The 235,822-nt window shown below is 38.3% G+C and overlaps 2 protein-coding genes, 1 long non-coding RNA gene and 2 pseudogenes across 9 annotated transcripts; 2 read left to right on the top strand and 3 right to left on the bottom strand.

Moving 5' to 3' along the window:
* Positions 1–25,111: 25,111 nt before the first annotated feature.
* ZNF382 (zinc finger protein 382) lies at positions 25,112–53,193 on the bottom strand. 4 transcript variants are annotated; one of them, XM_037820210.1, is made up of 5 exons: positions 52,750–53,193; positions 50,563–50,637; positions 47,529–47,655; positions 47,160–47,255; positions 25,112–28,148 (listed from the first exon to the last, which is right to left on the bottom strand). In XM_037820210.1, exons 1-5 carry the CDS (start codon positions 53,053–53,055, stop codon positions 26,728–26,730), a joined length of 2,025 nt encoding a protein of 674 aa, XP_037676138.1. In that variant the 5' UTR covers positions 53,056–53,193; the 3' UTR covers positions 25,112–26,727. The 4 variants fall into 4 exon arrangements, with proteins under 4 accessions (XP_037676138.1, XP_037676141.1, XP_037676140.1 ...); XM_037820213.1 differs by having other exon boundaries at positions 52,851–52,880; XM_037820212.1 differs by having other exon boundaries at positions 52,842–52,846.
* A 3,686-nt stretch (positions 53,194–56,879) lies between these two features.
* Positions 56,880–86,771, bottom strand: LOC119521708. 2 transcript variants are annotated; one of them, XR_005214403.1, is made up of 3 exons: positions 86,695–86,771; positions 57,575–57,719; positions 56,880–57,483 (listed from the first exon to the last, which is right to left on the bottom strand). It is a non-coding gene; the product is annotated as an uncharacterized LOC119521708 (long non-coding RNA). The 2 variants fall into 2 exon arrangements; XR_005214402.1 differs by lacking the exon at positions 86,695–86,771 and adding an exon at positions 86,428–86,508.
* On the top strand, positions 86,610–215,960 carry LOC119521689 (zinc finger protein 260). 3 transcript variants are annotated; one of them, XM_037820266.1, is made up of 6 exons: positions 86,610–86,978; positions 88,185–88,248; positions 129,941–130,034; positions 130,948–131,074; positions 143,425–144,821; positions 212,563–215,960. In XM_037820266.1, the coding sequence occupies exons 2-6, from the start codon at positions 88,235–88,237 to the stop codon at positions 213,772–213,774; spliced, it is 2,844 nt and encodes a 947-aa protein (XP_037676194.1). In that variant the 5' UTR covers positions 86,610–86,978; positions 88,185–88,234; the 3' UTR covers positions 213,775–215,960. The 3 variants fall into 3 exon arrangements, with proteins under 3 accessions (XP_037676194.1, XP_037676192.1, XP_037676193.1); XM_037820264.1 differs by lacking the exons at positions 86,610–86,978; positions 88,185–88,248; positions 129,941–130,034; positions 130,948–131,074; positions 143,425–144,821 and adding exons at positions 181,272–181,309; positions 183,837–184,044 and having other exon boundaries at positions 212,112–215,960; XM_037820265.1 differs by lacking the exons at positions 86,610–86,978; positions 88,185–88,248; positions 129,941–130,034; positions 130,948–131,074; positions 143,425–144,821 and adding exons at positions 182,472–182,555; positions 183,837–184,044 and having other exon boundaries at positions 212,112–215,960.
* On the top strand, positions 147,977–152,198 carry LOC119521698 (annotated as a pseudogene).
* LOC119521681 lies at positions 189,614–191,209 on the bottom strand (annotated as a pseudogene).
* Positions 215,961–235,822: the final 19,862 nt, after the last annotated feature.

Below are 235,822 nucleotides of genomic sequence, written 5' to 3'. Positions count from 1 at the left end.
CCAAGTATATACCAAACAATGAGGCCAAACAATGAGGTTGCAGGACCATATGGCAATCCCATGTTTAGCTTTCTGTGGAACCACCACAGTGCCCTACAGATGGGCTGCACCATTATACTTCCCTACCAATAGTGAATAGGGACATCCCGCCTCCACATTTTCTCCAGCACTTGTATCCCTCTGTTTATTTTTTAAACAGTTTTATTCACACACCATACAATCCATTCTAAGTAAACAATCAATGATTCCCAGTAAAGTCACATAGTATGCATTCACCTCCACAAACTGTATGAGGACATTTCCATTTATTCCACAAAGAAGAGGAAAAAGGGGGAGGGGGGATGAAGAATAAAAATATAAAAGAAGGAAGAAAAATTAAAATAAAATACAATGAAAAAGTCAGACAACACCACCACCTCAAGAATCCCATATCACTCCCTTATAACCCCCTCTTACAGACATTTAGCTTTGGTATGTTGACTTTGTTACAATTAATGGAAGCATCTTACAATGTTACAAGTAACTATAGACTAGTTTGCATTGTTTGTATTTTTTCCCTTGTACCTTCTAATTTTCAACACCTTGCAAAGTTGACATTCATTTTTACTCCCTCTTTTAAAAACATTCTTATATTTCCACATTTAATCACAAGCACTGACCACTCTAGGTTTCCCTAAATTATACAATCCCAGTCTTGATCTTCTACCTTTCCTTCTGGTGTCATACGTGCCCCTAGCCTTCCTCTTTCAACCGTACTCACACTCGTCTTTGTTCAGAATACTTAAATATCGTGCTTCCATCACACACTATTATGCTACCCATTTCTGGAACTATACAATCAATCCTGTTTACCCTTATGTTTTCCATCAGCATCAAATGCCCAATTTCTACCCTCTTTCTATCTCCTTATAACCTGTGTTCTCAACTTTAACTCTCAAATTTAGCTCATCATGTTAGTTTGTATTAGTGGGTCCATAGAGTACCCATCCTTTTGTTTCTGGCTAATCTGACTCAACATAATGTTTACTGTCTATGATTTTGACTTTTGGAATTTACATGTCACATCTTATTTTATTTTCCCTCTCTCTCTCTCTCCCTCTCTCTCTCTCTCTTTTTTTTTTTACCCTCATTGATAGTCTTCATTTCTACTCTCTTCTCCAAACCTCTGTGTTCTGGTTTGCTAATGATGCCAACATGTAAAATACCAGAAATGGATGGGCTTTATAAGGGGGATTTATTAAGTTAAAATTTGCAGTTCTGAGGCCATAAAAGTTTCCAAGCTAGGGCATCAACAAGATAACTTCACTGAAGAATGGCCAGTGGCATCCAGAACACCTCTGTCGTTGGGAAGGCATGTGGCCGGCACTGGCTGTTCCTTTGCTCCTAGGTTGCATTTCAAAATAGCTTTCCATAAAATGTCTCTGGGTTTCTCTTAGCTTCTTCAGTCCCTATGCATCTAAGCTTTGAGGTCTTCTCTTAGTTTCTCTGGAGCAAACTCTGGGCTACCATCTCCAAATGTCTCCAAGCATCTCCAAGTGTCAACATCACTGTCAGCTCTTAGATTTTCTCCAAATATCCCTCTCAGCTGCTCTGCTTTCCTTCTGTTTGTGAGCTCTTTTATAGGACTCCATTGATTAAATCAAGATCCACCCTGAATGGGCAGGGTTCATATCTCCATGGAAATAATTTAATCAAATGTTTTGCCCACTGTTGATTGAGTCACATCTCCATGGAAACACTTAATCAAAGGATTCCAACAAAATCAACACCAATACATCTGCCCCCAAAAGACTGCATTAAAGAATATGGCTTTGGGGGGAACATAATGTATCTAAACTGTCATGTTCCACCTTCTGGACCCCAAAAAGACATATTCTTTCCAAATACAAAATACAGTCATCCCATCACAATATCACAAAAGCTTAAATCATTTCAGTAACAATTGGTAAGTACAAGATCTTATCAAAATCTTTTACAGGTGTGGCCTTTCCTAAGGCAAAATTCCCCTCTAGCTATGGACCTGTGAAACTTAGAACAAGTTATCTGCTGCCATTATGCAAAGGAAGGACAGTCATAGGATAAACATTTCCATTGCCATAGGGAGAAACTGAAAGGAAAACAGGATTCATGGGACCAAAATATTTCCTAAAACCTGCAGGGTAAACTTCAGTGGAGTTTAAAGTCTGAGAGTCATTCACAGAATGATGTTACATTCTTGGGGCTTGAGAAGGCAGGAGTCCAACCCTTTCCAAGGGCCTTGGTGACAGCCCTTTTCTCTCCAAACACTGGGGTGAGGGTTCCAACATATCCATGAAATGAGGAAACCACCTTTTCCTCAGTCCCACCCTCCTCAAGCATCGGTGTACCACCCGGACTCTGCCTCTCCAGGGCAAAGGCTCGCCCCTCTCTGAACAGTATGGTGGTGACCAGGCTCTCCCCTTTCCCCAGGGCATGTGCTCCACCCTCCCTGAGGCCTGAGGTGGTAGCACTCTTCCTGAACATCATTCCCCTCTGGGGAAACACCTTTCCACATGTATAGATGCTCTGCTTTTCTTGCCCAAGATCTCTTGACTCCAGACTTCAATTTCCATGGTTCTGTTTTTTAAGAAATTTTTCCTTCAATTTGTTCCTTCTCCATCCCCTCCAGTCCATACCAGCAGTGGTTCCATCTATACAGATCTCACAAAAAAATTTGTTGGCTTGGCATTCAGCTTATAGGGGTCAAAATCATCAGACAATAGGACTTTCCATAAATCCTTTCTGGATAACTCTATCTCCAGTCTGGGCTTATAATGAAATGACTGACTGGTTCCAGGTTTCATTAAATCCTCATGTGGGGCTGTAGCCTTTGGGTTTTCACTTTCTGGAAGCCCAGAATGTTCCAAATCATCAGTTTCTGGTTTCCTTGTTCCCAAGAGATCAGTCCTTAGTTTATCTTTCATCTTGTGTTTTACTATAAACTGCAAGAAGCAAGGCTGTATCTTCTATACATAGTTTCAAAATCTCTTCAGCTAAGTATCCCAGCTTGTTGCTTTCAAATGCTGCCTTCCATCTGATACCAGCTTGCCAAATTCACCACCACTTTAAAACAAAGATCACCTTTCCTCCAGTTGGCTATGACAGTCGTCATTTCAGTTTAAGCCCTCATGAGAAGTATCTTTAGAGTCCATATTTCTACCAACAGTCTCTTCAAAGCAATCTAGGCCTTTTCTATCAAGTTCCTTACAGTCCTTCCAGAATATCTCTTTATCCATTTAAGAAGCCATTCCAACAGGTTTGGTATTTGCAAACTCAGCTGCACCCCCACTTCTCTGGTACCAAAGTCTGTTCAGTTTCTAATGCTACTGTTATGCAAAATACCAGAAGTGGATTTGCTTTATAAAGGGGATTTATTAAGGTAAAATTTACAGTTCTGAGACCATAAAAGTGTCCAATCTAAGGCATCAACAAGATGATACCTTCACTGAAGAATTGCCAGTGGTGTCTGGAACACCTCTGTCAGCCTTTGCTCCTAGGTTGCATTTCAAAATAGCTTTTCACAAAATGTCCCTGGGTCTCTCTTAGCTTCTTCAGCTCCTGTGTATCTAAGCATCAGGGTCTTCTCTTACCTTCTCTGGAGTGAACAACGGGCTAGCATCTCCAAACACCTCCAAACATCTCCAAGTGTCAGCATCAGTGTCAGCAGTTAGCTTCTCTCCAAAATGTTCCTCTCAGCTGCTCTGCTCTCCTGTCTGTGAGCTCTTTTATAGGACCCCACTAATTAAGACCAACCCTGAATGGGCAGGACCCATGACTTCATGGAAATAATTTAACAAATGTTTCACATCTCCATGGAAACACTCAATCAAAGGATTCCAACCTAATCAACAGTAATACATCTGCACCCACAAGATTGCATTAAAGCATATGGCTTTTGAAGGCGCATAATATATCCAAACTGGCACACTCTCCTGGATTTGCCTATCTGCCTGTAGTGCTCCCTTTATTTCTTATAGATCAGATATCTTGTTCACAAGCTCTCTCAGTATCTGTTTGCCTGAAAATATTTTAAACTCTCCCTCATTTTTGAAGGACTGTTTTGCCAGATACAAAATTCTTGGTTGGCAGTTTTTCTCTTCAGTATCTTAAATATATCATGCCACTGCCTTCTCACCTCCATTGTTTCTACTAAGAACTATGCACATAGTCTTATCAAGCTCCCTTTTTATGTGATGGATTGCTTTTCTCTTGCTGCTTTCAGAATTCTCCTTTTCTTTGACATTTGATAATCTGATTATTAAGTGTCTTGTAATAGGCCTCTTCAGATCGATTCTGTTTGGGGTATGCTGTGCTTCTTGGATCTGCAATTTTATGTCTTTCATCAGAGATGGGAAATTTTCAGTGATTATTTCCTCCGTTATTATTTCTGCCCTTTTTCCCACCTCTTCTCCTACTGGGACACCCATGAAATATATATTTATGTGCTTCATGTTTTCATTCAATTTCTTGAGACCCTGCTAATAGTTTTCCATTCTTTTCCTTATCTGTTCTTTTTTGTGTAGAATTTCAGATACACTGTCCTCTAGTTTCTGAATCCTTTCTTCTGCCCTGCTGTTGTATGTCTCCATTGTGAGATATATATACGTATATTGCCCTGCTGTTGTATGTCTCCATTGTGATATATATATATATATATATATATATATATATATATATATATATAGTTGAGATTGTTCTCATACCATACAACTATCCAAAGATCCAAAGTGTACAATCAGAGGGCCATGGCAGCATCATATAGCTGTGCATCCATCAACAATATTTTTTTTAATTTTTAGAACATTTTCATTACTCCAGAAAAGAAATAAAGACAAAAAAAAAAGGAAACTCAAATCCTCCCATACCCATAACCACATAACCATGCCTCCCTCCATTATTCATTCATAGTTTTGATATAGTACATTTGTTACTGTTAATGAAAGAATGTATAGTATATAGTTTGCAATAGGTATATTTTTCCTATATGCCTCTATTATTAATTTCTAGTTATAGTGTCATACATTTGTTCTAGTTCATGAGAGAGATTTCTAATATTTGTATAGTTAATCATGAACATTGTCCACAAGATTCACTGTTTTATACATTCCCATCTTTTAACCTCCAGCTTTCCTTCTGGTGACATATGTGACTCTGAGCTTACCTTTTCCACCACCTTCACACACCTTTCAGCACTGTTCATTATTCTCACAACATGCTACCATCACCCCTGTCCATTGCCAAATGATTAGGTTCACCTTAGTTGAACATTCTGCTCATAATAAGCATCTGCTCCCCATTCTTTAGCCTCATTCTATATCCTAGTAACTTATATTTCATGTCTATGAGTTTACATATCATAATTAGTTCATATAAGTTAGACCCTGCAATATTTGTCCTATGTGTCATATCTCACTCAATATAGTGCCCTCAAGGTTTCTTCATCAACCCATTTCTTTTAAGATGGTTTTGTTCACACACCATACATTCCATCCTAAGTAAACAATCATTGGTTCCCTGTATAGTCATGTATTTATGCATTTAGCACCATCACCACTATCTATATAAGGACAACTCTATTTTTTCCACAAAGAAGGAGGAAGAGTCAAAGAAGGCATAGAAACAAAAGAAAAAGAAAAGAAAGAGAGAAAGAAAAAAACAAAACAGAAGCCCCACAAAACTTGACAGCTGAAAAGCAACAAAAGGAAAGATAGCATTAACCTAAAGTAGAATAAAGAGTTATTACAATCATTGAGCACCCTAGGTTTCCCTGAGTTATGGTCCCAGGGAAATGTCAGCTCATTTGTTTGGCTCCAGTGATTTAATTCAGAACCACCCTGAATAGGTGGGGTAACACCTCCATGGAAATTTTCCAAAGTCATCAACCACAGTTGGGTGGGTCTTATCTCCATGGAAACATCCAATCAAAATGTTCCAACCCAATCAACATGAATACATCAGCCCCCACAAGATTACATCAAAGATAATGGCATTTTGGGGGGACATAATACATCCAAACTGGCACAGCAGGATATAACTCCCAGGGATGAATCTGGACCCGGCATCGTGGGATTGAGAACATCTTCTTGACCAAAAGTGGGGTGTGAACTGAAACAAAATAAAGTTTCAGTGGCTGAGAGATTCCAAATGGAGTCGAGAGGTCACTCTGGTAGGCATTCTTATGCACTATATAGATACCCTTTTTAGGTTTTAATGCATTGGAATAGCTAGAAGTAAATACCTGAAACTATCAAACTGCAGTCCAGTAGCCTTGACTCTTGAAGATGGTTGTACAGCAATTTAGTTTACAAGGGGTGACAGTGTGATTGGGAAAACCTTGTGGATCACACTTGCTTTAGTCAGTGTGTGGATGGATGAGTAGAAGGATGGGGACAAAAAACTAAATACAAAATAGGGTGGGAGGAGGTGGTGGTTTGGGTGTTCTTTTTACTTTTATTTTTTATTCTTATTTTTACTTTTTCTAGTACAAGGAAAATGTTCAAAAAATAGAGGTGATGAAAGCACAACTGTATGATGGTACAGTGAACAATTGTACACTTGGATGATTGTATGGTGTGTGAATATATTCACATACCATACAATCAATTTAAATTCAATTTAAAATTGAATTAAAAAAAAAGAACATGGCCTTTTCTGGGGTACATAACAACTTAAAACTAACACAGCAAGTAAAACCACAATGAGATATATCTACCCTCCTAACAGGATGGCTAAAATAATAAATAGTGTAAGCACCAATGCTGGTGAGGATGCAAAGAAACAAGTCACTCATATATTACTTGTGGAAATGTAAAATGGAGCAACAACTTTGGGAAACAGTTTGGTGGTTTCTTATAAAACTGTACATGCAAATGCCATACGAACAGTAAAATGAAGACTGATGTTTTCACAAAGACCTGTACATGGATGTTCATAAGAGATTATTTAATGGCCCCAGAAAGGAAACAACATAGATGACCTTTGAGGGAGGAATGGGTGAACAAACTGTGATATAGCCATACCATGGAATATTACTCAGCAATTAAAAGAAACTTATTTATATACACATCATCCTGGAAGAATCTCCAAAGAATTATACTTAGTGAAGATAGCCAAACTGAAAGGTTACATACTATATTATTCCATTCTTAGAATGATAAATTTATAGAAATGGTGAACAGGTAGGTGATAGCTAGGACATATGGATAGGGTGAGGTGTGGGATGAAGTGGGTATGGCTAAAAAAAGGGCAATGTGAGGGATCCTAGTAGTGATGAAAATATTCTGTACCTTGACTATTTTGAGGTAAATATCCTGCTTTTGATATTATCCTATAGTATATTTTAACTTATTTTGAAACCATTTCAAATTTATAGGACAATTGCAAAAATAATACAAACCCCACATAGAGAATTCCAGCATACCCCCACCCCACCAGATACTCAGATCCACCACTTTTAACATTTGCCACCCTTGCCATAGCATTCTTTCTGTATGTCTGTCTATCTGTCTACCTTCTGAACATTTGAGAACAGGTCACACAGATCATTGTCCTTGAACACAATACTTCCGTATACATTTCCTAAGAGCAAGGATATTCACTTATGCAACTTATGTAACTTCTTTATGTGCATTTATCAAATTCAAGAAGTTTAACATTGATATAAATATTATTTTTATAAATTGAAAACACCTTTCCTAGTTTTGGCAGATTGACCTGTGAAAATGCTCTCTTTCAGAGCTTATCCATACCACAAATTTAGAGAACAGCTCCAGGCCGAAGTGTAGTGGCCTCCGTGGTCCTTTCTACACATGCGGCTTGTCTTGGGCATGCATGTTTGGCCCTAAGAATTTACCCAATTTCTCAGATACAAATATCTCCTCTTCCCTGGGCAACAGTTTCCTCATGGTACCAGGCACTGCACTGGATGTCATAAAATCAGCAGGCCTTTGCCCCAGGCATCCTCTTTACTGATCTTCCACAGTGTTCTTTAGGAGAGCTCTGTGAGCCACGTTTTACATGCAGGGCAAATTCTGGAACAGTAAGTCCCTTTGCCCATCACTGGGCAGATTGGGCCAGCCACATATGCTCCCAGAATGTGCACAGAAGTTACTGTGCTCCCTCCAGAGCTGGATCCAGAAATTGAACTGCTAGCATGGGCCAGTTCCACTGTAAATGAGTGAGGGCTGCGAGAGAGGCCAGCCAGGAAATCCTGCCACTTTCAGAGGACTTTTTCTTGATTAAGTGCTCACGCTCTTACACTAGTTCTTTAACTGTTTTCTAGAGCTTTGAGAAAGACGTTTCTGCCACTTCTTACAAATTGTTCAAAGCTTCTGAGGGGGAATGGAGCCCAGAAGCTTCTTACCCTGCCATCTTGATCAGGCATCTTTTTTTTTTTTTTTTACAGTAAATATTTATAGCTTTAAATTTTCCTCTAGAACTACTTTAGCTGAATTTCATAAGTTTTGATATGTTCTTTATTTTTCATTCATCTCAAAGTATTTTCCAAATTTCCTCTTGAATTCTTTACTGGCACAATGGTTTTAATACTAGTATATTAGTAACTACTTAATATAGTGTGTTGTTTAATTTCTACATATTTTTACATATTCCACAGTTTCTTATGATATTAATTCCCAGTTTCATTTATTGCCATCAGAGAACATAGTTGACACTTTCATTCCTTTTACATTTGTTGGGGTTTTGTTTGTGTGCCAAACTCATACTGATGAGAAGTTAACTGTTAATTTTATTGAGGTTCCGTTGTAAGTTGTGAGTCATTTTTCTCTTGCTGTTTTCAAGATTTTCTTGACCTTGGCTTTCAACAGCTTTATTAGGATATGTCTGTTTGTGCTTGTTGTTTCTTGAGCTTCTTAGGTGTGCATATTAATTTTTTCTTTAGCAAATTCGGGACATTTTCAGCCATTATCTCTTCAAAATATTTTTTCTGATCTTCTTCCCTCCACATGTGTCCCTGTTTGCTATTGCTTCTGGGATGCAAAATACCAGAAATAGATTGGCTTTTATAAAAGGGGGGTTATTTGGTTACACAGTTACAGTCTTAAGGCCATAAAGCGTCCAAGGTAATGCATCAACAATTGGATACCTTCACTGGAGGATGACAAATGGTGTCGAGAAAACCTCTGTTAGCTGGGAAGGCACATGGCTGACGTCTGCTCCAGAGTTCTGGTTTCAAAATAGCTTTCTCCCAGAACATTCCTCTCTCAGCTCCTGTGCATTGTTCAAAGTGTCCCTCTAGCTGTAGCAAGCTCGCTCCTTCTGTCTGAGCTTATATAGTGCTCTAGCAAAGCAATCAAGGCCTATGCTGAATGGGTGAGCCACACCTCCATGGAAACCATTCAACCAGAGTTATCACCCACAGTTGGGTGGGGCTCATCTCCACAATCCAAACATTGTAACCTAATTAACACCAATACATCTGCCCCCACAAGACTGCACCAAAGAACATGGCTTTTTCTGGGGGACAAAATACATACAAACCAGCACAGCATGTATGTTGATGTGCTTAATAGTGTCTTATATTCCTCTGAGGCTCTATTCCCCTTACTCATTATTTCTTCTCTCTGTTCTTTGAATTGTCTATTCTCTATCAATCTATCTTCATGTTCACTGATTCTTCTGCCAATTCAAATCTACTGTTGAGCACCCCCCACCCTCAGTCAGTTTTTCCTCTTGGTTATTGTACTTTCCATCTCCAGAATTTCCACTTTTAAATAAAAATTTCAATCTCTTTATTAACATTTTCTATTTGTTGAGACATGTACCTTACTAAATGCCCTTAATCATGGTTTCCTTTAGTTCTGTGTGCGTAACTGTAATTCCTACTTTGACATTTTTGTCTATTAAATCTGACATCCGAGCCCTCTCACAGGCAGTTTCTGTTGCCTGCTTTTTTTTCTGGTGTGTGTCACAAGTTCTTGTTTCTTTGCATGTCTCATAATTTCTATTGAAAACTGAATATTTTATGTAACATATTGTAGTATATTTTAGCAACTCTGGGTACTGATTCCCTGCCCTCTTTTTTGCAGATTTTTTGTTGTTGCTGCTGTTTTCTTGTTTAGTTTTTTAGTGTCTTGGATAAACTTTTATGAAGTGTTTTTTCACTCTAGCGCCACTCCTCAGAAGGCACAGCCTTGGGCATACACACAACCATGCTTGGATTACAGTGGGTTTTAGCAGAGCCCTCTTTGTCTCTTTCTTATCAACTCACTCTTAAGCTCTCTGCTTCAATTGATGTCACACTCAGATTTTAGGTTTGCTAATTTTGACAGATTGCACTATTCTTTTTGACAATGCCCTCAGGCATAAATTACTCCACTGTCTTACCCAATTAAATTCAGGGGGTAACTTATGAAATTATAACCATTTAAAGTAGGCAACAGCATCATAAAAATTCTATCCAGATAATGGGGAAGAGTTTCCATGCCAGCAGTGGCAAACTGAGAGAACTAGAGTCTAACATCTAGCCTGGTGCCCAGAGTAGTAGCTCAGAGATTTTGCCCAAGGAAGGAGTTCATAAGAACAGAGAGCTCTGAAACTTTCCTCAAGGGAACTGGCTTTATTTGAAACATTGTATGGGAAAGTTCAAGTCTAAGAGCACTCTCAAAAATAATAGCTCCTCTGAACATGGAGATGTAAACAGCTACTGAAAATTTCTCTCCAGAGATTCAACAGTAAAAAGGACAATTCTGAATTGTTTGAAACTGTGGAGGAGGATATAGACTGGAGAAGGACCCTGCAAATGCTGAGTTGAAGAAAGAGAAGAAATATCAGGTAGGAATTTTCCATTGCAGACCAGCCAGTCATCTCCCCTCCCCCTCACTCAGTCTCCATGCAGGAAAGACACAGAAACAGCAGACTGGAACCCTCCCACCAGGGGCACAGATCTTAAAATCTCACAGCAGTGAAAAATACACTCACTGTTTGAAGACATGGTGGATGGGGGAGGACATTTCAAGGCCCAGAACAGTGAGGGAAAAAGAGACTGAGAAAACATGAACCGAGATGTGTTTCCAGCCCTGGGTCTGAAAGCCCTGCCCCCTCCCTTGAGGGAAGAAGCAGCCAGCAGTCATTTCCTTGACTTGGAGACAGCTGGAGTGTGGGGTCGACTGAGGAAGTACTTTGCCACAGGTGGAGCCACACATTAAGCCAGATTTTGGTCAGCAAAGTGAGCACATAGGAATCCCACCGTTACATCTGGCTGGGTCATACAAAGCCTGTGCTCCGAGGCAAAGCAGCTTCTAAGGATGATTAAGTTACCAAACAGTGCCATCTCCTAGACAGTCCAGAGTGCAAAGGGAAGAAAATACTTTTTAAAAGAGGCTTCTGGCCTTTTCTTAGGAGCACAGGAGCTGGTTTACACACACTATATGGAAACCTGGTCCTGTTTTGGCTGAGAAATAGGGAAGACCAATTGTTAAAGCAGGGACCCCCCCCCCCAAAAAAAACCCAGTTCTTCCTAGCTGGTGGAAAATGGAGCACCACTGGAAGCCAGCAGATTTGTATTACCAAACACAGTGAACTTGCTGGGATGTCCAGTGCCTACCTCCCAGACCTGTGGCAGGCCATGATGGGCGCTTGACTTTAGAGAGAAGCCTGAGGGGCACAGCCAACCTGAAAACAGGCCAGGGAGAGAAAAAGGAAAAGATAGAGATCAAAGTCAACCAACAAGAAAACCTTACGCAAAAGAGAGAAAACAACCTCCAGAATAAACCAATCAAGAAAATCAGATGCCTAGACGCCAACAAAAAATCATGAGCCACATCAGGAAATGGGAAAATATGGCCCAGTCAAAGGAAGAAACTAACATTTCAACTGATATTCAGGAGTTGAAACAACTAATTATAGATGTTCAAACAAATTTTTAAAATCAAATAAATGAGGTGAGAGAGAATATGACAAAAGAGATGTAGGCTATAAAGAAGACACTGAGTGATCATAAGGAAGAAAGCATAAGCTTGAAAAAACAAATGGCAGAACTTAAGGGAATGAAGGGCACAATAGAAGAGATGAAAAACACAGTGGAGGCATACAACAGCAGACTGGAGAGGCAGAAGAAAGGATCAGTGAGATGGAGGCAGGATATCTGAAATCCTGCACACAAAGGAACAGATAGGGAGAAGAATGGAAAAGTGTGAGGGAACTGAATGACAACATGAAGTGCAAAAAGTTGTATGTTATATGTGTCCCAGAAGGAGAAGAGAAGGGAAAAGAGACAGAAGGAATAATTGAGGAAATGATCAATGAAAATTTCCAAACTCTTGTGAAAGACATAAAATTACAGGTCCAAGAAGCACAGTGTACCCCAAACAGAATTGATCCAAATAGACCTATGCCAAGACGCTAATCAGATTTTCAAATGTCAAAGACAGAGAATTATGAAAGCAGCAAGAGAAAAGCAATCCATCTCATACAAGGAAAGCTCAATAAGACTAAGTGTGGATCTCTCAGCAGAAACCATGGAGGCGAGAAGGCAGTGGTTTGACATATTCAAGATACTGAAAGAGAAAAACTGCCAAAAAGAATCCTATATCCAGCAAAACTGTCCTTCAAAAATGAGGGAGAGAGGGGAGCTAAGATGGCAGCATAGAGAGGAGTGGAAGCTACTTAGTCCCCCTGGAACAACTAATAAACAACAGAAAAATTAGTCAATAACCTGGAATAATGGCAGGAGACAAATGTGACTGTTCACTCATCATACACCAACCTGAATTGGGAGGAATGCCTGAGATTGCAGCATAAAATCTGTAAGTAAAAACTGCTGATCTGAGCAGAGAGCCCCTCCCTCATGGAAGCCTCCCAGTGCTAGAGAGCAGCACTCTCTGAACAAGCGAATATACCTCAGCCCAGCTCCAACTGGGGTTTTAATATTAACTGCTCAATACAGACAGCGAATCCCCAAAAAGCAGACAGAAGCTTTTGGTGACGACTGACCTTGGGAGAGTCAGGGGACGTATCTGTCTCACGATGGGAAGCCCAAAGGATCAGTGATATCTCTGGCTGACGGGGGCCATGGATGGGTGCCTTCTGTCCTTTTCTCTCTCAACCTGGGCAGCTCAGTGGAGAAAGCTCCAGCCATTATCAGCTCGCAGTGCTCTGCTGTAGAGAAAGCGTCAGCCGTTTTAAACTCACAGCACTCTGATCAGACAAGGGTGGAGCTAGCAGAATCAGAGAAACAAAGAATCTATTTATATGCAAATGACATCACTGTAGGGGGCATAGCTTCCCAAGAGGAAAGAGGAGGCCCTACTACCTGCCTTCCATTCAGAACCAGACCCTGGGGCCTGGGGGAGGAGAGCCGTGGGCCACACCTCCTTACACCAGCCTGGACTGACAGGCTGCCAGGCAACACCTGCTGGACAGAAGGGCACAGGGTGTGTCAATCCTCTAAGACACACCATCAGGGAAACTGGGTACTGAATACTTCCTCCTTCTGGGACCTGAGCTGATTCTCATCTGGGAAAACCTGATTGGGGTGGCCTAGGAGGTCAGATGCCTAGACAACAGAAAACTACAACCTACATTAAGAAAAATGAAGTTATGGCCCAGTCAAAGAACAAACTTATACCTCAGCTGAGATACAGGAATTTAAACAATCAATGCTAAATCAATTCAAAAAGTTTAGAGAAGATATGGCAAAAGAGATAAAGGCTATAAAGAGAACACTGGGCATACATAAGGCAGAAATTGAAAGTTCAGAAAAACAACTGGTAGAATCTATGGAAATGAAAGGCACAATGCAAGAGACAAAAGACATGATGGAAACATACAACAGCAGATCTCAGGAGGCAGAAGAAAACACTCAGGAACTGGAGAACAAGAAAACTGAAAGCCTACACACAAAAGAACAGATAGAGAAACGAATGGAAAAATATGAGCAATGACTCCGGGAACTTAAGGACAAAATGAAATACAAGAATGTATGTATCATTGGTGTTCCAGAAGGAGAAGAGAAGGGAAAAGAGGCAGAAGCAATAGAAGAAATAATCAATGAAGATTTCCCATCTCTTATGAAAGAATAAAATTACAGATTGAAGAAGTGCAGCATATGCCAATCAGAATAGATCTGAATAGGCCTACACCAAGACACTTAATAATTGGATTATCAAACGTCAAAGACAAAAAGAGAATCCTGAAAGCAGCAAGAGAAAAGCTATGCATCACATACAAAGGAAGCTTAATAAGACTATGTGCAGATCTCTCAGCAGAAACCATGGAGGCAAGAAGGAAGTGGGGTGATATATTTAAGATATTGAAAGAGAAAAACCACCAACCAAGAATCTTTTATCCAGCAAAACCATTCTTCAAATATGAGGGAGAGTTCAAAATTTTCTTTGACAAACAATGAGAGACTTTGTGAACAAGGCAACTGCCCTACAGGAAATACTAAAGGGAGCACTGCAGACTGATAGGAGAAGACAGGAGTGAGATGTTTGGAACACAATTTTGGGTGATGGTAGCACAGCAATGTAAGTAACTATGAATATGGTTGAGAGAGGAAGGTTAGGAGCATGTGGGACACCAGAAGAAAAAAGGAAAGATAAAGACTGGGACTGTATAACTCAGTGAAACATAGAGTGTTCAACAATTGTGATAAAATATACAAATATGTATTTTCATGAGGGAGAACAAATGAATGTCAACCTTGCAAGGTGTTAAAAATAGGGAGGCATTGTGGGAAAAATACAATCAACATAAACTAGAGACTATAATTAACAGAATCATTGTATTATGCTTCCTTTAATGTAACAAAGGCAACATATCAAGGTAAACATAGATAAGAGGGGAGCATAGGGGAGGGGTGTGAGACATTTGGCATTGGTGGTGTTGTCTGACTATTCTACTTTGATTTAAGGTTATCTTTCCTTTTGCTGCTTCCTAGCTGTCGTGTTTTTTTTTTTTTTTTTTTTTTTTTACCTCTTTCTTTTTTCTTTTTCTTTGCCTCTCTACCTTCTTTGACTCTTCTTCCTGCTTTGTGGAAGAAATGTAGATATCCTTATATAGATAGTGGTGAGGGTGGTGAACACATAAATATGTGAATATACAGGGAACCATCGCTTGTTTACTTAGGAATATATGGCATGTGAACAAAAACATTTCAAAAAAAATGGGTTGATGACAAAACCTTGAGGGCAATATACTGACTGAAATAAGCCAGATACATAAGGACAAATATTGCAGCATCTCACTTATAGGAAATAATTATGATATGTAAATTCATAGACATGAAATATAAGTTACCAAGATATAGCATGAGGCTAAAGAATGGGGAGTGGTTGCTTAGTATGAGCAGAATGTTCAACTAGGATGAACTTAAATGTTTAGAAATGAACAGAGGTGATGGTAGCACATCATGAGAACAACTAACAGTGCTGAATGGTGTGTGAATATGGTTGAAAGGGGAAGCCCAGAGCCATGTACATCACCAGAAGGAAAGTTGGAGGTTAAAAGATGGGAATGTATAAAACTGAATCCTGTAGTGGGCAATGTCCATGATCAACTATACACATATTAGGAATCCCTTTCATGAACCAGAACAAATGTATGACACTACAACTAGAAGTTAATAATAGAGGAGCATATATAGAGAAAATATATACCTATTCCAAACTATATACTACAGTTAGTAGTATTTCAGTGTTCTTTCATAAATAGTAACAAATGTACTATACCAATACTATGAGTCAACAATGGAGGGAGGCTGGTTAGGGATATGGGAGGATTTGAGTCTCCTTTTCTTTATTTTTTTCTCTTCTTTGTCTTTATTTCTTGTCTGGAGTAATGAAAATGTTCTAAAAATTGAACAAAAATTAATTGTGATGGATGCATAGCTGTATGAGGGTACCAGGGGCAATTGATTGTACACTTTGGATCTTTGAATAATTGTATGGTGTGTGAACAATCACAATAAACAAAAAGTTAATGGCAGGAAGAGTAAGCAAAAGAAACCAGCTTAAGAATAAAAGGAAAATACATTGAGGCATTTATTAAATATTATTCCCTTTACCCTTAAGTTCTTAAAATTTAGAGAATAAAAATTCCTTAGAAGCATTTGAAAAAAAAGAGAGGGAGAGTTTAAAATATTAACAGATAAACAGATACTGAGAAAGTTCATGAACAGGAGCCTCCTCTATGGGTAATAATACTAAAGGGAGTGCTACAGACAGATAGGAAAGGACAGGAGAGAGAGGTTTAGAGAAGAGTGTAGAAATGAAGATAGCAGGAAATAGAAAGATAGTAGAGATCACGCATTTGATGTTGAAGGACTACAGAATGTTCTAGAGGATTGCTTGTGTAGATCTAGAAATGGAAGCACAATACTGTGTGATGGTAGCACAATATTGAAAGTATACTGAAAAAAGATGACTATGAATATGGTTGAAAGAGAAAGGCTAGGGGTCTGTATGACACCAGAAGGAAAGATAGAAGACAAAGATTAGAACTATATAACTTAGTGAAACCTAGAGTGGTCAATGAATGTGATTAAATGTACAAATATTAGAATGTTTTTGCATGAGGGTGCAGCAAGAATGAATTTGTGAGGTATGAAATGAAGTGAATGGACTGTGAGGACAGTAGGTTGAGTGAAATAAGCCAGAAATGAAAGGACACACATTATAATGCCTCACTAATACGGACTAATAACAATGTGTAAACTTGAGAATTGACTCTGTGGCATGGGTTATAAGGGAAAGGCTTATGTAAATGTTCCTAGATTGTAAGTTCTTACAGTAGTCACATTTATTCATGAGTTGTAACAGTTATTTCTAAATTTTGAGATTCTGAGCTGTTTGTGACATGATCAGTCCCTGGAGCTTCAGGTGTCTGTGTGACACTTGGGACTCAGAGCCAGAGTTTGGTAACTGTGAGTGTCAGCATTGCCCCATGAATGCTTAAAGAGGCTGAAAAGGAGATCAGACTTTGATTGGAGATATGAACGAAATGGACTTGGTTGAGATTGTGGTAGGTCAGACTAAAGGGTAGAGGATGATATTAACCATGTTTTAGGACTTTGGCTTCTGTGTGAAACCAAAGGAAGAGATGATTATATGGGGAAAAATCTGTGTTTTCTGTTGCACACTATATGGTTTGACTTCTGTGGTCAGTTTACTCAAATGCTGTGACTGCGTGGAGCCTTGACGAGGAAGTGGGACCTTGTTGGTTTGTACAGGTTAGCATGAAGCCCTGATACAACCCAGAGTAATTTGATCAGAGAATAAAAACTATCTGCAAAGTCCCCTTGAGGGACTGTGGAAAAATGTGGAAACATTAAACTTCCCCAGCTGGGGAATTCCTGATATTCTTGCAAGAATTGGGGACCACCAGCTTTGAAGGCTGAGCCCTCGATCTTGGGGCTTGCCCTTATGAAGCTTGTTTCTGCAAAGGAGAGGCTAAGCCCAATCATCATTGTTCCTAAGTGTCAAGCCCAATCATCATTGTTCCTAAGTGTCACCCCTAGAGGGCCTCTTCTGTTGCTCAGATGTGGCCCCTCTCTCTAAGCCAACTCAGCAGGTAAACTCACTTCCCTTCCCACTACATGGGACATGACTCCCAGGGGTATAAATCTCCCTGGCAGTGTGGAACGTGACTCCTGGGGATGGGCCTCGACCCTGCATCATGTGATTGAGAAAGCCATCTGGATCAAAAGGGGGAAGAGAATTGAAACAATATAAAGTTTCAGTGGCTGGGAGATTTCAAATGGAGTCAAAAGGTCATTCTGGAGGTAACTCTTATACGTTATATAGATATCCCTTTTTAGTTTTTAGTTTATTAGAATAGTTAGAAGAAAATATCTGAAACTGTTGAACTGCAATCCAGTATCCTTGATTTTTGAGGGTGATTATATAACTATATAGCTTATATGGTGTGAATGTGTGATTGTGAAAACCTTATGGCTCACCTTCCCTTTACCCAGTGTATGGACAAATGAGTAGAAAAATGGGGACAGAAAGTAAATGAATAATATGGAAGAGGGGGGTATGGGATGTTTTGGGTGTTCTTTTTACTTTATTTTTATTCTTATGTTTATTTTTTTGGAGTAATGAAAATGTTCAGAAATTGTGGTGATGAATGCACAACTATATGATGATACTATAAACAACTGTTTTACACTTTGGAAGATTGTATGGTATGTGAATATATTTCAATTTAAAAAATTTTTTAAAAAGTAAATGAGAAGGGGAGGAGGGGTATGGGATGCTTTCTGTGTTCTCTTTTACTTTAATTTTTATTCTTATTTTCATTTATATTTTTTGGAGTAATGAAAATGTTCAAAAATTGATTGTGGTTTTGAATGTACAACTATATGATGAAACTGAACAACTGTTGTACACTTTGGATGATTGTATGATATATGAATATATTTCAATAAAATTACATTAAAAAAATAGCCCCTCTTAATTCAGAGCAAAAAGCTAATTTATAAGTCAGCTAGTCCATCACAGTTCCACACTCTAACCCTCTTCTTAGCTTTATCCTTCCCTGGTTTTCTCTGATCAACTAGGTCACCTATGCTTTAGCTTATTAACCTACAAGCCTCCTCTTTATTGGTTATTGCCAACATCTCCATTGTTTTCAAGAGTATTCTTAAGCTTGAACTTCCCTGTGCTCCCTTTCAAATTAAGTCAGTTCCTTTGGGAAGAGTTTGGGGGCTCTTATTTCTGTGGTCTCCAGGGACACACATCTCCTGGATTTGTGAGCAGATCTTCTTAATTGCTGCTAGCCTCCTATGAACAAGCTGGGTTGAGGGTGATTAGGGCCCTAGTATTCTCAGCCTGACACACCAGCTCAGAGTAGGGGCTGGGTGGAGGAAGTGAGCCCTGACCTCTCAGCAATAGTTGCCTAAAAGTTAGTCTGTTCAGCACAGAGCTGGGGAGGATTGGACGTGGCTTGCCCCTCCTGGGGTGACACTGTATCCCTCAACTGGGAGTTTGGGGGTGGGGAGGAGAATAAAGACAGCCCTAGGTTCTTGGCTTTACCTTCCTGGTGTGGAGTATCTGTCACACTGAGGTGGTGGGGGGGGACAAGGGTTTGGGTTGTGTCAATTGCCATAGACTCACTGTTCTTTTTGAGTTTTAGTACATTTTCTTGAGTAAATGTTTGCTACATATGCCATGTGCCCTGTGACAGTTTGAATATATTATGCCCCCCAGAAAAGCCATATTCTTTAATTCACTCTTGTGGAGGCAGACTGATTAGTCTGTTGATTAGGGTGGAACCTCTGACTGAATTATTTTCATGGAGGTGTGGACCCCACCCATTTAGGGTGGGTCTTAATTAGATCACTGGGGTCCTTTAAAGAGAGCTCAAACAGAGAGCAGAGAGGACAAAACACCCCAAGAGAAGCTGAGAGAGACATTTTGGAGAAAAGCTGGGAGTTGACACTTGGAGAGATGCTTGGAGATGTGGACAGAAGGACACTCAGAGAGTGAACGGATTAAAAAATGGGTATATTCATATAATGGTATATTACCTAGCCATAAAAATGAATGATGTATGATGTATGTAACAACATAGATGACTCTCACACACATTATGTTGCTTGAAGGAAGCTAGTTCCCCAAAAGTATATACTACATGATTCCAGTTATATGAAGTTTTAGACAAGAAAAACTGATGTATACCCAATTTCCCCTTGGTAATCAGAACCAATAACCCTAGTCAATACAACTGCCTTCTTTTCCTGTTGATTCAGAGGCATTAGGAGCCCAACGTGGCTGGGTGGAAGTCTCAACTTCCAGTTAAATAGAATCATCAAAATTTACTAGTGTATTGCTAGGGGTAATAATGAATGGAGCCACACTCATTTCCACGCCTTCATTCCTGGGCCTGTGAGTCCTGGCTTTGGGAGAAATAGTGCCATTTACTGGATGTTGATTTAGAGCATATACAGCCTCCTGGAAAACATTGCCCCAGCCCTGCAAGGCTTGTGCCTCACATTTCATTTGCTGTGAAATGAGTCCCTTGATCAGAAGCAATGCTGTGTGGAAAACTATGATGGTGGGGATAAAACATTTGGTATATCCAAGAAGGTAGTTTTGGCAGAAGCATTGTGTGAAAGGCAAATCCATATTGAGAGTGATGTCTTTTTAGCAAGTATAAAGTGCTGCCCCTTTCATGAAGGAATGATGTCATATCAAGGACTCAGTGTTAATCCCTGCTGCTGGCAGATTGGGCACTCAGCAGTCACTGTAGACAGGTTGGCTTTGGTGAGCAGAAGCCCATAAATAATGTCCATCCCTGGCACCATGGCAACTTTGTTCATGAGTCCATTGGGCAATGACAGGAGTGGCTGGGAAAAGAGGCGTACTGGTATCCACAGAATTGGTCATGGTCATCCTACCCACCTCATTATTAAAATCCTTCCTCTGCTGAGGCCACCCTTTGGTGAGCATCCCTATGGGACATAAATATCTTCCCATTCTTTGCCCATTCAGAGGGGTCTATCCATATACCACTTCCTCAGACCTCTGTCACAAAATTTCCAATTTTATTTAAGTCTCTGCCCATCCAGCCAAACTACTGGCCATTGCCTGTGGATCTATATAGACTCTTACCTCTGGCCATTTCTCCTTCCAAGAAAAATAAACAACTAGGTGCACTTCTCAAAGTGCTGCCCACTGGGAGGATTGCACTTCACCAATGTTCTTCAGGGATGTCCCAGAAAGGGGCTCTAGTGCCTACAAAATCCAAAGATGCCCACTAGGTGTGCCTCTATTTTGGTTGTAGGAGGGGCTAGATGCAACAACCTACCCTTCACTTTAGAAAGGATATTTCAACATGCAGCACATCACTGGAAGCCTAGAAATTTCACTGAGGTAGAAGGCCCCTGAATTTTTGTGGGATTGAGTTTTTACCCTCTGATGTGCAAATGCCTTACCAATATGTCTACAGTGGTTGCTACTTCCTGCCCACCAGGCCAATCAGCATAATATCATCAATGTGAGGGACTAGTGTGATGTTTTGTGGAAGAGAAAGGCAATCAAGATCCTTGTGGACTAAATTGTGACATAGAGATGGAGAGTTGATATATCCCTGACTTAGAACAGTGAAGATGTGATGCTAGTCTGAAAGCACTGCTTCTTGTGATCTTTACTAATGGGTACTAAGAAAAAAAAGCATTTTCCAGGTCAATAGCTGCCTACCATGTACCATGTACCATTTGTGGTTTTTAATTTGCTCAAGCAATAAAAACTACATCTGGAACAGTAGCTGCAATGACAGTCACCACCTGATTAAATGTATGGCAATTCACTGCCATTCTCTAAGACCCATCTGTTTCTGCACAGGCAAAACAGGTGAGCTGAATGGGGAGATGGTGGGAATCACCATTCCTGCATCCCTCAGTTCTTGATGGTGGCAGAAATCTCTGCAATCCCTCTATTACTTTTTTGTCATTAGATTCAGTTCTACCTACCAGCTGGCCTTCCCTACCATAATATCCCTTACTCTTCAGATAGGAAACAAGGTAGGGATTCTGCCAGTAGCTGAGTAGTCTCTTCCACTTGTGCATTCTGGAACTTAGGAAATTACCACAGGATGGGTTTGGGGACCCACTGGTCCCACTGTGAGATGGATCTGAGCTAAAACTCCATCTATCACCTGACCTTCCTAAGCCTCTTCGCTGACTGATGGACCACAGTGATGTTTTGTTTTGTTTTGCTTTGTTTTGTTTTTCCTGAAAATTCTGATAACTGGGAATACTAGTCTAGCCAAGGTGACTCATAAAATTGACCATCACAATAATAAACAAGAAGGTATGGAGTAAAGGAATGTGGATGGACAAATGAGAGTGGGCACACAGTGTAAAGATTGTGTATCACATTAATGCGCAACAGAAAACACAGAAGAGTCATTAAACATCCAAGGAGGCAAAATGACTTAGGTTGGTATTAGCTGGCCATTGACATCTGCCACTCCAGTGGAGGCATGATGGGGCACATGGATAAATAGGCCACAGTTACAGAGATGAAGGGTATGCATGGTCTCATCTCACTACTGCTATCTCTGAATATCCAGAGACCAAAGCTGAGCCTTCAGAAGGTGCTATCCTTTGGGAAGATCAATTGGTTACTTGCTTCCAAGTTGAGTTGACCATGTTGAGCCTCTTCTATCCTGCAAGAGTCAGTCGTTTGTTCTCAAAGGAACAGTCACCTGTTCTGGGCATGGGTCTGCCTCTTCTGCCCACTAGTCCTCAGCCAGTACCATCATCCAGGTGCTTACAAAATGCCTGATACAAGGGCATGGATCTCACAAATTATAGCTTCTTACCAGGAACTTCATTTTACAAGAACATAAAGGTGCAGGCATGGCCCATAACAATGAGATAAGCTCGTCATATCACGTACGACACTATCTAAAAACTCTCTGTCTGAAAAAGCACTAGAATGGCCTTTTGAAAGTATAGTCAACATGAAGGCTTGAATAACCTATTTTGTAAGGATAACGTGTAAGGATAACGTACTGCTCTTCAGGATGGAATATACACATTCAGAGACCTTTATATGGCACCAAGTTCCAAATAGGAAAAGTACCCCTGAGAACCAAGAGGTAGAAGCAGGATTAGTTTCACTTACAATCATTTCCAATGATCACATGTACCCTTATGTGTGTTTACTGGCTGGCTAGACAGCCATTGTTTGCTCTGTTGGAGAAGCCCCACAGAACACACTGCCTGTATTACATTTTCTTTCCCCACAGGTGCTCTCTTGCTACCTCCCACCCCCAACATGAAGCCTATGAAGATTGAAGCCTCTGTGTGGGGCTCATCGTTTGGATGGGAGTTATAAACATAGGCCAAGTGTCCCTTCTGTTGTGGGTAAACTGACATGGGAACAAGTAATTATGAGACCAAGTGGGCAAAACCTGTGCATGTGTGTGTATACACAGGCTACCAGACATACAATTCAGAAATCAGTATAAAGACTTTTATTTATTTTTTACATAAACCAGGAAGTCCTTTTGATGATGGGACTGGAAAACATATCTAGAGTTTTAATTTATTTTTTATTTTTAAAAATTTACAAACAGTAATATTTGCTATTTTGAAGGGTTAATATAGTTCTATGAGTTATTACACATGCATAGATTTTTGTATCCATGACCACTAACAGGATACACACACTTCAAAGAATTCCCTCATGCATCCCCTTTGTTTTCAGATACCCCTACCCCTATCCCTTGGCAACCACTGTCGGTTCTGTTCTTATTTTGCCTTTTCTAGAATGTCATATAAATGGAATCGTACAGTATGTAAGTTTTTGAGACTGGATACTTTCCTTTAGCATAATAGATTTGAGGTTCATCCAAGTTTTAGTAAGAGTTCACTATTTTTACCGCTGAGAAGTATTCTATTGTGTGGCTGTACCACAGTGTATCCATTTACCCATGGCAGAACATTCAGGTTGTTTCCATTTTGGGGTGATTATAAATAATGAACATGTTTTCTTTTCTCTAGGATAAATACCTATAAGTGGGATGGTTAGGTCATATGGTAAGTGTATGTTTTAACTGCCAATTGTTTTCCACAGTGGCTGTACATTTTGCATCTGTGTAAGCAGTGTGTGAGAGTCCCAGTTGCTCCACATCCTCACCAGCACTTGGTATTGTCACATATCTAGGGTTCTGAAAAGCCCTCGACGCTGAAGAATATCTCAAATAGTAGAACATTCCAGATGAATGTTGGAGGCCAGTGCTGAGGTCTTTGTTTTCTGCTGTTATGTATTACTTGTGAGGCAGGATATGGCAAACCTGGCTGTATTTCTGGACCAGAAATTGAGTGTAGAGCCTCAGGCATGAGCTGGCAAAAAGCTTCAGGTTTAAGATGCACTGTGCATAATCTAATACTGAGGAGAGAGGGAGGGTGGAGATATGCTTGTTCACATATACACATTATCAGAAAATACACTGGCAATGTAGGAATGAGTTTTGTAGGATTGAGTTGTTTTACAGTTGGCTGAAAAACTCTGGCACTGCTTTGACTCTTGGTTAAGGGCAGTGGGAATTATGATATGCTGTTTAAAGTCCAAAACTCCCCTGGAGATCCCCAGAATCAATTTGTTTACTGATGATTTTAAACTCAAATAACCAGTTAGGCTGTCTGGCTTGACTAAATGACCAGTAACCAGAATGGCATAAAAACCCTGCCTTAAGCTCTTCTGAAGCCAACATTCCTCAAACAGATCTTGGTGGTTTAACTGGGAGACAGAGTGCAGGCTGTGTGCAACTAAGGACACTGAAGAGCTTGCACCTGAGTGATTCTCGCTCCCCCACCATATGCTTGCCGGCCCTTTCGCTTGCTGAACAATATCCTTTGCTTTTAAATGAAAAAGTTCCAATCTTTATAAAAGGCATTAGAATATGGCCTACTCCCCCCTACGTGGGATCAGACACCCAGGGGAGTGACTCTCCCTGGCAACGTGGAATATGACTCCCGGGAAGGAATGTAGACCCGGCATCGTGGGACGGAGAACATCTTCTTGACCAAAAGGGGGATGTGAAAGGAAATGAAATAAGCTTCAGTGGCAGAGAGATTCCAAAAGGAGCCGAGAGGTCACTCTGGTGGGCACTCTTACGCACACTTTAGACAACCCTTTTTAGGTTCTAAAGAATTGGGGTAGCTGGTGGTGGATACCTGAAACTATCAAACTACAACCCAGAACCCATGAATCTCGAAGACAGTTGTATAAAAATGTAGCTTATGAGGGGTGACAATGGGATTGGGAAAGCCATAAGGACCACACTCCACTTTGTCTAGTTTATGGATGGATGTGTAGAAAAATAGGGGAAGGAAACAAACAGACAAAGGTACCCAGTGTTCTTTTTTACTTCAATTGCTCTTTTTCACTCTAATTATTCTTCTTGTTATTTTTGTGTGTGTGCTAATGAAGGTGTCAGGGATTGATTTGGGTGATGAATGTACAACTATGTAATGGTACTGTAAACAATCGAAAGTATGATTTGTTTTGTATGACTGTGTGGTATGTGAATATATCTCAATAAAATGATGATTAAAAAAATAAAAATAAAAAAATAAAATGAAAAAAAAAAAAAAAAAAGAATATGGCCTAACGCTGTTTCATAAATAAATGCTAGTAGATTGTTTTTCCCTTTCTTTTAATCAAATAATCAAATTTAATTTTAAAAGTAACCATTTTGTGGGTGCCTTTAATGTAGTTCCAGTCAAATGTCAGCAGGGGCTCACTCATCTGGCTGGCAGTTGACGCTGACAGCTGGAGCTGACTAGGTTGATTAGAATGGACTGTCTAGTATTATGGTCAGAGTATGGTTGAACTTCATGGCAGCTGGCTTCCCCCAGAGTTCCAAGTCTCAACCATTCCCTTTTTAACCTTCCTTTCCTTAGTATGAATTCCTTGATGATGTCTCGAGAGTGAGCTATGGCTAAAGTCATTCTTAAAATCATTTCATTTGAAGAGTTCCTGTGCAATGCGAATGCTCTAGTGTTAATAAGATTTGAGCTATGGCTACAGCTTTTCCATATTAATTCTTTTCATATGACCAGTAAGAAACAGACTATGATTAAAGGTTTTCTCCCTTTCATTATACTCATAGGGTTTTTCACCAGTTAGAATTCTCTGATATTAAGCAAGGGAAATGCTGGATACCTACCTCCCTTTATCTAGTAGGACTTTTTTTATTTCAAATATGGCATTAACTGTGGCTAACGGCAATCCCACGTGTATTACATTTGTCTGGTTTTATAAAAGGTTTGGGCTATGGCTAAAAGCTTTCTACAAGCATTATATTCATATTCCCAGTAATTTGTGGGCTAAGGCTAAGGGCCTTCTCACAGTAACATTCACAGAGTTTCCACCTGGCATGATTTATCTAGTTTGAACCAACACCATATTGACAATATTCACAGCTGTTTCCCTTCAGAGGGAATTACTCACACTCTGAAAGTTCTGAGTTATTCGGCAGTACCCACCAAAGCCAAGTGAACACACCTATGCCCTAGAATCCAGCCATAGTTCCACTCCTAGTGTATACACAAGAGAAATGCATATATATGAATGCTGAAAGACAAATATATTCCCAGGAACATAATTATTATGGCCCTAAACTGTAAACAATGAAAAAGTCCATCAGCAGTAGAATGGATAAATTGTGAATATAATTATATAATGGAATTCTACACAGAATGCAAATAAATGAAGTTTTGTCACATACAATATAGTCTTAGAGACAGTGATGAAACAAACCATTTATGAATGAATATATGATGTATAATTCAATTTATATATTGCTTTGTAATATGTCATAATTATTTCATAACGTTTTAAGTCAGAACTATGGATAACTTGGAGGAGTAACAAGTAATTTTTATGCCATACTGTAATGAGAAATACAGTTCACACCTCCTTTCTTTTCAAGCACTGCTGCTCACAGTATGGTCAACAGACCTGTACCAGCTGCCCAATATACAAGTTTAAACTTTTATAGTAATTTGGCAGAGGAAGTTTATGTCTGCTAAATCTAATAAAAATTTGGGGCTTGCATTTTCAATAACTTTTGTCATTTTTTTTGTGTGTTTTACAGGTATTTTATAAGCTAAAAAACAATAGGTAAATATGTGGTATAGTACCTTAAATTTCTGAATATTATTACATTTGCAAATAATATTATGTACAGGGTTTACTATGACAAAAATTTTTAACAAAAAAGTCATGTCATTTACTGAGTTACCACAGTTTCTCCTTTGTGAGTTTTCTGATGGACAATGAGATTTGACTTACAACTGAAGAACTTTCCACAATCTTTACATTCATATGGTTTCTCTCCTGTGTGAGTTTTCTGATGGCGAATGAGGTTTGACTTCCTACTAAAGGCTTTTCCACACTGAGGACATCCGTTGGATTTCTCACCTGTATGTATTCTCTGATGAACAGTGAGGATTGCCTTTTGGCGGAAGGACTTCCCACATTCATTACAAATATAGGGTTTTTCCCCTGTGTGAATTCTCTGATGGAGAGTGAGGGTTGTCTTTTGGCAGAAGGACTTTCCACATTCATTACAAATATAAGGTTTCTCTCCTGTGTGAGTTCTCTGATGTACAGTGAGGGTTGTCTTCTGGATAAATGCCTTCCCACATTCGTTACACTGATGTGGTTTCTCTCCTGTGTGAGTTCTCTGATGATCAATGAGGTATGACTTCTTTCTAAAGGCACTCCCACATTGAGTACATTCATAGGCTTTCTCCCCGGTATGTATTTTGTGATGTCTAGTGAGGGTTGCCTTCTGGCGGAAAGACTTCCCACAATCGGTACAAATATAGGGTTTCCCCTCTATATGTGTTTTCTCATGAAGAGTGAGGGCTGTCTTCTGACGGAAAGCCTTTCCACATTGATTGCAAACATAAGGTTTTTCACCTGTGTGAATTCGCTGATGTTCAATGAGGTATGACTTCCTTCTAAAACTATTTCCACAGTGAGAACATTGAAAAGGTTTCTCTTCTATTTGAGATCTCTGATGCATAATAAAAATGGACTTCTTGCAGAACAATTTCCCATATTTGCTGTATGCATAGGACTTCTTTTCCATAAAAGTTTGTGGATGGACACCAAGATTTGTCTTTTGGATGAAGGCTATTCCATCTTTATTGTATTCTAAGTGTCTTTCTCTGTGAGCTCTAGTGTGTGGAAATAACATTCCTTTCATAAGGAAGGATTTTTCACATTCATTGTGCTCAAATGGTTGCTCTGGACTTTGAACCTTTTGATGTTGAATGAGCTCCTGTTTACCACTGAGACCCCTGTCTGTTTGTTTATGGAGATTCACTGTAGGATGACTTTTCTCATGCTCAGTATTGAGTAGTGATTTCTCCCATCCATTATGCTCATTAAACTTCTCTCTTACAGGGCTTATATTTCTAATGACTAACTCTGAAATATTTTTCAAAACCTTTGCATCAGATTTATATTCACATACTCTTCTTTTTGAAATAATACGGTTCTTGCTTAGAGTAAATATTTTCCCATAAATATTAGTTCTCTCCTTAATTAGTTTTTTGTGGTTGATGAAAACAATTGATCTAGAGTGCTTGTCTTTGTATTCTTTGAACTTCACTAAAACATCTGCAGCTTCCCCATCTTCTCCTAGAAAAGAATACAATGAACAACACTGAATTTTCACATAAATGCTATGGAATGGATTTACATAACAGTCCCATGGTGGGACTGTCTGTCTCACTACTGTGGTCTATGAAAAGGCTAAAATAAATTACTTCTTTGTACGGAAAATGCACAAAACAGAAACACAAACCCTGCTACACTGTTAAAACAAGGAAAAATCAGCATAGGCAAAGATCACTCATATCCGTGGCATGGTCCAAATATAAGCTGCATTAAAAGATATAACAAACACAAGGAAAAGGGAGCAGAAGATGTAGTATTGGTGAAAGATGGACTGTTTCTGGGATGGGCAGATTCAGAGATAATGGAGTGAGCCTATCAAGGGTAGTAAAATGCAAGCAATGTGATGAGGAAAATGGTTCAGGTGGAGATGAAAACCTGTAACACTCATCCACTCATGCTAAATAACTGTTGTAAAATGCTGCCACTTGTTTCTTCCTTACTTCCACTTAGCCCATCCATGACAAATGAAATTTCTCAAGTACTCCTTTCCTAGTGTTTAAAGAAACACTAGGCTATAGTCTAGGCCCTAATTCTCCATAAAGCTGTGATTTATCTTCTCTTGAAAGGGAAAAATTAGAAAAACATATCCCCATTAGGAATTATAAAATAAGTCTCTCTTGTATTCTGATTGCTGCTACCATCAATTTATTGTTCCAGAAATGGTCAATAATGAACTTCTCCTGACAATCAATTCAAACTTTTCCTCTTTTCAATTCAGAGTTACTTTTTCAGTTTCAGGGAAAGATGGGTTCAAGTTTTCCCCCCAATGCAGTAACATACCTTAATTCTGCTATTCCCTAGAGGAGCCATGAAGGACTGGATTCTTTAATGTGTGCAGGGCACTAAATTATTTTACCTATTGTTCTTCTTGTAAATTTTTGGCTGTATCTTATTATTGTTACCTTACTACCACTCATATCTCACAGGGCAATTTTAAAGATCTTACCTATGATGTGCATCTTTATAGCAGCTCTAAACTGGAAATAGTCCAAATATTCAAGGAAGGTGTATAGGAAAGTCTTGTGGTCATGTATTTATTTAATGGGATACTACTCAGCAGAAAGTAAAACCAACCTACTGGATACACACAAAAGAAATGGATCTCAAGAACATCTTGCAGAAAGCAGCTTTATGCAAAAGAGTACATATTGTACAATTCTACTTATGTGACATTCTAAAACAGGCAAAACTAATTTGTGTTGGAAATTGGAGTAAGGCTGCCTTCCTAAGAATCTCAAACACTTTCAGCAACAGACTACTGAGTTTTCCAAAAGCCTTCACATATTCTTTCTACCCTTAAAATTTGTCTGAAATTGGAATATAATGATAGTTTGAACCATTCATTTTAATAAATCTTTCAACAACTTGGTATTTTAACATGAATATTCTATGTTTTCTATGTTATGTTAACTTTAAGTTGGATATTATTGCTTCCCCAAGTAAAACATATGCTCTTGGAAGTCAATATTTTATTGGCCATCTTGTTTAAATCCTTCTTTTTTTTTTTTGTCTGAGGTGAGTGGATGTGATCTTGGCAGGTGTATCTAAAAAGAGCTTTCCAGTAAATGATTTCTGAATGGATAAGATGTCTTCCCTGCATGACACTACAGACAATCAATCAGGTAGCTACTGACTAGCCTCTGTTACATGCTATAGTAAGGAAAGGTAAAAGAGAGGACCTTATTTGGGAGTAGAGGTGGTGGATTATTATTCAGATGGGAAAGAAGCCCTCAGATAAAACAATGTTAAATCAGGTATCAAATTACTAGATCATATTGGAAAGTATGTCTATTCATGTGTTATAGACACTAAGTAGAATGGGATTGCAGGAAAAAAAAAAACGTAGACGTGGTCTAGAGTAGTCAAGAAACATTCCATGGAGGAAATGACACTTGATCTTTTAACTAAAGGATATGTAGTATTTTGCAGTAAATAATTTAATCTTTCCCAAAGAGAGGTCTGGACTTTACCCTTGCCATCCAGGAGATAATCTCTAAACCTTTGAATGTCATGCCTGATAGGAGTATCTTTGTTTGCCTGAGGGCACTGGGCCAGCCAGATAGTAATAAAGTGATTTAGTATTGGGCTTTGGGGCATGCAGTATCAGCTCTACCTCCTGAGAGTCTGGAAAATGAGATCAGCCAGATCAGCAGTAATCATGCCTACATGATGGAATCCCAATAATAACTCTGCACTATGAGGCTTGGGTGAACTTCCCTGGTTGGCAACACTCTGTGCATATGGTCACACACAGCTGCCAGGAAAGTAATACTATCCATGACTCCAGTGGGGGAGTACAACTGGAAGAGTCTAACTTTCCTAGACTCTGCCCCAGATGCCAGTTCCATGATTTTAATTTGTATACTTTTGCTTATAATAAACTATATGAGTATATTAGCTTTCAATGAGTTCTTTGAGTCCTTGTAGTAAATTATTGAACTTAATGGTGGTCTGGGGGAGTCTACAAGTTTAAATTGGTGTAAGAAATGAGGGTGGTCTTGGGTCTTGGGTTAGGGGGTACAGTACCCCCTAACTCAAAGTTGGATAACTCCAAAGTTGGCTAACTTTGCAAGTATTTATAAGGGACATATAATAACTGTCATATAATGAAAGAGGCATGTGTAAGGAATAAAATAAATTGTATGGAGTATGTTTAGGAAACCAGAACAAATAGAGATTAATCAGAGTTCTCAGTCACAGAGAGAAGTATCATTGGAATAACCAGATGGGGTATTATTCTGTCAATCCTTGATGAGGGAAGGATTTAAGTTTTATTTATTAAGTAGTATCTTTTTTGGATATTGACAGTATAAACTGAAAGAACTGGGAAAAATTTATAGCAAATCCAAATAATAATCACAGCAGTCTACACATGAAATAACATGGCTCTCATTTTGGAAGATGTCAGTGGCAAATGAGAATATGAGAGGAGATAAAAATATCTCACAGAGTGAAGAAAAATAATATGAACTATGGAGAAACTGTTAAGAAAGTCTAACAGAGATGATGGGATCAACCTGATACTACAAAGGTTGATTATAGGAATAAAAGTATACAGAAGCAATATGGATAATAACAGAGATAATGACTATGATTTATGACATACCAATAACCAAAAGGGTGAGATAACCTATTATCATTTTCCTGTAGGCAGGTTAAAATATTCTACTATATTAGTATTCTCAAGTTTAAAATGCCATTTGATGTTTTCCCATCATATCAGCCCAGGTGTCATGGCCAAATTCAAACAAGCACTCACCAACTGCATACATGATTGCCCAACTGCTAACGTGCCACCCTAGACTCCAATAAAGGCTGCAGCTCACACTTTCCCTTTGTTCTCTCACTTAACTGTTGTAGGTACCCTGTGTGGGGTTATACTCTTGGTAACCTTGTGTGGCATGCTGTGTACTTCTCTGGGAACTGTGAGTGATCAATAACTCTAATTTGTTTTAAAACCTCTCCTCTCCTTGTCTCTATAACTGACTTTACCAAACCTGAACAATTTAAGTCTTTAACACTACAAGACAGCCACTTGGGAGCAAGTGGGAGAAATGGACTGAAAATGTCCATTTGAAAGCCATCTACGTAAAACAAAGAAATCACACCTTGAGAACGGATCAGATTATCATCGCTTACAGGATTTTTATAAAGATAAGAACTGAGGGTTGAAGAAAGTTCCTTTATGGACACATCAGACAGATACCCATTAGAACCTAATGGAACAAAATCCACTTATTCAACAAAAGTTTAAGGTTCCAAGCAATGTAGATGATGGGAAGAAAAGCAACCAAAATGTGAAAATACACTCAAGGAAACAGGATGAGAATAAGTTAGTGTTTTTCACCTAAATAAAGGTGGGCAGATATCATGAAGTATGCTCAGCACTATGAAATGAAATAAAAGGATTTCTTGGAAAGAAATGGCGATTCTGAAATTATTAATCTGGTACAAGGCAAATGGATTTTGAAATCTGATGGCAGCCTTATGGTGAGAATCGGACAGGAGACTAAGTGCAGGAAACAAGCATAAGGTATTGCACAGGGAAAAGAAGGGAAGAAAATGAAAACTAAGAGAAAGGAAAATGTCAGCAAGGATTTCCTTTCTATTTTTTTTTTTTTTGATAGATTTAAGATTGCCTAAAAATAAGAGTTTATAATGAAAGAAAGAAGATAGAGGATTAAAATGCTAAGGAAAGCGGAGTAAAACAAGAAAAAGGGCCTAAACCAGCAATTTCCAAAATGTGTTTCATGGATCCTGTGGTATCTGACACCCTTATGTGGAGTCCGTAAGGTCAAAGCTGTTTTTGTTAGTAATAACAGCACTTCATTTGTCTTTTTTACTATGTTGATTTTTTCACTAATGGGGCAAAAGCAATGGTAAAATGCTGGCACCTTCTCTGTATAGGTTAGAGTGAACTAGCAACACATCCCAAAGTAATTTGGGCAGAGAATAAAAATATATATTTGGGGCCCCCCTGAGGAGCTGGGGGAGGATGCGGAGGTGTTGGACTTCCTCACCTGGACTGTTGCTGATGTTCTCACAAACAGTGGGGACTGATGGCTTGACATGCTGAGCCCTCTGTCATGCGGCTTGCCCCTATGAAGCTTGTTACTGCAAAGGAGAGGCTAAACCTGCAAATAATTGTGCCTAAGAGTCTCCCCCTGAGTGCCTCTTTGTTGCTCTGATGTGGCCCTCTCTCTCTAAGTCACCTTGGCAGGTGATCTCACTGCCCTCCCCTCTACATGGGACCTGAATCCCAGGGGTGTAAATCTCCCTGGCAACACAGGATATGACTCCCAGGGATGAATCTGGGACCAGCATCGGGGGATTGAGAATATCTTCTCAATCAATTGTATAACAATGTAGATTACAAGGGGTGACAGTGTGATTGTGAAAATCTTGTGGATCGCACTCTCTTTATCCAGTGGATGGATGGATGAGTAGAAAAATGGGGATAAAAACTAAATGAAAAATAGGGTGGGATGGGGGGAATGATTTGGGTGTTCTTTTTTATTTTTATTTTTTATTCTTACTCTAATTCTTTCTGGTATAAAGAAAATGTTCAAAAATAGATTGGGGTGATGAACGCACAACTATATGATGGTACTGTGAACGGCTGATTGTACACCATCGATGACTGTATGGTATATGAATATATCTCAATAAAACTTAATTTAAAAAAATGCAGGCACCATTGCAAAAATCAAAGCACTGGAAACAACTGATAGTACTAATCACTGTATTTTTACCTTATACTCGTACTCATAGAAAGTTTCACTTAAGAATATTTCCATAGACCAGAAAAAAATCATTTTATTAAATCTCTACCCTTGAGTACACATCTTTTTAATATTCTGCATGATGATTTAAGAAGAATGCATAAAGCACCTCTGTTGCATAAAAAGTATAATGTATTTTGTGAGGAAAAGTTCTTGTGCAATTATTTGAGCTGAGAAATGAATATCTACTTTTTTGAGGAACAGCAGTTTTACTCAAAAGTATTCCTGACTAATTATTCAAACTTTGGGTATTTGTCAGGCATTTTCTTGAAAATAAACAAAGTAAACCTGTCACTTCAAGGAAAACATCTGCCTTATGTGCATTAATCTTGTATCCCGCTACTTTGCTAAATTTGTTTATTAGCTCTAGTAGCTGTATTGTTGATTTCTCAGGGTTTTCCAGACATAAGATCATATCATCTGCAGACAGTGACAGTTTTACTTCATCTTTTCCAATTTGGATGCCTTTTATTTCTTTGTCTTGCTGGATTGTCCTGGCTAGCACTTCTAGCACAATGTTGAATGACAGTTGTGACAGTGGGCATCCTTGTCTTGTTCCTGATCTTAGAGGGAAGGCTTTCAGTCTCTCACCATTGATTACTATGCTGGCTGTGGGTTTTTCATATATGCTCTTTATCATGTTGAGGAAGTTTCCCTCAATTCCTACCTTTTGAAGTGTTTTTATCAAAAACGGATGTTGGATTTTGTCAAATGCTTTTTCAGCAAACAAAAAAACAATAGAATAAATAACACCAAAAGTTGGTTCTTTGAGAAGATCAACAAGATTGACAAGCCCCTAGCTAGACTGACAAAATCAAACAGAGAGAAGAACCACATAAACAAAATAAAGAATGAGAAAAGTGACATTACTGTAGATCCCAAAGAAATTTAAAAATTATTAGAGAATACTATGAACAACTGTATGCCAACAAACTGGATAATGTAGAGGAAAAGGACAATTTCCTGGAAACGTATGAACAACCTAGACTGACCAGAGAAGAATTAGAAGACCTCAATCAACCAATCACAAGCAAAGAGATCCAATCAGTCATCAAAGAGCTTCCCACAAATAAATGCCCAGGGCCAGATGGCTTCACAGGGGAATTCTACCAAACTTTCCAAAAAGAACTGACACCAATCTTAAACTCTTTCAAAACACAGAAGAAAATGGAACACTACCTAACTCATTTTATGAAGCTAACGTCAATCGAATACCAAAACCAGGCAAAGATGCTACAAAAAAGGAAAACTACAGGCCTATCTCCCTAATGAATACAGATGCAAAAATTCTCAACAAAATACTTGCCAATCGAATCCAAAGACACATTAAAAAAATCATACACCATGACCAAGTGGGGTTCATTCCAGGCATGCAAGGATGGTTCAACATAAGAAAATCAATCAATGTATTACAACACATTAACAAATCAAAAGAGAAAAATCAAATGATTATCTCAATAGATGCTGAAAAAGCATTGGACAAAATCCAACATCCCTATTTGATAAAAACACTTCAAAAGGTAGGAATTGAAGGAAACTTCCTCAATATGATAAAGAGCATATATGAAAAACCCACAGCCAGCATAGTAATCAATGGTGAGAGACTGAAAGCCTTCCCTCTAAGATCAGGAACAAGACAAGGATGCCCACTGTCACAACTGTCATTCAACATTGTGCTAGAAGTGCTAGCCAGGACAATCCAGCAAGACAAAGAAATAAAAGGCATCCAAATTGGAAAAGATGAAGTAAAACTGTCACTGTCTGCAGATGATATGATCTTATGTCTGGAAAACCCTGAGAAATCAACAATACAGCTACTAGAGCTAATAAACAAATTTAGCAAAGTAGCGGGATACAAGATTAATGCACATAAGTCAGTAATGTTTCTATATACTAGAAATGAACAAACTGAAGGGACACTCAAGAAAAAGATAACATTTTCAACGGCAACTAAAAAAATCAAGTACCTAGGAATAAACTTAACCAAAGCTGTAAAAGACTTATACAATGAAAACTACATAACTCTACTAAAAGAAACAGAAGGGGACCTTAAAAGATGGAAAAATATTCCATGTTCACTGATAGGAAGGCTAAATGTGATTAAGATGTCAATTCTACCCAAACTCATCTACAGATTCAATGCAATCCCAATCAAAATTCCAACAACCTACTTTGCAGACTTGGAAAAGCTAGTTATCAAATTTATTTGGAAAGAGAAGATGCCTCGAATTGATAAGAACACTCTAAAAAAGAAAAAAGAAGTGGGAGGACTTACACTCCCTGACTTTGAAGCTTATTATAAAGCCACAGTTGTCAAAACAGCATGGTACTGGCACAAAGATAGACATACAGATCAATCGAATCGAATTGAGAATTCAGAGATAAACCCCCAGATCTATGGCCAACTGATCTTTGAAAAGGCCCCCAAAGCCACTGAACTGGGACATAACAGTCTTTTCAACAAATAGGGCTGGGAGAGTTCGATATCCATATTCAAAAGAATGAAAGAGGACCCCTACCTCACACCCTACACAAAAATTAACTCCAAGTGGATGAAAGATCTCAATATACAAGACAGTACCATGAAACTCCTAGAAGATAATGTAGGAAACTTCTTCAAGACCTTGTATTAGGTGGCCACTTCCTAGACTTTATACCCAAAGCACAAGCAACAAAAGAAAAAATAGATCAATGGGAACTCCTCAAGCTTAGATTTTTCTGTACCTCAAAGGAATTTGTCAAAAAGGTGAAAAGGCAGCCAACTCAATGGGAAAAAATTTTTGGAAACCATGTATCTGACAAAAAACTGATATCATGCATATATAAAGAAATCCTACAACTCAATGACAATAGTACAGAGAGCCCAATTATAAAATGGGCAAAAGATATGAAAAGACAGCTCTCTGAAGAGGAAATACAAATAGCCAAGAAATACATGAAAAAATGTTCAGCTTCACTAGCTATTAGAGAGATGCAAATTAAGACCACAATGAGATACCATCTCACATCAATTAGAATGGCTGCCATTAAACAAACAGGAAACTACAAATGCTGGAGAAGATGTGGAGAAATTGGAACTCTTACTCATTGTTGGTGGGACTGTATAATGGTTCAGCCACTCTGGAAGTCAGTCCGGCACTTCCTTAGAAAACTAGATATAGAGTTACCCTTCGATCTAGCAATTGCACTTCTTGGTATATACCCGGAAGATCTGAAAGCAGTGACACGAACAGATATCTGCATGCCAATGTCCATAGCAGCATTATTCACAATTGCCAAGAGATGGAAACAACCCAAATGTGCTTCAACAGATGAGTGGATAAATAAAATGTGGTATATACACACGATGGAATACTATGCAGCTGTAAAAAGGAACGATGATGTGAAACATATGACAACATGGATGAACCTTGAAGAGAAATGCTGAGCGTAATAAGCCAGGCACAAAGAGAGAAATATTATATGCTACCACTAATGTGAACATTGAAAAATGTAAAACAAATGTTTTATAATGTAGAATGTAAGGGAACTAGTGAGAGAGAGCAATTAAGGAAGGGGGAATGATAACCCAATAAGAACAGGTAAGCTATCGTGGGTAAATTTAATGTTCTCGGAATGCCCAGGAATGACTATGGTCTGTTAATTTCTGATGGATATAGTAGGAACAAGTTCACAGAAATGTTGCTGTATTAGGTTGTTTTCTTGTGGAAGAGTAGGAACTTGTTGGAAGTGAAGTAGTTATCTTAGGTTAGTTGTCTTTTTCTTACTCCCTTGTTATGGTTTGTTTGAAATGTTTTTTTTTAATTGTATGTTTTAAGAAAAAATTTTTTTTGATATAATTGATTTTAAAAAAAGTTAATTAAAAAGAAAAAAGTTCACTGTTATGATTTCAGATTCAATATTACAAATAACTGTTAAGTAACTACCACTTGCTAGGTTTGGGTATAGTATCAAATAATATTCATGATAATCTAAAAAAGCTATTAAAATACTTCTCTCCTTTCAAACTACATATATATGTGAGGGCAAATTATCTTCATATTTAAATTAAAACAACATATTGCAACAGATTGAATGCAGAATCAGATATGAAAATCAGCTGTCTTCTATTAAACCAGGCATTATATAAATTTTCAATAATGTAAAAGAAAAATGCCATTTTTCTCACTATTTTTTTTCTTTTGGAGAATACAGGCTTTTTGGTAAAAATAAGCCTTTTCTGTCATCATGTAATGGGTTTATTATTGTTCTTTTTAAACAAATTAGTAGGTGACATTTCAATTGGTTTTAATTTATAATAGAGTACACACACACACACAGAGACATTTACAAAGTTTCTTGTGATGGTTAATTTCATGTGTCAACTTGGCTAGATTATGATGTCGAGTTGTTTGGTCAAGCAAACACTGGCCTGATTGTTACTGTGAGGATATTTCATGGATTTAAATCATTAGTCAATTGATTACATCTATGGTTATTACGTGTACAATCAACAAAGGAGACTGCTGTCAGGCTGTCAGTAATAAAAGAAGTCACATCTAATCAGTTTAAGTTTTAAAGTTTTTCAACAAACAGATAGAAGAATTTCTATTCCTACTTCTTCCAGCCAGCTTCTCTTGGGGAATTCAGTGGCACCACCAAGTTTCCAACTTGAAGCCTGCCCTACAGAATTTGAATTTGCCAATTCCCACAGACATGTGAGCCAATTCCTATAATAAATTTCTTTAATATTTACACAATACATACATATACATAATACATACACATACACACACACAAAATAAGTTGTTTATGGATGAACCTTGAAGACATCATTTTGAGTGAAATAAGCCAAACACAAAAGGACAAATATTGTATGATCTCACTATTTTGAAACAATTAGAATAAGCAAACTCATGGAGTCAGAATCTAGAATATGGGTTACCAGGGGACAGGGTGGGGATAGGGAGTGGGAAATTAAGATTTAAAATGTACAGGGTTCCTATTTGGAATAATGGAAATGTTTTGGTAATGGATGGTGGTGATGGTAGCACAACATTGTGAACACAATTAACAGTGCTGAAATATATATCTGAATATAAATAAAAGGGGAAATGTTAGATTGTATAGGTGGTAATAGAATAAAAATTTTGAAAAAAATCCATGGAACTACACTACAAAAACAGTGAACCCTAAGTTAAACCATGAAATTAATAATTAATAGTACAATTATAAAAATGTGGTGATGTGGTAATGGGAATACTGTATTTTATGCATGATTGTTCTGTAAATTCACAATTCTCTAATTAAAATATATATAATATGAGGCAGAAAAATAACTGTAGAAACACTGGCTAAAATTTCCCATCTAAAAGAAGGACAGTTAAGTTGCTAAACTCACTTATTAATTGTAACAGCTCTTTTTGTGGCTTTCTTAGAATTTACTATGTACACAATCATGTTGCCTACAAATAAAGACAGTTTCCTTTCTAATCTGTATACTGTTCACTCCTTCTTGCTTTAATGTACTGACCAAGGCCTCCAGTACAATGTTGAATAGAAGTGGTGATAGCGGGCAGCCTTTCTTTGTTCTTACTCTTAGAAGAAAAAGATTTGGTCTTTCACCATTGAATGTGATGGTAGCTGCAGGTTCTTAAAAGATATGTTTTACAAAGTTGAGATATCTTTTTTTCTGCAATTTTGTAATACATTCTTTTCCTGTATCTACTAGATAATCATGTGGTTTTTCTCCCTTATTCTTTTTCTAGCTACCTAGGGTGGCAGCTTAGATCCTTATTTTAAACCACTTTTCACCTTTATATGGTGAATTACACTGATTTTTGAATAGTAAACCACCTTTGCTTTCCTGGGATAAACTCTTCTTGGTCATAACGTATTATCATTATATCTTGCTTGACTGAATTTTCTGATATTTTGTTAAGGATTTTTAAATGTAGCTTCATGAGGGATACTGGTATGCAGTTTTCTATTCTTACAGTGTTTTGTTTCCTCGTGTATCAGGATATTACTGGCTTTATAAAATGAGTTCGAAGTCTTCCCTCCTTCTCTATTTGTTTGCATAAAATTTTGGTTTCACACATTTTTCTATTGTTTTCCTTTTATGCATTTCATTGATTTCTGCTTTTGTCTTTATTTTTTACTAACTCTGAGTTTAATTTGCTTTGTTTTTATAACTATTAGGGTCAGCTCAGATCCCTAAGACTGATTTAATGGGATAAAATGTTTTTAAATGCTGCTTTATAGCTGCATTCCACAAATTTTGAAATGCTGCATTTTAATTATCATTCAATTAAAAATATCTTCTAATTTACATTAGGATTTCTTTTTTAATCCATGATTTATTTAGAAATGTGATTACCAGATTTTTGGGAATTTGAAGATATTGTTCTGTTTTTTACTCTGAATTGATTCTATTGTGGTTAATCATCTTCATGATTTCATTCCTTTTAAATTTTTTGAGGCTTGTTTTATGGCCCAGTGTAAACTTAACTTGCATATAAAATATTCTATAAACATTAATTTGGTACAATTGATTGAAAGTCTGTTTCAAGTCTTCTACAGTCTTATTTCCTTTCTGTTTGTTGTCTCAATTATCAAGTGAGAAGTGTTATATCTTAGACTATAATTACATTGTCTCTTTTAAGTCTGTCAGTTTTGCTTTATGTATTTCATGCTTCCTCAGTGGGAGTGATATAGCCCTCTTGGTTCTGGGGAGGGCAAAAATATCTCAGATATTGCAATAGCTTGTGGCCCTGCAAAGGGTAACAAAACATAAACAGGTATTTAGTATATATATTTGAGGTATTAAAATTTCATGAGAGGGACAAATAGAAAGTAACTGTCTAAAAGGCTCCTTAGGGGAGGTGATAATTTAAAAAGGTGAGAAACATTAATGATTGTGAAACTCTGTTAAGTATGTTTATGATTCTGATGTGTCCCTCTTTATCAGTGTTAATACTCTGTGTTCTGAAATCTACATTGTCTGATATATGACCAATCCCACTTTCTTCTGCATATTGTGTACACGCACAATATGGTCTGACTCCATTTTTGATGTCTTACTGCTAACAACTTTCTAGATCCACCTCTCCCTCTTTCCTCTTTCCCCATGCCTGGGCAAGACAATAAGAAAACCAGCATACTCTCTCCCACGGTGCCAGCAGGAAGTTTAAATAACTTAAGTCCCAACACACATATTGGCTCTACAGCCTAACTACAATAAAAACCAAAGTCAAATGCTCTCCTTACTCTCTCAAGCCATTTTATGACCAGCTTGGGAGTCTCCCCTGCTCTTCCCAGAAAGCCTCACTTATGTCAGGTGTCAGTCTCAACATCTGAACCAAAATTTGGGAGGAGGAATTAATTCCATCTTCACGTGGGGCAACCACAAGGCACCATGGTATATTTTTTTCATTTTTCTTACATTTAACTTGTCAGTGTCTTTACATTTAATGTGAGTTTCTTATACAGAGAACATAAGTGGGTCTCCCTTTTCATTTCAGATGTTAAATAGTCTTCTCTAGATGTTTCATTGGGATCTTATTTCTATTTTTGTTTTTTGTTTTTGCCTCACTGTGTTAATTGCTGACTTACAGCCATGTCAAAACTGAGGTCATGTCCTTGTCTGTGAATTCCACCACTTTCACCTTTTCTAGGTCTGTTTCTGTTGAGTGATTTTTTTTCCTATTGACTGATTTTTCTCCTGTTTATGGGTCATATTTTTCTGCTTCTTCATATGCCTAATAATTTTTTATTGGAAGCCTAACATTGTCAATTTTATGTTGTTGAGTTCAGGATATCACTATATTCATCAAGAGTATTCATCTTTTTCTGGCATTCGGAATTGCATGACTAAGACCTCCCTTCAAGCAAGAACTTGCCATTCTGTTGTAGCTACCGAATAGCCTTCAACTGTTAGCACCTTCAGGAAGTGACTCAGATTTTAAGCCAAGGCTAGAGTCTTCTCAGGGCATTCCCATCCAAAAACTGAACCCCATGGGGATACTAGGGGTTGACAATTTCTGCCCATGAGGGACTCCTCTGAGAGACAAACTTTGTTTCTGTCCACCCTGTTGGGTTGCTCAAGATTTTTCAGATCTGCATAATGGCCTGAGGTTCTCCCTGCCCAATCGTGCTGGTCTCCCCTTCTTTCCTTCCATAGATGTCAGATCTGTATCATGGTCTGATAGCCTTCTATGTCCAGTCTAGCTTTCTTCTTTTATCTTTAATAGATATCACCCCTAAGAAACCTATTATACTCCTAACTTCATCTTAATACCTCCTTCCTAAAGAACCCAATGGACACACATTGTTATAATCCTTTTGACACTTTTATTTAAGTTATTTTCAGGCAAATCTTGCATAGTCTAAATCTAGGGCTAATATAGCCCTATCTGTGAGCGGTGGCCTTTCTAGGATGTCTACCTAATGTCCTGTGTATTAACAAGTTCTCTCTGCTCTAGCAGGAGGGAAGTAAAATGATTTCTGGTGCTGTGCAGAGTCTGGGAATTGTTCATCTTACATACCACGGTAATTGTATTTTCCCTGGACCATTTCCTTGCCTAGTATCACAGAGTTTCACCTACACACATGCAGACTTGTAATTAGCTAAAGACTCAGAGGAACCCTTTTCATATTTGGGGAACCCTTTCTTTGCTAAGCTCCCTCTTTCTAGGAAGTGTGTCCTGAAAATTTCAGTCACCTCAATCTCCCTGGATTCCAATGTTGGTCCCTCCAAGTCAGTAAATTTGCCAGGTTATTTTTGGATTCCCCTTTCTGTACTTTAGTCTGGAAGTTGCCTCCAGATGGAGAGCCTGAAATAAAGTAAGGTTCACTTCATTTGTTTCTCTTCTTTCAGGACTCTAGGCCTGTGCTGCCTTAATATCAGAAAATAGTTTCTCGAGTTTTCTACTTCTTTCCCATTGGAGGATAATTCTAGACTCTGTTACTCCCTCAGTGCTGGAAGCAGAAGTCATGAATTATTAATAAAATACAGGCCTATATGCCTTAATGTTGATTTTCATTAAACATTTAAGGAACCAATGATACTATCTTACAAACTCCATTAAAAAATAGATGAGAAGGAAAACACCCAGTTTGTTTGATATGGCTAACACAACTCTGATACAATAACTTCTCAAAGACATTATACGAAAAAGAAAAAGAAAACTATAGACCAATATCCCTTGTGAAAACATGCATAAAACCTTGCCAAAATAATAGCAAATGAACTTCAGCAATTCTATAGGAAGGATACTGCACCTTGTCTAAGTAGGGTTTACTCCAGGAGTCCAAGATTGGTTTAAAATTGAGATTAATCAATGTAACACAGCATAGTAACAGATTAAAGAAGAATCATGTGTTCATATTCAACAGAAGCAGAAAAAGCATTTGTTAAAATCAATACCCATTCACAATTAACACTATCTGAAAACTATTAAGAGAACTTCCAGAAACGGATAATGGGCATTTATGAAAAACCTACAGTTAATAATAGGCATAGGAATGAAAGATTAAATGTTTTTTCTTCTAAATTTAGTAAATGCTAAAAATGTTCACTCTCACCACTTTCACTCAACATTTTTACTGTAGATTCTAGCCAGTGCAACAAGGTAAGAAAAATAAATGAAAGGAATAAAATTTGAAAATATAGAAGTGAAATGTCTTTGTTTGAAGAGGGTATGTTTTATATGTAGAAAATCCAAAGAAATATACAGAAAAACAGACAAGAACAATAAAACCTACTATGATCAGTGAATTAGCAAGGAAGAAGTCGACAAAGTCAATAAATAAAAATTAATTGTTTATATATATTAACAGAAAACTTGAAAAAGAAATTTTTAAAAATCCGACCACTTAAAATAGCAAAAAAATATAAAAAGCTTAGAGATAAATTTAATGAAAAATGTGTAAGATCTCTATACTAAAAATAATAAAACATGGCTTACAGAAATAAAGAAGCAAAATAAAATGGAAAGACATACCATGATCATGGACCAGGAGATTCAATATTGCTAAGATGTCAATTTTCATCATGAAAAATCCTGGCACTTTTTTTTTTTTTTAATTTTTTTATTGATATAGTTAATAGTTAATTAAAAAAAAAAGAGATAATTAAAAAAAATGAAAAAATATGCAAAGCCCTCTTGAGGAGCTGGTGGAGAATGCAGGGGTGTGGGGCTTCCCCACCTTGATGGTTGCTGATGCGCTCACAGACATAGGGGACTGGTGGTTTGATGGGCTGAGCCCTCTACCATGGGACTTGCCCTTGGCAAGATTGTTGCTGCAAAGGAGAGGCTAGGCCTGCCTATAATTGTGCCTAAGAGCCTCCTCCTGAATGCCTCTTTGTTGCTCAGATGTGGCCCTCTCTCTCTAGCTAAGCCAACTTGGCAGGTGAAATCACTGCCCTCCCCACTACGTGGGAACTGACACCCAGGAGAGTAAATTTCCCTGGCAACGTGGAATATGACTCCCAGGGAGGAATCTAGACCTGGCATTGTGGGATGGAGAACAACTTCTTGACCAAAAGGAGGATGTGAAAGGAAATGAAATAAGCTTCAGTGGCAGAGAGATTCCAAAAGAAGCTGAGAGGTCACTATGTTGGGCACTCTTACACACAATATAGACAACACTTTTTAGGTTCTGATGAATTGGAATCGCTAGCAGTAAATACCTGAGACTATCAAACTACAATGCAGAACCCTTGCATCTTGAAGACAATTATATAAAAATGTAGCTTATGAGGGGTGACAATGTGATTGGGAAAGCCATATGGACCACACTCCCCTTTGTCCGGTGTACAGATGGATGAGTAGAAAAATGGGGGCAAAAAAAAAAGGCACCCAGTGTTCTTTTTACTTTAATTGTTCTTTTTCACTTTAATTTTTATTCTTATTATTTTTGTGTGTGTGGTAATGAAAATGTCCAAAAGTTAATTTTGGTGATGATTGCACAACTATATAATGGTACTGTGAACAACTGAATGTACACTTTGTATGACTGCATGGTATGTGAATATATCTCAATAAAACTGAATTAAAAAAATAAAAATAAAATATCAAAAAAAAAATTAAAACCACAAAACACAGTACTTCATACCCACAGTCATGAATAAAGTTAAAAGGATGGACAATACCAAACACTGGTAAGAATGTGGTTCCATTAGAACTCTCCATAAAATTGAATTAAAAAAAATTAAAATTTTGGTGAGGGTAAAATAATATAGCCACTTTGGAGAAACATCTGGCAGTTTCTTATATAACTAAACATGACCTATGACTAGCAATTCCACTGAAATGAAAGATAACTCAGCAATTCCACTGACAGAAAAAGAAACGACAGCATATCTTCCCTAAAACATCTGTTCAAGAATGTTCACAGCAATTGTATTCATAATAGTAACAAACTGGAGACAATGCAGGTTTCCATCAAAAGGAAACAGCTACAGATATGGCCTGTATCTCTAAGCCAACTCTCCAGATTAACTCACTACCCTACCCCCTACGTGGGACATGACTCCCAGGAGTGTAAGTCTCCCTGGCAATGTGGGACTTGAATCCCACGGATAAGCCTGGCCCTGGCATTTTAGGATTGAGAATGTCTTCTGACCAAAAGGGAGAAAAGAAATGTAACAAAATAAAGTTTCAGTGGTTAAGAGATTTCAAATAGAGTCAAGAGGTTATTCTAAAGGTTATTCTTATGCATTATATAGTTATTTCTTTTTAGTGTCTAACGTATTAGAATAGCTAGAAGGAAGTACCTGAAACTTTGAATTGTAATGCAGTAGCCCTGATTCTCAATGATGATGGCATAATTATATAGCTTTTATTGTGTGACTGTGTGATTACCTTGACTGACACTCCCTTTATCCAGTATATGGACAGACCAGTAATAAAATAAAGATTAAAAAAACATATAAATAATAGAGGGGTGTAAGAGGTATGGGATGTTTTGGGTGTTCTTTTTTATTTATTTTTATTATTTTTGGGGAAGTAATGAACGTGTTCTTAAATTGATTATAGTGAATACACAACTATATGACACTGTGAGCCATTGATTGTATACTTCAGAGGATTGTATGGTGTGTAAATATATTTCAATGAAATTGCATAAAAACAAACAAACAAAAAGCAAAAAAAAAAAAAGGAAATAGCTAAACAAATGGTGGTATATTCGTACAATGGATTATAAAAAAAAAAAATCAAGAAGCTGATTCTAAAATGTATTTGAAAAAGAAAATGACCTATAATAGTGAAACAATTTTAAAAAAGAAGGAGGTTGGAGGATTAATCTGACTTTGAGACTTACTATAAAACTATAATAATCAAGTCCTGACAACAGACTTAAAACATATCAAAGAAAAGGACAGAGTCCAGAAATGGATTGGCATAAGTATGACTAAATAATTTTCAACAAGATCATCAGAGCAATTCATTTCAACAGTGTTGGAACAAACTGATATCTATATGGAAGAATACAGACCCTTGATCCCTACCTTAACATCATATACAAAATTTATACGAGATAGATCACAGAACTAGTCATAAAAGCAAAAAATACACAACATTTTAAGAAGAAAATACAGAGAACTATCTTCACAATCTAGGTACAGGCAATTATTTGTTTGAGAGGTCAAAGAACAAATTATAAAAGAAAAAAATTCAAGTTTAAAAACTTCTGCTCATCAAAAGACACTTTAAACTGATTAGGCAAGCCACAGACTAGAGGAGATATTTGCAATACATATATCCGAACAAAATACTGCCATCCAGAATATGTAAAGAATACCTACTACTCAAAGAAAAATATATATTACCCAATTAGAAAATGGGTAAAATACTTGCACAGAAACTTCCAAACGATATAAAAAGTATTTCAAACATCATTAGTCATAAGAGAAATCTAAATTAAAACTAAATATACTACCATATACCTTTCAGAATACTGATAACATTAGATGTAGTAGAGAATGTGCTGGGCAACCAAAATTTTTATACATTGCTGCTAAAAGTTTAAAATGGTACAGCAACTTTTAAAAACTGTTTGGAAGCTTCTAAAAAAGTAAAACATACACCTTCCCAATGAATCAACAATACCACTACTAGGTTCTTACTGAGGAAAAATAACATATGAACACAAAAATATTTTCACAAGAATGTTCACAGCAGCTTTATTCATAAACATGTATGAATCTCTCAGACATTAAACTGAGTCTAAGAAAGTAGACATGAAAAAATTCTAGAATAGACAAAACTAATCTATGCTGGTAGAAATCAACTGTGATTGCCCTAGTGGGAGGAACTAATATGGAAGGGGCTGGATGGAACTTTATGGATTGATGGGAGTGCCCTTTATTTTAATGGGGAAGGTGAGATATATGGATTTATACTGCTGTCAGAACTCAAAGAACTTTACACTTAGGATCTCTGTGTAAATTATACCTACAAAACACGTAGTGGATTTTTGGTAAGGCAATAGAAACCAGTATCTCTGTAAACACAAGGCAAAGAAGGAAGATTTACAAGGGGAAAGTAGTATTCCAAAATTAAAATTTAGATTTTAAAGGCATGGAAGTCAACCATGTACAGTCACTTCAAAGACCTCAGGCTTTTAAAAATAGATCTCTAAAAATATTAAAGGTGCCAACTACCTGAGACGTACTATACCCTGGGCTTCCTCTGTTCTGACTCACCTAGGCAGCTCTGACTTGGAAATACTCTCTCTGTTGTCCATAGCTCTTCTCCTTGTTCCAACTTGCGGATCATAGCAGGCTTAGTCATATGAAACCCTAATAGTGCAAAATGAGATTTGGTGTAAGCTGCCTCGGCTTCAAAACGACTGAAGGAAGAAAAACATACAGCTTCAAGTTGGCAAATGAGGGTACACATTTAAGTCTTACCAAAGTTGAATACCTTGCACTAGGCAAATGAGGACATAATCATAATTCCTGCTAATGAAAGAGATTCATCATCTCTGATCCCTGAAATTCAAAGTTCTGTATGTTTCAGGAACTCTTGAAAAGAGATGCATGACACTGAAAGAATCACAGAGTTTTCCTTACCTACAGAAATGAGATGGCAATAGTTTTCCAACATCACGTCCCTGTAGAGGGCCTTCTGAACAGGGTCCAGTTGCTGCCACTCCTCCTGGGTGAAGTCCACAGTCACATCCGTGAATGACACTGATCCCTGTAAGGGCATACTCTAGTTCATCCTGAAGTGATCAGAACTGGGTGAGAACTAGATGGGGACCACGTTCAGTGGACAGAACTAGCTTTCCTGTTTAGTGTTTTATATTGCAGAAAAATCTCTCTTAAAATACATTCTTCTTTATTTACTTATTAGCTCATGCTAAAAATATATACTGAAATCAAACTATTGCCTCGAATGTGACTGGTTGCCTGGTGGACCAAAATGAATAGAACCCTGACCCTGCACAGCAGAAGTTATGGGTTAGGAGAGAGGCATAGATGTAAATACATAAACTCAACAGGCATTACAGATGCAATGACAGAAGTATGTACAAGTAAAACTATGACGAAGTGAAGAAAAATTTCATTTTGGACCCCTGGTTTTTGTTGAGGATATAAAAGTTTTGTATTCACAATGACTTTGTTTTGTATGAACGCAGAGTATCAGCTTTTAAAAATTCATGGGCAGTGGATGAGTTAGTAAACTCAAAAAATAGCAAAAAGCACAGTGCATTAGGAAGCAGTCTTTGAGCTCTTAGAAGAAAAAGGTATATGAAGGTAGGCAATGGGCATATTACAGAATAATACTGGATTTCTTCCTACAGAGCAGTGGTCATAAAAATGTATGAGCACACTCCCAACATATTTCTGTTTATTTACATCAATAGGCACTAATGACAATCCACATTGTTAATGTAAACAGTTAATGTTTTCCTCCCATTCAGTGAATTGCCTTGTACATTCCACAGTGGTGCTTGCCCCACTTTGGGTCTGCTGCTTAGAGTGTAAAGAACATGAAAAGATAATTCAGTACATAATGTTATGTGATAAAATTTGCACCTTAGAAGCAGTACTCTTAAAGACTGGAGAAGGCTTGAGGTGTGTTAGGTAGGAACGCACTGGGAGAGATGCCTCCTAGATTAAAGTAGGATTAGTGGACCATACAGAGGACAATTGATTCCTACATAATGAGCAGACAACAGGATTGGTCATAAATTGGTTATAGAATAGAAAAAACGAGAGGTGTAGCTCTTGGGATATCTGTATAGGCAAATGGGCAGGTGCTGAGACTAGAAAATGGAAATAGGAAACAGAAGAAAGAATAGGTTGGACAGAATGAGTTAATGAGGTAAATCTTGGAAAGGCACTTGAAGTGTCTAGGGAACACGCACGTGGTGATCTGTTGGAGATTGGATACATGGTCTGACACTCTGCACAGAGGTTTAAGTCAGAGAAAGTTATTTGAGAGTTACTACAATATACACGATCAGCAGAGCTTTTAGAGGGAATCTGATTGTGGACAGAGAAAAAGAGACTGGAGAGAATAGAACCAATGTAGCATCTGGGGAAAACCAGTATTTTAAAGGATGGTAGACAAAAAAAGATATAAAAACAGGGCAAAACACTGGCTTTGACTCAAAAGCAGAATATTTCAAGACTTGCATTTCTAGCTGAGTAGAGTATATTAAACATATATATTTCCTTCTCTAGCATACACACACGCACACACACATTAGAAGAAACTAAAAAGACAAGAATAAATTTATAACAGATTTAGAATACTGGGAAGGTCTTCACTGGCAGGTGACAGTTTGTAGGAATTACTTCCAGACATGGATAAAACAGACAGAAGGATCAGACAGGGGGAATGCCAAATCTCAGCATTCTGTACAAGACTGTGTTCAAATCTCTACCCTGAAAACCTTGCAAAACAGGACATATTGCCACAAACTAATAATGATCTACCATGTATTGTGCCATTGCAAAACCTGTCAGTGGAGGAGATCAAGGTTTTCCATGTCTGTTCTCTGACTATTCATAACTTAGTTCTCAAATCGGTGTCTATCCCAGGGGGTTAAGTCTCCCTGGCAATGTGGGACATGACTCCCAGGGATGAGCTAGACCTGGCACTGTGGGATTGAGAAAGCCTTCTGGACCAAAAGGGGAAAAAAAGTGAAACAAAATAAAGTTTCAGTGGCTAAGAGATTCCAAATAGAGTTGAGAGGTCATTCTGGAGGTTATTCCTATGCATTATATAGATATTCCTTTTTAGTTTCTAGTGTATTAGAATAGCTAGAAGGTAATACTTGAATCTCTTGAACTATAATCCAATAGACTTGATTCTCGATGATTTTATAACTATAGAACTTTTATCATGGGACTGTGTGATTGTGAAAACCTGTGACTGAGACTTCCTTTATCCAGTGTATGGGCAGATGAGTAATAAAATAAAGACAAAAATATAGATAATTAATGGGGGGGGTAAGGAGTATGGGATGTTTGGGGTGTTCTTTTATATTTTTATTTTTTTCTTTATTTAGGAGTAATGAAAATGTTCTAAAAATGATTCTGGCAGTGAATGCACAACTATATGATGATGCTGTGAGACACTGATTGTATACTTCGGATGGATTATATGGTACGTGACTATAACTCAATAAAATTCCATTAAAAAAATTGTTATCTAGACAAAGCAGATTCAGTCAAGTTAATATATTCTCATTTAAATCAAGATAAAACTTTTCTGTACCAGTGGTACTTTTGTGAGAAGACTGAGAGAGGAGATAATGAATGAGATGCCCAATCAGTACATGAACACTGGCTACAACTAAAAAATACACTTGGGAAAGGCTTAAGTTTATCTGGCAGGAATGAAAGAAACTGGGAATAGGGTTGGGGCTATTATGGTCAGGCCCCTGAGGCACCAGGGGTGCAAAATTCAGAGAGGCCCAGCCCTGAGAAAACCTCCTTAAATACTGCACTGTAGACTCTTTGCTTGCCTCACCTTAGTCCAGGCCCTGACTGACTGGAAGCAAATCCCAGGAAGTTAAAGGACAGGGGAGCAAATATTCATATATCCTAGAAAAAAAAAATTTCTAAAAGGTAAGAGGAAACATTATCTCACCTGAGACATGGCTTTCAGATTTGCAACAGATGAAATCTTCTCTTTTGGGCTCTTCTTTTGGAAAAGTGAAGAGTCCTGAGAAAGCAGAAATGGGAGGATAAAAGAAACCATGTGAGGCCATACTTGACCTAGATCTCCTATAATAACTCAGTTAAATCTACATTAATTTTTACTGTTTCTGCATGTGCTTACTCTGCATACCCCACACAAACTCAGGAGAAAAATTAGTAAGCAAATGGACAAATTCTGCTCCAGTGCCAGAAACCCAATCTCTTGGTGAGGTAGAATGGATCTAGGCAACCTGTTGTAGCTTGCAAAGAGGGAACATTGTACTTTTCCTCCTGCAGCTCCATTTTCCATCTCCCACACAACACAGGTTTACATACAAACTGCTCTTCACGGACTCTCGACCAATTTACACTGTCACCAGCAGTGCATGAGAATATGTGTCTCCCTATACCCTGGTGAATATAGTTGGCAATAACTTTCAATCTGCCTACATTGTAGTTCTAATTTACACGTTTCTTATTATGAGAGAGAATAAGTTTCTTTTAATCATTTAAAAGACATTTCTTTCCTGTAATGGCATCTTCTTATAGGATATCTATTTTTCCTGTGAGTTTTATTTCCTAATTAGTTGGAATTATCTTTTTTTTTAGTTTAGGAAATTAACCTTTATGTGTTTTAAGTTGCAAATAAGTTTTCCTATTTTTTCATCTGACTATTAAAGTGTTTTGCCTTGTGAAGATTTTTTCCTTGCATGATTTGTTTAGCAATACCATGTATTATATAATCCTTACTACCTCAATTAATGCAAAATGCCATCTTTATCATACATTACATTCCCCTATATGTTTGAAAATATCTAGACTTCCTATTTAATTTCTCTACTTTATCTCTTTATTGATTTGCCTGTCGTACCACTTAATAAGCATAATTATTGAAATCTATTATTATTAATTTAATAATAGTTAATATAAGTATTGACTACTGAACCACACTTAACTTTAGTAGTTCAGGTAATGAAAATAGAAAAGAAACTGATCAGTTATTCTTTCCATTCTGCAGGCTTCCAGGCAGGGAGGATACTATTTTTGTTAAATGAAGTCAGAAGTATTGCTACAGTTACTATTTTAATTGGTAAAATAACTATTTTAATTACTAAAATGAGACTGGCTTTGTGATTACAAGTGTCCCAAATACTTTTCATTATTTTACAATGCCTGAAGAAGCTATTGACCTTACAGGGATTTCATCCAGAAGTAGGAAACCTCACTCATTTAGAAATGCTAAAAAAGTGGCAGTTTGAGGTTAAAAAAAAAAAAATTGTTTTGTTTTCTGAACCAAAATACTGTTTTTAGTTCATATAGTCCTTCCAGGTAATGAATCTTGCCACCTGGAAATTATGAAACTCTTACCTCTTCCTTTCCAATATTTATGCCTCTATTTTATTTGCTAAATTGCTACTGAGTCACAATTTTGGAGGCAGGCTTAATGGCCAATATTCAGATAACCAAATTTCACATACCCAATTCGCCAACTAACAACAGTCGTTCAACCATGTAGGTCACCATAGTCACAAAACCATTACAAATAATAGTAGGTTATAAACACATGTATAGTTACATTCACTCAAGCATACTTTACAAAACCACAATCCCACAGCCCCATCATGTCATTCACAACCTCAAACAGCGTATTACACAATTCCCGGCAAAGTCATAAAATCACGTTACAAATCACTTTAGCTTCTCCACAATCACACAGGGCCTCAAATACGACTCACAATTAATCTAAAAAGACACATGCAAAAGAAACCCCACACAGCAACATGCCTCCGTCCACTTTCACACACAATCGGCTGCAACGCAGCAGAGCAGCAAGCTCCCAAAACACAGCGGGTTGGCAACTGGGGGAGGGGAGGGTGGCCCCATTCGGTAAGATACTCATACACACAGCAACTGCTGTGTGCCAGGCCCCGCTCCCACTTCTCCGGGGTCAAAACTGACAAACATGCCCCCTCGCGGCGCTCGCTCCAACTCACACTCGCGGTCACCCTCAGGGTCACGCCCACGAACCACACCCGAGGCTCCACTCGTGCCCTTCTCTAAGTGTCTGAATACACAGAAGGCCCAGTTCTTCCTCAGGGTTGCCCTGCCTGGCCTCCCGGTTCCCTCCCTGGCTTACCCAAGCCCCCGGTCCCGCTTCCCTCTCTGGGCCTCCAGGGCCTGAGCTCCCGGTTCTCCCCTCGGCCTCCCCTGCCGGTAGGACACACACACCAGCCTCACCGCGGGCCAAGGACCGGCCGCCCGCGCCTGCGCCTGCGCACTCCTGCGTGGGTTTGCGCACCCAGGAGTCTCCGGGGCGGATCGGTGAGGGTCCCTGCGGTCCTGGCTTCTTCCGCTCTGATCGATTATCGTCCGGGTTTTTCCAACTTGGACTACGTTTCTCACAGTCCCCGGGGCAGCTAATAAACTTCGGCCTCTGGTTCATTTCCGCTGGACTTGTAGTCGTCGGAGTCTGTGTGGTGAATTGAGGTGACCTGGGTCGGGGGGTTGGGAGGAGCTCGTGGGAACCTGGGCCACTTCCCGGGCGCGGAAGGCAAGAGTGGAGGCCGGAACCTCAGACCTGTTTGTGCGTGATATGCGGAGGATGGTGATTGTGGTTGTGTGTACGGCTGTGTGACTGCGTCAGTGTGGGGTGTAATTGTGGAGCGTGCGAGTGAGAGTGTGTGCGCGCGCGCGTGTCTGATGGGGCCGGTTGTGTGCGCGGTGGGGAGACCCTCACTGGTCCTGGCTGGGCTCGGGGGACTGTGAATGGAAACAGGTTCTTTTGTGTGGCTGTGGTCAGCTGTGACTGTGAGACATGTCTCGCTGTAACCGAATGATCGTGTGACAACGCTATTCTGACCGACTTCGAGACTGTGATCAAATGTGGCCGAGGGGAGCTTTTTTCACTCTTAGGAAGGTAGAGCTTCATTTTCGCAGTTCTGGGCTGAGGACTCTGTGGATAAGACCCCCACGTAACTCGATCTGTGCCAGTGGCTCGTGTACCTTTATCAGGGCACCCTGTATCCACTGTCCAGCCGAGTGCATGCAGCAGGCATGCAGTACAATGAGTGTAGCCTACTCCGGAGCCAATTTTAAGTCCCATGGTTTCTCGGAATTTGTTGCACCGGGTTTCCTTTCACTGCCTCTATCGTTTCATCTTAAAACCACACTGCACAGAAACGCCAGATGCACACAAGTGGCTGTTGGATATTAGAGACCTAGAATGGAGGTTCCAACTAAAGCCCAGCCCTAAGTTTTATTATGATGACTTTGGAGCTGTAATTGCCCCCAACCGAGGGTCCTTGGAAGACACCATCCTCAGATCCCTCTTGGAAGCTCTGTGCGGGAAAGTTGCCTACTGTAGATCCACATCATTTTCATAGTTCTGTTTAAGGGAAGCTGCTGTGAACTTAGATTTCAGTCCCAGGCTTCAGTGACCCTGACCTTTCTGATACAAGAAAGTGTCAACAATATTCCAGTGATTCTCATCCTTCCATCTGGGTATGTTTAATGTGGACAATGGAGGTTTGAGTCTGTCTGGGCTCCAAGAATGACCTGGTATATCATGATTTCCTTTTTCTTCCAAGTTTTGCTGAACTGCAAATGAACAACTCTGAGGAGGAGAAAAGCATTGCAGTTGTACATCTTAAAGCCAAGCTACTGGTCACTTTGAGTTGTGTCTTTGTCTTGTGAAGTGCATTTTCTTTTTCAGGATAGAGAATAGCTTTATCTGAAATGCCATGCTAGACAGTGACCAGTTTACTTAGGCCTTCTCTTTCTTCTTAATGATGGTACCACGAAGATGCATCTCATTCTTCCCCAGTGCCTCATCAAATGCCCTTTCTACATGTAGTTAATTTTCACACCATTTAGCAACATGTTCTAATCCCCCATGTGGTGGGTTTTGTTTTTGTTTTTGTTTTTTTGTTTTTTTGGTCTATGCATTCCAATAGCATAAAAATAGTCCTCCTTTACTTTACCTGGTGATCTGTTAAAGAGGAGATACTTTAGATATTCTTTAGAGGCATGAGTGGAAAAAAGTAATTTAGGAGGTGATTTGATTGGTTTCAGTAAATAAATAACAGAGTCTTCTGTTTTGGAGGCCTTTTAAAATAAGAATATGATTTGGGGGTGTGTGTGCATAGACAGATCTCTGTCAAGAAGGGCAGTAATTTTTGTCCAGGGAATCCATGGGGAGATTTTTTTTTTTTTTTTGACTCTACCATTTTAAGTTATTTTTTTTTGATTTGACACTCTCTGTGATCTTGTATCCTTTTAACAGATTTCTGGAGTTTTGAGAAAGATGGTTCTTCTCACTCTAGCTTGTAGCTTACTGCTTCTGTGAGGGGCCAGAGGCCTGACAGAGTGCATGTTGCCATGATGCTGACCAGAAATCCATTCCATGCAATTTTATCCCATGTGTGGATGCCTATAACCACCACCAGACCAAGTACAGAACTGTTTCACCACCACAAGTTCCCTCCTCCTACCCCACTGTTACACCTACTCCTGCCCTTTCCTTCCCCTTTCCCTGAACCACTTAATTCTGACATCCACTCATTTGTTCTCCATGTCTATAATTTTGCTACAATTTTGTCATTTCAAGAATATTATATAAATAGAACCATACAGTATATAACCTTTTGGATTGGCTTTCCTCACTCAGCCTAATTTCCTTGAGAGTAATATTCATGGCATCCAGAAAACCTCTGTTAGCTAGGCAGGCACGTGGCTGGCATCTGCTTGCTCCTAGGTTGCGTTTCAGCTCCTCTCTCGGCTCCTGTGCTTTCTTCAAAGTGTCCCTTGTGGCTGCAGCAAGCTTGCTCCTTCTGTCTGAGCTTATACAGTGCTCTAGTAAACTAATCAAGGCCCATGCTGAATGGGTGGGGCCACACCTCCATGGAAATTATCTAATCAGTTATCACCTAGAGTTGGGTGGGTCACATCTCCATGGAAACAACCTAATCCAAATGTTCCAACCTAATCAACACTAATACATCTGCCTCCACAAGACTGCATCAAAGAACATGGCCTTTTCTGGGGGACACAATATATATACAAACCGGCACAGGTGACAACTTTTAAATTACAATTTACCAAGTAGCTATATAGCAAATTTCAAAGAATGTTATGGGTTACAGTTCCACCATTTCAGTTTTTTCCTTCTAGCTATTCTAATACCCAGCAACTAAGATAAAGAAAATTAAATAGAGATTCAGTATTCATAATCCTTTGTTAAATTCTGTCTTGTATGTTGCTACCCCTTCCTCTAGTTTAATCATTTCATCCAAATTCAGGGATGTCTAGGTAGTGACCACCCTAACTTGTTCATGATGAAAAGGGGTGTCGACATTATGGGAAAAGGGGATGCAATTGGTTGATGTTCTTGAAGAGGCTGTTGCCTCTGGGTTGGGGACTTAACTGGCATAGAAGGTCTCTGGAGGATTTAAGTTTCTGAAGAATAAACTTAGTGAGTGAAACTTTATATAGAGTCTCAGATAGGGACCCAGGTAATCTTTAGGGTTTTCAGGACTACTGTTGATTTGGGCTTATAATACTGTGGCCATTTGGCATATGTAGCTGAAGCTTGCAAAGGAGTAACCTCTATGACAGCCTCTCAACTCTATTTGAAATCTCAGCCACTGAAACCTTATTTTGTTGCCTTTCTTTTCCCCCTTTTGTTCAAAAAGGCATTCTCAATCCCTCGATGCCAAGGTCAAGTTCATTTCCGGAATCCATGTCCCACATTGCCAGGGAGACTCACTCACCTGGGGGGTCCTGTCGCACCTCAGGAGAAGGGTGATGAATTTATTTGCAGAGTTGGGCTTAGAGAAAGTCCACATTTGAGCAACAAAAGAGGTTCTCTGGATGTGACAACTAAGCATAATTACAGGTGGGCATAGCCTCTCCTTTACAACCGTAAGTTTCACAAGAGAAAGCCTCAAGATCGAGGGCTTGACTTATAAAATAGGGGGTACCTAAGTTCACATGGCATATGTTCTGTCTACGATAATCAATATCTCACATTATTATCATTTGGTTGTACAATCCTCATCACTCTCCATTTTAAACAATTCTCATGACCCAAAACACCCCATAGCTCTTTTCAGCCCTTAAATATTTGTCCCTCCTATTTTGACTGGTACTAGTAAGGTATTCCTATTGATTGTACTCCCTAGTATGCAATAGGTAGATTTTTCCCATATACCACTCTGTTGTCAACTCTACCAGTGTCATACCTTAGAAGTATATCCTGAAAGCACCTATCTATATTTGCAGTGCTGATCTCTGAGATACATGCCTTTAAACAACCCGTTTCAATCCTGTTCACCTTCAATGCAGTTCTGATACTTATAATCCCATTAAAAAACAATTATCGGGGGCACCCCCTCCTGGGCTTCAGACTTTCCCAGGATCCACCCCTGGAAGTGTTGGTGGCTCTAAGACAAGTCTGCAACATCCACAAAATATTTTTCAAATGTGTACATGTTCTACAAGGGGAATTTTTGAGATTTCTTCAAAGTTTCTTCATAATAGTCCAATGCCATTGGGCCTCTGAAGCCAGGGGAGGGGAAAGAGAAAAAAGCTGAAACACAAGGTTCATCTGCTTTGCTCCACTACTGCTTTCTGGTTGGAAAGGAAACTCAGGAGAAGACAGTTGTCATCTGAGCTTTTGACAGTGCAGCCACTGGAGTCAGTGGCATTCAAAGATACAGCTATAGACTTCCCCCAAGAAGAGTGGGCTATGTTGGACACATCCCAGAGAAAGCTGTTCAGACATCTAATGGCAGAGATCATCAATCATCTGGTTTCAGTGGGATTTCAGGTCTGCAAATCAGATGTGTTTTCCCAGTTGGAGCAAGGAGAGGATCTTGGAGAGAAAGGATAGGATTTCTCCAAAACCAGAGTTCAGGCAGAGCTAGTGACCTTAAGAAATAAGAAATTATAACCATACCAAATACCTGCAGGAAAGATGCATCTTCCATCATGTCATTGCTCAACCCTGGATGGTGTATAGTGTTTGGGTCTCTGCAGTCCCCAAACAGTTGTTTCAGATAGAGCTGCCCTGGAGGATGAACTGAATCCTAGAACTCCATACTCTGCCATCTTGGGGGAGAAAAAAGTTCATTACTGCTTAGAAAACTTTCTAATCTTTGCACCTATTGGAACTGAGTTTTAAGGTTGCTGCTACTCTTCTATTTGTCCTGAAATTTATTACTTTACATATAAATCACTTTTTAATTATTTTCGATGCGATTTTATTGAAATGTGTTCACATATCATATAGTCAGCCAAAGTGTGCAATTGTTTACAGTGTCTTTGTGTGGTTGTGCATTCATCACCACAGTTTTTGAACATTTTCATTACTCCAAAAAATAAAAATAAAAATGAAAATGAAACTCAAAGGAAAGGAAAGTGCCCGGGGCATCTATTCCCCCCATTCCCCCCAATATTCATTTGGTTTTTGTCCCCAGTTTTCTACTCATTTGTCCACGCACTGTGTAGGGGCAGTGTGAGCTGTAGGGTTTTTGCAGTCACACAGTCACACCATATAAGCTGTAGAGTGTACAGCTGTCTTCAAGAATCAGGGATACTGGATTGCGGTTCAACCAGTTTCGGATATTTCCTTTTAGCTGGTCTACATCTGAATCATTTTTTTTTTAATTTTATTTTGAAATAAATTCAAAGTTACAGGAACAGTTGCAAAAACAATACAAACCCCATACACAGCATACCCTGACCCCCCTCCCGATACCCCAATCCACCAACTTCAACATGCTGTCACACAGCCATTTCTTTCTTTCCCTCCCTCCCTCCCTCCCTGTCTATCATCCATCATCTATTGCTCTGTCTTCTGAACATATGAGAGCAAGCTGCACCCATCCTTGAACAAACAATATAATTCACATATACAATTCCCATGAACAAGAACATTCTTTTATGCAATCCCATTAAGCTCAGCTAAGAAGTTCAAGAAATTCAACATTGATACAAAGATTACATTCTATATTTCCTTTTTTTTCTTATGTCCCAACTGTGTCCCTTTGAGCCTCTTCTCCTCCATCCTCAGATCCCATCCAGGATCATCCTTGGCATTCAATTGTCATCTATTTAGACTGTCTTTTTTGTGTGTGTGGAAACATATATACAGCCTAAATCTTCCCATTCCATCCCCTCCCTAGCATTCCATTAGTGGGATTAATCACATTTAGAATGTTGTAATGCCATCACCTTCACATCATCCATTACTAGAAATTTCCCTTCACCACAAACAGCAACCCTACACTCATTTCTTAACTTCCCATTCCCCTTCCCCCACTTCTCGTAACCCATACTCTACTTTTCATCTCTATGGTCATATTCTCTGATAATTTCTTTGTGTTTACTGTGGGGCTTAAATTTAACATCTTAAATTCATAACAATCTTGGTTTTCTTTGATACCAACTTAACTTCAACAGGACACATAAACTATGTTCCTATACTCCTCCATTCCCCCGCCTTTATATAGTTCTTGTCAAAAATTACATATTTTACATTGAGTCCAAAACCACTGATTTGTCACTAGAGTTATGTATTTTATGTCCTGTAGGAAGTAAATTGTGGAGTTACACATCAAAATTTATTGACTTCTATTTGTATTCCATTGTGGTCAGAGAATGTGCTTTGAATATATTCAATTTTTTTAATTTGTTTTATGTCCTCCATTCCCCCTCCTTTATATAGTTCTCAAAAATTACATATTTTACATTGAGTCTGAAACCACTGATTTGTCATTACAGTTTATGTATTTTATATCCTGTAGGAAGTAAATAGTGGAGTTACAAGTCAACAATTATTGACTTCTACTTGTATTCCATTGTGGTCAGAGAATGTGCTTTAAATATATTCAATTTTTTTTTTAATTTATTGAAGTTTGTTTTATGTCCCAGCATGTGGTCTATTCTGGAGAAAGATCCACGATCACTAGAGAAAAATACGTGTCCTTGTGATTTGGGATGTGAGGTTCTATATATGTCTGTTAAAATTCTCTATATCTCTCTCTCCTTTCTTTGTTTCTCTGTCAGTAGGACTCCCTTTAGTATCTGAAGTAGGGCAGGTCTTCTATTGGCAAAATCTGTCAGCATTTGTTTGTGAAAAATTTAAGCTCTCCCTCAAATTTGAAGGAGAGTTTTGCTGGATAAAGTATTCTTGGTTGGAAATTTTTCTCTCTCAGAGTTTTAAATATGTCATGCTGTTGCCTTCTCGCCTCCATGGTGGCCGCTGAGTAGTCACTACTTAGTCTTATGTTGTTTCCTTTGTATGTGGTGAATTGCTTTTCTCTTGCTGCTTTCAGAACTTGCTCTTTCTCTTCAGTATTTGACAGTCTGATCAGAATATGTCTTGGAGTAGGTTTATTTGGATTTATTCTATTTGGAATTCGCTGGGCATTTATGCTTTGTGTATTTATATTGTGTAAAAGGTTGGGGAAATTTTCCCCAGCAATTTCTTTGAATACTCTCTCTAGACCTTTACCCTTCTCTTCCCCTTCTGGGACACCAATGAGTCTTAAATTTAGACGTTTTATTTTATGTAAGATATCCCTGAGATCCATTTCGATTTTTTCTATTTTTTTCTCCATTGTTTCTTTTGTTCTTTCATTTTCTTTTCTGTGGTCCTCTAGGACACTGAGTTGTTGTTCAACTTCCTCTAATCATGTATTATGATTATCCAGAGTCTTTTTAATTTGGCCAACAGTTTCTTTTATTTCCATAAGATCATCTATTTTTTTATTTACTCTTGAAATTTCTTCTTTATGCTCTTCTAGGGTCTTCTTTATGTCCTTTATATCCTGTGCCATGTTCTTCTTCATGTCCTTTGTATCAAGCAAAGCAAATGCCAAGAGGCCAAAAACAACAGAAAATCTTAAAGCATATGATAAAACCAGATGATATGGAGAAACCAATCCCAAACACCCAAATCAAAAGATCAGAGGAGACACAGTACTTGGCGCAATTAATCAAAGAACTTGGCATTTGCTTTGCTTGATAGGGTTCTTTCAAGTTATAAAAAATACCAATCTAATTTTTCAGACCTACAACTTGGTGGCATTCACTTTCTAGAGATGGCGTCTGTGAGTCACCTATTCCCCTCAAGTCAGTTCTCCTCAACTTTGTCTTTGTGGTGTGTGGGGAAATGATTCTTATGGGGTTCAATTGGCACACTCAGTTTGGGTGTGTTGTTGGTGCTGTCCGCCCTGAATGTGGGGCATGTGTCTGGGTGGTTAGGGAGGCAGGGCAGCTTTATATTGAAACCTCCCAGGTGTTCCCAGAGATTCAAGGCTGTTGCAAGAGTCTAAGCCTTCATTTCAGTTTTGCCACAGATTTTTTTCTGCCGCTGACCCACAAGTCCCCGACATTGACGTAGGGTCCCTGGGTTTTCCGAGCGGGCCCCCCTTCTCAGCTGTGATCTTCCAGGACCTCTGCTGAGGGAAGGCTGTGCTATGTCACAAGTGCGCACTGTACCTCAAGGGAAGCCCCGGGCTGCCGGGTCATGCAGAGGCGCTCCCAGCCTGATGCAAAAATGGCTGAATGGGTCAGCTCAAACCCCGCCCCCCTTTCGCACAGCTCTGCCTTCCCAGCTCCGGGACAACTAGCTGTGGGTGCACCCAAGGCCACTGTCCACAGCTGATATTGTGGCATGTGTGCAGTGCCATGGGATACACTCCCCGTCAGACTGGGTTTCCTGGTATGGACTCTGGGCTGTGTGTCCAGCCCCAGGCAGGAATCTTTCCAGCACGCTGGAGAGCCGGCTGCAAGCCGCGTGGTTTCCTTTCTCTCTTTTGGCTCTCCCCTCTGCCCCCTGGCCCCTGAGGCAATTAGCAGTGGGCTATCCTCCACGCCAGAGACTGCAAGGTTGGCACAGCCCGCTCCTGCCATGCTTCATTGCACAGTTCTCACCTGTCGTAACTGCAGCTGCTCCTGGGTTTTTGTGTTTTGTTATTTAAAGAACTAGTCCATCTCCAAATGCCAACCCCCCTGTTCCCACACCACAGTGTGGCCGCAGGACTTTCAGCCAGCTTACTCACTTTGTTTCAGAATGCAGACTCCAGTTTCACCAAGTACACAGTCTTCTGTGGTTTTAGCAGACCTTGTCCAGCTGGTGCATCGCTGGAAGTGGTGTTCTGGGTCACTTTCCGGTTTTTATCTAGCATTTTTAATGGAGGTGTTTTTTTGCCCTGTCTCACCTAGCCATCATCTTAGGTTCTCCTAAATCATTTTTAATGACTGCTAGGATAATGTCAACGCCAGTTCTCATCTCTGGAATGGATTCCTCACAAATACTTGATAACTTTATCATACTCATATCATACTCATTTTTGTTTGTGCATTTCAGCCAACACTGAAGACACAGATTCATTACCACATAAAGCTACAGACATTCACAATCAGTGTATCAGCAATTGCTCTTCTCTATCACTTTTCTGATTCAGTTGCTGTAAATATTGATAATAGCTCTTAATTTCAAAATTCTTAGCAAAATTCTTTGGAACAAAATTTAATTTGGCAATAAACAGAAGTATATTTTTTAAAAAAATCATCAGAGGCAGGGCAAGATGGTGGCATAGGGAGGTGTGGAATTTAGTTAGTTCCCTGGAGCAACTAGCAAACTGCCAGGATCAACTAGAAAATAGTCTGGAACAACTGATGGGGGGACACACATGACCAGACAACATTGTACACCATTCAGGAATGGGTGGAATGGCTGGGATCACAACATAGAACTGTAAGTAAAGCTCCACAAATTGAAGAGCTGGTGCCCCTCACACACCAGCATGGCAGGTGGAGTTGCAAAAACTTTGCTGTGGGAGAAAACAAAGCAAGTCCCTGCCAGGAGAAAGGGAATGTAGCTCAACCAAGTTCCTATTGAGGTTTTAATAACAAATTTGGACTACTGAATACAGCCTATGAGCACAAATAAACCTGGAGTAAGCAGGAAAGGAACCTGGAGGTTTACCCTGGCAGAGAGGAGGAAGAGCTGACAGAAAAATACGTAAATAAAAACAGAGGCTTCTGGAGTCTGCTGAGATCAAAATACTGGAAAAGGGCTGTGCCCCAAGAAAAGGGGCACACAGAACAGGGTACCAATTCCAGTTCTTGCCAGGTGAACTGGAGGGCTGGGGACTGGCTCTGAAAAGGGCACTTTTTTCTCTCTCATTCTAAGTAGCTCATTAGAGAAAGCCTTACGCATTTTCATTTGTCAGCCCTGACCCACGCAAAGGTAGAGTTAAGATAGTCAAGTGTAGGAGAAAATTCCCTAAAAGTCTTACCTTCCCTAAGAAAAGAGGGAGGTGGGCCCAGCTCATGTAGTAACCATACCTCAGAGAACTCAGACCCCAGGGCCTGGAGCAAAAAAATCAACTTAATCTTGGCTTCCAACACCCTCAGTCCCTGGATGTGAGAGGGTCCACTGAGAATTAAATACACCGCACCTCTTTATACCAGGTGCCAAGTGCCTGGTTGGCTGACAAGTGCCACCTGCTGGGCAGGAGAGGAAAAGCACAGAGTCTAGAGGCTCACCCTGAGGGAAACCTAATACTAAATACAGCCTCCTCCTGAGACTTTGGCCCATCTGGTTTGCAAAAATCTGACTGGGATAATCAAGGAAATCAGATGCATAGATAGAAAATTACACATCAGTGAGGATGAGTGAAGATATGATCCGTCAAAGGAACAAACTTGCACTTCACCTGAGATACAGGAATTGAAACAGCTGATTATTAATCAAACAAATCTAAATCAATTCAGAAATCAAATCAATGAGTTGAGGGAAGATATAGCAAAACAGATGAAGGGTATAAAGAAGACACTGGGCAAACATAAGGAAGAACTTGAAAGTTGGAGAAAACAATTGGCAGAACTTATGGGAATGAAAGGCACAATCAAAGAGATGAAAAACACAATGGAGATATATAACAGCAGATTTGAAGAGGCAGAAGAAATGGATTCATGAACTTGGGGAAAAGAGGCATCTGAAATCCTACACACAAAAGAACAGATATGGAAAAGAATGGAAAAACATGAGCAGGGGTCTCAGGAAATCTGAATGACAATATGCAGCACATGAATATATCTGTCATGGGTATCCCAGAAAGGTGAAGATAAGGGAAAAGGGGCAGAAACAAATAATTGAGGAAATAATCACTGAAAATTTCCCATAATCGCTGAAATCCCATCCTATGTGCAGATTTCTCAGTAGAAATTGATGGAGGCTAGATGGCAATGGTATGATATATTATGATAATGAAAGAGAAAAACTGCCAACCAAGAATTCTATATCCAGCAAAACTCTTCTTCACAAATGATGGAGAGTTTAAATATTTTCAGACAAACAGACACTGAGAGAGTTTGTGAACAAGAGACCTGCAATATAAGAAATAGTAAAGGGAGCACTACAAGCAGGTAGGAAAAGACAGGAGAGAGAGGTTTGGAAAGGAGTAGAAATGAAGACTATCAGTGAGAGTAAAAAGAGAGAGAGATGGGAAAATAAAATAAATAAAATAAAATAAAATAAATTCAAAAGTCAAAAAGGTAGACAGTAGACATTACATTGAGTGAAATTAGCCAGAATCAAAGGGACGAGTACTCTGTGAACTCACCAATATGAACTAACACTGAAGAGCAAAATTTGAGAGTTAAAGTTGAGCATATAGGTTATCAGGAGATAAAAAGAGGTTAGAAACTGGGCATTTTATGCTGAAGGAGTACAACAAAGTAAACAGGATTGATTGTATAGATCCAGAAATGGATAGCATAATACTGTGTGATGGTAGCACAATATTATATATACTCTGAACAAAGATGAGTGTGAGTATGGTTGAAAGGGGAAGGCTGGGGCATGTATGACACCAGAAGTAAAGATAGAAGGTAAAGACTGGGACTGTATAACCTGGTGAAACCTAGAGTGGTCAATGATGGTGGTACAAATATAAGTATGTTTTTAAAAGAGGTAGAACAAATGAATGTCAACATTGCAAGATGTTGTAAATTGCATGATACAAGGGAAAAAATACAATCAAAGCAAACTAGAGTCTATAGTTAATGGTTACATTGTAAGATACTTCCATTAATTGTAATAAAGGCAATATACCAAAGCTAAATATCTATAAGAAGGGGATACAGGGAGTGATATGGGTTTTGCTGTTTAAAAGAATGACAACTGAAATGAAAAATTCAGTAGTGCCTAGAGTTGGTTCTCAACTAGGATAAATTTTGCCTCCCAGAGGACATTTGGCAATATCTATAAACATTTTTGGTTGTCATATGAGGAGGGGAGGGTACTACTGGCATCTAGTGGGATATATTGGGAAACATCCTACAATGCCCAGAGATGCTACTAAACATCCTCCAATGCATAGGACAGCCACTCATAAAAAAGTATCCAGTCTAAAATGTCAATAGCACTAACTTTGAGAAACCCTGGTTAAGAGGGAAGTCTATGAAACTAAATGCTTATATTAGAAAAAAGAAACTTCTGAAATCAATAATCTCAGTTTCTACCTTAAGAAACTAGAAGCAGAAGAAACTAATAAAAATAAGTAGAAATCAATGAAATTAAAAACAAAAATAATAGAGAAAATGAATCAAACCAAAAGTTGATTCTTTAGAGATCAATAAAAATAACAAATCCCTCCAAAGAGAAACAGAAGAAACAAATTGTAGTAGATTGAATTATTGTACCCCAATGGAAGACACATTCTTAATCTTAATTCAAGTTCCTATGAGTATAAATCCATTTGCAAATAGGAACCTTTGAAGATATTTTATTACTTATGGTGTGGACTCATTTGTGAATATGATCTTCTGTGATCCTAATTAGGTATGGCCAAAGTGGATCAGAATAGGCCTTAATTCATATTACTGGAGGCCCTATAAAAAAAGCCAGGAGTCAGAGAAAGACACAGGAGGAAATCAAGGACATTGTTGTATGGTGGGAGGCAGAGATGCAAGCCAAGGAACCCCAAGGATTGCAGCAAGCCAGCACCAGAGCACTAGAGACTTTGGGGAGAAACCATGACCTTGCTGACTCCTTGGTTTTGGACTTCTATCCTCTCAAACCATGGGCCAATAAATTCCTGGTTGTTAAACCAACCTACTGTGTTATTTGTCACAGCAGTCTGGCAACTAAGACATAAATTAATAGGAATAACAGAAATGAAAGAGGGGATATCACTGCAGACCTCACAAACATTAAATGGATAATAAAGAAATATTCTGAACAATTCTACACATATAATTTCGATAACTTAGATGAAATGAACCAATACCTTGAAAGCCACAATCCACTAAAATTTATCCAAGATGAAATAAATAACCAGACTAACCCTGTAACTATTTAGGGAATCAAATTTATAGTTTAATACCTCCTGAAGAAGAAAAAAACTTCAGACACAGATAGCTTCACTCATGAATTCTACTAAACATTTAAACAAGAAATATTCACCAATTCTGTACAATTAATAATTTTAGCCTTTCTTAGATTAATTATGTATAGCTGAAATGTCAATATATTTCAGATATTGTACTCTTTATACGAAGGCCCTGATGAATATCCCAGTGTAATCACTATTGATAATACCTTCTTACTCTTTGTGGAAAAACATTGAATATATACTCAGAAATTATTATGTATTATGCATTGATGGAGAATTATATTATTCACAAAAGAAATCAATTCTAATATTGCTCATTAGTATAAGTTCACTATGAACATTTAGTCTAATAAAAAAAAAGTCATTTCTGATTTCCTCTCATGTTTGTTGAAGGTTCTATAAGCTAATGGTCAGATTTTGGTCTTCCACAAAGGACAGTCTCAGCGCTTCATGAAAAGGGCTGTGCCAGTTACTCTTAACTAGTGATACTTCAGGAAATAGATTAAATAGACAATCAGGCTCCTAAGAAGACATTGATTAGACAACTATTACCAGGGGATAGGAGTCGGAATTTCCAAGACTCTTTTTAATCCAGAAGTAGAATGAAAATGGATTGTTGATTCAAGATCCAATAGAACAAGAATAATTACAGAAGACTAAAGAAGTGATAAGGAAATCCAATTGTGGTTATTTATTTAAAATACTGTTTGGTATTACTTGGACTGTTCTATTTTCTGGTGTGCATATGAAGAAGACCTTTATTCTCCTTGATCTATCTTTAATTAACAATTTAGTAAAATATATGTTTTTTCAGACTGAAACAGTATATTCTTTAGTATTTTTGTCACTAATCTGTACCTCAATTCAGGAACATTTACTAAATCTCTTTACTGTTAATGACAATGCAGTTTTGCATAGGTTCTATAAGAATCTATCCTCCTTTTAATCAAAATATAAATGAATAAGTTGATTATGCAATCAAGGTCATGTTTGGAGAATGAATCCCATTTCTTAAAATATGACAATCCCTTCATATGTAGAACCATGCCCACAAGGCCTTCCTAAGAAAAGACTGGTTTGATACCTCTTATATCCCTTGTGGGTTCCCAGTCTTTCAGGTAGTTAGGAAGATCAATTTCTGGCAGGCCAAGAACCTTTGGGGAGATTTGGGGAGAGGAATTCACCCATATTTTCAGTATTACAGGTTAAACCTAGCAGATATGAATTTTTGGGGGTTTGTTATTCACATATTCTGGATACAAGTCAGGTATATGTATTATGAGTATTTTCTTCTTGCCGGTGTCATGACGTTTCATTTTCTAAACTATGCCTTTTCAAGATGAGAAATGTTTAATTTTAATGAAATATATTTTAATAATTAATTCCTTTGTGGCTCATGCTTTTCGTGTCCTGAAAGCATATCAGAATCATTAGTCATCAGGAAAATGCAAGTTAAAACAACAGCAAAATACCACCAAATACCACCAGAATGACAAAAATTTTAAAAACTCCAAATGCCACATTTTGATGATGATGTAGAGCAACTGGAACTCTGGTGGGAATTCCAAATGACACAACAACTTCAGAAAATAGTTTGACAGTTTTTTCTGAAGCTAAATATTTATCTACAGTAGAAACCAGCAATTTAATATATATGAGTTTATCTAAGATAACTGAAAACATGTATCCACTAAAAGACATGACACTATAACTTTATAATAGGAAAAAACTAGCAACAACCCAAATGGTCACCAAAAGAGAATGGATCGAGAAAGCCACGGAACCAAGAAGCTGAAAGCAAGGAAACTTGAAAGAGAAGGGAGAGACGAGCAGATGACACCATGTGTCCTGCCATGTGGCAGAGGACCTGAGGACCCATCAGCTGGTCTTTGGGGAGAGAGCATGGATTGATTTGCCTGCATTTGCACGGTCTCAGAACTGCAAAATTGGCAAGTTTTTTCTGAGATTTGTATGAAGGGAACCACTGCTAGCTGATACCAAAAGGGACAGATTGAAGGAAAAATGACTTCAAAGGTAGAAGCGTGGAAGCTGAGATCTGGACCCAAGACATCTTCTCTGGTGAAGAGAGCAGACCCGCCCATGTATGTGGAAAGGGTGAATGCGCCCTGGAGCTTGAAGAAGAGGGCCTTCTGCCCCGTTGTTCAGGAGCAGTGCTGCTGCCCCAGTCTTCAGAGAGTGTGGAGCACATTCCCCTGGGATTGGGGAGAACCTGGCCACCACCCCACTTTTCTGAGGGATTGAGCCTGTGCTCTAGAGGTTGCAGAGCATCTGGTTGCCACCCCAATGCTTGATGAGGGTGGAGCTGAGAGCATGGCCATCACCCCAATGCTTTGAGATGTCGGAGCCCTCGCCCCAGTGTTTGGGGAGAGCATGGCCACTGCACAAGCCCTTGGAAAGGGTGGGGCAGCCTCCCCCATCAAGCCCAGAGGACAAAGCATCATTCTATAGATGATTCTTAGACCTTGATATCTGATGGAATATGCCCTGCAGGGTTTCGGAAGTGTTTGGGACCAATAACCTGTTTTGCTTCCAACTTCTCCCTATGGCAACGGGAATGTTTACTCTATGATGATCCACTCCCTCCCTATGTACTTTGGAAGCAGACAATTTGTTAGAAGTTTCACAGGTCCACAGCTAGAGGGGAATTATGCCCTGGGACAGACCACACATATAACTGATTTTGATGAGACTTTGTACTTATTGTTACTGAAATGATTTAAGGCTTTGGGGATATTGTGACAGAATGAACATATTTTGCATATGGAAAGAACATGTCTTTTTGGGGTCCAAATGGTGGAGTATGATGGTTTGAAGCTGTTATATACCCCAGAAAATCATGTTCTTAAAGTTAATCCATTCCTGTGGGTGTGGATCCATTGTAATTAGGATCTTTTGGTTAGTAGGTTCTTAAGTTGTGACCTACCTCATTCAGGGTGGGTCTTAATCCTCTTACTGAAGTTCTTTATAAGAGAAGAAATTCAGATGCAGAGAAATAAAGCCACAGAACCAAAGCCAAAAGCAACGAAACTTGCAAGAGAAGGGAAAGACCAGCAGATGCCTCCATGTGCCCTGCCATGTGACAGAGGAGTCCAGAATGGCCATCAGCTGGTCTCTGGGGAGAGAGCATCACCTGATGATGCCTTGATTTGGACATTTTCATGACCTCAGAACTGTAAGCTTGTATATTGCTTTTCAGCAGCCTAGCAAACTAGTACAGATTCATTGTTTGTGTTGTACAATCCTATGTTTTTGTTTTTGTTTAATTATGGTAACATATACAATCTAAAATTTCCCATTTTATCCACGTTGAATTATACAATTCAGTGATGTTAGTTGTGTTCATAATGTGCTAACATCACCATCATCCATTACTGAAAATCTTCTATCACCTGAAACAGAAATTCTGTACCAATTAAACATTAACTCCCCATTTCCTAACCCCACCCTGGGCATTGGTAACCTCTATTCTAGTTTCTGATCCTATGAATTTATTTATTGTAATTATTTCAAATCAGTGAGATCATGCAGTGTTTTGTTCTTTTGTGACTGGCTTATTTTGCTCAGCACGATGTCTTCAAGATTCATCCATGTCACATGTGTCAGAGCTTCATTCCTTTTTACTGCCAAATGATATTCCATTGTATGGATACACCACATTTTTGTCCACTTATTTGTTGATGGACAGTTGGTTTGCCCCCACCTTTTTGCTATTGTGAATGATGATGCTATGAACATTGATGTGCAAGGGAGGTGTCTTTTACACCAACCACCTTGCAGCCCTCTAAAAGGCTGTGGATCAAGCAATAAAGTACTTTTTACAGCAAAAATAAAAAAATGAAGGAAAAAAGAAAATATATAATGAGATATCACGTCACAGCACAAAGTTGTCTAAAACTGAATAAAAAAAAAAAAATCACAATCACAAGTATTGGCAAGGATGTGAAGCTGGAACCCTAATTGCTGGTGCAGCCATTTTGGAAAACAGTTTGGCAGTTCCTCAAAATGTTAAACATAGAGTTACTACCTGACCCAGCAATTCCACTACTAGGTGTAACCCAAGAGAATTGAAAACATATGCCTTCTCAAAAGTCTGTACACAGATTGTTAAGACCTTGTGGATCACACCCCCTTTATCTAGTGTATGGATGAGTAGAAAAATGGGGATAAAAACTAAAGGACAAATGGGGTGGGATGGGGGGATGATTTGGGTGTTCTTTTTTCACTTTTATTTTTTATTCTTGTTGTGGTTCTTTCTGATGTAAGGAAAATGTTCAGAGATAGATTGTGGTAATGAACGCATAACTATGTTATCATACTGTGGACAGTGGATTGTATACCATGGATGATTGTGTGGTGTGTGAATGTATTTCAATAAAACTGAATTTAATAAAAAAAAAGTAAACTAAAACACAAAAGTCTGTACACAGATGTTCATGGCAGCATTATTCATAGTGGCCAGCGGGTGGAAACAACACTAGTGTTCATCAGCTAGTGACTGGATAAACAAAGTGTGGTGTATCCATACAATGGACTATTAAGTCATGGAAGGGAGTGAAGTGCTGATGCATGTTACAGCATGGGTGAGCCTTGGGAAATATTATGCTGGGTGGCGGAAGCCAGTCACAAAAGGCCACATATTGTATGATTACATTTATGTAAAATTTCCAGAATAGACCTAGAGCAAGAAAGCAGATTAGTGATTGCCGGAACTTGGGGATAAGGGAAAATGGGGAGTGACTGCTGATGTGTATGGGGTTTCTATTCGGCGTGCTGAAAATGTTCTAAAATTAGATAGTAGTGATGGTTGCACAACCTTGTGAATGTATTAAAAACCACTGAATTGTACACTTTGAAAGGGTGAATTTTATGGTATATAAACTTTTTATGTGTGTGTATATATACACTCTTCAAAACTGTCAAGGCCATGAAAAACAAGGAAAGACTGAGATAAGGGAGACAAGACACCTAAATGCAACATGGGACCTGGACTGAATCCTGGAACAAAAAAAGGACATTAGGGGAAAAACTGGCAAAGTCTGAATAAAGTCTGGAGTTTAGTTTATAGTAATATACCAGTGGTGATGTCCTGGTGATTTAAAAAACTTCTTTATTTTTATTGTGGAGATATATATATACACACACACATATATGTGTGCACACACACATATATACATATATATATTTATGACATATTAATGTCTTAGTTTTGATAAATGTACCATGGTTATGAAAACAGCAGGAGGGGAAACTGGGTGAAAGATATATGCGAAACTCTGTGTTACCTTTGTAACTCCTAAATAAAACATTTATTTCAAACATAAAAAAAAAGAGAATGGATCAACAAATGGTATTTCCATACAATGGAAAACTACTCAGCAAAAAAATTAAACTTCTGATACATGAAAAAAACATTGATGAGTCTTGCAGTCTCTTACACAGACATTTGAGCAAAAGAAACCACTCATAAAAGTCAATACTGTATCATTATTATTGTAGGCAAAACTAATCTCTAGTGATAAAAATCAGGTCATTGGTGGGGTGTTAGAAAATGAATACAAAGGCATTCTCATTGGTGATGGAAATATATATGTTGTTTGAGGTTGTCACATGATTGTATACATTTGTAAAAACTCATCAAACTATTCTTCAAATTTGTTTTATTGTATGTAAATTATACCTTAAAGTTTCCTGAAAAAAAGTTAACTTGAAATTTGCTTTGTTCTCAGCTGCCAGCAAATGGATCTCATAAAACAAGTCTAAACAGAGTGGACTCCGTGTTACTTGCATTGGAAACAAGATCACTTGGAGAAGCCTAGTAGGAAAAAATTGAGAATAATATAGCCAGAAACAGAAGCCCTCTAAAGCCCAATTGTAGAAAAGGCACTGAACAGCCCCCTCCTGAGTTTCCTCCCCCTCCAGGGTGGTCCCTTTCCATAGATGGTCACCCAGAATTAAAATGCAGTAACAGTTATCCAGAGCCATATTTTAAATGTTGGAGAACCCCCAGCCTCCATGCAATTATGTCTTAGGGCTACTCAGAAGAGGGCAATAGAATATAGGGAAGTCCAGAGTCGTAATTTTGCAGGAAGGTGACCACTGAATGTGAATATTGGGTCAGAACTGAAAGAACTCTGACCATGAATTATGTCTAATTTTCAGAAAAAAATTTGGAAAGATATAAAGGACCATTATGGGTAAGGAGTGATCTTGGAAATACTTGAAGATTGATCTCATGATATGCTTTCAGTATTTTCTATGCTACTTTTTCATTCACATTCAACACCCAAACCTGCCAGAAGGAGTCCATAATTAGTGTTCAGCAGCTCCTCTTGCTACTCATTATACTTTGCTTGATATTAGGATGTGGTGAAGGTGATTTGCACTCAGGACGAAATTTTGCTCCTTTTGACATTCTCAAAATATCCTTTTCAAATAGTATCACTGTTCAGGCAAGGACTTTGGTAACAGCACAACTGTGAGAGGCATGAAATTAGGTACTTCAGTATCTGCTAGAATTACCGTAAACATTTCCAAGCACATTCCACAGCATTGCCATTAGATCTCACAGCAGAAACCAGCCTGATTTGTGTCTCTTTATACCACAGTTTTAAGTTGGAGGGAGAGTCCCCACCAGGTGAGGGGGTGTGAAATGGAGGTGTGGGTTGAGACTCTGGGAAAACCTCAGTGGGCTCAGAGCAGCCCCATCCATGCACTGGATTATCAGACCTGATTTGGCAATACCGAATATGTAGTGGTATTCTAGTTTGCTAATGCTGCCGGAATGCAAAAAAACCAGAGATGGATTGGCTTTTATAAAAAGGGTGTTTATTTGGTTACACAGTTACATTCTTAAGGCCATAAAGTGTCCAAGGTAACACATCAGCAATCAGGTACCTTCAGTGAAGGATGGCCAATGGTGTCTGGAAAACCTCTGTTAGCTGGGAAGGCATGTGGCTGGCGTCTGCTCCAAAGTTCTGGTTTCCAAATGGCTTTCTCCCAGAATGTTCCTCTCTAGGCTGCAGTTCCGCAAAAAATGTCACTCTTGGTTGTACTTGGGGTATTTGTCCTCTCTTAGCTTCTCTGGAGCAAGAGTCTGCTTTCAATGGCCGTCTTCAAACTGTCTCTCATCTGCAGCTCCTATGCTTTCTTCAAAATGTCCCTCTTGGCTGTAGCAGCTTGCTCCTTCTGTCTCATCTTATATAGTGTGCCAGTAATTTAATTCAGACCCACCCTGAATGGGCGGAGCAACACCTCCATGGAAATTATCCAATCAGAGTCATCACCCACAGTTGGATGGGGCACATCTCCATGGAAACACTCAAAGAATTACAATCTAATGAACACTGATAAGTCTGCCCACACAAGATTACATCCAAGATAATGGCGTTTGGGGGGACATAATACATTCAGACTGGCACCGGTGGTGAATTCTCTGAGAGTATGATTTGGAAGAGGAGACATTTTGACCACCATATAGCAGAGGAAATTGGTGGCGGATGCAAAAATCTTTTGTTCAACTCATTGTGAGAGAAGCATAGAATGCAGCCTTTGTGAGAGAAGCATAGAATGCAGCCTTTGTTGGACTTCATGTGAGTAATCCAACAAATATCTACTGAGCACTGATTATGTGTCTGGCACTGTTCTAGGTACTTAGGATACACCAGTGAATAAACAAAGATCACTGCTCTTGTGGAGCTTATATTCTATCAAAGACAATAAACTTAATATATGAAGTTATATAACATGTTAGAACTGTGCTGTCCAGTATGGTAGCCACTAGCCACAGGGAACTGTTCAACACTTGAAATGTGGCAGATGTGACTGAGGAATGGATTTTTATTATATTTTCATGAATTTAAAGTTAAATTGTAAAGGTGATACCCAATTCAGTTATTGGAACAATTTTATGTTTGGAACAAGTTAGATATGTGAATCTAGTTTTTTGACTGTAAATTTTGTGAGATCTAAATACAGATCAAACATTTTTAATGAAAATTTAGCATCCAAGTTAAAATGTGCTGTAAGTGTAAAAATATATGCCAGATTTAAAAACTTAAAACAATAAGAGGAAGCAAAATATTTTTGTTATATAGATTATATTTTGAAATGATAACATTATGTATATATTCAGCTAAATAAACTTACTGGAATTAATTTCACATCTTTTTGTACTTTTTTAATGTGGCTAACCAGAAAACATAAAAATACATATGTGGCTCAACTTAGCAGGTAAACTCATTGCCCTCCCGTTTACATGGGATCTGACTCCCAGGGGTGTAAATCTCCTTGGCAATGCGGGATATGACTCCTGGGGATGAATCTGGACCCAGCATTGTGGGATTGAGAACATCTTCTTGACCAAAAGGGCAATGCGAAGTGAAACAAAATAAAGTTTCAGTGGCTGAGAGATTCCAAGTGGAGTTGAGAGGTCACTCTGGTTGGCCACCTTACGCAGTATATCGATAACCCATTTTAGGTTTTAATGCATTGTAATAGCTATAAGTAAAAAGCTGAAACTATCAAACTACAACCCAGTAGTCTTGATTCTTGAAGACGATTGTATAGCAATGTAGCTTACAAGGGGTTACAGTGTGATTGTGAAAGCCTTGTGGATCACACTCCCTTTATCCACTGTATGTATGGATGAGCATAAAAATGGGGACAAAAAACTAAATGAAAAATAGGGTGGGGAGGAGGATTTGGGTGTTTTTACTTTTATTTTTTATTTTTTATTCTTATTTTTACTTTTTCTGGTACAAGGAAAATGTTCAAAAATAGATTGGGGTGCTGCGTGCACAACTATATGATGGTACTGTGAACAATTGATTGTATACTTCGGATGATTGTATGGTATGTGTATATATCTCAATAAAATTGAATTAAAAATACATATGTGGGAGAACCTAAGATGGCGGCTAGGAGAGACAGGGCAAAAAAACACCTCCATGAAAAATACTAGATAAAAGCCAGAAAGTGACCCATAACACCTGTTCCAGCGAAGCACCAGCTGGTCAAGGTCTGATAAATCCACAGGGACTGTGCACTTGGTGAAACCACGAGTCTGCATTCTGAAACGAGTGAGTAAGCTGCTAAATATCTGGCAGCCACACTGTGGTGTGGGGAAACCAAGGGTTGGCGTTTGGAGGTGGACTAGTTCTCTCTTTAGAAAAGCGGCTGCAGATATGGCAGCAAGAACCACACACTGAAGTGCGGCAGGATCGGGCTATGCAAACGCCTCAATATCGGGCATGGAATATAGCCTTTCATGCACCCACTGCTAATTGTCTTGGAGCGAGGCAGGCAGAGATTAGCCAAAAGGGGAAAAAAAACATGCCCCTTGCAGCCATCTTCCCTGCGGGCTGGGAACGCTCCTGCCTAGTGCTGGAGCCACAGCCCAGAGCCGAGCCAAAAAACCCAGTGTGACAGGAAATATTTCCAGCAACACACATACACACCACAATATTGGGTATGGACAATAGCCTTTCGTGCACCCGCAGCTAATTGTCCCAGAGCTGGGAAGGCAGAGCTGTGCAAAAAGGGGGAAATTAACACGCCCCATTCAGCCATCCTTTCAGCAGGCTGGGAACGCCCCTACACAGCCCAGCGGCCCAGAACTTTCCTTGAGGGACAGCGCGCACTTGTGACGTAGCACAACCTGCCCTTAGCAGAGGCCCTAGAAGGGCACAGCTTGGAAGAGGGACCCACTCGGAAATCCCAGGGACCATACACCAATACCAAAAACTTGTGGGTCAGCAGCAGAGACAATCTGTGGCGAGACTGAAATGAAGTTTTAGACTCTTGCAACAGCCTTAAATCTCCAGGAACACCTGGGAGGTTTGATTGTTAAAGCTGCCCTCCCTCCCTAACCACTCAGACACACGCCCCACATTCAGGGCGGACAGCACCAACAACACACCCAAATTTGGTGCACCAATTGGACCCCACAAGAATCAGACCCCCACACACCACAAAGACAAAGTTGGGGAGAACTGACTTGAGGGGAACAGGTGACTCGCGGATGCCATCTGCTGGTTAGAGAAAGTGTACGCCACCAAGCTGAAGATCTGACAAATTACAGATTCGTCTTTGAATAATCCTTCATATTCTGAAAGAACCCTATCAAGTAAAGCAAATGCCAAGAGGCCAAAAAACAACAGAAAATTTTAAAGCATATGATAAAACCAGATGATATGGAGAACCCCAAACCAAACACATGAATCAAAAGATCAGAGGAGACACAGTACTTGGAGCAATTAATCAAAGAAATAAAGACAAACAATGAGAGCATGGCACAGGATATAAAGGACATGAAGAAGAGCATGGCACAGGATATAAAGGACATGAAGAAGACCCTAGAAGAGCATAAAGAAGAAATTGCAAGAGTAAATTAAAAAAAAAAACCAGATGATCTTAGGGAAATAAAGGAAACTGTTGACCAAATTAAAAAGATTCTGGATACTCAAAGTGCAAGACTAGTGAAAGCTGAACAAAAATCAGTGACCTCGAGGACCACAGAATGGAAAATGAAAGAACAAAAGAAAGAATAGGGAAAAAATAGAAAAAATCGAAACGGACCTCAGGGATATGATAGACAAAATAAAACATCCAAATATAAAACTCATTAGTATCCCAGAAGGGGAAGAGAAGGGTAAAGGTCCAGAAAGAGTATTCAAAGAAATTGTTAGGGAAAACTTCCCAAACCTTCTACACAATATAAATACACAAAGCATAAATCCCCAGTGAACTCCAGTCAGAATAAACCCAAATGAACCCACTCCAAGACATATTCTGATTCGACTGTCAAATACTGAAGAGAAGGAGCAAGTTCTCAAAGCAGCAAGAGAAAAGCAATTCACCACATACAAAGGAAACAACATAAGACTAAGTAGTGACTACTCAGCGGCCACCATGGAGGCAAGAAGGCAGTGGCATGACATATTTAAAATTCTGAGAGAGAAAAATTTCCAACCAAGAATACTTTATCCAGCAAAGCTCTCCTTCAAATTTGAGGGAGAGCTAAAATTTTTCACAGACAAACAAATGCTGAGAGATTTTGCTAATAAAAGTCCTGCCCTACTTGAGATACTAAAGGGAGCCCTACCCAACAAAGAAACAAAGAAAGGAGAGAGAGAGATGGAAAGCAGTTCAGTACTAAAGAGAGTCAATATTGGTTCATTAAAGGACATTAAGAGAGAGAGGGAAGAAATATATCTGACAAACATAAACCAAAGGATTGGATGGCTGATTCAAGAAATGCCTTCACAGTAATAACATTGAATGTAAATGGATTAAACTCCCCAATTAAAACATATAGATTGGCAGAATGGATCAAAAATATAAACCATCAATATGTTGCGTACAAGAGACTCATCTTAGACACAGGGACACAAAGAAATTGAAAGTGAAAGGATGGAAAAAATATTTCATGCAAGCTACAGCCAAAAGAAAGCAGGAGTAGCAGTATTAATCTCAAATAAAATAGACTTTAAATGCAAGGATGTTATGAGAGACAAAGAAGGCCACTACATACTAATAAAAGGGAACAATTCAACAAGAAGAAATAACAATCATAAATGTTTATGCATCCAATCATGGTGCCACAAAATACATGAGACAAACACTGGCAAAACTAAAGGATGCAATGGATGTTTCCACAATAATTGTGGGAGACTTCAACACATCACTCTCACCTATAGACAGATCAACCAGACAGAAGACCAACAAGGAAATTGAAAACCTAAACAATCTGATAAATGAATTTGATTTAACAGACTTCTATAGAACATCACATCCCAAATCACCAGGATACATATTTTTCTCTAGTGATCACGGAACTTTCTCCAGAATAGACCATATGCTGGGACATAAAACAAGCCTCAGTATATTTAAAAAAATTGAAATTATTCAAAGCACATTCTCTGACCACAATGGAATACAATTAGATATCAATAACCATCAGAGACTCAGAAAATTCACAAATACCTGGAGGTTAAATAACACACTACTAAAATAAATGGTTTATAACATAGAATGTAGGGGAACTAGTGATAGAGAGCAATTAATGAGAGGGAACGATAACCCAATAAGAACAGATAAGCTATCGTGGGTAAATTTAATGTTCTGGGAATGCCCAGGAATGACTATGGTTTGTTAATTGCTGATGGGTATGGTAGGAACAAGTTCATAGAAATGTTGCTATATTAGGTTATTTTCTTGGGGTAGAGTAGGAACACGTTGGAAGTAAACTAGTTATTTGAGGTTAATTGTCTTTTTCTTATTCCCTTGTTATGGTTTGTTTGAAATGTTTTTTTTTATTGTATATCTTTTTAAAAAAATTTATATATAGTTAATTTAAAAAAAGAGTTAATTAGGAGTTAATGACAATCAATGCAATATATGATACTGGAGTGGATCTAAGAATGGAGGAGAAAAGCTCAAAGGGGGGCGTAAGGAAAAACTGGAATATAGAATTTAAGCTTTATATCCATATTAGTTTTCTTGAATTAACTGCAGTTAAGTTAATGACGTAAGTGAATATCCTTGTTTGTAGGAAATGTACATGGAAGTGCTATGAGTTCAAGAAGTATGATATATACAACCTACTTTCAAATGTCCAGAAGATGATAAATGGGTAGATAGATAATTGATAGAAAGATAATAGATATAGTTGAAAGAAACAGAGAGGAGGGAGGGAGGGAGGAAGGAAGGAAGGAAGGGAGGGAGGGAGGAAGGAAGGAAGGGAGGAAGGGAGGAAGGAAGGAAGGAAGGAGAAAAGTACTGCAAAGGTAGCAAAATGTAAAATCGGTAGATATGGATATCTGGGGGTGGGGGGTGTTGGAGTTCTCTGTATGGGGTTTGTATTGTATTTGCAACTGTCCTATATGTTTGAAATTATTTCAAAATAAAAATAAAAGAAATACATATGTGACTCATATTTCTATTGTGATGCTATGAAAAAATAGAGCAGGGTAAGTGGGATCAGAACTGCTGTTTGAGGAGGGTTGCAGTTTTACATAGGGTGGGCCTAATGAAAGGTTGAGATCTGAGTGGAAATTGAAGGAGCTGAGGGGGTTGGACAAGCAGACATCTGGGGGAAGGTGAGACATGAAGGGAGAGAGATGTCAAAGAAAAATATCAATATATGGGCCTAAAGCCCAGCCATAGAAGAGTTTCCCTAATCTCAAGAAGACCTGGTGGTATCTGGACACACTTGTACTTAGTGTTCTGGCATTAGTGTCTATGGAGATATGGAAGATTTTGGAAGGAGTTAAGAGTGGTAAATATGGAGAAGACAGCTCAGAATGATAAAATGGCCCTTGCAGTAGCAATGCAAATTAGAACTAATGATGAGTGGGAAAAAACAGTGCTTATGAGCTCTATAGTCAGCAGTATAGTGTAGACCTCATGATTTTGAATTGATAACATTATAGATATATTGGGCTAAATAAACTTACTGCAATTAATTGCATGTCTTTTTGTACTTTTTTAATGTGGCTAACTAGAAAATTTAAAAATACATACATGGCTCAACTCAGCAGGTGAACTCAGTGCCCTCCCACCTATGTGGGATCTGACTCCCAGGGGATGAGTCACATATTTCCATTGTGATAAATGCTATCAAAAAATAGACCAGGGTAAGTGGCATCAGAACTGCTATTTAGGAGGGCTGCAGTCCACCCAGAGGGAGAAAGAATGAGAAGGCAACCATCCATGATCACAGCTGGTGTTCAACTAGAATAAAATATAGACATGGATATATCAAGCATGGGGGGTGGGTTTCAGTTGTTTACTTTCTCAATGTGATGTCACAACTTATATTGTTGGGAAAAACTCACTAGCAATCATTTTAATGTTTTTATTAGAGAAGCTGTAAGTTAACAGAAAAATCACACAAAAAGTACAGTTTCCACATACCCCCCCCCACATATACACACAGTTTTCCTTATTATTAACACTTTGAATTAGTATGGTACCTTTGTTACAACTGATGAAAGAATATTATTATAATTGTACTAATAACTATAGTCCATGGTTTAACTTGGGGTTCACTGTACTGTACAGTCCTATGGCTTTTAAAAAATTTTATTCCAGTAACATATATATAACCTAAAATTACCCCTTTTAAACCACATTCAAGTATATAATTCAGTGGTGTTAATTACATTCAAATGTTGTTACCAGCACCACTGTCCATTACCAAAACTCTTCCATCACCCCAAACAGAAATTGTGTACCAATGAAGCATTAATTCCCCATTCCCTACAACCACCCTCATTCCTGGCAAACTATATTCTAGTTTTTGACTTACGAATTTGCTTATTCTAATTATTTCATATCAGTGAGATCATACAGGATTTGTCCTTTAGTGTCTGCCTTATTTTGTTCAACATGATGTCTTCAAGGGTCATCCATTGTTATTATAATTTCATTCCTTTTTATGGATTAATAATCTTCTATTGCATGTATATCCCAACTTTGTTTATCCAGTCATCTTTTGTTGGATACTTGGATTGCTTCCACCACCTTTTGGCAATCGTGAATGCTGCTGCTCTGTGTACAAATATCTGTTCGAGTCCCTGCTTCCAGTTTTTGGGGTATAAACCTAGAAGTGGGATTGTCAAGTGATATGATAATTCTATACTTAACTTTCTGAGAAACTGCCAAAGTTTTCCACAGTGGCTGCACCATTTTACATCCTCAATAACAATGAATGAGTGTTCCTATTTCTCCACATCCTCTCCTACACTTGTAATTTTTTTTTGATAGTAGACATTCTAGTTGGTGTGATGTCTCATAATTTTGACTTGCATTTCTCTAATAGCTAATGATGTTCACTATCTTTTCATGTGCTTATTGGTCATTTGCATATCTTCTTTGGAGAAATGTCAAGTCTTTTGCCCATTTTCTAATTGGGTTGTTTGTCTTTATGTGGTTGAGCTGTAGGACTTCCTTATAATTTCTGGATATTAAACCCTTATCCGACATGAGATTTCCAAATATATTTTCCCATTCTGTAGGTTCTTTATTTTTACGATGAAGTCCTTGATGCAAAAGCTTTTAACTTTGACAAAGTCCAATTTATCTTTTTTTCTTGTTATGCATTGCTTTTAGAGATTACCCTTAAATATTTAACTTGCATCTTTCACCTAATCAAAATCTTTTTTTGAGCAGCAAAAAAAAAGGTCCATAGATACTTTGAGAAAATTCTTTCTATTGTTGTCTAGTGCTCTTGATCTAAATTGTTTTGAAATACCACAAAATTATTACTTAGTAAATGCTCACACTGATTTCCACAAAATTAATCATTATTACTTAGTAAATGTTCACATAGACTTCCCAACATATTTACCAATTTCCTAGTTCACCCACTTTTTGTTTGATCTCATTCTCTCCTTCTGGGTTTAATTTATCTTTTGTTGATATACATTCTTTAGAAATTCTTTCAGTGAGTCCATGACAGAACTCTCTGGTTTCGTCTGAAAATGTTTGTATGTTTTGTTTTGTTTTGTTTTGTTTTTTTGCCCCATTCTTGACTGCTACTTTTCCTCCATTACTTTGAAGATAGTATATCATTGTCTTCTGACATCTCCTCTGTCTGTTCCTTTTAAGTAATACATCTTTTCTGTTTTATTTTTCTTTTGTAAGGATTTCTTTATTCTGTAATATCATCATGATGTGCTTAAATGTTACAACTGCTTTCATTATCCTACTTGAGACTTACTTTGACTCCTCATATGGAAATATGACTTTCTTCAATTATGGAAAATTGTAAGCCATTTTGTCTTTGAATAATGTCTCCTCTCCTTTTTCTATTTTTCTCTGTTAATGACTTTCATTAGATTTGTACTGGACCTTTTCATTTTCTTTCATGTGTCTTAATTTTTTCTTCTTTATTTCTCTTCTCTCTCTATGCTGCATTCTGATAATATTCTCGTATATATCTTCAGTCATTTTCAGGTGTTCAGTGGTTAAGCTCTCCATTCTTTACTTTCATTTGAATTTTTTACTTCTGGAAATTCTCTTTGGTTCTTTTAAAAATCTGCTGATTCTGTTTTTATTTATGCTTTCATTATGAATTTATCCTTATAAACTCTTTAGATACTTACCTCATATCCTCTTTCATATTGTCGTATCATATACAGATCTTTTGGGTGAAAACTTTCTTACTTTAGTGGGGGAGAGCTATGTTTTTTTATAAAAGGGAATTTCATTGTGCCCCAGGTCGAGTACCCAATGCAGTGTTGCCACATTTAATTCTGGCTGAGTTATAGGAGTTTCAGTAGTACCGAAACAGCTTTCCAAAACTGATTCAAGAAGAAATAGAAAGACTGACTCTCTCTGTATCTATTAAAGAAAAGTTTCTATTTCTTTCTATTTCTTCTTGAGTCAGTTTTTGAAAGATGTGCTTTTCAAGGAAATTGTTTATTTCATCCCAGTTGTCAAATTTGTTGGCATAAAGTTGTTCATAATATTCTATCCTTTTACTATCTGTATGATCTGTAGTGATATCTTCTTTTACTTTCCTAACACTGATTTCTGTTTTCTCTTTTCTTAATTGTTCTTACAAGTGACTTATCAATTTCTAAAATTTTTTCAAGCAAAAAACTTGGTTTTGTTCATTTTCTTTATTGTCTCTCTGTTTTCTACTTCAATGATTTCTACTGTTACCTTTTTCTTCGAATTACTTTGGGTTTAGTTTGCTCTTCTTTTTCACGTTTGTGATGGTTAAGTTCACATGTCAACTTGGCCAGTTAGCACTGTTCTATCTGTTACTGCAAGTACATTTTATGGACTTAAATCATCAGTAAGTTGATTGCATTTATAGCTGATTACATCTACAGTCAATTAAGGAGAGTTTCTTCAGCAGAGACTTTCATCCAATCAGTTGAACGCTTTAAAAGGAGAAGTGATGACTTCAGCAGTCAGAAAAGAGAGAATTTTCATCTCTACTTCAGCCAGACAGCTTCTCCTGGGGAATTCATCGAAAACCTTTACAGAGTTGGTAGCTGGCAGCTGCCCAATGGAATTTGGACCCACGCATTCCCAACGTTGAGTGAAACACTGTTATAAAATCTCATAATATTTACAGGTATCTCCTGTTGGCTATTTCTCCAGAGAACCCTACTAATACAATATTTAAGGTAGAAACTTAGATAAGTGATTTTAAACCTTTCTTTTCTTCTAAATACAGGCATTTAAAGCTATAAATATACCTCTAAATGCTGCTTTAACTGCATCACTCAAATTTTGCTATGCTGTCATTTTTATTCGGTTCAAAAAATTTTTAATCTCCCTTACAATTCCTTCTTTGACCCACTGGTTATTGAGAAGTGTGATATTTAATTTCCAAGTACTGGGGAACTTTGTAGATTTTTTGTTATTGGTTTTTAATTAAGGTCTCTTGTGGTTAAAGAACATATTCTGTAATATTTCAATTTTTTTGAAATGTATTGAGGCTTATTCGGTGGTCAAACAGACTATCTTAGGGAATGCCCATGTACATGAAAAGAGTTATTTTTCAGTTATGGGATATAGCGTTCTTTAAACATCAATTAGGTCATGCTGATTGATGGTGTTGTTCTCATCTCTATACTGAATTTTGTGCCTAACAGTTCTATCGATTACTAAGATATGTTATGGGTTTCCAACTATGATTGTGGATTTATATATTGATCTCTTTGGTTCTGTCACTTTTTGCTTCATGAAATTTCTGCTCCTATAATAGGTTCATACCATCATATTCCTGATGAATATACACATGCATACACAGTCTTAATAAACTGCTCTTTTATGATTATGTTAAGTCCCTCTTTATGTCTTGTAATCAATTTGTCTTGAGGTCTGCTATCTGATATTACTATAGCCATGCCAACATTCTTATGCTTATATATATATTTGGGGGAGCCAGTTTTTAAGTTAATTTCTCATCTTAGAATTTCTCTATCTTTGGATATTTGTATCCCACATTCCAAGGTGAAGGCCTGGTTTCCAAGTGTCAGGGGTGAGCTCCTTCCACCTGAACCACACGCCCCCCCCCCCCCCAAAAAAAAACAACACAAAAAAACAAAAAACAAAAAAACCAGGAGACTGCAAGCAAGCTCCGTCATCATTTCTTTTGTAGGACTGAACAGGACCTGATTCTTAAAGATTATATTTGGGATGAAAATCCATTTGGTGTTTCTAGGTGTCAGCTCAAGGTTACTTTCACACTGTTTTGATTCATCTCTTAGTTTCTGGATTCAGAGTTTTCCCTTCTTATTACCTTTTGAACTTGACTCTTTTTTTAAAAGTTTCATTAAATTGTAGATGACATTTCTGTGTATTTGTAGAAGGCTAGGCATCCATTCACATGTCTCTTTTTTTTCTGAAGTCTCTCTTATACTTTCTGTTCTTGCCCCTTACCTGAAGAATGGGGAAAAATATGGAATGATTTCCTCACCTTGTAAAAAATGTAAGGGAAGAGTGGAGAAGAGAAAAATGAGTGGGTGACACCAAATTAAACTTTCAAAGCAAGGCTTTATGACACCATTTTTCCTTCCACCAAGATTCAAGGCCTGCTCTACTCCTAGTTTCCTGTCAACCAGGACCTGTTCCACTTGCCCTTTATTTCCCCAGTGCTTTCCTGCATAGAGAAAGTAGGCTCTTGTGTGTGCTTGTTCCACCCGAGATTACTCCCATGATTTTAGTGGCCATTACATAATGGAGATATATAAACAAGACAAGGCACTGCTGGAACAAGATTACCAGAGAGTGATGAAGAAATATAATCCAGAAATGTGAGTTGGAGGAGAAGGGAGTTCACCGAGTGGCATGGTGACCTCTCTTCTTGATATGTACTAATATTGTAATGTATCAACTCTATTTCCATCTTTACTCACTAGAAAACAGGCCTGTGGACATGCTGAAAGCTTTCCCTTGTATGGGCTCCCTGAAGAACTCACTACTTAGACATCAAATCACTGTCTATTCAAGTAAGGTTCATTTGAGGACTATATGCTTATTTAATTCAAGAGAATGCATTTCTGTTTGTGGGACTGAACAAGGAGATGCTGAATGAAATATCCAATTAATAAGTGCATATTAATTAAAATTAGAAAGGAACTTTGTGAAGGCACGGGCTCATCTGGATAGAATAAAAGGAACTGGGGACCAGTTTAATGAAAGGGAATCTTGTACCCAGAAGTTTCAAGATGGGCAAAGGCTCATTTATTCTATGGTGAAAAGGACTATTTCACAAAAGAGAAGAAAGATCATTTCATCTGAGCCATGGCTTTAAGACTTGCAGGAGAGGCCCACTGCTCTTTTGGATTCATTTTTAGAAAAGTAAACAGTCCTGAGAAGACACAAAGAAGGGAGGCAAAAGAAGCCACATGAAACCCCATTTACCTTAGAGCTTCCATAATAACTTGGTTAAATAAGCTTAGTTAATTAGCAAACATTTGCTATTAAATATTAGTTTATAATCATTATGCTAAATATTAACTATTTATTAATACAGGTGGGAGAAAGAGAAGAATCAAAATACATACCTGACTAGACACATATAAAGAATTTCTCAGTCATTCATTAACATCACTTACAGAGTGATCCACTTTCACAATCAACAGTGGGAATGTTCATATAAAACCATGGCAAAAACAACAGTTCAGACAAATTCAGTTCCCAGCACACCACAACCCCACAGAGAATACATGACATTCATAACCCCACTACATCTCATAATACAAGGATACAAACTCAAACTCAGGAACCACTAGCTCCACAGTCTAAAACACAGATCATTCACAACTAGTCATTCTAAAAGTTTTGACAATTAGGCATAAACATACCTATTACCCAGTAATTACTCTACTAGGTACTTATCCAGGAGAAATGAAAACATGCTAGTTTAATTCATAATAAAACCTGGAAATACATCAAATGCTCATCAAGAGAAAACTGAATAAACAAATTGTGGCATATTCACACATGCAATGCTGTTCAGAAATAAAAAGAATTAACTACACAACATTAATGAATCTCAAAGATTAGACTGAGCTAAAAGAGGCATACTGAATTGTAGAACAGACAAAACTTAATTCACCTGTCAGAAATCGTAACTCTGGTGCTTCTGTTGTGAAACTAACTGAAAAAGGGCACGAGAAAACTTTCTGGTGGTGCTGGTATAAAACACCCACCAGGTCCGGCGTATACACACTGACCATCCGCTATGTGCCAGGTCCCGCTTTGGGCGCAAAAAGAAAAACACCAGGACATCTTCAAGGTCGCCGCCACGGCCACACCTTGGGGCTCCCCATTCACAACTCCGACCATTTGGGGGGAAACCGCGCCCAGCCCGGGGTCCCAGTTCTTGCCTCCGCCCTCCTCGGCCCGAACTCCGGTACCCGTTTCAGCCCTTCTAGACCCGGGTTCCCGGTTCCTTCCCAGACTTCTTGTTCAGCCTTCTGCTCATGGTTACATCTTCCCTTCTCGGTCCTTCTGGACCTCCCAGATCCGGGTTCCTTCTTCCCTCTTCTGCCCTCCCCAACCCCGGCTTCCGGTCGCCTCCTCCGCCCGCCCCGGCCCGGGTTTCCTGTTCCTTCTTAAACTCTCCCCGGCCGAGTTTCCGATGACTTCCTCGGTCTGTGCTCCGGTTCCCTCCTCGATCTCACCTCGCCTCCAGAGAACCATTACCCGAGCCAGCACGCCCGGAGGTCTCCACAGCCGCAACCCTCCCCAAAGGCCAGTCGTCTGCGCCTGCGCATTCTTGAGCCTACTGGAACTCCCAGGAGTCTCCCGGGCGTGGCGCGTTTTTCGCGGAGTGTAGGCTCGGCTCTCTGCTGCAACGTCTGGATATTTTCCACCGTGAACTACGTTTCCCAAAGGCCCCGGGCCGCAAAGAACTTAAACCTTTGGGTCCCTGTCCGGTGTCGTCGTGGTGGTTGGGTTTTGCTTGGTGAGTTGCGGTGACCCGAGTCGGGCTGCGGGAGGAGCTCGCGAGTCCCCGGCCCCTGGGGCGCAAATGGGACGTGTGGAGCCTGAAGCTTTTCAGGCCTGTGTGTACGTGAGCTGCGGACGGTGAAGGCTGTGGTTGCGATTGAGTGTGACAGGGTCATTGCAAGGTGTTATTGTGTGTGTGTGTGTGTGTGTGTGTGTATGTGTGTGTGTGTATCGGGATCCTGGTGTATGTGTGTCGGGGAGGCTCTGACTGATGCCTAATTGAGCTCGTGTGGGTGGTGACGGAACCTGTTGCGTGACCGCGATCTCCAGTGACGTGGGCGTGTAACACTGACCACGGGATCATGTGACAACGCTGTTGTAACTCACAACAAGTCTGAACAAGGTGGAGGGTTTTTGTGTTTGTTTATTTGTTTTTCCCCCTATGACCCTGTCAGAGTTTGGTTGTGTTTCCTGTAGAGCTTCATTTCTCCAATTCTGTGGAAGAATCTCCCTTTGTGAGTATGAATATATCTTTGCCTGTGAAGACTCCGCTACCTGCGTTAACCAGAGTGCCCTTGCAATGAAGTGGGCCTGTGATATCTTCATCTGGGCATCTTCACCCCAGTGTCCTGCATAGTGCTTAAGGAAATGGGTGCATTGATGCTGTGTGTTCCACCAAAGGGCCAATAGTAGATTCTGTGTTTTTTGGGAACATATTTCCCTGGATTCTCTGCTTCGGCCCTAACACTCTGTAGCCAGTTAGATCTAGCTGCAGAGAAATAGTCATCAGAAGGGAAGTCATGAATTTCAGCCCTAAAAAGTTCCAAGCAGAAAAATACATCCTAAGTCATGGAATGAGTATCTCAGTCTTGCAGTTGTCTCTTAAGACAGGCTCCTGGGAAGACATGAAAGGATGGATACAGGAGTAGGATTCCTTTCTAGGAGAACCACTCTTGGATGCACCTTTCCAGTTACATGATTCAAAGCCACAGGATTCCCTGAGCTGTGCCCTCCTAGAAATTGCTGTGAACTTAAATTCCACTCTAGGCATTGGTGATGCTGACCTTTCTCTCTGATAATGGAAAAAATCAACCATGTTCTAGCTTCCCTCTTACTTCCGTTCAGGTGTGTTTGTTGTGGGTGATGGAGCATATCTGGTGTAGACAGCACATTTTTATTCAGCCAGTCAGAGTCTCATGAGTCCCTTCTTCTTGGTCCTTAGTTCTACAAGAGAACACTCCTGAAGAGGAGGAGAGCATCACTACTTATTAAATGGCAAACTCAAGGTCTGTTTGTGTTTTCTCTTTGTTCTACCAAATACATTTTTGTTTTAGAAAAAATGTAATATTTGCTTTCCTTCTCCTAAATTGTCCTGCCCAATAGTGACCTATCCATTTACCTGGTCCCCAGCCCTTACATTCCCAATTAATGATGGGTCCATAGGTGTGAGTACTCTTCTCTACTACTTTTCGAAATGCCCTTCTCCTTTCCAGTTAATATTCATATACCCATTGGATAAATCATTCAAATCCTCCATGTATTCCCCCCCCCCGAAGATTCTGATGGTATAGAAATAAATCTCTTGGAGGATGTTAGAAGGTTAATTTAGAATGTGACTTATTAAGGAGAACAGTGGTTAGGTAGAATAACACTAGATATCTTTGATCTTATTCACTGACTTGATTTTCAAACAAAGCTAGGTAGGAGATGGTTTGATTGATTTCAATCCGTAAGTGACGAAGTCTGTTTTGGAGATATTTAGAGTTGGAATATGATTGAAGTTTTGGGCAGAGAGGTCTGTATCAACAAGGGCAGGGAGTTTTTCCAGAGAATGCATGAGAAGATTTGAGTTATACAACTAAGTCTTGTTAGACATTTGGCAGTGACTGTTTCAGACCACATAGTGGCGTAGATTGTGAGAGGCAGTGTGGAGTAGAAGTCTTTGAGTCTAGAGCAGCACTGCCAAATACAAAATATGATGCAAGCCACATGTATAATCTAAAATTTTCTATTAACTACATTTTAAAAAGTAAAAAGCAGAAATTAATTTTAATAATGTATTTTATTTAAACCGATATATCCAAAATGTTATTTCAATATATTTTACATTCATATTTTCATACTAGGTTTTCAAAATCCAGTGCTTATTTTATACTGATTTTCAATTTGGACACAAGTTTTCAACAGTGAAAGTGAAGTATAGTCCTACCAAAACAATAAGGTGTGTTTAATAGAAAGAAATTTTATATTGCTTTTGTATTTAAATTCAAATTAAATTAAAAATTAAGTTATTTGGTCACACTAACCGCATTTTAAAGAGTTAGTAGTTACTAAACTCTATTTTACTGTTTCTCATTGTAAAATGAAGATAATAATCATATCAATTCCTTAGAGTTTCTATGAGGATTGGATACATTAATATGGGCTGAGTCCTAAGGACCTAGTACTTAATAAGGCCTCAAGAGGAAAAAAGGTGCCATTATTATGTGAAGATTTAAATATTCACCATAAATTTTTTATAAATCAAGAACAACGAAAATCTAAAGTTAATTTTGGCACTTAAAAGGAATTTTTGAAAGCCAGAGTTGCAAATCCTAGCATAGGAATTCTTAACCTGAGGCAGTTTTACTCCATAGTGGGGCTCAAAGATCGCCCCAAACCTCTTGAAATTTTATTCAAAATTATTCTTTATATTTCATGATGTGTATTTTTCTTGGGAGAATGTCTGTAACTTTACGAAATTACATAAAGGCTACATAAGCTTAAACATTTTTGACCCAGTGGACTAGATCAAAGACTGGTACCTGAGAATGACCTTTAAGATGACCTTCAAGTCAATCACACAATATAAATGTGATATAATAAGCAGATAAGAAATAGTATAAAGTTAGTCATAAAAAATCACTAAGATGCAATTTTACATGATATTTTTATATAAGAAAACACTCAAAATTGTTAATATTGTGTATGAATCCAATTTATGGAGTGTTTTGGTTTGCTAAAGCTGCTGAAATGCAGTATACCAGAAATGGGTTGGCTTTTTCAATGGAGTTTTATTAGGTTACAGATGTACTGTTCTCAGGCCATGCAAATGTTCAAATTAAGGCATCAAGAGGAAGATATCTTCTCTGAGGAACAGCTGTTGGCATCTGGTGTTCCTCTGTCACATGTGAAGGCACAAGGCAATGTCTGCTGGTCCTTCTCTCCTGGTTCTGGTTTCAATGACTTGTCTCCAAATGTCTCTGCGTGTTTCTCTCTCTGCTTTCCCTCCAAATGTCTCTGCCTTTTATTCTCTCATAAAGTACTCCAGTAAAGGATTAAGACCCACCTTGAATTGGCTGGGTCACATCCCAACTGAAATAGCCTAACCAAAAGTCCCACCCACAATAGGTCTGCCCCCACAAGAATGGATTAAAAGAACATGGTCTTTTCTGTGGTACATAACAGACTTAAACCAGCATACCAAGATAGCATTTGTAAGCAATTTTGCAAGAATGGATCTAAAATTATATTTTAGTTATGGAATGGTAAAATGAAGGGACGAAGCTGTATGTAATAAGCATGTACTCTGTGCCAAACACATTTCTGCCTATTTAGGCACGTTTTCTTATTTAGTCTGGAAATGCCACCTACCTGAGAAAAGTCAGTGTGCCTTATCACATTGTTGAGATACAGGAAAAGAATGTTCACAAGTTGGTAGGGGTGGTTTATTTCCATCACAGATTTTCTTGATGTTCCCATTCATTTTGAAGGCCATTTTTGCTCACAATGTTCTTAAATGGAAGGAATCTCTGCCTCCAAAACTTGAAAAAAATCTTTTAAATGGAATTAGCTATCTTATATATTTCTGATGATGGAATTAATGCAAGCTTGTTGCAAAATATTCCATAATTTAAGGAACTTATGAAGTAGGCAGTTAACAATTACTCATAGCCCAATCATGAGTAAAGAATCCCATCATCAGAAATAATCACTCTTAAAAATTTGATATACATTCTTTTATACTTTTTCTCTATGTTTTTTTTTTTTTTTTTTTTTTTTTTTAATCATCATTTTATTGAGATATATTCACATACCACGCAGTCATACAAAACAAATTGTACTTTCGATTGTTTACAGTACCATTACATAGTTGTACATTCATCACCTAAATCAATCCCTGACACCTTCATTAGCACACACACAAAAATAACAAGAATAATAATTAGAGTGAAAAAGAGCAATTGAAGTAAAAAAGAACACTGGGTACCTTTGTCTGTTTGTTTCCTTCCTCTACTTTTCTACACATCCATCCATAAACTAGACAAAGTGGAGTGTGGTCCTTATGGCTTTCCCAATCCCTTTGTCACCCCTCATAAGCTACATTTTTATACAACTGTCTTCAAGATTCATGGGTTCTGGGTTGTAGTTTGATAGTTTCAGGTATCCACCACCAGCTACCCCAATTCTTTAGAACCTAAAAAGGGTTGTCTAAAGTGTGCGTAAGAGTGCCCACCAGAGTAATCTCTCGGCTCGTTTTGGAATCTCTCTGCCACTGAAGCTTATTTCATTTCCTTTCACATCCCCCTTTTGGTCAAGAAGACGTTCTCCGTCCCACGATGCCCGGTCTACATTCCTCCCCGGGAGTCATATTCCACGTTGCCAGGGAGATTCACTCCCCTGGGTGTCTGATCCCACTTAGCGGGGAGGGCAGTGATTTCACCTTTCAAGTTGGCTTAGCCAGAGAGAGAGGGCCACATCTGAGCAACAAAGAGGCATTCAGGAGGAGACTCTTAGGCACAAATATAGGGAGGCCTAGCCTCTCCTTTGCAGCAACCGTCTTCCCAAGGGTAAAACCTATGGTAGAGGGCTCAACCCATCAAACCACCAGTCCCCTATGTCTGTGGTCATGTTAGCAACCATGGAGGTGGGGTAGGCGAATACCCCTGCATTCTCCACAGGCTCCTCAAGGGGGCACTACATCTTTTTTTTCCTTGTTTTTCTTTTTTCTTTTTTTAACTTTCCCTTCTTTTTTTTTTTTTTTTTTTTTTTTAAATCATCATTTTATTGAGATATATTCACATACCACGCAGTCATACAAAACAAATTGTACTTTCGATTGTTTACAGTACCATTACATAGTTGTACATTCATCACCTAAATCAATCCCTGACACCTTCATTAGCACACACACAAAAATAACAAGAATAATAATTAGAGTGAAAAAGAGCAATTGAAGTAAAAAAGAACACTGGGTACCTTTGTCTGTTTGTTTCCTTCCCCTACTTTTCTACACATCCATCCATAAACTAGACAAAGTGGTGTTTGGTCCTTATGGCTTTCCCAATCCCATTGTCACCCCTCATAAGCTACATTTTTATACAACTGTCTTCGAGATTCATGGGTTCTGGGTTGTAGTTTGATAGTTTCAGGTATCCACCACCAGCTACCCCAATTCTTTAGAACCTAAAAAGGGTTGTCTAAAGTGTGCATAAGAGTGCCCACCAGAGTGACCTCTCGGCTCCTTTTGGAATCTCTCTGCCACTGAAGCTTATTTCATTTCCTTTCACATCCCCCTTTTGGTCAAGAAGATGTTCTCCGTCCCACGGTGCCAGGTCTACATTCCTCCCTGGGAGTCATATTCCACGTTGCCAGGGAGATTCACTTCCCTGGGTGTCTGATCCCACGTAGGGGGGAGGGCAGTGATTTCACCTTTCAAGTTGGCTTAGCCAGAGAGAGAGGGCCACATCTGAGCAACAAAGAGGCATTCAGGAGGAGACTCTTAGGCACAAATACAGGGAGGCCTAGCCTCTCCTTTGCAGCAACCGTCTTCCCAAGGGTAAAACTTATGGTAGAGGGCTCAACCCATCAAACCACCAGTCCCCTATGTCTGTGGTCATGTTAGCAACCATGGAGGTGGGGTAGGCGAATACCCCTGCATTCTCCACAGGCTCCTCAAGGGGGCACTACATCTTTTTTTTTTTTTTTTTTCCCCTTGTTTGTCTTTTTTCTTTTTTTTTTTTTTTTTTTTTTTTTTTTAACTTTCCCTTCTTTTTTCAAATCACCTGTATGAAAAAAAAAGTTAAAAAGAAAACAAACATACAATAAAAGAGCATTTCAAAGAGACCATAGCAAGGGAGTAAGAAAAAGACAACTAACCTAAGATAACTGCTTAACTTCCAACATGTTCCTACTTTACCCCAAGAAAGTTACATAATATAGCAACATTTCAGTGAACTTGTTCCTACTACAACCATCAGAAATTAACAGACCATAGTCATTTCTGGGCATCCCCAGAACGTTAAGTAGCTTATCTGTTCTTCCTGGATTATTGTTCCCCCTTCCTTAATTGCTCTCTACTGCTAGTTCCCCTACATTCTACATTATAAACCATTTGTTTTACATTTTTCAAAGTTCACATTAGTGGTAGCATATAATATTTCTCTTTTTGTGCCTGGCTTATTTCGCTCAGCATTATGTCTTCAAGGTTCATCCATGTTGTCATATGTTTCACCAGATCGTTCCTTCTTACTGCCGCGTAGTATTCCATCGTGTGTATATACCACATTTTATTTATCCACTCATCTGTTGAAGGACATTTGGGTTGTTTCCATCTCTTGGCAATTGTGAATAATGCTGCTATGAACATTGGCGTGCAGATATCTGTTCGTGTCACTGCTTTCCGATCTTCCGGGTATATACCGAGGAGTGCAATCGCTGGATCGAATGGTAGCTCTATATCTAGTTTTCTAAGGAACTGCCAGACTGACTTCCAGAGTGGCTGAACCATTATACAGTCCCACCAACAATGAATAAGAGTTCCAATTTCTCCACATCCCCTCCAGCATTTGTAGTTTCCTGTTTGTTTAATGGCAGCCATTCTAACCGGTGTTAGATGGTATCTCATTGTGGTCTTAATTTGCATCTCTCTAATAGCTAGTGAAGCTGAACATTTTTTCATGTGTTTCTTGGTCATTTGTATTTCCTCTTCAGAGAACTGTCTTTTCATATCTTTTGCCCATTTTATAATTGGGCTGTCTGTACTATTGTCATTGAGTTGTAGGATTTCTTTGTATATGCAAGATATCAGTCTTTTGTCAGATACATGGTTTCCAAAAATTTTTTCCCATTGAGTTGGCTGCCTCTTTACCTTTTTGAGAAATTCCTTTGAGGTGCAGAAACTTCTAAGCTTGAGGAGTTCCCATTTATCTATTTTCTCTTTTGTTGCTTGTGCTTTGGGTGTAAAGTCTAGGAAGTGGCCTCCTAATACAAGGTCTTGAAGATGTTTTCCTACATTATCTTCTAGGAGTTTTATGGTACTTTCTTTTATATTGAGATCTTTGGTCCATTTTGAGTTAATTTTTGTGTAGGGGGTGAGGTAGGGGTCCTCTTTCATTCTTTTGGATATGGATATCCAACTCTCCCAGCCCCATTTGTTGAAAAGACCATTATGGCTCAGTTCGGTGACTTTGGGGGCCTTATCAAAGATCAGTCGGCCATAGATCTGAGGGTCTATCTCTGAATTCTCAATTCGATTCCATTGATCTATATGTCTATCTTTGTGCCAGTACCATGCTGTCTTGGCAACTGTGGCTTTATAATAAGCTTCAAAGTCAGGGAGTGTAAGTCCTCCCACTTCGTTTTTCTTTTTTAGAGTGTCTTTAGCAATTCGAGGCATCTTCCCTTTCCAAATAAATTTGATAACTAGCTTTTCCAAGTCTGCAAAGTAGGTTGTTGGAATTTTGATTGGGATTGCATTGAATCTGTAGATGAGTTTGGGTAGAATTGACATCTTAATGACATTTAGCCTTCCTATCCATGAACATGGAATATTTTTCCATCTTTTAAGGTCCCCTTCTATTTCTTTTAGTAGAGTTATGTAGTTTTCTTTGTATAGGTCTTTTACATCTTTGGTTAAGTTGATTCCTAGGTACTTGATTTTTTAGTTGCTATTGAAAATGGTATCTTTTTCTTGAGTGTCTCTTCAGTTTGTTCATTTCTAGCATATAGAAACATTACTGACTTATGTGCATTAATCTTGTATCCCGCTACTTTGCTAAATTTGTTTATTAGCTCTAGTAGGTGTATCGTTGATTTCTCAGGGTTTTCTAGATATAAGATCATATCATCTGCAAACAATGACAGTTTTACTTCTTCTTTTCCAATTTGGATGCCTTTTATTTCTTTGTCTTGCCGGATTGCCCTGGCTAGCACTTCCAGCACAATGTTGAATAACAGTGGTGACAGCGGGCATCCTTGTCTTGTTCCTGATCTTAGAGGGAAGGCTTTCAGTCTCTCACCATTGAGTACTATGCTGGCTGTGGGTTTTTCATATATGCTCTTTATCATGTTGAGGAAGTTTCCTTCAATTCCTACCTTTTGAAGTGTTTTTATCAAAAAGGGATGTTGGATTTTGTCAAATGCTTTTTCAGCATCTATTGAGATGATCAATTGATTTTTCCCTTTCGAGTTTTTAATGTGTTGTAATACATTGATTGTTTTTCTGATGTTGAACCATCCTTGCATGCCTGGAATGAACCCCACTTGGTCATGGTGTATGATTTTTTTAATGTGTCTTTGGATTCGATTTGCAAGTATTTTGTTGAGGATTTTTGCATCTATATTCATTAGGGAGATTGGCCGGTAGTTTTCCTTTTTTGTAGCATCTTTGCCTGGTTTTGGTATTAGATTGATGTTAGCTTCATAAAATGAGTTAGGTAGTGTTCCATTTTTTTCAATGTTTTGAAAGAGTTTGAGTAAGATTGGTGTCAGTTCTTTCTGGAAAGTTTGGTAGAATTCCCCTGTGAAGCCATCTGGCCCTGGGCATTTATTTGTGGGAAGATTTTTGATGACTGATTGGATCTCTTTGCTTGTGATGGGTTGGTTGAGGTCTTCTGTTTCTTCTCTGGTCAGTCTAGGTTGTTCATATGTTTCCAGGAAATTGTCCATTTCTTCTACATTATCCAGTTTTGTTGCCATACAGTTGTTCATAATATCCTCTTATAATTTTTTTAATTTCTTCAGGATCTGCAGTTATGTCACCTTTTTCATTCATTATTTTGTTTATATGGGTCTTCTCTCTTTTTGATTTTGTCAGTCTAGCTAGGGGCTTGTCAATCTTGTTGATCTTCTCAAAGAACCAACTTTTGGTGATATTTATCCTTTCTATTGTTTTTTTGTTCTCTATGTCATTTATTTCTGCTTTAATCCTTGTTATTTCTTTTCTTCTACTTGGTTTAGGATTGGTTTGCTGTTCATTTTCTAGCTTCTTCAGTTGATCCATTAGTTCTTTGATTTTGGCTCTTTCTTCCTTTTTAATATATGCGTTTAGTGCTATAAATTTCCCCCTTAGCACTGCTTTTGCTGCATCCCATAGGTTTTGGTATGTTGTGTTCTCATTTTCATTCGTCTCTATATATTTAGCAATTTCTCTTGCTATTTCTTCTTTAACCCACTGATTGTTTAGGAGTGTGTTGTTTAACCTCCAGGTATTTGTGAATTTTCTAAGTCTCTGATGGTTATTGACTTCTAATTGTATTCCATTGTGGTCAGAGAATGTGCTTTGAATAATTTCAATCTTTTTAAATTTATTGAGGCTTGTTTTATGTCCCAGCATATGATCTATTCTGGAGAAAGTTCCGTGAGCACTAGAAAAGTATGTGTATCCTGGTGATTTGGGATGTAATGTCCTGTAGATGTCTGTTAAATCTAATTCATTTATCAGATTGTTTAGGTTTTCAATTTCCTTATTGGTCTTCTGTCTGGTTGATCTATCTATAGGAGAGAGTGATGTGTTGAAGTCTCCCACAATTATTGTGGAAACATCAATTGCTTCCTTTAGTTTTGCCAATGTTTCTCTCATGTATTTGTGGCACCTTGATTGGGTGCATAGACATTTACGATTGTTATTTCTTCTTGCTGAATTGCCCCTTTTATTAGTATGTAGTGGCCTTCTTTGTCTCTCAAAACATCCCTGCATTTGAAGTCTATTTTATCTGAGATTAATATTGCTACACCTGCTTTCTTTTGGCTGTAGCTTGCATGAAATATTTTTTTCCATCCTTTCACTTTCAATTTCTTTGTGTCCCTGTGTCTAAGATGAGTCTCTTGTATGCAACATATTGATGGTTCATTTTTTTTGATCCATTCTGCGAATCTATATCTTTTAATTGGGGAGTTTAATCCATTTACATTCAACGTTAAAACCGTGAAGGCATTTCTTGAATCGGCCATCTTATCCTTTGGATTATGTTTGCCATATTTTTCCCTCTCTCTATTAATATCCTTTATTGTACCCATACCGAATCTCTTTAGTACTGAACCTTTCTCCAAGTCTCTCTGTCCTGTCTTTGTTTCTCTGTCTGTAGGGCTCCCTTTAGTATCTCCAGTAGGGCAGGTCTCTTGTTAGCAAATTCTCTCAGCATTTCTTTGTCTGTGAAAAATTTAAGCTCTCCCTCAAATTTGAAGGAGAGCTTTGCTGGATAAAGTATTCTTGGCTGGAAATTCCTCTCTCTCAGAATTTTAAATATGTCGTGCCATTGCCTTCTCGCCTCCATGGTGGCTGCTGAGTAGTCACTACTTAGTCTTATGCTGTTTCCTTTGTATGTGGTGAATTGCTTTTCTCTTGCTGCTTTCAGAACTTGCTCCTTCTCTTCTATGTTTGACAGTGTGATCAGTATATGTCTCGGAGTGGGTTTTTTTGGATTTATTCTATTCGGAGTTCGCTGAGCATTTATGATTTGTGTATTTATGTTGTTTAGAAGATTTGGGAAGTTTTCCCCAACAATTTCTTTGAATACTCTTCCTAGACCTTTACCCTTTTCTTCCCCTTCTGGGACACCAATGAGTCTTGTATTCGGACGCTTCATATTATCTATCATATCCCTGAGGTCCATTTCGAGTTTTTCAATTTTTTTCCCCATTCTTTCTTTTATGCTTTCATTTTCCATTCTGTCATCTTCCAGGTCACTGATTCGTTGTTCAACTTCCTCTAGTCTTGTACTATGAGTGTCCAGAATCTTTTTAATTTGGTCAACAGTTTCTTTAATTTCCATAAGATCATCCATTTTTTTATTTAGTCTTGCAATGTCTTCTTTATGCTCTTCTAGGGTCTTCTTGATTTCCTTCATATCCCGTACTAGGGTCTCATTGTTCATCTTTAGTTCTTTGAGTAGCTGCTCTAGGTGTGTCTCTTCTGGTCTTTTGATTTGGGTGCTTGGGCTTGGGTTATCCATATCGTCTGGTTTTTTCATATGCTTTATAATTTTCTGTTGTTTTTGGCCTCGTGGCATTTGCTGTCCTTGATAGGGTTCTTTAGGGTTTGTAGACCAGTTGAAGTCCTTATCTCTAATTTATCAGATCTACAGCTTCGTGGAGTACACTTTCTCTAACTAACCAGCAGGTGGCGTCCACGAGCCACCTGTTCTCCACAAGCCAGATCTCCCCTGCTTAGCCTTTTTGGTGAGTGGGGGAGTGAGTCTTGTGGGGCCCAATTGGTGTCCCAAGCTTGCGTGTGTAGTTGGTGTTGCCTGCCCTGTATGTGGAGGGTGTTTCTGGGCAGTCGGGGAGGGGGGGTGGCCCTAACAATCAAATCTCCCTGATGATCCTAGAGTTTTAAAGCTACTGCAATAGTCTAATCCTTCAGTTCAGTCCTGCCACAGTTTGTCTCTGCCACTGACCCACAAGTCTTTGGTATTGGCGTATGGCTCCTGAGACTTGCAAGTGGGCCCCTCTTCCAGGCTGTGCACCCCGGGTCCTCTGTTGAGGGATGACTGTGCTATGTCACAGGTGAGTGCCGTCCCCCCAGGGCAGTTCTGGGCTGCTGGGCTGTGTTGGGAGGCTCCCAGTCTGCTCAAATGATGGCTGAATGGGGCTCTGTTAATTCACACTGCTCCCCCTTCCCAGCTCTGGGACATTCAGCTGAGGTTGCAGGGAAGGCTAATGTCCACGCCCAGTTTTGTGGTGTGTGCCTGTTATTTGAAGCACTTCCGTCATACTGGGTTGTCTGGGGCAGCTCTGGGCTATGGGGCTGGCGATGGGCAGGAGTGTTTCCTGTCCACCAGGATGGTGGCTGTGAGCGGACACCCCCCTTTTCTTGGGAAGTTGTGTTGTTTAGTGAATTTTCTCAGCCACTGGATTATTGCCTTTTGTCTCAGAGCTCTCTTATTTCTGCTCTTGACTTGACGTGCCCAAATTTCAATTCTTTGAAGCTTTCTGTATTGAGCTTCTTAGAGTAATTGTTTTAGAAAAAGCAAAAAGGATTTTAAAAAAAAAAAAAAAAAAAAAAAAAAAAAAAAAAAAAAAAAAAAAACGGCCCTCCTCAGAGATCTAATGGGTTATTGAAATGCTAATAGACAAAGCAACCAGGGCCATTAAGGAAAGGTGCCCTGGGCAGAGAGATCAGCCTTGCTTCGGGATTTGCATATGCGCCTCAAGGCCTGATCTCCGCCCTTCCCCTTTCTGTGTTCACCAGAACTCCAAAAATCCTCTGCTTTTACTTTGGAGCTTCTCGTGTTGTTTTCCTTCTATGCCCGTCTCCTCTCTGCTGGGCTGGCTGCTCTCAGAGTCTCTGGTGTCTGGCCTCAGTCTATCTATGGTTGGAGTTTGAATCAGTAGAATGAGTTTCCGATGAGAGCAGCCACTGCAATTCTCCCTTCTCCTTCCTGGAGCTGACAGCCCCTCCTCCCCCGGGACTGAGCCTGGCAGGGAGGGGCGCGGGTCCCCTGGCCGCAAAAACTTACAGATTTCGCTGATCTCAGCAGTTCCACGTTTTCATGAGTGTTGTATGAAGTATGCCCAAAGACAGATTGCTCTGTGGTGTCCAGTCCACGCAGTTCCTGGCTTTTTACCTACTTTCCTGGAGGAGTAACTAAAACATACAGCTCACCAGTCTGCCATCTTGCCCCGCCTCTCTATGTTTTTATTTTATTTCTCTCAAAAACAATCATACTAATTTGCCACATAAAGGACATAGAGGCACAATTTTATTACACTTCTTAGGGATAAGAAGAAAGTGCCAATGGTCAGCATCTGATTTGACGAACCTAAGATTTTAAAACTCTTGAATTACATGGGCACCAATTAAACGATTGCCAGGGCAACAAATTGTGAATTAAGACTGCTGTTCAGAGTTGCATATTTTTGGAGGTTTGTGCTTTCCTTCATAGGACACAGGAATGATCTGTGAAGTCCAGGTATCGTAGAAGACCCCATTATACAAATTACACATGAAAGGACACATTTATAAAAACAGAAATACAATAAAATGATAATAGTTATAAATATGCACAAAGTCTCTGTTGGATAGAGGAACAAGATCAAGCCTTTTATTATTATGCTCAAGTTGTCACCTAATATGATTAGATTATTTGAGCTAGTTTTATGACTCTGCAGCTGTGGGAGGAGGGCAAGGGGCTATATTCTTTTTTCTGAGAATCTTTGGGACAAATATCTTTAATGAGGAAGCAATGCAATCTCACGGCTGGGCTCTGAAATGATTAGTTACCGTTAGAAGGAAGAACAGGCCTAACTATCTCAAATTTCACTATCAGGTAAAGCAGAAATGAAGAAGGGAATTTTTAAAAAGGATAATGATACAAGGGACATGAAACATTTTCTACAGTTTTATAAATTAATAGCCAGCTTTTCTTAGGCATTATTAGGTACTTGTTATGTGCCATTGAACATGCTTTATGTGACTTATCTCATTTGATCCAGACAGCAACACTTTGAGGTAGGTCCTACTATTCTTCACATTTTACTGAAGAGGAAATAAAAACAGTTAAGCAATTTAGGAAAAGATCACACAATTGGTGACAGCCAAAGATTAGGTTCACAAACTGAATTTTGGATGATAGTTTCTGTGTTCTTTATGATATTATACAACCTCCAATCATGTATAAAATCTCATTTCCTGACTAATTACTCAAAAATGTTCATCCTCAACCTTTACTATTGACTAATGTCATCATTATTAACTACTTCATAGATATTAATGACATGTAACCCACCATAATTTATTTAACTTGTCATCCACTCTTAGTTTTAATTTTTTTTATTAGAGCAGTTGTAGGTTTATAGAAAAATCCTGCAGAAAGACCAGAGTTCCCATACCCTCCCCCCTCATACACACAATTTTCCCTATTAACATTTTTAATTAGTGTGGTATCTTTATTACAATTGCTGAAACAATGCTATTATAATTATACTATTAACTGTAGTCCATAGTTTACACTAGTGTTCGCTCTTTGTGTTGTACAGTTCTATGTGTTGTCGTTTTTTTAATTTTTATTTTGGTAACATACACAACCTAAAATATCACATCTAACCACTTTCAAATATGCAGTTCAAGGTGTTAAATAGATTCATAATGTTTGCTACCATCACCACCATCCATTGTCAAAACTTTTCTGTTACCCCAAAGAGAAATTCCATATCCATTGAACATTAATTTCCCATTTCCCACCCTTACCCCAACCCTTGTTAACCTGTATTTTAGTTTCTAACTCTATGAATTTGCAAATTCTGATTATTAAGTGAGATCATACAATATTTGTCTTGTTGTATCTGTTTTGTTTCACTCAACATGTGGTCTTCAGGATCCATCCATGTTGTCACATGGATCAGAACTTTATTTCTTTTTATGGCTGCATAATATTCCATTGTATGTATCTCCCACAGTTTGTTTATCCATTCATCTTTTGGTGAACACTTGTATTGCTTCCACCACCTTTTGGCAATTGTGAATAAAAGCTGCTAAAAACATTGGTGAGCAACTATCTGTTTGAGTCTGTGCTTTCAATTTTTCTGGGTATATACCTAGAAGTGGGGTTGCCAGGTCGTATCATAATTCTATACTTAACTTACTGCCAAATTCCTCAGAAGTAAGGCACCATTTTACATTCCCGCCACCACTGTATGAGTGTTCCTATTACTCCACACTTTCTCCAACACTTATTTCCTGTTTTTTACATAGTAGCCATTCTAATGGATATTAAATATCTCATTGTAGTTTTGATTTCATTTCTCTAATGGCTTATGATGTTGAATATCTTTTCATGTGCTTTCTGGCCATTTGTGTACCTTCGTTGGAGGAATGTCTATTCAAGTCCTTTCCTTGTGAAAAAACAAGGGTTCTTTTTCTTCCTGTTGTTGAGTTGTAAGATAATTTTAATATATACTCTGGATATTAAGCTGTTATCAGATATGTGGTTTAAAAATGTTTTCTCCCACTCTTTAGATTGTCTTTTTACTTTCTTGATAGAGTCCTTTGATGCACAGAAGTTTTTAATTTTGATGAAATCCCATTTATCTATTTTTTCTTTTGTGACTCATGCTTTTGGTATAAAGTTTAAGAAACCATTGCCTAACACAAGGACTTGAAGATGTTTCCGTATATTTTCTTCCAGGAGTTTTATAGTTTTGATTCTTACATTTAGGTCTTTGATCCATTTTGAGTTAATTTTTGTGTATAGTGTTAAGTAGGAGACCACCTTCATTCTTCTGCATATGGCTATTCAGTTTTCCCAGAACCATTTGTTGAAGAGATTATTTTTTCCCCATTGAGTGGCATTTGCACCCTTATTAAAAATAAGTTGACCGTGTATGTGAGGGTTTATTTCTGAACTCACAATTTGATTCCATTGCTCTATGTCACTACACACTGCTTTGATTATTGAAACTTTGTAATAAATTTTAAAATCAGAAAGTATGAGTCTTCTAGCTTCATCCTTCTTTTTTGAGATAGTTTTTGCTGCTTGGGGCCCCTTGCCCTCCCTCATAAATTTGTTGATTGACTTTTACATTTTTGCAAAGAAGGCTATCAGAAGTTTGATTGGTAATGCATTGCATCTGTATATCACTTTGGGTAGAATTAATATTTTAACAATGTTTAGTCTTCCAATCCATGAACATGCAATATCCTTACATTTATTTAGGTCATCTTTGATTTCTTTCTGCATACTTGTGCTTGTGCTTAGGCTTACTCTTGGCCTTAGAAATTCCCCCTTTTACAGGAATTTGAATGCCCCCTCTACTCCCTTTGAAATAGACTTTCACCACTTCCTGGGGCTCTATTGTATAACTTTTGCCCCAGGCTACTTCGACTTAATTATTTCTTATACTGCTTTAGCTGTCTACAAGCTGCTTCTCTGCCTTCAGGAAAAATTCTGGAAGGGCAAGCCTGGTTCAGTCATTCAGGCTTGCATCTGATAGATTGGCAGTGACATGAAGGCACCCCAGTATGCGCATAGGTGTGACTCTGCTCCCTCTGGAACAGGCCAGGGACCCACAATGAGAGCACAGGCTGGCTCCATACCGTGCCACGGATGGGTATGGGAGGGACCAGTATGGGCACCATGAGTTTCAACCACTTTTTTTAAAACATTTTTTTATTGTGAAATATATCATATATGCAGAAAAGTGACAAATTTCAAAGTACAGTTTTACAAGTAGTTATAGAGCAAATTTCAAAGTACAATATAGGTTACAGTTCCTCAGTTTCAGGAGTTTTCTTCTGGTTGTTCTAATAAGCTAGAAACTATATAATGAAGTATCTATATAATGATTCAGTAGTCATAATCGTTAGTTAAATCCTAACTTCTCTGTTACAACTCCTCTCTCGTTTGATCGTTTTCTCAATCTTCAGGCATATTTGGGCAATGACCTTTCTAACTTCTTCATTTTGAAGAGGGGTGTCAGCATTATGGGGTAGGGGAATGCAACTAGTTGATGTTCTTGGAGAGACTGGTACTGCTAAGTTTTAGGGCTTATCTGGCATAGAAACCACCTGGAGGTTTTAAGTTTCTGAGAAATAAACTTAATAAGTAAAACTTTTGTAGAGTCTTAGATAGAGCCCTGGGTTTTCTTTAGAGTTTTAAGGAATACTGTTGGTTGGAGCTTGGCATAATGTGGCAATTTGCAATATCTGACTGAAGCTTGCATAAGAGTAACCCCCAAAATAACCTCTCAACTATATTTGAAATCTCTTTGCCACTGAAACCTTTATTTTGTTACATTTCTTTTCTCCTTTTTGGTCAAGAAGGCGTTATCAATCCCATGATACCAAGGCCAGGCTCATCCCTGGTAGTCATGTCCCACGTTGCCAGGGAGACTTACACCCCTGAAAGTCATGTCCCACATAGGAGGGAAGGTAATGCAGAGTTTGGCTTAGAGAGAAAAAGGATGCATCTGAGCAACAAAAGAGAGTCTCGGATGGTGACTCTTAGGTATGTTTATAAGTAGGCTTAGCTTCACCATTACAAAAATAAGTATCATAAGGGCCAGCCTCAAGATTGAGGGCTTCTTCAACCACTTTTAAGTTGCATTTTCTTAATTCACAGCTCACCCAGCTACTGTAACCCTTTAACTCTTTTCCAGAGCTCTGAGGAGGATAGCTCTACCACTTTTTCTTGGTGTTGAGAGATTCTGTGGGGGAATAGAACCATGGAGCATCTTAAACTGCCATATTGATTTGATGGGTTAATATAAGCTTAGTTTTCTTGACCACCAGAGGCCCCAGCGAGTCCAGCCTTCAACCACTTTAAAGACAGAAACTGAGGCCCAGAGAGGGGCAGAGCTCTATCCTTGGGGTGCATGGGCAAGTGAAGTGGGGCAAGCCTATCCTTAGATAATTAGTTATCCTACACTACTCTGTGATGAATATTTTTGCAATAGATTTTGTCTATTTTTACATCTATTTCATGAGGAAAAATTTCAAGAACTGGCATTTATAAGTCAAACCAGATAATTAAGTGCCTGCTGTATGCCAAATATTTTTATAGTTACTTGGAAGGATACCATCATTAAAGAGATATCATTGTTAACCTTAACTTGTTTATATTATATCAAATAATATAAAATGTATATAGGAGTTAAGCTGTGATAAAGTAGAGTGAACTAAAATAGGATGTAAAGACCATTAGAGAAATACAGATGACTTACTTTTGGAGTTGATGGGGAGAGATATCATTGTGACAATCCCAAGGCTGTCAGGTTATGACCAACTTATACTAAAAGCATGGTGTGTCAGGGTTCTCTAAAACCATCACCAGGCTCAGTGATTCCTGACAGGATTCATAGAACTCAGAAAAATGATTATACTCATGGTTTTGGTTTATTACAGTGAAAAGATACATATTAAAATCAATGGAGAGCAAAGGTACAAAGGGTCGAGTCCAAGAGAAACCAGGCATGAGCTTCCGGTTGTCCTCTCCCAGTGGAGTTGCAAGGAGAGTACTTTCAGCAACAATGTGTGTCAACATGTGCAAAGTGTTGCCAACCAGGAAAGCTCACCTGAGCCTTGGTATCCAGGGTTTTTTTGGAGTCTGTCATGTAGGATGGAGTGCCCTCATGACTATTTACAAAAACAGGTAGAGGCCAGATTTGACCTGTGGGTTGTAGTTTGCTGACTGCTCTAATGTGGTGTTTCTCAAGCTTTTTTTCATTATCATCTCCTTCATCCTTTTTATTTTTTATTTTTTTTTAATCATCATTTTATTGAGATATATTCACATACCACGCACTCATACAAAACAAATTGTACTTTCGATTGTTTACAGTACCATTACATAGTTGTACATTCATCACCTAAATCAATCCCTGACACCTTCATTAGCACACACACAAAAATAACAAGAATAATAATTAGAGTGAAAAAGAGCAATTGAAGTAAAAAAGAACACTGGGTACCTTTGTCTGTTTGTTTCCTTCCCCTACTTTTCTACACATCCATCCATAAACTAGACAAAGTGGAGTTTGGTCCTTATGGCATTCCCAATCCCATTGTCACCCCTCATAAGCTACATTTTTATACAACTGTCTTCGAGATTCATGGGTTCTGGGTTGTAGTTTGATAGTTTCAGGTATCCACCACCAGCTACCCCAATTCTTTAGAACCTAAAAAAGGTTGTCTAAAGTGTGCGTAAGAGTGCCCACCAGAGTGATCTCTCGGCTCGTTTTGGAATCTCTCTGCCACTGAAGCTTATTTCATTTCCTTTCACATCCCCCTTTTGGTCAAGAAGATGTTCTCCATCCCACGATGCCGGGTCTACATTCCTCCCCGGGAGTCATATTCCACGTTGCCAGGGAGATTCACTCCCCTGGGTGTCTGGTCCCACGTAGGAGGGAGGGCAGTGATTTCACCTTTCAAGTTGGCTTAGCCAGAGAGAGAGGGCCACATCTGAGCAACAAAGAGGCATTCAGGAGGAGACTCTTAGGCACAAATATAGGGAGGCCTAGCCTCTCCTTTGCAGCAACCGTCTTCCCAAGGGTAAAACTTATGGTAGAGGGCTCAACCCATCAAACCACCAGTCCCCTATGTCTGTGGTCATGTTAGCAACCATGGAGGTGGGGTAGGCGAATACCCCTGCATTCTCCACAGGCTCCTCAAGGGGGCACTACATCTTTTTTTTTTTTTTCCTTGTTTGTCTTTTTTCTTTTTTTTTTTTTTTTAACTTTCCCTTCTTTTTTAAATCAACTGTATGAAAAAAAAAGTTAAAAAGAAAATCCTTCATCCTTTTTAGACATTTTTTCCCTAATTGGTCCTCCCACCATGAAATTTTAATACCAGAGATGTATTGTATATCTCTTTATGGGATATATGTATATCTGTGCTTTATACTTAAAAAGTATAAGATTTTTGCTCTCCCCCAGAACCAATTTTCATCCTATTCAGGGCAGTAGCACCCCTGTTGAGAATACATACTTTAGCATAATCACTAAAAGAATAATATGAGGACGTATAACAGAAAATTTAATAGTGGAGGAAAAAATGGAATAATAAGTTCTACTTGATTAATCCAAAAGAAGTCACAAAAGGAAAAACAGGGAACATAGTACAGATGGGACAAATAGAAAACAAATAGCAAGATAACAGGCTTAAATCCTACAAATATTTTAAAGATAAAAGGACTGAATACTTCAAATTAAAGATAAACATTATCAAGTTGGATAAAAAAAAAAAAACAAATCCTAACCATTCACTGTTTACAGGAGATACGTTTTAAATAGAAGGACCCAGAAAGTTTGAAAGTAAAAGAATAGAAAAAGATATAGCAAGCTAGTGGTATCCAAGAGAAAGTTGGTATAGCTATATTAGTATCTTCAAAGTACATTTGAGGGCAGGGAATATTATGAGTCATAAAGGGAGTTACTTCCTAATGATATAGGAGTTAATTCAAAAGGAAGATAAAACAAGACTTAGTTTGTCTGGACCTTTGTATGTCGTTTCAAAGTATTTAAGCAAACACTGTCAAAACTGAATGGAAAAACATACAAATCCACAATCATACTTTGAGATTTTAACACACCTCTTTTAGTAATATGTATGTGACAAGGAGAGTATTTTGACAGGTAGTTTTAAACTGATAGACGCTGCTAGGCTTGGTTGGTTCTATTTTCTGTTTTCTTTCTAGTGTGGCTTTGCAGGAGGTTCTCATGTGGATGGTGTAATTCTTTATCAGCTCTGGAAGGTATGGTTGGAGGATCTACTCTGGGCATATCTGAGTGGCCCAACCTCAGGTCCAAATCCACATCTAGGTAGAGATATACCATGTATCTCAGGTCCTAATCTCAGGTCCAAATTCATATCATTTGGACCCAACCTCAGGTCCAAATCCACATCAAGGTAGAGATACACCATATCTCAGGTCCCACCTCAGGTCCAAATCCATATTAAGGTACAGATACGCCTACAAAAAGGAACCTTTTTGTTGGCGTATCTGTACCTTACCTCAAAGCAGAAGGACTTCTGCTCTGAGTCCATTCCTGAACCACACTGTTCCCTGGGGTTTCTCCAGTTTCACTCTTGTCTCCTCCATTTTGTGTGTGAGTTCTGGAGGAGATGTTTAAAAGCAGGAATATAGAAGCAGAAAAAAAAATTGTTAAGTCATTTAAAGAGCTGTGAGGAGCATCTGGCCTAAAAGCCTCGTTTTTCTGCCCCAGCTCTGACATCTGTAAGATCTGTTTCTCAAACAAGGAACCACGGAAAGACTAATTTTTTAGGGGGGCACTGTACCATATTTTTAAATAACAGCTTTATTAAGATATAATTCACATACCAATTTACCCATTTAAAGTGTATAATTCAAGGTTTTTAGTATATTCGCAGATATATACAACCACCACCACCAGAGATTTTTAGAACATTTTCATCACTGCAGGGAAAAACCCCATACCCTTCAGCTATCACCATAAGCAACCAATAATCGACTTTCTGTCTATATATTTGCCTATTCTGGACCTTTCATATAAATGAAATCATATAATATGTGGTCTTTTGTGACTGGCTTCTTCTTCTTTAGTGTAATGTTTCAAGATTCATGCATGTTGTAGCATGTATCAGTACCTTATTCCATTTTGTTGCCAAATAATATTCCATTGTATGAGTATACAACATTTTGGCTATCCATTTATCTGCTGATGGACATTTGGGTTGCTTCTACTTTTTGGCTAGTTGGAAGAATGCTGCTATATAAACATACATGTACACATTTTTGTGTGGGGATGTTTTCATTTCTCTTGGGTATATACCTAGGAGTGGAAGGAATTGCTGTGTTACGTGGAAAGTCTATGTTTACTTGTTAGAGGAACTGCTATATTGTTTTCCAAAGTGGCTGCACCATTTTCCTCCACATCTACTCTAACACTTGTTATTATCTGAATTTTTTATTATAGACATCCTAATGGGTATAAAGTGGTAGGTATTGTATTGTGGTTTTGATTTGCCTTTTTCAAATGGCTAATGGCATTGAGTGTCTTTTCATGTATTTAGTAGCTATTTGTATATCTTCTTTGGAGAAATGTCTGTTCATGTCCTTTGCCCATTTTTTAATTGAGTTCTCTCTTTGTTGATGAGTTTTAAGAGTTCTTTAGGTATTCTGTATACTAGACCTTATTATTTACATGATTTGCGCATATTTTATCCTATTCTCTGGTCTAGACAATGCTTTCAGTTTCTTGACAGTATCCTTTGACACAGAAAAGGTTTTAATTTTGGTGAAGTCCAATTTATTTTTTCTTTGTTGCTCATACTTTTGGTGTCATATCTAAGAATCCATTGTCAAATACAAGTCACGATGATTTACCCTTACTTTTCTTCCAAGATTTTATAGTTTTAGCACATACATTTAGTTGTTTGGTCCTTTTTGAGTTAAGTTTTGTGTATGTTATGGTTTAAGGATCCAATTTCATTCTTTTGCATGTGGCTATCCACTTATCTAAGGAATATTTGCTTTAAAGACAATTCTTTCCTCGTTGAATTGTCTTGGCTCTGATATATACAATCAGTTGATCATTATATGGGTTTATTTCTGGACTTAATTCTATTTCATTAATCTATATGTCTATCCTTATGCCCATGCCACACTGTTGTAATTACTGTAGCTTTATAATAAGTTTTGAATTGGGAAGTGTGAGTCCTCCAGTTTTGTTCTTTTTCAAGATTGTTTTGGCTATTCCAGGTGCCTTGCAATTCCACATAAATTTTAGAATCAGTTTATTAATTTCTACAAAGAAGCCAGCTGAGATTCTTATAAGGAATGTGTTGAATCCGTAGATGAATGGGGAGAGTATTGCCATCTTAAGAATGTTAAGTCTTCTGATCCATGAACATGGGGTGTTTTTCCTTAGATCATCTTTAATTTCTTTCAACTATGTTTTGTAGTTTTCAGAATATACATTTTATACTTCTTTTGTTAAATTTATTCCCAAATATTTATTCTCTTTGAATAAATAAAAAAAATATTTATTCTCTTTGAATAAATAAAAAGAAAAAAAAAATCCCAACCATTCACTGTTTACAGGAGATACGTTTTAAATAGAAGGACCCAGAAAGTTTGAAAGTAAAAGAATAGAAAAAGATACAGCAAGCTAGTGGTATCCAAGAGAAAGTTGGTATGGCTATATTAGTATCTTCAAAGTACATTTGAGGGCAGGGAATATTATGAGTCATAAAGGGAGTTACTTCCTAATGATATAGGTGTTAATTCAAAAGGAAGATAAAACAAGACTTAGTTTGTCTGGACCTTTGTATGTCGTTTCAAAGTATTTAAGCAAACACTGTCAAAACTGAATGGAAAAACATACAAATCCACAATCATACTTTGAGATTTTAACACACCTCTTTTAGTAATATGTATGTGACAAGGAGAGTATTTTGGCAGGTAGTTTTAAACTGATAGACGCTGCTAGTTGTTTTCTTAACTTCATATTCGGATTATTCATTGAAAATATATAAAAATATAGTAAGTGTTTGTATATTGATCTTCCATCCCACAACCTTGCTAAATTTATTAGTTCTAATAGATTTTAGTGGATTTCTTAGGATTTTCTGCATACAAGATAATTTCATCTGCTAATAGAGGCTATTTTACTTATTTCTTTGCAACCCAGATGCCTTTATTTCTATATCTTGCCTAATTGTTCTGGCTAGAACATCTAGTATAATGTTGTATAGAAGTGCCAAGAACGATGTCCTTCCTTGTCTTGTTCCTAATCTTAGGAAGAAAGTGTCCAGTCTTTCACCATTAAGTTTGATGTTAGGTGTGGGTTTTTCATAAGTGCCCCTTATCATGATAAGGACGCTTCCTTCTATACCTAGTTTGTTGAGAGTTTTTATAATAAAGTATTATTAGATATAGTCAAATGCTTGTTCTGTATCAATCAAGATCATCAAGTGGTTTTTGCTTTTTATTATATTGTTGTGGTTATTAATTAATTTTTGGGTATTTAACCAGTCTTGCTTTCCAGTGAAAATCCCATTTGATCATTTGTTTGATGCTGTATGTACCCCAAAAAAGATCATGTTCTTTTCCATCCCTGTGGGTGTAGACCTGTTGTGGGTGGGACCTTTTGATTGGGTTATTTCAATTTAGGCTTGGCTCAGGGTGGGTCTTAATCCTTGTTTCGGTTTGCTACAGCTGCCGAAATGTAATATACCAGAAATGGGTTGGCTTTTAACAATGGGAACTTATTGAGTTACAAGTTACAATTCTAAGACCCTGAAAATGTCCAAATTAAGGCACCAAAAGGATAATTTCTCTGAAGAAAGGTTCCTCTGTCAGATACCAAGGCACATGGCCAGTGTCTGCTGGTCCTTCACTCCTGGGTTTCATTGCTTTCAGCTTCTGATTCCAGTGGCTTTCTCTCTGATCGTCTGTGGATTCTCTCTTAGCATCTCCAGGGCGTTTCTCTCTCTAAGCTGTCTCCAAATGTCTCTGCCTTTTATCCTCTTATAAACAGTAAAGGATCATGACCCACCTTGAATGGGCTGGGTCACATTTCAATTGAAACACCTTAATCAAAAGATCCCACCCACAATAGGTCTGTCCCCACAGGGATGGATTAAAAGAGCATGGTGTTTTCTGGGGTATGTAACAGCACAATCTTACTGGAGTCATATATAAGAGGATAAGAGACAGAGAGAAGATACAGAAAAAAGCCCCAAGATGATAAGAGAGATGGAAGCTAAAAGAGAGAAACACAGAGAAGCTCAGAAAGCCACAGAGTAGCCAGAAGCTGAAAGCAACAGAACCCGGAAGAGAAGGCCAGCAGATACACCATGTGCCTTCCCATGTGACAGAGGCGGATCACCAGCAGCCTTTCTTCAGAAGAAGGTAGTATCCTGTTGATGCCTTGATTTGGACTTTACCATGGCCTCAGAACTATAAACTTGTAAGTTAATAAATCCCCATTGTAAAAGGCAACCCATTTCTGGTATATTGCATTTTGTCAGCTTTAGCAAACTAAAACTGTCGTGGTGTATAATTATTTTTAAATGTTGCTCAACTTGATTTGCTAGTATGTTATGAAGGATTTTTGCATCCATATTCATTATCTTTTGATATCCTTTTCTTTTGATGTCTTTGTCTGACTTTGGTATCAGGGTAATCCTTGCCTCATTGAAAGTGTACAGGAGTGTTCCCTCCCCTTTTATTTTTAGAAGAGTTTGTGAAGAATGGTGTGCCAGTTTAGATGTATTATGTCCCCCAAAATGACACGCTCTTTAATGCAATCTTGTGGGGGCAGATGTATTAGTGTTGTAAAGGAATGGGCTGTTTCCATGGAGATGTGACCCACCCAACTGTTGGTTATACCTTTGATTGGATTTTTCCATGAAGTGTGGCCCTGCCCATTCAGCGAGGGTCTTGATTAGTTCACTGGAGCCCTATAGAAGCTCACAAACAGAAGGACCTCAGACCTGCAGCCAAGAGAGACATTTTGGAGACAGCAGTTGAAAGCAGACTTTTGCTGACACTTTTCTCTGGAGAAGCTAAGAGAGGACCTACTGCAGCCAAGAGAGACACTTCGAAGAATGCACAGGAGCTGATAGCGGAGCTGGAACACAACGTGAAATCAGCAGTCGCCAGCCACATGCCTTCCCAGCTAACAGAGGGTTTCTAGATGCCATTGACCTTCCTTTGGTGAAGGTATACTTGTGTTGACGCCTTCATTTGGACATTTTCATAGCCTTCAGACTGTAACTGGTATTATGCATAATGGCAGCATTAGCAACCAGAACAGATAGGTATTAATTGTTCCTTAAATGTTTGGTTGAATTCACCAGTGAAACCATCTGGGCCTTGGCTTTTCTTTGTGGGTAGTTGTTTTATTAATGATTCAGTCTCTTTACTTGCTACAGCTTTATTCAGATTTTCCATGTTGTTTTGGTTTGCTAAAGCTGCCAGAATGCAATATACCAGAAAACAGGTGGCTTTTACAATGGGGATGTATTAACTTACACATTTACAGTTCTAAGTCTTAAAAATGTCCAAATCAAGGCATCAATAGGATGATACCTTTCTAAAGAAAGGCTGCTGGCATCTGGGACACCTCTGTCACATGGGAAGGCACATGGCTGGCGTCTGCTGGTCTTTCTCTCCCGGTTTTCACTGATTTCAGCTTCTAGCATCAGTAGCTTCTTCTCTCAGCTTCTCTGGGGACTTTTTCTCTAAGCTCTCTTTCATCTCTCTTATATCCTCTCATAAAGGATTCTAGTAAAAGAATTAAGACCCATCGTGAACTGGCTGAGTCACATCTCAATTGAAATAACCTAACCAAAAGGTCCCACCCACCACCACACGTTTTCTTGAGACACTTTGGTAGTGTTCCAGTTTGCTAATGTTGCCTTTTTGCAAAATACTAGAAATGGATTGGCTTTTATAAAAAAGGGTTTATTTGGTTACACAGTTACAGTCTTAAGGCCATAAAGTGTCCAAGATAATGCATCAGCAATCAAGTACCTTCACTGGAGCGATGGTCAGTGGTGTCCGGAAACCCTCTGTTAGTTGGGAAGGCACATTGCTGGCATCTGCTCCAGAGTTCTAGTTTCAAAATGGCTTTCTCCCAGGACCTTCCTCTTTAGGCTGCAGCTTCTCTCCAAAATGTCACTCTCAGTTGCTCTTGGGGCATTTGTCCTCTCAGCTTTTCTGGAGCAAAAGTCTGCTTTCAAAGGCTGTCTCCAAAATGTCTCTGTAAACTGCAGCTCCTCTCTCACTTCCTGTGCGTTCCTCAAAGTGTCCCTCTTGGCTGTAGCAAGCTTGTTCCTTCTGTCTGAGCTTATATAGTACTCTAGTAAACTAATCACAGCCCATGCTGAATGGGTGGGGCCACACCTCCATGGAAATTATCTGAGCAGAGTTATCACCTACATTTGGGTGGGTTGCATCTCCATGGAAACACTCAAAGAATTACAATCTAATCAACACTAATGTGTCTGCCCGCACAAGATTGCATCAAAGATAATGGCGTTTTGGGGGATATAATACATTCAAACCAGAACGGGTAGTTTGTGTGTTTCAGCAATTTGTTCATTTCTTCTGAGTTGTCTAATTTATTGGTGTACAAGTGTTTCTAGTTTTGCTTTATAATCATCTTTTATTTCTTAAAAGTTGGTAGCAATGTCCTCTCTAATTTTTGATTCTAATAATTTGAGTCTTCTCTCTTTCTTGGTCAATCTAGACCAGGTAAAAGCTTGTCCACTTTGTTAATCTTTTCAAAGAATCAGATTTTGGTTTCTTTGATTTTCTCTAATATTTTTTATTGTCTGTGTAATTCGTTTCCACTCCAATCTTTATTATTTTTTATCATCTACTTGCTTTAGATTTAGTTTGCTCATCTTTTTTAAGTATTTTAAGATAGAAGGTTAATAAAGGTCTCAAACCTTCCATCTTAAAATACTTCCCCATTTTACTCTCTCCCAGGCCCTTTTTTTTTAATCTTCATTTTATTGAGATATATTCACATACCACGCACTCACACAAAACAAATCGTACATTCGATTGTTCACAGTACCATTACATAGTTGTACATTCATCACCTAAATCAATCCCTGACACCTTCATTAGCACACACACAAAAATAACAAGAATAATAATTAAAATGAAAAAGAACAATTAAAGTAAAAAAGAACACTGGGTACCTTTGTCTGTTTGTTTCCTTCCCCTATTTTTCTACTCATCCATCCATAAACTAGACAAAGTGGAGTGCGGTCCTTATGGCTTTCCCAATCCCATTGTCACCCCTCATAAGCTACATTTTTATACAACTGTCTTCGAGATTCATGGGTTCTGGGTTGTAGTTTGATAGTTTCAGGTATCCACCACCAGCTACCCCAATTCTTTAGAACCTAAAAAGGGTTGTCTAAATTGTGCGTAAGAGTGCCCACCAGAGTGACCTCTCGGCTCCTTTTGGAATCTCTCTGCCACTGAAGCTTATTTCATTTCCTTTCACATCCCCCTTTTGGTCAAGAAGATGTTCTCTGTCCCACGATGCCAGGTCTACATTCCTCCCCGGGAGTCATATTCCACGTTGCCAGGGAGATTCTCTCCCCTGGGTGTCTGATCCCACGTAGGGGGGAGGGCAGTGATTTCACCTTTCAAGTTGGCTTAGCTAGAGAGAGAGAGGGCCACATCTCTCCCAGGCCCTTTAAACCACTGATTCACTTTTCAATCTTTCTTCTTTTTCAGTATAGGCATTTAAGGTATAAATTTTCCTCTAAGCACTGCTTTAGCTGAATTCCATAGATTTTTAGGTGTTCTATCTGCATTGTCATTAGTCTCAAAGTATTTGAGCGTGTTACTTAATTTCCACATATTTATGATTTTCCCATTTTTCCTTCTGTTGATCTCTAATTGCCTTGTAGTATGGTTGAACATTATTTATATCCTTTTAAATTTATTGAGGTTTGTTTTGTAGCTAACATGTGATCCATCCTGAGAATATTCCATGTGCACTATAAAAAAATGTATATCCTAATGTAGTTGAATGAAATGTTCTGTACACGTTTGAGAGATCTATTTGGTTGATAGTGTCCTCTAATTCTTCTATTTTCTTGATCTTCTTTCTGCCTCGTTGTTTTTTCCATTACTGAAAGTAGGATATTGAATTCTACCACTGTTTATTTTTTCTGTCTCAGAAATTGGCTGGCCAAAGTACTTCCCATGTCCATATTGGTCACTGATTATTCCTGGCCATGCCTCCAGATTGTTTTCTCACATCCATCCCCTCCTTCCTATTTCCATGGCCTTTCTTTTATCCAGGGTATTATTATTTAATTGTCTATAACTCCCTTCATGTCTGTCCATTACTTTTTTTTTTCAAAGAAATATGTTTGTTTAAATTATCTTAACCAAAAAATATTCACTCTTGTTATTTTTGTCAGAGAAACAATAGTACTATTTTTTTCTCAGCATAGAAATTTTAGGGGAATTTTTTTTCTCTCAGCAAAGAATTCTGGGTGGGAGTAGTTTTGATTCTTTTAAAAGTGGTTTTCCCCTTCCTTTATTTAAAATAGAATCTATTCATTTCTTCCTTTGTACCCCTTTCTTGATCATCCTTGCAATGCCTCTGCTAGATTTTCATCATTACATATTATCATAATTTGAATTGCTTTTGGTCAGATCTTCCCAAATCTATATCTCACTGACTCAGTTAATCTTGCACATGAATACCAGATGAATTTTCCTAAACATTACCGCTCTCGTTGTATACGAAAAAGTATTACGGCCTCCTTTTGACTATAACTCACTGTCCTCTTCCTAATTCCAAGATCCATTATAATATAGGTCTCCCAGCCTTCATATTTATTTATCATTAATACTCAAAAATACATCATCTCCTGATTTCCTGTTGCCTTTGTGATACACCATATTCTTTCATGCTATAGTTTCATGTTCTTTCCTAAAACACAGCTTTTATTTTTTCTTTGTATTATGGGCCTTCACCAGAAAGGCAAGACATTTACTAAGGCTTATCCTTGGATCAGAACCTATGGCAGGTACCCTTGGGAGGACGGTTGCTGCAAAGGAGAGGCTAGGCCTCCCTATGGTTGTGCCTAAGAGCCTCCTCCCGAATGCCTCTTTGTTGCTCAGATGTGGCCCTGTCTCTCTAGCTAAGCCAACTTGAAAGGTGAAATCACTGCCCTCCCCCCTACGTGGGATCAGACACCCAGGGGAGTGAATCTCCCTGGCAACGTGGAATATGACTCCCGGGGAGGAATGTAGACCCGGCATCGTGGGACGGAGAACATCTTCTTGACCAAAAGGGGGATGTGAAAGGAAATGAAATAAGCTTCAGTGGCAGAGAGAATCCAAAAGGAGCCGAGAGGTCACTCTGGTGGGCACTCTTACGCACACTTTAGACAACCCTTTTTAGGTTCTAAAGAATTGGGGTAGCTGGTGGTGGATACCTGTAACTATCAAACTACAACCCAGAACCCATGAATCTCAAAGACAGTTGTATAAAAATGTAGCTTATGAGGGGTGACAATGGGATTGGGAAAGCCATAAGGACCACACTCCACTTTGTCTAGTTTATGGATGGATGAGTAGAAAAATAGGGCTAGGAAACAAACAGACAAAGGTACCCAGTGTTCTTTTTTACTTCAATTGCTCTTTTTCACTCTAATTATTATTCTTGTTATTCTTGTGTGTGTGCTAATGAAGGTGTCAGGGATTGATTTGGGTGATGAATGTACAACTATGTAATGGTACTGTGAACAATCGAAAGTACGATTTGTTTTGTGTGACTGCGTGGTATATGAATATATCTCAATAAAATGAAGATTAAAAAAAAAAAAAAAAAAAAAAGAACCTATGGCAGGAAGGGAAGGAAGCAAGATTGAGCTGAGTCTAAAGCCAGTCTTGGACAAACTCACTAGATACTCTGGAGTTAGGGTTGGCTACCTACCACTGAGCCAAGATGTCCCAGCTTTATTAGTATTGGAACTGGCTACCATAGGAAGTGTGCTAGTTTGGATATATTATGTCCCACCAAAAGCCATATTCTTTAATTCATCTTCTGGGTGCAGTCGTATTAGTGTTGATTAGGTTGGAACCTTTGGATTAGGTTGTTTCCATGGAGATGTGACCCAGCCAACTGGAGGTGATAACTCTGATTAGATAATTTCCATGGAGGTGTGGCCCCACCCATTCAGGGTAGGCCTTGATTAGTTAACTGGAGCCCTATAAAAGCTCAGAATGAAGGAGCTGATGGCTACAGCCAAGACAGACAGACTGAAGATAGCCATTGGCAGCTGATGCGAACATTTTGGAGAATGCCATTTTGAAACGCAGCCGGGAAGCAAGCAGACACCAGCCATGTGCCTTCCCAGCTAACAGAGGTTTTCTGGATGCCAATGGCCTTTCTCCAGTGAAGGTACTCAATTGTTGATGCCTTACCTTGGACACTTTATGGCCTTAAGACTGTAACTTTGTAACCAAATAAATCCCCTTTATAAAAGCCAATCCATTTCTGGTATTTTGCAAAACAGCAGAATTAGCAAACTGGAACAGTAAGGGATACCTTGGGCAAAGCAGCCCTTACATCTCAGATTATCTTGAAAAGGTTGACAATGAAGACTGTCTATTGCCAGCACCTCCAGCGTCTGTGACAACATGTTCATCATGAAGGGACTCTGGGCAGCACATCTTCATAGCGCAATGTCTTGATCCAAATGTGAAGATTGGCTTTACCTCATTAGATGAAATAGATAATCTGAATAGTCCTGTTACCAGTCAGTTATTGAATTCATCATTTAAAAAGATCACAAAAAAGGAAATCTTCAGGCCAGATGATTTTGTGGAAGAGATCATGGCCAAGTGAGATTCTTTCTGGATAAGCAAGACTGTTCAACATTCTTAAATCAATTGATGTAACCTTCCACATCAACAAGAAAACAAGAGGCGATTTTTCCTGATGGCTACGGGTCACAAGAGTGAAGTCAGCATTCCGCCATTCTGCAGAGAGAGCTGTCCATTACTTTTTTTTTTTTTTAATCTTCATTTTATTGAGATATATTCATATACCACGCAGTCATACAAAACAAATCATACTTTCGATTGTTCACAGTACCATTACATAGTTGTACATTCATCACCCAAATCAGTCCCTGACACCTTCATTAGCACACACACAAGAATAACAAGAATAATAATTAGAGTGAAAAAGAGCAATTGAAGTAAAAAAGAACACTGGGTACCTTTGTCTGTTTGTTTCCTTCCCCTATTTTTCTACTCATCCATCCATAAACTAGACAAAGTGGAGTGTGGTCCTTATGGCTTTCCCAATCCCCTTGTCACCCCTCATAAGCTACATTTTTATACAACTGTCTTCGAGATTCATGGGTTCTGGGTTGTAGTTTGATAGTTTCAGGTATCCACCACCAGCTACCCCAATTCTTTAGAACCTAAAAAGGGTTGTCTAAAGTGTGCGTAAGAGTGCCCTCCAGAGTGACCTCTCGGCTCCTTTTGGATTCTCTCTGCCACTGAAGCTTATTTCATTTCCTTTCACATCCCCCTTTTGGTCAAGAAGATGTTCTCCGTCCCACGATGCCGGGTCTACATTCCTCCCCGGGAGTCATATTCCACGTTGCCAGGGAGATTCACTTCCCTGGGTGTCTGATCCCACGTAGGAGGGAGGGCAGTGATTTCACCTTTCAAGTTGGCTTAGCTAGAGAGACAGGGCCACATCTGAGCAACAAAGAGGCATTCGGGAGGAGGCTCTTAGGCACAACCATAGGGAGGCCTAGCCTCTCCTTTGCAGCAACCGTCTTCCCAAGGGTAAAACCTGTGGTAGAGGGCTCAACCCATCAAACCACCAGTCCCCTATGTCTGTGGTCATGTTAGCAACCATGGAGGTGGGGTAGGCGAATACCCCTGCATTCTCCACAGGCTCCTCAAGGGGGCACTGCATCTTTTTTTTTTCCTTTTTTTTTTATTTTTAACTTTCCCTTCTTTTTTAAATCAACTGTATGAAAAAAAAGTTAAAAAGAAAACAAACATACAATAAAAGAACATTTTAAAGAGACCATAACAAGGGAGTAAGAAAAAGACAACTAACCTAAGATAACTGCTTAACTTCCAACATGTTCCTACTTTACCTCAAGAAAGTTACCTAATATAGCAACATTTCTGTGAACTTGCTCCTACTATATCCATCAGAAATTAACAGACCATAGTCATTCCTGGGCATCCCCAGAACGTTAAATAGCTTATCTGTTCTTCTTGGATTATTGTTCCCCCTTCCTTAATTGCTCTCTATTGCTAGTTCCCCTACATTCTACATTATAAGCCATTTGTTTTACATTTTTCAAAGTTCACATTAGTGGTAGCATATAATATTTCTCTTTTTGTGCCTGGCTTATTTCGCTTAGCATTATGTCTTCAAGGTTCATCCATGTTGTCATATGTTTCACGAGATCGTTCCTTCTTACTGCCGCGTAGTATTCCATCGTGTGTATATACCACATTTTATTTATCCACTCATCTGTTGAAGGACATTTGGGTTGTTTCCATCTCTTGGCAATTGTGAATAATGCTGCTATGAACATTGGCGTGCAGATATCTGTTCGTGTCACTGCTTTCCGATCTTCCGGGTATATACCGAGAAGTGCAATCGCTGGGTCGAATGGTAACTCTATATCTAGTTTTCTAAGGAACTGCCAGACTGACTTCCAGAGTGGCTGAACCATTATACAGTCCCACCAACAGTGAATAAGAGTTCCAATTTCTCCACATCCCCTCCAGCATTTGTAGTTTCCTGTTTGTTTAATGGCAGCCATTCTAACCGGTGTTAGATGGTGTCTCATTGTGGTCTTAATTTGCATCTCTCTAATAGCTAGTGAAGCTGAACATTTTTTCATGTGTTTCTTGGCCATTTGTATTTCCTCTTCAGAGAACTGTCTTTTCATATCTTTTGCCCATTTTATAATTGGGCCGACTGTACTATTGTCATTGAGTTGTAGGATTTCTTTATATATGCAAGATATCAGTCTTCTGTCAGATACATGGTTTCCAAAACTTTTTTCCCATTGAGTTGGCTGCCTCTTTACCTTTTTGAGAAATTCCTTTGAGGTGCAGAAACTTCTAAGCTTGAGGAGTTCCCATTTATCTATTTTCTCTTTTGTTGCTTGTGCTTTGGGTGTAAAGTCTAGGAAGTAGCCGCCTAATACAAGGTCTTGAAGATGTTTTCCTACATTATCTTCTAGGAGTTTTATGGTACTTTCTTTTATATTGAGATCTTTGGTCCATTTTGAGTTAATTTTTGTGTAGGGGGTGAGGTAGGGGTCCTCTTTCATTCTTTTGGATATGGATATCCAACTCTCCCAGCCCCATTTGTTGAAAAGACCATTATGACTCAGTTCAGTGACTTTGGGGGCCTTATCAAAGATCAGTCGGCCATAGATCTGAGGGTCTATCTCCGAATTCTCAATTCAATTCCATTGATCTATATGTCTATCTTTGTGCCAGTACCATGCTGTTTTGGCCACTGTGGCTTTATAATAAGCTTCAAAGTCAGGGAGTGTAAGTCCTCCCACTTCGTTTTTCTTTTTTAGAGTGTCTTTAGCAATTCGAGGCATCTTCCCTTTCCAAATAAATTTGATAACTAGCTTTTCCAAGTCTGCAAAGTAGGTTGTTGGAATTTTGATTGGGATTGCATTGAATCTGTAGATGAGTTTGGGTAGAATTGACATCTTAATGACATTTAGTCTTCCTATCCATGAACATGGAATATTTTTCCGTCTTTTAAGGTCCCCTTCTATTTCTTTTAGTAGAGTTATGTAGTTTTCTTTGTATAGGTCTTTTACATCTTTGGTTAAGTTGATTCCTAGGTACTTGATTTTTTTAGTTGCTATTAAAAATGGTATCTTTTTCTTGAGTGTCTCTTCAGTTTGTTCATTTCTAGCATATAGAAACATTACTGACTTATGTGCATTAACCTTGTATCCCGCTACTTTGCTAAATTTGTTTATTAGCTCTAGTAGCTGTATCGTCGATTTCTCAGGGTTTTCTAGATATAAGATCATATCATCTGCAAACAATGACAGTTTTAATTCTTCTTTTCCAATTTGGATGCCTTTTATTTCTTTGTCTTGCCGGATTGCCCTGGCTAGCACTTCCAGCACAATGTTGAATAACAGTGGTGATAGCGGGCATCCTTGTCTTGTTCCTGATCTTAGAGGGAAGGCTTTCAGTCTCTCTCCATTGAGTACTATGCTGGCTGTGGGTTTTTCATATATGCTCTTTATCATGTTGAGGAAGTTTCCTTCAATTCCTACCTTTTGAAGTGTTTTTATCAAAAAGGGATGTTGGATTTTGTCAAATGCTTTTTCAGCATCTATTGAGATGATCAATTGATTTTTCCCTTTTGACTTGTTAATGTGTTGTAATACATTGATTGATTTTCTTATGTTGAACCATCCTTGCATGCCTGGAATAAACCCCACTTGGTCATGGTGTATGATTTTTTTAATGTGTCTTTGGATTCGATTTGCAAGTATTTTGTTGAGGATTTTTGCATCTATATTCATTAGGGAGATTGGCCGGTAGTTTTCCTATTTTGTAGCATCTTTGCCTGGTTTTGGTATTAGATTGATGTTAGCTTCATAAAATGAGTTAGGTAGTGTTCCATTTTCTTCAATGTTTTGAAAGAGTTTGAGTAAGATTGGTGTCAGTTCTTTCTGGAAAGTTTGGTAGAATTCCTCTGTGAAGCCATCTGGCCCTGGGCATTTATTTGTGGGAAGATTTTTGATGACTGATTGGATCTCTTTGCTTGTGATGGGTTGGTTGAGGTCTTCTATTTCTTCTTTGGTCAGTCTAGGTTGTTCATATGTTTCCAGGAAATTGTCCATTTCCTCTACATTATCCAGTTTGTTGCCATACAGTTGTTCATAGTATCCTCTTATAATTTTTTTAATTTCTTCAGGATCTGCAGTTATGTCACCTTTTTCATTCATTATTTTGTTTATATGGGTCTTCTCTCTTTTTGATTTTGTCAGTCTAGCTAGGGGCTTGTCAATCTTGTTGATCTTCTCAAAGATCCAACTTTTGGTGATATTTATCCTCTCTATTGTTTTTTTGTTCTCTATGTCATTTATTTCTGCTTTAATCCTTGTTATTTCTTTTCTTCTACTTGGTTTAGGATTGGTTTGCTGTTCATTTTCTAGCTTCTTCAGTTGATCCATTAGTTCTTTGATTTTGGCTCTTTCTTCCTTTTTAATATATGCGTTTAGTGCTATAAATTTCCCCCTTAGCACTGCTTTTGCTGCATCCCATAGGTTTTGGTATGTTGTGTTCTGATTTTCATTCGTCTCTATATATTTAGCAATTTCTCTTGCTATTTCTTCTTTAACCCACTGATTGTTTAGGAGTGTATTGTTTAACCTCCAGGTATTTGTGAATTTTCTAAGTCTCTGATGGTTATTGACTTCTAATTGTATTCCATTGTGGTCAGAGAATGTGCTTTGAATAATTTCAACCTTTTTAAATTTACTGAGGCTTGTTTTATGTCCCAGCATATGATCCATTCTGGAGAAAGTTCCATGAGCACTAGAAAAGTATGTGTATCCTGGTGATTTGGGATGTAATGTCCTGTATATGTCTGTTAAATCTAATTCATTTATCAGATTGTTTAGGTTTTCAATTTCCTTATTGGTCTTCTGTCTGGTTGATCTATCTATAGGAGAGAGTGATGTGTTGAAGTCTCCCACAATTATTGTGGAAACATCAATTGCTTCCTTTAGTTTTGCCAGTGTTTCTCTCATGTATTTTGTGGCACCTTGATTGGGTGCATAGACATTTACGATTGTTATTTCTTCTTGCTGAATTGCCCCTTTTATTAGTATGTAGTGGCCTTCTTTGTCTCTCAAAACATCCCTGGATTTGAAGTCTATTTTATCTGAGATTAATATTGCTATACCTGGTTTCTTTTGGCTGTAGCTTGCATGAAATATTTTTTTCCATCCTTTCACTTTCAGTTTCTTTGTGTCCCTGTGTCTAAGATGAGTCTCTTGTATGCAACATATTGATGGTTCATTTTTTTTGATCCATTCTGCGAATCTATATCTTTTAATTGGGGAGTTTAATCCATTTACATTCAACGTTATAACCGTGAAGGCATTTCTTGAATCGGCCACCTTATCCTTTGGTTTATGTTTGTCATATTTTTCCCCTCTCTCTATTAATATCCTTTATTGTACCGATACCGAATCTCTTTAGTACTGAACCTTTCTCCAAGTCTCTCTGTCCTTTCTTTGTTTCTCTGTCTGTAGGGCTCCTTTAGTATCTCCAGTAGGGCAGGTCTCTTGTTAGCAAATTCTCTCAGCATTTGTTTGTCTGTGAAAAATTTAAGCTCTCCCTCAGATTTGAAGGAGAGCTTTGCTGGATAAAGTATTCTTGGCTGGAAATTTTTCTCACTCAGAATTTTAAATATATCGTGCCACTGCCTTCTCGCCTCCATGGTGGCTGCTGAGTAGTCACTACTTAGTCTTATGCTGTTTCCTTTGTATGTGGTGAATTGCTTTTCTCTTGCTGCTTTCAGAACTTGCTCCTTCTCTTCTGTGTTTGACAGTGTGATCAGAATATGTCTCGGAGTGGGTTTATTTGGATTTATTCTATTTGGGGTTCGCTGAGCATTTATGATTTGTGTATTTATGTTGTTTAGAAGATTTGGGAAGTTTTCCCCAACAATTTCTTTGAATACTCTTCCTAGGCCTTTACCCTTTTCTTCCCCTTCTGGAACACAGTGAGTCTTAGGGCCATTAAGGAAAGGTCCACAGGGCAGAGAGATCAGCTTTTCTTCGGGATTTGCATATGAGCCTCAGGGCCTGAGCTCTACCCTTCCCCTTTCTATGTTCACTAGAACTCCAAAAATCCTCCGCTTTTATTTTGGAGTTTTTCGTGTTGTTTTTTTCTATGCCTGTGTCCTCTCTGCTGGGCTGCCTGCTCTCAGATTCTCTGGTGTCTGGTCTCAGTCTATCTATGGTTGGAGTTTGGATCAGTAGAATGAGTTTCCGATAAGGGCTGCCACTGCAGTTCTCCCTTCTCCTTCCCGGAGCTGACAGCCCCTCCTCCCACGGGACTGAGCCTGGCAGGGAGGGGTGCGGGTCCCCTGGCCACAAAAACTTACAGATTTCGCTGATCTCAGCAGTTCCACGTTTTCATAAGTGTTGTATGAAGTATGCCCAAAGTCAGATTGCTCTGTGGTGTCCAGTCCACGCAGTTCCTGGCTTTCTACCTACTTTCCTGGAGGAGTAACTAAAACATACAGCTCACCAGTCCTCCATCTTGCCCCACCTCCCCAGGGGCTTCCTTTTAAACACCTCACAATGCTTTACAGCCTCCTCTATAGGTTCCTTTTCTCTTGCAACAGGCTCCTCCCACAGAGCTCCCTCTGAATCCTCAAGGTACAGTAAATTAAGTCTTTGTACAATGTCTTTATCTTTACACAATCCCACAAATAGTTGAATATAGGGCATTTCCTGTAATCTCTTGTTTTTCTTGTAGTACATCTCTTATTGGATAATCACTTGGAGGTCAAGAGTCCCATTCTCTGGCCACTCTGCCCCTTTACTTAATTTATGTTGTGGCCACACAGAGTTGCAATAATGTACTAACAATTCCTTCTTTAAATGACTTTCTCTAAATTTAGACCAATCATTAAGAATACTTCCCAAAGGAGATGTAGCCAGCATACTTTGAGAGTATCCCATGGCTGAGCAATGTCAACAGAAATCACAAAGACAGAAGATCAGAGTAGGGCTCCTCAAACAACTGATTCCCCACACACTGCAAACTGCACAAACTGCACACATTCAAAAGGAAAACCACAAATCCAGGGTAACAGATATTGGGGCTCAAACCTGGGTCTGCATGCATGATCTCTTTTCACACAATAGGCTAAATAAAACAAAAGGAAATACGCTTAAAAAAAAAAGGAAGGAAAGTGAACACACCGAAAGATCACGCACTTACCTAGCACAGGGAAAGTCCTGACTGCAAAGTCACCTTCACCCAGATATACGTGGTGTCCATCCATGGCAGGCAGTCTACCTGGACCCTCCAGTCCCAGTCCTCCAGGAAGAATTCCCTGGCAGCTGCTAGGCATGGAGCTGGGGGGTCCAAGAGAGCCCTGCAGCTGATGAGCTGCAGATTGGGCAGCTTCTGTCTGGCTTGCTAAATTGTTACCATCTGTGCCAGTTTGAAACTGTAATGTACCCAAGGAAAGACTATGTTCTTTCAATCCACTCTTCTGGGTGCAGACCTATTGTGGGTGGGATCTTTTGCTTAGGTTGTTTCCATGGAGCTGTGACCTACCCAATTGTAGATGGGACCTTTTGATTAGATTATTTCCATGGAGATGTGACCCTGCCCATTCAAGGTGGGTCTTAATTAGTTTACTGGTATCCTCTATGAGAGGATAAAAGGCAGAGACATTTTAAAGAGAGTTTAGAGCCAACCCAGACCCAGACATTTGGAGATGCTAAGCTAAGAGATGAAGCCCAGAGTTTGCCATGAAGAAGCTAAGTGAGAACCCACAGATACTTAAGGAGAAAGCCGCTGGAATCAGAAGCTGAAAGCAATGCAACCCAGGACCAAAGGACCAGCAGATGCCACGTGCCTTCCCAGCTGACATAGATTCCCGACGCAAGTGGCCTTTTCCTCAGAGGCCTACCTCTTAATGCCTAAATTTGGACATTTTCATGGCCTTAGAATCATAAATTTGTGAACTAATAAACCCCCATTGTAAAAGCCAATCCATTTTCTGGTATTTTGCATTCCGGCAGTTTTAGCAAACTGGAACACCGTAATAAAAACACTGTCCTATACAGTTAGGCCCATCTGATCCCGCATCAGAGAAACAAGTCTCTTTGCTTTGATGAGAAGGGAAGTTTATTGAAGTTGCATCAACAAGGAACTGGAGAAAATGAAAATCTTTCCAAGACTAGTTTGAAGTGAGAAAGGTGACTTTAGCTTTCATAGTTCAAACAAGCAAAGGAATGGCAAAGGTTCAGAAGAAAGCAGAAAAAAAAATAATAAAAGGGAAAAAAAAGGATTCATTAAAATTGAGTAATGGTTGTCTGCTTCATTTTGTGTGGTCAGCATATCCTGTTATCTTGTAGGCCCTTCTCTCTTTGTTGACCATTCAGTCCTCTGATCTTGTCCTTAAAAGGGAGGAAAGTACTGATGTAGTCCATATGGATTTGACCCTTTCGGGGGGTGATATCTAATCCCTACAAGTAGAGCTGGGAAAAGATCTCATTAATGTACCAAGAAAAAGAGTGTAAGCTTTTAAAATTAGACCACAGCAGACTATGCTAGTAAGGGCTTTCAAGCTTAAAGTGAATCAAAGCTAGTTGAGTGATTTGATTATAATAAGCGTTTCTAACTACCAAAGACTACTCAGCATTTACCAGCTAAAGGACTATACTGAGCATTTTCCCAATTATTCTGCTATCAATACCAATTGTGCATGGGGATCCCCAAGACTACTCTTAGGATCTAGATTTTCTAGAAAGGCATACAGAATACAGAAAAACTCAGAGTTATGGTTTATTACAATGAAAGGATAGAGATTAAAATCAGCAAAGTTAAAAATCACATAGGACAAAATCCAGGAGGGACAAGATAAGCTTCCAGTTGTCCTTTCCTAGTGATGTCATGCAGACAGTCCTTAATTCTCTGGCAATAGTTTGTGACAACGGATATGGAGTACTGTCCACCAGGGAAGCTCACCCAAGCCTTGGTGTCCAGGGTTTTTAATGGTGGTCATGTAGCTCTGGAGTGTCTGTGTAGCTGGCCTTAGTTACTCAGCTTCCAGCCTCTCCAGAGTTCATGCTGATTCAGTGTGGCCCAAGGCCCCTGGTTTCTAAAGACATGCATATCAGCAAGATATTCCAAGGGCCAGTGGCTGATCAAGGGTCTTTCCTTTTTTGGAATGGGCAGTGTAGGAACATTTGAGATCTGCCAAGTCAACATTTTACTGCACACCAATTGAGTTTCCATCATATACAAAAATCTCTGCTTCTATACAGCTCTTTCCATTCTCCTTTATGCTGTTAACATCATAATTAAATCTTTATGCATTGTGTGCCCATTAACATAGATTTATGATCATTGTTTTATGCATTTTGTTGTTTAAATCATGTAGGAAATAAAAACAAGACTTACAAACCAAAATTATAATAACGCTGGCTTTATATTTACCTATGTAGTCACTTTTTACCTTTGCTTTTTATTTCATCATATGGCTTTGAGTTACACTTCAGTGCCGTTTCATTTCACCTGAAGGACCTCCTCCTTTCTTGTAAGGCAAGTCCATTATTGATGAACTCCCTCAATTTTTGTTTTTATCTAGGTATGATTTTATTTCTTCTTCATTTTTGAAGGATATTTTTGTCAGATATAGAATTCTTAGTTGACAATATTTTTCTTTCAGCACTTGAAATATGTCATCTCCCTTCCTTCTGTCCTTCATGGTTTCTGAAGATGAAATGGCTATTAATCTTATTGAAGATCTCTTATACATGAGGAGTTGCTCTGTCTTACTGCTTTCAAGAGTCTCTCTTTGTCTTTGTCTTTCTGCAACATGACTATAGTATGTCACAATGTCCATCTTTTTGTTTATCCTAGGAAGTTTTTGGTCATTATTTCTTCAAATATTCTTTCTGGCCCTTTCTATCTCTTCTCTCCCTCTGGAACTCCCATTATGCATATACTAGTTTACTTGATGGTGTCCCACAGGTCTCTTGGGTACTGTTTACTTTTCTTTGTTATTTTCTCTTTCGGCTCTTCAGTCTGGATAATCTCAATTGAACTCTCTTCAAGTGTGCTAATTCTTTTTCTACTTGCTAAAATATACACTTGTTGTTTGCAGGATATATCTTTTTCCATCCCCTTACATTCTATATATTTAGATCTTCGAATATAAAGTGTATCTCCTGTAGACAGGATAAAGTTGGATCTTGTTTTTTTATCTGATCTTTTTTTTAAAAAATCCAGCCTGACCATCTCTCCCTTTGGATTTGATTGTTTAATCCATCCACATTTAATGTTGTTATTTATATAGTTGTACTTATGTCTGCCATTTCACACTATGTTCCTCTATTTCCCCTTTATTGCTTTTTTCCCATTAAGTGTATATCTTCTATTTATGCATTTTAATTCCTTTAATTTTTTTCACTGTATTTTTTTTTTACTTATTTCCTATTGGCTACTCTAATACTTACCATGTAAATATTAACTTTTCAGAAACAGCTTCAGAGTTATACTTTCTTAATTCCAGTGAGAAATGAGACTCCTATATAGCTCTATTCCCCACCCCACCCCCACACCCACTTTGTGGTAATATTTTTAAACCATTACAGCTATAAATGTTTCAAACCCAACCATCGTTATAATTTTTACCTTATATAATTTTATGTCTTTTAAAGAAGTTAGGAGAGCTTGTATACATTTATAGCTTTTGTTATGTTAACCTTCTTATTTATAATTTCTGGTTCTCTTTGTTCTTGTGGATTTGATTTACCAACTGGAGTAATTTCCACAGCCCAGTATAGCTTTTCTCCCATCTCTCTCTTGTTTACTTGTTTAGTGACTGCATGGATAATTTTAATGAAGTCTGTTTTCTCCCTGCAGTGTGAAACCTCTAATTTTGCTCCCCAGGGGTGCATCCTTGGGTATTCCCAGAGCCACCTTCCAATGACACTGGTTTCAGGAGGGCTGTCTTTCTCTGTTTCTTTCCCTGACACACTCGAGCTGTTAAGCTCCATTAATTTGGTCTGATGGCTCTACTGTTTTCAGCAATGCCTGAGGGTGTAAGTTGCTTCACAGACTATTGCAATCAAATTTGGGCCACTTTGAAATGTAGTTCCCAAGGTCAATGTTTGAGGTTTGCTCTGAGAATAGGAGGGCTCTACAAAGCTCTCTCTTTCCATGTTTCTTTGCACAAACTAGCTGTCCTACAGTTTAGTGTATGTCTCCACTGAATCTATAAATCTTCTAATTGCCTTCAACAAAACATCCACAGTTTTTGAGAGCAGTTAGACTTAAACTTCTCAAAATTATTGCAAATGAAATCAGTTCCTTTAGGAACTCGATTCTATGATCTGTTTCTCCTCTTGGGGAAAATCTCTAAGCCATGGCTGTGGCTCTGGTGCTGGGTGCAAGGACAGTATTTTCTGAGTGGCACCCCTACTTTATGAGCTGATCACTTGGTGGATTGGGGGTATAGCAGCTCCAACTTTCTTTGACTTGCCACCCCACAAGCCAGAGTGAAGGTGATTGGGACCCCAGTATTTTCAGAGGTGCTGTGTCCAAGGCAGAACCTCCATTTCACAAGACGGATCTGGGTGGAAGAGGGGATCCCTGATTCCTCGTCTGCACTCACCCAGAACTTAGCCTAAGCAACAGGTAACTGGGGGCAATATGAGAAATAACTCATGTCCTACCCCCTCCTGGAAAGACAACCCTCTGTCTGAGAGTCTGGGGTGGGGAGAAAATGTCATGTGTTCTTGGTTTTACCAGTCTAGAGAAGAGTGTTTTTTTTCCTCACAGAGATCGGAGGGGTGAGGAAGGACAGGTGTTGGTTCAAATTCCACAAACTCTCACAGTTCTTATGGAGTCTTCTTGAATAAATGTTTCTTTGTTTTCTGTATGCCCATAGGGCCATTTCCAGAGACTTTAAATGGATTTTTTTTTTGTTTTTTTTTTAAATAATTTTCACCAGTTTCACTGGGGAGCATGTCCGTGGAGCTCCTCACGCTGTCATGCCAGAAGTGGAATTGCCTGACCAATTTTTTATGGTTCTAAGTATGGACAATGTAAGTTGCTATTTCTCTCTCCTTTGTGAATAGTCATTTATGCCTTATGAATGTTTCCTTTTTCTGAAACTTCCCGCTAAACAGTCCTAATAACAAGCCTTCCTCACATCCCCACAATTTCTTACTTTATCTCTTGGCTAGAGCCAAAACAACACAGTGTCCCTCCTGTGTGCCTCTCTATTCTCCAAATAATGTTCAGCACTCCTATGTGCTCAGTCTTAACAAGAGTAGTTTTAGCATAGAAGTGAAATCCCTAGATGGAGGCATTTTCTATCCCCTGTAATATTCTTGGATAGAGAAAAAGAGCAGATAGATCCATTTGACAACACATGGGCAAACTCAATTTCTCCACAGACCTGTGTTTCCAGGTATATTGGATTTGGTGTTGATTGGCTTCAGTCACACGTAGATAGCAGATGATTATAGACTCCAAGAATTGGAAAAGACCTTGTCTAACTCCAATTGTCTAAGGAGTAAAACCATATCTAAAAATAAGACCATGATTAAAACTGATAATAGAATACTCTGAAGCCACTAAAATGTATTTGCTAAATAATTTTTCATTAGAAGGAATAATTCTTATCATGCATGCAATAGTGATATATGACATAATAATGAACTTGGGCTGCAAGAAATTTTAAAATTTTGGTCATAAGATATTTTCTAAGATAGATATTTTCAATTTGTCAGCTGATTATTCATTTCTGGACATCTTTGGCTGACGTCTAGATAATATATAGATAACCTTGTTCAATAGCACTAATTTCCTCACTTCCCATGCTATAGGCATCTACTCCTGGCCCACTCATTTACTATCTAGAATGCTTTCTGTAATAAAATTATTTATTTCTTCTCTTTTTGTCGAAAATATTTCCTTCAATTTTACCTCTAATATATGGGCTTTTTGTTTCAGGAATTGGTGACCTTCAGGGATGTGGTCATCAGCTTTTCTCAGGAGGAATGGGAATATCTGGATTCTGCTCAGAGGGACTTGTACTGGGATGTGATGATGGAGAACTACAGCAACTTGGTTTCATTGGGTAAATCTGTCTGTCTCAAATAATTTAGAATATGTTCTCTGGAATTCACTGAACTCAAGGCTATCTTAAAGAAACTAGGTGGATTTCTTCTCCTTTTTTCCAAGGGAATGGGTTGAATTTTGTTTCGTTTCAGATGACGCTTCCATTAGCACCTTCACCATTCTTCATGATGCTCATATCTTCTGAGACCCTTCATGTACTTTTACCTTCCTTGATACCCAGGGAGCAGGATTACACTCTTGGGACACTGACAGCATAACCGTTAAGATGTTATATTGTATTTGAGCTTAGAATTGTGACAGATGTTTTATGTTATTTTTCTTACCTACCTTAAGGTAAACACTGGGTCCTGATTTGTTCTGATTATTTAAAGAATCTCTACCCTTTATATTTTGGTGGATTGAAAAACAGAATTCAAATTCATTTCCTGCCACAAATATTGTCTTATACCTGCTTTGTGGTTAAAGAACTTTGCATTTAACATTAAAACAGTATTCCAGCAAGGGCCTTTTAATGTCTTACTAAACTATTTGTTTTTCTCTCAGTTTAACATAGTTCTTGCCTTGTACCAGGCCCTGTTCTAAGCACTTTAAATATATTGACTCATTTAATTCTGACAATGATACTATGACATGAATACTATTGGTTTTATCATTTTATGGAAGAGATCACTTGAGGCACAGAGTCCAAGGTTACATAGCCAGTTAGGATCAGAAGCAGGTTGTCTATCCAGGCAGTCTGGAGCCAAAGCAGTGTTCCTAATTGTTACTTTATACTGCCTCTCAGGATAGAGTAAGCTTAGGTTTAAATAAAATAGGACCTTTCTTTACCTTTCTGGTCTCTTAATGCTTCATAATTCTATGGTCACTCTGAGGTGAATGTTCTTTCCATTCCCTCACATTTCTATTCTCTGAGGTCTTTATCAAAATTATTTTTACTTTATTTTTAAAAAAGTTAACCAATTCTCAAAAGCATTTTTTAGAATTGGATATTTTTCTTGTAATTTTTTAATACCATTTATCACCTTTCTTTGGTGTAAGGAGGATATTCCAGTTGTAAGCCAGTTGTGATCATCTGATTGGAGGAAGGAAAGGAGCTCTGGAGGGTTGCAAAGGATGTGACAAGAAGACAGGGTCAGGTGAGTGAGGGCTGATGAAGCAAAGAAAGCCATCACCAGAGGAGAAAGCCCACCTGGTCAGAGAGGAGGTGGACCTTGTGATGTTTTTGTTGGGAAACTCCCTTCAAAGGCCTGTGAAACCTGAAGAAGCAAATTAAGATCATTCCCAATGCAACCGACTGTATTCCAGTTCCTTTTCTGTATTTAGACTTAAATACTTGCCTCTACTGACAAAAAGTATGGTTATTCACATACTCAAGGTTTATTTAGTGTCTACACTTAGCCAGATACTGCGCTAGCCCCATCAGTACAGTGGAGAGCAAGACCATTACAGATCCTGCTTTCACAGAGTTGACAATCTAGTAGGTAAGATGTATAATAAGCAAGTAAACAAATAAATAGAAAATATATTATATATACTGATATGTGCCATGAAGAAAAGTAAGCAGGGTAATGCAAAAGAGAATTATGGGAAAGAAGCAAATGTATGTAATCCAGAGTTTGCCCCTGGGAGAAGTTAAGACAGAAGCCCAGAGACAGTTTGGAGAAAGTCACCGAAACCAGAAGCTAAACCCAGGAGAGGCCCAGCAAACTCCAGCCATGAGCCTTCCCATGTGACAGAGGAAGCCCAGATGCCATTAGCCTTTCTTCAGAGATTTATTGTTCCGTGAACTTAAAATACTAAGTTCAGAAGATCACATCCAGGAGGGAAAAAGGAGAGAGAGAGGACTCTTTGTATTATCTGAAAACTAGAGGTCCTCAACTAAAAGGGTAAAGATATCTCTGGAGCCTTGCATGTGGTCCAGCCTGCCTCAGAGGGGTGGAGGATCACACAGACATTTGGGGTAAAAGTCCAAGTCATTATAACAGCAGAATGTACATTTTATTAAAATGACCTCTGTCCTAGGGTCCCTTCCTGTGCATCAGGATTCATAACTAAAAGTTTCTAAGAGCGGAACCAGTTTTGAATGTTCCATATTAAATAAATATGGTATCTCAAAAAAAAAAAGAGGGAGAGAGAATTATGGGGGCAGAGTTAATTCACACAGTGTAGTCAGAAAGTAATCTGTTTGATCATGTTTTGGCAATTTGTGGATATACAGTTTCCTGTCAGTGATTCACATAATGATTTTTATAACAATTGGAAATCCTCATCTGAATCAGTAATGTTTTTCTAAATCAGTCATTCCTTCTTATTAGTTGCCCTCATGCTCTTTGGTAAACTGAAAATGTAGTTCTATTGGGAAAGGCAGGAAGAATGTTTCACCATGACCTTTAAATGACTATCTAATTAACTACCTCAAATGGTGCATTTCAAATTTTCTACCTCCGTTTGGAATCTCTCTGCCACTGTAGTTTATTTCATTTCCTTTCACATCCCCCTTTTGGTCAAGAAGATGTTCTCCATCCCACGATGCCGGGTCTACATTCCTCCCTGGGAGTCATATTCCACGTTGCCAGGGAGATTCACTCCCCTGGGTGTCTGATCCCACGTAGCGGGGAGGACAGTGATTTCACCTGCCAAGTTGGCTTAGCTAGAGAGGGAGGGCCACATCTGAGCAACAAAGAAGTATTTGGGAGGAGGCTCTTAAGCACAATTATAGGGAGGCCTAGCCTCTCCTTTGCAGCAAGTCTTCCCAAGTGCAAGTCCTATGGTAGAGGGCTCAACCCATCAAACCACCAGTCCCCTATGTCTGTGAGCACATCAGCAACCATCAAGGTGGGGAAGCCCAATACCCCTGCAGTCTCCACGAGCTCCTCAAGGGGGCTCTGCATATTTTTTTCATTGTTTTTTTTTTAATTAGCTTTTTTTTTTTTAATCAATTTTATCAAAAAAAATTTTTTTAAATGCAATAAAAAAACATTTCCAACAAACCATAACAAGGGAGTAAGGAAAAGACAACTAACCTAAGATAACTACTTTACTTCCAACATGTTCCTACTCTACCGCACGAAAGTAACCTAATATAGCAACATTTCTGTGAACTGGTTCCTACTATCCCCATCAGAAATTAACAGACCATAGTCATTCCTGGGCATCCCCAGAACGTTAAATAGCTTATCTGTTCTTCTTGGATTATTGTTCCCCAATCCTTAATTGCTCTCTATTGCTAGTTCCCCTACATTCTACATTATAAACCATTTGTTTTACATTTTTCAAAGTTCACATTAGTGGTAGCATATAATATTTCTCTTTTTGTGCCTGGCTTATTTCGCTCAGCATTATGTCTTCAGGGTTCATCCATGTTGTCATATGTTTCACGAGATCGTTCCTTCTTACTGCCGCTTAGTATTCCATCGTGTGTATATACCATATTTTATTTATCCTCTCATCTATTGAAGGACATTTGGATTGTTTCCATCTGTTGGCAGTTGTGAATAATGCTGCTATGAACATTGGCGTGCGGATATCTGTTCGTGTCACTGCTTTCAGATCTTCCGGGTATATACCGAGAAGTGCAATCGCTGGATCGAAGGATAACTCTATATCTAGTTTTCTAAGGAACTGAAAGACTGACTTTCAGAGTGGCTGAACCATTATACTGTCCCACCAACAATGAATAAGAATCCCAATTTCTCCACATCCCCTCCAGCATTTGTAGTTTCCTGTTTGTTTAATGGCAGCCATTCTAATTGATGTGAGATGGTATCTCATTGTGGTCTTAATTTGCATCTCTCTAATAGCTAGTGAAGCTGAACATTTTTTCATGTGTTTCTTGGCCATTTGTATTTCCTCTTCAGAGAACTGTCTTTTCATATCTTTTGCCGATTTTATAATTGGGCTGTCTGTACTCCTGTCGTTGAGTTGTAGGATTTCTTTATGTATGCAAGATATCAGTCTTCTGTCAGATACATGGTTTCCAAAAATTTTTTCCCATTGAGTTGGCTGCCTCTGCCTTTTTGACAAATTCCTTTGAGGTACAGAAACTTCTGAGCTTGAGGAGTTCCCATTGATCTATTTTTTCTTTTGTTGCTTGTGCTTTGGGTGTAAAGTCTAGGAAGTGGCCACATAATACAAGGTCTTGAAGATGTTGAAGATGTTTCCCTACATTATCTTCTAGGAGTTTTATGGTACCGTCCTTTATATTGAGATCTTTGATCCATTTTGAGTTAATTTTTGTGTAGGGTGTGAGGTAGGGGTCCTGTTTCATTCTTTTAGATATGGATATCCAGCTCTCCCAGCCCCATTTGTTGAAAAGACTGTTATGTCCCAGTTCAGTGGCTTTGGGAGCCTTATCAAAGATCAGTTGGCCATAGATCTGGGGGTCTGTCTCTGAATTCTCAATTCGATTCCATTGATCAATATGTCTATCTTTGTGCCAGTACCATGCTGTTTTGACAACTGTGGCTTTATAATAAGCTTCAGAGTCAGGGAGTGTAAGTCCTCCCACGTCATTTTTCTTTTTTAGTGTCTTTAGCAATTCGAGGCGTCTTTCCTTTCCAAATAAATTTGATTGCTAGCTTTTCCAAGTCTGCAAAGTAGGTTGTTGGAATTTTTATTGGGATTGCATTGAATCTGTAGATGAGTTTGGGTAGAATTGACATCTTAATGACATTTATTCTTCCTATCCACAAACATGGAATATTTTTCCACCTTTTAAGGTCCCCTTCTATTTCTTTTAGTAAGGTTATATAGTTTTCTTTGTGTAGGTCTTTTACACCTTTGATTAAGTTTATTCCTAGGTACTTGATTTTTTTAGTTGCTATTGAAAATGGTATCTTTTTCTTGAGTGTCTCTTCAATTTGTTCATTTCCAGCATATAGAAACATTACTGACTTATGAGCATTAATCTTGTATCCCGCTACTTTGCTAAATTTGTTTATTAGCTCTAGTAGCTGTATTATCAATTTCACAGGGTTTTCCAGATATAAGATCATATCATCTGCAAACAGTTTTACTTCATCCTTTTCAATTTGGATGCCTTTTATTTCTTTGTCTTGCCGGATTGCCCTGACTAGCACTTCCAGCACAATGCTGAATAACAGTGGTGACAGTGGGCATCCTTGTCTTGTTCCTGATCTTAGAGGGAAGGCTTTCAGTCTCTCACCATTGAGTACTATGCTGGCTGTGGGTTTTTCTTATATGCTCTTTATCATATTGAGGAAGTTTCCTTCAATTCCTACCCTCTGAAGTGTTTTTACCAAAAAGGGATGTTGGATTTTCTTGAATGCTTTTTCAGCATCTATTGAGATGATCATTTGATTTTTCTCTTTTGATTTATTAATGTGTTATAATACATTGATTGATTTTCTAATGTTGAACCATCCTTGCATGCCTAGAATGAACCCCACTTGGTCATGGTGTATGATTTTTTTAATTTTGGATTCGATTTGCAAGTATGAGTAAGAGTTCCAGTTTCTCCACATCCTCTCCAGCATTTGTAGTTTCCTGTTTGTTTAATGGCAGCCATTCTAATTGATGTGAGATGGTATCTCATTGGATTCGATTTGCAAGTATGTTGTTGAGAATTTTTGCATCTGTATTCATTAGGGAGATAGCCCTGGAGTTTTCCTTTTTTGTAGCATCTTTGCCTGGTTTTGGTATTAGATTGATGTTAGCTTCATAAAGTGAGTTAGGTAGTGTTCCATTTTCTTCGATGTTTTGAAAGAGTTGAAGTAAGATTGGTGTCAGTTCTTTTTGGAAAGTTTGGTAGAATTCCCCTGTGAAGCCATCTGGCCCTGGGCATTTATTTGTCTGAAGCTTTTTGATGACTGTTTGGATCTCTTTGCTTGTGATTGGTTGGTTGAGGTCTTCTGTTTCTTCTCTGGTCAGTCTAGGTTGTTCATATGTTTCCAGGAAATTGTCCATTTCCTCTACATTATCCAGTTTGTTGGCGTACAGTTGTTCATAGTATCCTCTTATAATTTTTTAAATTTCTTCGGGATCCGCAGTAATGTCACCTTTCTCACTCATTATTTTGTTTATGTGGGTCTTCTCTCTTTTTTATTTTGTCAGTCTAGCTAGGGGCTTGTCAATCTTGTTGATCTTCTCAAAGAACCAAATTTTGGTGATATTTATCCTCTCTATTGTTTTTTTGTTCTCTATGTCATTTATTTCTGCTTTAATCCTTGTTATTTCTTTTCTTTTACTTGGTTTAGGAATGGTTCGCTGTTCATTTTCTAGCTTCTTCAGTTGCTCCATTAGTTCTTTGATTTTGGCTCTTTCTTCCTTTTTAATGTATGTGTTTAGTGCTATAAATTTCCCCCTCAGTACTGCTTTTCTGCATCCCATAGGTTTTGGTACGTTGTGTTCTCATTTTCATTTGTCTATATATTTAGCAATTTCTCTTGCTATTTCTTCTTTAACCCACTGATTATTTAGGTGGGTGTTGTTTAACCTCCAGGTATTTGTGAATTTTCTTTTATTGACTTCTAATTGTATTCCATTGTGGTCAGAGAATGTGCTGTGAATAATTTCAATTTTTTTTTAATTTATTGAGGCTTGTTTTATGTCCCAGCATATGATGTATTCTGGAGGAAGTTCTGTGAGCACTAGAGACAAAATGTGTATCCTGGTATTTGGGATGTAATGTTCTATATATGTCTGTTAAATCCAATTCATTTGTCAAATTGTTTAGGTTTTCAGTTTCCTTATTGGTCTTGTGTCTGGTTGATCTATCTATAGGAGAGAGTGATGTGTTGAAGTCTCCCACAATTATTGTGGAAACATCAGTTCCTTCCTTTAGTTTTGCCAGTGTTTGTCTCATGTATTTTGTGGCACCATGATTGGGTGTATAACCATTTATGATTGTTACTTCTTGTTGAATTGCCCCTTTTATTAGTATGTAGTGGCCTCCTTTGTCTCTCATAACATCCTTGCATTTAAAGTCTATTTTATCTGAGATTAATACTGCTACTCCTGCTTTCTTTTGGCTGTAGCTTGCATGCAATATTTTTTCCATCCTTTCACTTTCAATTTCTTTGTGTCCCTGTGTCTAAGATGAGTCTTTTGTATGCAACATATTGATGGTTCAGGTTTTTTTTTTTTTTGATCCATTCTGTGACTCTATATCTTTTAATTGGGGAGTTTAATCCATTTACATTCAACATTATTACTGTGAAGGCATTTCTTGAATCAGCCATCTTATCCTTTGGTTTATGTTTGTCATAGGTATTTTTTCCCTTTCTCTATTAATGTCCTTTAACGTACCCATACTGAGTCTCTTTAGTATTGAACCTTTCTCCATATCTCTCTCTCTTTTCTTTGTTTCTCTGTCGGTAGGGCTCCCTTTAGTATCTCAAGTAGGGCAGGTCTCTTGTTAGCAAATTCTCTCAGCATTTGTTTGTCTGTCAAAAATTTAAGCTCTCCCTCAAATTTGAAGGAGAGGTTTGCTGGATAAAGGATTCTTGGTTGGCAATTTTTCTTGCTCAGAATTTTAAATGTGTCATGTCACAGCCTTCTCACCTCCATGGTGGCTGCTAGGTAGTCACTACTTAGTCTTATGCTGTTTCCTTTGTATGTGGTGAATTGCTTTTCTCTTGCTGCTTTCAGAACTTGCTCCGTCTCTTCTGTATTTGACAGTGTGATCACAGTATGTCTCAGAGTGGGTTTATTTCGATTTATTCTATTTGGAATTCACTGGGCATTTATGATTTGTATATTTATGGTGTTTAGAAGATATGGGAAATTTTGCCCAACAATTTCTTTGAATATTCTTCCTAGATCTTTACCCTTCTCTTCCCCTTCTATTTGGACGTTTTATATTATCTATCATATCCCTGAGGTCCATTTCGATTTTTCCCCCATTCTTTCTTTTGTTCTTTCATTCTCCATTCTGCTGTCTTCCAGGTCACTGATTCGTTGTTCACCTTCCTCTAGTCTTATACTATGAGTATCCAGAATCTTTTTAATTTGGTCAGCAGTTTCTTTTATTTCCATAAGATCTTCTATTTTTTTATTTACTCTTGCAATTTCTTCTTTATGCTCTTCTAGGCTCTTCTTCATGTCCTTTATATCCTGTGCCATGGTCTCGTTGTTCATCTTTAGTCCTTTGATTAATTGCTCCAAGTACTGTGTCTCCTCTGATCTTTTGATTTGGGTGCTTGGGCTTGGGTTATCCATATTGTCTGTTTTTTTCATATGCTTTAAAATTGTCTGTTGTTTTTTGGCCTCTTGGCATTTGCTTAACTTAATAGGATGCTTTTAGGATTTGTAGACCAATTAATACCCTTATCTCTAATTTGTCAGTTCTGTAGCTTCGTGGAGTACACTTTCTCTAACTAACCAGCAGGTGGCTTCCATGAGCCACCTATTCCCCTCAAGCCAGTTCTCTCCCACTTTTTCTTTGTGGTAAGTGAGGGTATGAGTTTTGTGGGGTCCAACTGGTGTACCAAGCTTGCGTGTGTAGTTGGTGTTGCCCGCCCTGCATATGGGGCTTGTGTCTGGGCAGTCAGGGAGGGTGGGCGGCTCTAACAATCAAATCTCTCTGGTGTTCCTGGAGATTTAAAGCTGCTGCAATAGTCTAATCCTTCAGTTCAGTCCTGCCACAGTTTGTCTCTGCCGCCGACCCAAAAGTCCTTGGTATTCGCGTATGGCCCCTGGGACTTGCGAGTGGGTCCCTCTTCCAGGCCATGCACCCCCAGGTCCTCTGTTGAGGGATGACTCTGCTATGTCACAGGTGAGTGCCGTCCCCCCAGGGTGGTTCTGGTCTGCTGGGCTGTGTAGGGATGTTCCCAGTCTGCTGAAATGATGGCTGAATGGGGCGTGTTAATTCACACAGCTCTGCCTTCCCAACTCTGGGACAACCAGCTGAGGGTGTGGGAGAGGCTAATGTCCACGCCCAATTTTGTGGTGTGTGTGTGTATGTTGTTGGAAACACTTCCTGTCACACTGGGTTGTCTGGGGCAGCTCTGGGCTGTGGAGCCAGCACCTGGCAGGAGTGTTCCCTGCCCACCAGGAAGATGACTGTGAGAGTATGCCCCCCTTTTCTTGGGAAGTTGTGGTGTTTAGCGAATTTTCTAAGCCACTGGACTTGTTGCCTTGTGTCTCAGAGCTCTTTTAGTTCTGCTTTTGTTTTGACTTGCCAAAATTGCAAGTCTTTGAGGCTTTCTGTAATGGGCCTCTTAGAGTAACTGTTTTAGAAAAAGAGAAAAATAAAAAAAAATTAAAATAAAGAAGGGCCCTCCTTGCAGATCTAATAGGCTATTGAAATGCTAAGATACAAGGAGATTAGGGCCATTAAGGAACACTCCAGGGAGCAGAGAAACCTGTTTTTCAGACAAAGAAACTCGTCTTCTGGATTTGCATATGAGCCTGACTTTGCCTGAGCTCTGCCCTTCCCTGTTCTATGTTCACCAGAACTCCAAAAATCTCCGCTTTTATTTTTGGGTTTTTCTTGCTGTTTTTGCTATCCCTATCTCCTCTCTGCCAGGCTGGCTGCTCCCATATGCTCTGGTGTCTGGTCTCAGTCTATCTGTGTTTGGAGTTTGGATCAGTAGAATGAGTTTCCGATAAGAGCCGCAACTGCAGTTCTCCCTCCTCATTCCCAGTGCTGACAGCCCCTCCTCCCACGGGACTGAGCCTGGCAGTGAGGGGCGCGGGTCCCCTGGCTGCGAAAACTTACAGATTTCACTGATCTCAGCAGTTCCACGTATTCATGAGTGTTGTATGAAGTATGCCCAAAGTCAGATTGCTCTGCAGTGGCCAGTCCACGCAGTTCCTGGCTTTCTACCTACTGCCCTGGAGGAGTAACTAAAACATACACCTCACCACTCCACCATTTTGGCCCACCCCTGCTTTGATTTTTGTATTATCAATATAGTGGCCTTGCCTAAGCTCCTTCAAGTGATTTGTGTCCTCTGACATGATTCATTAATATTTTAAAACTTCCTTGCTTTCTGACACAGTAGTCCAGGGTACATATTGTACCGTCCCTGTTCCAGATCATGATTCAGACCTTTTCTTTAAGAGCCCTGGTTCATTAAGGCAGATACAGCATTTAAAGACCACAACCTGGGCAATAGTCATGCTTGCAACTTTTTGTTTTGTGGGAGGTAAGTCTTCAACAATTTTATCTCAAAAGAAAATTGATCTTTTTACTTTTGTGTCTTCGGAGGTTAATTTCGAATATTTATTTACCTAGAAAATGATTAATCTGTATTTTCCAATTTATTGGCATAGAACTGTTATACCCTTTTTAAAAATACCCACTCTAATGGTTCTTTCCCGTTTTTATTTTTTAAATTTTTTCGCTGTTTATGTATTTTCTAATTCATTCCACTTCTATATTTATTAATTTTTCCCTTTAGTTTTTCTTCAGTTCACTGTGTTCTTTTCTATCTTTCTGAGTGGCTTATATACATTGGTTATTTTCATTCTTTCATTTTTCTATTAATGTAAGCATTTAAATCTTGATTTTTTATCTAACCAACATAGTTGAGTTCCATAGATTCTAAGTTATAAAGTTTTCACTATCATGGCTCTCTAAAAATTTTGGAATTTAAATACATTTTCACATTGAAAGTTATTTAGTAGAGAATTTCTTCATTTCTAAGTGAAAGTGCTTTTGATTTACTGATATTATCATTCTATCTGTTTTTATTGTTTTACAGTAAAATAACAATGGTGCTTGCATTATTTCACCTTTATTGCACATAACATAATTCAGTCATGGGAAATTATTCTTGCCCCATATCTTGCAAAGTTCATCTGTCACTGGGGATTTTCCTTAGGCTGTTCCCTCATCTGATTGCCAACCTCCAGCCAATGCCCAACAAATCCTCTGTTACAAAGTCCCTTATACTCTAACCACCTTATATGACTTTCTCAATATCATTGTTAGCTATTTCCCTTTTTTAGCCCCAAGCGTTTGTTCAGAATTTCAAAAGGTATATATCATTGTGATACTTTTTTGGGAAGTATAACAATGGTTGGCTTTGGCTATAAGAAAATGAAAGGAATATCTGGGAAAAAGCATGAAGAAAAAATATTCTGGGATTTCAGTAGGGCAGATGAATAAGAGTAAAAATGCTTCTGAAGAGAAATAAAACATTATCTTGATATGTGGGATGAAGAAAAGCAATCATAGTTCTGCATACGAGGGAATGCATAGCAATTGTGGAGACACCAATATGTGTAAATGGAGGTGCAATTAGAGAATCACTTATAAATACCCACCACATGTATGTATTTGTATGTATGCATGTTTATCTATGTACGTATATATCTCAGTATAATATGTATACATAATCACTGTAGTATAGTGTGAGGGTTAGGAGGTAGGGAGATATATACTATAACTTTTGCATTATTCTTATAGTTATATAATGATTTTGATAATCAATTGTGTTCTCTGGTGACTTATCTTTATCTTTGTAATATTTACCTTTATTCTCATTTAGAATCCTTTCATCCGATTATTTATTTTTTGATAATTATTAACGATTGTGTCCTTGGGGCTTGTTACTTAGTTGCACTTGAAATTATTGCATTTGTCCTTATGGAGTTTAAGGAATAAAGAAAGAAATGGTATAATAGAAGAGAAAATTACTAAATACACAATTGAAAAAGAGGATATGAGGACAAGGAACTAGATATTGGAATAGTGACATAGATATTGGAATAACTAGATATTGGAATATGGAAATACTTAGATTTATTAGTACATCCTTTTCTAAGTGTAGGAACTTTCAGATCTGAACAATGAAAAGGAGCTGGCCATACAAAAAGCCTATTTGTGAATGATTAAACATCCTGTAGGTAGCTGTAAAAGATGAGAAATGTGGCTTAATCTAAAAGGTGAAAAAAAGATTAGAAGAAAGGGGACAGTGGATTAAAACGAGGTCTTATAAACAACACCTTGTTATCTATGGTAAAGTATTTGGATTTTGTTGTAAGAGAAAAGAAACTATCAAAAAAATTGTTAGTATGGATTATCAGATTTTGATTTGCATTACCTGTATCTCTACAAGATACTGATGACTGGTTCCTATTACTATAGATATTGGTTCATTTTATCTGGATGGGTTCCTGACTACCAGTACATAAGCTCATCAGGTGATGATTAAAACCTAAAGTTCAGATTCACTGACTTAATCTGTTTCTCTTATCACAAATCTCAAAATCTTAAATATGTTGTTACCATTCTCTGAGCTCTTCTTGCTTTTGTTCCAATTTCTTAACAGTATTTTAGTCACTCACTTATATTATGAATTATTTTCAGTTTGTCTTCTCTGGTTTCTAAAATTATTTTTGTGATGTATGAAGAAAATTTGTCTTTCTTCTTTTTTCCAGATTTGGAGTCCAAATATGAGACAGAGAGTTTATCTGTAGGAGAGGACATTATTGCAAACAATAGTTCTCAGTGGGAGGAAATGGAAAATAAATCCCTTGGCCTTCAAAGCTCCATTTTCAGAAATGTCTGGCAAAGTAAAAGCAGGAGTGAACTACAAGGACCTGAAGTGGGATATTACAGTCAAATGAAAACCATGTCTGAAAAAGTGCCCATTTATAAGAATCAAAAATCTTTTACATTACATCAGAGCATTCATCAAAGTGAAAAAGCCTATGAATATAAGAAATATGGGAAGGTCTTTAGTTATGACTCATACTTTGATGAATATGAGAGAGTACTTACTGGTGAGAAGACATATGAATGTAACAAATATTGGGAAACCTTTGGTGTGGATGACCCACACACTCTACAACTGAAAATTCACACAGCTGTGAAATCCTGTAAGTATATGGAATATGGGAAGATGCTTAGTTTTTATGAAGACCTTAGTGTACATGAAAAAATTCATAATGATGAGAAGTGCAATAAATGTAAGGAATATGGAAGAACGTTTAGAGTAGTTGGAGAAATTACTCCATTTCAGAGAACTCGTGCCGGCGAGAAACCATATAAATGCACATTCTGTGGGAAATTCTTTAGAATACATGCACAACTTACTCGACATCAGAAAATTCATACTGATGAGAAACCTTACAAATGTATGGAATGTGGCAAGGACTTTAGATTTCATTCACAGCTTACTGAACATCAGAGAATTCATACTGGTGAGAAACCCTACAAATGTATGGAATGTGAAAAGGTGTTTAGAATTAGTTCACAGCTTATTGAACATCAGAGAATTCATACTGGTGAGAAACCTTATGCATGTAAGGAATGTGGAAAGGCTTTTGGAGTCTGTAGAGAACTTGCTCGACATCAGAGAATTCATACTGGTAAGAAACCCTATGAATGCAAGTCGTGTGGGAAAGTCTTTAGAAATAGTTCATCCCTGACTAGACATCAGAGAATTCATACTGGTGAGAAACCCTATAAATGTAAGGAATGTGGAAAAGCTTTTGGAGTAGGTAGTGAACTTACCAGACATCTGAGAATTCACAGTGGTCAAAAACCCTATGAATGTAAGGAGTGTGGGAAGTTCTTTAGACTTACTTCAGCACTCATTCAACATCAGAGAATTCACAGTGGTGAGAAACCCTATGAATGTAAAGCATGTGGGAAGGCCTTTAGACATAGTTCAGCCCTTACTGAACATCAGAGAATTCATACAGGAGAGAAACCTTATGAATGTAAGGCATGTGGGAAGGCCTTTAGACATAGTTCATCCTTCACCAAACATCAGAGAATTCACACAGGTGACAAAGCCTATGAATGTAAAGAATGTGGGAAGGCATTTAGTGTGGGTAGGCAGCTTATTTGACATCAGAAAATTCATGCCGGTAAGAAATTATTTTAATGAAAGTGTATAAAGGTATTTTGTTTCTGTTTTTCACTGAAAAAAAAAAAAAAAAACACTTGTGTGTTTAACAAGAAGTAATCAAAGGGATTTATCTCTCATTTTAAAAATCTGTTTCAGACATTTTGGCCACTATATTTAGAAGTGGATTCCTAATCATAGGTGATATATACTTTACACTTTATTAGATATTGCCAAACAGTTCTTAACATCCGTTGACATGTGATGATCCCTATTAATAAGTCCATTTCTGAAATGTGTGGAATATGAATTACCCTAAGTATTAGTGATTTGAATATCTTTTGATACGAGTTTCTTGTCCAGGCATGTTTAGCTTACCATGACTTTGCTGTTTGTGCTTTTGCCCTTTTTTTCTATTTGTTGCTTTTGGTTTACTGATTTATATTATTTTTCAAATACATGTTTTTGCATTCTAATTTTTTGTTATATATGGTGTACTTACCTCCTCCCAGAGTTAGAACTCCCAATTAAATACAATGTGGTCTGAAAGTCTTATGACTCTGCATAGTTTTTGTATTTATTTTGTTTTGCTTCCTGTTGTTTTTGTTTTAATGATAGGTGTGTGATCTGCTTTCCATTTTCATCACATGGTTGACTTCTTTTTGAATTTCTGTTTGCTTTGGACACAACAGATTCTCCCAAATATCTCCCACAACACAGTTCCCTTAAGGAGCCTTTTGATCTTGATCTTCAGGTAGTACTAGCCAGTATCAAAATGAAAAGAGGTTTTTCAAATATTTAATAAAAATTACAACCCATTCTGTCAGTATCTTAAATTTGTTAAACACCTTTAAAATGAGAGAAAAGTTCACATCTATTGCAATGTTTATAAAATGATCACCGAACTCATGTTAAGTTTACAATTATAGGCATAACTTGGAGATAGTGAAGATATTGCAGGTTTGGTTACAGACCACCACAATAAAGTTAATGTCTGAATAAGGCAAGTCACAAATTTTTTGGTTTCCCAATGCATGTAAAAGTTATGTTTACACTACACTGTAGTCTATTAAATGGGCATGTCTAAAAAATGTACATACCTCAATTAAAATGTCACATAGAGACATGACGTGAGCACATGCTGTTGGAAAAATAGTGCCAATAGATTTCCTCAGTTCAGGGTTGTCATAAAACTTAAATTTGTTTTTTAAAAAAAGACTGTTTCTGTGAAGTGCATTGAAGCAAAGCACAATAAAGGTATACCTATATTTTGTTATTATGGTTTCAGTTGGTTTCTGTCTTCTCATTATAATTTTTATTTTTATTTCCTTTCAAAGTTACCTCACTAGGGTTTGGGCAGTTAAACAATGGTAGAGCTTCTTTGATTTTTGTAATCTCTCTTAACTCATTTAAAAAAAGAAGAAGTAGAGACAGTAACAGAGAGCCAATGTTGCAAGTCTTAGCTTTCCTCCATCTCTTAGAACAATCTTTGTGATCATGAGCCACTAATTATTAGATTTTTATAAGAAAAGTACCTATTTTTAATTACATTTGTGTCACCATCATTCATTAGATTTTAATTTTTGAAATTGGGGTCTTTTCCAGAAATTATGTACTCGTTGAAGTTTTGTGTGATCATTATTAAGCCATTCTCTCACTGGATATACTGACCTATGTTATCTTTAAGTATTCTTTACTAGTATTTTATTGAAGTAAGTCTTTTAAAATATATATAATTGGTAGCTTCTTCATATCTTGACAGTAAGGAAATGAGTCTCAGTTACTGCCCTTTTCTTTTAAGATATTTATCTATTTCATATGATTGAAACAGAGTTGAACATGCTACTTACTGAAATATTATGTGACCACCACTGTTGATTTACTATCGGATACCTCTCTACCTGTTTGTTCTGAGCAATCATCAGTGATAATTAACTTTCCTCTTCTTGATGTAATACTCCATGACTACTTGCCCTGTTTTTTTTTCTTTACACTTTAAACAAATTTAGACAATGAGGTGTATAAACCTTATGTACAGACAGAAAATAAATGACAGAAACAAAATAACCATGTGTCTTGACACTTACTTTTTGAAATCATAAATGAATAAAATATATCTGTTGCAGCCCAAGAGGGCCATGCCAGTCCAGAGGCCAAAGAAGACAGTGAGCATTTTCTGATAACATAAACTGTTATTCAGGGTTTACTTACAGGGTGAGAAGTCATGGAGAGATAGATCATGATGGCTGTCTCAGGCCAGGCAGGCATCTCATTCACGGAAGTCGACTGCGCAATGCAAAGAGGAGATAAAGCCTTTTATAAGGGTTTAAGACAAAAAGGCCCTCCTAAGGGTGGGGGAAGCATAGATGTGGGAACAGGTCACTCTGACCCGAGAGGTGGTGCAGGAAGGACTAGAATAACACTTGAACAATTGCATTTTGCTCTTTTTTGTGACACTAAGAGCCTCTCACCTCCTGCCTGCTTCCCATAGAGTTACATTTTAAGGTCAATTTACCCTTTTTCTCTTTACTGGCTTAGAAAGACAATAGGTTAAACATTTAGCTGCCTAGGTCACACAGACTGCTGTGCACCAAAGATCTGCAGGCCTGTTTTGCTCAGGCCATGGGTTGCCACAATATCCTTATTAGAGTTTCCCTTATTACAGCTACATTTTGGTCTTATTACATTAACATTTATCCATTGTGCTTTGTTATGAACTCTGGAATTTAACACACTCTGCTTCTCCAATAAACTATAATTGTTGTTGGTTTATTCTTGTGTGGTGCTCAGACTGATAAAATGTCACCATTGATTTCCATTTCTATCCATCTCTTTATCTTTTCCACATTTTCCTGTCCTACTGGGAAGTTTTGTTTATTTTTCAAATAAGACAGTATGTTCCAAGCCCATTCTGTTTAATTGTTACCTTGAACCATGGAATTACCTACTTTTAGTGAAGAAATCATAGTTCCATCTAATGGTGAAAAGCATTAAAGACTAAGTTATAAATGACGTTGGGGAAACTATAAATCCTTGTGCAAAAGAATGAAGTTAGACCCCTGTCTCACACTATATTCAAAACTCAACTCAAAATGGGACAAGTACCTATATTTAAGAGCTGAAACAGAGCTGCTGCCATGAAGTTGACCAATATCATGCTGCAGAGCTTCCGCTCGCCGAGGTGTTCCGCAAGATCTCAGGATTAACTGCTTTGACTTCAGCGCCGATGATGAGACAGTCATTTTGAGCATTGACAACAACTCCATCATACTCTATGACTGCCAGAAGGGCAAACAAAAGAGAACCCTATACAGTAAGAAATATGGCACGGACCTCATCAGATACACACATACAGCAAACACAGTGGTTTACAGCTCTAACAAAACAGAGGTACTATTCATTACCTGTCCCTGCATGACAACAAATACATTACATAGTTTCCTGGACATAGCAAAAGGGTAGTGGCCTTGTCCATTTCATCTGTGGATGACATGTTCATTTCTGGGTCTCTAGATAAGACCATCCAGTTCTGGGATCTCTGGTCTCCTAACTGCCAGGGCCTCATGCATCTACAGGGCAAGCCATTTTGTTCTTTTTTTTTTTTTTTTTTTAATTTTTATTTTGAAATAAGTTCAAGCTTACAGCACAGTTGCAAAAATAATATAAACCCCCTACAGAGAACTCCAGCATACCCCCCACCATATACCCAAATCTTCCAATTTTAATATTTTGCCACCTTTGTCATATCTATCTGTCTGTCTACCTACCTACCTACCTACTTAGCCATTTTGTTCTTTTGATCCAAAATGGTTAACTTTTGCTGCAGATGCCAATTCTTAAATGGTCAAACATTGTGACCTTCATTCTTTTGATAAGGGGCCATTTGCAGCCTTTAAGATGCAGTATGGGAAGTGGGGCAAGACGGCATAGAGATGTGTGGAATTTACTTCTCTAGACCAAGTAGTAGATAGCTAGGAACAACTAGTAAATACTCTAGAACAACTGTTGGGGGACATCCATGACTGAACACACATGATACATCAGCCTGGAATGGGTAGAATGGCTGATCTCACAGCATAGGACTGTAAGTAAAGCTCCCTCAACTGTGGGGCTGGCACCCCTCCCCCACTGGCACAGCAGGTTGAGTTGAAACATTCCTTGTGAAAAAAAGAAGCAGGTTACCTGGAGCGAGGGATAGTAATTCAACGAAGATCCAGTTGTGGTGTTAATTAACAAATTTGGACCACTGAATACAAGCGGCAAGCACAGATAAACCCAAAGCAAGCAGGAAAGGAACTTGAGGTTCCTCTTGGCAGAGAGGAGACAGGGCTGATGAAAAAAATACAGAAATAATTAAAAACAGAGGTGTTTGGAGACAGCTGAGCTCAGAATATGGGAAAATGGCTGTGTCCCAAGAAAAGGGGCACAGAGAACTGGGTATCAACACCAATCGGTGAAACTGGGAGCTGTGGACTGGCTCTGAAAAGGGGTTTTCTCTCTTTAACCTTTATCCTCATCCTAAGTAACACATTAGGGAAAGTCTTGCGCATTTTTAATTGTCAGCACTAACTCAGGCAAGGGTGGAGTTAACAGAGTCAGAGAGACAAACGAGGAATTCAAGTGTAGCAGATAACTCCCTACAGGATGTAACTTCCCTATGAAAAGGTGGGTGGGGCCTAGCTCAGGTGGCTGCCCTCCCTCACAGAACTCAGACCTCCGGGCCTGGGGTGGGGGTGGGGGAAACCAGAAACAACTTAAGCTTCACTTCTGACACCCCCATCCCCTGATCAGGACAGGGTCTGCTGAGAATTAAAAGGACCATACCTCTTTGCACCAGTGGGGAGCTATAGGCTGACAAGCACCACCTGCTGGACAGAATAGGAAAAGCACAGAGTCTAGAGGCCTCACAGGAAAGTCTCATAATCTTCTGGGTTTCACCCTCAGGGAAACCTGATAGTGAATACAGTCTCCTCCTGAGACCTGTGCCTGTCTGGTCTGGGAAAATCTGATTGGGGTAATCAAGGAAACCAGATGCCTAGACAACAAAAAACCATGAATCACACTAGTAAAAAATGAAGATATGCCCAGTCAAAGGAACAAACTTAACACTTCCACTAAGATAAAGGAACTAAACAACTAATTATTGATCAAACAAATCTCCTAAATCAATCCAAAAATCAAATCAATATGTTGAGGGAAGATATGGCAAAAGAGATGAAGAATATAAAGAAGACATTGGGTGAACATAAGGAAGATCTAAAAAGTTTGAATAAACAATTGGCAGAACTTATGGGAATGAAAGGCACGATAGATTAGATGAAAACCACAATGGAGATATACAACAGGAGATTTGAAGAGGCAGAAGATAAGACTCATGAACTGGAGGACAGGACAGCTGAAATACTACATGCAAAAGGACAGATAGGGAAAAAATGGAAAAATATGAGCAGGGTCTTACGGAAATGAATGATAACATGAAACACTTGAAAACACATGTCATGGGTGTCCCAGAAGGAGAAGAGAAGGGAAAGGGGGCAGAAATAATAATGGAGAATATAATCACTGAAAATTTCCCATCTCTTATGAAAGACATAAAATTCCAGATCCAAGAAGCGCAGCATCCCCAAACAGAATAGATCTGAGTAGACCTGCACCAAAACACTTAGTAATCAGATTATCAAATGTCAAAGACAAAAAGAGAATTCTGAAAACAGCAAGAGAAAAGTGATCCATCACATACAAGGAAGCTCAATAAGATTATGGATGGATTTCTCAGTAGAAATCATGAAGGCTAGAAGGTAGTGGTATGTTATATATAAGATACTGAAAGAAAAACTGCCAAACCAAGAATTCTATATCTAGCTAAACTATCCTTCAAACATGAGGGAGAGTTTAAAATATTCTCAGACAGACAATGAGAGAGTTTAAGAACAAGGTATTTGATCTACAGGAAATACTAAAGGGAGCACTACAGATAGATAGGAGAGAGAGATTTGGAGCACAATATTGGGTGATGTTAGCACAATAAATTAAGTACACTGAACAAAGATGACTGAGTACAGTTGAAAGAGGAAGGTTAGGGACATGTAGGACACCAGAAGGAAAGATAGAAAATAAAGACTAGAACTGTACAACTTAGTGAAACCTAGAGTGGTCAATGATTGTGATTAAATGTACAAAAGTGGGAGAACAAATGAATGTCAACTTTGCAAGGTGTCAAAAATAGAATGGGATTGGGAAAAATACAATCAATACAAACTAGAGTCTATACCCCAGAGATCCTCTTTTGTTGCTAAGATGTGGCCTCTCTCTCTAAGCCAACACTGCAGGTAGACTCATTCTCCTCTCTCTTATGTGGGACATGACTCCCAGGGATATAAATCTCTCTGGTAACGTGGGACATGACTCATGGGAATGAGCTTGGCCCTGGCATTGTGGGATTAAGAAAGCCGTCTTTGACCAAAATGGGGAAGAGAAATGAAACAAAATAAAGTTTCAGTGGCTGAGAGATCTCAGAGCTGAGAGGTCATTCTGGAAGTTATTCTTATACATTATATAGATATCCCTTTTTAGTTTTTAGTGTGTTAGAATAGCTAGAAAGAAATACCTGAAACTGTTGAACTGTAGCCCAGTAGCCTTTATTCTTGCAGATGACTATATAACTATATAGTTTACAGTGTGTGACCATGTGATTGTGAAAACTTTGTGGCTCCCACTCCCTTTATACAGTGTATGGAAAGATGAATAGAAAAATGAAGACAAAAAGTAAATGAATAATAGGGAGGGATGGGGGTATGGGATATTTTAGGTGTTCTGTTTTACTTTAACTTTTATTCTTACTGTTTTTCATGTGTGGTAATGAAAATGTATTAAAAATTGTGGTGATGAATGCACAACTCTATAATGGTACTGTGAACAATTGACTGTACACCGTGGATGATTGATATGTGAATATATCTCAATAAAATTGAATTTTAAAAAAGAAGCAGTATGATCAGACTTGTGAGTGGACAGCACTGAAGTTCAGCAGTGATGGCAAGCTCATCCTCATCTGCACCAACAACAGCTTCATCAATCTCTTTGAAGCATTCAAGGGAGTGGTGATGCATACATTTGCAGATTATGCCAATAGCAAATCTGGCACACTGGAGGCCTCATTTCCCCCAGACTTCCAGTTTATATGACTGGTTCAGAGGATGGCAAGTCTGTGTTTGGAATGGAGAGAGTGGTATACAAGTAGTAGTGTTGGATCCAAAGATACAGGCTCCATCACCTGTGTGCAGTTCAACTCCAGTTTTCTTGACCTTTGCCAGTGCATGTTCCAACAAGGCCTTCTGGCTGCCCATCACTGATGACTGACACCAATGCTGCTCTGATGCGTCTGTACACTGAGCACAACCAGCCAGACAAACTCAGAGGGGCTGAGATAATAGTAGGATTGGATCATTTGACTGAGCTAGAGAGCATCCTTTCACATGGCCTTTCCAAGGATATTGCTGTACATCTGCTCAAGAGAAAAAAAATCCTTTGCCATGCTCCTTCAAAAGGACTCTTGGTTCAGCAGACTCATTTTGGGACACAGATTTTCTACTGTCACTGCACTGAGTTCCTCCAGAGGAGTGACCAGGCTCATGAGTAGAGCATAGTGGGGCCTTCAAAATGACTTCAATTCTGAATGTATGTGCTGCTGAGGAACCGGAAGGTAGTTCTTCACATCCCTTCTCCCACGCCCATAAATTCATGGGAAGCCACAGTTCTGTTTTTGAGATACTAGGGTAACTCTTTGCCTCTTGCCCTCACCCTGCATGTCTTGCTACTGGATCTTCCTGTGTTGTTGTAGCATTATTCCACAACCATCATGTTTCTTAGGTGCCAAACATGGAAATAAGTTCATATATCTTGGGGTCAGAAAAAGTACCAGATACAAAAGGACCTTTGGTTGCAAGGAAGTCATGCAGTTAGTAATGAGGGGTGAGAGTGGGGGTCAGGGTCCTGGGTATGCCTCATGTCCCTAAGTATTGGTTAGAAAAAGCCCCAACAGCCTGAGAGGGGTAGCAGATGAGTTCCCAGGGCTGGGACGTTTAGAAACAGCTTAGTGCAGTCCCCCTGTCATCAAGACAAGCCCGTGGTCCTCCTGGGTGCCTATCAAACTTTTCTTTGTGTGTAAAAGTGAGGTGGGAGCCTATTTTTGTGCCTTAGCTACATCACATTTTCCTGTGGGCCAGTGTTGTGGGGTGAGTCTGAGTTGTTTACACTGATGCTTCCTTGCCCACTACCAATTCTGTACGTAGTCTCCTGATAATACCACCTTTTTTCCTCAGCTCCCCAACCAAGAATGGATATAGGCCTTTGCTATATGTTACATTTAGCCTTTTTAAATGACCTTTGATTTTTGTTTGTACTTTAGCATAGTGTGTGCACCTCCATTTAAATATCTGTGCGTATTTGTGTATATATACATGTACCTCTCTCCCTCTCCCTCCCTCTCCTTCCCTCCCTCCCTTCCTCCCCCCCCCCCTTTCTCTCTCTCTCTCTCACCATGGATTTATCCATGGTTGTGAAATGCCATTTTTGTTTTGAACATCTCTGAGAGATGTTATGAAACCTGGTTTCCTTATAATCATCAGCAGTTTCTCAGAGTTCAGCCAAAGGAGTCCTGTGGCCCAGGAGAAAGACTGCATCCTCATTAATAGTGTTTGCTACAAGTGTTTTTCACTAACCTTAGAAAAGGGTTAGCGTTATCTTTTTCCCTTCAAAAGACTGGATAAAGCAAAGTTTCACATGCTTGCTGTTTCCATGGCAGCTTAATGAAAGTCTTGGGATAACTCCTTTGTGTTTCTCAACCTTCACTTTGAGGCCTCCTCTGCAATATAAGCCCCTCTTTTGCCTGGTGATTCTTGTGTGTGCATGACAGTCACTCTTGCGTGCCTTTTGTGCCTTGCTTGCAGCATCTGGGGACAGGATACTGGAACCGGAGCATTTGCAGTTTGTCTGAAGCCTGTTTGACAATTACAGGTCATCCTTTTTTGTGGTATGTCTCCTTGCTGCTTTTCCTTGCCTTTTCTTGGGAGAGGGAGGGGCTCTAGCCAGGCCTGGGTTGAGATGAGCCGAGACTGGTTCATGGCTTTTTCTTACCCTGCATGGCCTTCTTAGAGCAGGGTGAGTGGCAGGTTATTTCACTCAGTTCCCAAACAAACATTTAAGCAGGCAACACACATACTCCCCACAGATGTCAAAGCTGATGTTCAACAAGGTTATGACTTGCTCAAGAGTACATACTGAGACCCTTCTGACCATTCTGGTTTTCTGTGTGTGTTTATTTGTCTCTGTGTGACTGTAAATACACATGTAATTTTTATTTTTTAGTTATTATTTTTTTACATACATCAAATACAAAACCGTTCAAAACAAAAATGGCATTTCACAACCATGGATAAATCCATGGTGCTTCTGGGATACCACCATTCTGAGCAAGAAATCACTTCAATTTAAACTGAAAGTTTTCCTGAAGTCATAAACTTTCAAATCAAATAGATAATTCAGTAATTAATTGGACAATTTAAATATAATACAAATAATTTAATTTACATAATTTAAAGCACCCAGAACAAAATCCATTTCTATTTCTATAGTAATATAAATGCAAAATATTTGTAAAACCCAGAGGAAAATCTATCACAACCAACAATTCCCTACCCAGATGAGAAAACAAGGTAAATAATGTGTTTTCATTAGCCAGGCAAGGCTTAGTTAGACGGCCATTAAAGCTTCCTTCTAGAGAATCATTCCTTTATAGGAAGTCGAAATCCCTATGCTGTATTGACTAAAAATGTCATGATTCAGAGAAACCTAATCAGATGGTTAAAGATATTGCAGTTTAGGACATGTTGACATAAATGGGTAAACAGACTTTTGTAAACTAAACTGTTGACCTGCATGTTTTTTCTTTACCCTCAAAGCATTCCTTACATGTAGGCTCAATCTTTTCAGTATTTGTGTTACTGGTTCAGCAGGAGATGGGAAAAACAGTAACTTCATAGTAAACAGAATGTTATCCAACTGTATATTGTTTACTTTATTGTAAATACTAGTGAATAGTGGTCAATAAATAGTTTCATATTCCTTTAAAAAAAAAGAGTACATAGCTGCAAGGGAGTAAAGCAAGCCATCACTGCTTCTGTTCAGTTGCAGGAATAGAATGTGACTCACTAGCAATTTTGACTTGTTCCTCAGACTAAAAGGGCAAAGGTTGTACTCCTTTCCCAAATGTAGATGGAGCCTACAGCTGCCGAGATGACTGCCACCCACCATGTAGCTCTGCCTTCCCAGAGCAAAGGGTATTAAAGAAATGATCTGAGCTGCTACTGCCCACCCTTGGCCTTTCAGAGGGGGTGTGAAAACCCATGGTAGGAGTACTGTTTAGAGGGAGTGCTTAGAATTGGGTTAACTAGAAAGGCTGCATAATTAACATCTGCAAGCCATGCAGGCACTAAGTATCGCCCAGCAGCGGCAGGACATGTTTTGTATTTGAAATTACCTGTATGTCCAAAGCTGAAGTACCATGTCCTTCAAAACCATGCCACTGCATGGCCCCTTCTGTGAGCCCTGAGGCTGCAGAGCTGGCTCCTGAGTTGGGAAGGAAAGGGAAATGATGGGGGGATGAGGCAGAATAAAAGGAGAAAGGAGTCTATGGACCAGAGAGGCTGAGGGCTGGGGCCAGGGTGGATGGTCTCAGCAGGAGCCAGGGGTGTTCAAGCTCACTTCAGAGGAATGGGCTGCTTGCTGCTCTCTTAAGAGTCCAGGCCAAAGTCACTTATTTGTATGTGACAGTGACATTGACTGCTCAACCACCAGCCAGTGGAGTATTTTTTTTTAAGTTTTCCCTGTTGCAATCATAATTAATGTCTATTAAGGAAAATTTGGGAATTTTAAAAAGAATCAGTTTGCCATCCAAATGCTACCGCTTTACATCTTTTGGCGTTAAATGTTCCTTTAGACATTTCTGTGCTTAGGTTTTTTTGTGTGTTTACATAGTTGTTATTCTTCTGTATATACAATTTTATGAACCTTTTTGTACTTAATATATAAACATTTTTCCATTTTATTAGTCTTAAACAAAAGAGCTAAAACTGTAAACACTTAGAAGATAACACAACACAAACCTTCCCTGGGATTTAGCAGTGGATTCTTAAGACATACCTAAATCATGAGCAACAAAAGAAACAATAGACAAATTTCATTTAATCAAAATTATAAACTTGTTTATCAAAGGAAATTATCAAGAAAGTGAAAGGAAAACCTATAGAATGGAAGAAAATAATTTTGAACTTTGTGTCAGATAAGTGCTTAATGTCCAGAATATTTAAAGAATTTCTACGATGCAACAACAAAACAACCCAATTAAAAACATGGGCAAAGGTCTTGAATAGACATTTCTCTGAAGAAAATATACAAATGGTCAATAAACACCTGAAAAGATGCTCAACATCATTAGCTGCTAGGGAAATGTAAATCAAAAACGTGATACCACTTCACACTCAAAAAGACAAGGATGGCTTTTATTTTTAAAATGGAGAAAAACAAGTGTTGGCGAGGATGCAGAGAAATTAGAACTCTTGTGTGTTGTTGGTGGGAATGTAAAATCATGCAGCCACTATGGAAAGCAACATGGCAGTTTTGGCAGTTCCTCAAAAAGTTACATACAGGATTACGATATGATCTGGAAATAACCAAAGAGAGTAAAAATGGGGGGGTGTGTTTGTTTAAAAAAGAATATAAAGCTACATTACTTTAACTAGTTTGGTACTGGTGCTAAAATAAGTACAAACTGTTCAATGGAACCGAATGTAGCTCAGAAATATATCTGAATATCTATGAGAATGTACTGTATTATATAGTAGCATTAAAAAAAGACAGGCATTTTATGGATACATGGAGGGTTTATGGAGTACAATAAAATCTGCTTACCTACTTTTTTTTAAAATTAAATTCAGTTTTATGTAAATATATTCACGTACATCATCCATGGCGTACAATCCACTGTTCATAGTACCATCATATAGTCATGCATTCATCACCCCAATCTTTTTTTTTTGAAGGAAAAAACTATCTTTATTCACAGAAAATATGGTTATGTAGAAATTTCTAAGGCATCTATAAAAGCAAAAACAAAAACACTAGAGCAAATAAGTAAATCTAACAAGGTCACAGGATACAAGATCAAGATACCAAAATCATTTTATTTTTGTGTATGCACAATAAACAGTTGGATATTGAAATTAAAATATACAATGTACAAAACATCAATGATAGTAAATATTTAAGGATAAATTTAACAATATATGTACTATCTGAACACTGAAAACCACAAAATATTGCTGAATGAAATTAAAGAATTTTAAAACCATCCTCTCCAGGAGGTTACATTCTACTGAAGGAGACAGGCAATAAATAAATAAAATACACATTATCTTAGATATTGATCAGGCCTAAGGAAATAGAGAAGGGGATGAAAACTTGGGGACCAGACTGTTAAAATTTTGAATATATGGTTCATTGAAGGTCATAGAAGGCCTTACTTGCAAATGACTTTTGAGCAAAGAGCTGAAGAAAATGAAAGATGGGTAGCATTTCAGGCAAAGGGAAGGGCAAATGCTAAGATTTTGAGACAAATGTGTGCCTGCCTTGCTTTAGGAAGGTGGAGACCAGTGTGGCTAGAGTGAAGGGAGCTAAGGTGGGGTGAAATAGGAGATGGGATCCAAAAGCTGAGTGGGGACCAGGATATCTAGGGCCCACTGGTCAGTCACACTTCGGCTTTTTTCATGAACAAGATGGGAAAGAAGATTTCAAGCAGCAGAGTGATATAATATTATGACTTATATATTTAAAAGATGGCTCTGGCCCTGTTATCACCCCAATCTATTTTTGAACATTTTCCTTACATCAGAAAGAATCAGAATAAGAATAAAAAATAAAAGTAAAAAAGAACACCCATATCATCCCCCCATCCCACCCTATTTTTCATTCAGTTTTTGTCCCCATTTTTCTTCTCATCCATCCATTCACTAAATAAAGGGAGTGGAATCCACAAGGTTTTCACAATCACACTGCCACCTCTTGTGCTTACCTACTTTTGATAGCAAAATTGAAAATATGTTTTTCAAGGTCTTATTGTACTGATTTTTAAAATAAATCAATTTTGAGATATAATTTTTATGCAACAAAACTCACCCATTTAAAGTATACAGTTTGAATTTGATAAATTATGCACCTGGTGTAATCACCACCCCGGTCAAGATATAGAACATTTACATAAACCCAAAATATTCTTTCATGCCTCTTTTCAGTAAATTTTTCATCAGCCTCAGTTAACTATTGATCTGCTTTCTACACTGCCAATTAATTTTGCCTCTCCTAGAATTTCATTTAAGTGCATCGATACAGTATGTAGTCTTTCTTGCACAGCTTTTTTCTTTAAGCAACATAGTTTTGAGATTCATCCATGTTTAAGTTTTAGGTATTCTTTTTCATTATAGAATAGTGTCCGTCTGTCAATGGACATTTGAGTTGTTTCATGTTTTATGATATTATGACTAAAGCCACTATAAACATTTGTGTGTAAGTCTTTTCATGGATATATGTTTTCATTTTTCCTAGGTAATTGTCTAGCAGTGGAATGACTGACTCACATCAAATATTTATTTGACTTCATAAGAACCTGTCAAAGTGATTTCCAATGTTGTTGCACAATTTTATATCCCCACCATTATTGTCTGAGAGTTCCAGTTTCTTCAAATCCTTGCCAACACTTAGTATTTTCAGTCTTTTTTGTTTTCCCTTACTAGTGGGTGTATAGTGGCATCCTTATGCTTTCAATTTGCATTCCCCTATGTCAAAGCATTCACTAAAAATTGAACATCTGTTTGTGACAAACAAAGAATTGAACTGAAGTATTAATTTGATAAGGGTCATCTAAATAAAATTTACATCTACCCTCAAGCTTAATGGTGGAATCTTGAACAATTTCCTCTTAAGCTTGGGAACAATGAAAGAATGTCAGTATCACAACTTCTATTCATTTTACTGGCATTTAAAAATCATACAGATTGGGGAAAGAAAGGAAGAAACCCTGGCTTTTTTCACAGATCACAAGATTGTACGAAATCTGCCAAAATTCTTCTAAAATTAATAAGTGCATTTAGAAAGGTAGTAGGTTACAAGGTTAATCAGGAACCAATGAGCATTTAGAAAATTAAGTTTTATACAATTTACCATAGAATTTCAAAAACATGAAATAGAGATCATTTAATAAAATGTGTGTAAAACCCATAAGTGGAAAACTGTGCTTATTTCCTGCACTATCTTTATCATCATTTCTAAAACTTTTTATGACTTGTAGTTCCCTTACACTCAAATTGTTTTGAAAAATAAGGGTAGCATGGTAAACATTTTTAGGACAATATAAAGTCTTCAAAATGTATGGAAGCAGCATACTGCTAAGATTTAGAAAGTGCTAGCCCTTCATTCCTCTAGCTTGAGGTATGCACACAAAGCAAAATATTTTTTATTCAGCCAAATGAAAATTATTCTTTGTGAAATTCTCTAAAAGCCTTTGTCAAGTAAATTTCGAGTGTTCTCTTAACTTGAAATGATAATCTTAACATACCTGTTATTGTAATTTAGTGTTTTGGGGTAAGAAGTCATAATGCAAAAAATATATAGTAATAAAAATAAAAATAATAAAGTTACAGACTATTGCAATAATCAAAGTTTTATCATGACATGACAGTGAAGAAAACGGGAAAAAAACAAATATTGAGGTAGAGTAATAGACCTAAGTGACTGATAGCATGTAAAAGGTGAGGAAACCAGATTGTAGGACAGTCCTCAAACACTCAGGAAGTATAGGGGTATGCCTGTGTTTTGACTACTAATTCTAATGTGTGTATTTTGATGTTATGAGTCAAAGAAATCACAAGATTCTATTCTACTCTGGCTCCCTGCATTCATTCAGATTCAAATTATAACCTTGTCTTTCCCAGTGATGTAGTTTGCAAGTTTCCCTCCAATGTCCATTCTCCTCTTTTTAGAAATAGAATCACCAATCTTCAAATGGGCTTAGGACACCCAAAATAAGGACTGTACTTGTTGCTGCTATATGTGGCCATGTTACTAAGTTTGTAGCCAGTGATATAAACGGAATTACATGGCTGATTCTAAGAACTTTCATTAAAAGACACTGAGGGGAGAGAAATGGAGGGGCAAAAGAAAATGGCAGCAAAATTTATAGCACTAAACGCATATATTAAAAAGGAAGAAAGAGCCAAAATCAAAGAACTAATGGATCAACTGAAGAAGCTAGAAAATGAACAGCAAACCAATCCTAAACCAAGTAGAAGAAAAGAAATAACAAGGATTAAAGCAGAAATAAATGACATAGAGAACAAAAAAACAATAGAGAGGATAAATATCACCAAAAGTTGGTTCTTTGAGAAGATCAACAAGATTGACAAGCCCCTAGCTAGACTGACAAAATCAAAAAGAGAGAAGACCCATATAAACAAAATAATGAATGAAAAAAGTGACATAACTGCAGATCCTGAAGAAATTTAAAAAATTGTAAGAGGATACTATGAACAACTGTATGGCAACAAACTGGATAATGTAGAGGAAATGGACAATTTCCTGGAAACATATGAACAACCTAGACTGACCAGAGAAGAAACAGAAGACCTCAACCAACACATCACAAGCAAAGAGATCCAATCAGTCATCAAAAATCTTCCCACAAATAAATGCCCAGGGTCAGATGGCTTCACAGGGGAATTCTACCAAACTTTCCAGAAAGAACTGACACCAATCTTACTCAAACTCTTTCAAAACATTGAGGAAAATGGAACATTACCTACTCATTTTATGAAGCTAACATCAATCTAATACCAAAACCAGGCAAAGATGCTACAAAATAGGAAAACTACCGGCCAATCTCCCTAATGAATATAGATGCAAAAATCCTCAACAAAATACTTGCAAATCGAATCCAAAGACACATTAAAAAAATCATACACCATGACCAAGTGGGGTTCATTCCAGGCAAGCAAGGATGGTTCAACATAAGAAAAACAATCAATGTATTACAACACATTAAAAACTCGAAAGGGAAAAATCAATTGATCATCGCAATAGATGCTGAAAAAGCATCTGACAAAATCCAACATCCGTTTTTGATAAAAAAAACTTCAAAAGGTAGGAATTGAAGGAAACTTCCTCAATGTGATAAAGAGCACATATGAAAAACCCAAAGCCAGCACAGTACTCAATGGTAAGAGACTGAAAGCCTTCCCTCTAAGATCAGGAACAAGACAAGGATGCCCGCTGTCACCACTGTTATTCAACATTGTGCTGGAAGTGCTAGCCAGGGCAATCCGGCAAGACAAAGAAATAAAAGGCATCCAAATCGGAAAAGAAGAAGTAAAACTGTCATTGTTTGCAGATGATATGATCTTATATCTTGAAAACCCTGAGAAATCGACGATACAGCTACTAGAGCTAATAAACAAATTTAGCAAAGTAGCGGGATACAAGGTTAATGCACATAAGTCAGTAATGTTTCTATATGCTAGAAATGAACAAACTGAAGAGACACTCAAGAAAAAGATACCATTTTCAATAGCAACTAAAAAAATCAAGTACCTTGGAATAAACTTAACCAAAGATGTAAAAGACCTATACAAAGAAAACTACATAACTCTACTAAAAGAAATAGAAGGGGATCTTAAAAGATGGAAAAATATTCCATGTTCATGGATAGGAAGGCTAAATGTCATTAAGATGTCAATTCTACCCAAACTCATCTACAGATTCAATGCAATCCCAATCAAAATTCCAACAACCTACTTTGTAGGCTTGGAAAAGCTAGTTATCAAATTTATTTGGAAAGGGAAGATGCCTCGAATTGCTAAAGACACTCTAAAAAAGAAAAACGAAGTGGGAGGACTTACACTCCCTGACTTTGAAGCTTATTATAAAGCCACAGTTGTCAAAACAGCATGGTACTGGCACAAAGATAGACATATAGATCAATGGAATGGAATTGAGAATTCAGAGATAGACCCTCAGATCTATGGCCGACCGATCTTTGATAAGGCCCCCAAAGTCACCGAACTGAGTCATAATGGTCTTTTCAACAAATGGGGCTGGGAGAGTTGGATATCCATATCCTAAAGAATGAAAGAGGACCCCTACCTCACCCCCTACACAAAAATTAACTCAAAATGGACCAAAGATCTCATTATAAAAGAAAGTACCATAAAACTCCTAGAAGATAATGTAGGAAAACATCTTCAAGACCTTGTATTAGGCGGCCACTTCCTAGACTTTACACCCAAAGCACAAGCAACAAAAGAGAAAATAGATAAATGGGAACTCCTCAAGCTTAGAAGTTTCTGCACCTCAAAGGAATTTCTCAAAAAGGTAAAGAGGCAGCCAACTCAATGGGAAAAAATTTTTGGAAACCATGTATCTGACAAAACACTGATATCTTGCATATATAAAGAAATCCTACAACTCAATGACAGTAGTACAGACGGCCCAATTATAAAATGGGCAAAAGATATGAAAAGACAGTTCTCTGAAGAGGAAATACAAATGGCCAAGAAACACATGAAAAAATGTTCAGCTTCACTAGCTATTAGAGAGATGCAAATTAAGACCACAATGAGATACCATCTAACACCGGTTAGAATGGCTGCCATTAAACAAACAGGAAACTACAAATGCTGGAGGGGATGTGGAGAAATTGGAACTCTTATTCACTGTTGGTGGGACTGTATAATGGTTCAGCCACTCTGGAAGTCAGTCTGGCAGTTCCTTAGAAAACTAGATATAGAGTTACCATTCGACCCAGCGATTGTACTTCTCGGTATATACCCGGAAGATTGGAAAGCAGTGACACGAACAGATATCTGCATGCCAATGTTCATAGCAGCATTATTCACAATTGCCAAAAGATGGAAACAACCCAAATGTCCTTCAACAGATGAGTGGATAAATAAAATGTGGTATATACATACGATGGAATACTACGCGGCAGTAAGAAGGAACGATCTCGTGAAACATATGACAACATGGATGAACCTTGAAGACATAATGCTAAGCAAAATAAGCCAGGCACAAAAAGAGAAATATTATATGCTACCACTAATGTGAACTTTGAAAAATATAAAACAAATGGCTTATAATGTAGAATGTAGGGGAACTAGCAATAGAGAGCAATTAAGGAAGGGGGAACAATAATCCAAGAAGAACAGATAAGCTATTTAACGTTCTGGGGATGCCCAGCAATGACTATGGTCTGTTAATTTCTGATGGATATAGTAGGAACAAGTTCTCAGAAATGTTGCTATATTAGGTAACTTTCTTGGGGTAAAGTAGGAACATGTTGGAAGTTAAGCAGTTATCTTAGGTTAGTTGTCTTTTTCTTACTCCCTTGTTATGGTCTCTTTAAAATGTTCTTTTATTGTATGTTTGTTTTCTGTTTTAACTTTTTTTTCATACAGTTGATTTAAAAAAGAAGGGAAAGTTAAAAAAAAAAAAAAAAAAAAGATGCAGTGCCCCCTTGAGGAGCCTGTGGAGAATGCAGGGGTATTCGCCTACCCCACCTCCATGGTTGCTAACATGACCACAGACATAAGGGACTGGTGGTTTGATGGGTTGAGCCCTCTACCACAGGTTTTACCCTTGGGAAGACGGTTGCTGCAAAGGAGAGGCTAGGCCTCCCTATGGTTGTGCCTAAGAGCCTCCTCCCGAATGCCTCTTTGTTGCTCAGATGTGGCCCTGTCTCTCTAGCTAAGCCAACTTGAAAGGTGAAATCACTGCCCTCCCCGCTACGTGGGATCAGACACCCAGGGGAGTGAATCTCCCTGGCAACGTGGAATATGACTCCCGGGGAGGAATGTAGACCTGGCATCGTGGGACGGAGAACATCTTCTTGACCAAAAGGGGGATGTGAAAGGAAATGAAATAAGCTTCAGTGGCAGAGAGAATCCAAAAGGAGCCAAGAGGTCACTCTGGTGGGCACTCTTACGCACACTTTAGACAACCCTTTTTAGGTTCTAAAGAATTGGGGTAGCTGGTGGTGGATACCTGAAACTATCAAACTACAACCCAGAACCCATGAATCTCAAAGACAGTTGTATAAAAATGTAGCTTATGAGGGGTGACAAGGGGATTGGGAAAGCCATAAGGACCACACTCCACTTTGTCTAGTTTATTGATGGATGAGTAGAAATATAGGGGAAGGAAACAAACAGACAAAGGTACCCAGTGTTCTTTTTTACTTCAATTGCTCTTTTTTACTCTAATTATTATTCTTGTTATTCTTGTGTGTGTGCTAATGAAGGTGTCAGGGATTGATTTAGGTGATGAATGTACAACTATGTAATGGTACTGTGAACAATCGAAAGTACGATTTGTTTTGTATGACTGCGTGGTATATGAATATATCTCAATAAAATGAAGATTAAAAAAAAAAAAGACATAATGCTGAGCAAAATAAGGCAGGCACAAAAAGAGAGATATTGTATGTTACCACTAATGTGAATTCTGTGAAAAATGTACAGTGTTTTGTACTGTAGAATGTAGGGGACCTAGAGATACCAATTAGTGGAGGGGGAATGATAATCTAATAAGAACAGATAAAATATGGAGGGTAATCTCAATGTTATGGGAATGCTCAGGAATGATTATGGTTTGTAAACTTTCTTGGATATAGTAAGATCATGTTGGAAGCAATAGAGTTATTTTAGGTTTTTTTTTTCTCTTATTCCTTTGTTTTCTTAGGGGTTGTTAATTTTCTTGGGGTATGGTAGGAACATGTTGGAAGCAATGTAGTTATTTTAGATTATTTGTTGTTCTTACTCCTCTGTTTGGACATGGTTTATTAATTTTCTTGGGGTATGGTAGGAACATATTGGAAGCAAAGTAGTTATTTTAGGTTATTTGTTTTCCTTAATCCATTGCTTTGTTTGAAATGTTGTGGGGTTTTTTTGGTTGTTGTTTGCCTGTTTGTTTTTAATTTTTTGATAAACAAAGTTAAAAAATTGAAAAAAAATCAGTAGAAAAATGGGAGTAAAAACTAAATGACAAATAGGGTGGGATGGGGGATGGTTTGGGTATTCTCTTTTCACTTTTATGTTTTATTCTTATTCTGATTCTTTCTGATGTAAGGAAAATGTTCAGAAATAGATTGTGGTGATGAACGCATAACTATATGATCATACTGTGAACAGTTGATTGTATACCATGGATGACTGTATGGTTTGTGAATATATTTCAATAAAACTGAATTAAAAAAAAAAAAAAAGAAATCCTACAAGTCAATGACAATAGTACAGACAGCCCAATTATAAAATCGGCAAAAGATATGAAAAGACAGTTCTCTGAAGAGGAAATACAAATGGCCAAGAAACACATGAAAAAATGTTCAGCTTCACTAGCTATTAGAGAGATGCAAATTAAGACCACAATGAGATACCATCTAACACCGATTAGAATGGCTACCATTAAACAAACAGGAAACCACAAATGCTGGAGGGGATGTGGAGAAATTGGAACTCTTATTCATTGTTGGTGGGACTGTATAATGGTTCAGCCACTCTGGAAGTCAGTCTGGCAGTTCCTTAGAAAACTAGATATAGAGTTACCGTTCGATCCAGCGATTGCACTTCTCGGAATATACCCGGAAGATCGGAAAGCAGTGACACGAACAGATATCTGCACGCCAATGTTCATAGCAGCATTATCCACAATTGCCAAGAGATGGAAACAACCCAAATGTCCTTCAACAGATCAGTGGATAAATAAAATATGGTATATACACACGATGGAATACTACGCGGCAGTAAGAAGGAACGATCTCGTGAAACATATGACAACATGGATGAACCTTGAAGACATAATGCTGAGCGAAATAAGCCAGGCACAAAAAGAGAAATATTATATGCTACCACTAATGTGAACTGTGAAAAATGTAAAACAAATGGTTTTTAATGTAGAATGTAGGGGAACTAGCAATAGAGAGCAATTAAGGAAGGGGGAAAAATAATCCAAGAAGAACAGATAAGCTCTTTAATGTTCTGGGGATGCCCAGGAATGACTATGGTCTGTTAATTTCTGATGGATATAGTAGGAACAAGTTCACAGAAATGTTGCTATATTAGGTAACTTTCTTGGGGTAAAGTAGGAACACGTTGGAAGTAAAGCACTTATCTTAGGTTAGTTGTCTTTTCTTTACTCCCTTGTTATGGTCTCTTTGAAATGTTCTTTCATTGTATTTTTTTTTTAATTTTTTTTCATACAGTTGATTTAAAAAAGAATGGAAAGTTAAAAAAAAAAGAAAAGAAAAACAAGGAAAAAAATATGTAGTGCCCCCTTGAGGAGCCGTGGAGAATGCAGGGGTATTGGCCTACCCCACCTCGATGGTTGCTAACATGACCACAGACATAGGGGACTGGTGGTTTGATGGGTTGAGCCCTCTACCGTAGGTTTTACCCTTGGGAAGACGGTTGCTACAAAGGAGAGGCTAGGCCTCCCTATGGTTGTGCCTAAGAGCCTCCTCCTGAATGCCTCTTTGTTGCTCAGATGTGGCCCTCTCTCTCTACCTAAGCCAACTTGAAAGGTGAAATCACTGCCCTCCCCCCTACGTGGGATCAGACACCCAGGGGAGTGAATCTCCCTGGCAATGTGGAATATGACTCCCGGGGAGGAATGTAGACCTGGCATCGTGGGACGGAGAACATCTTCTTGACCAAAAGGGGGATGTGAAAGGAAATGAAATAAGCTTCCGTGGCAGAGAGATTCCAAAAGGAGCCGAGAGGTCACTCTGGTGGGCACTCTTATGCACAATATAGACAACCCTTTTTAGGTTCTAAAGAATTGGGGTAGCTGGTTGTGGATACCTGAAACTATCAAACTACAATCCAGAACCCATGAATCTCGAAGACAATTGTATAAAAATGTAGCTTATGAGGGGTGACAATGGGATTGGGAGAGCCATAAGGACCACATTCCACTTTGTCTAGTTTATGGATGGATGAGTAGAAAAATAGGGGAAGGAAACAAACAGACAAAGGTACCCAGTGTTCTTTTTTACTTCAATTGCTCTTTTTCACTTTAATTATTATTCTTGTTATTTTTGTGTGTGTGCTAATGAAGGTATCAGGGATTGATTTAGGTGATGTATGTACAACTATGTAATGGTACTGTGAACAATCGAATGTACGATTTGTTTTGTATGACTGCATGGTATGTGAATATATCTGAATAAAATGAAGATTAAAAAAAAAGAAGAAGAAAGAAAATGGCAGCATAGAGAGGAGTGGAAGCTAGTCAGTCCCCCTGGAACAACCAATAAAGAACCAGGAACAACTAGTAAAAAATCTGGAACAACTGCAGCAGGACAAATGTGACCATCCACTCATTATACACCACCAGAATTGGGAGGAATGCCTGAGATTGCAGCATAAAATCTGTAAGTAAAAACTGCAGATCCAAGCCAGGATCCCCCATGGCCCGAAATGTAAAAAAGCCTCACAATGCTAGAGAGCAGCACTCTCTGAGCAAGTGAATATAGCTCAGCTGAGCTCCATCTGGGGTTTTAATTAACAAGTGTGGACTGCTTGCTACAAGCCATGAGTCCTCAAAAAGCAGACAGAGGCTTTTGGTGATGACTGACCTTGAAGAGCCAGAGGACCTCTCTGGAAGGGAGGGGAAGCCCAGAGGACCAGGTGCTATCTATGACCAATGGGTGAAAGTGGTGGGGTCTGCAGACTGACCCTAAAGGGCGGCTTTCTGTCCCTTTTTTGGCTCAGTGGAGAAAGCCTCAGCCATTTTCAATTCCCAGTGCTCAGACCCAGACAAGGGCAGAGATAGCAAAGCCAGAGACTATTCAAATGCTAATGACCTCTCCCTAAGGTGTGTATTTTACCTAAGAGGAAAGAGGCAGTATCAAGCTCTAGTACCCGCCTTCCATTCAGAAACAGGACCCAGAGCTTGGGGGAAAACACCCATGCACCACACCTCCTTATATCAGTCTGGAGTGACAGGCTGAGAGGTGCCACCTGCTGGGCAGAAAAGCACAGTGATTTGAGGCCTCACAGGGTGTATCGATCTAAGACACCCTTAGGGAGACATGATACTATTGCCTCATTCTAGACCTGAGCCCATTCTGGCCTGGGAAACCTGATTGGGGTAACCAAGGAAACCAGATGCCTAGACAACAGAAAACTACAACTATTCTAAGAAAAATGAAGTTACGGCCCAGTCAAAGAGACAAACTTACACTTCAACTGAGATACAGGAATTTAAGCAACTAATACTAAATTCAAAACATTTAGGGAAGATATGGCAAAAGAGATGAAATGTATAGTGAAAACACTGGGTGTACATAAGGTAAAAACTGAAAGTTCAAAAAAACAACTGACAGACTCTATGGAAATGAAAGGCACAACTCAAGAGACGAAAGACACAATGGAAACATACAACAGCAGATCTCAAGAGGCAGAAGAAAACACTCAGGAACTGGAGAACAAGATACCTGAAAGCCTACCCACAAAAGAACAGATAGAGAAAAGAATGGAAAAATATGAGCAATGTCTCTGGGAACTTAAGGACAAAAACAAACTGCAGGAATGTATGTGTCATGGATGTCCCAGAAGGTGAAGAGAAGGGAAAAGGGGCAGAAGCAATAATAGAGGAAATAATCAATGAAAATTTCCCATCTCTTATGAAAGACATAAAATTACAGATCCAAGAAGTGCAGCATATCCCAAAGAGACTAGATCTGAATAGGCCTATGCCAAGGCACTTCATAATCAGATTATCAAACATCAAAGATAAAAAGAGAATCCTGAAAGCAGCAAGAGAAAAGCGATTCATCACATACAAAGGAAGCTTGATAAGACCACGTGTGGATTTCTCAATAGAAACCATGGAGGCACAAGGAAATGGGGTGATATATTTAAGATACTGAAAGAGAAAAACCACCAACCAAGAATACTATATCTGGCAAAACTGTCCTTTTCAAATATGAGGGAGAGCTTAAAATATTCTCTGACAAAGAGACAATGAGAAAGTTTGTGAACAAGATACCTGCTCTACAGGAAACACTAAAGGAAGCACTACAGACAGAAAGGAGAAGACAGGAGTGAGAGGTTAGGAACACAATTTTGGAAGACTGTAGCACAGCAATGTAAGTACACTGAACAACGATGACTGTGAGTGTGGTTGAAAGAAAACTAGTGATACTCATAAATGAATTCAGCAAAGTTACAGGCTACAAGATGAACACACCATAATCAATTTAATTTCTATACATCAGCAAAGAAAAACATAACTGAAATCAATTGGCCATAGGTATGTGGACTCAATTATGGAACAAAGTTAGAGGAGTCACACACTTCCTGATTTTAAAACTTACTACAAAACCACAGTAATCAAAGCAGTGTGGTACTGGCATAAAGCTAGACATATAGACCAATGAGATGTGCAGTCTGCAATTGAGACTGCACATCTATGGCCAACTGATTATTAACAGGGGTCCAAAATATATTAATTGTGGAAATGTAGTCTCTTTAAAAAATGTATACAGCAACAGTTTAAAAAGCTGCAAAAGAGTCCAGACTTCAACTAGAGATATGAATGAAGCAGATGTGGTTAGGAATAGGGGAAATCAGGCCAAAGGGTAAAGGACAATACTGACTGCATTTTAAAACTTCAAATTCCATGTTAGACCAAGGGAAGAGAAGTTTATTTCATGCAGGATCTATATTTCTTTAACTATTAAACTCAGACAGTTTGTTCAAATACCATAATTATGGAAATTTTAATAGGAAGTGAGACCTGATAGGTTTGCATAGGTTAGTGTGAAAGTGACACATCCAAAAGTAATGTGGACAGAGAATAAAAATATACATGCAGGGCCTCCTTGAGGAGCTGGGGGGAAATGAGAGGTGTTGGGCTTCTTCACCTGGATTGTTGCTGATGTTCTCACAAACATTGAAGACTGGCAGTTTGATGTGCTGAGCCCTCTATCACAGGACTTGCCCTTATGAAGCTCATTACTGCAAAGGAGAGGCTAAACCTGCTTATAATTGTGCCTAAGAGTCTCCGCCTGAGTACCTCTTTGTTGCTCAGATGTGGCCCTCTCTCTCTAGCTAAGCCAAGTCAGCAGGTGAACTCACTGCCCTCCCCCCTACGTGGGATCTGACTCTCAGGGGTGCAAATCTCCCTGGCAACATGGGATATGACTCCCGGGAATGAATATGTACCCGACATCGTGGGATTGAGAACATCTTCTTGACCAAAAGGGGGATGTGAAATGAAACAAAATAAGGTTTCAGTGGCTGTGAGATTCCAAATGGAGTCAAGAGGTCACTCTGTTGGGCATTCTTTGCACTATATAGATACCCTTTTTGGATTTTAATGTATTGGAATAGCTAGAAGTAAATACCTGATACTATCAAACTGCAACCCAGTAGCCTTTAGTCTTGAAGATGATTGTATAGCAATGTAGCTTATAAGGGGTGGGGTGACAGTGTGATTGTGAAAGCCTTGTGGATCACACTCCCTTTATCCAGTGTATGGATGGATGAGTGGAAAAATGGGGACAAAAAAACTAAATGAAAATTAGGGTGGAAAAAAAATAGGGTGGGAGGCAGGGGATGATTTGGGTGTTCTTTTTTACTTTTATTTTTTATTCTTATTTTTTCTTTTTCTGGTACAAGGAAACTGTTCAAAAAATAGATTGGGGTGATGAATGCACAACTGTATGATGGTACTGTGAACAACTGATTGTACACTTTGGATGATGGTATAGTATGTGTGTTTCTCAATAAAATTGAATTTTTAAAAAATGATGTGGAAAACACAGGATGTCCACATACAAAAGAACAAATTTGGGCCTCTAACTCCCATCATAAACAAAAATTAACCATAAAAAAATTAAACCTAAATTGATCAAGGCTCTACATAGAAGAGCTAAAACCTTAAAACCCTTAGAAGAAAACATAGGGGAAAACATTCTAAATCTTGGATTTGTCAGGACTTTCTCATATATTTCACCAAAAGCATGACAACAAAAGAGAAAGGTTAAATGGACTTAATCAAAACTAAAAACTTTTATACATCAAAGGTGATTATTATGAAAGTGAAAAAAACATCCTATAGAATGGGAGAAAATAATTGCTACCCGTATGTCTGATAGGGGGTTAAAATCCAGAATACATAAAATACTGTTACAACTCATCAAAGACAACCCAATTAAAAAATGGACAAAGAATTGAATAGACATTTCTCCCAAAAGATATACAAATGGCTAATGAGCACATGAAAGTTGCTCAACATCATTGGTCACCAGGGAAATGCAAATCAAAACCATAATGATAAACCACTTTACACCCACTAGAATGACTAAAAAGAAATTAACAGAACATAAATGTTAGAGAGGATGCACAGAAAAAAGCATCCTTATAAACCTTTCATGGAATTATAAAGTGGTGCAGCTACTCTTAAAATTGGTTTGACTTTGTGGTAGATTGAATCATGTACCCCACAAAACAAGTTCTTAATTTTTATCTGCATTCCAGTGACTGTAAATCATTAAACCCATTTAAAAATGTATGATCAGATGAGTTTTGAAATCATTTCTTAATAGCATCTTCTAAGATGCTGTTTAGGTTTGGCCAAACTTATTCACAGTGGTCTTTAGTCTGTATTATGGGAGTCCTTTAAAAGCAGAAGGAATTTGGACACAGACATTCAGAGAAAGTCACAGGAAGAAATTTGAAGAGCAGACACAAGGAGAGGGAGATAGCCTTGTGACAGGAGAAACAGATGCATGAGTAGGAACCCCAGAGATTGCAGCAAGAAAGTACCAGGACCCTACAAACCTCAGTGAGGAAGCATGACTTTGCCAACACCTTGGTTTTTTAACTTCTAGCCTCCAAAACCATGAGCTAATAAATGCTTCTGGTTTAAGCTAACCCATTGTGTGGTATTTGTCATAACAGCCATGGCAAATTAAGACAGGCAGTTACTCAGAAACTTGAATTTAGAATTATCAGGTGACCTGGCAGTTCCTCTTGTCCAAAGTCTGGTCCATTTCATTGAAGGTTTCTGTATTACTGTCTTGTTCTTTTGGAAGGGCCATAATTTCCTGTTTCTTTATCTTATAATCTTTTTTGCACACTGTATATTCTAATTTTTTGAAGTGCGGAACTCTGGGATTTAGACCCTAAGCTGTCTGTTCCTTAAATTTGTACCCAGGTAGTAATATGACAGACATTTTCTTGAGTGCCAGGAGCTAACAAAAACAAATAAAAGTAAAAAGCACTTTTCACAGTCTTTGCAAATTGGATCTCCTTTTGTTGGTGGTTTCCTTCAGAGCTTAGCTCTGTGCGCTGGTTTGATCTATTATGTCCCCCACAAAAGCCATGTTCTTTTAATCCAATCTTGTGTATGCAGAATTTATGGGTGGGATCTTTTGATTAGATTGTTTCAATGGAGGTGTGATCCTGCCCATTCAAGGTGGGTCTTGATTAGTTTACTGGAGTCCTTAAGAGAACTCAGGGGCTGATACAGACCCAGACACTTGGAGATGCAGACAGAAAGATGTTTGGAGATGCTATGCTAAGACATGAAGCCCAGAGTTTGTCTTAGAGAACCTAAGAGAGGACCCCCAGATGCTTAGAGAGAAACACCCTGGGAGAACAAGCAAGGATGCACAGGAGCTGAGAGAGAGAAGCTAAGAGAGGCAGAAGCCCAGCAGCATTTTGAAGAAAGCCATTTTGAAGCCAGAACCCAGGAGTAAAGGATAAGCGGATGCAAGCCACATGCCTTCCCGGCTGACGGGTGTTCCAGACACCATTGACCTTTTTTCTGTGAAGGTATTCTCTTGTTGATGTCTTAGTTTTGACACTTTTATGGCCTTAGAACTGTAAATTTGTAACCCAAGAAATCCACTTTATAAAAGCCAATCCATTTCTGGCATTTTGCATTCTGGCAGCTTTAGCAAACCAGAACACCCTCTAATCAAGAAGATCAGCCCAAGGGTTTGCAGTCCATATGATCTCTGTCATAACTACTCAACTGTGATATTGTAGCATGAAAGTAGTCACAGACAATATGCTAGCAAATGGGTGAGGTTGTGTTACACTAAACTTCACTTACAAAATGACGCAGTGGGCTGGATTTATCCCACATGACATAATTTGCCAAACCATATTCTAGGGTTACCATTTTAAAAGAAAAAAAAGGAGTGATGTCATCAACATGGTGATATAAATGGCTACTGAAAACTCCTCACCAGAGAGTCAGCAAAAAAAGAGAAAAGTCTCACTCATTCAAAACTCTGGAGGAAGGTATAGATTGGAGAAGGATACCACAAATGCTGAATTAAAGAAAGAGAAAAATATTAAGTAGGAAACGTCCATCCTGGATTGGCCAGTCCTCTGCCCTCTCCCTCACTCGGGAGACATATTAAAGACAAAGTACAAGATAGCTGAAGTAAGTCTTGCTTATCAGTAATAACACTGAATGCAAATGAATTAAACTCAAATACTTTCAAAAACTGAAGAGGAGGGAACACTCCCTAATTCATCTACGAGGCCAACATCACTCTCATACCAAAGCCAGATAAAGATACCACAAGAAAAGAAAATTATAGTTCAGTATCTCTTATGAATTTAGATGGAAAAATCCTGAACAAAATACTAGCAAACTCAATCCAACAGCATGTTTAAAGAATTATAAACCATGATCAAGTAGGATTTATCCCAGGTATGCAAGGGTGTCTTAACATAAGAAAATAAATTAATGTAATATACCATATTAACAGAACAAAGGAAAAAACACACATGATCATCTCAAGTGATGCAGAATAAGCATTTGACAAAATCCAGAATCCCTTCTTGATAAAAACACTTAGAAAACTAGGAAACTTCCTAAACATGATAAAGGGCATATATGAAACACATTCCATTAACTCATACTTAATGGTTAAAGACTGAAAGCTTTCCCTGTAAGATCAGGAATAATACAAGGATGTCCCTATCACCACTGTTATTCAACAGTAAACTGGAAATTCTAGCCAGAGCAATCAGCCAAGAAAAAGAAATAAAAGTCATCCAAGTTGGAAAGGAAGACGTAAAATGTTCACCATTTGCAGTCAACATATACAAAAAATCCTGAAAATTTTCCAACAAAACTGCTTGTTCCAGTTTGCTAATGCTGCCATTTGCAAAACACCAGAAATGGATTGGCTTTAATAAAGGGGGTTTATTTGGTTAGGAAGTTACAGTCTGAAGGCCAGAAATGTCCAACAGTTGGGTACCCTCACTGAAGGATGATCATTGGCATCCAGAAAACCTCTGTTAGCTCAGAAGGCATGTAGCTGGCATCTGCTTGCTCCCAGGTGGTGTTTCAAAATGGTCTTCTCCAAAATGTTGCTCTTGGGGCATTTTGTCCTCTCTTAGCTGCAGCTGCTCTTCAAAATGTCACTCTCAGTTGCTCTCAGGTCCTTCTGTCCATGAACTCCTTTATACAACTCCAGTGACCCGATTAACATCCACCCTGAATGGGTGGGGTAACACCTCCATGGAAACTATCCAATCAAATGTTTCACTCACAGTTGATTGAGTAACATCTCCATGGAAACACTCAATCAAAGGATTCCAAGCTAATCAACACTAATACGTCTGCCCCCACAAGATTTCATCCAAGAACATGGCCTTTTCTGGGGGACATAATATATACAGACCAGTACACTACTAGAGGTCATAAATAAATTTAGGATAGTGGCAGAGTACTAGTATTTAACAGTCTGAAGAGGTAATTCAGAAAAAAATTTCATTTACAATAGAAACTAAAAATCCAGGAATAATTTAACTAAGGATGTAAAGGGTTTCATTCATGGAAAACTATGAAACATTGCTAAAAGAAATCAAAGAAGATCTAAATAATAGGGAAGGACATTCTGTGCTCATGGATTGGAAGACTAAATATTGTCAAAATATCAGTCTTACCCAAAGTGATCTACAGTTTCAATACAATCCCAATCAAAATTCCAACATTCTTCTTTGAAGAATGGAAAAGCAAATCATCAAATTTAAATGGAAGGATTAGGGGCCTGTTCCGGTTTGCTAATGCTACCAATATGCAAAATACCAGAAACAGATTGGCTTTTATAAAGGGGTGATTATTTGGTTACACATTTACAATTCTAAGGCCATGAAAGTGTCCAAATTAAGATATCAACAAGAGTATACCTTCACTGGAAAAAGGCCAATGGCATCTGGAACACTTCTGTTAGCTGGGAACACACGTGGCTGGCATCTGCTGGTCCCAGGTTATGTTTCAGCTCCTCTCTCTCAGCTTCTGTGTGTCCTTGCTTCTTTCTTCCAGGGATTTTCTTTCTAAGCATCTGGGGGTCCTCTCTTAGGTTCTCTGGGACAAACTCTGGGCTTCATCTCTTAGCTTCGCATCTCCAAACGTCCATCTATCCGCAACTACAAGCATCTCTCAGTGTCAGCATCTTTGTCAGCTCTTAGCTCTCTTAAATACTCCAGTGAACTAATCAAGCCCCACCCTGAATGGATGGGGTCCACACCTCCATGGAAATAATTTATCAGAATTCTCAACTACAGTTGAGTGGGTCACATTTCCATGGAAACATTCAATCAAAAGATTCCACCCTAATCAAGACTAAAATTGCACTAAAGAACATGGTTCTTGTGGGGGACAAAATAGATTCAAACAGGCACAGGGCCCCCAATAGCCAAAAACTTCTTTAAACAGAATGAAATTGAAGGACTCACACTTCTGGATTCTAAAACTTAACAGGGGTCAAAACAGCATGGTGCTGGCACAAGGACAAACATATAGGCCAACAGAATCGAACTGAGTGTTCAGAAGCAGACCCTCATATTTCCGGCCAACTGATTTTTTAAAAAAATTTTTTATTAGAGAAGTTGTGGGTTTACAGAACAATCATGCAGAAAACACAGGATTCCCATACACCATCCCACCACCACCACTTGCAGTGGTGTAGAAAATATATTATAATTGATGGTAACATTTTTTGGGGTAATTCTATTTTTTAACAGTAGTTACATTTGTTACAATTGATGAAAGATTATTAAAGTAGTACTATTCCTATTGTCTATAGTTTATGTAGGGGTATTTTTTGCCATATTTCTGACCTATTATTTTTTTTCATACATGTCTTTATTTTATTACTCATCTACCCATACACTGGATAAAGGAAGTGGGTCACAAGGTTTCTACCATCACATGGCCACATGATAAAAGCTTTGTAGTTATACAATCATTATCAAAGGTCAAGTCTACAGGATTACAGTTCAACAATTTCAGGTATTTCCTCCTGGCTATTCTGATACACTAGAAACTAAAAAGTAATATCTACATAATGAGTCAGTAGTCATAATCATTTGTCAAATCTTAATTTCTCATTTGATCATTCTCTCAATCTTCAGGGATATCTGGGCAATGACCATTTAGGTACTTTGTCCTGGAAAAGGGTGTCAACCTTTTGGGTTAGAGGAATGGAACTTGTTGATATTCTTGGAGAGATTGGTACCTCTGGGTTTCAGGGCTTATCTGGCAGAGGAACAATCTGGAGGCCTTAAGTTTCTGAAAACATAAACTTAATAAGAAATACATTTATAGAGTTTTAAATAGAGCCCAGGGTATTCTTTAGAGTTTTCAGGAATACTGTTGGTTGGGGGTTTGCATACTGTGGCAATTTGCAATATCTGGTTGAAGCTTGCATAAAAGTAACCTCCAGAATGACCTCCTGACTCTATTTGAAATCTCTTAGCCACTGAAACTTTATTTCATTTCTTTTCCTGATTTTGATAAAGAAGGCATTCTCAATCCCCCAATGCCAGGGCCAGGCTCATTCCTGGGAGTCATGTCCCACATAGCCAGGGAGACCTACACCCCTGGGAGTCATGTCCCTCAGAGGCGAGAGGATAGTGAGTTTATTTACAGAGTTGGCTTAGAAAGAGAGGGCCAATTGATTTTTAAGAAGGATGCCAAGTCCACTCAACTGGGAAAGAATAGTCTCTTCAACAAATGGTGTTTCAAAAACTGGATATCTATATGCAAAAGAATGAATGGGGACCCCTTTCTCATACTACATACAATAATTAACTAAAAAATGGATCAAAGATGTAAATATAAGAGCCAAGACTATAAAATCCCTAGAAGAAAACATAGGGAACCATCTTCAGGACCTCGTGTTAGGCAATGTTTTCTTAGACTTTATACCAACAACAGACTTTAAATGAACAACAGAAGGAAAAACATATATGGACCTCACCAAATTAAAAGTTTTGTGCATCAAAGGACTTCATCATGAAAGTAAAGAGACAACCTACAAAAAGGGAGAAAATATTTGGAAACTATAAATTGGATAAGGGTTTTATATCCAGAATTCATAAAGAATCCTACAACTTAACACAGAAAGACAAATAACCCAATTAGAAAATGAGCAAGATTTGAATAGATATTGCTCCAAAAAAGATACACAAATGGCCAAAGAGCACATGAAAAGATGCTCAACATCATTAGTCATTAGAGAAATACAAATCAAACTACAAGATAACATTTCACAACCATTAGAATGGGTACTATCAAAAAATGGAAAATACCAATGTTGGAGAGAAAGTGGAGATATAGGAACACTCGTTCTTTGTTGATGGGAATGAGAATGGTGCAGCTGATGCACCATCGGCAGTCCTCAGAAAGTAAGTATAGGATTACCATATGACCCGGCAATCCCACTACTACGTATATAACCAAAAGAATTGGAAGCAGGGTCTCAAATAGATATTTGCACATCTATGTTCCTAGCAGCATTATTCACAATTGTCAAAAGGTGAAAGCAACCCAATTGTCCATCAACAGATGAGCTGTGTTGGTCAGAAGGACAAACACCTAAAGAGATGTCAATCCATTCCAATATGGGTACAGGGTTGCCAGCAAAAGCAGTACTCACACAGGCTCTAATGGAAAACTGTTTTACTCATGTGGAGAAGAGACAGAGCAAGGTCCTATTTACTAGTGGATATTGTTCCCCCATAGCCAGTGGGGCTCCATCTGTGGCCGATGCAAATGTTTTACACACAGCACCTCTCTCTTGTGTTTGTGTGCTGTAGTAGAGGAACCTCTCTCCTTCCCTGCAGGGATGGATATGCCACTAGGGTATGAGCTGAATGTCATAAAACATGTCCACCAGAATCAAACTGTCTCCAGGGAATATTTAAATATGCTCAAGACAATAGGGGAAGCAACTTATGGGTAGTCTCCTTATCTGCTAGGGAATTGTGTTTTATCCTGCCGGGCTGACATATCTGGTCCTGCACACAAGATGTATTTTTCGGTTCCAAGGAAAAGTGGCAGGCCGCACTGGTACTGTTTCCTACCACAGAATGGATAAGCAAAATATAGTATATATATGCAATGGAATATTATGCAGCCATGAAAAGGAATGAAGTTCTGATACATGCACCCACATGCATGAACCTTGAAGACATTATATTGAGAGAAATAAGCCACACACAATAGAACAAATCTTGAATGATCTCACTGATATGAAATAATTAGAACAAGCAAATTCATAGCATCAGAAACTAGAATAGGTTATCGGGGGGCTGGAGTGGGTAGGAAATGGTGAGTTAATGCTTAATCACTATGGAATTTCTGTTTTGGATGACAGAAAAGTTTTGGTGTTGGTTGCACAACATTGTGAATGTAATTAACACAACTGAATTATGTATCTGTATGTGGGTAAAAGGGGAAATTTTAGTTGTATAAGTTGGAATTTTGGTAAATTTCATGAACTTGGTAACTGCACTTAAGGTGATCATATAAGTGAATATCCATGAAAGTATTATGTGTTCAAGGAGTATGATGTGTGCACTCTGCTGTCAAATGTTCAGAAAATAGATTAGATAGATATAGATACGTAATAGCTAGAATGATAAGGCAAAGGTGGCAAAATGTTAAAATTGATGGATCTGGGTATCTGGGGGGTGGGGTATGTTGGACTTCTCTGTATGAGGTTTGCATTATTTTTACAACTGTCCTGAAGTTTGAAATAATTTCAAAATAAAAAGTTGAGGGAAAAAAAACAGAACTGAGAAACCCAATCTAAAAACTTTTATTTACATCTGTTGGGGAAACCAGTACATGTGGTTTTGATCCCCCTGTTGTTTTTCTTTATTTAAGCTGGGCACAGTGCTCCTTCAAAGAGAATCAGGATTCTTACAGCAATAAAGAAGGAGGGAATGGATACTGGGCTAGCCACCCATGTGACAAAAGAATTAATAGTATGTAATATTTCAAATATTCTCAAAGAATTTTCAATTACATGGGAAATTATAACATTATTTAAGTGAAAATATAGGCTATATATGTATATATGTATACACGTGTGAATTGTGTGCTTATACATGCTTATATGCATACTTTACCAAAATACTTGACACAAGATGAACAGAACCATTTCCCACATTAATAAGAGAATATTAGGCAATGCAAGGAAGATACTTCCAAAGAGAAATAGTAAGTTTCAGGTTATTTAACGTGGTTTTTTTGTTTTGTTTTTTTCAGGCAAAGTGTTTGCCAAAAAAGAAAGAAAAAAAAAATGTCCTGAAAAAATAGAGCATTTCAGGAACAAAGAGAAAACACCAAGGCAACTTGAACATGGCTTTTAGAGGTCAAAATCATTTTCTTCTCCTTTGTGCACCTCTCTTGGAGAAGGATAAAGACAGGGAAGACACCAGACCTTTCTTGAGATCCAGCTCACAAGGCTGGAGGTCCCCAGTCTCTTCCCCTCCTTCCCAACACACACACACACACACACACACACACACACACACACACACACACACGAGGTCGGTCAGAGGGAACTGGGATTCCATCTCAATCCCAACGAGAAAGAGAAGAGCCAGGGTCTTTGCGGTCAGGAGGCAGAGGTGTCCTTTGCTTCTGGGGCAGAGAGCTGAAGTCGCAACCTCAGTCATAGGCACCCCTCTCCACCCCCACGCACAAGGCTGCACAAGGCCATAATCACATTCCCACACAGACACAGCCATCCAGTCACAGGTTCTCTAAACGAACACACAGTGCTGCACAGGTGTCACACACCCACCACTTTACACAGTCACAAGCACCCTTTCACCCTCCCACCCCATACAGTGCTGCACATAGTCACAATCCCCAGACGAACACAGAGTCACAGCCACCGTCACAAGGCACATACTTACTCTACAACCCAAACACTCCGTCACACTCACGGTCTCCCACCCACGAATCTGCCAGTTTCCTTCTGTACTCTTCCTCGCATCCTCGCAAACTCTGAACATCGCCACCACACAGAAGACGACTCCTCCCCTTCTGCCTCCTCAGCCGCGTCGCAGCCTCAGGGAATCCTTCCCTTCAGTCGCCCTGGCCCGGTAGGGGACCCAGAAGCCCAAGACCTACAGCCGGCCCCACGATGCAAGGAGTCGAAACAAAACTCACCGGCAAAGACGAGAGAGAGGCACACACAGTCACACAGTCACTATCATACCCCTACGACGGGGACACCCGCACAGTCTCTGGTAACCTACACACACACACACACTGTAACACAATCACAACCATACGCCCACCACAGGAACTCACATTCACACCCGCGTAGTCAAAAGCTCTCCACATCCGCACACTCGGCGTTACAGTCGCACACACACGCACACACACACACATCACTGGAAGACACGTCACACAATTAAGGACAATTTCACAACCACCCCGCCTTAGTCCTCTTCGACCGACCAGACTTAATACTCAGTCTCCGTTCCGTCTCCCGCTTTCCCTGGATAGCGTCAGTCTGTACTGGCCTGGCCGAACTCAACCAAGACTGGCACCCGTGACCAGCACTTCTCGGGACAGACATGCGGCCCTCGGCGTGGGGAGCAACGGCGGACGCAGCGCCCTTTGGGAAATGCAGTTCAGTGCGCTCCCCGGGAGAGGCAAAATGGCGCCCGGTCTGAGCCTGGCCATGGAAGACAGGGTCCGGGCTTAGCCTCGCACCGTTGCTCCCTTGTGGATGAGCTGAGCCTTCCCCGAAGACTCGGCCTCTTCACACCCCTCTCTCCAGCAGGAAGACAGTCTCATAAGCTATAGCGGAGGAAAGAAATTTCAGGCGAAAATTTGATTTGAGCCGCTTAGCCTTCTGGGAAACGTAGTTCACAGTCAGAAAAGTGAGCAGATTCCGTGGGATCCTGAGGCGGGGACTGGACGAGCCCCGGAGACCTCTGGGAGCGGTAGCCTCTTGAGGTGGGGCCCATCCACCCAAGGATTGCGCAGGCGCAGTCTCTTTAGTTCGCCATCGTTGTCTTTGTTTGCCGGTGAGTTTTGTTTCGACTCCTTGCATCGTGGGGCCGGCTGTAGGTCTTGGGCTTCTGGGTCCCCTACCGGGCCAGGGCGACTGAAGGGAAGGATTCCCTGAGGCTGCGACGCGGCTGAGGAGGCAGAAGGGGAGGAATCGCCTTCTGTGCGGTGGCGATGTTCAGAGTTTGTGAGGATGGGAGGAAGGGTACGGAAGGAAACTGGCAGATTCGTGGGTGAGAGACCGTGAGTGTGACAGTGTTTGGGTTGTAGAGTAAGTGTGAAACTCTGTGGTTACAAGTTTGTGTAGATGGATGGATGCCTGTATGGATAGATGGGATTGTGAGTTTTGTGAGATAGGAAACTAAAAATAACCTCACTCTTTTCATGTCTAATAAAACAGTGATAAAAAGGATGAAACTTTATGGAGCTTCCGTTTTCCTGGAAGATGAGAAAAGAAAAAGGCTAAGTCATTCAGCTCATAAGTAATGTAAAAGGTGATTTTTATATAAAAGCAGACTCCTTATGGAATCAAAAACAATTTTTTTTTTTTTTTTTAAAGAGGAAAGATTTCCGAAAAACTGGTGATGGGGTTCCTAGACTTCCAGTAGGTTTTCTTTCTTAATTCTTTGGGAGAACTTTGGCGGGGCTGTTGTGACAAGCCCTAAACTAAGGAATATCTTGAGGTAGTGCCCACGCGTGGAGGCAGCACAGAATTGGTACATTTGTCCTGGGTTCTAGGTCTGTAGAGAAAACTTTGGCTTAGAGAGATTTAGTAGCCTAGTTTTAAGACTCTCCAGTTGGTCGATGAGCGTGACAGTCTGACTCCTAATTTGGCTAAGTTTTCCCCATACCAAGTGACCTATGAAAATGTAATGAAGGAAATTTTCTTCTATCTACAAAGATGTTTTCTTCGAGTATTTTTTTTCTCGGCATAATTTTCTTGACATAATTTTCATTGAAATCTAAAAGTAAGGTATCAGGGTACACAATTCCTATACAGAAATAGTAGCTTTGATATAAAAAAAATCGGTAAAAGTTACAGTGAAGAGGGGACTTTATTTACAAATTAGATAAAACACCTAAGGATAAACAAGAAATGCATAAAACCTTTATGAAGATTATTTTTAAATGGTATTGAAGGATCCCAAAGAGGACTTTAACCAATGGAAATATTTATTATGTATCTTATATAGATAAAAAAAGGCTGGAAGATTTTTTGTTACATGAAGAAAGGGAGGTGCAGCATGCACCAAGAGTAAGAGGGTAAGAATGTATATTTGTAGCTGCATGAAGAAACTTTTGAAGTTTACACAGAAAATAATATAAATGGTTGAGTGGGGGAGGGGTATGCTAATGTAGGGAGAAGAACCACTTTTTTTTCCACCCTATATTCTTTCTCACCTATTTTGTACATTTTCATTTTTAATTGAAATGAAGGAATTAGATTTCTATGCTTACTCTGTTCCTTTTCAGATATTTATCACTGCCTCATTCCTGAAATGTTTCCTTGACTTTCACAATACTATAATTTTTTCTAATTGCAGTCAAAGCTAATGAACAAAAAATTCCCCACAACTCCATTAGTGACTTATGTTTTTGCTTGTCCCTAATTTTTGGTGTTTCTGTGTTTCTGACCTTGATCATCTTTTCAATCTGTAAGTACTTTTCATGCAACAGACTTCCACTGCTATGACTTCAGGTAACACGGATGACCAACAAATGTCTTTTTCTATTTGAGGGTTGTCCTAAGCTCCTGACTGGGGTATCCAACTTCCTAATGAGCAGCTCCCCCTGGAGGTTGTTTAGGAGCTTTAAACTTTATGTCCAAAATGTTAACACCATCTCCTTCCTCTTTCAGTCTGCCTCCATCCATTCCCCTTTTGTATTATCTGTGTCAGCAATTCATAGCACTGTCCAGCCAGGTTTTAAGCCTCTTATCTCTGATTAAGAGAAGAGCTTTTGAGTAACTTTGACTCTTTCATCTATACACCCCATTACAAAGTAGAAACTAAGATCTCTTCATCACACATAATAAATGATAAATATATGTTTGCTGAATCAATGAATGAGCATATAATTATAGATGTTTATAACATTTAATTTCTCTTGGGCAAAATATTAGGCCTCTAAATTTTTTAGGAGTTCTGATCCATGAATACTGTCAGATTACCTTCCTATACATTTTTTTTTTTTCCATATCATTCACGGTTATGACTTACTTGTGTAAAGTGTTATTTTGGAGTTATTGGGAAAAGTGATATTCAAATATGTGACTGTTGTATCAGGAGCAAGGACCAAAAGTGAAATCCATGCAAAGAAACTGTACAGGTTGTGATACTGGAGAACTCTAGCAACCTAGTCTTGTAGTTTCTTTTCATAACCTAAATTCTGAAAATAAGGTATCTTCAGTTGTCCTTCCTGAAATGTATGGGCCTTTATATGGCTTAATGGGTTTGGCCTGAGATGCAAAGTAAAATTCTCTTTTTTTCAGTGTGCACCAGCTTCTAAGGCAAAGGGTCAACATTACTTTGTTCTTTTTCACAGGCCAGTTTCTTTGTGCAGCTCTTACCTTCCTTATTCTTCAAAAACCCTGAGGATCCTAAGGTTTCAGCCTGAATTCTGGGATGCTGCGTTGATCAACAACAGTAACATCTAAATTCTGTTTCACTTTTCTGTTTACAAGTTTAAAGTCATCAGTTCACACAAGAGCAATGGATGATTGAAAAAGAAATACAAAGGAGATGTTCTCCAGGTAAGTTAGAACCAGGCAGGAATGAATGGGATAAAGGCTGATTACCATAATTCAGTGAGGGTTTGTAATCTCTAAAATTTATTCTGAGATTTTATCAGCACTTGTTTTTTGGAGTGACAGTTGCTGGGAATTCTTTAGATACTTAATAACATTTTCTGATTTTCTTCCTGAATCTGTGCTCTTATTTTCTCAGATTCTGGAGGCTTGGTTCTCCCTCTTATCTCTATTCTGGATGCCAGCCTCTTTATAACCTCATTTGCAGTTTCAGTTTTATGATTTTTACAGCGTCAGTTTCAGGTTTGTTTTCCCTTTCACTAATATCCTCAGTCTTTTACTTCTCCTTGTATGCTTAGACTCATTTCCTTTAACATTCAGTCCTTCACTGATGTGCAGTCTTTCAAAAGTTTAAAACTTAGATTCCTATTTTTTCTAGTTTATCTTGTTTTCATATTTTTAAAATTGTAACTAGTTTATCTTTTTATAATCACTCCTTCCATTGTTATATAACTCTGTTGAATTTTACTCCCTTACTCTGTTTTCCTTTTGTCTTCTTACCTCTAACCATTATAATTGAACATTCTCGTACCCCTGCCTTTTAACAATATTGTGGGGCTTGGAAATTACTCCTGCCTTCTTACTAGTTCACCTCCTTGTTACTTTTAGAAAGAAATAATACTAATATTTTTAAAATATAGTACATGTACTTGGGAGAAAATTGAAACATTAAGGTACATATCACTCTCACTCCTGGTCCTCAGTTCTCCATTTCTGTTCACCCTAAGCAGCAGCTATTAAAGGTATTTGATATATGCTTCTAAATGTTTTGATAAATATACAAGAAGACTTTTAGTCAGAGCAATGTCGTGATATGACTGAAACAACATTGCTGTGACTGCTCTGTTGAGAGTAGTTGTAGAGAGGCAAAGTCAAAAGCAGAAGACCAGTGAGGAGCCTATTAAATAATCCAGGCAAGGCATGATGTGACTTAGACATCAGTGTGCTCACACATATTTGTGTGCTCCACTTATGTTAGGTGGTTCCAATGACTGTTGGGAGAAATGTTCAGATTCTGGGCATATTTTGAGGATAAATCTAACAGGATTGAAAAACTAATGACTGTATGTTCTGAGAGAAAGAGAAGCATCAAGGCTTGAGCAATGTGGAGAATGAGATTGTTAATTAGAGATGAAAACAATTTGGGAGGATTTGGTTTGCAAGACAGCAAGAGTTTGGTTTAGAGCAGGTTAAGGTAGAACAGTATTAGACATCCAAGTGGAGATGTTGAGTTCACAGATATATGAATCAGGTGTTGAGAGAAATCTAGGCTGGTTATTGATATTTGTTAATTGTTATATATATGATATGTATATAAAGCAATGAGACAGGACCAAGAAATGTATTAATCATGGTAAAGATAAGTGACTAAAATAAACCCCAAAATGTGCTGTTTAAGGAATGTAGGAGTTGATTTCTTGCTAATGTAATGTTAGGTTGTGTGTAGTCCAGATTTGCATGGTACCTCCAGTCTTTCTGGTCTTTTAAGGATGCAGGTTCTTCCAGGTTGTCTTTTTATTGTCTAGTTGTGGTTGGAGCTAGGTCAACAATGCATTCTGGTTCTCACCGGGTAGAGGAGGGGGTCAACAAACTTTTTTGGTAAAGGGCCAGATAGTAAATATTTTAGGCCTTGTGGATGTATCTTGCAACTATTCAACTCAAGCATTGTTCTAGTTTACTAACGCTGCCATTTTGCAAAATACCAGAAATGGATTGGCTTTTATAAAGGGGGTTTATGTGGTTAGAAAGTTATAGTCTTAAGGCTGTAAAGTGTCCAAGGTAAGGCATCAACAGTAGGGTACCTTCACTGGAGAGACGCCATTGGCATCTAGAAAACTTCTGTTTAGCTAAGAAGGCACATGGCTGGAATCTGCTGATCCTATATTGTGTTCCAGCTTCTCTCTCAGGTCCTGCGCATTCTTCAATATGTTGCTCTTGGGGCATTTTGTCCTCTCCTAGTTTCTCCAGAGCAAAAGTCTGCTTTCAACGGCTGTCTTCATAATGTCTTCCTCAGCTGCAGCTCTGAGGTCCTTCTGTTTGTGAGCCCCTTTATAAGACTCCAGTGAACTAATCAAGGCCCACACTGAATGGGTGGGGCCATACCTCCATGGAAACATCCCAATCCCAATATCCCAAGAAATTGGATTAAAAGATAATGGCTTTTTCTTGGGGGACATAATATATCCAAACTGACACAGGTATTCTAGTATAAAAGCAGCCATAGACAAATAGAAAATGAATGGACAAAAAAATGAATGGACATGACTGTTCTAGTAAAACTGTTTACAGAAGGAGGTAATAGAGGGTCATTTGCCAACTCCTGTTCTAACAGGTCTCCATTTACACTTAGAGCATTTTGACATACATTTTGAAAATACAGAATTTTAACCACAAGATCCAATTGCTGTTGAAAGGACCATTTTATGTGATATTCAGATAATGGGGCCTAGATGTTGCCTGAATTCTCTGGTTCAGTTCGGGACTGTCATTTATAGTATGAAAAATTCAATTTTGATAAGTATGTGTGAAGATGTTGATGTAATCCCTGTAAAAATACAAGGAGATTTAGTTCCCAAGGAGATATAATTTTTCTGTTTACATCTGGCTTGCTAGGAATGTCATAGTTTAAGTCCCAAACTATTGTGCATCATAGTTTCACAACTTTAATAATTTTTAGAAATTAATTGGGAAACTTAAAGTAAATAGATTTATTCTTATCTGTCAGTTAAAATTTTAGGAAAATTCACGTGGGTTTTGGAGTGAAGAAATACTTTATTTCTGTTTTTTCTATGTTTATTTTTCTGTTTAGTTTTCTCTTTTTTGGTCACAGTTCTCATAGTTATATTTGCCAAGTCCTAAAATGTATTTGTGTAGGGTTGAACAAAATAATTACAACAGTTGTTTCCAAATCATATTTGTATTTTTTCTTCAAAGCAGTTTTATTGAGATATAGTTAATTTACCATAATATTCACCATTTGCGTTGTAGACTCAGTTTTTTTTTCCGTTTTAGCCTAAACTTTTTCTTTTTATTTCTTTATTAGAGAAGTTGCAGGTTTATAGAATGATCATGCATAAAGTATAGGATTCCTATTACCACCGCCCCACCAACACCTTGCATTGGTGTGGAACATTCATTATAATTAATGATAGTACATTTTTATATTTGTGCTGTTAATTCAAGTTCATGATTTAACTTAGGGTTCACTGTGTAGTGTACTTCCATGGAATTAAAAAAAATTTTATTGTTACCATGTATACAATCTAACATTTTCCCTTTTATTCACATTCATGTTTCAATGCTGTTAATTGCGTTCGCAATGTTGTGCTACGGTCACCACCATCCATTACTAAAACATTTCCATCATTCCAAATAGGAACCCTGGTAACCCATATTCTAGATTCTGACTTGTTTGCTTATTCTAATTGTTTCAAAATAGTGAGATCATAACAATAATTATCCTTTGGGGTCTAGCTTATTTCGCTCAACATGATGTCTTCAAAGTTCATCCGTGTGTCACATGTATCAGGACTCCATTCCTTTTTACAGCTGAATAATATTCCATTTATATATATATACCACATTTTATTTATGCTTTCATCTGTTGATGGACACTTGGGTTGTTTCCATCTTTTGGCGATTGTGAATAATGCCGCTGTGAACATTGGTGTACAAATATCTGTTCAAGCTTCTGCTTTTAGTTCTTTTGGGTATATACCTAGTCGTGGGATTGTCAGGTCATGTGGTGCTTCTATACTTAGCTTTCTGAGGAACTGCCAAAGTGTCTTCCACAGCAGCTGCACCATTTTACATTGCCACCAACAAGGAATGAGTGTTCTATTTCTCCACATCTTCTCTAACACTTGTTATTTTCTGTTTTTTTTTTTTAAATAGCAGCCATCCTAATGGGTGTGAAATGGTATCTCATTGTGGTTTTGAGTTCCATTTTCCTGATGGCTAAAGATGCTGAGCATCTTTTCATGTGCTTTCTGGCCATTTGAATATCTTCTTTGGAGAGATGTCTGTTCAAGTCTTTGGCCCATTTTTTAAAATTGGATTATTTGTCTTTTTGTTGTTAAGTTACAGAATTTCTTTATATAAACTGGATATTAATCCTTTATTGGATATGTGGTTTCCCAATATTTTCTCCCACTTTGTAGGTTGTCTTTTTACTTCTGTTATAAAGTTCTATGAGGAACAAAACTTTTTGTTTTGATGAGGTCCAATTTATCCATTTTTTCTTTTGTTTCTTGTGCTTTGGGTGTAAGTCTAAGAAACCATTGCCTAACACAAAGTCTTGAAGATGCGCCTACATTTTCTTATAGGAGTTTGATAGTTGTATCTCTTATATTTAGGTCTTTGGTCCATTTTGTATTGATTTTTCTATATGATGTGAGGTAAGGGTCCTTCTTTCTTTTGCAAATGGAAATCCAGTTTTCCTAGCACCATTTGTTAGAGTCTTTTCTTTCCCAATTGAGTGGTCTTTGCCACCTAGTCAAAAATCAGTTGGCCGTAAATGTGAGGGTTGTTTTCTGAGCTTTCAATTCTATTCCATTGCTCTGTGTATCTGTCCTTGTGCCAGCCCATGCTGGTGTTTTTTTTGTTTGTTTTTTTTTTTGCCTTAAGATTTATTGCACACTCTGTAGGCAACTGCTAAGCCATCAAATACAAAGCTTAGTAACATTATTACACCTTCAAAGAATGCAGAGGAAACTGTATAAAAACAATTTTGTGGAAACACTGAAGAGGAACAGTAATTTGGGTGAGAGTAAGAGGACACTAGAGGGTTTGGGGTGGACATTTCCACGTAATCAAAGGTTCAGAAGCATGAAAATATGGTCAGCCTGAAAATCTCTGATAACCCCAGCTCCCTTAGTCACCAGGCTCAGGCATCTTCTTCCCTCTGACTTCTCTATCTCATATTTCTTCCATTTTATGCTTGGAACTCTTTCACTTCCTTGCCTCCAGTTTATCCCTCTTTTCACCTACTATGGAGTATAAACTTAACTTTTCTCAGTGAGTATAAGAGCAAAGCTATTTCTAGTGCGTGAAAAGTCCAAGTGAGCCAATAATTCTTCTCATGGGAATTTATACTAAGGAAATACTTAGGTGTTGTTTATAATAGCAGAAAATTTAAAATATATGCTCAACAATAGGGAACTGTTGGATAAACTAAATACATCCATAGAAAATTATTAAATCATTAAAATTTGTTTGTGAAGGATATTTAATAACAATGTAGATAACATATGCTTATCTAATGTGTAACTTTTTGCCACCACAGCTGAAGTAAAATAACCTGTTCACTAGGTAAAAATAATTTGCTTTATAAGTGTACTCTTCAGTACAATTAAAAAAAAAAAAAACACCCTTTAATTATAATTTCAGAGCTTCGTAATTTGAAAAGGTGCCAATGTCCTCCTGTTTTAATATGGGGAAAAATTCCTTTGTAAGTCATTTGATGCTTGGACAAAAACCCCAAGCTATATTCTTAGGATCACTCTGTCAACTCTTCATGATTCAGATGATACAAGGGAAGCTTCGATTCAACCTTTTAGAGAAGACATTCCAGCTCTCATGATCTCATCAACCAGGAGAATGTTCATGGCAATCACAGTGCAGGAGTGCAGAAGCTGTTTCTTTACACCAATAGTTATCCCATATGCCTACTTCTGCTGCTACCATTGACTCACCTGTGTTCAAGTCCACACCTACAAGTTGACCTGGTTCTGAATGTTCTGCTTGTACTTTTACTAGTGTTTCCTGAAGGTCAAAACCAGAGTTCTGAGCAAGAACCTTGGGAATAATGAGCAATACATTTGCAAATGCTTGGACTCCAAGTTGGGCCCTGCCCTTTATACTTGGCTTATATTTAACTAGAGCTTCTGCCATTGCCACTTCCACTGCACTGGCACCTGGAACCACACAGCCATGATCAATAGCATTGTTGACAGCTCTCAGGCCATCTCTTATTGCATCTTTGATTTGAGTGAATGTATGCTTATTTGGTTCTTTCACCAATAAAGTGACAGAATGAGGACTTACGTTTCTCAGTAAAGGCCCGCGTGCCCCAAACAGTCAGGATTTAGGTCTTCCAAAGAATTTAGAGCTACCCCACCAAAAGCAAGAGTCAGCCTTTCCATATTTCTCCTTTTATCTCTGTGCAGAGCTACTATGCCTTCTTTTGCAAGAGCATCTAAGGAAAAGGGGTCAATTCCCTTTTGATTAATGACAAGAAATCCTTTATCTGAATCACTACAGACTTTTTCAGTTCTATTATTTTTTTAACTCTATCTTCAATGAATTTTCTTTTGGCTTTTACTAGTTTCTCTCTCTCTTCTGCACTCTTGTAAAAAAAAGCCACAGTTCACTTCTGTTTTTTCATGTTCTGATGACACATTGCATGTGAGGATGTATGCATCTTCTACTCTTTTTTTCATATCAGGATGTTGTGCCCCATGGTCCAAAACATGCCCTCTGATTAAGCTGTCAAAAACACATCTGGTGTCAGTTTCAGATTTGTGTTTCATCTCCATGATCTCAACCATGAAAAGGTCTATAGGTTCATCTTGTTTTTTAATGGCCAAAATGGAGTTCACTATAGCCTCTGTTAAGACATTAGCAAGTTAAGCATGAACTTTAGTACACAGAGATGTTCTGGCCACATCCGTAAGTGTTTCTCTGTCTCTTTGCTTACTTTGATTTGTTCTAAAAACTGAAGTGCCTTTTCCTTTACAGCTTCAAATCCTTCTTTTATTATTCTGGGATGAAGACCTTCAGAAATGTACAGATCCGCTTGCTTCAGTAGCTCTCCAATGGTTAGGACATTGGAAGTAGTACCATCACCAGTTATGTCATCCTGGGCTGTTGCTACTTTTGCTATTAAGGAGGCTGTTGGGTGTTGAATTTGCATTTCATGAAGCAGCACATTGCCATCTTTAGTAAGCTTGATGTCCCCAGCACCGGAAACAAGCATTTTCATGGTGCCCTTAGGCCCCAGGTTGGTCCTCAGCACGTCCTGCAGCCTTCGTGCCACACTAATGTTGACCGCCAGCGCCGCTTGGGCTCGGGCCACCTCACCTTTAGGGTTCAGGGTCTTTACTGCCACCATAGCTGACACAGCAGAGAAAAAGGAGGAAACCCCCCATGCTGTTTTGGCCTGTGTAGCTTTGTAATAAGTTTCAGGATTGGGAAGTGTGAGTCCTTCAACTTCTTTCTTCTTTTTCAAGATGGCTTTAGCTATTTGGGGCCCTTTACCCTTCCATATAAATTTGATGATTGGCTTTTCCATTTCTGCAAAGAAAGTTTTTGGAATTTTGATTGGCTTGCAATGAATCTATAAATTGCTTTGGGTAGTATTGACATCTTAATGATATTTAGTCTTCCAATCCATGAACACAGAATATCCTTCCATTTATTTAGGACTCCTTTAATTTCTTTTAGCAGTGTTTTCTGTGTAGAAATCCTTCACATCCGTGGTTAGATTTTTTCCAAGATATTTGAATGCTTTTGTTGCTATTGTGAATGGAATTTTTTTCCTGATTTCTTCTGGTTGTTCATTGCTTGTGTTCTAGTTTGCTAATGCTGCCAGAATGCAAAACACCAGAAACGGATTGGCTTTTATAAAAGGGGGTTTATTTGGTTACACAGTTACAGTCTTAAGGCCATAAAGTGTCCAAGGTAACACATCAGCAATGGGGTACCTTCACTGGAGGATGGCCAGTGGCATCCGGAAAACCTCTGTTAGCTGGGAAGGCATGTGGCTGGTGTCTGCTCCAAAGTTCTGGTTTCAAAATGGCTTTCTCCCACGACGTTCCTCTCTAAGCTGTAGTTCCTCAAAAATGTCACTCTTAGTTGCTCTTGGGGCGTTTTTCCTCTCTCAGCTTCTCCGGAGCAAAAGTCTGCTTTCAACGGTTGTCTTCAAACTTTCCCATCATCTGCAGCTCCTCTCTCAGTTCCTGTGCTTTCTTCAAAGTGTCCCTCTTGGCTGTAGCTCCTCTTCAAAATGTCACTCACAGCTGCACTGAGTTCCTTCTGTTATGTCAGCTCATTTATATGGGTCCACTGATCAACTTAGACCCACCCCGAATGGGCAGAGCAACACCTCCATGGAAATTATCCAATCAGAGTCATCACCCACAGCTGGGTGGGGCACATTCCAAAGAAACACTCAAAGAATTACAATCTAATCAACACTGATAACATCTGCCCACACAAGATTACATCAAAGATAATGGCATTTGGGGACACAATATATTCAAACTGGCACATTCCACCCCCTGGACCCCAAAATGACATTATCTTTCCATATACAAAATACATTCATCCCACAACAATATCACAGAAACTTAAATCATTTCAGTAACAATAGTTAAGTACAAGATCCCATCAAAATCAAGTATAGGCGTGGTCAGTCCTAAGGCATAGTTTTCCTTTAGCTGTGGATCTGTGAACTTAGAACAACTTATGTGCTTCCAGTATACAAAGGAGGGACAGTCATAGGATACACATTCCCATTGCCATAAGGAGAAAGAGTAAGGAAAACAGGGTTAACAAGACCAAAACAGTTCCTAAAACCCAGAGGACAAACTCTATTAGATTTCAAAGTCTGAGAGTCATTAACAGAATGATGTTGCATCCTTGGGGCTTGAGAGAGCAGGAGTCTAAGCCTTCCTAAGGGCCTTTGTGGCAGCCCTTTCCTCTCCAAATGCTTGGGTGAGTGCTCTAACATATCCATGCATTGGGGAGACCACCTTCTTGGTTCCACTCTCCTCAAACATCGGGGCAGCACCAGGATTCCTTGCCATCTCCAGGGCACACGCTCAACCTCTTCAGAACAGTGGTGTGGCAGCCAAGCTCTCCCCAATTCCCTGGGAATGTGCTCCAACCTCTTTGGGACCTGGGGTGGCACAGCTCTTCCAGAGCATCGAGGTGGAATGCCCACCCTCAACCTCTGGGGCAAACTCACCCTTTCCATGCATGTGGGCCACTCCGCTCTCCCAGCCCAAAGCCTCTTGACTCCAGACCTCAACCTCCATGGCTCTGTCTTTGAAGAAATTTTTCCTTCAATTTGTTCCTTGTCTGTTCCTCCAGTCCAGACCAGAACACTACTGATTTTGTGTGACTGTCTGCTCAGCCACTTTGCTGAATTAGTTAACTCTAGGAGCTTCAATATGGATTTTTCAGGATTTTCTGTATATAGGATCATATCATCTGCAAATAGGGAATGTTTTACTTCTTCCTTTCCAATTTGGATGCCTTTTATTTCTTTTTCTTGCCTAACTGGTCTGGCAAGAACTTCCAGTGCGTTGTTGAATAGCACTGGTGACATCTTTGTCTTGTTCCTGATCTTAGAGGGGAAGCTTTCCATCTTTCACCATTAAATAGGATTTTAGATGTGGGCTTTTCATATGTCCCCTTTATCACGTTGAGGAAGTTTCCTTCTGTTCCTAGTGTTCTGAGTGTTTTTACCAAGAAAGGGTGCTGTATTTTGTCAAATACCTTTACTACATCTATTGGGATGATAATGTGTTGTTTTTTTTTTTTCCTTCATTCTGGTAACATGGTGTGTTACATTAATTGATTTTCTTATGTTAAGCCACCTTTGCATAACTGGGGTAAATCCTACTTGATCATGTTGTATAACTCTTAATATGCTGTTGGATTTGGTTTGCTGGTATTTTGTTAAGGATTTTTGCATCTGTATTCATAAGAGATTTTGGGCAGTAATTTTCTTTTCTTGTGGTATCTTTGTCTGGCTCTGGTAAGAGGGTGATGTTGGCCTCATAGAATGAGTTAGGGATTATTCCCTCCTGTTCAGTTTTTTAGAAGAGTGGGCAGAATTGGAGTTAAGTCTTCTTGGAATGTTTGGTAGAATTTGCCTGTGAAACCATATGGTCCTGGGCTTTTCTTTGCTGGAAGATTTTTGATGACTGATTCGATCTCTTTACGGGTAATTGGTTTGTTGAGATCTTCTGTGTCTTCTTTAGTCAATGTAAGTAGTTGATGTGTTTCTAAGAATTTGTATATTTCATCTAGGTTATCTAATTCATAGCATACAGTTATTCAGAGTATTCACTTATAGTCCTTTTTATTTCAGCGGGATCAGTAGTAATGTCCCTCTTTACATTTCTGATTTTTGTTATTTGTGTCCTCTCTTTTAATTTGTCAGTTTAGCTAAAGACTTGTTGATTTTGTTGATCTTCTCAAAGAGCCAACTCTTGGTTTTGTTGGTTCTCTCTATTATTTGTTTGTTATCTATTTTATTTGTCTCCACTCTAATTTTTGTTATTTCCTTCCTTCTGCTTAGGTCTCTGATTTGAAGTCTTTCTTCATTTTTAATGTAAGCATTTAGAGCTACAAATTTCTCTCTCAGCACTGCCTTCATTGCATCCCATAAGTTTTGGTATTTTTATTCACCTCAAAATATTCCATTTTTGCTTCTGATTTCATCTTTAATCCAGTGGTTAAGACTATGTTGTTAAATTTCCATGTATTTCCTTTCCACCTCAGTCACTGATTTCTGACTTCATTCCTTTGTGGTCGGAGAATATAAATTATATTATTTCAATATTTTTGACTTTAAGGCTTTCTTTGTAATTCAACATATTGTCTATCCTGGAGAGTGATCCGTGTGCACTGTAGAAGAATGTGTATTGTTTTCATTGGGGTGCAGTGTTCTATGTATGTCTATGAAATCTACTTAGTTTAGTGTTTCATTCAATTTCTGTATTTCCTTATTGATCTTCTGACTAGACATTCTATTATTGAGAGTGGTATGTTAGAGTATCCTACTATTAATGTATAACCATCAGTTTCTTCCTTCAAATCTGTCAGTATTTGCTTCATATATTTAGGGACTCTGCTTTAAGTGCTTATACATTTATAATTGTTACATCTTCCTGTTGAATTGTTCCCTTTATCTGTATATAATGGCTGTCTTTTCCCTCCTTTTTTAAAAATTCTATTTTATCTGATATTACTATAGCCAACCTAGCTCTCTGTCAGTTATTACTTGTATAATATATTTTTTTCCATCCTCTGACCCTCAACCTTCTTGTAAGTTGAACTTTTAGTTGAGTCTCTTGCAGAGAGCATATAGTTGGGTCATGCTTTTTTATCCATTCTACCAGTCTCTCCCTTTTGACTGGGAAGTTTAATCCACTTACATTTAAAGTCACTACTGATAATACAGGTATTTATTCTGCCATTTTGCTATTTAGCCTTTGTAAGTCTTATACATTTGGTGTCCCCCGCTTCTGTTAAAGCCTTTTATTTATTTGCTTGTGTTGTACCATATTGAGTGCCTTCTCTGAATATATTTTTCGTCTCTTTTCCTTGTGTTTACCATGCGGTAAAAATTTAACATTCTAAATATATAACAATTATATTTGCTTTGATACGAACTTAATTTCAGTAATATGCACATATACTTTTCCTATACCCCTCTGAGATTCCACCATTTTTTTTTGGTACTTATTATTACCACTTATATCTTTGTACATTGTATGTCCAAAAACCTAGATCTATCACGACTTCTTATGCATTTGCGTTTTAGCACCTGTAAGTGGAGTTGCATACCAAACAATATAATAGTGTAATGTATAATACAGTATATAACTACAACATAATAGTGGCATTTATAATCACCCAAATGGTTACTGTTACTGCAGGTCTTTATTTCTTTATGCTGCTTTGACCCTTGTCTAGTGTTCTTTTGTTTCAGTCTGAAGAACTCCCTTTGGCATTGCTTGTTCTAGTGGTGATGTACTCCCTCAGCTTTGTTTATTTGGGAATGTCTTAATCTCCCCCTAATTTTTCTTTTTAAATTTTATTGAGATTGTTCACATACCATACAATCATCCAAAGATCCAAAGTGCACAATCAGTTGCCCACAGTATCATCATACAGCTGTGTTATCAATCACCACAGTAAATTTTTTTTCAATTTTTAGAACATTTTCATTACTCCAGAAAAGAAATAAAGACAAAAAACGAAACTCAAATCCTCCCATACCCCTGACCCCACCCCCTACACTGTTGACTCATCGGTATAATACATTTGTTACTGTTGATGAAAGAATGTTAAAATACTACCAACTGTAGTACATAGTTTGCAGTAGGCATATTTTTACCTATATACCTCTCTATTATTAACTTCGAGTTATAGTGTCATACATTTGTTCTAGTCCATGAAAGAGATTTCTAGTATTTGTACAGTTAATCATGGACATTGTTCACCACAAGATTCACTGCTTTATACATTCCCATATTTTAACCTGCAACTTTCCTTCTGGTGACATACCTGACTCTAAGCTTCCCCTTTCTACCACATTCACACACCATTCAGCACTGTTAGTTATTCTCACAATAATGTGCTACCATTGCCTCTGTCCATTTCCAAACACTTAAGTTCAACCTAGTTAAACATTCTGCTCATAATAAGCAACTGTTCCCCATTCCTTAGCCTCGTTCTATATCCTGGTAACTTATATTCCATGTCTGTGGGTTTACATATTATAATTAGTTCATATCAGTGAGACCACACAATATTTGTTCTTATTTGTCTGACTTAATTTCACTCAATATAGTGCCCTTAAGGTTTCTTCATCACCCCCTTTTTTTTAACATGATTTTGTTCACCCACCGTACATTCCATCCTAAGTAAACAATCGATGGTTCCTTGTATAATCACATGTTTATGCATTCACCACCATCAACACTATCTCTATAAAAACATCTCCATTTCTTTCACAAAGGAGAAAGAGTCAAGGTAGGTAGAGAGACAAAAGAAAAAGAAAATGAAATGGCAGCTAAAAAGCAACAAAAGGAAAGATAGAATTAAACTAAAGTTCAATAAAAGAGTCAGACAACAAACATCACCAATGCCAAGTGTCCCATACCCCTCCCTTTTGGTCCCGTCTTATAGACATTTAGCTTTCATATATTGACTTTGTTATATTAAAGGGAGCATAATACAATGTTTCTGTTAACTATAGTGTCTAGTTTACATTGATTGTATTTTTCCCCATACCACTCCATTTTTTTATTTTATATTTTTTAATTCAGTTTTGAGATGTGTTCACATACTGTACAGTCATCCAAAGTATACAGAAAGTTGTTCACAGAACCATCATATAGTTGTGCATTCATCACCCCAATCCATTTCTTAAACATTTTCCTTGTACCAGAAAAAGTGACAATAAGAATAAAAAATAAAAGTAAAAAAGAACACCCAAATCACCCCCCACCCTATTTTTCACCTAGTTTTTTGTCCCCATTTTTCTACTCATCCATCCATACACTGGATAAAGGGAATGTGATCCACAAGGCTTTCACAATCACACTGTCACCTCTTGTAAGCCACATTGCTATACAATCATCTTCGAGAGTCAAGGCTACTGGGTTGCAGTTTGATAGTTTCAGGTATTTACTTCTAGTTATTCCAATGCATTAAAACCTGAAAGGATTATCTATATACTGTATAAGAATGCCTACCAGAGTGACCTCTTGACTCCATTTGAAATCTCTCAGCCAATGAAACTTTATTTTGTTTCATTTCGCATCCTGCTTTTAGTCTAGAAGATGTTCTGAATCCCACGATGCTAGATCCAGATTCATTCCCAGGAGTCATATCCCATGTTGCCAGGACACAATATTTGTCCTTATTTGTCAGACTTAATTTCACTCAATATAGTGCCCTTAAGGTTTCTTCATCACCCCTTTTTTTTTTAACACGGTTTTGTTCACCCACTGTACATTACACCCCTGGGAAATCAGATCCCATGTAGGGGGGAGAGCAATGAGTTCACCAGCTGAGTTGGCTTGGCTAGAGAGAGGGCCAAATCTGAGCAACAAAAAGGTGCTCAGGGGGCTCTCTCTCTAACTGAGCCATCTCAACAGGTGAACTCGCTGCCCTCCCCCCTACGAGGGACCCAACTCCCAGGGTTGTAAATCTCCCTGGCAACGCAGAGTATGACTCCCGGGGATGAATGTGGACCCGGCATCGTGGGACTGAGAGTATCTTCTTGACCAAAAGGGGGATGCAAAATGAGACGAAACAGTTTCAGTGGCTGAGAGATTCCAAACGGAGTCGAGAGGTCTCTCTGGTGGACATTCTTATGCACTATATAGATAACACCTCTTAGGCTTTAATGTATTGGAATAGCTAGAAGTAAATACCTGAAACTACCAAACTCCAACCCAGCAGTCTGGACTCCTGAAGACAATTATATAATAATGTAGATTACAAGGGGTGACAGTGTGATTGTGAAGACCTTGTGGATCACACCCCCTTTATCTAGTGTATGGATGAGTGGAGGAATGGGGATAAAAACTAAAGGACAAATGGGGTGGGATGGGGGGATGATTTGGGTGTTTTTTTCACTTTTATTTTTTATTCTTGTTCTGGTTCTTTCTGATGTAAGGAAAATGTTCACAGATAGACTGTGGTGACGAACGCATAACTATGTTATCATACTGTGGACAGTGGATTGTATATCATGGATGATTGTATGCTGTGTGAATGTATTTCAATAAAACTGAATTTAATAAAAAAAAAAAAAAAGGTACTCAGGGGGAGCTCTTAGGCATAATTATAAGCAGGTTTAGCCTCTCCTTTGCAGTTACCAGCTTCGTAATGGCAGGTTCCATGATAGAGGGCTCGGCACATCAAACCGCCAGGGCTCAATGTTTATGAGAACATCAGCAACAATCCAGGTGAAGAATCCTGACACCTCTGCATTTTCCCCCATCTCCTCAGGGGGGCCCTGCATATATGTTTTTATTCTCTGTCAAATTTCTTTGGGATGTGTTGCTATTTCACACTAACTTATGCAAACCTACCAGGTCCCACTTCTTATTAAAAGTTCTGTGTAATTACGGTATTTGAACAAACTGTACAGGTTAAATTGTTTAGGAAATATAGATCTTGCACCAACTAAACATCTCTTCCCTTGGTCTCACATAGAATTTGAAGTTTTAAAATGCAGTCACTGTTGTCCTTTATCCTTTGACCCGATTTGCCCTAGTCCTAACCACATCTGCTTCATTCATATTTCTGGACTCTTTTTCATCTTTTTTAACAGTTGCTATATGTGGTAATACTGACTATCATATCTGCCGAGTTCTAGCTCTGAGTTTCAGGTGTCACACAGATACCCAAAGTTCCAGAGATCAATCAGGTTATACACAAAGGGATGAGCATCTTGAAATCTGGAGATAACCATTACAATTCAGGAATAGATGTGACTGCTTTAAGAGCTTATAATCTAGGGACTGTTACAATAAGCACTCCCCTGATAAGCTGTGCTCTAAGGTTCAATTCTGAGTTTACACATTGTAGATAGTCCATATTGTTGTAGCATTATAGTGTTTGCCTTTGTTTCTGGCATAGTTCACTCAAAATGCTGTCTGCAGGTTCCATTCACCTCGTTGTGTGTCTCACAGCTTCACTCCTTGCAGTTGCTCAGTATTCCATTGTATGCACACACAAGACTTCACCGTTCTGTTTCTCAGTTGATGTACCCTTAGGCCACCTCCACCCCTGCAAATCATACATACTCCTTCCATAAACACCAGTGTGCAAATGTCCATTCATGTCCCTGCTCTCAGATCCTCCAAGTAAATGCCCCCTAATGAGTTTGCAGGACCTTACAGCACCCACCTCCTTAGCTTTGTGAATACCACCTCATTTTTTTATAACTTGTAAGGTTAACATTCATTTGTTCTCCCTCATGTAAAAGCATATTTTTGTACATTTTATCACAATTGTTAAGCACTCTAGGTTTCACTGAGTTATACAGTCCCAGTCTTTATTTTTCCTCTTTCCTCTTGGTGTCCCACATGTGCCTAACTTCCCTCTTTCAACCATACTCACAGTCATCTTTGTTCAGTGTATTTACACTTTTGTGCTAACGTCACCCAAAATTGTGTTCCAAACCTCTCACTCCTGTCTTTTCCTATCTATCCATAGTGCTCCCTTTAGTATTTCCTGTAGAGCAAGTATCTTGTTCACAAACTCTCTCGTTGTCGGAGAATATTTTAAACTCGCCATCATGTTTGAAGGACAGTTGCAGGATATAGGATTCTTGGTTGGTGGTTTTGCTCTTTCAGTATCTTAAATATATCACCCCACTTCCTTCTTGCCTCCATGGTTTCTATTGAGAAATCTGCATATAGTTTTATCACGCTTTCCTTGTGTATGATGTATCGCTTTTTTCTTGCTGCTTTCAGGATTTTCTCTTTGTCTTTGGAGTTTGATAATCTGATTATTAAGTGTTTTGGCATAGGTCTATTCAGATCTATTCTGTTTGGGGTATGCTATGCTTCTTGGATCTGTAATTTATGTCTTTCATAAGAAATGGGAAATTTTCATTGATTATTTCCTCTATTATTGCTTCTGCCCCTTTTCCCTTCTCTTTTCCTTCTGGGACACCCATGACATGTACATTCATGCACTTCATGTTGTCATTCAGTTTCCTGAGCCATTACTCATAATTTTCCATTCTTTTCCCTATCTGTTCTTTTTTGTGTAGGATTTCAGGTGTCTTGTTCTCCACTTCCTGAGTGTTTTCTTCTGCCTCTTGTGATCTGCTGTTGTATGTTTCCATTGTGTTTTTCATCTCTTATGTTGTGCCTTTCATTTCCATACATTCTGCCAGTTTTTTCAAACTTTTGATTTCTACCTTATGTTCGCTTAGTGTTTTCTTTATATCCTTCATCTCTTTTGCCATATCTTCCCTGAACTCGTTAATTAGGTTTTTGAGTTGATGTAGCATATTTCTTTAAAAATCTTTAATTGATTGTTTCATTAAAGTGAAACAGTGCCTCAACTGTATTAATTGAGGTGTGTCTTCCTTTGACTGGGCCATATCTTCTTTTTTCCTAGTGTAATTTGTAGCTTTCCTTGTCTAGGCATCTGGTTTCCTTGGTTATCCCAATCAGATTTTCCCAGACCAGAATGGGTTCAGGTCTCAGAATGGGTTATATTCAGTTTCGAGTTTCCCTTAGATTGTATCTTAGAAGAATGACAGATTTTCCTGTGAGGCCTCTAGCCACTGTGCTTTTCCTAACTTGCCCAGCTGGTGGTGCCTGTCAGCCTGACGTTCCCAACTGGTGTAAGGAAGTGTGGCCCCTTTAGTTTCTGTTTTGGCTGTTTTCCCCCAGGCCCTGGGGTCTGAGTTCTGAAGGGAAGGCCAGCACTAGAGTTGGGCCCCACCTCCTTCCTCTTAGGGAAGATAACACCCCCTAGGGAGTTACCTTCTGCATTTGAATTTCTCCTTTCTCTCTCTGACTCTGTTATCTTCACCCCTGTCCGGGTCAGCTCTGTGAACTGAAAATGGCTGAGGCTCTCTCCACTGAGCCTGTCGAGTTGAGAGAGAGAAAAAGGGAAAGAAAGCCCCCCTTTCAGAGTCAGTCCACGGCGCCCCAGTTTCACCTGTTGGTCAGGGAGAGCAGCTGGTCTTCTGGGCTCCCTTTCTCAGGGCACAGGAGTTTTCTGTCTCTTTAAGGTCATTCGTCTCTTAAAGCCTCTGTCTATTTACTAGGGAATTTTCTATGTTTGTAGCTTGTATTCTGCCATCCACATTTGTTAATTAAAACCCCAGTTAGAGCTGGGCTTAGCTATATTTGCTTGCTCCCAACTGGAACTGATGCTTTCTCCTACAGGAATGTTTTGCAGCTCAGCCTGCTTTGTGGGGAGGAGGATCCCAGTGCAGTTCCGCAGTTTTTACTTGCAGATTTTTTGCTGCAGTCTCAGCCATTCTACCTGATCCAGGTTGGTGTATGATATGTGGAACAGTCACAGATGTCCCCTAGCAGTTGTTCCAGGTTATTTACTAGTTGTTCCTGGTTGTTTATTTATTAGTTGTTCCAGGACACTAACTAAATTCCACTCCTCTCTATCCTGTCATCTTGCCTCCCCTCCCCCCCTAATTTTTGAGAGTTTCTCCAGATACTAAATTCTTGGCTGGGCGGTTGTTTTCCTTTAGCAGTTTAAGTATTTCAGCTTACTCTCTTCTTGCCTTTGTGATCTCTGGTGAGAAATCAGCACTCAAATCTTATTGGGACTTTCTTTTATGTAACACATTGCTTTTCTCTTGCAGCTTTCAGAACTTTCCTTGTCCTTTGCATTTGATAGTGTAATCAGTGCATGATGGGGTCTATTTTTCTTCATGTTGAGCTTCTTGGATGTGCATATTCACATCTTTTTCTAATTTGGGGAAGTTCTCTGTTATTTCTTTGGCTGTTCCTTCTGCTCCTTTCTCTCTTCCTTTTGGGGCTCCCATAGCATGTATATTGGTATTCTTGTTGATATCCCATAGCTGTCCTAGGGTATTTTCACTTTTAATATTTCTTTTTTCTTTCTGCTCCTCAGCCTGACTCATTTCCAGTGTCTTGTCTTCAATTTCACTGACTCTTCCTTCTGCTGGTTCCTGTCTGCTCTTGAGACCCTCCTGGGCCATTTTTCATTTCAGTTATTGTGATCTTCAACTCCAGTAGTTCTGTTTGGTTCCTTTTTAAAATGTCTCTCTCTTTACTTAGACTCTGATATTGTGCATTCATTGTTTTCCTGATATCCTGTAGTTCTTTTACTGTCCTTACCTTCATCTCCTTAAGCATTTTTAAGTTCATTTTTTTAAAGGCTTTGTTCAGTATGTCCACATTCTCTTCATCTTTCTTGGTGTGTTTATCCTTGTTGCTAGGCTAGGCTCACTGCCCAGTGCACATATCAGCCAATCTGTGACACCGGAGTTTTAAAGGGAGAAAGAACTTTTATTACAAAGTACAATGCAGGGAGAACAGAAGGCTTGCAGGCCTGAGATCTGCCTCCCCAAACTGGAGAGCTTCTTAGAGTTTTACAGCATCTTGGCAAGGGTGAACTTATGATAATGAGAACAGTGGTTTGAGATGGCAAGGTTAGAGATAGTCTAATTTTGGAACGTGTGCAGACAGCTTATATCCTTGGTCATAGGAAATATGTAAGGAAAATGGTGGCTTAATATGATTATGGGCATGATTTTTAGTATTACAGTGAGTTGTAGGTTATTACAGGTTAAAGTTGTGCTACTGGCATGTCAGGTGGGCCAACTTTGGTTAGAACTGGCCCTGTCTAGCACAGTAAAGTAGAAATTGGGGTGGGTTGGCCCAGGTTTCTTCATTAATAAACATAAGGGGGTTGTTAATGGAATCACAAGACTTTAAGTTATAAAACAAGGTAAGTACAAGTTCACTAGGTTATTATGAAGCTATTCAGTTACAATTACAAAAAAGCACCACGGCATCTGGGCTACAGTTCAGTGAGTTATAACAATTACAGTTATTTGCCTTTGGGCTCCATTACAATATATCGGAAGGTTAATAAACATCTAAGTAAATTTCAGTGTTCTAGTTTGCTAATGCTGCTGGATTGCGAAACACCAGAAGTGGATTGGCTTTTATAAAAGGGGGTTTATTTGGTTACACAGTTACAGTCTTAAGGCCATGAAGTGTCCAAGTTAACACATCAACAATTGGGTACCTTCACTGGAGGATGGCCAGTGGTGTCTGGAAAACCTCTGTTAGCTGGGAAGGCACATGGCTGGCGTCTGCTCCAGAGTTCTGGTTTCAAAATGGCTTTCCCCCAGAATGTTCCTCTCTAGGCTTCAGCTTCTCTCCAAAATGTCACTCTCAGCTGCTCTTGGGGTGTTGGTCCTCTCTTAGCTTCTCCGGAGCAAAAGTCTGCTCTCAAAGGCTGTCTCCAAAACGTTGCTGTGAACTGCAGTTCCTCTCAGCTCCTGTGCATTCTTCAGTGTCCCTCTTGGCTGTAGGCACCTTGCTCCTTCAGTCTGAGTTTATATAGTGCCCCAGTAATTTAATTCAGACCCACCTTGAATGGGCGGAGCAATACCTCCATGGAAATTATCCATCCAAAGGTCTTGTCCACAGTTGATTGAATCACATCTCTATGGAAACACCCAAAGGATTCCAAGAGCTCATCAACACTAGTATGTCTGCGCACACAAGATTGCATCAAAGATAATGACGTTTTGGGGGACATAATACATTGAAATCAGCACATTCAGTAAGCTGTAATTGTATTTGTCATAATGGGTATAAGGTCTAAGAAGGAACCTCCTATTACTCAGTCTTGAAGATGTTTCCCTTTATTTTCTTCTAGAAGTTTTATGGTACTGGCTCTTATATTTAGATCTTTGATCCATTATTAGTTAATTTTTTGTATAGGGTGTGAGGTAGGACTCTTCTTCCATTCTTTTGGATATAGATATCCAGTTCTCCCAACACCATTTATTGAAGAGACTGCTGTGTCCTCCTTGAGTGGGCTTGGGAGCCTTGTCAAAAATCAATTGACCATAGATCTGAGGGTCTATTTCTGAACTCTCAGTTTTGATTCCATTGATCAATATGTGTATCTTTATGCCAGTACCATGCTGTTTTGACCTACCATGCTGTGCCTTTATAATAAGCTATAAGTCTGGAAGTGTGAGTCCTCCCACCTCATTCTTCTTTTTCAAGATGTTTTTGGCTATTCAAAGCCCCTTTCCCTTCCAAATAAATTTGATAACTAGCTTTTCCATTTCTGCAAAGTAGGTTGTTGGAATTTTGATTGGTGTTGCATTGAATCTATAGATAAATTTGGGTAGAATTGACATCTTAATGACATTTAGCCTTCCAGTCCATGAACATGGAATCTCTTTGCATTTATTTAGGTCTTCCTTGATTTCTTTTAGCAATGTTTTGTGCTTTTCTGTGTACAGGTCCTTTACATCTTTGGTTAAGTTTATTCCTAGATATTTGATTCTTTTAGTTGCCATTCTGAATGGAATTTTTTTCTTGATTACGTCCCCTGATAGCTCATTACTAGTGTATAGAATCTGTTTTATACACCAGTAATTTTTGCGTGTTGATCTTGTATCCTGCCACTTTGCTGAACTTTTTAAATAGCTCCAGTAGCTTTGTGATAGTTTTTTTTTTTTTGGGGGGGGGGTTCCTAAATATAGTATCATGTCATCTGAAAATAATGAGAGTTTTACTTCTTTTCCAATTTGGATGCTGTTTATTTCTTTTTCTTGCATAATTGCTCTGGCTAGAACTTCTAGCACACTGTTGAATAAAAATGGTGACAATGGGCATCCTTGTCTTGTTCCCAGTCTTGGAAAGCTTTGAGTTTCTAACCGCTGAGTACGATCTTAGCTATGGGTTTTTCATATATCCCCTTTATCCTGTTGAGTAAGTTTCCTTTGATTCCTATCTTTTGAAGTGTTTTTATCAAGAAAGGATGCTGAATTTTGTGACATGCCTTTTCTGTGTCAATTGAGATGATCATGTGTTTTTTCCCTTTTGATTTGTTAATGTGGTGTATTACATTGTGTTGAACCACCTTTGCATATTTGAGATAAAACCCACTTAGTCATGGTGTATAATTCTTTTAATGTGCCTTTGGATTCTATTTGCAAGCATTTGTTGAGGATTTTTTCATCTATGTGCAATAGAAAGATTGGTCTGTAGTTTTCTTGTAGTATCTTTATCATGCTTTGTTATTAGGGTGATATTGGCTTCATAGAACGAGTTAGGTAGTGTACCCTCTTCTTCAGTTTTTTGAGAGTTTGAGCAGGAGTGGTGTTAATTCTTCCTGGAATGCTTGGTAATATTTCCCTGTGAAGCCTGTGCTTTTCTTTAGTTTGTGAGGTTTTTGAAGACTGGTTTAATGTGTTTCCTTCTGATTAGTTTTTTGAGGTCTTCTGTGTCTTCTGGGGTCAGTGTCATTTGTTCATATGTTTCTAGGAAATTGTCCATTTAAGTTGTCTAATTTCTTGGTATAGAGTTGTTGATAGTATTCTCTATGATCTTTTTTATTTATTCAGGGTCCATGGTAATGACTCTCCTGTCATTTCTTATATTTCTCCTCTTATTTCAATAAAGCTTTTGGTTTTATTGATTCTCTGTAAAGTTTTTTTGTTCTCAGTTTATTTCTGCTCTAATCTTTGTTATTTCTTTCCTTCTGCTTGCTTTGGGATTAGTTGGTTGATCATTCTCTTAATTTCTCCAGTTGTTCAGTTAACTCTTTAGTTTTTGCTCTTTCTTCATTTTTAATGTTGGTATTTAGGGCTATAAGTTTCTCTGTCAGCACTGCCTTTGCTGCATCCCATGTTTTGATACATTGTATTCTTGTGTTCATTCATTTCAATATATTTACTGATTTCTCTTACAATTTCTTGACCCACTGATTGTTTAAGAGTGTGTTGTTTAACCTCCAAATATTTGCAAAATTTCCAGTTCTCTGGTTACTTATTTCCAGCTTCATTCCATTATAAACAGAGAAAGCACTTTGTGTAATTTCAGTAGTTTTAAATTTATTAAGACCTGTTTGTGCCCCAGTGTATAGTCTTTCCTGGAGAATGTTCCATGAGCATTTGAGAAGAGTGTATATTCTGCTATTTTGGGGTACAGCAATCTATATATTTCTGTTAGATTTAGTTCATTTGTCATATTATTTAGGTTCTCTGTTTCCTTATTGATCCTCTGTCTAGATGTTATGTCTATTGAAGAGACTGGTTTATTGAAGTTTCCTACTATTATTGTCGAGACATCTGTTACTCCTTTCAGTTTTGCCAGTGTTTGCCTCATGTACTTTGGGGCACCTTGATTAGATGCATAAATGTTTATGATTATTATTTCTTCTTGGTGATTGCCCTTTTTATTACTATGTAGTGTGTCCTTCTTTGTCTCTTATAACATTTTTACATTTAAAGTCTATTTTGTCTGATATTAGTATAGCTACCACAACTTTTTTTCTGGTTTCTGCTTGCATGGAATATCTTTTTCAATCTGTTCATTTTCAAGCTATTTGTTTCTTTGGATCTAAAATGAGTCTCTCATAAATATCATATAGATGCATTCTTTTTTTTTTTTTTTTTTTTTTTTTTAAATCCATTCTGCCAATCTGTGTCTTTTGATTGGGGGGTGTTCTAATTTGCTAATGCTGCCGGAATGCAAAACACCAGAGATAGATTGGCTTTTATAAAAGGGGGTTTATTTGGTTACACAGTTACAGTCTTAAGGCCATAAATTGTCCAGGATAACACGTCAGCAATCGGGTACCTTCACTGGAGGATGGCCAGTGGTGTCCAGAAAACCTTTGTTAGCTGGGAAGGCACGTGGCTGGTGTCTGCTCCAAAGTTCTGGTTTCAAAATGGCTTTCTCCCAGGATGTTCCTCTCTAGGCTGCAGTTCCTCAACAATGTCACTCTTAGTTGTGCTTGGGATATTTGTCCTCTCCCAGCTTCTCTGGAGCAAAAGTCTGCTTTCAACGGCTGTCATCAAACTGCAGTTCCTCTCAGCTTCTGGGCATTCTTCAGTGTCCTTCTTGGCTGTAGCTCCTCTTCAGAAGTTCACTCTCAGCTGCACTGAGTTCCCTCTGCCTATCAGCTCATTTATATGGCTCCACTGATCAAGGCCTACACTGAATGGGTGGGGCAATGCCTCCATGGAAATATCTCATCAGAGTTATCACCTACAGTTGGGTGGGGCACATTTCCATGCAAATCTAATCAGCACCAAAATGTGTGCCCCACAAGACTGCATCAAAGAATATGGCTTTTTCTGGGGGACATAATACATTCAAACCAGCACAGGGGATTTAATCCATTAACATTCAATGTTATTACTGTAAAACTGTCCTTATTTAGACAGTTTTATCCTTTGGCTTTTATTTGTCAGCTCTATTGTTTTTCCCTCTTTTTTTCCTTTTAGTTACCCATACTGATAATCATCATTTCTATATTCTCTCCTTTTTTTTCTAGCCTGCAGAACTCCCTTTAGTAGTTCTTGGAGTGCAGGTCTCTTGTTAACAAATTCTCTCAACTTTTGTTTATCTCTGAATATTTTCATCTTTCCCTCATTTTTGAAGGACAGCTTTGCTGGATAAAGCAGGAGCTAGGCCAGTGCACACACAGCTGCCAGCCTCGGGGGTGGAGGATGGACGCGGTCAAGTTTACTCATCACTATTTCTCAATTTTTGTTTTTCCATTTTTTCAGCCAGCTCTTCCTTATATGTTGCAGTGGTCCTTCCCTGGTCTCCAAGCCCCCAAACCACTGCTTTGGTCAGTTTCATCCTGTTCTGTGGGTGGTATTGGTGGAGGAGTGAATTCTACCTGTTTTTATTCCTCCATCTTCCTGGAAGTCCATATTATTTTTTTATTTTTTATTTTTTATTTTTTCAAACATTGATCTGTTTAATTTTTCATAACTTTATTTCTTGCATCAATGGGTTAAGAAAGTAGAATTTTCCCGAGTACTGATTTACAGATTTTAAGCAACACACAAAACTTTCAGTTTCACAGACAGTAACATTCAGTGATCCCTTTAAATGCAGTTTCAATCCTTATTTTAAGCTAAGTGCCTAGCTTATAGCTATGCCTTGCTTCATTCTTCCTCACCCTTAGTTCCAGAAATTGATGGTAATGACAGTTTGTGTATCTAGAAATGATAGTATCAGTGATAAACACTGCAGCAAATCAGATCTAGAAGAAAAGATAGCTGTTTTCTGACCTGTTTTCTTTTTTCTTTCATGTGTGCTTTTTTCTTTGTGTATGCTTTGTTGTTTATCCCATGTGAGGACTCAATTGCAATTAGATAATTGAAGCACTGTCTATAGTTATTATACAGTTACAGATTGGTTTACTTTAAAAGCCCCAGGTCTTCAAAGATGTCCCTATATGTTTAAATAAATAGGGGCTTTTAATAGTCAAATAGGCTTACAACTATGCCTTGCTTCACCCTTCCTCAACCTCAATTCCTGCTCTACATAGACAATCACTTTCAACTATATTGGTATTTATTTCCATATTTATTGCTGACAGGGCGAAGCAGGAATGAGACAGGGACACAAAGCTAAGAATTAAGGGAGGAGGGGGCCCACTTGCATCTCGTGCTAAGTGGACAATGCAGCCTAAAGGTGCTCAGGTGGGGGAGAGCCCACTAGATACTTATGTTTACATCAGGTGTATTTACATCAGGTGCATACAATCTAGGTTTAAGACAATGGTAGTCACAAGACACTCATCTTTACAGGGCGGGCCTGCATGGCATTCTATGCAGGCCTGTGGCTCAGCATTCCAAGCCACCACCCCAGATATGCCTCAGGCAACATGGAAGACTCAGTTCCCCACACATATTTTATACAGCTGTTTTTTTTATTTATCAATTTTAGGCATTAGGCATTTTAGGCATTATGAAGATGCTAATACGAAACATGGAGTTCTGAAATCTTATCCCCAACACCCATATTTCCCTTCCTTCTGTCCCCTAATAAAAGTTATGTCACTACATTTTTGATCAAATTAGTTGTATTTGCATTATCATAAAATTGTGATTGTTGACTGGTAAATGAAATGGTTTGTTTTATTTGATGTAAAACTTTGTTTCGTTTGCTTAGTTTTCCATTTATTAATTATTATTTGTCCCAAGCAGAACTATAAACCTTAGAATTTTAGGTTGAAAATAATTTGGAGATAGGATTTTCCATCATCTTTCTAGTTTCTAGTTTTGAGAGGTCTGATGCTTTTTTTAAAAAACAATTTTATTATGTTCACACACCTTACAGTCCATCCAGAGTATACAATCAGTGGCTCATAGTATCATCACATAGTTGTACATTCATCACCACAGTTTTAGAACATTTTCATTACTCCAGGGAGGAAAAAAAAAAAAAAGGAAAAATATGAAAAAAAACAAAAAGTCCCATACCCTTTATCCACCCCCTCCCCCCAATCATTGATACCTGGCATTGGTGTGATACATGTTATATTAATGAAACATATTAAGATATTACTGTTAACTATAGTCCATAGTTTGCAATAGGTGCATTTTCCCCCCCATATATTATTAACTCCTTGTAATAGATTCATTCATTTGTTCTAGTTTGTGGAAGAAACTTTGTATTTGGCTGTTAATCTCAGTAATTGTTCCACAAGATTTACTGAATTATATAGTCCCATGTTTTAATCTCTGGCTTTCCTTCTGGTGACATATGAGTCTGAACTTCCCCTATCAAGCACATTCACACGCAATTCAGCAATGCTAGTTAGACTCACAATAATGTGCTACCAGGACCTCTATCCATTTCCACTGTTTTAAATTCAACCTAGTTAAAAATTGTGCACAACTTAAGCAACTGCTCCCCATTCTCTAGCCTCAGTCTATCTCCTGGTAACCTGTATTCTAGATTCTATTTCTGTGAGTTTACAACTGATGTATTTTGTATACTTATTCCTTTTTATATAAAAAATACATTTTCTGGAAATACCTAGGATCCTTTTTTTATCCCTAGCTGAAATTTCAGTGATGTGCTTGAATGCAGATCTCTTTAAATTGAATGTTCTGTATACTTAATGGTCCTGTTCAATATGAAGGCTCATGATGTGTAATCTGAGATGGTTTCTTATATTCATTCTTTGAAAATTTCTTGCATTCAGTTTTCTCCACACTTTCTCTAGAACTCCTTTAGTAGATGTTGAACTTTCTGGATTCCTCCACTCATTTTTCCAATCATCACTCCTTTCCTTCCTTCCTTTACTCCTTCTTTCCTTCTCTCTCTTCCTAGACTTTTATTCTTCACCCTTGAATTCTGAAGGTAAACATCACATTGCTTATTTCCAAAAGCACTGCTTTATAGAACCTTGTCAGTCCTTCATTCCTATAACAATCTTCTCTTAGCTTTCTATGACATTAATGATAGTATTGTTTGAATGTGCTCTTCTGTTCCTTGCCTTGTTTCCATTTCCCCAGTTGTTTTTGGACTGTTTTAATCTGTCTTTCATGTTATGGCTTTTCTCAAATGTTTGGTGATCCTTAGCTGAACATTAATATTTAACATTGAGATATTAGAAAAGTTATTATAACCTCTGTGTGTATTTGTGGAGCTTTTAAAATGGTGGGCTTTACTGTCAGGAAATCAGTCAGGGATCTAGCGGTTTCTTTCAGATGACTCTGAATGTCAGTGTCTGTAACTTTTCTAATGATTTTCTCATTTTTTCAGAAAACAGTCCTATCATCTGACACCTTATAACCCGTAGCATTCTTGGAGTTCAGCAGTAGAAAGGAGTTGGGGCCCTATTCAGTATATAAATATTTACTCATCCCCTTCTTTTCAGTATGGTACCTCTCATTTACTTTGCCTGCTATCACTACATTTGGAGCCTCGTGGTTTTACTTTGTCTGGATAATAAACTTCCCATTTCCTTTCAGGATAATGTAGTGGCTAGAATAGTTGGGGCATCAGCTGTTCCTTCTACAGCTATTCCATAAGCCCCACCCTTTACTCTCACCCAGTCTCTCCAGTTACAGAACCTTTCTGTTGACTTCTATGGCAAAAATTACCTTGCTTCTAGTTAGCATTCTCATCTGATAGCTCTTTATTTAAGTCTCTTCATTCTGTTGTTAATTTACAGTCCTCTATTTGTTTTCAATCCAAAAATTTCCTAATGCCTTTCATCTACTGGTGTCTCCTCAACCTTTTCATTTTTATGAGTACATATATGCCTCCCTCCACCCTTTACTGTTATTTTAATGGAGTTTCAGGAAAGTATAGAAATAGATACATGGGTTCAATGATAATTCTATTCATTTTAGTTTTTGCCCTGTCATCCTAGGTGGATTCTTCCAATATTTTGTGTTTGTTTTTTCATGCTGTTTGCCACCTGTTCTTTATGTTTTATTTTACTACTAATCGATGAAGTGCACCACATTGCATTTTAGAACAATTAAAGTTACAGATGCCCATGAAAGTCATTTGCATTTAAGCTTTCTTTTCTGCTAGGAGACAAGGCTTGAAATAGTCTACAGTAGCAGATTTCTGAAATTTTATTAATAAAAGTGGAAAAATTTACACGTAGTGGTTGTGATGATAATGATGATAGCAAATTTACTGGATACTTACTACATGCCAGCCACTAAATACTTTATGCTTACTAACTCATTTAAATGATTTTGTTGTTGTTGTTATTCTCTCTTTTAGAAGAACCCTGGCAATTTTTATAAGCAGATGAGGATGCACCATGAAAGACTTGTAAGGGAAATTTCAGCCTTCGCCATTAAAATACAGACTGACAGAAAAGTCAGAAAATCTAAAAACAAAAGTTTCCTCTGGGCATGATACTGATTCTTCAAGACTACACTTCTGTGTATGGACTCAGTTTGGAAACAATTGTAATATAGTTTATACTTAAATATGAGAAAAACTGTGTAAGAAAGGACCATTATGAATATAAGAATATTTTGTTCCTTTTTGTAATCATCTCATCTCAGGGTTATTGATATAAGAAAAGTCTTCCATCATAAATTCAGCTTCATTAGATATCTGAGAATTAATACTGGAGTTTTTCATGAAAAAGTCTTCTTAATAGATACTGGGGAAGTCCAGTAGGAGAAAAACCCTGAGCATGATAGAAATGTTGGAAAGCCTTCAGCCCGAATCAGATGTTCTTCAGCATGAACAAATTCATACTGGAGAGAAAACTTACGAATGTAATAAATGTGGGAAAACCTTTACCCTGAAGCAAAACTTCATTGAGCATGAGAAAATACATACTGGAGAGAAATCACATGAATGTTCTGAATGTGGTAAAGTATTCTCTCGAATCTCATCCCTTACTCTACATTTGAGAAGTCATACAGGGAAGAAACCATATAAATGTAATAAATGTGGAAAAGTCTTCAGCCAGAAGGAAAACTTCCTTTCTCACCAGAAACAACATTCAGGAGAGAAATTTTATGAATGTGGGAAAGCGTCTAGTCAGATGTCAAGCCTCATTAGACACCAGAAAAATCATAATGGAAAGAAACGCTATGCTTGTAAGCACTGTGGGAAAGCCTTCAGTGGCAAATCATATCTCGCTGAGCATGAAAAAATTCATACAGGAGAGAAGCCTTTTGAATGTTACCAATGTGGAAAAGCCTTCAGCCAGAAGCAATACCTCATTAAACATCAGAACATTCATAGTGGAAAGAAACCCTTTCAATGTAATGAATGTGGAAAAGCCTTTAGCCAGAAGGAAAATCTCATTATCCACCAACGAATCCATACTGGAGAGAAGCCTTATGAATGTAAAGGATGTGGGAAAGCTTTCATTCAGAAGTCAAGCCTCATTAGGCATCAGAGAAGTCACACTGGGGAGAAACCCTATACATGTAAGGAATGTGGGAAAGCCTTCAGTGGGAAATCAAATCTCACTGAGCATGAGAAAATTCATATTGGAGAGAAACCCTATAAATGTAATGAATGTGGAACAATCTTCAGGCAGAAGCAATACCTCATTAAACATCACAATATTCATACAGGAGAAAAACCCTATGAATGTAATAAGTGTGGGAAAGCCTTTTCTCGAATCACTTCACTTATTGTCCATGTGAGAATTCATACAGGTGATAAACCTTATGAATGTAAAATATGTGGGAAAGCTTTCTGCCAAAGCTCATCTCTTACTGTGCATATGAGAAGTCACACAGGTGAGAAACCCTATGGTTGTAATGAATGTGGGAAAGCCTTCTCTCAGTTCTCAACCCTTGCTCTACATATGAGAATCCATACAGGTGAAAAACCATATCAGTGTAGTGAATGTGGGAAAGCTTTTAGCCAGAAGTCACACCACATTAGACACCAGAGAATTCATACTCATTAAAACTCTGAACGCCTTGAATTTAGCAAAACTTCAGAATTCATACTTAGCACATCATTTTACAGCCAAGCGACATGAATGGAGGAAATCTTTCAGCAGCAACTCAAAATACTGAGGTTTTTAATAAGAAGAAATACCATAGTATAATGAAAACTTGTGCTCCCAGAACTCCCACAACAAACATCGTTAATGCTTTTCTTTAGGAGCATTCCACTTAAAGTCAGGATCCAGTCGTGGGCACTGCTACCCTGCTATGAATCAACATGGTCCTGGAAGGCCTACCCAATGCAATAAGACAAAGATATAAGTGTAAGGATTTGAAATTAAGAGACATAATTGTTTTTTAAACTATATGATTTGCTATGTGTGTTATAGTAAAGCTATAGTCAAAGTCATTTGCTCTCGAGGTAGTTGTAGATAGTAGAAATTGGAACAGAATAATGACTCCAGAAATATAGACGTGCATTTATGGGAAATTGATATTTGGCATCACAAATTATTAGGGAAATCATGGATGACTCAAAAAATGATTAACTTCTCACATGGAAAAATAATTGCCATCACCATATATTAAACCATTTCTTAACGAATTCCAAAGGTATCGAAGATTAGAATGCAAAAACCAGAACTGTAAAGTAATATTAGTTTTTCACAGGAGAATGTTTTTAAAACCTTGAGGTAGGAAAGAATTTCTAAAATAGATTCCTAAATATCCAGCTTCCAGTCTTGAGTATAGATACACAAACCCACAAAACTGACCCATGTACCCAGAGAGCCTTATTCATTGCAGCATGAATTATAGTAGCCAAAAATTGGATACAAATGTCTGTCACTTGTGCAATGGATGAATAACAATGTCATAGTCACACAGAATATTCTCTAGCAGTTAAGTACACCTAGTTAAATCTGTTAATAGAGGATCTGAAAAATCATGTTGAGTGGAAAAAATGAAGACAAAATGATGAATATATTATATGAATTTGAGTAAGGTTAACACTAACCAAATACTAAGCATTGGTATGGATAAGCAGTTTTATGTAAAAGTATAAGAATGGATTAGTAGGTTATACACACACCAAAAGTAGTTGCTGCTAGGAAGAAGAGAGGTAGAAGAGAAATAGGACCAAGTGTAATAGGAAAAGAATACTATATCTAAATATTTGATTCCAAATAGACAAAATGTTGATTAATTCTGTGTTGAGGTAATATAGGTATTTACCCATTATTTGTGCAGTTTTCTTAAATTTCTGAAAATTAAAAAGGTGAGGATAGTGGGGAAGCTGTACATGTAGTACATGTTATAGTGGACTCACATTCCCAAACAATAATATTTTTACAGAAAATATTTCTAAAATCATGTCTTTATTAAATATGAATCTTTTTAAATTGAGGTGTTAGCTTAATATTTAAATTTACTTTTATATGTCACTTCACCAATATATTGGGCCTGCTCTTTTCTTAGAAGTTATAGCATGATTTTGCAACAGGTTGGTTGGTTCACATACTTATAAGGCTATCATTAAGTAATAATACCTGTACAGACTTGGTGGAGAAAATTAGTTTTTTCCTGAAACATCAGAAAATTTAAGTGTCCACAAAACCAGTATTGGCATTAGAGGCTAGAGAGTTTTAAAATGTGGAAAGCATGTTACTTTAAAATTTTTTATTTGCCACTGAGTAAAACAACTCTTGGAATTCAGTTTCAATTTTAACCTAGAGAATATTTTTTTTTTCTCTGCTGTCAGACATACCACCACTCTCCACCGCTGTACTTGCCTGCTCTCTCCCTTCCTTCTCTTATTTATATTGGGGAAAATGGTACTGAAACGGGAGGTCTCAGACTCTAGATAGTGTTATCTTTGAAGCAAATATTTGCAAGGATTTTTTGTTACTTGATCCCTTTCCACAATATAACTTGACATATAGAAAGCTTAGTGTTTTTATAAAAGACAGTGAAAATGAGAATACAGCATAAACCTGATATATATATTAAATATATCAAAATTTCTCTTAAAATCAAAATAATGAAATAGCAATGTAACTATCACACTGTACCGTTTGTTACTAATATTTTTGAAGGTGGTTTGTGAATATGATTATAAGTGGCAGGGGTCAGTTTTCTGAGGTAACATACCCAAGTAATAGACTTGTATATCTGCATGAACTAAACTATCTTTTACTTTCTTATATTCCTCATGTTGCTTTACTTAAGCCTTCTCTCATTCCTTAAGTGTTTTACCTTGTACTCGTGCAACTTTAGAATTACCAGGGCCACTCAACGCAGTTCGGTGTCACACCAAACTAGGAGGACTACTTTTGAGTACCTTGAATTGGCCAGGGTCCAAGATCCAACAACAAGAGTGATTGTGATGGTCAGGTAGAATAAAATGAGCAATCAATGCCCAACTTTCTGTTATGTAACATAAATTATTCAGTTTTTCCCATATTGATTCACATTGTTGCTAGTTGTTTGCCACCACAAACAGCACTGCAGTAAACATCCTTATAATTGGTCCTTAAATTTTCAGGTGTTATTTCTGTGGGATAGATTACAGGCAAGAGATTGCTGAATCTAAGGATATACACTGTTTTTAAATTTTAATAGATGTCAGAGTGTTTCCCAAAAGATTTAAGACTTAACATTTCTTCTACCCCAACAATAGATAGTATTATCCTAAAATTCATCCTGATCTGAAGAGTATAAACTTCATTTGCTCCTAGATTTGCTTCTTTATGGATTTTCACGTTAGGATTTTCACATTGCATAGGATTATTTATCTTCTTGTAAATTTTGAAGAGCTCTTCATATATTAAGATTTTAGCAGTTTTCTAGTACATAATTTTTTTTCCCATAAAAATGTTTCTTAAATTTCTGCATAACTAAATAGATCTTAATATTTTCTATACTTCTGCATTGGATAAGATTGTTTTACCTCTAGGTTGTACATGTAATCTCTTCAGCTTTCTTGCCAGTTTATTGTCTCTTTTTTCAGTTAGTAAATATGTAATCTATCTGGAATTTAGTTTTGAATATTATGCAAGAAGAGGGTTCAGTTATTTTCTTCCAGTGGGTTTCCAGTTGTACAAGCATAATTTAAAAAAAATCCATCTGTTCAGCAGTCAGTCCCACAGCACTATCAGTCTATATATTGACCAACAAAAAACAGAATAGGCTTTAACCAGGCATCAGGTTTATTTACACATTTATCACCATCATACATTTTCATCAGATAATCCTGCAACTACCCAAGTACATTCTACAGTCGTGTGCCCCCCCCCCCCAGCCAAACACACACACCACACACACTGCATGGGGGAGAAGGGATTAAATTGGGTGTGGTTCACCTCAGCACTGGGAAACTAACATTCTCATCCAGGACATCTTGCAATAATTATATAGATTGCCCCAAATCTTACAAGTTATAAATTGCCACAAATCCACCTATGTTCTAGGACCACTATCACATAGAACACACTTGTAAAAAATACAGCAGATGTCCATTTTAGCACAGGGAAGCCACTGCCTGTCCCAGGTACCAGGACTTTTATAATGGCCTAGTCACATAGGATCTCAATGGCCACATGCCAGCTCAGCTCTCCCAGGCAAGGTGTAGGGATTTACAGTGGTATATTTCAAGGAAATAGTGCTGTAGGAAGGCAAGTTCAAGGTCATCTCAGGGATGGGTCATTGCAAAAGGCCTGCTCTTAATCTTTTACAGATTCCTTTTCCTATTCACCTGAAGGTTTACCTTGTAATCCTGTACCCATACCATGTGTACCCATACCATCCATTTCTCATTCAGCTGAAACTGCCATGTTTATATCAAGATTTACTACTTAAATTCATACATGTATGATGGGGATAAACCTCATTTGCTCTTATATTTGCTTCATCATGAATTTTCATATTTATAAGAAATACCAAGATATATTTCTGTATTTCACTGATCATATTAATTAATAACATTAATTTTCTCACTAACTTTATTGTATTTTAATATTTCATATTAAGGCAAGTTCCTTCCTGTATTTCAGTTTCATTGGCTAATTTCAGTTCATTTTTTTCCATGTAAATTGAGATAATTTTTTCAAATCACAAGAAACTTTCTGTATTGGAATTGCATTAAATGTATACATTTATTTTGGGAAAATTGACATCTGTGATATTAAGACTTTCTGCTCCAGAACATTTGCGTTTGTTCCCTCCTTAATACAATTATATTCAAGAAAGGCTTAATTTTAGTTGGGTAAATAAGAAAGATCTATTTCTTTCTTAACTCTGTTCTAGTCAGATACTTTTGAGGACTTACTAGGTTTTACTATGTTCTATTTTAAATGGTAAGGTAAGACAAAGGCACTTTTGTTAGAGTATAATTCAACTCCATTAAAAAGCTCTGGGATTTGGGGCCATTTATAAAATTTCTCTAAGCCCCACATTATTCATTTTAAAATGAGAATTGTTGGATCAGGAAATAAAATGTTAAAATAGTACCTCAGAGAATATGTGCTAAGTAAATGTTAATGATTAGTATTTAAATGAGGAAAGGAGTTGCATGCCAAATTTCAAAATAATAAACATAAAATAGGTCTGAGCTATGGCAAAGATGGACAATAATGACTGTTCAGAGAAAATAGAACTTGTAAACTTGAGAGAATACATTATTTCCGGTACAATTGAAAAGTTAACTTCAAAGGATGTTTTTACATGGGCAGAGCATATAATGAAGGCAGATGTAGGGAAGGATATGTGGAAAACATTAAAGAAACTTGATATGGAGTAAAGCAATAGTAAATCTTCCCTCCTTCAGGACAATTAAACTTTGCTGAGCAGTAATTTCATCCCTTGAAAGTTTTTAATGCGGGTTCTGCGACCCAAGGTGCACTCCTTTCACACTGTCTCCAGAGAGAACCTGGGACAAGAATGGAAGCTGTTTGCAGCAGTTCCTCAAATGCCAAAAGGTAGGATGTGTCAGCCATTCAGTGGATTTCTCTTCTGCAGCTATGGGGACATTTATTAATAGAACACCTACTACTGCCAGGTCATAAGAGGTGCTATGTGTGTTCACAAAAGCCTCAGTCATAAACTTTTCAAGTAACCTAACCAGGCATACTAGTAATCCTATAAATATGAAAACAGATGTGTGGTGATGTCCATTTTTCAAAGTACTTTAATAAGCATTACCGCAAGTGACCCTGAAAATACTCTCTGTGGTATCAGGTGCATAAACTCAAATCCCTTTTCGTTCATTATTTATTCTATCATTGAGGCTGACCCTATTCTTGGCTATTGAATGCATAGTGTATCATTTGTTCCCTGATGCTATCATAGTGTAGTAGAGGAAACATGGGATCAAATAACCATTAAAAATTGTGAAATAGAGGCATGCACACGAGGCTGCAGGAGCACAAAGGAACCTGTGACAAATTTTGAGGTGAGGTCTGGGGACATTTCTCAGGGAAGGTGACACTTTCTGTTTTCAATCTTGGAGTAGCTTCCCACCCGATTTACCTGGTTGGCTCTGACTCAGTTCAATGGTTGGTTCCTCAGGCAAATAGTCCCTGAGATCCCTGAGTAGGTCAAAACTGCTATTTTTAGTGTTCATGAAACTATACAAATCATTGTAGCTGACAACTGCTGAAAATATAATACTGTCTCTTAGGAGTGATTGGTATTTCAATATGCAAGCCTCGGGAAGGGTGAGAATATGTTTATTTTTATTCACAATTGAACTTTGAAGCTCTTAGCACAGTTTCTAGGCCCCAGAAGGTTCTTGATAAATATTTGAGGAAGGAATGAATACAACGCCACTTCCCAAACACAACAAAACAAGGGAGTTGCCTATAGTTGATAATTAGAAGAGTAAGAATGAATCCCCAGGACACATGACTTTTGATCAGTGTTCTTTCGACAACAAAGCGTGGGAAAATTTTTGTAGCTATTTTAAAACAGCATTTTCTGTCAATCTAACGACAGTTATTCTCAGACTATTGTGCCTTTCTTTTTCATGGTCATCTCCAAGGGCTCTTAGGAGGCCGGAGAGGCCACACATTCTGGGGGATAGTGACTTTTTTCTGTCTCTTGATTACTCATCTTGACAGTAATCCGTCTCAGGGAATTGCAATATTTCAGTATCTCAGATTTTAAAATATTCCCATTATCTGTCCAGGATAAGATGGCACTGAATTCTATTCTTTCTCACTCTCTTCTCACAACTAATTCTTGGTGTCTTTGTGAATAAAATTACTAGGACAAAAGGTACTCATAAAGTACCATCATATAGTTGTGTATTCATCACCAGAATCAACTTTTGACCTTTTTTCTTACTCCAAAATAATAATAATAATAATAAAATCAAATAAAAGTAAAAGTAAAAACACTCAAAAACATTCCATCACCCGCATCCCACACTATTTTTCATTTAGTTTTTGTCCCCATTTTTCTAATCTATCCGTACACTGGACAAAGGGAGTGTGAGCCGCAAGGTTTTCACAATCACAGTCACACCAAATCATCTTCAAGAATCAAAGCTACTGGGTTGCAATTTGACAGTTTCAAGTATTTCCTTCTAGCTATTGCAATACACACCAAAAAACGGATATCTTATAGCACATAAGAATGCCCTCCATTTGAAATCTCTCAGCCACTGCAACTTTGTTTTGTTTCATGTTACTTCCCCCTTTTGGTCAAGATTTTCTCAATCCCATGGTGCCATGTCGAGGCTCATCCCCAGGAGTCATGTCCCACGTTGCCTGGGAGATTGATACCTCTGGGAATCAAGTCCCACATAGCGGGGAGGGCAGTGAGTTCACCTGCCGCATGGGCTTAGTGAGAGGACCGCATCTGAGCAAAAGAAGACGTTCTCTGGGGGAGACTCAGGCACAATTATAAGTAGACTCAGCCTCTCCCTTGCAGTAACAAGCTTCACGAGGGCATGTCCAAAGATCAAGGGCTCATCCTACCAAATGGTCAGTCCTCAACGTTTGCAAGAACACCAATAACAACTGAGGGAGGGAAGTCCAACATTTCTACCTTCTTTCCTAGTTCCCCAGGGTTCCCTGCAAATATATCCTTATTCTCTGTCCAGATTACTTTGGGATATATCAGAATTTCACACTAACCTGTACAAACCTACCAGACCTTACCTCTTATTCAAAGTTCCATGTAATTATGGTGTTTGAATAAACTGACTGTACAAGTTAACTTATTTAGTGTGCTACAGAAAATACAGGTCCTGTCTCCAAATAAGCATCTCTTCCCTTGGTCTCACACAGAAGTTGAAGTTTTAAAACACAGTCAATATTATCGTTTACCCTTTGGTCTGATTTCCCTTAGTCGTAACCAGATCCACTTCATTCATATCTCTAATTGAGGTCTGAACTCTTTTTCAGTTTTTTTTTTTTTTTTTTTAACAGTTGCTGTATGAGGTAATACTGACATTCATAGCTGCCAAGCTCTAGCTGAGTTTCAGGTGTCACACAGACACCCAAAGTTCCAGAGACCAACCAGGTTACACACAAAGAGCTCAGCATCTCAGAATTTCCATTATAATTTAGGAATAGATGTGACTGCTATAAGAGCTTACAATCTAGGGACCATTACAATAAGCATTCCCTTGATAAGCTGTGCTCTAAGATTCAATTCTCAGAGTTTATACATTATAGTTAGCCCATATTACTGAGGCATTATAATGTCTGTCTTTTCATTTCTTGTGTACTTCAGTCAAAATGCTGTCTTCAAGATCCATTCACCTGGTTGTGTGTCTCACAGCTTCATTCCTTCTTGTAGCTGCTCAATATTCTATTGTATGCATACACCACCGTTCACCATTCTGTTCACCAGTTGATGTACCCTTAGGCCACATCTATCCATTGCAAATCATAAATACTGCTGCCATAAACACCAGTGTGCAAATGTCCATTCATGTCCCTGCTCTTAGATATTCTAAGTATATAACCCATAATGAGGTCACAGGACCTTATGGCACCCACATACTTAGCTTCTTTCAGCTTTACTCACAGACATCTTTGTTCAGTGTACTTACAATATTGTGCTACTGTCACACAGCATAATGCTATCCATTTCTGGATCTGTACAATCCTGTTGAACATTCTATACTCCTTCAGCATCAAATGCCCGATCTCTACCCTCTTTCTATATGCTGACAATCTGTGTTCTCAGCTGTTGACTCTCAAAGTTTGCTCATTACTGTTAGTTCATATTAGTGAGACCATATAGTATTTGACCTTTTGTTTCTGGCTAACTTCACTCAACATAACGTCCTCAAGGTTCATCCATGTTATTATATGTTCTGTGACTTTGTTTTGTCTTATAACTGCATAATATTCCATTGTGTGTTTATACCACATTTGAGCTTTTCCATCTCTTGGCAATTGATGGACATCTGTGCTGTTTCCATCTCTTGGCAATTGTGAATAATGCTGCTATAAATATCGGTTTACAAATGTCTATTCATGTCTTAGCTTTCAGTTCCTCTGAGTATATACCTAGTAATGGAGTTGCTGGATCATACAGCAATTCTATACTTAGCTTCCTGAGGAACCACCACACTGCCTTCCAGAGTGGCTGCACCATTCTACATTCCCACCAACAGTGAATAAGTGTGTCTCTTTCTGCAAATCCTCTCCAGCATTTGTAATTTTCTGCTTTTTGGATAATGGCTATTCTGGTATGTGTGAGATGGTATCTCGTTTTGTTTTTGATTTTCATTTCCTTAAGAGTGGTTTTGATTTTCATTTCCCTATGTTTTTGTTACTCACATTTTTATTACATCTGTGTTTGTTGCTGGTAGATAAGAATGTCATTTTTTACTGATCTTGAATCTAACAGTGCTAACCTCTCAAAGGCCATTTGGGTTTCCTTTGTAATTATATCATCTGAACAAAGGCCATTTGGATTTCCTTTGTAGATAATCATATCATCTGAACAATGACAGCATTGTTCAGATCTTTCCAAGTCTTATAACTTCTCTTTTTATTTCTTGTCATCCTGTGTTGGCAGACTTCCTTGTCTTATTTATGCCTTTAGACTGCCCCAAAGTATTGTCGATTTCATCTAAATTTTCAGATTTATGCATGCAAAATTTTCATTGTATTATTTTTTCTTCTTTAAATAATTTTGGAAATCCACTGTGTCTGTAATGATGTGCTCTTTTCCCCCTCAATATTGTAATATGTGGGCCTTTTCTCTTTTGCCTCAATAATTAAAAAAAAAAAAAAAAGCTTTGACTATTACATGAGTCTTTTCAAAGAACCAGCTTTTGGTTTTGTTGGTCCTCTCTGTATTCAGCCTTTCCTCTTTTTTAACATAAGCATATATTAGTATATATTCCCAAAAGTTGGTTTGCCTGCATCCCAGGGTTTGATTTGTTACAGTTTTATAAACTTCATTTCTAATTAATTTCCATTGCAATCCTTTTTTGACTGATAACTTATGATTTGTTGAGATTTTCTTTATGGCTAACAAAATTGTCCATTTTTCAAGTATTTCATGTGGACTTTAGGAGAATATTCTCTAATTGTTTGGTGAAATGTTCTAGGTATGTCTGTTAGATCAAGATTGTCAATTACGTTTTTCAAATATTCATTATTACTAATGGTTATTTTTTAAGCTTTATCTATAAGCTACTGAGAAAGGGGTGTTAAAATCTTCCCCTCCGATGGTAGTTTTGTCAAAATCTCTTAGAAGGAATGTTTTTTGTTTTGATATTTTGAAGCCATTATTCAATGTATACATGTTTAGAATTGCATTACCTTTTTATAAATTGAGACTTTTATCATTATGCAGTGAGACTTTATAACATTTTCATTTTTGTGTCTATAATATGGTGACTACTACTATGCTGGTATTTGCCTGATTTATATTTTTTCCATAGTTCCTATCTTTTTGTTATCTTTTTGTTTTAGATGTAGTCTTGTAAATAGCATAAAGCTGGGTTTTGTTTCTTTATTCCATTCTGACAAAACTTGTTTTCCATTAACAAATTTAATCCATTTACATATCTTATGTTTACTAACATATTTTCATCAATTTCTAAAAATCTTATTATATGCCCTTTTCCCTTTTTTCTGTTTTTTTTTTCCTCTCTTTCCCCCCTTTTTCTGGTTTGAAAGATATTCACTCTATTTTTATTTAATATTTGTCCTTGAAATTATAACGTGGATAGATTCCTAAAATTAGTCTTCACCTTCACCCTCTTCCTTACAACACTTATTCCTAGCAACAATCACCTCTCCAGGCCTACCAGCAATATTTTCCTTTATTTCAGTTGTATGTTGTTATATTGAACTCTCCACAAAGTAGACATTATTATTAGTCACATATGTCCATTTTCTTTACTCACTTTATCTTCATGTATCTCATACTTTATTTTGGGGAACATGCTAATGTATATCTGTTGGTAATAAATTATCTACCTGAAAATATGTATATTTCACATCATTCTTAAAAATGGTTTTGCTGATTACTCAAGGTTGACAGTTATTATTTTTTTAAAAGATAATTTTCCACTCTTCTGGCCACCATTGTTGCTGTTGAGCATTCAGCAGTCGGCCTAATTGTTGATCCTTTGACAGTAATGTGTTTTCTCACTGTTGCTCTTGGGATCTCTTTTCCTTACGTGTTTTGAACTTATAATGCACCTCAATGTGTATTTCTATTTATTGTTTGGGGATTGGTGTAATTCCTGAAATTGAGGTTTAGTGACAGTTATCAGTTCTAGAACATTCTCACCAATACCTCTGAAATTAACTGCAATTCTAGTTAAAGTTTGTCATACCTTTTCAGTTGATCCTACATGTCTCCTAACTTTTTCTTTCCCCATATTTTATATCTCCTTGTCTCTCCATACTATATTTTGGTTATTTCCTTAGAAATATTTTCTAGTTGTGTTTAATCCATCATTTAACAAGCCTATTGGGTTAGTTTAGTTATTTGTGATTCCAGTTATTTGTAATATCCTTTTTTTGTATATTTTATTCCATTCTTTTTCTAATGTATCTATCATATTTCAAAAGCCCTTTGTATCTTGCACACATTTTCCAGTTCCCTTTTTATTAGTTCACCTAGATTAAATTTCCTCATTTTGTATAGTGTATAATTGTCTATAGTTTTTGCAAGTCTTATTCTACAATTTATGTTTTTTGTGACTCTTACACATGGGTGTTTTTTTTCCTCATGCATTTTATGATTTTTCATTTCAATTTCTTTTAAAGATGTAGGACTATTCAGGTTACCTACTTCTATTTGGGTGAATGATAGTGTGTGACTTTCAAGGAATTTGTGTCTTCTCTCATTTTTTTCTTTTCATTGTTGCTGGAGGTTTATCAAATGTATTGCTCTTTTCAAAGAACCAGCAACAGTTTTCATTGACTTTTTGGTTGTTTTTCTATTTTATTCCATTTCATTGACTTCTGTACTTATCTTTTTTCTTTTCTTTTGCTTGCATTGGGCTTCATTTGCTCTTTTTCTGGTTTCATAAAGTGAAAGCTTAGAGTATTGATTTAAGACCTTTCTTTTCTAATATAAGCATTTAATGCTATACATTTCACTCTAGGCACTGCTTTAGCTGCATCCCACAAACTTCATTATATTTTATTTTCATTCTTATTCAGTTCAAAATGTTTTCTAATTTCCTTTGAGACATCTTCTTTGACTCATGGATTATTTTGAGGTGTATTGTTTAATTTCCATGTGTTTGGAGATTTCCTAAAATGATATGAGTACCTCCCTTGGGTGAGCTTTTTTTTTTGGTGAGGTGGAGGTTAAGGCTAAAGTGGGAACACTGGTGGGAAAGCTTTGTTCTTTTCCATAGCTTTGTGCTCATTAATTAGACAAGTTACTAAAAAGAGGATGTGTTGATGAGGACTTGTCCTGTTCTCTGCAGGCAGAAGGCAGGTAAAGCCATGATTGTGTATCTTGAGCCTGACTGAAACATTATGACTTAGAGATCAGAATTATACTAGTATTGCCATGTATTATTGAATGTAAGGTGCCTTCATTTGTAAGATGCCCATAATTTTATGTACCACTATGAAAGAAACTACCAATTAAACTGATTTGCCATTTAGCTACTGCCACAAAAATGTATAACAAACCACTCCATAACTCAAAGGATTAAAATAGCAATCATTTATCCTCAAAGACCTATGGTACAGCTGACAGATAGGGCTCATCCAAGCAGATGTGCTGGTCCTAGCTGAGCACCTTCAGCTGGTTAGGTGCTGTGCTGACTGATCATTGACTCATCTACCTGAGCTTGGCTGGGGCAATTCTGTTCTGTTCCATGGGTCTCTCATCCTCTTGGGACCAGGTGCTATCTTAAGCATGATCTCATCATGGTGATGGCAGAGGCACAAGTGGGAGAGCAGAAATGAATGAAGCCTCTAAAACTCTACGCTTGGAAATAGCATACTGTAATTTCCACCTCATTCTGCTTGCCAAAACAAGTCATGGCCAAGGTCAAGGGGCAGATAAATATTTTCTGCCTCTTTACAAGGAAGAACCATAGTCATATGGATATTATGTGGGTGAAAGGAGGGATGAAGAATTGAAGCCAATAACAATCTACCACAGATAGTAAGATACAGAGATGCTGAAATATGAAACACAGTGTCCATCTCAGAACTGATGAAATACAGTAGATCTTGGAAATATAAAATAAAGAATGAGTAATTTAATAATTTGGTGTTGGTGTTTAATTTTTTTTATTTCAGTAAATGGTGGTGGATATATGTGCCTTATTTTTGTCATTATTCTCTTATTCAAGCCACATAGCTGTTTATATGTGATTAAGCAATAGAAGAGTATATACAGGTAAATGCAAGTCAAGTAATCATAGAAAATGTAAGTAGTATATCAAGAACAGAAAGGAATGAGACTGACATGCAAGAGAAACTGAAACCGACCTAAGCATCTTAAAATGACCTCTATCCAGACCCCTCATGCAGAAAGCTTACAAGATGAACCCCAAATATTTCTGAATTCCTAGTCCTCACTAATATACTCTCTCCTGAACCAGGCTCTTAACCCAAACCCACACTCTATCAAAACACTGCTACAACCCTTTAATGAAGGCCCAACTCAACTCTAGTCTTAATTTAACTTTGCACCCTGACCCTGACTGCCCCTATAAACCTGACCTTAAGCCTGATCTCAAAACCTGTGGTCATAACCTGAATCTAGATGATTTTCCTTATTCCAACCCTGTTATTAATAACTGAATAACAATTTAAAACTTGGCCTCACATCCAGTTTTAGATGTTACCTTACCCCATCTCTAAATTTAACAGAACCTGCTGGTATCCTACCCAGGTATCTAGTCTCCTTTTCTCCCCAAATAGAACTCTTACATTCGAGAAGTAGGTTCACAGACTGAAGAAATTCCACAGCAAGAGATAGCAGCATCCACCATGACACAGGACATTCCTGCCATGAGCTGGTGAAGGCCATGATCTCATATTGACCCCATCATCAAAGCTGTTCTAGGGAGCCAGAAACATGAAGCTCAGCGCAGAAGTGGAAATGAGGATATTTTTAACATGCACAGTGGGGATGAATGAGATCTCCAAGCCTGGTGAACAGAGTTGCCATCATTGCAAGTTCCTAAGCCCTCAAGAATGCAGCAGTTTTCCAAATACAAATTCAGAGAAAGAAGTTTGCATAGGGGGATTTTTCCCAAAGATTTGGTCAACATCATTAACATTAAGTCATAATTTAACCTTGGATGAGAGGCTTCTTCCAATTGTTTTTAGATTCAAAGTTCATGGACCCAGACAACTAAGAGAATGACTAGCATCCAGGTAAAACTGAAGGCAAGACTTTCTCTATCCATACTTCCTCCCTCAGAAACCATTGAGTATCTTGACTTAGGCAGCTAACAGTACTGGTTCTGGGAACATCATAGTGCCTTGGTTAACAGTGTCATGGCTTGGGAGTGGCATGTTTTCTAAATTTTCTAGATTTGATGGGAGTGGGGTAAATACTATGACACTCTGGTGTGCTCAAATAATTCTTTGGATTCTTAAAATGGGAGGCACATCAGTGAATTCATATGGAAGGAACTGCACCAGTTCCAGTAAGAGGCAGCCCAAGCTCTTGCTATTAAAAGAATCCAGACCCAAACCAGGCCTGGAAAACCTTTCATCTGAGAGTAAGCAGAACAAGGGTTCAGGGAGGATGAGGTTTTTGTTGTTGGTGTTGTTCGTGTTGTTGTTGTTGTTGTTGTTTAATTTACGAAATTTGGACTGGGGATTTTATTTCAAAGGAGCAATAGAATTGGTTTTCAGATTTAACTCTCAGGTGTTAACTACATTGGACTTTAACTTTCCAAGAGTTTTAGTTTAGGGACTTTAAAATTTCTCCCTGGAAATTTGAGTAGAAGTTCTCTCTCAAATTTTGGAAATCTTGTTTTGGGTATTTTATCATTCCTAATTGCATAATCTCTGTGATGGGTTTTATTGACCAATGTAACTAAGCATAATTTGGGGTGGGAAAGAGATTAGGGAATACATTGTTGGGATCTGAGCCAAGTCTGACTTTGAGGTTAATTTAGTTAAGTGCTGTTACATCCCATTTCAGAGACTTGTAGTGGCAAACTATTCATGTCTATTAACAGTCCAAAATATGTCCCAAGTAGCAGTGATTGGCATTAGGGCAGTGATCCCATGAAGTTGCAGGCAGGGAAGGCTATTCTGATAAAGTGTTAATTCCAGAGGAGCATGGCTGTACCCATTGAGTTAAGAATGTTAGTTGAGAATGCTTCTTCCCCACTCAAGGGGAGAGATTTTCCCTAAATACTCTTGGCCTCTTGCCCTGTGGGTTATTCCTCTCCTGGGGAACAGGAGCAAAACAGCCGATTAGAGAGTATGCCAGTTATCAACGTATCATCTCTCAGCTCCAAATTAAGTCTTTATTGTCTGATTGGTGAAAATAGATTTTTTTTTAAGTTTTTCTTTTGCCAGCTGGCATGATGTTAAGCTTCATCAGTAGAGAGTGCTGAAGAGATATTGCAGGAGGAAGGAGTTTTCCATCTTCACTCTAGTGTGGCTCACTCATCAGATTCCTGGAGACTAGGCTATTTTCTTCACACTGTTTGGCTTTTGTAGTTTTCTCCAGTGTGAAGTGCCTGCAGGGCACATCTCTCCAGCATTTGGCAATCCCATGTTTTCTCCAGTTCTTGACTCAGGCAAAGAGTCCCCCAAAATACTGGCTTGTACCTCAGCCAGTGTTTCCTGCACCCTCTCCACAGCTCTTCACGTGCACATTGGGGGCCCAAGTGGGCTAGCCATGTAGCAAACCAGCCATCCAACCTTTGTGGCAGAGAGCTACCCAGAGCTGTTCTGGACCAAGCCCTAAATAAATGTGTTCTAGGTTCCTGTAAATGACCATAATGGCACTCAACTGCCTCTGCCTGCCCACTTAGCCTCTGCTCACCTAACTACTGGGCAACCCAGTGAATGTCTCTGTCTTCAGTAATCTGCAACTGCACCTTCTTCATTGAGGTGTTAACCCCCCTTTCCAAGTTTGTCCTTTTTTGGGTACTCTCCCTCAGCCTTAGGGACTCTTTAGAGTTCTTTTCATCTTTATACTTACTTTCCTATCATTGCTTAATAATTCTTTATATTAAACTTCCCGTTAAAGCTACTGCATCGTTTCTGTCTTCTGATTTAACCCAGAATTATACAGAAAGTTTGGGAGAAGACCTGGATATGAACAGCACTGAACTTATATCTTAACTTCCCTGTCATCTTCAGTGATCTGCAACTGCACCTTCTTCATTGAGGTGTGAACCCCCCTTTCAAGTTTGTCCTTTTTCGGGTACTCTCCTTCAGCTCTAGAGACCCTTCAGAGTTCTTTTCATGTTTACAGTTACCTTTCCTATCATTGATTAATAATTCTTTATATTAAGCTTCCCCTGTTTAAATTACTGCATTATGATTTCACCCAAACTTATACAGAATTTGGGAGAAGACCTGGGCTTGAGCTGCACTGAACCTACTTCTTTTCTCTTCTGCTCTGGGATCTGCCTGTCTGCATAAAACATGCATTGCCCAATGCTCTAGGCTATGCCATGGAGCTGGGGACTCTTCTTAGGTGTGAATAGGGTGGGAGAACCTCACAGTTCTGTACTGCCATGAATGACTGGGGCAGTCTGTTTAATTCTGAAATCCAGTCAGAAAGCTGTTTGTGGACTCCCACACTGACCTTCATTCCTCTTAGGATCTTATCTACAATAAAGGCCTCCATTTGTCTTAACTCTTTGTCCTAAATCTCAGTTGGATAATAACTCATAGGAGGAAGAGGGGTGATATATATTTGGCCTCTTCAGAAACCTCAACACATAATGTCCTGTGACATATGTTATAAAATGTTTCATACCACCCAAGCTTTCATTCTCTTCTGTTATAGTAACTTCTAGAAATGTTTTTTGAGAAGAGAAAAATCCTGACTTGCTGCATCATGATATGTAAGAATGAGTGAGAGATCCCCGTGCTGTTTCCAGTCCAAGCATATTGAACATTTGTGCTCAGTTGGGTTCAAATCTTGGGGTAAAAGTTTCTAATAGGCAGTAGTGGGAAGGCAGAGTTGAATTCTTTATGATAGAGGACTAAGTGATTAGTGCACACTTCCTGCAATACTCAGGCCACAATTTCAATTGCCATACCAAGATTCTACTCAGTTCCCTCAGATGGTGGACTCAGTTTAAGAAGCCAGTGTAGACATGAACTTCAGTCTCACCCTATCTAGGTTTCCCTATCCTAACTTCTAGAAGCTCTCAATAAACCCCATGTCAGGAAGTCCAAATAATTGCATATGCTGTGTAAATCAGTACCTCAGCTTTCCATTCACCATTCTACTCTTCAAATTCCTGGACTTAAATTGGCCCTGGAGATTCTCCAAATGTGGTGAGTCCTATATTCCATGGCCCCATAATCAATGTGATATAAAGGAGTAAGAATCCATGAGATGGATTATGTGTGCTTGTCTTACTGCTTCTCTGCCCCTCAGATTTCTTTGCTGCATTAATCTCTAATGGGAGATAAGATGGAAAAATTGGTCCTAAATATTAATATGATGACTTCAATTTTTCACCTTTATGTATTAGTTTCCAAGGGCTGCTATAACAAAATACTACAGACTGGGTGGCTTAAAACAACAGACATTTATTCCCACAATTCTGGAGGCTAGAAGTCCAAACTCAAGGCATCATCTAGGCCATGCTCCCTCTGAGGTTCTAGGGAAGAAACTATTTCACGTCTCTCCTAGCTTTTGGTGGCCTTCAGCCATCCATGGCATTCCTTGGCTTGTAGCTACACCACTCCAATTTCTGCCTCCACCTTCACATGGCAATCTTTCCTCTGTGTCTTCTCTAAGGACACAAGTCACTGGATTAGGGCCCACCCTAACCCAGTATAACCTTACTTTAACTTAACTACACCTTCAAAGACCCTATTTCCAAATAAGTCACATTCTGAGGTTCCAGATGGGACATGAATTTTGGAGGGACACCATTCAACCCAGTACAATGTACCTTAACTTGCAAAAGAATTTCAGAGTCTCCAGGTCATTCCCAAGGCCATTTCCTCAGGTAACAGGTGGCCTCTTTTCCATGAGCCTGGGCAGCACATGGGAAAATAGAGGAGCCTACAGGGAGGCAGTTGTATAGGATCATTTAGGAGGCTTGATGGAGGAGGTAATTTTAAAATGGGATGTAATTTGGGGAAAAATGATTAAACCCAGGTAATTCCAGATACTCATCACCATTTCTTTCTCAGGATGCTTTCTTACTATTGTAAAGATAACTAACTATCCCAGAGCCTCACTGTTCATATGTCTACCAGCATTTAGGCTATTTGTAGAGACCTTGGCTAATCTTTACCCTGGGTCTTCAGGGCCAAACACATGACTTGAAAGAGTTAACCTCAAGAGGAGAGTGTGAGCAGTGCTCCAGTTTGCTAATGCTGCGGTTATGCAAAACACCAGAAACGGATTGACTTTTATAAAAGGGGTTTATTTGGTTATAAATTTACAGCCTGAAGGCCATGAAAACGTCCAAATTAAGGCATCAACACGAGTATACATTCACTGAAGGAAGGCCAATGGCCTCCAGAAAACCTGTTAGCTGGGAAGGCACGTGGCTGGCATCTGCTGATCCCAGGTTGTGTTCCAGCTCCTCTTTCAGCTCCCGTGCAATCTTCAAAATTTTGCTCTTGGGGAGTTTTGTCCTCTCTCAGCTTCTTCAGAGCAAACACTCAGCTAGCATCTCCAAAGTGTCAGCAAAAATCTGCTTTCAGTGGCTGTCTCCAAAATGTCTCTCTCAGCTGATCTGAAGTCCTTCTGTTTGTGAGCTCCTTTATAGGACTCCAGTGGCTAAATCAAGACCCACCCTGAATGGGCGGGGTCCGTATCTCCAAGGAAATAATTTAATCAAATGGTTCACCTACAGTTGATTGAGCCACATCTCCATGGAAACAATCACCACCAATATGTCTCCCCCCACAAGACTGCATTAAAGAATATGGCTTTTGGCGGGACATAATATATCCAAACTAGCACAGGCAATAATGACCTCCTGGGAGAGGAAGGCAATTGAGGAGAAGACGACTTGGGCATTCAGATCCCGATTCCATGGAGTGACTAAGATTGGGACTGAAAGGAGGCTATGTAATTTTAGGTTTCGGTGCTAGAAAGAGGTTAACTACCTTTAATTATATTCTGGGGCTTTTTCTGGCATCCAAGCTAATTCCATAATGGAATTACGTTTATTGGTTGTTTTATTATAATGTCATACATGTGTTATTATAAATTACTAGTTTGTTAATTTATAATAAATTGTTAGTTTGAAATATATAAAGAACTGCTACAATTCAACAAGAAAAAGAAAATCCAAATAAAAATGGGAAAAGGGCTTCAACAGACATTTTTCAAAACAAATTATACAAATAGCCAATAAACATATGAAAAGATGCTTAACATTATCCATTAGAAAAATGCAAATCAAAATCACACTCACTGCGGTGACTATAATAAAGAAATGGAAAAATAAGTGTTGGTGAGGATGTGGAGAAATTGGAATCCTCATATTGTTGCTGGTGGGAATGTAAATGGGTACAGCCACTGTGGAAAAGTTTGGCAGTTTCTCAGAAAGTATAGAATTACCACTGATCCAGCAGTTCCACTCCTAGATGCCCCAAAGACTGAAAATAGATACTCAAATAAATATTTGTACCCAAATATTCACAGCAGCACTTTCATAATAGCCAAAAAGTGGAAACAACCCAAATGTCCATCAACAGAAAATGGATAAACATTGATTAGTCATATATGCTGTAACACTGGTGAACCTAAAATACATTATGTTTATGTTAAGTGGAAGAAGCTACACATAAGAAGCCGTATATTGCATGATCCAATTTACATGAAATATCCAGAATTGCTAAATCCTTAAGAGACAGAAAGCAGATTGGTGGTTACCAGGGGCTGAGGTAGGGTGAATGGGAAGTGACTGTTTACTGGGTATGAGGTTTTCTTTAGGGGTGAAGAAAATGTTTTGTAGATAGAAGTGGTGATGTGCAACATTGTGAATGTACTATTTGCCACTGCAAATACACTACACTAAAATGATTAATTTTATGCTATGTGAATGGTTAATTTTATATTATGTGAATTTTCACCTCAATAAAAATAGTTATGGTATCTGGGTCAGTGTGCTGTTGGTATATGGTAGACAAATAGAACAATGGAACAGAAAAGAACGTTCAGAAACATACCCACATATATACAATCACTTGATTCATAACAGAGGTGACAATATAATGCAGAGGAGTTGGTGTTTTTTTAAAGTGATGCTGGGATAATAGATAACCACATGGAAAAGTTTATTCTTGACCCCTCTGTCACATCATTAGCAAACATTTCCAGATGGTTATAGTACAAACGTGAAAAGACAATAAATCATTTAAAAGAAAACATGGGGGAATACCTGTGTAACACTGGAGTAGCAAATGACACTTAACCCAGACACAAAAAGCAATGGACCATAAAGGACAAAAGGATACACTGAAGTAAATTAAAGTTAAGAACTTATGTTTATCAAAAGATAGTTAAAACCAAAAATAGAAGTCAGTGTGGAAAAGGGTATTTGCAATAAATACACTCCAAAAAACACTGCTACCCAGAGTATGTAAAGAATTCTTACAAAATATATGAACAAGCTTACAAAAAAAAAGGGCAAAATACGCGTACAGGCACTTAACAAAAGATTTTTAAATGTCCAAGAAACACATGAAAGGATGCTAATGTCATCCAAGAAGTGCAGATTAAATTGACATGGGCAATATCAGTATATTCTTAAGACAATGGCTAAAATTTGTAAATCAGACAATACCAAATACTGATGAGAATTAGGAAAGTTGGAACTCTTGTATGCTGATGGTGGGAATGCAAGTAGCTACAACCAATTTTGAAAAACGGTTATGGTTTCTACTGAATGCCAAAATTTATTCTTGCATATATTTCCAAAAGAAATGTGTTTTAGTTTGCTAAAACTGCCAAAATGCAACAAACCAGAAATGGGCTGGCTTTTAACAATGGGAATTTATTAGTTTACAAGCTTACAGTTCTGAGGCCATGAAAGTACTGAAATCTAGGCATTATCAAGACAATACCTTCTTCCTGACGACATGCTGCTGGCAATCTTGGACTCCTCTGTCACACGGCAGGGCACGTGGAAGCATCCGCTGGCCTGTCCCTTTTCTGGGTTTCATTGCTTCCAGCTTGACTTCAGTAGCTTCCTCTCTGTTTCTGTGGCTTTCTCTAACGTTTACATCTTTCTAAGTTTCATCCTCTTATAAAGGACTACAGTAAGAGGATGAAGACCCACCTGGGGCATGCCTCAACTGAAATAACCTAATCATAATGTCCCATCCACAATAGGTTTACACTCACAGGAATGTATTAACATCAAAACATGATCTTCTGGGGTCCATTCAGCTTCAAACTACCACAAAATGCAAATAAATGTTCACAAAAAATCATCTACCATTTTATTATTGCATATTTTTGTCACTATTGTGTAAAAAACAAAACCTCGTGGCTTAAAATGACAACCATTTTATTATGTTCATGGAGTCTGTGGGCCAATCTCAAGGAATCAGCTGCACTACTCTAATTTGGAGTTTCTCACGTTATTTCAGTCAGATGTTAGTTGGGGCTTCAGTCTTCTGATGTACACACTCCCATATCAAATCTATACATTTTTCTCAATTATCCCATCACCTCTAGTCTAAGACATTACCATAATTTTTGCATCACTATAATCCATTTTCCAGATTAATCTTTTGACAAAATGTAACTTATGTAAAGTCACTTCCTTAAGATCTAACATCAGTGGATATCCATGCACTGAAGCATAAAACCTAAGCCCTTTTGCAAAAGTTCTTCTGTTCCTTGAATACACCAAGCTATTTCCAGGATCTTAACATTTACTATTCCCCTGCCTGGAATGATCTTTCAATGGCTCTCCACAAGGTTGTCTCCTCATCATACTAAGATCTACTTCACCATCTCACAGTGGCCTTCCTTTACTGCTCTAAAAGTACTTTTCAAGTTAGTCTCCCATTTTATCACCCAATTTCACTTTCACAGGATTTATCACAATATGAAATTATATTTTTGTCTCCCTTCCCGTTTTCTCTCTGGATGACAGACTTATCCATCTCATCCACCCTCTATGTCCCTAGTATCTGTTACATACACAAATATTTAGGGAAATAAACTAGACTATAATCATTTCTCTAACCACATTTGATCATTTGGTGATATTCAGAGCATCTGCTTTTCTGTCTTTAATGCATAAATATTGCTTTACTCATAGACCTAGGGTTTCATGAAGTAGATGTAAAAACTTGATCTATTCACTTATCACTCATCCTCCCCCTACATATAACAAGGGGGGAAATGTGTGCATCACTTGCTATCAAACAGAGTTGTTTCCAGGATAAAATGAGAAAGCACTAAAAAATATGTAGCTAG

This window comes from Choloepus didactylus, chromosome 27, assembly GCF_015220235.1.
Source record: "Choloepus didactylus isolate mChoDid1 chromosome 27, mChoDid1.pri, whole genome shotgun sequence".
Lineage (NCBI taxonomy): Eukaryota > Metazoa > Chordata > Mammalia > Pilosa > Megalonychidae > Choloepus > Choloepus didactylus.
Note: the sequence above shows the minus strand (reverse complement) of the source record. Positions and strands in the feature narration are given on the sequence as shown.

Excerpts from the sequence above, each read along its gene's own strand:
- ZNF382 (XM_037820210.1), bottom strand. The coding sequence starts at position 53,055 with ATGAACCAGAGGCCGAAGTTTATTAGCTGCCCCGGGGACTGTGAGAAA. Across the intron at positions 47,656-50,562 it reads ATCTGAAAGCCATGTCTCAG|GGATCAGTGTCATTCACGGA; the intron begins GTGAGATAATGT and ends ATGCCCTTACAG. Across the intron at positions 47,256-47,528 it reads TTGCCATCTCATTTCTGTAG|GGTTTCATATGACTAAGCCT; the intron begins GTAAGGAAAACT and ends TTGCACTATTAG.
- LOC119521689 (XM_037820266.1), top strand. Across the intron at positions 131,075-143,424 it reads CAGCAACTTGGTTTCATTGG|ATTTGGAGTCCAAATATGAG; the intron begins GTAAATCTGTCT and ends TCTTTTTTCCAG. Across the intron at positions 144,822-212,562 it reads AATGTGGGAAGGCATTTAGT|CCCGAATCAGATGTTCTTCA; the intron begins GTGGGTAGGCAG and ends GAAAGCCTTCAG.